At 42.1% G+C, this 288,358-nt stretch overlaps 7 protein-coding genes and 1 long non-coding RNA gene across 11 annotated transcripts in view; 6 read left to right on the top strand and 2 right to left on the bottom strand.

Moving 5' to 3' along the window:
* The window catches only part of LACTB (lactamase beta), a gene marked incomplete at its 5' end in the record, with an annotated part of 32,526 nt that extends 6,483 nt beyond the window's left edge, over window positions 1–26,043 (top strand). Inside the window, 2 exons of the mRNA XM_084641170.1 lie at window positions 2,156–2,321; window positions 23,672–26,043. Coding sequence (XP_084497296.1) covers window positions 2,156–2,321; window positions 23,672–24,203 — 698 coding nt within the window. The 3' untranslated portion in view covers window positions 24,204–26,043. The remainder of the gene's footprint in view (window positions 1–2,155; window positions 2,322–23,671) is intronic.
* A 2,685-nt stretch (window positions 26,044–28,728) lies between these two features.
* Window positions 28,729–35,717, bottom strand: RPS27L (ribosomal protein S27 like). Its single transcript, XM_084641730.1, has 4 exons — window positions 34,820–35,717; window positions 32,140–32,248; window positions 31,262–31,372; window positions 28,729–30,039 (listed from the first exon to the last, which is right to left on the bottom strand). The coding sequence occupies exons 1-4, from the start codon at window positions 34,823–34,825 to the stop codon at window positions 30,011–30,013; spliced, it is 255 nt and encodes an 84-aa protein (XP_084497856.1). The 5' UTR covers window positions 34,826–35,717; the 3' UTR covers window positions 28,729–30,010.
* A 1,543-nt stretch (window positions 35,718–37,260) lies between these two features.
* On the top strand, window positions 37,261–40,427 carry LOC311527982. Its single transcript, XR_014713485.1, has 2 exons — window positions 37,261–37,554; window positions 39,563–40,427. It is a non-coding gene; the product is annotated as an uncharacterized lncRNA (long non-coding RNA).
* Window positions 40,428–45,465: 5,038 nt separating this feature from the next.
* On the top strand, window positions 45,466–92,823 carry RAB8B (RAB8B, member RAS oncogene family). Its single transcript, XM_084640563.1, has 8 exons — window positions 45,466–45,657; window positions 71,664–71,724; window positions 77,364–77,424; window positions 78,618–78,695; window positions 79,772–79,861; window positions 81,596–81,661; window positions 84,174–84,224; window positions 88,581–92,823. The coding sequence occupies exons 1-8, from the start codon at window positions 45,534–45,536 to the stop codon at window positions 88,671–88,673; spliced, it is 624 nt and encodes a 207-aa protein (XP_084496689.1). The 5' UTR covers window positions 45,466–45,533; the 3' UTR covers window positions 88,674–92,823.
* An 8,703-nt stretch (window positions 92,824–101,526) lies between these two features.
* APH1B (aph-1 homolog B, gamma-secretase subunit) lies at window positions 101,527–214,578 on the top strand. 2 transcript variants are annotated; one of them, XM_084640723.1, is made up of 9 exons: window positions 101,561–101,818; window positions 103,216–103,386; window positions 105,469–105,542; window positions 106,897–107,019; window positions 196,194–196,385; window positions 203,495–203,662; window positions 209,946–209,993; window positions 213,024–213,102; window positions 213,932–214,578. In XM_084640723.1, exons 1-9 carry the CDS (start codon window positions 101,706–101,708, stop codon window positions 213,996–213,998), a joined length of 1,035 nt encoding a protein of 344 aa, XP_084496849.1. In that variant the 5' UTR covers window positions 101,561–101,705; the 3' UTR covers window positions 213,999–214,578. The 2 variants fall into 2 exon arrangements, with proteins under 2 accessions (XP_084496850.1, XP_084496849.1); XM_084640724.1 differs by lacking the exons at window positions 196,194–196,385; window positions 203,495–203,662; window positions 209,946–209,993; window positions 213,024–213,102; window positions 213,932–214,578 and adding exons at window positions 122,940–123,067; window positions 123,627–124,242 and having other exon boundaries at window positions 101,527–101,818.
* Window positions 136,079–181,335, bottom strand: CA12 (carbonic anhydrase 12; the record flags this gene model as incomplete). Its single annotated transcript, XM_084640725.1, has 10 exons — window positions 136,079–137,194; window positions 139,815–139,899; window positions 149,977–150,103; window positions 151,928–152,085; window positions 153,600–153,663; window positions 155,965–156,060; window positions 162,732–162,874; window positions 167,787–167,966; window positions 176,355–176,375; window positions 181,245–181,335. The coding sequence occupies 10 exons, from the start codon at window positions 181,333–181,335 to the stop codon at window positions 137,110–137,112; spliced, it is 1,050 nt and encodes a 349-aa protein (XP_084496851.1). The 3' UTR covers window positions 136,079–137,109.
* Window positions 214,579–218,613: 4,035 nt separating the features above from the next.
* USP3 (ubiquitin specific peptidase 3) lies at window positions 218,614–276,470 on the top strand. 3 transcript variants are annotated; one of them, XM_084640720.1, is made up of 15 exons: window positions 218,615–218,805; window positions 239,657–239,717; window positions 241,933–242,064; window positions 251,097–251,180; window positions 253,210–253,291; window positions 255,034–255,116; window positions 256,848–256,961; window positions 257,822–257,935; window positions 267,291–267,437; window positions 270,194–270,300; window positions 270,460–270,540; window positions 272,103–272,221; window positions 272,344–272,457; window positions 272,576–272,643; window positions 274,403–276,470. In XM_084640720.1, the coding sequence occupies exons 1-15, from the start codon at window positions 218,715–218,717 to the stop codon at window positions 274,566–274,568; spliced, it is 1,563 nt and encodes a 520-aa protein (XP_084496846.1). In that variant the 5' UTR covers window positions 218,615–218,714; the 3' UTR covers window positions 274,569–276,470. The 3 variants fall into 3 exon arrangements, with proteins under 3 accessions (XP_084496848.1, XP_084496846.1, XP_084496847.1); XM_084640721.1 differs by lacking the exon at window positions 218,615–218,805 and adding an exon at window positions 229,451–229,609; XM_084640722.1 differs by lacking the exon at window positions 267,291–267,437 and having other exon boundaries at window positions 218,614–218,805.
* Window positions 276,471–281,212: 4,742 nt separating this feature from the next.
* FBXL22 (F-box and leucine rich repeat protein 22) lies at window positions 281,213–285,601 on the top strand. Its single transcript, XM_084640515.1, has 2 exons — window positions 281,213–281,693; window positions 284,915–285,601. Exons 1-2 carry the CDS (start codon window positions 281,359–281,361, stop codon window positions 285,258–285,260), a joined length of 681 nt encoding a protein of 226 aa, XP_084496641.1. The 5' UTR covers window positions 281,213–281,358; the 3' UTR covers window positions 285,261–285,601.
* Window positions 285,602–288,358: the final 2,757 nt, after the last annotated feature.

The raw sequence follows: 288,358 nt of genomic DNA, 5'->3' as shown, positions 1-288,358 counted from the left end.
ATAAGCACACCTTCTACTAGTATAAGTACATTCACACTAGGAGTTGCACAGACTTAACTATCAGTTTGTAGACTGATAAAGAGGTAGAAAAATTGTGTAGACAAGCCCTTAGATGGAATATAAAGAGTCCTGGAGAGTGGGTAGAAATAGATTCAAGTGAGTTCTTTCAGAATAGTTCCATATGCTGCAAAATTTGCCTATTGAATTACAAAGGTTAAGGTATATTGTAAATTTGTTAGCTGACTCACTGTAACAGACACATGACCTTTTGATTGAATTTCAACATGGAGACCTTGTAAGATCAGTCAAATCAATCTTTTCCCAAAAGTCTTTTTTCTTAATTGAAGTTTTCTTTGGCTCTCTTGCCTCTTCTTCATTCAACAACATGAGTTTTTTTAGGGTAGGTAAGCAACCAAACAAGTTGTTTAATCAATGGATCAAGAACTGGTTAAGAAACAGAAAACAAGGAAAATTAAATACTAAATTTTCAAATCGCCAAAGGCTAATTACAGAGCGATTCACAAATTCTTACTAGATTTTGAGGTGTTTTTTATAATTATTTAAATTATATGGAAATGGAGATTGAGTAGTGAGGTAGCAAAATTTGAAGATAACAAAGTTAGGGTAGTCAAGGCCAGAGAGAACAGTGAGGAACTTCAGAGTCTTAAACAGGCTAGGTGAACAAGCAACATAATGGCAAATGAAATTCAGTGCTGATAAACGCACAGTAATGCCGATTGAAGTGAGAAAATTAAACTACTCATACAGTTAGTTTAGAACCCTATAAGTTGTATCAATTTAAGACAAGGACTTGGGCATCATTGTAGATGGCACTGTGAAAACTTTTGCTCAACGTGTTGCTGCAGTCAAAAAGGTAAACAAAATGTTAGGTTGCATAAGGAGAAAGGGTTGTTGAAATATTATAATTCCTCTATATAAATCAATGGTGTGGCCTTATCTAGAATACTGTGTGTAGTGGTGGTCACCACATTTCTAAAAGGATATTGCAGAACTGGAGGGATTCAGAAAAAAGCACTAAGAATGATAAAGGGTGTGGAAAAACTCTCATATTAAACAAGATAGAAAAGATTGGGATTGTTTATTTTAGAAAGAAGATGAATAAGAGGGGACAAAAGTATAAACAATAACAAACAATATAGGGAGGGTAGATCGGGAACTTCTCTGCCCATTTCATAACACAAGAAAAAGGGTACACTGAATAAAATTTCAAGAGTGGGAAATTCAAAACCAATAGAAGGAAATACTTTTTCACACAATGTGTAACTAAACGGTGGAATTCATTGCCACAGTCCTTGAGGCCAAGAACTTATCCAATTATTTTTTTAATTTTTCTGTTTATATGGATAATAAGACTATCCAGAATTAACCTTTCCACAAGATTAATGACATTAAACCTCATGCTTTCAGGGCTTTGCCAGTCTCTAACAGAGATTAGGAGGAGACCTAACATGGGGGTCAGATTGCTCTACATCTGCCTACTCTGGGTTTCTTACACATACCTGTGAGGCATGTGGTGTTGGAGACAGGATAGTGGAGTAACTAGACCTTTGTCTATATCCACTATATCAATTTCTATGGTTATGTTCTGGGTCTTTATTTATTTTTTAAATTTTAACATAGATTAAATAAGACTTCCTTGGTTGACTATTCAGTGCCATGAATGGCTTTTAATCGAATTTACCTTATTTTCACCCTTAAAGTTTTATCTGTCACTGTTACATACTTACATCTTATTTATTAGTTTGTCTTCTGGTGAGTATGGGTATTTGAATAGTAGCTATTAAAAAGAACAAAATAAATGCAGGTCTTCCTAATCACATGAGTAGAATTTGGCTGATGCTATATTTCTGTGTAGAGTTAACATAGAAAAGAGAATAATAATTTTTAATTCTGTATGTTTCTGATTACACTGTGGAGAAGCTAATATTGATACAGTGTGATGGTATAAGATGTATTGGGAATAAGTGTGTTCTGACAAAGTTACATACAGATCCCTGTGTAAAAACTTTTTGTTGAATAGGAAACTTCATAGGAAAAGATCACAGATGGAAACATTAAACTTTTCATTCAAGTGGTATGTAAATAACCTGTCTCATTCTCTCCTTCCATTCCTCCCCTCCCCCCCCCCCCCAAGGAAGCCAGTTTTTGTATTCAACTTATGGCTTTACCCTTCTGAGTGCTGTGGTGGAGAGAGCTTCAGGATGTAAATTTACAGACTACATGCTGAAAATGTTTCGTGACTTGGATTTGCTGGCAACTGTCTTGGATGACAATGAATCAATGATATACAATAGAGCAAGGTAAATGAGAATGAAATTGCACCCTTATTCCTATGCTGGCAACTGCTTGCTCAAGTTCTTCACTGTTAATTAATGTGTGTTTTTAAAAGCTAATTCAAAGATGAAATGATTTGTTTAAAATTCTTAATCGTATGGCTAGAAAAATGGCATTATGTAGGGCGATTTAGAAAAATTAATTGTGATTAATCGCGCTGTTAATAGAATTCCATTTATATAAATATTTTTGGATGTTTTCCACTATTTCAAATATATTGATTTCAATTACAACACAGAATACAAAGTGTACAGTGCTCACTTTATATTTATTTTTTATTATAAATATTTTCACTGTAAAAAATAGTATTTTTCAATTCACTTCATACAAGTACTGTAGTGCAATCTTTTTATCATGAAAGTTGAACTTACAAATGTAGAGTTGTGTGTAAAAAAAAAAAAAAACAACAACAAACAAACAAAAAAACAACAAACAAACAAAAAAACAAAACAAAAACCCTGCACTAACAAATCATGTAAAACTTTATAGCCTACAAGTCCATTCAGTCCTACTTCTTTTTCAGCCAGTCGCTCAGACAAACAAGTTTGTTTACATTTGCAGGAGATAATGCTGCCTGCTTCTTGTTTACAATATCCCCTTAAAGTGAGAACAGGCTTTCGCATGGCACAGTTTTAGCCGGCGTTGCAAGATATTTATGTGCCAGATGCACTAAAGATTCATCTCTCCCTGCATGCTTCAACCACCATTCCAGAGGACATGCATTCATGCTGATGATGGGTTCTGCTCGATAACGATCCAAAGCAGAGCAGACCAATGCATGTTCATTTTCATCTTCTGACTCAGATGTCACCAGCAGAAAGTTGATTTTCTTTTTTGGTAGTTTGGGTTCTGTAGTTCTCGCATCGGAGTGTTGGTCTTTTAAGACATCTGAAAGCATGCCCCACACCACATCACTCTCAGATTTTGGAAGGCACTTCAGAGTCTTAAACCGTGGGTCGAGTGCTGTAGCTATCGTTAGAAATCTCACATTGGTACCTTCTTTGCGTTTTGTCAAATCTGCTGTGAAAGTGTTCTTAAAACAAACAGCATGTGCTGGGTCATCATCCAAGACTGCTATAACATGGAATATATGGCAGAATGCGGGTACAACACTGAGCAGGAGACATACAATTCTCCCCCAAGGAGTTCAGTCACAAATTTAATTAACACTTTTTTTTTTTTTTTAAATGAGTGTCATCAATATGGAAGCATGTCCTCTGGAATGGTGGCCAAAGCATGAAAGGGCACACAAATGTTTAGCTTATCTGGCACATAAATACCTTGCAATGCCAGCTACAAAAGTGTCATGCGAATATCTGGTCTCACTTTCAGGTGACATTGTAAATAAGAAGCATTATCTCCCATAAATGTAAACAAACTTGTTTCTCTTAACGATTGGCTGCACAGGACGTAGGACGGAGTGGACTTGTAGGCTCTCAAGTTTTACATTGTTTTAGTGCAGTTATGTAACAAAGTCTACATTTGTAAGTTGCGCTTTCACAGTGGAGATTGCACTACGGTCCTTGTATGAGGTGAATTGAAAAATACTGTTTTATCATTTTTTACAGTGCAAATATTTGATAAAAATAAATATAAAGTGAGCACTGTACACTTTGTATTCTGTGTTGTAATTGAAATCAATATATTTGAAAATGTAGAAAAACATCAAAAATATTGAATAAATTTCAATTGGTATTCTATTGTTTAACAGTGCGATTAAAACTGCAATTAATTTTTATTGCAGTTAATTTTTTTGAGTTAATCACGTGAGTTAACTGTGATTAATTGCTGCCCTAGTATTACGATATTGATTCCATAAGTTCAAATTTATTTTCAAGTCCTAATGTTTAAGGATTGATCACACTTGTTTCCTATTGTGAGAGTATATATTTTAAGAAGGGAGAGGTAGGAATTCTGAAATTCACATTTGTTTAGTTCAGTTGGGTGAGGAAGTGAAGGGAAAATAAGGATATAACAACCCCCAAAATACTGCTACAATTATTTCTATAATAAGAGTAGAAACAATAAAATCTTGTTATAGTGGAGATAGTTGCATCTATTTCTTTAATCGTTCATTTTAATTGCTCTCCAAAAATGTACGTTAGGAGATTTCTTGAATCTCATCTTCTTTCATTTATTTGAAATCTTCTTTAATCTGCCTATGTCACTTGAACCTACACATCATAAAGAATGATTTCAAGTTCTTTATCAGGCTTCAGTTATATGCACTGAGGGGAGAGTATGTTCATAGAACTTGAACAACAGTTATAAAGAAAATAAATTTCTTTTTAGACTCAAAATCCATTATAGTTGAGAAAATACTTATGGATTTAAGTTTACAAAATCTTTGATTACAGTATTGCTTAAACTGAAAAAAAAAATTGAGGGGTTTAATTTTAAAGTATGCAGACACCACAATGTGCTACTGTTCCAAAATGTTTCATAGAACAGTAATTGTATAATCTTCCTATACTATTCCAGAGTTATTTATAAATTAGACTCTTTAAATGCCAATGAGAGCACCAGAACACTTATAAATATCCGTATCTAAAAGAACCTTTTAATAGTTTGCCATTTTGGTAGCTTTCAAGAACATTAAGGAGGAATTTGTATGAGTTCGTATTTAATGGGTTAGCGTCGTTCTTGCTGCTTCCCTCACCAATCTTATTTTACTGAGTTACCTAGTTACAAAAATCAGCCACAAGCACTGAACTTGAGGTTTGTTGACTCAGCTGTTAAATTTTGGCACGGGACGAGGTTTCTAACTGAGTATCATGAGCAGATTATAGAAAAACCTCATGGGTATCTGCGTTTGATATCCAGCTTTCAGATTTCCTGTGTTGGAAAAAATACTTTGTGTTCTTAATGGAGAATGGTTATTCAAGTTAACTTTTTTTTTGTTAACTCTAAAGCAGTGGAAATAGTACTCCTATGAAAAGATAAGTAATTCAAGTTCAAGATTTATAAAAGTTCATTACATCCTTAATTTAAATGTGTATACATGGACTAGTGTATTGGTATTACTGCTTCAGACATTAGTTGTTTGTTTTTTTTAATTTACAATATTGTGATCTGAATTTTGCAGCCCCTTTACAAATGCACATTAGAACAAATTGCAGACAGTGATAAAATAATATAGATAATAACCATAATCACATCAGCAGCTGGTGGTTGTATGTGTATGTGGCAATGCTCCTATTGCTCAGTTTATGAAAATTACATTATTTTTCCTAATGTATTTCATTGCTTTGATGGAGGAGGAGAAAATAATGTGTTAAGGAAATTGGTCACACTGCATGGCCAATTTATCTGTTCTTGGGAAACTCACTTATTTCACTTGCTTAAGTAACTTCCATCGGTTCTCAAGGTGTAGTAAAATATAAAGCAAGTTCTTTCCTAAAAGATGTGCTTGGCTAAGCGTCAGTATAGTAGTGGCAAATTAACTGTAACTCAGTGAGCCGCTGCGATCATGAATGTAGTTATAATGGGCTGATCTTGCCAGTTGCTGAGCATGCTGCAACTCCAGCTGAGCACTTTGAGGGTAGCAGGTTGGTTAGCAACTGGCGAGATCAGGCCCTTCGTTCTAGTGTATTTTTTTGGGGCGCTTGTGATGAGACTTTAGTTTTTGAGTTGACAAAACATAAGGTAACTGTGCATATCTAGTATTGTGGGGAAGGGTGGGTGAATGCAAGCCTTAGCCAACCATTTTTTCTTTTCAACCCCAGGTAATTTTACATGTAGATAAGTTTTTGCATCTGATCAATAGTACTATGGCTGTCTTCTAAAGTTAAACCAGGATTTTTCCAATCTCTTTATTCTGCTGATCTCTTTATAAGAGAGCTTCCCTCTCTTTAGTAGTTTAGCACCCTTCTCAGTACCCCAAGGCCCTATTATTATTGACTTGCAAAATATTTCATTCTGCAGACCACTAGACAGGGCTTTGCAGGGTAAAGTATAAGAACTGGTAAGGCTAGTCAACTAAGAAGCCTCTGTTTTTACTTAGAGGGTGGGGGTTTTATGCCAAAATGTGGGCTCCATTTTTTCCACTTAAACTGTGAAAGAATTTATTTGATTCTTCTCCTTAGATTTGTTCCTTCTTGGCCCCTGTATTCCCAGCTTTGCTGGAAACTACTTCATCTGCACAACTATTTTCGCTTCCAAGTCCACATTCAACTATTCAAAGTGAAAGTTAGTTAATTTGAAATGTCTTCCTAAGCTCTCTTTTCTCTTCCTTTCCTTCCCTTCCACTTTTTCTTGTCCCTTTTTTATTTCATTTTAGTAACTTTATTATTTTATCATTGTCATTTTCTATTGCCTGTGTTTTCATAATCTTTTTCCTGGCTGGCTGGTTAAGTCTTTTTTCCAAAAGTGTGAAAAATACTGTTTTGCAAGTGATCTCACCAGTAGTGAGTCAACTTGGTGAGCAGGCAAGCTCAGCTCTGCCCTGACTTTGTTTGTTTGTTTAGAAACCAAGACAATTTCACTGAGTACTGAAACAGAAAGCAGAGGTAATTCATGTAAAACGCTGAGCCGCCATAGTAATTAAATCCCCTTTGCATGTCCACATTGTAGTCCTTGTGTCGGCAGTGTCTGTCCTCACTTGCATCGATGCAGGCAGCAGTGCACCCTGGATAGGTATTCAGCTGTGCAATTCACCACTATCTAGCTCAGGGTGTTTTGGGAAGGGTTTGTAATGCCTCAGGGGGCAAACAAGTCACACAGGCGTGACTGGGAACATGGTTTCAACATCCCATGATGCAGTTTTCTCCATCCCATAATTTTATCTGCATCCTGTAACATTTTATGCCTTTTTCAAAAGCCGTGCAAATCCATGTGTCTGCCATCTCTGTGAGAAGCATGGATCCTGCACAGCTCTGCACTATTGTAATGAGGATTGTGAACACAACGCACCTGATTCTGCAGTATATATGCAGGGCCGTGGGGAAGATGATGATTCCATGCAGGCTGGCTTGCTGTGCGCCATGGAAAGAAACAGTTCAAGATGGTTGTTGGCCAGATGGTGCAGCAGCAGTCTGGGCCCGAGAAACAAGCACTAACGGATGGGATCGCATAGTTGCAGGTATAGGATGACGAGCAGTGATTGCAGAATTTTCGGATGCATAAGGCCACGTTCCTGAAACTGTGTGTGGAGCTCGTCCAAGCCCTCTGGTTCAGCGACTCCAAAATGAGAGCTGCGCTCACAGTGAAGAAGCGAGTGGCAATCACTGTGTGGAAGTTGCAATGCCAGATTGCTACTGATCAATTGGGAATCAGTTTTGAGTTGGGAAATCCACTGTGGGGGTCACTGTGATGCAAGTGTGCAGGGCCTTTAATCACATCCTACTATGAAAGAATGTGATTCTGGGCAATGTGCAGGACATAGTGGGTGGTTTTGCAGCAATGGAGTTCCTGAACTGCAGTAGGGGGATAGACGGCATGCATATCCCTATTGCGGCAGCAGACCACCTTGCCACAGAGTACATCAATAGAAAGGGCTACTTTTATTTGGTTTTGGAAGTGCTGGTGGATCATTGGGGGCATTTTACCGCCATCAATGCGGGATGGTAAGGGAAGGTGTATGACGCACGCATCTTTAAGAACACATGCCTATTCAGAAAGCTGAAAGTAGGGATTTTCTTTCCAAACCAGAGGATTACCATTGGGGATGTTGAAATGTCAGTAGTGATCCTGGGAGACCCAGTGTTCTCCATAGTCCTGTGGCTTATGAAGTCGTACATTGGACACCTCGACAGCAGCAAAAAATACAATGCACAGAGGTCCTATTGTGAAAGTATTCACTACCCTTGATCTATACAGGTTACAAGCGCTACATTATCACTTCTGCTTGGGATTCATAGAGCATGGCAGCAGTCCTAGCCATGGTGAGTACAGCCCGGGGAAGAAAGGGGTAAATGTGGATAGGGCAATTGAACTGAATACTGGCATAGTTTTCCATAGACAGTGGTGGTTTTAGCTGATCCCTCACTCTTGAGGGTAATGGAGGCTGAAAGGGAACTACTCCTGCATGCATCTGACTGCAGACCACGTCCATATATGCTGCTTGCCAGTGTGTTGCAGTGGTGCCTGCTGAAGGAATTGCTGAATGGTATGGGAAAGTGTCCTACCGTGGTGGAAGAAATAAGGCGGCTATCCCTAGAAACTTTCAGCGGAAGATTGCAAACTACCTTCAGGAAAGTTTCCTCAAAATCTCTCTGGAGGGTTCACAGGACATCCCGGTGCACACAAATCATTCTTCAGGCACCCCTCTGTATGGAGGAATGAGAAGCAGATAGAGGTGGAGTTGCTATCGGTTATTTCACTGCCTCTTCTTGCCTGATTAAAAAAAGAGTAAATGAACAGATGTGTCCCTGCAAGATCAAAGCAAAGTACATACTTAACCAGAGGTTCCTTCCCCTTCATCAGGCTTGCCTGTGCTGGACTCTAGGGACTGGCTTGACTGCTCTAGAGTCAAACACATCCTCAGGGTTCACTCTGGTGGCCTGTGACTGAGTCCTCCAAAGTATCCACAGGTCCCTTGGGGGGGACAGGGAGGGGGGTGGGTGTTGCTTCAGAGGATGGCATGCAGCTCCTTGTAAAAGTGGCATGTCTGCAGCTGTGCACCTGAGCAACTGTTAGCCTCCCTTGCCTTCTGGTATGCCTGCTGCAGCTCTTTGACTTTCACGCAGCACCACTGTGTGTGCCTGTTGTAGCCTGTCTCCTCTGTCTGAACGATCTGCTAGTAGATATTGACGTTTCTGCATCTGGATCAGAGCTGTCCCTGCACAGCTGCTGCTTCTTACAGACCCAGGAGATACACCGCTTCCTGTGTAATCCTGGCAAGACGTGGAGCAGGCATGGTCAACTGAGTAGTTGCTCTGTGAGCTCTCCATGGCTGAGCAAACAGGAAATGGAAGTTCAAAAATTCATGGGGCTTTAAAAGGGGAGGAGCATGTACCTACATATCTGGCCACAGGGCAGTGGAGTTCAAAACAGTGACAAGATCGGTCGCATGGGTCATTGTGGGACACCACCTGGAAGCCACTAAAGTCTAACTAACGCAGTGTCTGCACTGATACTGTCGCCCTAACTATGTAAACCTAAGAGCTACACCTCTCGCAGGGGTGGAGTTAAGTTGGCATAGTGGGCAAAATACATTGGCAGGAGCGACGTTTTAGTGTAGACGCTTACAGAGTTGGGTCAGTGGAAGCTTTCTTGCGTTGACCTAACTCTGTAGTGTAGACCAGGCCTGAGTGTCCTTCACAGACCTGAAGAACAGCTCTGTGTTAAAAATAGTTTGGTGTATTTTCTTGTTTAACTCGTGTACCCTCAGCTAGCTGAATAGTTCTGCAGCTAGAAAGTCTAAATCTGGGGAGGGCCCACATGAATTCTGGGGAACTGTTTTAAAAAAAAAATCTTTAAACCCAAGATTTAATTTTTAGATTCTGGAGAAAAATTCCCACTCTAACTTTTTTTTTTAAGGTGCAGTATCCTGAATTGTAACAAATGATCTCTACTATATTATTCATAGTTTAGAATGTTTAAAAGAAAATATATTTTCAAAATGGGTCTGTCTAAAACGCATCTTAAACTTCATAGTTTTGTTTGAATTCATTTTGCTCAATCCAAGATTCTGTATAAGCAGAATGATCATGATACAATTCCAACATAGTCGCGAGTCATGTTTTGTTATGCAGTTATGTCACTGCTTACAGTGAGTACTACAGGCAACAAATGATATTTCTAAGAGCTAATGGGTTATTGTTATCATTCAGGTGTATTAGGTTGGATAAAAAACCAAAATAAGAAAGTTCACTGCTGTTATAATATTGTGAACTTCAAGCGTTCAAAAAACATGAGTCAGGCCCCTCTCCCCCCAAACTCATGAGATTTTTTTAAAAAAAAAAATGGGGGTACTTTACTTGCCTTCTGGATTTTTGAGGTTTTTAGGGTTTGTGTATTCAAGCTTTTCTCTGCAGTCATGAGGGCTAGAAACTACCTTTGCTTTTAAATGAAAGCTGTCTTGTGTAATCATGATTCAAGGCCCTGGGGCTTTAAGAGGAGCACCAAATATCATAAAACCAGGAACAAAATCAGCCAAACCAGCAAACAATATCATAAGACCAGCAACAAAATCATGAAGTGGTAACATCATTGTCTGTAACGTTAATGAAGGACAAGTGCTCCAACATGTATAACTATGCATAAAGGAGATAAATGAGACATTTCAGTTCTCTAAGGAGAGGTGTGTGTGTGTGTGTGTGGTTTTGCAAAAGAGAAGGCTGGAGAGTTCTCTGAGTTTATATGGAGTTGAGTTGTTATGCTGTTGTGGAATTAGCAACTAATGATTTTGTAAACTGTATCAAGAGTGCCCAGTTTTAGGGTCCTTTTTTAACCTTTCATAAGCTGAAATAAATATTGTTGGGGGAGAGGAGAAATGTAATTGGGGGTATTCGGTTTGTCCTAGGGACTATTTAATGCTAGACAAAATTCAGGGCCCCTTGTTGAAATTATCCTTGGAAGCTAAACTATAAAGCGTAGTGATAGCTCTCAAACTATAAAACACTGCCACCCTGTGGCTTATTTCATGATGTTTATGATCTAATTCAATAGCACTGAAGTAAACTGGAAAACCTCTGAGAGGTATTATCACCACTATAGATAAGGAAAGTTAGAGCCGTTAAATGCCATAAGAAGTCTGTGGCAAAGCTTAAATCAGTTCTTAGTTCATTTCTTAGTTACCCTACACCTCTCATATATTATGTAAAATAATCCAATTAAATATTTGAGTTATTGAGACACAGTTCAACAGTGGCTCTTTTCCATTGTTGCTGATAGATCATCCCAGTTTGCAGTTCTCAGTGGTGATTTCCAAAGTCGTCATCTTGTGCAAGATCGTTGCATGTCTTAAGAAGTGGTTCTGGAATACCTCCTGTTTACAGATGGCCTACAGTGGAATGAACAAAGTCCCATTACCTTGATAGGGTGGCACTCGGAGAAACAGGATCAAATGGAGAAAGGAGAAACTTGGGTTGAATGGTAAACATTCAGACAGTTACACTAATAAGTAAACTGATTTATTCATGTCTGAATATCAATGACATTGTAGCAGGATTTCCTAAAGCTAGGGGTAGTCAATTTATTTTTTGTCAAGGTCCAAATTTCTTGATCAAGGTATAGGCAAGGTCCAGGCTTCAGAGAAAATAATAAAAACAACAACAATAATGATGACAAGTAGATAAAAAGATTTCAGGATCTGTTCAAAAGTGGCAGGCAGTTAGGGTTGCCAATTTTGGTTGGGTATATTCCTAGAGATTTCATCACATGACAGTCTTTAAAGATTAATCTTTAATTCCTGGAGACTTCAGGCCGTTCCTGGAGGACTGGCAACCCTACTGGTGATCCACCTATTGACTAGCCCTGCCTTAAACCTTCATGGTCCAGCACTAATTTTGAGCACTCAGTAGCTAACCTTCCCATAATCAGCCACAGACCATCCACCATTTCCTCACTGGTTGTCCCATGCTATGATGATCCTCCACCATTCCTCCCTTAATTTTTTCTCAAGGTTATTTCCATCTCTATGCTTAATAAGACCAAAATCCATAAGATTGCATGTTAATTTCCAACATCAGGGTCTGCTTTTCTCCAGTAATACTTCTAACACCTGCATTCATCTTTTTTCCCATCCAGGAGATATACAAGAGTCTTTCCCAGCTTTTTCAAAGCTTTTATTTTCTTCCTATCAGCAATATTAACTTTCCATGATTCACACCCATAAATCGCTATGGAATAAATTAAGGTTTTTCACTAGTCACACTTTTGTACATTTCAAGATGCCACAGTTTTTCAATACTTTCTTAAGGGAGGCCATAGCTGAGCAAGTGATCCCTGGTTGTCTTCTGATTTCTTTGGAACAGCCTCGTTGGCTGGATATATATGATCTCAGTTAATTAAATTAATCTGCTGCCGCTACAGCTTTGTGTTAATCAAGATGTCTTCTTCCATCCTGTTTTTCTTAGTCATCATGTCAATGTACATAATTTTGTTTTTGTTGCATTCAGGAATAGTCTGTATTCCTTACTAATTCTTTTTACATTTGTTTCATTGCATTGGTGATTGTAGCAAAGAGTATCATACCATCAGCATATCTGAGGTTGGTTAAGAGGTGTCTTTTGTAGTTTTAATTTTGTTTGAGGCTAATAGCTGATAATCTGACCCACAGCCCACACTCAGTGTTGCTGTATCATTAAACAGCTGATTTAGTTCTTTGTCTTGCCATCAGGTGACTTCCATGTGTACAAACATCTAGGATGCTGGGTGAGGATAGTTTTTGTAATGACCAGATGATTAGAGCAGTGGTTCTCAGCCAGGATGTCTTCTGGGTTACATTAGTTCATCTAGATATTTGCCTAGTTTTACAACAGGCTACATAAAAAGCATTAGCGAAGTCCGTACAAACTAAAATTTCATAGACAATTATTTGTTTATACTGCTCTGTATAATATATTCTGAAATGTAAGTACAATATTTATATTCCAGTTGATTTATTTTATAATTATATGGTAAAAATGAGAAAATAAGCAATTTTTCAGTAACTGTATGTTGTGACTTCTGTATTTTTATGTCAGAGTTTGTATGTTTTTAAGTGAGGAGTAACTTGGGGGTACACAAGACAAATCAGACTCCTGAAAGGGGTACAGTAGTTTGGACAGGTTGCGAACCACTAGATTAGAGCAGCAGAATTCAGCTAAATGTCATCCTTTCTCACTTGTGAACCCAGACCATTGTTTCCCTGTACTTCTTTGAGAGCCTACAGCTCCATTGCTCACATTCAAGTCCCTAGTTACAAGGGTGATATCTTTACTCGATGTTTTTAGTGAGTGTTGAGTCCTTGATGGAATTCATTAATCACATTGTCTTCAACTTGTGTAGGGGTGTAAACCTGTTTGATGGAAAGACCGACTGGCTTTGCTCAAAGACAAATTTTAATGATTCTTTCACTGAGTGGATTATATTCAAGCGCACACTTGGATGTTTCCTTCGATGAGATTAATGTGACCCCATTTTCTCTCACTGGATCCTGAGTAATCCACTGCGTATCGGATATCCATCAGCATGAAATGATTCTTACCTTTCCAACATAGCATTGAGATTCCACGTATTCCATCTTACATCTTTCCAATTCTTTGGTCACAATGGAGAGGTTCCCTTCATACACACTGTCACATTCTGTGTTCCTTCTCTGATTCATTTATGAAAGTTCAGGTCATTCATTTTCTTTGGTGCAGACATCAGGCACAGTATTTCCCAAAGAACTTGATGCAGCACCATCATAACTACAGCCTGTACTCTTAGTGGTTGGAGCTTCCCCCCAGTATTATTTGTTGTGCCTTCTGGCCTGCGGTGGGAGGTGTCTCACCTGTCCAGCATTGTATGTGGATCGCTTTGGCTTTGTTCTGAAGTAATACTTCTTGTCAGAAAAAGTACAGAAGGTTTCCTGTTGCTTTCCTCTGGTTTGTGGCTGCTGTTGGTTAAACCAGTTAAGACAATTACATTAGGCTATAGAACAGTCTCCCAAAGGAACTGGTGGGAGCCCTATCACCTGAAACACTTAAAGCTAGGCAAAATGCTAGTGAACATAGTCTGAGGAGCAGTCCTGCACTGGCAAGGGAGATGCATTGGGTAACCTAATGATTCTGTCACATCCCTTATTTCTCTAAGGGAAGTCTACACTACAAGCATTACAGTGACACAGCTGCAGCACTGCCATTGCACCGTTCTAGAGCTGTAGAGTAGACACTTGGTACAGCAGTGGAAGGGTTTTTTACATCGCTGTAGTAGATCCACCCCCTCACGAAGTGGTAGCTTGGTCAATGGAAGAATTCTTCCATCAACCTAGCAGTGTCTACACCGGGGCATAGGTCAGTTTAACTATGTCTCTCAGGGGTGTGAATTGTTTACATCCCTGATGGACATAACTCAGTCGACCTAAGTTTTAGGTGTAGGTCACCTAATTCTTTGATCTTAGCAGTATACTCTGAATAGCCCTATAATGAGACTGAAAAAGAGCAGCAGATCGAACTAATTAATTTTTTTTTTTTTTTTTTTTTTGGTTCTCTGCCTCCTGAATTTGTGTAACAGTGCCCTTTCCCATTGTTCTTTAGTTTTGCAATAAATCATCTTTTTATATGTAATTAATTTCTTTTTCTTCTGCTGTAAAAGTAACTTGTCAGAACCATATCATACAGCTTAAAAAAGTACGTACCTGATCCCCTCTGCTGGTTCTGTGGTAGTATTAACATGACAAGAATTGTATGCTGTGTTGTAGCTGAATCAGTCCCAGGAAAAAAGACATTACCTCACCCACTCTATCTCAAGAATTGAGCACGCTGGGGTGTAGTATCAGCCAGAGCTGGCCCAGTACTATGGGGAGGAATCTCATGGACCTTAAAAAGAGAAGAAACCAGAATGGAGCGTTCAGATGGGAGGTGTGGGGCATTTCAAACCATTCAACAACTGATCAGTGGGGGCAATCCGTACAAACTGCTAAAAAATTAGGAGTTCAGTTCAGTCCATTTGCACATAACCTGTAAAACTCTCTGTGGATACTTGTATTGCCCGAGGTGGCCACTGGACATTTTGGTCTATGCATTCTCATGGATGAGTTCAGACTCTAGTCTCAATCCTTGGGGGTGTGAATGTGAAGGGGGTCACATTCAGATCTGCTTCCACATGCTCATTTTGGGGGATGTTTAGTCATGAGGTTGTCTGGTCTGTAGTCTTCGGGCAGGAAAATCTTGTGACACCCTCAAAAACAGCCTTTCTAGCTCTGTTTTGCTTTTCCCAGCAGGCTAGAAAATGCCTACATGTCTGATAGGTTAATTTCCTTTTCTGATAAGAGGTTGTGTAAGAAAAAAAGCTAAAATGTTGCCCCAAATTTGGGGGGGGTGTACCCCAGATTTTGATCAAGCTAATTTGCAACCTTATTGTGTGCATTCAGCCACCATGAATTAATAAAATACAACACCACATAGTTGAGGATTAATTTGAACAAGTAGGGCTTCTGGAGGCAAAGTCAAAACTAGCTGCAGGCTTGCAGTTTCTGCTAATCGGAATGGGAGGAGGGGAGAAGAAAAGAGTCAACAAATTGACTGAAAGAAAATAAGTGGATGGAGATCTTGAGTTTGGGCACCTTTGATATAAAAGCTTATTATGACTAACATTGTTAGGAATGTTTGTGGATGAGTAATTTATTGAAGTTAGAAGAGGTGATGACCCAGTAGGGGTCACTATGGGTTACGTGTTTTATAAAAGTTAGTTATAAAAAGATTAGATAATAGTGTACTTTGGAGCAGTTCTCCGAAGCTATCCTGAAAGACTTTTTCCTGATACCATGCTCCTTGGCGGGGAAGCTACTAGCCATTGCAGACCACTATTTAATTACTCAGTACCATCTCAGATTCTAGGTAATTATTTGGGATGTTCTAAACCTATTACTTATGTCTCTGTGTGATTTAATCTAATAAATTATAGTTTTAGATAAGAGCATCCTTAATTGTATTAGTCTTTCATCAGCCGGAAGCACTGTGTTCCCATTGATTTATTTCTGATGCCGCCTGGAGTGAAACAGTTAAGTTACCACTGCTTTGGGTTCTGAAAACCCTGGGTAACAGAGTAACATTTACTCACAGGGCTATTTCCAAATCCCCTTGTTGCTTCTATGTCTTGGCTTTTACAGTAGGCTTTAAGCTCTGTTTAAAGTTCTAGGTTTAAATTCTTATTATTTATTTGTATTACAATAGAACTTAGAGGCTAACTGAGAACAGTTTGTGCTAGGCACTCACTGCACATACCTAGAGGGATGGTTCCTCTTAGCGAGCTTACAACCTAAATAGACAAGACTGAAGAAGTATTAGGGAAAGGGATATAAAGTACAAATGAACAGGGATGGTTTGAAAACATCTTATTAGTGCCATGATTTTTTGAGGGGGAGAGCGGTGAAGGGATTGGGTTTCTTTAAATGTTTTGTTGGGGATTTGTTAGGAGATCAGTTAAATGGAAATGCAAAGGAAGGGAGGAGAAAATTGCTGGGAAGGATAAAAGGAACATGGAAGGCAGGTGGAGGGAGGCATGGGTGCGGAGGGTTGGAGCAAACAATCAGCACCGGAAAGAGAATGTCTAGAGTACAAACTGCTGCAAGGAGTCTGATGGTCTTCCACTGTGGCTGAATACCTGCTGCAACTGCTTCTGTTTGCAGCTGGCTAACTCTCTGGCTAGTGCTATTCAGGAATTGCTTTTAATCGATAACTTTATAACTCTCTGTGCCCTGGTCTACACTAGGACTTTACGTCGAATTTAGCAGCGTTAAATCGATGTAAACCTGCACCCGTCCACACAATGAAGCCCTTTATTTCGACTTAAAGGGCTCTTAAAATCGATTTCCTTACTCCACCCCTGACAAGTGGATTAGCGCTTAAATCGACTTGCCGGCTCGAATTTGGGGTACTGTGGACACAATTCGATGGTATTGGCCTCCGGGAGCTATCCCAGAGTGCTCCATTGTGACCGCTCTGGACTGCACTCTCAACTCAGATGCACTGGCCAGGTAGACAGGAAAAGAACCGTGAACTTTTGAATCTCATTTCCTGTTTGGCCAGCGTGGCAAGCTGCAGGTGACCATGCAGAGCTCATCAGCACAGGTGACCATGATGGAGTCCCAGAATCGCAAAAGAGCTCCAGCATGGACCGAACGGGAGGTACGGGATCTGATCGCTGTTTGGGGAGAGGAATCCGTGCTATCAGAACTCCGTTCCAGTTTTTGAAATGCCAAAACCTTTGTCAAAATCTCCCAGGGCATGAAGGACAGAGGCCATAACAGGGACCCGAAGCAGTGCCGCGTGAAACTTAAGGAGCTGAGGCAAGCCTACCAGAAAACCAGAGAGGCGAACGGCCGCTCCGGGTCAGAGCCCCGAACATGCCGCTTCTATGATGAGCTGCATGCCATTTTAGGGGTTTCAGCCACCACTACCCCAGCCGTGTTGTTTGACTCCTTCAATGGAGATGGAGGCAATACGGAAGCAGGTTTTGGGGATGAAGAAGATAGCTCACAGCAAGCAAGCAGAGAAACCGTTTTTCCCGACAGCCAGGAACTGTTTCTCACCCTGGACCTGGAGCCAGTACCCCCCGAACCCACCCAAGGCTGCCTCCTGGACCCTGGTGAGTGTACCTTTTAAAATACTATACATGGTTTAAAAGCAAGCATGTGAAAGGATTACTTTGCCCTGGCATTTGCGGTTCTCCTAGATGTAGTCCTAAAGCCTTTGCAAAAGGTTTCTGGGGAGGGCAGCCTTATTGTGTCCTTAATGGTAGGACACTTTACCACTCCAGGCCAGTAACACGTACTCGGGAATCATTGTAGAACAAAGCATTGCAGTTTATGTTTGCTGGCATTCAAACAACATCCGTTCTTTATCTCTCTGTGTTATCCTCAGGAGAGTGAGATATAATTCATGGTCACCTGGTTGAAATAGAGTGCTTTTCTTTAGGGGACACTCAGAGGAGCCCATTCCTGCTGGGCTGTTTGCCTGTGGCTAAACAGAAATGTTCCCCGCTGTTAGCCACAGGGAGGGGGGGAAGGTTGAGGGGGTAGTCACGCGGTGGGGGGAGGCAAAATGCGACCTTGTAACGAAAGCACATGTGCTATGTATGTAATGTTAACAGCAAGGTTTACCCTGAAAGAGTGTAGCCACTGTTTTATAAAATGTCTTTTTAAATACCGCTGTCCCTTTTTTTTTCTCCACCAGCTGCATGTGTTTCAATGATCACAGGATCTTCTCCTTCCCAGAGGCTAGTGAAGCTTAGAAAGAAGAAAAAAAACGCACTCGCGATGAAATGTTCTCCGAGCTCATGCTATCCTCCCACACTGACAGAGCACAGACGAATGCGTGGAGGCAAATAATGTCAGAGTGCAGGAAAGCACAAAATGACCGGGAGGAGAGGTGGCGGGCTGAAGAGAGTAAGTGGCGGGCTGAAGACAGGGCTGAAGCTCAAATGTGGCGGCAGCGTGATGAGAGGAGGCAGGATTCAATGCTGAGGCTGCTGCAGGACCAAACCAGTATGCTCCAGTGTATGGTTGAGCTGCAGCAAAGGCAGCTGGAGCACAGACTGCCACTGCAGCCCCTCTGTAACCAACCGCCCTCCTTCCCAAGTTCCATAGCCTCCACACCCAGACGCCCAAGAACGCGGTTGGGGGGCCTCCGGCCAACCAGCCACTCCACCACAGAGGATTGCCCAAAAAAAAAAGGCTGTCATTCAATAAATTTTAAAGTTGTAAACTTTTAAAGTGCTGTGTGGCATTTTCCTTCCCTCCTCCACCACCCCTCCTGGGCTACCTTGGTAGTCATCCCCCTATTTGTGTGATGAATGAATAAAGAATGCATGAATGTGAAGCAACAATGACTTTATTGCCTCTGCAAGCGGTGATTGAAGGGAGGAGGGGCGGGTGGTTAGCTTACAGGGAAGTAAAGTGAACCAAGGGGCGGGGGGTTTCATCAAGGAGAAACAAACAGAACTTTCACACCGTAGCCTGGCCAGTCATGAAACTGGTTTTCAAAGCTTCTCTGATGCGTACCACGCCCTCCTGTGCTCTTCTAACCGCCCTGGTGTCTGGCTGCGCATAACCAGCAGCCAGGCGATTCGCCTCAACCTCCCACCCCGCCATAAACGTCTCCCCCTTACTCTCACAGATATTGTGGAGCACACAGCAAGCAGTAATAACAGTGGGAATATTGGTTTCGCTGAGGTCTAAGCGAGTCAGTAAACTGCGCCAGCGCGCCTTTAAACGTCCAAATGCACATTCTACCACCATTCTGCACTTGCTCAGCCTGTAGTTGAACAGCTCCTGACTACTGTCCAGGCTGCCTGTGTACGGCTTCATGAGCCATGGCATTAAGGGGTAAGCTGGGTCCCCAAGGATACATATAGGCATTTCAACATCCCCAACAGTTATTTTCTGGTCTGGGAATAAAGTCCCTTCCTGCAGCTTTTGAAACAGACCAGAGTTCCTGAAGATGCGAGCGTCATGCACCTTTCCCGGCCATCCCACGTTGATGTTGGTGAAACGTCCCTTGTGATCCACCAGAGCTTGCAGCACTATTGAAAAGTACCCCTTGCTGTTTATGTACTCGGCGGCTTGGTGCTCCGGTGCCAAGATAGGGATATGGGTTCCGTCTATGGCCCCACCACAGTTAGGGAATCCCATTGCAGCAAAGCCATCCACTATGACCTGCACATTTCCCAGGGTCACTACCCTTGATATCAGCAGATCTTTGATTGCGTGGGCTACTTGCATCACAGCAGCCCCCACAGTAGATTTGCCCACTCCAAATTGATTCCCAACTGACCGGTAGCTGTCTGGCGTTGCAAGCTTCCACAGGGCTATCGCCACTCGCTTCTCAACTGTGAGGGCTGCTCTCATCTTGGTATTCATGCGCTTCAGGGCAGGGGAAAGCAAGTCACAAAGTTCCATGAAAGTGCCCCTACGCATGCGAAAGTTTCGCAGCCACTGGGAATCGTCCCAGACCTGCAACACTGTGCGGTCCCACCAGTCTGTGCTTGTTTCCCGAGCCCAGAATCGGCGTTCCACAGCATGAACCTGCCCCATTAGCACCATGATGCATGCATTGGCAGGGCCTATGCTTTCAGAGAAATCTGTGTCCATGTCCTGATCACTCACGTGACTGCGCTGACGTCGCCTCCTCGCCCGGTATCACTTTGCCAGGTTCCGGTGCTGCATATACTGCTGGATAATGCGTGTGGTGTTTAATGTGCTCCTAATTGCCAAAGTGAGCTGAGCGGCCTCCATGCTTGCCTTGGTATGGCGTCCGCAGAGAAAAAAAGGCGCGGAATGATTGTCTGCCGTTGCTCTGACGGAGGGAGGGGCGACTGATGACACGGCTTACAGGGTTGGCTTCAGGGAGCTAAAATCAACAAAGGGGGTGTCTTTACATCAAGGAGTATTTCAGGCAGGACTTCACGGAGGGTTCCAATAAGAAATGGTGCACCTAAGTTATCGTTCTTATTGGAACAAGGAGGTTAGCCTGGCCTCTGATTGATACATGGCTAGATTTACCTCGCTGCACCTTCTCTGTGAGTGACTGCAGTGTGACCTAGAGGAATGATTCCCCTAGACAGGGGAGGAGGCAAATGAGTACAAAACAAATCTGGTCTATTTCTTGTTTTGATCCACTCCATCTATCTTTTACATCTTTGGCTGGCAGCAGACGGTGCAGAAGGACTGCATGCCATCCACATCTCATGGCTGCTCGGCAGAAGATGGTACAGTACGACTGCTAGCCATCCTCATCTCTTGCCTGCCCGGCAGAAGATGGTACAGTACGACTGCTAGCAATCCGTATCGCCTGCCTGCTCACCATAAGACGGTTCAATAGGACTGACTGCAGGACTAAAGAGAATGACCTGGTCAAGTCACTCCAAATTTAGTCCCTGCGCCCATGTCTGCCCAGGCGCTCCCAGCCGACCTGGCCAGGAGCACCTCGGACACGACGAGGACGACTACCAGTCATACTGCACCATCTGCTGCCAGAAGGCAATGGGTTGCTGCTACTGTGTAGCAAAGCCGTACCGCGTCTGCCAGCACCCAGGAGTCATAGGGTGACAGTTACCTGAGCGGGTTCCATGCTTGCCGTGGTATGGCGTCTGCACAGGTAACTCAGGAAAAAAGGCGCGAAACGATTGTCTGCTCTTGCTTTCACGGAGGGAGGGAGGGAGGGAACGGGGGCCTTACGATACGTACCCAGAACCACCCGCGACAATGTTTTAGCCCCATCAGAGTGCTCCATTGTGACTGCTCTGGACAGCACTCTCACATGCCCGATTGTTTGCCGTTGCTCTGACGCAGGGAAGGGCGACTGAGGACACGGCTTACAGGGTTGGCTTCAGGGAGCTAAAATCAACAAAGGGGGTGTCTTTACATCAAGGAGTATTTCAGGCAGGACTTCACGGAGGGTTCCAATAGGAAATGGTGCACCTAAGTTATCGTTCTTATTGGAACAGGAAGGTTAGCCTGGCCTCTGATTGATACATGGCTAGATTTACCTTACTGCACCTTCTCTGTGAGTGACTGCAGTGTGACCTAGAAGAATGAGTCCCCTAGATGGGGGAGGGGGGTAAGCAAATGAATACAGAACAAATCTGGTCTATTTCTTGTTTTGATCCACTCCATCTATCTTTTACATCTTTGGCTGGCAGCAGACGGTGCAGAAGGACTGCATGCCATCCACATCTCATGGCTGCTCGGCAGAAGATGGTACAGTACGACTGCTAGCCATCCTCATCTTTTGCCTGCCTGGCAGAAGATGGTACAGTACGACTGCTAGCAATCCGTATCGCCTGCCTGCTCACCATAAGACGGTTCAATAGGACTGACTGCAGGACTAAAGAGAATGACCTGGTCAAGTCACTCCAAATTTAGTCCCTGCGCCCATGTCTGTCCAGGTGCTCCCAGCCAACGTGGCCAGGAGCACCTCAGACATGACGATGACGGCTACCAGTCGTACTGTACCGTCTGCTGCCACAAGGCAAGGGGTTGCTGCTACTGTGTAGCAATGCCGTACCGTGTCTGCCAGCACCCAGGAGTCATAGGGTGACGGTTACCTGAGCGGGCTCCATGCTTGCCGTGGTATGGTGTCTGCACAGGTAACTCAGGAAAAAAGGTGCGAAACGATTGTCTGCTCTTGCTTTCACGGAGGGAGGGAGGGAACGGGGGCCTGACGATATGTACCCAGAACCACCCGCGACAATGTTTTAGTCCCATCAGGCATTGGGATCTCAACCCAGAATTCCAATGGGCAGCGGAGACTGCAGGAACTGTGGGATAGCTACCCACAGTGCAACGCTCCGGAAGTCGACTCTAGCCTCGGTACTGTGGAAGCGCTCCGCCGAGTTAATGCACTTAGAGCATTTTCTGTGGGGACACACACACTCAAATATATAAAACCGATTTCTAAAAAACCGACTTCTATAAATTCGACCTTATTCCGTAGTGTAGACATACCCTGTGATAGGGTATATCAGGCATTTGCTGCCCACCGCCTGAGACCTCACTGCCTTGGTACAACCTGTCCTAGGAAAAGAAGGGCAATGAGTTTGGACTTCCAGTTGTTTAGAAAGGCCTCCCACAGTCAGCTGCTGGCGGAACCAGAAAGTCGTAGTCCTCTAGCAGTTAGAAGGGCTGGGAGCAGGCAAAGGCCAATCGGGGATCAGCAGGTCAGATGATAAGGACTGGCTGCTATTAGATGGCAGTTCTGGGTGAAGCAGAGGAAAAGATCTTCACTCTGCCTTAGCCCACAAAGCCAGGCTTTGTCAGGGGCTAATTCTGAGCACTCTTCTTTTAGATCAGCAAGAGGCTTTTATTTTGTGGCATGTGAGGCCCAGACAGGCCATCGTGAGTCCAATATTAATTGGACTTCGAATTAGGCATGCTCACTTCACAGGACACACACCCCCCCCCGCTTCAGGCAGGTCCATGACACACTTCTATCAGTATTGCTAAGCTTAGGCATGGTAACATTTGGTGTGACTTACTTTTGTGGATTGCAGACTCTGAAGGTGATTGGAACTTAGGTTTTAGTCATTTTAAATGCATCCCTAAAGTGAGTTTGCAGTGTATGGAGCACGCTGATGTTGAACAAAGTTTAGTACTCAATGTCCTTTTGTCTGTTATGAAACACATGCTTTTGGGGACAAATAGTCTGACCCACTGGGTCAGACTATCAGAGCAGGAGTCCTGAGATCCATTTTTAGCAGAATTTACCATCACTGTGGGTTTACTGCCTTTATGCACACAAATACGTATTTAGCCATCTATTGGCCATTGAACTACAAGCCACATACTTTATCCTTCCCCTAACCAATCTCCTGCATTGCCCTACGGACTCTTACTTCATTACTTCTCCGTCGTTTTCTTCCTGGGTGCAGAACTATGCTCTACTGCCTTAGGGTTTTCTGTGCTTGTGGAAGGTGAGCAAGCTTTGGTGTGTTTTTGTATCCTGAATTCTCAAGCTGTTTTTAATCTCTGGTAGCTGTAAACTCCATGGCACCAGAAATCTAGCATGCTGAACTGGTATCTAGTACATGGCAATTACACCTCCCAGTATTAAAATTGGACTCAATTGCACAGTGTCTTGTGTGTGCCATCTCATTACTGTTTTGCTTTTATTATAATCTAGAAATTTAAAAGATTATTATTTCCATTATATTTAAGGGTGACCACTAAAACTTTCTTGTTTAATTCTAGGTGTTATGTTTGCAACAAAAAAGGACGGCTGGTAAATGCACCCTATGTGGACAACTCCTACAAGTGGGCTGGTGGCGGCTTTCTTTCTTCAGCAGGTGACCTCCTGAAATTTGGAAATGCCTTGCTGTACAGTTATCAAGTTGGACAGTTTAAAAACAGTACCAAGAAACTTCTTCCTGGCTACCTCAAACCAGATACGATTACAATGATGTGGACCCCAGTGCCAAACACTGAGGTGTCATGGGATAAGGATGGAAAATATGCAATGGGTTGGGTTGTTGTGGAGAGAAAGCAAGAATATGGTTTTTGCAGACAGCAGCGACACTACATCTCCCATACTGGTGGAGCAGTGGGTGCAAGCAGTGTCCTGCTTATTCTTCCTGAAGAGTTGGACTCTGAGGTTATAAACAGTGGGTTAGTGACCCCTCCCAGGGGAGTAATTGTTAACATTATTTGTAATATGCAGTCAGTTTCCCTCAACAGCACTGCCTTAAAGATTGCAAAAGAATTTGAAAAAGACAAATTGGCATGATACTTTGATTAAAATAGTGTAGGTCTGAATAACTGTACTGTAGTATTGAAATAGGAACAAAGTTTTTAAAAACATAAGGGTACACGTGAGCGCCAAGATTGCTAGGAATACACATTTATCAGATTGTAAAGAAATTAACCTATATGACTGTTGTTAGTGGTGCTACATTTTTGTGTATTTAGAAGTCTTTGCTCAGGGAAGTAGCTCTGTAGTTGCTAACTTATGGAAAAGGGGTGAAAAAAGGCATTCTAAGAGAACACAGTTATTATGTAAATCAGCCATGCAAATCACCAATGCTGGAGCAATGTTTTTTCATATCAAGCCAAGGTAATGACCAGTCAAGATCGATAAATATTGTTGTTGGCCTTTACCAGAAAGAGGGTGATGTTTACTCTTTGTCTTCTAGACACTTTTGTATGCGCAAATAAATAATTTCCTTAAATGTAGTAAAATTAAGGAAAACTTGTATAGAATCAAATAATCACAACCTGCAAGACTGACTTCGTTTATTGCCATGTTATATTTTTTCACATTCATGCTGGCGAAAGTTGTTCACCAGTATTTTTGAACAGTCACTTTAAAAAGAGATATTTTGCTTTTTAAAAAACATTGACTAGAAAGTTTTGTACTTCTGTCCAAAAACAAACCCCGCTGAAATGAAACTGAATTTGCTCCCAGGCTGAGGATGACTGTACACTAGATTTCATCAGAAGCATGTTTTTTAACAGAGTTGCAACACTCAAGTTCCTGTTCAAAATTAGAAAAGGATGAAACTTAGCATGGTGAGTTAAGCTGGTCTTTCATCTTTTAGAGGACTGCTTTTCTATTCTGACTGGCACAAAACAAATGAGTGAAGCCAGCCTGCTGGCCCAGTGGTATTCCTTTACTCTTTTGTGTTGTATCAGAATTAAAATATTCTATATAATGAGCAAAATCATGAGAGATTATTCTTGAAGTCAGTATCAGAATTCCCACTGACTTCAAGAGGATCAAGATCACACCCAGATTATCTCTCACTTCCCAATTCAGAAGCTGTGCTCTGCGGACAACTCTGCTCAACAGTAATCGCCTCTGGATGAGCAAGAAGTGATGCTGAGAGCTTTCCAAAGGAAATCTCATCTCTGCTACAGAGGCACAAGGAATATTGAATCAGGGATCCAGCACCTAAGGGTGCTCCATAATGGCTGTGGAGGTTCTCTTCTCTCTCTCTCTCTCTCTCTTTCCAGAGGGACACTAAAGAAAATCAGCTAAATGATCTCTTAGTATTTAGTCATCCTTCACTTAAAAACAATCTACGTTCTTTCTTTCAGAGTCTCCTTTAGTTAATCTAGTTTTGCCTTGAATATCTTCAATATGGGCAATTATGTTCTCTCTTTTTGGCAGTTTACTCTATTGTTTAATTAAAACTGCTACAAAAGGCTTCCTGCTACTTTTTTTTCTTAATTTTAAACAATTTTGGTTATACTTCCTAACAGGAAAAACTTGTCTAAAATTCCCATAAAATCTTTTAGACAAGGACATATTTTATATATCTCCTTACCACCTTTTTCTGTTGTTTTTACATGACGAATTTTTAATTCAATCTTTTTTTCACTGTAGATGTGCCAACTTCTTACTTGTTTTCCCCTACAAATTTAACACATTTAGCCCAGATTGAGTTTCTTGGAGTGCAAGAACTGCTTAAATGATCTATTAACTTTGTTCCTTTCATGTGCATCTTTTGGTTAAATCTGTCACCAGCAAAACAATTTTTGATACTGGCTTTGTTAGAGAGACCATGTCCTCCTTGTTCAGTGATGAGGCTGTTGTCTCCCCTATATTTAAAAAAAAAAAACAAAAACAGGAATTTTACAAGAACTGTGAAATGTTTTATTATTTAATATATATGCTTACTGAAGTTTGAGCAGATGGAAAGGTAGTATAACATGCATATGATTTAAATGTGCATGTCTATATAGATAATGCAGAGTTGAGGCATTACCTATGTTCCTTTTGTTCTCATGTAATACTATTTATTCAGAGATGGCCAAGTGTTCACAGGCTCAAAAGCAATCTGCAGAAGATGATCATAAGAAAGACTTGCTATAATAGTAGCAGATCTTCTGTATTCTCATTTTATGAGTTCTGATTACAATGTAACGATCAATCTGGATTTTAAAATGTACAGACTGGAAAATGAAAGTTGTGAGGTTTTTTTTTTTTTAAACATTTACAGTATGGTCTTAATTCATTTATTTTAGCAAACATTTTGCTTAATTTTAATGGATTTTGATAAAGCTGTACCTGTAATCCAGAATACTGTTTTAGTATTAATAGTGAGTTAAAGGAATTTTAAGTACATTTTTTTCTTCCTGTATATCATGTGCACAGAGCATGAGGTTGGTGTACTAGAAAAAAAAAAGCACTGAACTCCCCCACACATGTAGGTAGGTACTCACAATGCTACTGCTGCTGTTGATATTGCAGAGCTTGGCTAGCATTCTTATAGCCCCTGTGCTTGCATACTTCACTGGTGATGTATTTCTTCATGAGGTTGCAGTGTGGGAAGAATGCTGAATATGTACATCTTTTCCCAAATTATATCTGGTTTCGCAGGAGCATGCCCCCACGCTTACTCAAAACCTTAAACAAAAAAGTTGCTCCAAAATGAATCTCTAACACTGATGCAGGTGCCACAGCACTGCTTCGCAATTCTGCTTCTCTACCTGAAGGGGAAGGATATTACAGGCAGTAGCTGAAAGAACATTGGCTTGCCTGTCCCTAACTCTGCTACCACTCTTAGCATTTGTTTCACAAAGATTTGACTTCAACCATGTGGAGAAATACCATGTCAGTGCCGCATTCACATTTCTCCTGTTATAGTTTGAGATGTGACATACCAAGAAATTTATTTTTATTATAGATGATCTGTGATATTTAGCAGAATTGTCAGTGGTTTACTTTACACAGATTCCTAATTAAATGTAAATGCCTGTCTAGTGCTTTCATGATTATAGTTAGTTATTTTATGCCTTAAACAATAAAAACTCATTTTATTAAACTTTGTTTTGTGCTAAGTGAGTTTGCTTCTTGGCTGACCAAAACTATATTTTTATATCACTATTATCTAGTCAGTGTTCTAAAAATTATTATTTTTTTTTAAAATGGGAAAAAATGCTCATGGATGCTGAGGATTGGGCTTCTTCTAAAGTAGCCAGGAGCTAGTTTGACATTTTCGTATTGTCACAAAATCAGTTCATGTAATTTTTAACCTAAATCTTTAACACTGATGGAAAAATATATCCAGTATAAAAACAATGGAGATAAAGGTTGTAAACTTGTCACATTATAATTGGAACGCTCTTTCATAGTCTTGCACAACATTTATCAAGTCACTAGATGCTCAACAGCAGAAATCTGTACTGTTTAATAAAACATGAGTTGTTTGCCCTGGATGGCTTAGTTCCTGCCGGGTTCATGAAAAGCTGACAGCCTATAAGCTATTAAATGCAAAAACACTAAAACGTAAAACTTCTACTGTAACATGTTGTTGCTGCTTTATTTTTTTTCTATATCATAAATACTCTGGAAATAGTGATCTTTGCTTAATGGTTCTTAAAAGTAAGGGTTTTTTGGTTGTGGGGAGGGGGTTTATGAAAAACAAACTTACTGACCATTGCATTGGATCAGATAAAGATCTAATATAACATGCATATACCCAAGCATATTGCTAAGACTACCACAGCGCATACAGCACTAGTGATAGGAAACACCCCAATGTAAGTATTTGAAATGGGTATGAAAGCAAAATTCATGGCAAGAAATAAGTTTGAAAACACTTTTAGCAATCAAAGCGACTAGTGAGAACATTTTACCAGCGTACACATAGCAGTTGTAGACTTTCTATATCCAAAAAGAACATACTTACCTCACTGTGGAGGTAATTGCCTTTTTTTTTTTTAAATAAAAAGCAAACACAATCATTCTTGCTTCTTGAAGGTAAATCAGAATCACTGGTTGATGTAATTTGCTGTATGGAAGCATTACAGGAGTTTACATCTCATTTAAGCTACTGCCAGCAGCCAGGATTAGACAGAATGACAAGATGGGTTATTCAGCTACTCTGGTTTGGCAATACTTAGTTATTCCAGGTTTTCTTAAAATCTCATGTGTGAAAAGGAATATCAATCACTAGTTTTAGCTTGTGCTTATATCTAGAAAGAATTGAGTGCCCTACTTGCCTCATTGGCATTTCTAACAGGCTGTGGGCAGTGTTTAGCCACCTAGAGCAATTTGAATGATACATCAAATCTGACTTGAGTTACTTTGCTCTTAAGTTTTCCTGTGTTTGTCATGAAATCTTAATATGGTTTAAAGTTGGTAGAATATGTAATAGTTATGTAGGGATCAACTAATTGACAGAAGCCACTCTGCACCTTTAAGAAAAACATACATACCAAGGATTTTTTTTAAATGAAGAGATGGACACTGAGAATTCATTTTCACTTTCTAAGAAGTGCAGTAAAACATCTCAAACTGATGCAAATACAGTATCAAGCATTATTTTTTATTGATTTGAAGCTGACATCATGCTCTTACCACAAAAGAATAGTTTAACTTGGGAAAGACAAAATTTCCAATGCCAGCCAAACGACGAGAAGATGTACTTTATGCAATTTTGAAAAAAAGTTCTGTTTACATATAAATCAAGACATTACTATAAAATTATTCTTCTTAAGATATAGATTTAAGAATGCAGTCTACATGGTTTACCATGTAAAGAAATAACTGAAATGTCAATTGTTAGTATTCCATGGTAAATTAGAAAGAGAAGCAGTCCTTTTAAAAACAAAAGCCAACCAATTTTTTTTCCTCGAGCTGGTTAATTGTTATGCATAATATCTTTTTAGAATTTACAATGCTAATTGATGGTCTTATAACAGAATAAAACCTATTTAATAGCAATTTACTAGCCTTAACAAGCATTATACCAACATACTTTATTTTCTAGATTAACCCTGTCACAGAATGGAACTAACTTTTTGAATTGAATTTTATTCATTTCCTTGTGACTTGATGCCATTCATAGCTCTCTAATAGTTTGCTGTCTAATAGGTATTTGTTCATATGCCATATCCCCTATGCAGAGAGAATGCTTTCTAGTTTTCCTATGGAAAAGTGTTTGCTTTATATATCCATCTAGCAGTTTTAACCCCATGTATCACAACAGTGGCAAAAAAAAAAAAAGCATCGGGGGTAACCATGTTAGTTTGTATCCACAAAAGCAAGGAGGAGTCTGGTGGCATCTTAAAAACTAACAGATTTATTTGGGCACAAACTTTCATGGGGAAAAAACCCCACCATGCATCTGAAGAAGTGGGTTTTTTACCCACGAAAGCTTATGCCCAAATAAATCTGTTTTAAAAAAATTTTTTTTCCCCCTATATTTAAGCATTAAGGTATTCCTGCAGCAGTTTCCATTTGCCTTTCATTTCTATAGCTGATATAGCAGTGGTGATTAGTCAGTTTATAATTAACAAAACGGTGTGCAGCAAGTCTTAAGTTCCGATTCTTGTGAGGAATGGCATCACCCATTCAAATACAGTAATAAAAAGCTCTAAAAATAGAGCTGAATTACCCATAGACTTCCAGAAAAATTGTGCACATTAAGACATTTTATTGGGGGAGAGGGGGAAAAAAAACCCCACCAGATAATTGCTGGTGTTTCTTACAAAGTAGAATAATTAACTTGTTAGATTAACCGACGTTTTTGAACAGATAAGGCTTCCAGGAGCATATAACGTGAGTCATGTTGGCAAAGGGAGCATTCAATGTTGCTTTCTTCTAAATGAGCAGCCTGTAAACAAATCACATAAAAGGATTCAAAATGGGATAGTCCTTAAATTGTTATAGGAGACAACCCTGAGAACATCCTATTGCCCTGGCTATTTCTGTAGCTGAGTTTACATAAATAATGGGTTTAATTTACTTTTCCTCTACAAGACATTCAAGTGAAAAATTAGCATTTCAGATCAGGCCTAATCTGATTATTATAATGACATAGCTACATTTTTACATCTCAATGTGCAGTGAGAGGGGCTTTATGCCTATGCCATTGAAAGCTTAACTTTGCATCTTTTTAAAGGCAGATCTCCTACTCCCTCCTCCAATGGCAAACACCCTAAATTGCAGTGATTTCTCTGGTAAAGGTGGGTTGTTCTGTAGTTTGGTCCGCCTGCAGCCTTATTCCAGGTACCCTGCGCTCCTGTAAACTCTTCTGTGAATGTACATATATGCAGCACTACTATTTTATGCCTATATAGCCATAGTTGTTGGCCTGTTTTACCACTGAAAAGTATAGCCCAGAAATCAACTTTAAATGCATACTTTTTTTCTGAAAAGAGATTAAATATAACCTCATGGGGTTTTTTATACCACCTTTCATATTTTAAGCATCTTGCTGCACTTAAATAGTAATGAGTTAAACACTGGTTCTACCCCAGTTATCTATGCAAACAGAGCAGCCATTATATACTCAACTATAGTTTGACAAAAACAAATTTTAATCACAGGGAATGTTAACCAAGGAATCTTGCTGATACTAGGGGAGAGGGCAAGCAGAGACTGTTTTAATCTGACAGCAGTACACCATAGCATGACAGTGAACATGTGACCCAGGGACTTAAACCTGATAACCTTCAGGTTCAGAAGTAAATGAACCATACTATAAACTTTGGCCATATGCTTACTGTTAATCTGAAAGGAATTACAATTCAGAGTATAGGGAATCATTAAAGCCTATTCAGGGTATTTAACTGATGAATACTGATTTAGTTACACCGCCCTTATATAATGCAAAAAAGACCAGCTGCAGATACAGTTGCAATCCAGCTCCCAATTTACCAGAAATCAATACTTCTCAAACACACACTCACTTCTGAGGGATCTGAAGAATGTTCATTTTCAGTCTTTGTTTTTTAAGCCACAGAGAAAATGAAACCTTTAGCACTTTGCAAGTATATTAATGCACAGCCTTCAAAGGAATAAAACTGGCTTAATTATTAAACATACTCCCTTACCTTCTGTAAGCCTGGCCTTTCCTCCAGTAGGCTGGCACAACACAGTTGAGCACCCAACGCACAGAACCACTGTCTGAGCATGGCTGAACACTGTGGTGATCTTGTAGCATCCTAAAAGGGAATACTGGTAAACTTAAAGTGGTTAAATATTTAAAGAGACATAGCAAAGTCTGCATCTATTTAGTTTACAACCTTCCTCCAACAAAAAGTTGGCAACTGCAAGATACTAGACAATTACATTTAAAAGTTCGTGATATTAGCAGTTGGACATTGCCTACAACAATACAAGTTACTCTAGGATGACACACAACTGTTCTACTGAATCAAGTCTCTGAAGCCTTGTCTACACTATCTAGTTAATCTCTCACTATTATGACTCCATGTGGGCAGAATTAGATATGACTGATTAAAATACCAAGAACTAGCTTACATTTGTACTCCCATTATTGATACCACTAGTGCATTTGGAATAATGAAAGATTTACAAAAGTACAGCTAAGAGCATCTATTGTGTGTCACCTGAACAACAGGCTTAGCTTTTCTTTGCCAAAACCCCATCCATTTCACTCAAATTTTTAATATACTTTTGGGAGAAAAAATCTAAGAGCCTGAAGCATAAGAGAGCTCCTAAGTCAGTCCTCTGGCAAAAACAAAGTGAAACCCTGCTATTCTAATATAAAAAGCAAACAGAAGAGTTCTGAAAAAAAAATCAAACCCTCTTTATTGGAGCACAGAAAGTACACTCATTTTCCCTTTTATAGCAGATTTACGCAACAATTAGGAATGATATTTCATTGACCTTTCATTATCAGTCTTCACTGCACATAAGTTTCATTATTGTTATGCATAATGAAAGGGTAAAGCTCTTAAATATTTACCTGGACACTTTACATCCATAAAGTAGGAATTTGGACTCTGCACCAGACGTTTCTTTTTGTGCTTTCTTTTCTCCTCCTCTAGAGACGGATGTGCTATGTCTCTATCCAACTAGATTTAATAGCAACAAAGGGTAAGTCATGGTATTGGATGGTAAATACTGCTCAATCCAGTTATATTAGTTGGGTGGGAGATTTCCTGTTGAGTTTATGCTGCTATTTTGTTCTTAGTTAGTATATGTATATCAGTACACCAGTTCCAATGCTTTAAAACTAAAACCAACAGCATATGCAAGCATTTGTGTGTTAGAAACACCTGCAATACCACCACTACCTTTGGAGATGCTTCTTATTGTAATAGGTTTCAGAGTGGTAGCCGTGTTACTCTGTATCAGCAAAAAGAATGAGGTATATTTGTGGCACCTTAGAGACTAACAAATTTATTTGAGCATAAGCTTTTGGGGGCTAAAACCCACTTCATCAGATGCATGCAGTGGAAAATACAGTAGGAATATATATATATATATACACACACACAACATGAAAAATGGGTGTTGCCTTACACACTATAATGAGAGTGATCAATTAAGGTGAGCTATTATCAGCAGGAGAAAAAAACCTTTTGTAGTGATAATCAGGATGGCCCGTTTCCAACAGTTGACAAGAAGGTGAGAGTGACAGTAGGGGGGATAATAAACATGGGGAAATAGTTTTACTTCATGTAAAAAGAAAAGGATTACTTGTTGCACCTTAGAGACTAACCAATTTATTTGAGCATAAACTTTTGTGAGCTACAGCTCACTTCATCTGATGCATCAGACTAACATGGCTGCTACTCTGAAACCTTACTTTGTGTAACGACCCATCCACTCCCAGTCTTTATTCAAACCTAATTTAATGGTGTCCAGTTTGCAAATTAATCCCAATTTAGCAGTCTCTCATTGGAGTCTGTTTTTGAAGTCTTTTTTTTTTTAAAGTCTTCAAAACCAGATTCCAAGGAGACTAGTCAATTGTTGGAAATGGGCCATCCTGATTATCACTACAAAAGGTTTTTTTCTCCTGCTGATAACTCACCTTAATAGATCACTCTCATTATAGTGTGTATGGCAACACCCATTTTTTTATGTCCTCTGTGTGTGTATCTATCATATCTATCGTCCTACTGTATTTTCCACTGTATGCATCCGATGAAGTGGGTTTTAGCCCATGAAAGCTTATGCTCAAATAAATTTATTAGTCTCTAAGGTGCCACAAGTACTCCTCATTCTTATGGTAATGTAATAGAACATGTACTATACTAGGACACACACTATTACATCGTTCTTTCCAATGCTATGTCTCTCACTATTGAACTAGCTGCATGAATCAATTATCACTCTTGACTAAAAAAAATCAGATGTGAGTAGTGGAATAAAGAAAACTGGCAATGATTTCTGGATAGTTTGTTTCAGAGAGGGATTTCCAGTTCTACAATCTATCTTGGTTTCAAAAATCAGCGTGAAAGCATCAGGCTGCCATCACTGGAAAGGATAAGTGGGTTGCTGGACTAGGCATTTGTACACAAATAAAACAGGAATGCCTGGAAAAAACAAAGCTGCTAAAACCATCCATAATGGAACTGATGATTAAAGAAAACTCCTAAAACCTAGGCCACTGAGCTAACTCAAGGTAGCTGGAGTGCAGCCAATAGGCCAGCGCCAGTACCATGTGATTGATTGTTCCTTGAATGTTTTTCAAAAGACAACCCCACAGCTGCCACCTGCTAATCTGATGGTTCAGAACAGATTAAACCAATTAAGCACCCAACCCTCCCAAAGTGCAAACAAGTGTCCTCCGTGTTATCCACAGCAGAAATGAAACAGGGGCCAGCGTGGTCTAGAGGGGGCTCAATCCGCCTGTCCTTGACTTGAATGACTAAACTTTGTCTTCACTAGAGCAGGATGAGATATAACACCCCTACCCCCGAACTGGACTCCTTCCTGGCAGAGATAGTCCACACACAAGATAAAGGGAGAGGAAGAGGGCAGGAAAAGGGATTTAGGAAGGTCCCACAGTGGGGCCCCTAGCACTCTCAGCCCCACTACAGGGAAGCGGGGAGGGGACGCGGCGGGCAGTCTCAGCAGCCAGGCCCCTGGCATCACAGACCCCAGGACGGGAGATTGGAGCACCTAGGCCCCAGGTGGCATCACAGACCCCAGTACAGGGCAGGACGGGAGATCGGAGCAGCCAGGCCCGTGGCGCTCTCATTCCCCTTTGGCACAAGGCTGTTTTATTCTGAGAATCCAACGCGAGAAGCCAGTAACGGGCGTCCCGGCACGTGCGAAGGGCACTAGGCGCCCTCAGCCTCCCGTGAGCATGGGGCGCCCTGCTAAGGTCGCCGCCCCCCATGTCCTGGGTGTCAGTTACTCCGTCCCCCAGGGCCGTTAGTGTCACGTGGCTGCGCCAACTCCCCCGTGTCCCTCCCGCCCAGCGCAGTGCCAGGATAATCCCCCCGCGTCACATCTATCCCGGTCACGAGGGGAGGGTTGCCCGCGCTGCGGGCCCCTGGAGCTGGGTCCCATCCACAGGGCTGGGGGAGGGCACATTCCCCTGGCCGCAGTCTGAGGCCCTTCACCCCACCCTTCAGGGGGCTGCTAAGGTGATTCACTCGCTGGGTCCCAACGCTGTAAACAAAACAACTCACAGGCATGTTGTCTCCCCAACCGGAAGTACCCTTCGAGTGAATGACCAGTGAACGGGGCGGGCCTGTCGGGCCAGGGCAACCAATCTGCGCTCATAGGCCGACTGCCGCTTCCGGGAGGCGGCGCGCAAGAAGCGTGGTGGTCTTTTCTCTATGGTCCTCGTGGCGCTCTCATCTCTCCTATGGTGGGGCTTGGGGAGTCTCTGCCCTGGCGAGTTACGGGTATCCGAGCGCTTTCAACTCGCTTCCCCCGCGTGAATCCTTCAGACTCCCCGGCCTTGCGCTTCGATGTGGAGACCGTTAGCCAGCCTGGATCCCGGCGGCCGGCAAGAACCTTGCTTGCAGCTTCCCACACAGACAGGACGGAGGTGGGCACAATCCGGCCGCTCTGCGGGGAGACCCCAGGGCCAGCGGCCTGATACGCAGCCCTGGTCCCTGCCGACCCACGCCAATGACGGGCTCCGAGGGTGGATGGCTAGCTACTGGGCACCCCTTCCTGACAGGGCCCCAAGGCCTGGCTGCCCCTGCGGAGACCACGGGGCCCTGCACCCAACGCTGAGGCTAGCGCTTCTGGGGTGACCAAGCGAGTCCCACAGAGACAGCAGGCGAGCCTCAGGCCTGGCTCTCTACAGTACAAAACATTGGCGATACAAAACATCTTTTCTACCAAGAAAACCTCCACCTTATTCTACAGGAAGTGCCCCAGGACCTTGTAGGGCAGAGGTTCTCAACCTTTCCAGACTGCTGTATCCCTTTCAGGAGTCCGTTTTGTTTTGCTTACCCCAAGTTTCACCGCATTTAAAAATGACTTGCTTACAAAATCAGACATAAAAATACAGAAGTGGCACAGCACACTAGTACTGAAAAATTGCTGACTTTCTCATGTTTGCCATATAATTATAAAATAAATCAATTGGAATATAAATATTCTACTTACATTTCAGTGTGATACTTGAGCCTGTGTTTCACTTGTGAGCCTTGTCTGAAGCCCATGCCGTGCCACCCAAGACTGAAGCATGGAACTTAGCTTTATGGGCCCCCCTGTGCATGGGGCCCCAGGCAATTACCCTGCTTGCTACCCCCTAATGCTGGCCCTGCACTTGTGACCCCCTAAACCTGTCCTGTGATCCCCCTGATGGTCGCAACCCCCAGGATGAGAAACTGATCTAGAAGAATTGAGTATGCCCTGGAAGACCTCTGTGTACCCCCACGGGTATGCATACCCCTGATTGAGAAACACTGCTGTAGTGTTTCAGGCCATTATATAGGCTTTCCACTTTTAATGGTTTCTTCTCTAGGGCACGTAAATTGAGTTACGACAGAATAACAGGTTTCAGAGTAACAGCCGTGTTAGTCTGTATTCGCAAAAAGAAAAGGAGGACTTGTGGCACCTTAGAGACTAACCAATTTATTAGAGCATAAGCTTTCGTGAGCTACAGCTCACTTCCTCAGATGCATATCGTGGAAACTGCAGCAGGCTTTATATATACACAGAGAATATGAAACAATACCTATTCCCACCCCACTGTCCTGCTGGTAATAGCTTATCTAAAGTGATTTCCAGCACGTATATATAAAGCCTGCTGCAGTTTCCACGATATGCATCTGAGGAAGTGAGCTGTAGCTCACGAAAGCTTATGCTCTAATAAATTGGTTAGTCTCTAAGGTGCCACAAGTCCTCCTTTTCTTTTTGACAGAATAACAGTAAGCTGACAGTGTCTCTCGATGATCTGATGTGTTGATGGTAGGGGCATTTTAAAAATTATATTTTTGTATAATTTTTAGATTAAAAAGAAAAGGAGTACTTTGGGCACCTCAGAGACTAACAAATTTATTTGAGCATAAGCTTTCATGAGAAGTGAGCTGTAGCTCATGAAAGCTTATGCTCAAATAAATTTGTTAGTCTCTATGGTGCCACATGTCCTCCTGCTAGAACACTCTAATGCCCTATGAAGATTTTTGAGTTAGAGTTTACATTAAAAATAGAGGTTTCTAGGGAAGGAGAGGCACAGAAGCATGATCCAAAAGCAGGATGTCAACACCACGGTTGAGTTCTGGCTCTCTATTTTGAGTTTATTTGGAGCTTCATTTTGTAGTGTTCGCTGCTTACTGTGTCAAAGTGTGAGTGCTTGCTACTGTCAGCTCGGTGCTCAGAATGTCTCCATAGATCCCCCTGTGCACCCACTTAAAAGCAAATACTACAGCTGCAATTCAAATGTTAAAATAATAAAATACAAGTTTATTTTGTTACAGAATAAGAACAGGAAATTAAAGATGTTGAATATCAACTGTGTAAGAGGTAACTTTAAAGATTCCTGAAGATGGACTGGAAACATCAAGGCCCAGTTTAATAGTAGTTATGTTTAGAAAAAGATGACTGAAAACTTTTTGTTGTCTAACAGCTGAAGTTGAGCTTCTCTAAATGCATGCATCATAGTGTCCTTTTGCTGAACTATCCCTTTTTGCATAGAATACTTCTCCATTGCGGTTGCAAGGCAGAACTTGAGTATCCTGCTTACCCTCTGTTTCACTCGGTTCTGCTCCATTCATTGCCTTTTGGAGATGGGATATTTTTCTGGGGTTTGCTCTGTGGTGTGGTCAGAGTATATGGTGGATTTTGATTAGAAATTATCTTCTTGATGTACACAGATTACAATATTATTTTTCCTGGACTTGGTCTACACCAGTGATTCTCAACATTTTTTCATTTGTGGACCCTGGAAAAATTTCAAATGAAGGTGAGGACCCCTTTTGAAATCTATTGTCTGTATATATATATAGTTGAATTCTGTTCAGTTAGTTTTCAGTCTAATACTTTCACGAATCCCTTAGACATAGTGTTGCATGGAGCACAGGTTGAGAACCACTGGTCTACACTACAGAGTTATGTGGACGTAAGGCTTACATTGACCTAATTATGTCAGTGTCTACACTAGAATGCTACTTATGCCGAAGTAAGTGGCCTGCTACACTGATATCATAACTCCACCTCCAAGAGGCATAGTGCTTATGTCAGTGTAGTAAGGGTGACGCAGTGTCCGTGTAGACCAAGGATCTCAAACATGCTGCCCTGCCCCTGCACTGCTCTGGAAAGCGGCTGGGACTGGGTGGAGAGGGAGGCACAGGGGTCTATGTGTTGCCCTGGCCACTCCTCCAGGTACCTCCCCCGAAGCTCCCATTGGCCATGGTTCCTCGTTCCTGGCCAATGGGAGCTTTGGGGGAGGTACGTGGAGGAGCGGCCAGGGCAATACACAGACCCCTGTGCTCCCCCCGCTTTCAGGTCCCGGCCGCTTCCCGGAGCAGCGTGGGGGCAGGGCAGGCAGGCAGGCAGGGAGCCTGCCCTGACCCCGGTGTGCGGCGGGCCGGACCTGCTCCCCGAACCCCTTCTGCAGCAGAACCCCCTGCTGCACCCCACATCCCTCCTGCACCCTGACCCCCTTCCCTGAGCCCCCTGCCGCACCCCACACCCCTCTTGCACCCTGACCCCCTGCTGCACCCCATACTGTGACCCCCTTCCCTGAGCCTCCTGCCACACCCCACACACCTCCTGCACCCCAGCCCCCTACCCAGAGCCACCTGCTGCACCCTGACCCCCTGCCCTACCCTGCACCCCAAGCCCCTGCCCTGAGCTCCCTGCTGCACCTGCACCCTTCTGCACCCCCTGGGGGCAGAGAGGCGGCGGAGTTGGGGTGGGGATTTCAGGAAAGGGGTTGGAATGGGGGCAGGGAAGGGGTGGGAAGAGGGGGGCAGGGGCGGGGCCTCATGGAAAGGGTGGAGTGGGGGCGGGGTCAGGGCAGCAGGGGGTGGTCAGTGTCCTGGGCTCACAGCTGGATCCCCCAGCCTGGAGTGACAGCTGAGCTGTGAGCCCCCTGAGGGTCTCAAATTTGTGCAGCTGTCAGTGCCACACAAGGCCCCACTTCAGTTGGTGTAAACTCTCCTGGTGAGAACATGCACCACCAGCAGAAGGAGAGTAGTGTAGACACCAGCAGCTGATTAAATTACTGCTGTAGCTGGTTGGCCTAAATTAAATCAACCTAATTTTGTACTGTAGACAAACCCCTGGAAAGAGATACTTATTGACTGATCATGACTTCACAATAATAATTTAATTTCTAATGGCTTGTTTAGAAGAGGGAAATTTATACTGGTGTAAGTAGATTGATGTTACAGGCAGATTTCCACACTGTAGATCTAAGTTCAGTTAATACTTAAGTTCACTTAAATGGCATGTTTGATCTGGAGACTCTGTCGGCCTGGGGTCTTATCTGTATTACAAACTGAAGCAGTTTAAGAAAAATATATTTTTAGATTGGTTTTAAGTGGACTCTTAAATGAATTTTAACTTGTCATATTGATTTAGCTTCAATTGGCAAGGACATTTGAAGCAGTTTTAAAATTGAGTGTCCAGGCAAAGTTAGCATTTATTTAACTGAATTGATTTAATAGCACACGAAAGTTAGCACTGGTTTAACTAAATTGATTTAGTAGCACACACACATGCAACTTGTAGCATGTATAAGATTCAAAGTAATGCTTTTTCTTCTTGGGGTATGGGCAGATTGAAACGTGTGCATATTTAATTAACTTTGCATTGCATTATTAAATGAGTCCATGTAACACCTTCCTAGATAGAGTTCTCTTAATATGCATATGAAAAGAGTTCACACTGCCCATCATTTGTGTAATGAAGAGCACATCTCTGCTTAAAGACTAAAAAATTAAGAATACAGAAAAATCCACTTGCAGGTAACAGCAGGGCTTACAGAAGGCACTGTCACAAGGCCTAGAATGAATCCAGAAGCACCTAGATGCAATGCAGGACCTGCTACTACAACTGAGAAAAAGATGGCAGATTATTTTGAAGTAATAGATGTAACAGTTTCAGGTGATGGATACCAACTGGTTTTAACTCACAATAGCATCTTCCCAAACCAGTCATTCTTAAGTGGAGAATACTATTATATTTAGTTAGCAGACTCCAAAAGCTGGAGAACAAAGCTCACAATGATGTGCAGTTAGATGGTGTTCATAGATGGTTGAAGCAGTTCTGGGACCGGTGGATTCCACAAGTGCTTAAAATAACAGCATCTAGAAGGGTCTAAGAGCTACCCGTGTATTTCAAACCATTCTGCTGGTGTTTGAAATCTTATAGTCTCACAACAACGCATTAAAATCTCCCAGAACTTCTGACCCCTTTAGCAAAAGATCTTAAGTTTCTGAGTTTTGCCACTACTGAACAAGTTCTGCATTCAGTGGGCCTATCGGTTTTGTATTCAGTCAGGCTTTCCTTTGAACAAGGAGGAAAGAGATATTTGAAAATTCAGAAGTGATGGTATTTGCCAGCCAAGACAATAGAAATGGGAATGGAAGTTGAATTAGATGCTTTACTCTCATACGAATTTCAGATCATTCGAGTATGTGCAGACCAATTACAAATAATTTGTATTTTTTCCTCTGTACATAAAATCGTTTATTTAGATTTTATATTTGTGACATTTTATATGATATTAGTGAGCATAAAAGGACTATTTTGCTGTGCACGTCTTTAATGCCTTTCATCCAAGGATCCCCACCGGAGTTCTTTACAAACCATCTGTTCTTCATTAAATCTTACCATAGTTCTTTGAGGAAGGTAAGGGCTACATATGTATTACTTCACCCCCGATGAGTTGTTGCCATCTCTTGGGTGGGACTTAGCAGTTGTTTAACAGTACACAATACAAAAAGATATGGGTTAACTTAAAACTATTATAATCAGGTGATATGACCAGGGGAATTTAGTTTAAAGTTGAAATTGACTAGGGTTAGTATATGATTTGGGGTTTAAGAAAGGCTGCATTACCATTCCTTCAACATACAAATCAACACTACAACAATCTTTTCTATTTTGTTCCTATGGAAGTGTAACCCTTTAGATAGCCCATAATATTAACTTTCTTCTACCTCCCACCCTCTTTAAAAACAAAACAAAACAAAAAAACCTGTAGTCCCTCATTAGTAGATAGAAATATATCTGTCAAACAGAAATAAAATTTTCTGTCATTGCTCACATTTGTCTAGCATATGATGCACAACTTTTTTTTTTAATGTAATGCTATAGCAAAGATTGGTTTGAAACAATGGAATTTTTATAGGGCAAACGTCACAGTAGTTGTTAAGGCCTAACAGCCTTGACACTGTCCTTTCAAACACAGTCAAAGAGCTTTGTGAGGTATACAGTTTGTACAGTAGCAGTTTTCACATACTAAACAAAGGCAGGAAAAAACGTAAATATCAGTGAGTTTTCATGTCTTGTTTTTAAGGTAATTTTTAAGTTGGTGGTTAAATAAACATCTGTCTTGCAAGTCTAGCAAACTGGCACTTTTCCCATTCAGAACTGAGTACAATATTGCAAAGCACCACTGTAATTAACGAGTGAAGTGATTTTCTTTATTTTTCTATAAAATTACTCCTGAATAGCAGATGGTGAACACAAACATGTTGCTCCAGAGACATATGAAAACCTATCTGTTCCATAAAAGCCTCTTCATTGCTGAACTAGGCTGATGTGGTAATCTTTAAAAAGGCCCGAATTAGGCTATGTAGCCACTCAGGCCTCAGAAAATAAAATAAATGGAAAATGTTTCAGTGATTAGTTTTTCATTAGTAGTTTCCCCTAATCTGATGGTTCATGCTGGTCTGAAATAATTAACCTATTCAGTTTTATTGCTTCAGTGTCAGATTAGGCTGTCATCATTTATAATCTTAAATCTTGTAATAAATAGCCCAACAGCCCATCTTAATAACACGCAAACAGCCAACTACCATTGATGTAGAAAGAAAAAAACTAAGCAACCATATTCCAGAATTTCAGTTTGAACAATGCTGAGCATTACGAGTGTGAAAAAAATCTTGTATTGCTCCATTGTCTTTGCTCTGCCGACGATATCCTGATCTCCCTGAGGTGTTCGTTAGCGGAACAGACTGAGATTTCTGCTCCATTTGTTGACATGATATCCAGTTGTGGAGGTCATATAATGTTAAATCATAATATAGTAAACCAAAGGTTAGTTCCAAGTTCTTGTTGAAACAGACTTCCAACTTGTAGAGAATTTGAAACCAGATTTGTCATTGGATTTGTGTTCATAGTTTTTAACTGTACATCTTGCTCCCATGTCAGGAATCTCACAATGCTTAGACCTTTATTTAAAAGAAAGGTTTGGAATCATGTTGATTGCATTTGTTTCTTCAAGACTTCTTCTTAATGTATTTCATTGTTTGGGGCAGCTCCTGATTACATTTTGTCCAAATGCAGCAGTCCATATTCTTCTAGCTGGCCAATTAATAGAATGCTTTGGCCCTGTTTTAAGATCTCTAGGTTGGTTCCCCCATCAAATTATGGTTTAATTTCAAAGAGTGATTACGATGTTTGATGCACGTGATGTATGTTGGCTATCTATGTATGACTGAACCCCATGCATCTCAAGTTCTTTACTTAGTTCAAAGTCAGCAGGTAACATAGCTTGTCCTAACGTACATCTGTGAGAAAGGACATTTGGCAACTATGGGCCAGGTCCTAGCCCCGCAATCCCAGTGCAGTTGGGACACTTTTCACACAGATTGGCCCTAGACTACCTGTTAGGGAGAGTTAGCCCCATCCTCTCCCCCACATTTCTGGAACCCCCCTTTTCCCCGCAAAGGGCTTGAGAATCTGTATACGATGAGGGGTCATGGTTGCACATCATCTCCACAATACCAGTACTGCGGAAGGCCCACTCAGAGATTAGTACAGCTTAACTATTGAGCAGAATATCCTTTAAGAAAGGTACCAGGCACCACTGCTTTGTCAGCAGGGCCCCACTTGGAGCCATAGTTACAGGAAAGTGAGGGAGAGCTCATAGGGGATTGGAAACTGGGGAAGGGAAGGGAAACTGGGGTCTTTAAGGCCAGACTCTTCCCCTCCAGTTAAGGGGCAATCCTTAACTGAATAATTTGGAGCAAACCGCCCCAAGACCATTTCCTGTAGGTTTTCCTGTGGGAGAGAATAATCTGTCCCAATGATTTACAATTGTATAAAGAAGAGGAGTACTTGTGGCACCTTAGAGATTAACCAATTTATTTGAGCATAAGCTTTCGTGAGCTACAGCTCACTTCATCGGATGCATCTTATGCAAAAAGCTTATGCTCAAATAAATTGGTTAGTCTCTAAGGTGCCACAAGTACTCCTTTTCTTTTTGCGAATACAGACTAACAAGGCTGTTACTCCGAAACCTGTCATTACAGTTGTATAACTCCCTGTTTCTGTTTATAGGGCACACTTTGTTATAGCTTTTAAAACTAAATTAAAGCAGTAGTTCTTTCCTATAGCTGTCAGTTGTTTTTATAGTTTTGTTTATTTTGATACAACCCTGTGACATACTGTGAAGGATACTGTAGAAATGAATAATGATGCTGACTCACTCCAGAACATTACAGGTACCAAATGAAAGAAGAAAATACTGACATGTTAACAGTACTTAAAAGACTTTGGGGAAAAAACCTATAAGTTACAATCTTCTTATCTCACTTTACACAGATATATAACCATTTAAGGTGGCTAAGCGAAATATTTGCTGCCAAAATTAAATCAGCTTTCACCAGATCTCTTTTTGCACCTGCAAAATTTTATGTGCATATAACTGAAGTATTATGTCCTCATTTATTTGTGGGTATAGCTTCTATCACTTGAACATCTAAAATACCTGATTATCCCCACAAATTTAATTTAGATATTTAGTTTTCCAAGTAGCAGTAATTGTGGAGGCAAAATTGACCCCAGTACCTCACAGGATGAAGCCATATGATCACAGGTGGTAGACAATTATCCAAGTGTCATTAAACCCTGAGTTCATGTGTCTCCATGTACAAACCTCATATCCTGGGAAGTGTAATCAGAGCACTTACATAAAAAGAACAAAGGTTAGTATGTTGACAAGTCATCATGCTTACCAATAGTATCAGAGACATATCAGTATTGAAAGAACTGATAAACCCCATGTTTTTGGTGCGCATTTTTGATACTGCACATGTTGGCATCTCTATGGGATGCCTCAGCTCAGAAGTGAAACATCTACCCTGCATTTTCTGGGTTTCTAATTTTTTTTCTAAATTTTAATGTTTATGAAAGGTAATACACACCCAATACACTATGTGCCTGAAACCTTAGCATCACCTTAAAAATTTTTTTTGTGGAGGATTGTTATATACGGATAAAAAGAAACATCTAGTGCAGTACTTTTTAAAGTTTATATACAGGCAGTTGGTGAAACATTGCTATACACAAATATATCCACAGCTATTTAATAGAGTATTGTTATGCAGTGTAAGGTTTACAAGCAGCCAGTGTAATGTTTGTATTCATAGGAACTCTAGGTATATAGAGGATATTCAAGTGCTCAGGGATATTCTTTTTTCAGATACCAGAGTGTTATAAAAATAAAATTAGTTAATTGATGCAGAATTGTTAGGAGAGTCTGTGTGGGTGTAATTTTTCATGCCTAAACCAAATACACTTTATAAAAGGAAGCTATGGATTCTATAAATAAGCGTAGGTATCTAAATGTATTTACCCAAACCACAAGGTTTGCAGTTGGCTCACTTCTGCCACTGGATGCAAAGAAAGCCTTTCATATGATGAAATGGACACATCTGTTTGCAGTGCTCCATCACATGGTATTCAAAGATCCATTAGTTAAAAATAAGCTTGGTAGTAACTGAAAGTCACTACCACCTCACAGATGTTTTGTGTCAATGTTAAATGTATTGCTGATCTTTGTCCTGGGTCTAGTGCTACGGATTCATATCACTGGGAAAATCTTAGTAGGGAGATCAAGGCTTGAATGATCATGGAGACTGAACTCTCCATTTTTAGGTGGTTCCACGGAGACATTTGCAGCACAGGGCCACAACCACAATTATGCTACTACACCTATTCTGAAAAGAGAGGGATAGCTTCTGTCTTCACAGTTACCAAAGCACGAACGTTCACCAAGGCTAATGCCACTGACAGATAAAACAAACATTTGATGTGTTGGAAACAGTACGCTCAAGGGAAGGGCAGATGCGGCTGGAGCAGGGCATGTTCACCATTTCCCCTGATACCAGTAGAGCGGCCCGGCAGTGACAGCCTCTGAAATGAATCCTTCCGGGGGGGTGAAGAGGGAGAGAGTCCAGGTGTTTCAAGCTGATCCTTAGCCAGTGTCTTCTGGCAACTAGGTAACATTCATTAGAACTAATCAGTTAATGAGTTAGGCGATATTAAATTGCAGGACACTTTCCTCACCCCAGAGCCGCTCAGCTCAGCACACCCAGGCTCCTTGCACCACCGGGGCCTTGCCCCAGCACTCCTAACCGCAGGGCGCCTCATTGCAGCCCTGCCTCTCCTCCTCCTCCTCCCCATAAATTGAGTGAGTTTTCGCACTCCACGGCCCTTTCCACCCCCAAGCTACTGCCCGGGCAGCCGCAGGCCTCCTACTCCAGCACAAGAACCACTGGCCCGCGCTCCGGAAATGAATCTTTGCTCAAGAGACTACATACCCCGTCAGCCCGCTGCGTACTTCCGGCGCGTAGTGATGAGCCTCGGGGCGTTGCCGGCGGTGATTGGATGCCGGCTTTGGCGCGTCAGTGTTGTGGGTGGGGAGTGGTGGTGGAGTTTCCCCCTCCCTCGCTCCCGGCAAGCCAGAGCCTTGGCTGCGCGAAGATGGCGAAGACCTACGACTATCTTTTCAAGCTGCTGTTGATCGGCGACTCGGGCGTGGGCAAGACCTGCCTGCTGTTCCGCTTCAGCGAGGACGCCTTCAACACCACCTTCATCTCCACCATCGGTGAGGGGCTAGGCGGGAAACGGAGCCACGGGCTGCCTCGGACCCCCCGATCACTTCCCTTGAGGGGCCGGGCCGGGGGAGCCGAGAGCGGAAAGGGGCACGGGCTGCCCAGGCATCCCTCGGTCACCTATCGCGAGGGGCTGGGCTGGGGAGAGGAGCCTTAGCGAGGAGAGCTGGGTCGGGGCTGCCTCCCCTCACCCAGCCGGGTTGGAGATGAGGCGCCTCCGTCCTCGTTGTCCTCTTCCTTCTGGTGAGGGGCTTCGCAGGGCGGCGGGGGAACCGGAGAGACCGGGGGAGGGGAGCTGGCTGCCCGAATGCCGCCTGCCCCTGGTACCGCTGTGGGGGCTGGGCAGAGAGAGTCTAGTGGGAAGGGAAGTGGCCTGGGCTTTCCCTCTTAGCGCTGGTTCCCCGCGGGGTCAGGCGGCTTCGTGGTGGCCCGGCTACACTGGTCGCCGTCGGGTTAGCTGTCATGGAGCGAGCGAGTGCCCGTGAGGTGGGTCTCCGCCTCGCTCGGAGCCAGTCAAGTGCCGGGGAAGCCGGGCCCTTCCGTGCTCAGGGGATCGGGGGAGAGATGCCAGCCTGGGGCACTTCCTCCTGCCCCGTGGAGCCTGCTGGTCAGGCCGCCCCTCTCCACGGCATCCCGCAAGCCCGCCTGGCTGCCCTCTGCCCGTCTGCGGGAGGTAAGAGGGAGTGAAACTTCTCCCCCTCCCGAGTCCCCTTTTCCTGGCTCCCAGCTGCTCAGCCGCCTCCTCGGAGCTGGCTCGAGGCTGCGGTTCGCACAATCTCTGGCGAAGTGCATTACCGCGCGCTGACTTGTTCATCTCCGGCTGCGGTTTCGAGACCGCTATATGCATTTCCCCCTTGTTTAGCAACTTGACAAGTCATTAGGGAGGTGCCCTTTGCTGAGCTCTCCGCCCAAACCTTGTAGCGGTGACTGGCAATCTGCTCAAAACATTGAACTTTGCCCGCTTTGTTGTTAAATCACTTTGTAAATAAGACCTAGGAGCCCCAGTCATTGATCAGGACTCTGTTGTGCTCGGTGCTGCACAAACACAGAACAAAAAGACCCCTTACCCCAAAGGAGTTAAATTCTGAGGACAAATTCTGGGCTCTCTAAGTGGAGTGGACAGTGGAGACCATAATGGATAAATATAAACTATCATATTTCAGTCTTGCAGGAAAACAAACAGCTACACCTTTTTTTTCCCCCTCAAAGCAGTTTCTCTGACACTTACATACCTAGCTCGTTCTTCAATCAGATCATCCAGATTTGAATGTAAAATGTTTTCATGTGACTTGAGAAATGGCTAACTGTTGGCAGTTGTATAAACTCCCTGGACCATCTTGCTCTCCCAGTAATGGAAATCACTTTAATAGGATAGGATGTTTTAGAAATGCTCTTTAAAATATTGACCCAAGACTGAACTGAAAACAAAATCCAGAACATGACACTCTTGGTTTGAAGGGGGGGGGGCGGTTTTTCTAGGCTGTTCAGGAGCTGTCCTCCTAACTGTTTCCCTGTTGCTTGCGAAATTCTCTGTGATGTGCATATGCAAGTTATCAGGAAATGGAAGAAGACTCAAACTGCTTAAACTGGGTATTGCTCAAATTGTATTTTAAAAAAAACCTACTTGATTACAGGGAGTAAACAATTATAGTAATCTATAGGTTTCAGAGTAACAGCCGTGTTAGTCTGTATTCGCAAAAAGAAAAGGAGTACTTGTGGCACCTTAGAGACTAACCAATTTATTTGAGCATGAGCTTTTGTGAGCTACAGCATCCGATGAAGTGAGCTGTAGCTCACGAAAGCTCATGCTCAAATAAATTGGTTAGTCTCTAAGGTGCCACAAGTACTCCTTTTCTTTATAGTAATCTATAGTCACAGTTGAAGGCTAGTTGATTTTATTGATTATGGGTAATATTAATAATTGTCTTAGACTTTTTAGTTCCATAAGAGTGGAGTACATATGAATGTGTATATTGAGTGTCTGAGATTTCGAGTGGCTTTTCTTATGATTAAAGTTAGTATTTTTTATGTAATTTAAGAAAAATTCTCAAGGTAGTCTCTCTCTCTCTTTGCTTTTTTTAAAGCACAGATACTTTTGCAACAGTAGTGTCCCAAAAATTACTGAGATATGCATGACTTAACTGTTTAACATAATAGTCTGTTGTATTAGATATTTTCACATTGACTGTCAGTTTAAATTGAGCAAAGAGAATTTTTATAAGACCTTTGCTGTATTAGATATAAATGTGTTGTTACTGAAATATTAGGCTTATGTCCCAATCCTCCAAACGCTTAAATTCATGCTTAACTTTATTCATGTAAATAGTCTGATGCTACTTGCGTTATGAAAGCAAAGATATGCATAATATCTTTACAACTGAAGACTAAATCATTATGCACGTAGCTAGTGCTTGGCACCATGAAATCCATGCTCATCTGAAAGAATAAAACTTTTTATTTTCTGGAAACGTAAGTAAAGGTGACCTGGCATGGAGAAACAACGTTTATGCTCCTTGTATTTTGTGAGTAAAGAAGATCTGAAATGTCTTCTCTCTAATATTCATGTTTTGTTACCCTGGAGACTTGATGGACTGCTGGTGTTATGAGATACTGGCTACAGAGGAAGTGAATTCTGACTAAGATAGGAAGTATCTAGTTTTAAGTAGCCTGAATGATATTTTTGTGTTAGGACTAATTAATCACCATTTGGGAGAAAAAATGTCTCTGTTAACTGAAAGGGTAGACTTAATCTTTTAAGGACTGAGAGCAGATAGTCCGTATCAGAGTTCCAAAAAGAAAAGGAGGACTTGTGGCACCTTAGAGACTAACCAATTTATTTGAGCAAAAGCTTTCGTGAGCTACACGTGTAGCTACAGCTCACGAAAGCTTTTGCTCAAATAAATTGGTTAGTCTCTAAGGTGCCACAAGTCCTCCTTTTCTTTTTGGAACTCTGATGCGGACTAACACGGCTGTTACTCTGAAACCTATCAGAGTTCCAAGAATTCTCCAGGGAAGACGAGACTTGATGCTATGACAGGTCTAGGGGTTGTTTTTTTTTTAAAGGTGGGGGGAAGGGAATTAAAACAAAGCACAAAGGTTAGATTTGTTTTAATTCTTTATAAGGAAGGGAAAAAATTCCTTGTTTCTTCTGCAGCCATTTTCAGAATGTAATAAGAGTTTGATTAGTGGCTTTTCTAAAGGCTTTTTTCCACTGTGTATTCAGTTGAATAAGAAGTTTGGGTCATAGAAATGTTTTTAAAAAGCAGCATACTCAGCTCCAAAAAAACAGTGCACAGGTTAGATACTGAACCTATTCCTGTGTTTATAGTTACAGAAAGAACTGGATAAAGTAAATTGAGCAGCATTCATATTCTGTCTCTCACAAGCTTTCCTGTTTATACTTCATGGTCTTCTGCTTAGTTCCTTAAAGCTTAAGTGCAATTTCATTGGTCTGCTTTGGATTTTAAAGATACTTTTTGTATATATATGACACTACTTTTCTCTATCTTGCCTAGGTCAGCTTAATGTGTTCCTTTTTTTTCCCTCACTCTTCCTTCCCTCCCTGTTTTTTATTTTGGGTTTTAAAAAGATGCTAACTTTAAGTCTCATCAATTTGACAAATTTACTGGTAGTTTTAAGATCTGCCCCGTTGATTGGGCTTTTACAATTGCATTTTCCTATTTTTGTAATTGTGTTTCCTCCCCTGTTGGTTTATGGAAGACTTCACAGATGGAAACTGAGTTACTATAGGGGAAACTGATTGTATCCGAAGTGCTGACAAATGCCCAAACAGAGACTGTACAAAATGGAGCATTCTCTAATCTCAGGTGTAGGTCATTGTTCTAAGACCTGGGTGTGTATGTGGTTTTTGCTTGCTTGCTTGCTTTAGTACACTGGTGGGCAACCTGTGGGCCGCATAGTTAGGCTGCCAAACTGTTTGTTTACGATTGCACAGCCACCCATAGCTCCCAGTGGCCACGGTTTGCCGTTCCCGGCCAATGGGAGCTGCGGGAAGCAGCGTGGGCTGGCCGCCGCTTCCCACAGCTCCCATTGTCCGGAACGGCGAACCACAGCTACTGGGAGCTGCGGGCAGCCATGTAAATGTAAACAAATGGTCTGGTGGCCCGCCAGCAGCCTACCATGAGGGGTCGCAGGTTGCCCACCACTGGTTTAGAACAACGTCTAGACCTTCTACTTAAAGGGATGGTATCCTCTTAAAAGCTTGCTGTCTGATCTAACTAACAGAATCAGTTTTACAATGCTAAATAACACATCATACATGTAGTGCTGTCCATCCTGAAGGATCTTGATTGCTGTATATAATAAATTGAATTATTTCTCCCATGATTAAAATGCAGCTATCTCAAGGGTGGAAAAACACAATGCAGTATCCAAATGGGAGTAAATCGGGGGGGAAAAAAATCTAGCTACAGGAATTGAAGCTGTCAGAATACTGGCTTCATGTGACCTTCAGAAGAAGATATCTCCAACAACATGGTGATCCCCAGCATCATGTTGTGCATGGAATCTACCATAATTTGGAGCACCATCTAATACTACTTGGTGGCACCCTTAGGAGAAATGGGGTATGTCTACACTTTGAGCTGGGGGTGTGAGTCCCAGCTCAAGGAGACATACTTAAAGGGCTGTCCTTACCCATATACAAAGCACGCAGCTGCGTAGGGCACGTGGAAATTTGAGTGTAGACATACTCTTTCTTAGTCTCTGTTCAGGTACTGACAAGCTGGAGCTGGCTTAATTTTTGAGATCTGACATGATATCTTTTCAATATGTGATGTCTTGCCTTTTTACTGTATGAATTAGCCTTATGCTAGACTCCATTTGTGTGGGAGTGGGTGGAAGAGGGGTTAGTGAGGTGTTTGTGTGTGGGTTTTTGGTTTTGACTGCATTGTGGTGGTCTTTAAATTTTCCTTTTCAGCCTCAGATCCATTCCTAGCTATGGAATTCTGCCTTTTCTGAGTCATAGCAGCTTAGGCCCATCTTGTGCTGTTGCAAGACATTTCTCTGGTTGCTTCTACTGTTTCCCAATCACGACCTCCATTGTCACTTAGCAGTTTCAGTCACCACAGCATTAGAAGTTATTCTGTCTGATTTTTTTTTTAATAGCTGAGAAGAAGGTGGGGAATGTGGTAATCTGTCAATTTCATTTCTACCAATTGCAGAATTAAATCACCACTGAAGTTATATGCTTGTGTCCTTGTGTGGGCCTTTCAAGACTGAAGGTGCTCTGTTGATGTTCTGAACCCTTGGTTTTATGGATTTCCCCTCCCCCCCGGCCCACACTGTGGGCTGTGGGGGAAAGGAGAATATACCTCATGCTGAATACAGGTGTTTGCCTGGATGCTTGCAACTAGTCCCCCTGATTTCTGCCCCCCCCTTTTTTCCTTCCCTCCGACTACAACTGTGTTCATGCTGTCTCTTTACTTAACTACCTTTTTGTCTTTCTCCGTCTTAGAAAGAGGTCCCTTTTCCTCAGTTACTCTAATAGTAAGCAGGGTTCCACTTTTCTGTCTTTACATCTTTCTGCAGGGGAAACTCACTGCTAACTTGGACTTGACACTACTGCTTCCTTGAGTGGAAACTCTTGCTTTCACACACAACTAAAAGGGAAGTAAAATTCAATCAAATAAATGGAGCCAGCTTGCTTAGCCCAACAACTCCTATATAAAGCAACTTAAATTCCTGTGAAAGCTGATAAGATAAATTATCCAAAATATAGAATATGTGTTTTGCTGGTCCTATCAATTACTGATTCTAAAGTCTGGGTCCTAAAGTGTACACAGTGCTATTACAGAATTTACTGTGCATAGTGTTGAATGACAGTCTAATAGTCTGCAATTATCTAGCTTGCTGTTTGAGTAGTGCTGTCTAGCAGAACTGGATCCATTTTATTTCAAAAAAGTCATCTAGAGTGTACTGTACCTGATAGTTAGAACAAATTGCCTCACTTTTTAGAGGTACCTTTTTCCTTGGCTTCATTCTTGAAAAACAGGGCCATCCAAAAAAAGTTAAGCATATGTATACTGACTTTAGCTTGTCAAATTAGTGTAATCCAAAGTATACTAAATATCCACTTCTCCCTTGAATGAAACTTCAGCCGCAGTAATAGCCTTTAATAGAAACTACTTCAACACATTTTATTGTTAAATTATACCAGACTGAATATTCTGATACAAGTTAGTGAAGGAGAGTTATGTAAAGAGAGTGAATTGTCATAGGCCAAAAAGAGGGAGTGCTGAAGCTTTGATGAAGAGGAAAATTTCAGTTGGGCTATTGTTGATGTCAGGAGCTATAGATGGAAAGTTCATTGCTGATGAGATGGTGGTGGAAAGAAACAGCAGAGACAGTGATGGAAGAATAGGGAAAGAATATTCAGAAGTGGGTTGGTGGCAAGAACTTGTAGCTCCTCTTTAAAATTAGTTTTCTTAAATGAAGGCGCCAGTGGAACTGTCTGAAGGGGGTGACAAGGTGGTGCTGCTTTGCATTAGTGGGCTATGTGTGCAGGAGTCTTGAGGAGTGAGACTTGAAGACAGGACAAGGTGTGAGGAAGTGGAGGCTTGCTTGAGAGAAATAAACAATATTACAGGGGTGGTGATAGGCAAATGTGCAGCAAGAGGAAGATTCAGGATGAAGCTGCAGACACAATTGTGAGGCCTGAGTCAGCAGGAAAGATGGCATTGTGTTGTTTAGGAGACTTCTCTTGGTCAAGAGAAGCAATCTTCTGGGTGCATTATAGGTGAATAAACATATTGAGGTACCTAGCTTTGAATGTTCCACAGTGTACATTAATCAATACAGGGGACATCTTAGGTTGCAACCCTTTTTTATTATTATTAAAATGACACTACTTACACTTTCTGTGCTCTACAATAAAAGCAAATCAATGTTGAGTGAAATTGCTTGGTTTGTATTAAAAATGATATTGCTGCTTTGTCTTTGCGTGTTACCCTGAAATAACATGACAGATGTCTAACTCTTTCATCCCCACTTTTAACTGGCAGATGGAGCTGTCATGGTTGTGTTGCCTGATTATTTGACCAACAGAGGGGCAGACTGAAGCAGTGTTGGTAGCCTGCTCTGAATAAACAATTTTTGTTTAAGACTAGATTAACACTTAATAAATTTAGGAACAAATATGAAACTTGTAGTTCGTTAGCATATGCTATCAGGAATGTATTGTAAGGCATTTAAAAAAGTGATTACTATTATCTAGGCTCCTTAATAGTCTTGCTCCTGTTTTAATAGGAGTTGAAAATAACAGTTCTGCAGTTTGTCACTTTAAGCTGTCTTTTTAGTGGTGGTATTTGTCTTGACCTGGCTTTCTTTTTTAAAAGTTGGCTGAAGTTCATAGTACGATTCACATGGCGAAGAACACATGCTGTGTTCAAAGTGAGGTATTGCTTGATTTTAATCTTTGAGATTGTAGTACAAATTAACATTGTTGATGTAAACATCTAAAATTTCCTGTTGAAGCCTCTAAGGACAAACTGTCACTTTTATCTTCAAAACGTTTCAGTGTTCGATTAAATAACCCTGTTTGCAAAGATGAGTTCTCACTTGGGGCTAAATTGGGACTAACGCCATTATTTCTAAGAAGTTACATGAGTGTAAAGCTTCTGTGTGAATATAGAGTTGCGCATCATTCGTTTTAGTTTCTTGACTTTGAACTCAAAATCAAAAAACCAAAATCTTCACATTGGAAGAAGTTCTTTCTTGTCCTTGGAGGATGCAGTAAGGGACTTTGTGGTCCTGGTGTGTGTGTATGTGATTTTGTTTTTTCCCTAGAGCTTTCCAACGGATAACCCTGTTGCATAATGGCCTGTAGGAAGTTTTCATGAACAGCTGTCAAAGTCTATACAATCAGATCTCAATTAAAAAACACAAAACTCATAGTTATAAAGAGAGCTCCTTTGGTTCTCCCAAGTTGCAACAGCAGAATATAAAATGACTGGTATTAGTTGCTCAATATGTATCAGCAAGCAAAAAAGCTAACAATGTTAGGGCCCGTTAGGAAAGGGATAAATAAGACAGAAAATATCATAATACATTGTATGCCCAATCTTTAATACTTCGTGCAGCTCTGGTCACCCTATCACCAAAAAAGTATATTAGAATTGGAAAAAGTACAGAGACTGGCAACAGAAATGATTAGGGGTATGGAACAGCCATATGAGGAGAGATTTAAAAGACTGGGACTCTTTAGCTTAGAAAAGAGATCTATAAAATCGTGAATGTTATGGAGAAAATGAATAAGGAAGAGTTATTTATTCCTTCACATAACACAGCAACCAGGGGTCACCCAATGAAATTAGTAGGCAGCAGGCTTAAAACAAACGTAAGGAAGTACTCCTTCACACAGTGCAGTGTCAACGTGTCGAATTCATTGCCAGAGGATGTTGTGAAGGCTAAAAAGTATTTGGCTATTAGCCAAGAGGGTCAGGGATGCAATCCCATGCTTTGGGTGTTCGTAAATCTCTGACTGCTAAAAGATGGGACTGCATGACAGGGGACGGATGGATCTCTTCATAAATTCTCCTGTTCTGCTCATTCCTTCTGAAGCATCTGGCACTGGCCACTTCTCAGAAGATGGGGAAACTAGGCTAGATGGACCATTGCTCTGACTCAGTATGACAATTCTTATGTTCTTAACAACTGTTATTGGGAACCCATTGCTGTTGGCAACAGTGAAAATGATAAGGGTGAAGTCAGTTTCCCTCTGTTGTGGCTTTCGCAAGTTCTGAGCAAGGTAAAGAGGCAGGATTCAATGTTCATTGGGGTTAGTTCCCAAAAATGAAAAGGAGTACTTGTGGCACCTTAGAGACTAACCAATTTATTTGAGCATAAGCTTTCGTGAGCTGAAATTGTGGAAAAGCAGCATCACTTGCCCCATAACCTCAGCCATGCGGAACATAATGCCATCCACAGCCTCAGAAACAACTCTGACATCATAATCAAAAAGGCTGACAAAGGAGGTGCTGTCGTCATCATGAATAGGTCGGAATATGAACAAGAGGCTGCTCGGCAGCTCTCCAACACGAGTTTCTACAAGCCATTACCCTATGATCCCACTGAGAGTTACCAAAAGCAACTACAGCATTTGCTCAAGAAACTTCCTGAAAAAGCACAAGATCAAATCCGCACAGACACACCCCTGGAACCCCGACCTGGGATATTCTATCTACTACCCAAGATCCATAAACCTGGAAATCCTGGGCGCCCCATCATCTCAGGCATTGGCACCCTGACAGCAGGATTGTCTGGCTATGTAGACTCCCTCCTCAGGCCCTATGCTACCAGCACTCCCAGCTACCTTCGAGACACCACTGACTTCCTGAGGAAACTTCAGTCCATCGGTGATCTTCCTGATAACACCATCCTGGCCACTGTGGATGTAGAAGCCCTCTACACCAACATTCCACACAAAGATGGACTACAAGCCATCAAGAACACTATCCCCGATAATGTCACGGCTAACCTGGTGGCTGAACTTTGTGACTTTGTCCTTACCCATAACTATTTCACATTTGGGGACAATGTATACCTTCAGATCAGCGGCACTGCTATGGGTACCTGCATGGCCCCACAGTATGCCAACATTTTTATGGCTGATTTAGAACAACGCTTCCTCAGCTCTCGTCCCCTAAAGCCCCTACTCTACTTGCGCTATATTGATGACATCTTCATCATCTGGACCCATGGAAAAGAAGCCCTTGAGGAATTCCACCATGATTTCAACAATTTCCATCCCACCACCAACCTCAGCCTGGTCCAGTCCACACAAGAGATCCACTTCCTGGACACTACAGTGCTAATAAACAATGGTCACATAAACACCACCCTATACCGGAAACCTACTGACCGCTATTCCTACCTGCATGCCTCCAGCTTTCACCCTGACCACACCACACGATCCATCGTCTACAGCCAAGCTCTGTGATACAACCGCATTTGCTCCAACCCCTCAGACAGAGACAAACACCTACAAGATCTCTGTCAAGCTTTCTTACAACTACAATACCCACCTGCAGAAGTAAAGAAACAGATTGATAGAGCCAGAAGTTACCTACTACAGGACAGGCCTAACAAAGAAAATAACAGAACGCCACTAGCCGTCACCTTCAGCCCCCAACTAAAACCCCTCCAACGCATTATTAAGGATCTACAACCTATCCTAAAGGATGACCCAGCACTCTCACAAATCTTGGGAGACAGGCCAGTCCTTGCCTACAGACAGCCCCGCAACCTGAAGCAAATACTCACCAACAACCACATACCACACAACAGAACCACTAACCCAGGAACTTATCCTTGCAACAAAGCCCGTTGCCAACTGTGCCCACATATCTATTCAGGGGACACCATCACAGGGCCTAATAACAGCCACGCTATCAGAGGCTCGTTCACCTGCACATCCACCAATGTGATATATGCCATCATGTGCCAGCAATGCCCCTCTGCCATGTACATTGGTCAAACTGGACAGTCTCTATGTAAAAGAATAAATGGACACAAATCAGATGTCAAGAATTATAACATTCATAAACCAGTCAGAGAACACTTCAATCTCTCTGGTCACGCAATCACAGACATGAAGGTCGCTATCTTAAAACAAAAAAACTTCAAATCCAGATTCCAGCGAGAAACTGCTGAATTGGAATTCATTTGCAAATTGGATACTATTAATTTAGGCTTAAATAGAGACTGGGAGTGGCTAAGTCATTATGCAAGGTAGCCTGTGTCCTCTTGTTTTTTCCTACCCCCCCCCCCCCCCGATGTTCTGGTTTAACTTGGATTTAAACTTGGAGAGTGGTCAGTTTGGATGAGCTATTACCAGCAGGAGAGTGAGTTTGTGTGTGTATGGGGGTGTGGGGGATGTGAGAGAACCTGGATTTGTGCAGGAAATAGCCCAACTTGATTGTCATGCACATTGTGTAAAGAGTTGTCACTTTGGATGGGCTATCACCAGCAGGAGAGTGAATTTGTGTGGGGGGGTGGAGGGTGAGAAAACCTGGATTTGTGCTGGAAATGGCCCACCTGATGATCACTTTAGATAAGCTATTACCAGCAGGACAGTGGGGTGGGAGGAGGTATTGTTTCATATTCTCTGTGTGTATATATAAAGTCTGCTGCAGTTTCCACAGTATGCATCCGATGAAGTGAGCTGTAGCTCACGAAAGCTTATGCTCAAATAAATTGGTTAGTCTCTAAGGTGCCACTAGTACTCCTTTTCTTTTTGCGAATACAGACTAACACGGCTGTTACTCTGAAACTTCCCAAAAATGGAGGCCATGGGGGAGTGGTAAAGTAGCGGACATGCCTTGCACAAACCTCTTGCAAGAACTAAGTGTTTTGATTGGTGGTAGGGATTAGAAAATATTGTCTTCCTTTTAGCTGCCAAAAGGGGTTGGAAAGCTGTAAAATTCTCTCACTGATTACCTGAAGGCTACAAAAGGTAAGTGGTGAAGCTCTGGCTGCATAACTTAACTTCCATTGACTTCAGTAAAGCAGAATTGTACCTGTAGTCTTCAAGGTCAATCCTGATGTAATTCCCAACAGCTAGGTTGTATGGCTTTGCTTTTTTACATGAATGGTGTATCTGTACACCCTAATAGGACACTCTGATGAGCATAGGGCTAAGTTTAGATTTCCAGTGAAATGTTCAGTTCTTGGAGATGCAGTGAAAAAATGGAGGTACTCATTTAAAAGGCTTTTAGAGCTAATTAAATAGTGTATTTAATTGTAACACATTTTCAAACAGGCTTTTTCCTTTAAACTTTAAGAGATTTGGTAACATGGATATCTTTCATGCTTGCTTACGTACTTTGTCCTTGGGTTACAGCTGTCAAGTAAACTTTTAAAGTCCTACTGATGGTCATTCACATTTTGTGAAGATAAACTAGAACAATAGCTTGTTCAATGTGATACTGAAACATAAAAGGGATGTTTTCTCTGAACATCTTCACATATTAGCTGGCTCCAGATTGTGGATGTCTGTTTTATCCTTGTAATTTCATATCTGCTCCCCCTTTTTTAAGTTTAATTCCTTAACATCTAGCGATTTTGTTGTGCCACCTGTGGTGTTCCAGGATCACTTTAATATCACAAGTCTAATTACAATATGTGATGAACCTTTGGCCTCTTTTCAGCATTTTGTCTTCTGAGGCTCCTAATTTTATTTGAGCCTGATTAAAAGCCCTCGTAAAGCTTTTAGTTATGTACTAATCATGGCTATGCACTGAACACTACGAGCCGCTAAATTCCTCTTTTCAGGAATCTACCAGTATGTTTTCTTATATGACAGTGTATGTTTTCATATATTTCTTAGACAAGAGGTTGACCTTTACAAATGTGGGATAAGGGAAAAATAAGATTTTCATGCCCTCAATTTGACATACTTTATAACATCAGCTAAGCCTATAGATAGTTTGGATGGTGGTTCTCTTTATATTGCCCTCATCTGCCTGCTTCAATGAGTTATTTAAAACTAAAACAAAAACCAAACCACCCAGAATCAGATATACCAGGATTGTTACCCTGAAACTAAAGTTTCCATGGAAATAGTCTCTAAACGTTCCCCTGCAGTGTTTGCAAACTCTGCAACTTAGTAGGAGAATGAGATCGAGAAGTGAAATTGTCTAGATAAAAATGAAACATTATGCTGTTTTCATCCTCCCAACTGAGTAAAAAATATAAATGTTGAAGAATTAATTTTAGATGGTAATAGTCAGAAACAGTGTGGGTAACATAGGCAAAGAAAACAGCTTTTCAAAATGTCTTTTAGCCTGTGGTTTTAAATGTCACTTTACTGCTGGGGGAAAAAGCAGAAGGGGGAATAGGAAGAGTGGACTGGGCTTCCAAGCAGTTCTGTTATCAAAAGGTGCTTCAGGGGAATTCTACTTGAGTACTTGCCAAAAAAAATAAAGGCTGCTATCTCTGCAGTGATCCTGACTTCAGCTGGCTTAGAGCTGGTGACTTTCGGGTCCAATATATGCCATTCTGATGCAGGAGGCTAGTTCTTGTTGTCATGCCCACAAGGATGTGGTTAGATCCTTGATTCAGAAAGCTTTGAAGTTCCTCTAAAGCGAAAGTTACTTTCTGCAGAACTAAACTTCAAGGCCAGAGTCCTATGTTCAACACAGAAAATTTCATATGCTGCATGCCATCCTGCTTACGCAATGGGCTTTTCTCAGAGTGGAATCTTCATACATTTTAATGAGGAGGTCACTTGCATGCATGATTCTATTTGAACAATACATTAACTGTTTGAAGGAAGCTGGCTGACTTTGGAATGTCTTATGAAAATTGCATGTTGAGTTTGTAGGGACGACTACTCTAAATGATTAAGTTATCAATGCCATCTTAAAAGGATATTGAGCTAAAAACAATACATCCGAAACAAGCACTTATTTGTTGCTAATGCTTTCTTAAATTATTACAACATAAAAATGTCAGGCTAAGTTGACTTCACCAGTGACTGTTTGCTTACTGTGGTTTGCTCATGAAAATAGACAGCGAAAACAGACTAGCTGCTTTTCCTTTTATAATGCACTAGCATAATGTTGCAGTATCTTGGTTGCAGACAGTATGGGGAGTTGTTCAGAGGCCAGAAATCCTGTTTTCATGTTTGTTAAACCGCCCTTACCCTAAAACATGCTTTAAAAAGTGTTACTGAAGGGGGACAGTGAACGTTGACTCATGTCGAACAAAGTTACAACCAAATGAAAGTTCCTACCGCCATTGTGTCTTGTAATTTAAAAGTTGGACTCAGCTTGCTTTCAGTGTCTTAAATTATTTAGTGCAAAGGTCAATCCAAGGTATGGTGTGTGAGCTCTGCTTTCTGCAAAAAGACCTTTTGGGGAGGTATCCCTGGCTGTGCTCCTTGCTTGGAAACTGAATTTGGTTCTGGGTGGCCCTCTCCTGTTCCTCATAGCAGAACACTTGGTACATGCATTCCTTTTGGCAGTGGTCCTGACAGGATCACTGAGGTAAGTAAGCCGAACCATGAGACAGTCAACTGAACACTAGATGTGAGATCCTGGTATTCTGACCTGTTTATGCTGTAGGTCACTGATATGTAAAAGACTAACAGTTTCCAAGTATACTTTAGGGGAGAATCCTAGTTCTGTGCTGATGGTTAAAGATTTAACACAGAAAGTATGTCACTTCCCTTCACTGAAGATAGATTCTTTCCTTTTTCAAACCATAGTAGGATAGCTTCTCTTAGCCAAGGAGACAGGTGCCAGAGGAACCTACAGCTAGCTTTACTCCATTGTGAGCATTGGTCTGATCTGGTTAACAAGTCTCAAGTGCTTCGGAGTAGGAAATCTTTTCATGTTCTACATACACATATTTGCATTCTTTGTCATCTTATCTAAATTGGCCTTAACTATATCTGTTTTATGTCTCCCCCTACTCCACCTTTTTTCTCCATGAAGCTGAGGGTTTTATAGTATCTTGCAAGGTGAGATAAATGTGGCTGAATGGGAGGTAGGCTGTCCTCTGAAAAAATCTTCAACTGAGGGGATCAAGGCTCTTGAAATATCAGCTTCATTAGGCCTCTCTTGGGTTGGTTAGGTGGTAGTTGCTCCACGTACCATCACATGGGAAACCAGAATTTTTGTCCTGACTTTCTTGCTGCCCAAGCTAGAAGTTAGATGAACAGGAGGGAGTGCCTAGAGTTGCTCTTGGCTGACTAGTGCTGATTGTCATTAAAAGAGCATTTTGCTGAGACTTCCAGACTCTGGAAGTAACAACTGTTCTTTTAAAAGAAAACACAAGAGAAAACCCCACCAAAAACATGGGTCCCTAACTTTCAAAAGGCTGAATAACTGGTTGCATTTGTGTGTAAAATGTCTTGCAGATGTTTGGGAGTAAACCCAAATGTTAAAGTTCAAAATGATTAGACTTCGCTCTTTTGCATTCAGCACTGTATGACGCTAAGATGTTGCAAGTGCACTCTACCCTCACTGTTATAGTCTGACCCCGCCTCTCACGCTGTAACTTTCTTACATGCCACCTCTTTACTCAAAACCCTGTTATGAGGACCTAATATAAATGCAATTTTTGTGAGGTGCTATTTTTTTTTATTTTATAGGCTCAGTATATCTTGTGTCTGATAATGAGGCAGAGTAAGATGTTCCCTCAAACTTTCCTTTTAATACAACTTAGCTGATGTTTCTAGGAATTTATCAAAACTAGGGATAATATATATCTGCTTAAGAGAGTCTAAATTGGAGCAGGCACGTACTCTTTGCCTACAGATTTCTCCTTAAGGCAATGAAGCAGACATCCTGAACTCTTTAGAAATGGTGTGAGGAATGCATGTGGCAAGTAATGAGTTCTTGACTATCTTGTTGTCCAGAGAGCAACACAGCTGGCTGACTGGTGCTTGGAATCTGATTGGAAGGTATTAAAACTTTTCAACTGTCTCCCAAAAGACTCATATATGCATATAATCATATGCAGATACATCTGCACACGATTAATACTCATGCACTTAGCGAGGCATGTAAATTAGAATCTGCTTAGGGTTCAGCATTGCTTGCTTGCAACTCTTCAAGGTATAATTAAAAGCAAATGTCACTGGCAGCAGTTTGTTGTGAGAGTCATGCTTTAGTAATATCTTGGAGTGTGCTATAGGCTTGCAGTCTTGCAGAACTCAAACCTACCCACTTAAGAATCAGCAAAAACATATTCACTGTATTGTGAACATACTTTAACTTTCAGAAGAATCTAAACTATATCGCTAGTATTACTGCCGAATAGCACTGATTTATGTGCACATCTAACAATTGCTTGCTGTCACCAAAAGGCAGAACCTGTAATGAGCATATATCCTCAGTGTTTTTCCGTCAGGAATTCTACAGCAATATTCTGTTTCCAATCCATTGGGAGCTTAAACGTGAGGGGTGGGAAGAGAGAACATAATTGATTATCTTTGAACAGCTGAGTTAGAAACCAGTTTGGATTTTGTCTTTAGTAGGCCTCTGCGGTTGATAGATCCTCAGTAGCCTTCTTCCCAGCTAATATTCATAGAGGTCTAGATTGGTAGATTTATGGTGTTCACATGCTACAGTATTGGGTGACCTTTTAAAAATAAATAAATAAAACCTAAATAAGTTACGGTGGATATCTTTTTGCTTCTCCTTAAAGTAGGCCCAAAGCTTAGATCTGTCTTAAAAGTTGTTTAATTTTACATTGCCAGTATTGTACTACAAGTGGTGGAGTTCTTCAGCTGTAACTTGACACCATACAAAAGCTGGGTTTGAGTATGCATGAACTTTTTCTCATCCTGTGCTCTGGTTCTGAGCAGGCCCATACAACAAGCTAACGATCTTGGTCTCCTGAAGAGCTCTAAGACTTTTTTTTGTAAATTTTACTCTGCTTACAAGAGCCAAAGGAACACAAGACAGCTATGCTAGCTGCAGCATGGTTTTTTTCCCCCAGTAAAAATATGCTGACTTTAAGTTTCAAATATTTGCACTTTAAGTGAAAATTTCCAATGTTGAATGGAAATGCAACTTACTAGAGCCCAAATTCTGTCTGAAGCCTTCATTTGTACCCTATACAAATAAAATGGAACTCCTTGGCATGGATCTAAGTGGTAAGGAAGCCTTGTATGTTCAGGAGATTGTACAGCTTCTTTTAAAAAAAAAAAAAAAATCACTCAAGGCTTGCTGCCTTCCAGTCAAATAGCAGTGGATATTTCTCCTCTTAATGGTTCTGATTTCCTGTTTCAGTAAGTCTTACAAACTTGCTAGTGTAGGTATCCCTTGTTTGCTGTTACTGCAGTTTCTCCGCCTGTCTGTGTTCCTCTGGGTGTCCCAAAAGTGACTGCTTGTCCTGTTTATTAAGAGGAGACAGCAAGCCTTATCTTCCTCTGCCATCTCAACCCTGTCCTAAAAAAACAAACAACAACAACAAAAACCACACTTGGGGGCAGGGCTATACAAAGACCAGAGTCACCTTAGAGGTGAAACTGTTAAGGTGGAGGCTGCTGTGTGGACTTGGATCATAGTCCCCAACACACCCCTTAAAGGGGAAGGCAGCTTTCTATTTTGAGACTCTGTTCCCCTCTTGTAATTTTCCTGTTTATTGCAGTCCATATTCTCTGGTAATAAGCACTAGAGTATTGCTGCCCTTCATACTGGGGAAACTCCCACTGAAAAATCTCGGTTTTTCTGGTCTGTAGTCTTTCCATTGACATTTTTCAGAAAAATGAGAGAATGGGCTGAGACCATATAACAAGAATACTAATAGAATTGTCAGACTGCCTATTTAAAAGGCCATGGTTGCATTTATATGTAAATACCATAGACAAAGATCTAATGGATTTTACTTGGGGAAGCAAAGATATGAAGTCCTTAACTAACTTCTAATGTTATCTGTGCATGGGATGTAGAAAACTATTTAATTCAGCACTAAACCTACACATTGTAAATCTGTGGCAATCCCAAAGGGAAGTTCTTAACTGAGTTTTCTAGCCTACCCATGATGTCCATCCTAAATGTTCCATGATATACCTATTATGTAACAGCAATATATTCCACCTGACTGGAACTGCTGTTTGCTGCAGCTGGAGTTCACAGGAGCATCCCATAAAAGCTGTACTCAGGGGCACTAGCAGTTCATGGCAAACAGCTAATAACTGGACTTGGTAGATATTTCACCTAACTTCACTTCCCTTTCCTTTCCACAACAGTGGCTGTGTGTGTTTATGCAGTTGAGGTCCTCATCCAAAAACAAATAAAATGCCATCCTCACATATGCTGTAGTTCAGATATGCTATTGGGTGTTACTGTCCAAGGCTTTTATTTCTCTTAAATGAAGAATGCTTTCATAGTCCTTTCTGACCAGGCAGCTAGTAGCTACCACTCTGTAAATAGCTATGTCCTATTCAGCCATTTACAATTTTGCTGTATACTAGGATTCTGAGCAAGCACTGTGCAGTAGTTGAGTCTTGAGTATTTAATTGGTAAATCAAAAACTGGTTCCTCACTGCTTCCATGCAGATGGTTGGCAGTTACATGGACACTGATTTCTGCAGCATCAACTTGCCAAGAAGTAAGTATTGGCTCTTTAAATTTCTTAAACACATTAGGTGCTAGGAGTTTACTGGGCATGTATCCCACTGCTAGAAGTGGGAAGCATTGTGACTGTACACTGTGTAGAGCAGGGGTGGGCAAACTTTTTGGCTCAAGGGCCACATCGGGGTGCAAAATAGTATGGAGGGCTGGGTAGGGAAAGCTATGCCTCTGCAAACAGCCTGGCCCCTACGCCCTGACTGCCCCCCTCAGAACCCCCGACCCATCCAACCCCCTTGCTCCTTGTCCCCTCACTTAATCCTCACTCTTCTCTGTTCCAAATCTGAAAGGCTTCTGCTTGTCCAGATGTGTTGGATTTTCTTCTAGTTAAGTTTTTGGCTGGCCTGTGAGGAAGGGAGCTTATTATTCCTGCAATAAATACCCTATTCTACAGGAAAAGTTGATATGCCTAGCTCTGATAGAGTTCTTCATCTGCCAGTCTCAAAGCTCTTTCCAAAGATCATTAACCCTATTTGACAGGAGAAAAACAGGCCTGGAGGCGAAGACTTGCCCTAGATCACCCAGCAGGCCAGTGGCATGTGTATATCCAAACATGGTTTTCCTTCAAGGCTGAGTAACATTACATACTGTATTTTAGAGCTGTGACAGTTATGTGCCCCTTTCAGTTGCAACAGTACTTTGTTTATCTCTGGTTACAGTTTAAAAAAGTGTAGGGAATCTTCCAGATTAGTGTTTTTTACTTCCAGTGGATGGAAACCTCTGCTTCTTAATGTGTGGTTAAGGAGTGTGGGGGGGCGGAAATCTGCTATGTTGCTGAAATTAAAATGGATTTTTACAAGTTGGTAGGTCAATCTATGAAATGTTAGAGTCTCAGCTATATGTTATGCTATAATCTGACTTCAGTAACCAAAGTGCTGCACATGCTTAGCCATGCAGTGTATACAGCAGGAAGTGGTAGCACATGTCACTAGATCTGTGCAAATGGGTGCAGCTCACCACTTCCTGTTACTGTAGTGAAGAACAAAGGAAATGTCCATTTCTAATTCACTTAAGCCTCTCAGAATGCTGCAGTCACTTATTTGATTTTTTTTTTGTACTTTTCATTGTAACTGTGAGGCTCATGGTTTTTCTCACTACCTGTTCCTTGTTTTTAGATTCTTAAAATTTTTCACTTTCAGCGCAGATGCATTTAACATGGTCTTTTTTTGGATTCTGTAGAGCTGTTTTGTGCCAAGAAATCCTGAGTTTTAGAGTAGGTCAGATTATGGTTGTATAAATTTTTTTTTCAGGGAAAATACTAACCAGAAGAGATTATCCAGTGTTCACCAGAGTGGATCGGGGCACACAATGTGCTTGGTTTGAGTGTGCAACATATGCCCATACCTCAGGAAACCTGGCCCTTCTGGGGCTTTATTTGAAACATCTTAAACTGCAGCTCTTGTTGGTATGGTCTTCGTTTCTTGTGCATTGTGAACTAATGATTTTAAACCACGCTAGTTTCAGAACCTTTTTTTTCTTTGCTTGACACTTGTTATAATTATCATTAAAACTTCAGGCCTAGAGATGATGAATAAGGAACTCTTAAAACCCTCTGACTTAAATTGCTATTGTCCATAATATTCTTTTTTTAGAAGAGAAGTGGATATTGCATTAGTGTTTTCAGTTTTAGTAAAAACGTTAAATTTAAATTCCAACACTTGTAAAGTGCTTTGCGATGGCAGCCAAGCTAATTCAGAAAGTTTCCAAATGTAGAAACTTGGAAATTTTTTTTAATCCATTCATATTTTTAACATGTTTTTTCCCCCTCCCCGATTGCTGTAAACACACACCTCTTCAATAAACAAGAGAATCTGATTATAGAAACTAGCAGGGTGCTGGACGCACAGTGCTATTAAATGTTATGTGAAAATATGTATTTTTTTTCTAATTTCAGTTATGGTAATCCTGGGCGTAACTTGAAAGGACATGAAAATCCGTAACAGAAGTGCCTTGCTAAATTGACATAAAAGTGAAGTTGATGAACTAATCTAATTTCTCAATAACTTTGAAACTTGTTAATGAATCATGAATAATTAAATTAATATCTGGAGTTGACTATAGCTAGAGTCATTACATTAAGTTAGAACAGTGTTATCAGTAAAAGTTCATGCAGTATCAAAATATTAATGTGGTGTTTGTAGTGACAACATACATTCTTACAAACTAGTGTTGCTTTAAATTTCATATCCTCACTTCATTGCATCTGATATTGAACAGCTGAAATTTGGTGGCATCTTCACAAAATCAAAATGTTTCCACCTCCTGAGTATGTAAGTCAAAGTTCAAGTGATTCACGCATTTGTATACTGATGTGTCATCTTCAAACTCAATTGCAATATAAAAAATCCTGGAACTTCCTATTTTTAGCTGTATATAAGCCCTTGATGCTAGAAACAGAATTTTCTTCACTAAATGTAGCTGTCCATTAAATGGCTATTGTCAAATGTATATTAGAGGAAAATCCATATGGATCATAGACCGTGATTAAATGTTGGGTAATTTATTTAGGAAAAGAAATGGGGCCATGATTTTCAAACTGGATTGGTAATCTAGGGGCTGTAGCAGACTTAAAAGGGTTCTGACTTATAAATAATGGGTGCTTGGTGTCAATGTAAGAGAGCTTGATTTTTTTCAGATACCAAGTTAGACATCCAAAAACCAAGATGCCCAAATCACTAATCCATTTGGAAATCATAGTCTTAACTCCTAGATCCGTTGTTTTTATGATCACATTCTCAGATTCTAATAGGTGATATTGAAAATTCTACCCATAATATATAAAGTTACTGCCAGTTTTAACCATAGTGTATGCAACTTACTTTATTTTCATAACTACAGAACTAACGTAGCATTTCCTTACTACATTTGTGAGGTTATGACTTAATCTAGAAAACAAGACTTGGGGTAAAATTTTGAAAAGTGAACCTTGAGTGCTTTTATATACTCTGTGTGTGTGTGTGTGTATTATATATCTCCATGATCTATTGCAGTAGGCATCATTTACGGACCAGCCTATACATCTGGTTTGCAGATAGAATCATAGAATATCAGGGTTGGAAGGGGCCTCAGGAGGTCATCTAGTCCAACACCCTGCTCAAAGCAGTACCAATCCCCAATTAAATCATCCCAGCCAGGGATTTGTCAAGCCTGACCTTAAAAACTTCTAAGGAAGGAGATTCTACCATCTCCCTAGGTAACGCATTCCAGTGTTTCACCACCCTCCTAGTGAAAAATTTTTTCCTAATATCCAACCTAAACCTCCCCCATTGCAACTAGAGACCATTACTCCTTGTCCTGTCATCTTCTACCACTGAGAATAGTCTAGATCCATCCTCTTTGGAACCACCTCTCAGGTAGTTGAAAGCAGCTATCCAATCCCCTCTCATTCTTCTCTTCTGCAGACTAAACAATCCCAGTTCCCTCAGCCTCTCCTCATAAGTCATGTGTTCCAGACTCCTAATAATTTTTGTTGCCCTTCGCTGGACTCTCTCCAATTTTTCCACATCCTTCTTGTAGTGTGGGGCCCAAAACTGGACACAATACTCCAGATAAGGCCTCACCAATGTCGAATAGAGGGGAACGATCACGTCCCTCCATCTGCTGGCTATGCCCCTACTTATACATCCCAAAATGCCATTGGCTTTCTTGGCAACAAGGGCACGCTGTTGATTCATATCCAGCTTCTCGTCCACTGTCAACCCTAGGTCCTTTTCCGCAGAACTGCTGCCTAGCCGTTTGGTCCCTAGTCTGTAGCGGTGCATTGGATTCTTCTGTCCTAAGTGCAGGACCCTGCACTTACCCTTGTTGAACCTCATCAGATTTCTTTTGGCCCAGTCCTCCAATTTGTCTAGGTCCCTCTGTATCCTATCCCTACCTGCCACCGTATCTACCACTCTTCCTAGTTTAGTATCATCCGCAAATTTGCTGAGAGTGCAATCCACACCATCCTCCAAATCATTTATGAAGATATTGAACAAAACCGGCCCCAGGACCGACCCTTGGGGCACTCCACTTGATACCGGCTGCCATCTAGACATGGAGCCATTGATCACTGCCCGTTGAGCCCAACAATCTAGCCAACTTTCTACCCACCTTCTAGTGCATTCATCCAGCCCATACTTCTTTAACTTGTTGACAAGAATACTGTGGGAGACCGTGTCAAAAGCTTTGCTAAAGTCAAGAAACAATACATCCACTGCTTTCCCTTCATCCACAGAACCAGTAATCTCATCATAGAAGGCGATTAGATTAGTCAGGCATGACCTTCCCTTGGTGAATCCATGCTGACTGTTCCTGATCACTTTCCTCTCATGTAAGTGCTTCAGGATTGATTCCTTGAGGACCTGCTCATGATTTTTCCGGGGACTGAGGTGAGGCTGACTGGCCTGTAGTTCCCAGGATCCTCCTCCTTCCCTTTTCTAAAGATGGGCACTACATTAGCCTTTTTCCAGTCATCTGGGACTTCCCCCGGTCGCCATGAGTTTTCAAAGATAATGGCCAATGGCTCTGCAATCACAGCTGCCAACTCCTTTAGGACTCTTGGATGCAATGCATCCAGCCCCATAGACTTGTGCACGTCCAGCTTTTCTAAATAGTCCCTAATCGCTTCTTTCTCCACAGAGGGCTGGCCACCTACTCCGCATGCTGTGTTGCCCAGCGCAGCAGTCTGGGAGCTGACCTTGTTCGTGAAGACAGAGGCAAAAAAAAGCATTGAGTACATTAGCTTTTTCCACATCCTCTGTCACTAGGTTGCCTCCCTCATTCAGTAAGGGGCCCACACTTTCCTTGGCTTTCTTCTTGTTGCCAACATACCTGAAGAAACCCTTCTTGTTACTCTTAACATCTCTCGCTAGCTGCAGCTCCAGGTGCGGTTTGGCCCTCCTGATTTCATTCCTACATGCCCGAGCAACATTTTTATACTCTTCCCTGGTCATTTGTCCAAGCTTCCACTTCTTGTAAGCTTCTTTTTTATGTTTAAGATCTGCAAGGATTTCATTGTTAAGCCGAGCTGGTCGCCTGCCATATTTACTATTCTTTCGACACATCGGGATGGTTTGTCCCTGTAACCTCAATAGGGATTCTTTGAAATACAGCCAGCTCTCCTGGACTCCTTTCTCCCTCATTATTCCCCCAGGGGATCCTACCCATCAGTTCCCTGAGGGAGTCGAAGTCTGCTTTCCTGAAGTCCAGGGTCCGTATTCTGCTGCTTACCTTTCTTCCCTGTGTCAGGATCCTGAACTCGACCAACTCATGGTCACTGCCTCCCAGATTCCCATCCACTTTTGCTTCCCCTGCTAATTCTTCGCGGTTTGTGAGCAGCAGGTCAAGAAAAGCTCTCCCCCTAGTTGGCTCCTCCAGCACTTGCACCAGGAAATTGTCCCCTACGTTTTCCAAAAACTTCCTGGATTGTCTGTGCACCGCTGTAGTGCTCTCCCAGCAGATATCAGGATGTTTAAAGTCGCCCATGAGAACCAAGGCGTGCGATCTAGTAGCTTCTGCGAGTTGCCGGAAGAAAGCCTCATCCACCTCATCCCCCTGGTCCGGTGGTCTATAGCAGACTCCCGCCACTACATCACTCTTGTTGCTCACACTTCTAAACTTAATCCAGAGACACTCAGGTTTTTCTGCAGTTTCATACCGGAGCTCTGAGCAGTCATACTGCTCCCTTACATACAGTGCTACTCCCCCACCTTTTCTGCCCTGCCTGTCCTTCCTGAACAGTTTATAACCATCCATGACAGTACTCCAGTCATGTGAGTTATCCCACCAAGTCTGTTATTCCAATCACGTCATAATTCCTTGTCTTCACCAGGACCTCCAGTTCTCCTTGCTTGTTTCCAAGGCTTTGTGCATTTGTATATAGGCACTTGAGATAACCTGCTGATCGCCCCTCATTCTCAGTATGAGATAGGAGCCCTCCCCTCACAGACATTCCTGCCTGTGCTTCCTCCCGGTATCCTGCTTGCCCACTTACCTCAGGGCTTTGGTCTCCTTCCCCCGGTGAACCTAGTTTAAAGCCCTCCTCACTAGGTTAGCCAGCCTGCTCGCAAAGATGCTCTTCCATCTCTTCGTTAGGTGGAGCCCATCTCTGCCCAGCACTCCTCCTTCATGGAACAGCATCCCATGGTCAAAGAATCCAAAGCCTTCTCTCCGACACCACCTGCGTAGCCATTCGTTGACTTCCACGATTCGACGTTCCCTACCCCGGCCTTTTCCTTCCACGGGGAGGATGGACGAGAACACCACTTGCGCCTCAAACTCCTTTATCCTTTTTCCCAGAGCCACGTAGTCCACAGTGATCCGCTCAAGGTCATTCTTGGCAGTATCATTGGTGCCCACGTGGAGAAGCAGGAAGGGGTAGCGATCCGAGGACTTGATGCATCTCAGCAGTCTCTCCGTCACATCGTGAATCTTAGCCCCTGGCTAGCAGCAGACTTCTCTGTTTTCCCAGTCAGGGCGGCAGATAGATGACTCAGTCCCCCTGAGGAGAGTGTCCCCGACCACCACCACCCGCCTCCTTCTCTTGTGAGTGGTGGTCATGGAACCCACAACCTCAGGACATCGCATCTCATGCCTTCCAATCAGCGGAGTCTCCTTCTGCTTTCTCCCCCCAGACGTATCATCTGGTCTACTCTCCGCAATGGTACCTGTGGCGAGAACATGAAAACAATTACTTACCTGTGTCTGCGTTGCTGTTACCCGGACATTCCCCCTTCTTCTGGAGGTCACATGTTGCCAAGCTTCTTCACTGGCTTCTTGGCTCCGCTGTGCAACCTGCTCTAAATCTTTAGAGCTTTGTGCCCTAAGAAGCATATCATGACTTTTGTCCAGGAAATCCTCAGATTCTCGTATGCAACACAGGGTCGATATCTGTTGCTCCAGACCTTCAATCTTCTCTTCCAATATGGATACTAGCTTGCACTTTGTACAGACAAAGTCGCTTCTGTCCTGTGGAAGAAAGACAAACATGGCATATCCAGTGCAGGTCACAATAGCTGAACACCCCCCCCCCCCCCCACACACACACACATGACCTTCCTACTATGAGCTTCCTCAGAGAAACTGGCAAGATGTAAGCCTCACTGGGCTCACCCCAGGCAAACTCCTAGGCAAACTTCTGCTGTGTGCTGCTCTGCTGTTCCCCGCTGCTCAGCTGGTTCGCGGAGCTCTGGCTATTTTTAAACAGCCAGGCTTCCCTGAAACAGACAGACACCCCCAATACCCGCCCCCTGCAGGCTACCACCCAATCAGGCACTCGCTCAGGGCTTTCAAACTGCCCTCCCAGCAAACACACACTCAGATACTCGCCAATCCCAGGCAACTCCTGCTGTGTGCTGCTCAGCTGGTCTGCCGCCGCTCAGCTAGTTCATGGAGCTCTGATAAGAGTAACGCTTTCCTTTGTTTGACTATAAAGTGCCTTACCCCTCTCCTGCAGCTTCTGATTTGAAAATTTGGGCTTATTTCATTCTAAAGTAGCCACTAATATTAGAAGGCCAGTTTAAGGTACTGTAAGGCTGAATTTTTCAGACGTGTTGAGCACCCAGGACTCCCATGGACTTTGGTTAAACTTCAGGATAGTCAGAACTTTTGATAGTTGGGCCTTTCTCTCTAATTGGGCACCCAAAATTTGTGGCTACTTCTGAAAACTTTGGTCCTACAGTATAAATAAGTAGAGGGATGTTGGGGTGAGATCTTGAACTGGTATAAACTAGCATAGCGCCATTAACTTCAGTGTCTAGTTTTCTGTACAAATTCAGCAGAGTAATTTGAGAGTAACAACTTCAGAATCTTTACTGCTTTCCTACCATGACCCTTACTTTTATTTCAGAGCAATGAATAGAAAATTGAATATTTATTTCCTTTTTTCATTAAACTTATATGTTTCTCTCTGCCAGGAATTGATTTTAAAATCAGAACAATAGAACTAGATGGAAAGAAAATTAAGCTACAAATATGGTAAGTATTACAAAGCAATGTAAATAAAATAAGTTTTCAGTCAGGCTCAATTACTCATGGGCAGTAGAGTGCAATAGCATAAACAGGGCAGACTTCGGCCTGGTCTACACTATGGTGGAGGATCGATCTAAGTTGCGCAACTTCAGCTACGTGAATAACATAGCTGAAGTCGATATACTTAAATCTACTCACCGCGGTGTCTTCACTGTGGTGAGTCAACAGCTGACGCTCCCCCATTGACTCCACCTATGCCTCTCGCTCCGGTGGAGTACAGGAGTTGATGGAAGAGTGCTCGGCGGTCGATTTATTGCGTCTAGACTAGACATGATAAATCGACCCCCGCTGGATCGATCGCTGCCCCTCGATCCTGCAGGTAATGTAGACAAGCCCTGAGTGATGGAGAAGCTGTAAAACTTGTGGTAAGCTCTCGTACAATAGCTATCTGCCACCTTGTTCTTAGAGAAAAGGTTCTCCTAACAGCACAATCCTAGACTAAGCAGTGAGAGCTGCTAGGTTTTTTTGTTTTTTATTTTTTTATTTTTTTTTGTTTTTTTGTTTTGTTTTAAATCTAATTTGTGTTGGATGGATGTTTAATGTATTGGTGCCTGGAGTCAGACTGCATAATGGGAAATGGGGATTGTCAAAAGTTCTTGGGTCATGGGGGAAGGAAGGACTGGTGTCCTATCATCACAGGGATTGTCAGATGGATTCAGGCAGACCACTAAATGCTACAACGGTTTTTCCACTTAAAATATCAGGTGCTTGCTGATATATTTTAAGGGGGGGCTGGAATGAGCCCTTTCTGACACTTGGTTTAATGCAGTGATACTCAGACTGAGGCTTGTGAGTCACAAGGGGCTTTTTAATGTGTTGCCTGTGGCTCTTTGCAGCACATATTAAAACACTGTGATTTTAATTATTAACCAATCGGGATGCTTTTACGATGTTAACCAATTACATTATCAACTTGTATTAAATTACCTTATTTTCTGTGAGAATAATATGTATAAAAATATATAGTACTATAGAAAATTAAACAGTGAATTCATACTACTGTGTGTCTCTTGGGTAATGATGATGGCGAATTTGGCTCCTGAAACACTGATGTCTGAGTATCACTGATTTAACATTTCCATGTAATGAAAAGTCACCATCACTAGCTAAATCTTCTTTTATCTGTTGGTGTCCAAATGTTATCCATATCCATACAGTGTTGAGAAATTAGCCAGCAGACTTCCACAGACATCTGGAATTTAGCTGCCTGTGGTGCAGTTGACATTCATACACTTCCTGAGCTCACTGGTTAAAACTTGTCTTATCCTCACATGGCCAGTTTCCTTGAAGCAGCATCCAAGAAACTTTACTGACTGCTATCCTATGGTGGTTGGTCCTAATTCTTAATTATGCATGAAATTGTCCTATCCTGTATTTGTTTTTAATGACTTCTTGGGGCACACTTTTTTGTTTAATACAGGCTAAAATGTATAGAAACTGCCTCAGAAGAATTGCTTACACTTGTTCCTGTAAGCAGGGCCATGCAGTACTGAGTCTCAGTTGACTGATGCCGTGTCAGTTTCTTAACTGAAAATTTGATTTCTCTTTTTTACTATTTCCCAGGGTGGACTTGATTTTAAATCCAAATTGATTTAAATCACTACTCGTGAAGACTTGATTTAATCATGGATTTCTACATAAAAGTGCATTCTTGTTGGTTTTTATAACCTTAATACATATTCTTCACAACTCAGAGAGAGATGTAGGTTTCATTTTTAGAAGGTACACACTACACATTTTTAAAGTGATTTATTTTGAAAACATTTCAGATTAGTTTTACAGCTATATCAGAAAATGAATGATTGTTTGGTTATTGCGTTTACCAAAGGTATTTTAACAAAACAAGCATTTAAATTTGTTTTTAGTTAAAAACATTCAAGTTTTTTAAAATCAGGTTTGTTTTCGTTAAAATTGTTTAACTAAAAGAGTTTAAATGAAATATTAAAAAAAAAACCCCACAAAAATTAAATCGACTGTCAGCCAGGTCAACATGAGAAATTTAAAATATTGGCTTCTGCAGTTAACTCGGTCGTCTTCACCTTCATTTTCCTGTTTCTTCATAATCTGGAAAAGAAAAACAAGCTTTCCTGCTTTTTCAGGTCCCAAAGGATTTCTCAATTTGGAATGAATTAGTCCAAAGGAAGAAAATATTCTTTCTACACCAACGAAGAAACTACTGTGTTTAAAAGTGAGATTATCACTTCAACAGTTTCTGAATCCAAGTGCTTAAGTGACTTCCACCAGTTCACTGGTGTGACTTTCTTTAAAATATCATCAGCAAATATATATTTCTTGAATGGTTCACCCTTAGCTCTGAAGTTTGTTATAGTTGGCATTATGGAGGGATGATTGTTGGATGTCCATGTCATAGCCAACTCCTCTTCTTCAGCCATTATGGTTTGACCCTGGTACCGAGTATTGAGAATATCTGCAAGAAAATGAGCTGGAGATGGTGCTTGTCCCATTCGGTTTTTTTTAATGCTTGTAATTTAACTCTGTCATTGCATATTTTTCTTTTTAAGATCGCACTCGATTCCTTACAAATTTCTACTATGTCAGCAATAATACAGCTATTTCCCTGCATTTTGTTCAAGGCTACAGAAATAGGCTTCAGGGTACTCAGCATGTGTTCAACATTTCTCTTAAGCCCAGTCTTGAGAACTTTGGCTGTGACAGTGCCATCTATTTTTTTCATGATTTTGTTCACAAACTGTCATTAGATTGGGCCCGTTCTTGATATAGTGCAGGAAACACTCCACTACCGAGTTCCATCGTACGTCATATAGGAGAGTTTGCTTGGTTCCTCCCATTTTTTTTCAGAGCAGCTGCTGCAAAGTGGTTGTTATGGAAGTATTTTGCAATTTCAACGACATTAGGCTTTATTTCTGGAACACTGAAGTCTTTGGCTAGGAGGTGCACCAAATGAGCATGGCAACTGTATGTTATTAGCTTGGGACTCTTCACTCTCTTCTAAATAATTTCTTCTCATCTTGGATACATTTGCAGCATTGTCTGTGACCAAGCTGCATACTAAACTTTTTGAATTTTTTTTTTTCAGTTTGTTATAGCTTTTACTGCTGCTACTTGTAAGTATTCTGGTGTGTGTGCATTTCCTGACGTATCAATTGTTTCTGTAAGGTAGACATTCCCTTCTTCTGTTGTCCCACAAGCACACACAACAGGATCATTGTGGACATTGCTCCATCCATCAAGACTCAGGTTAACAATTTTACCCTCTGGAGCTTTTGCACACTGCTCAATTTCTCTTTCATACACTTTCTCCAGCAATTAGCCTGCATCATCAGCTCTGTTGGGTGGACTGTATCCTGGTCTTAATGACTGGACTGAACTAATGAAGTGTGGGGTCTCAGTCATATGGAAAGGAGAGTTTTTGTTGCATAAACAAACTGGGCAATTTTTTCATCAATTACCTCTTTTTCTAATCTGCTGGTTCTTATCACAAACTTATCTATGGCTGTTTCTGGATGATGGAGATTTTTTTTTTTTCTTTTTTCTACAGGTGATATACTGTGGCTATGTGACATATATGATGTGACTGAAACACTATCATTGGCAGATAACTCTGAAACTATAGAAAATGATGGTGATCTTGAAGGTGGATAGTCTTCAGAATCCTGTATGTTGAGGATGGATTCTCCTAAACACAATAAATCAATGCAGTTATTTAATTATTATTACCATACTTCTCATTTAGTATTACTCATTGCATTCCTTGACACTTAGTACTATTTTAAAATTGAAATTGTAAAAGGAAGATCAGCCTATTTCAGCTATTTTTTATCACAACTGCATCTAAAATGATAATACCATAGAGTAACAACTATATTTTTTGCTCAAACATGAGAATTTAAGAATAGACCAGAAGGAAAACAGGCAGTCCATAAGAAAGAAGTATGAAATAAAAGTTTACCAATCTGAAGATCCTGCAGGTTCAGACATGTTGCTTTCATCATCTTCAACGCAGCTTTCTCCTAAGAAGGAACACTTCTCATGATGTTGTTTCATTCGGGCAGCCAGGCCTTGCATTTCATTGTTGCACTTTTTGCATTTTGCATGCATGCCTGTCTTACCCGCAGGTAGAGGAACGTCATTAAAATATTCCTGAACTGGGGGTCTCTCACGGCCTGCTGCCATTATAGGTTTTCCTTTCTAGTGAGAGAATGGTAGGGTAGATCTCAAATCAATGAAGGCTACGCTCAGAAAGACATCAAGACTTCTGGAATGTGCTGCTCTAACAGTTTCACTTTTGTTTCTACTGCCTGTAGCTCCCTTCTCACATTATCTCCAGACTTCTTTTCCTTGTCCAGATCTATTCTGCCCCAACAATCTTCTATTCATCGAACTTTTTGAAACTTTGCACTTTTAGAGAGTGGTAAGGGACTGATTCTATGTGCACAAATTTGTAGAGGGACAATAGGGTTGAAGTCTGTTATTTCTCACCTCCGTCTGTCTGTGTTTGTAAATAAATAAATAAACATTTTTGCTGTTAACAAGCATGTTTTCTCTGGAGACACAAATCCACAGTTTGAGAACTGCAAAACTAAGCATCTCAGATGGTATCTTCTAGACCAGGGATCGGCAACCTTTGGCACATGGCCCATCAGGGAAAGCTGCTAGCGGGCCGGGACAGTTTGTTTACCTGCAGTGTCTGCAGGTTCGGCGGGCCGGGACGGTTTGTTTACCTGCAGCGTCCGCAGGTTTGGCCAATCGCCGCTCCCACTAGCAGCAGTTGGTCGTTCCAGGCAAATGGGGGCTGCGGGAAGTGGCAGCCAGCACATCCCTCGGTCCCCACGGTTTCCTGCAGCCCCCATTGGCCTGCAATGTGCTGGCTGCCACTTCCCTCAGCCCCCATTAGCCTGGAACAGCAAACCGCGGCCAGTGGGAGCTGCGATTGGCCAAACCTGCCGACACTGCAGGTAAACAAACCGGCCCGACCCACTATGGATTTCTCTGATGGGCCCCATGCCAAAGGTTGCCGATCCCTGATCTAGACTGAGCACTGAATCCCATTGGGTAGTTAGAAAGATTAACCTAAATAATATATACAGAAGCCCCTGGACCTCCATAAAATTGAGTCCCTAATCTATGAACTATTGGAACTCATTTACAAAACTTTTCTTAAACATTACATGAATATATTGTCTCATACTATAGAATTAGAATTTATAATCCCTATTCCATGATGAGATACATTATAGCTCAGAGATATCTTAATTAAAACTATCTTTAGATAGGTTTTTTCCTCAAAAAACGTTTTATCAAAAAAATCCTATTTAAATTTTAAAAAATTCAATGATTTAAAATTTTTGTTTAAAAAAAATTATTTTTATCCACCCTGCTATTTCCCCTCATAAATATCAATCTCAGTATAATGGTTTGTTGCTCCTTTTTTGAGTGTAAAGGAGAAAGATAAACTTATTTAACCCTTTTTAAAGGGTACTTTTCTTAATATCCAGGCGTATCAACACATTCATTACCTTTTTGGTTTTTTTGGATTCTGAAAGTAGTGAAAACAAGGTTTAAAAACAATAAACAAACAAGTGTCTGTTTTCACCAAATTCTAGGGATACGGCTGGTCAGGAGAGATTCCGCACAATCACAACAGCATACTACAGAGGAGCCATGGTGAGTGCGTGTTTGGAGTGTTATCTGTTCAGGTCTAACTAAAATCGTAATTAGTTTGCTTCCTTAGGTTTAAAGGGTTCAACCTGTCTTGCTAGAGAGAAATAATAACTCAAAGATAGGGGATAACAGATTATTTCAGGACCACTGCGGTTTTTGTGAAATCTTGTTCTCCAGTTTTCTGCCCCTCCATCTTGTATATAGTCACAATCTCTCTCTGGACACGAGGCTTAATTCACCAAGTTTTGTTTTTATGCAATCAACATTTTCCTTGTTTCAAGTGATAGCAGGATAGGTGATATGTCTGGTAATATTAAAAGTGAATTTGACTGAGTTGGTTTTCCTGCTGTGTGTCCCCTTCAGCAGCTCTAGAATGCTGCCGCTAGAATCAGACATGATCAAGTATATAAATTGTCTCTAGTGCAACTGCTACTGGTTCTAGTTAGTGAACTATTTGACTTTTAAATAGTTTCTTACATTTTGACACACCCTTATGTGACAGAGCTATTCACAACATACCATGACTGAGACATCCTAGGTCAGGCATTAATGCAGTTACAGTCTGGCTTTTTTTACTTTTACTGCCACCATGTTACAGGGAGATGCACGTGCATACACACAGCTATGGAAGAGCAGATTTGCCTTGACAACATTCAGTATCAGCCTTGCTATAAAACTCTACTCGTCTGTCAAGTAGAGCTACTTGCCCTGGGCAAGCAGCATCTTACAAAAGCTGTTCCTAGACCCTTTTAAGGGGTGGGGGTGTGGTGATGCATAGTGAACATTGAATACATGTTGTAAACATGGCTTACTTAAGACAAACAGGATATCAGATCATGGTTAATTTATGGTGGTCACAATCTTTCTTTCTAGTAAGACCAACTGCTGGCTGCCTTTTTAGTTATAGAATTTACAAATTCTTGCTCACCATAGTTTAGCTAGTTTTAACTTAATATTTTAAGAGCATAATTATCCTATGTTTAAAAACAATAGGAGACAATTAATGGATATTTATTGGGTCAAGACCATTCAAAATTTATTCAAAGAGAGATCATATAAAGTCTTCAGAAAGGGCTGTTAATTATAAAGGTATATGCGGCTTACTGACTTTTTAGGCGTTTTAACTGCAAACAAGCAATATGTACATCAAATCTAAACTAATATTAAGATTAGATTGTTTTGTTTTTCCTCCACAGGGAATTATGCTGGTATATGACATCACAAATGAGAAGTCTTTTGACAACATTAAAAACTGGATAAGGAACATAGAAGAGGTAGGTGATTGGGGAAATAAGCTGCATCTGTTGATATTCTGTAACTTCTCCAAAGCAATGACCAACATCTGAGCAATTTTATTTTCTTTCAGCGAAGGGGTATATATGTGTAGCCAAGTTAGAATGGATGTAAACCAAAGCAGTCGTCCTTGAGCACAGGGTGGCTTTCCGGTTTACCATGGGCTGGAAGAGGAAAGTTAGAGACTGTCATTCAAAAATGATCATGTAGAGCAAGGATTTCAAAACAGCTTGCTTCCAGTGGATGCCTTTAGCTTAACCTTTGCTTTGAAGTATGGCTAAGAGATGAGAAGGAGACCTGTTTTCAGTATCTCTTGGTGAAGTTGAGAAATGCCTAACACTATTCTGGTAGTGTTTAAGTGTAGATTTACCTGCTTGTGTACATTCAATACCCTGTTGTCCAAATTTTGCCTTTGTTCTTATGTTAAACTTCAGTTGTGTTTGTTTTCCCTCACCTTGTAAACTATTTGAATAGCAAATACATTGACCATACTTGAATCTGAAGGCAGTGCTAAAGGAATTGGGAATAGGAAGGCTTGAGCATTAGATCCAAGCAAAATAAGGCTTAATCTGGTGGTGACAGAATTTTATTCTACTTGCTCTCAGAAAAAGAAACCTGCTACCATTCTCTGGTTCATTTGACTATTGGACCTCGCAAAGAAGGGACTATCCCAAGGAGACTTCTGATACATCACATCAGACTGGTCATTGGTGACAAGGGTTAGAAAAGCCTTTTACTCAAGATCAGTGTGCTTCCATTCTTGACTAATCAGGCAATTTGTGACCACTTTGCAAGTCAGTAAACATCAGTCTTATTTTAATAACTTCATTCTGAAGTCAAGCAGGACATCTACATGCTGATGCCCTAGATGTTCAAAATTAAGAAAAATACTTTATTAAGCCTTTCAAAAAGCTTTTCTTCTCTCTTTCACCACTGATGCCCTTATTAGGGTTTTATTAATGAGTTCTTATTGTCTAATGTGTGGATCTGTTTCTGATAGGTGAAGATTTATCTTTAACTCTATGCTGCTTTAACAAGAGCTTATTTTTCCCTTCAGCATGCCTCTTCAGATGTGGAAAGAATGATTTTGGGTAATAAATGTGATATGAATGAAAAGAGACAAGTCTCAAAAGAAAAAGGAGAGAAGGTACATTTTTGGACTACTAAATTCTTTAATAAAGGCCTAATATTTTCTCTGATCTACTGTTCTTAATGATGCTTGTTACTCTACTTTTAGCACCACCAAACAAAATAATCAGTCTTTTTAATTCCTTTCTGCTTTTAGAACTGGGGCAGGCAAACTTTTTGGAGGGCCGGTTAGGGGAGGCTGTCTCCCCAAACAGCCAGGTGTGGCCTGGCCCCCACACCCTATCTGACCCCCCCGCCCAGCTTCTCGCCCCCTGACGACCCCCCTGGGACTCCTGTTCCCTGACCGACCCTGGACCCCTGCCCCTGACTGCCCCCTGCCACCCCATCCAACCCCTGCTCTCATTCCTGACTGTCCCCCCCCCCCCCCCAGGACCCCTGCCACCCCCATCCAACCCCCCCATCTCCTTCCGGACTGCCCCAGCCCCTATCCACACCCGCACCCCCGCACACCATCCTGAACTCCCCTTCCCTCTATTCAACCCCCACCCCCCGATCCCTGCCCCCTTACTGTGCTGCCTGAAGCACCGGTGGTTGGCAGCACTACAGCTGCACTGCCCGAGCACCAGGACAGGTAGCCATGCTGCCTGGCTGGAGCCAGCCACACCACCGGGTCAGGCCACGGCTCTGCAGCTGCGCTGCCCAGCAAGAGCTCACAGCCCCGCCACCCAGAGCATTGTGCCAGAGGTGCAGTGAGCTGAGGCTGTGGGGGAGGGGGAATGGCAGGGGAGAGGCCGGGGGCTAGCCTCCTGGGCCAGGAGCTCGGGGGCCGGGCAGGAGGGTCCCGTGGGCCGGATATGGCCCGCAGGCCATAGTTTGCCCACCTCTGCTTTAGAACCTTCTACACATCGTAGGATGTCAATCTTTTTTTAAGATGGTACTTAATATATGGAATCCAATTGAGCTTCAATACTCCTCTCCAGTGAGATGTTCTAAATGTTGGCCTTCCCTATGATAACACAATTCTTCCCTTTTGAGGGAACCTAAAAAGGGAGAATAATCAGGATGTCATTTGAGTGCATTGTGGTTGATCATTCTCTGAATCACTGTTTTTTGCAATGGCGAATTACGAATATGTTAAAATAGCCGTATTAAGGGTAAAGTTAGTGGTTTTAACGTTCTGGGACACTTTCTAAGGATCCTGAAGTAGGGCTGCACACATGGGTTGTATATACTATAATTTCAAGTATTAGGATACTGGCTAGTGGGTAACTGGTAGGATTATCTACACCTGCATATGAATGTCTTAGACTACTATTAAGACTTTTTTTCTTAATTAAACTTTTGGTATCCATAGGAAAAGTCCTATAGAACTTGAGTGATTTGCATACAATAATTTAAAAAAGCTACAGAATAGACAAGACTTACATCAGGATCTGCCTCTGGTAATATTCTGTGGTGGGGATACAATTCAGTGTAGCTACATCAGTTTACACCAGCAGAGGGTCTGGTCCACAGTTCAGAAAACCCTTAAGCTATTCTCTCAATTTCTGTAGGAACCATTCAAGCTTCTATAGCAATTGTTGATTTAGTCCTTCATTAAATGCTATACAACTCTTCAGGAAAAGCGTAATGTTAACATTTTTCCAGTGCAAAGAAAGTACATTTGGGATTATTATATCAACTTGGTTACACCCTTAGTGGAGCCACCGCTCCATTATTAGCTGACATAATGACTTGTCACTTTGCAAACTTAATTTATAAATACCAAAACTTTTAAAAACCTGTCTTCCAGTTAGCAATAGATTATGGAATCAAGTTTCTAGAGACAAGTGCAAAATCCAGCATAAATGTGGAAGAGGTAAGATTGGAATTACGTTTTTTGTTGTCTTAAAACTTAAATACTGTTACATAGTGTTGCTTGCAATGTGATTTCTAACTATTAACTTTTCAGACCTGATGCATAATGTGGTATTGACCACTTTGCTCTTATGTCTTCATGTGCTGTCAATTTTGCTTTATTTGAGTATGTCTTTGTAGCATCCAAAACACCAGATGTCTTCTGCTAATATTTCTACATTTGTAGATGGATGTTAATAGTGACTTTTTATTAATGTTGCAGATAGTATAGTGGTACACTTACTGGTAACTAAAAGGTGTCTAGATACTTAAATTGTGCCTGCTTTTGGAACAGACTTCTATGTTTATCCAGTGCCTAGCACAGTAGGGTTCTGGACTCGAGGTGCTACCACAGTACACTAGTATTTTCTCTTTCTAGAGATAGATTTCATATTGCTACTGGATACACGCTGTACATATTCAGTTTCTCCCTGTCATTCGCCAAGAGGACCAAATATATCTTGGCTAGCAGATGGTCTGCTCACTAAGTTGAAAGAGTAGCTCAGAGTAAGTCAGGCTGTCCATATAGCTTCACTTGCTATAATTTTTTCCTGCTTTTAAATTATGATTGCCATCTTATTGGACAACTATATATTTTTCTGCAAATAGAGTTATGAGTTGAACTCACTGAGTGGACCACATCATCACTGATTGCTCAGACCTTTACTAGAAGAGGATAAGGAAATGAAGCTTGAGACTGTCGATGCTGAATTGCCAGAGAATCCCACACAAACAGTGTTTATATATACCCACACAAAATAAGTTATCTTAAAATGACCTAAAAGAAGAAAATAGTAAGGACTCCAAGAGCAGTTACTTTGGTGCTTTCTTTAGGGAGGATTAAGCTATCAGTTCATTCAAGAGGGCTTAAATGTACAGATCTTTTAATGACTAGACACCAGTCATGACCTATAGCAATCTTTTTTTTTTTTTTAGAGTGTTCTTAAAAACTAATACTGGTTGAAGGTAAAAAAAATAGCATAAGAGGCAAAACAGCTGGTAAATGCTTTCTTCTGGAGGCCGCTGCGTTCTAAAAGCTTTCCAAAGAATATATAAAAGGGAGGGTACACTCTCTTGTTTTTGAGGCTTCAATAAGCATTAAGTTCACAATTATGAACTTGAAATTGTGGAAATTAACATGTGCATTTTTAAAAATAGCTCAACTGATATACGATACCACTAAAGTAATTTTGTAAATTGAGAAGTGTGTGGCACATTATATAGTTCATAGCTAGAATGGATTTCTGTTTTCATTGTCCTGCATCACGTATAGCATTTGACCTATTTAAGGTTATTTCTATACCAATGCTTTTCTGTTTGTAGTGGTCTTCAGAATTGTGAAAATGAATAATGTTAATATTAATAGTGGATAATAAGGAGTGGACTTTAGATAAAAGCATGTCCCTTATTCCAGTTGTTCACTCACTCTGGTATTTTTTGCTGCTTAAGTGTCAGGAGCATCCTGCAATTTCATCATTATTCCTACCCTTCATAATTAAATGCAGGGGATACATTGGCACCAAGAGCCAGAGCTCCAAGCTAGCTGCCTGGCTAACTTGTAGAATTTTCATGTTTTCCTCTCCTCTTTATTATATAAAGACCTGTAATAGGCATGTCAGACTCAAATGTAATGTGTAAATCTTGAATCTTCTTTCCAACCACTTAACTTCTAGAGGTTAACACTTAATTCTGTTAATAAGTGAATCATGTATGGAACTCAGTTTGTGCTGTTGTCATTTTTTCTCCTTTGTAAATGCATGCTTTCCCGTCCTCAGCCCCCTGACACATACTCACTCCCATTCTTTCCCTTGAGAACTTTGTCTCCAGTTCTAAGCCTTCACCTGAAATTCCACTTTCCTTTTGGTCCCTGAGAATTGAGGATTTTAGTTGCCTTAAAAAATAAACTCTGGCCATCACTCAACTTGTATCCCTATCTGATTAGCCCAACTGTCAAACAGAGCATGGCACAAACAAGCCAAAGTGGTTTTTGGCTGTGGGAGTAGGTGGGTTGGCTGGGAACCTATGTGCAAAGCATTGGCAGGGACAAAAGGAAATGGAGCTTTTGAATTTTCTGTTACAAGCTAACTCTTGAGCTTTTCCACCTTGAATGGTGCTCCTGAAAGGCTAGATTCTAACCACAGCACACAACTTGATACACGTGCTGCATGTTTGAATTCGGACTCTGGCCCTAAGTCTTTGAAAAGCAGTCTAATGTACAGCAGTGAACTGCCTCAGTAGAAGGGCTGCTCAACAGCAGAAGATGGGGTGAAGGATGCTGACCTAAACACCAGATTATAAAGCATGACTATTGCCATATGAGAAAGTATCCATTGCACACTTAGTGCCTTTGATGTAATTTTTAATATTGCATATTTTGTAGACCATGGTTACTAAACATGTAAGACCATTCAATTTGTCTCCATTTGTCCAAATTAGACCATTTGTCTCTAATGTTCCCTTCTCCTTGGTTTCAGGCATTCTTCACACTTGCACGGGATATAATGACAAAACTCAACAGAAAAATGGTTTGTACCTTTCGCTTCACAATACATGAACCTCTGTGCATGGTGCAGGCTGTTACAAGGACCGTGTTAAAACACTTCAGTTTTATACTTCTAGGAAAACCCACTGTTTTTACAGTAATCTAACCAGAAGCTTTGTGACTGGCAAAAGAATCAGTCTCTGCATAGACTTGCGATTTACAAGTGAAGGCAGGCAATGCTGCTCTTACTGTTCAGCACTTGTGATTAAATTCTCTACAAAACTATGTAGAGAACATCAAAGCTGCACAGAAACTTTCTGTAAATGAGAAATACCAGAGTTAAGGTTCCACTCTGCCCCCTTGTGTGCATTCATTATAGCAGTCTTTATTTTACTTTTACTTTTCACACTTTCGCTCAGACTAGGGGACTGTGCAAAATATACTGCATGTGCACAAGTTTCTACTATGGCGCTATTCTTACAAATAGTATTTCCCCTCTTCCCCCCTCCCCCTTTGAGGAAGTGTTAAATTTCCTTCTCATACTCAAAAGTAGCTGACCCTCTTTTGCTCACTTTCAAAAAAATAATAAACACCTTCAGGCAGATATCATGCCTGAAAACCTTTGTTAAAAGAAACTTTGCAAAGGTACATGCATTTCACAATGAGGTATTTAACATGGAAAATGTTTAACCTTAAAGTTTCAGCTATGGTTTGCTTTAATGACTCTTGAACACGAGAGGCTTGGGAATTGACCCTAAATTTACATATCAGTAAGATCCTCTTACTGTATGGGCCCTCTGTGCATGGGAGGGGCAGAATACATAGAACAATGATCAGTCATCATTACCTATTTCTAAAAAAGGACATTGGCACAAGCCTTCTAGGTAAACTACTTGATTTCAATTTTCAGTATTTTGTCACTTATCAGTGGACAATAATTTAGCTATGCCAACCTTCCACACAAACTTCCTCGTGGCTGGATTTTACTAAAACTAGACAAGCCATTTACAACGCACATTTTGCTTCTCTACAAAAGAAAAAGGACACTAAACTTTCTAAACTACTACATGCTACAAGGGGCCACAGCAATGGTTCCCTCAACCCACCTAGCAATATTGTTAACCTATCCAACTATACTCTCAGCCCAGCAGAAGCAGCTGTTCTATCTCGGGGCCTCTCCTTCTGCCCCTCCACCCCCACGAACATGATACAGTTCTGTGGTGACCTAGAATCCTATTTTCGACGTCTCCGACTCAAGGAATATTTCCAAAATACCTCTGAACAGCATACTAATCCACAGAGGTCTCCCTACCAACACTACAGAAAGAGGGATTCTAGGTGGACTCCTCCTGAAGGTCGAAACAGCAGACTGGACTTCTACATAGAGTGCTTCCGCCGACGTGCACGGGCTGAAATTGTGGAAAAGCAGCATCACTTGCCCCATAACCTCAGCCATGCGGAACGCAATGCCATCCACAGCCTCAGAAACAACTCTGACATCATAATCAAAAAGGCTGACAAAGGAGGTGCTGTTGTCGTCATGAATAGGTCGGAATATGAACAAGAGGCTGCTCGGCAGCTCTCCAACACGAGTTTCTACAAGCCATTACCCTCTGATCCCACTGAGAGTTACCAAAAGCAACTACAGCATTTGCTCAAGAAACTTCCTGAAAAAGCACAAGATCAAATCCGCACAGACACACCCCTGGAACCCCGACCTGGGATATTCTATCTACTACCCAAGATCCATAAACCTGGAAATCCTGGGCGCCCCATCATCTCAGGCATTGGCACCCTGACAGCAGGATTGTCTGGCTATGTAGACTCCCTCCTCAGGCCCTACGCTACCAGCACTCCCAGCTACCTTCGAGACACCACTGACTTCCTGAGGAAACTACAATCCATCGGTGATCTTCCTGATAACACCATCCTGGCCACTATGGATGTAGAAGCCCTCTACACCAACATTCCACACAAAGATGGACTACAAGCCGTCAAGAACACTATCCCCGATAATGTCACGGCTAACCTGGTGGCTGAACTTTGTGACTTTGTCCTTACCCATAACTACTTCACATTTGGGGACAATGTATACCTTCAGATCAGCGGCACTGCTATGGGTACCCGCATGGCCCCACAGTATGCCAACATTTTTATGGCTGATTTAGAACAACGCTTCCTCAGCTCTCGTCCCCTAAAGCCCCTACTCTACTTGCGCTATATTGATGACATCTTCATCATCTGGACCCATGGAAAAGAAGCCCTTGAGGAATTCCACCATGATTTCAACAATTTCCATCCCACCACCAACCTCAGCCTGGTCCAGTCCACACAAGAGATCCACTTCCTGGACACTACAGTGCTAATAAACAATGGTCACATAAACACCACCCTATACCGGAAACCTACTGACCGCTATTCCTACCTGCATGCCTCCAGCTTTCACCCTGACCACACCACACGATCCATCGTCTACAGCCAAGCTCTGCGATACAACCGCATTTGCTCCAACCCCTCAGACAGAGACAAACACCTACAAGATCTCTGTCAAGCTTTCTTACAACTACAATACCCACCTGCAGAAGTAAAGAAACAGATTGATAGAGCCAGAAGAGTTCCCAGAAGTTACCTACTACAGGACAGGCCTAACAAAGAAAATAACAGAACGCCACTAGCCGTCACCTTCAGCCCCCAACTAAAACCCCTCCAACGCATTATTAAGGATCTACAACCTATCCTAAAGGATGACCCAACACTCTCACAAATCTTGGGAGACAGGCCAGTCCTTGCCTACAGACAGCCCCGCAACCTGAAGCAAATACTCACCAACAACCACATACCACACAACAGAACCACTAACCCAGGAACTTATCCTTGCAACAAAGCCCGTTGCCAACTGTGCCCACATATCTATTCAGGGGACACCATCACAGGGCCTAATAACATCAGCCACACTATCAGAGGCTCGTTCACCTGCACATCCACCAATGTGATATATGCCATCATGTGCCAGCAATGCCCCTCTGCCATGTACATTGGTCAAACTGGACAGTCTCTACGTAAAAGAATAAATGGACACAAATCAGATGTCAAGAATTGTAACATTCATAAACCAGTCGGAGAACACTTCAATCTCTCTGGTCACGCGATCACAGACATGAAGGTCGCTATCTTAAAACAAAAAAACTTCAAATCCAGACTCCAGCGAGAAACTGCTGAATTGGAATTCATTTGCAAATTGGATACTATTAATTTAGGCTTAAATAGAGACTTGGAGTGGCTAAGTCATTATGCAAGGTAGCCTGTTTCCTCTTGTTTTTTCCTACCCCCCCCCCCCAGATGTTCTGGTTTAACTTGGATTTTAACTTGAAGAGTGGTCAGTTTGGATGAGCTATTACCAGCAGGAGAGTGAGTTTCTGTGTGTATGGGGGTGGGGGGATGTGAGAACCTGGATTTATGCAGGAAATAGCCCAGCTTGATTGTCATGCACATTGTGTAAAGAGTTGTCACTTTGGATGGGCTATCACCAGCAGGAGAGTGAATTTGTGTGGGGGGGTGGAGGGTGAGAAAACCTGGATTTGTGCTGGAAATCACTTTAGATAAGCTATTACCAGCAGGACAGTGGGGTGGGAATAGGTATTGTTTCATATTCTCTGTGTATATATAAAGCCTGCTGCAGTTTCCACGATATGCATCTGAGGAAGTGAGCTGTAGCTCACGAAAGCTTATGCTCTAATAAATTGGTTAGTCTCTAAGGTGCCACAAGTCCTCCTTTTCTTTTTGCAAATACAGACTAACACGGCTGCTACTCTGAAACCAGTGCTATTAATGTTATGCAAACCATTTTTGCAAACTTTGTTCCTCCAATATCTTTGCTTGTTAAACAACTTCAGAAGAACAAATAATGTTTTAGTGTGCTAAATTCTATGGATCCCAGAGCAGTCTACATCTTTCGTACAGATTATACATATGGGATCTCTTTCCCACCATTAAACAACCATTTCCTGCTAAGAGGTGCATAGTACTTGTTGAGTTTATATTTATAAATCTTAGAACACTAAGTGAACACTTAGATTTCAAAAGTCCTAAAACTGTACTGCAGGCTTCACATAAATCATAAAGATGGTCCTTGCCACACTAAACTGTCCTAGCAACTCAGCTGGCTATTCTTTCAGGCTGGGATTTTCATATGGGTGCATTATTAATGTGGTAATTTGAGTTTCCAAACTATCCAGCTCCCAAGAGATTAATTGTCAGTTACCCAATAAAACTGCCCCTCTGCTTACAAAAAACAGTTGATGCCAATATTTCACTTATGCTTTGGAGGCTGAGGAGTGAAGGAAAAGGGGGAGTGCTAAGGCTGCTTTTCTCCATTCATAACATAGTTTTGTTTTTGCAGAACGACAACAGTTCACCAGGGGCTGGTGGGCCGGTGAAAATAACTGAAAATCGATCGAAGAAGAGCAGCTTCTTTCGATGCACGCTACTTTGATGAACTTCTAATGATAGACTGCAGCACACTTAGAAAAACCTTTTCTGCTTCTTTGAAAGCACAGGGTCACAAAGCCTCAGAAATAATACCACCAAGCTGCTGCTGAGAGCTTCAATGAACGTTGACTGCGTTAAACAAAATATCAAGTGGATTTTGCTCACTAAGCCCATTGACCTGTCAGGCTCCTTTTTCTCAAATGTGGAAGCAATGAAGTGGAGACACAAATGCAGGACTTAATTTTCTTCATTACTTTCTGTTTTAATGCCTGTTGCAAAAGCTGCTACATTTCTTTTAACTTTGCACATCCATATTAGCCTTTTATTGCCTGTTACTGCACAATCTAACACTTGTATTTGCACAGTTTATTGTCCTGTAAGTAAGTTCTTTAACAGATTTGTGCATTCTTTTACAAATTTATTTTACAAATTTATTTTAAAAAGCCAGAAAGAATAGATTAAATCACATCTCCAGTAATCTTTGCTCTACACATGTGAACATGTCTGCTATATGGATGTGTTTAAGGTAATGGGGCTTATTAAAACAAATTGGCATATAAGAACTTGTATAGGTTTTTATTCAGTTTTTCTCACAAATGCACAAATCCGTTCATACAGAAGCTACTGCATCTTCTATTCTGAATGTAGGATATTTCTTTTCTATTGGTTTTTACCAAACTTAAGAGAATCTTTTTTTACAGCAGAGTTGTCTTCTAAATAGACGTAGTTCTTATCTCATTTGTTGAATGCACTCTTAAAGCATGTGAATGACCCCCCAGTGGTCATTCATTTTTCACCTAGTTTTCTCCTATTAGCCCAACTCATCTTTTTTATTTTTATTCTGGTTTCTGATGACACTTGAGTTGAAATCTTCAACATAGCACAGGTGGGCATCCTAGCTATCACTTAACTGACTTGTGGTAGCTAAGCTGAATGAGGGTATTCAAAACTCCTGCATTCTGTTCTCCAATGTATGAAGAGTTAACTGCAGTTCCTACGGGTGACTTACAGCAAAGCTGAGGATATTCGTGTCACACCTCTAAACCTTGACCCTTGATGGCAAAGGCATGCACAGACTAGCTTCCTGTGTAGTCACTATAGTTAAGCCCCCCCATAAAAGAAAATGGCACACCACGGCTTATAATGCAATATTATGCAGCTGATACTGAATGTGTAAAGCCTTCAGTCTGCACAGGCAATTATAGAAGTTAATCATCAGAAACTGGAACAGTGATTTAGACTGCTAGAAGCCAAGTTGAAACTTAATTGCCTTTCTAACTCCTCTGAACACCTGCAAGCTAGTTTATGTATTTTATCACTTGCTTGTTTTTCACAGATCTTTCTCCATGAATGATTAAAACTGGTGCTTTAGTTTGTTGTGCCAAACTTTGACGATTGTTAGCTTTAACTACAAACTTAACAGAGTCCACCACTTTGGTTATAAGGTGCAAATGGATTGGCTTGTTGACAAACTGCTAACTTTTCTGACATGTCTGCTTTGTTAACTTTGTGGTAACAACCAATCCGCTGTTTATTATGTTAATGTTTCACTCTGCTTCAGTTTGGGATATCTGATATTGAATTTGTCATCTTGGGGGTCTGTCTCAAATATTTTGAAACTAATTCAGTGGACCATCAGCAGTGAATCCAAAAAGGACTTTGATTAGTGTCCTGAACAGACTTGAGAAACTTCATCTGGTTCCTCCAAAGTTTAAGTGGCTTTCTACACATTCTCCCCACACCGCTACTTAATTGTAATTAAAGTGATCCTGGTAATTAGATTGTGAATCACAATCTCCTATTCTTACTGAACTAGAAGGCACAGCAAAAGTTTTGAGTTAGCAAAAATGTTCAAAACAAAAACAACCCTAGCTGCTCTGGCTTACACTTCAAATTTTTCTGGGACAGGCTAATGCAGTTAAGTTTTCTGTATGGTAACAACATGCTTTCTATACAGCAACTGTTATGACTTCAGTTATGAATGTTGTTAATTTTCAGTAATTTACCTCTGACTTATTTTGGTGTCGTAACACACAGATTTTTATCTCGGAGTTGTCTGCAAACCAAAACTGACATGTTCTGTGGTTGGTAACTTTTACGGAATGCTTTGCTTGTGTTGCATTTCCTCTGTCTTCCTTCTGTTTGGTTCTGTGTACAAACAAGATTAGTCTCCATGAACTTCCTTTTGAAAGAGCCTGTAAGTGAGAGTCTATAAAGTGCTTCTTGACGCAGCAGCAAATTGGGGTATCTGCTCTGTTGTATTAAAAAGAAAAAATCCTTGCTATTTTCTTACATTTAGCTATGCTAAACTGTACATAAATTTGAGGTAAGACCATAGGAAATTCACTTTATGCATGATAAAATGATGCAGTAAATATTTCACTTTGCTTAATGTTCGTATAATGCTCATCTTTCTCTATTTGTAGAAGGAGTTAGTGACAGATGATTTTTTCTGTCCCCTGCTGAAACTGAAAAATTCCAGTTTCATGTGAAAACATTATGGTTTTATGGATAAGGTAAAACATTTGATTTTTTTTCAGCAGTATTAAGTGGTTGAGGGGCCACACTTTATCAGTATATTAACTTTTGATAATGGTCAACATAGACCTCTTTACTCGTACAGTCTGTTGTCAGACATTGAAAAATGTGCTGTATTTGAGCATGTAAATCAGCTGATTATGTTTCACTGGGAACTTTTTCTAGCTATATTTTGCTTTAGGCAAGCAGACAAATAATAACTTATGTCTGAGCATCAGTTGCTGGATGCTTCAGGTTTTTCTAATACCAGTATGAATGTTTTGTGCAGTCTTTTTTGTTATAATTTACTCAAGACTATAATCTTAATTTTTGAAAGACTCTGACTATACCTCAGCTAACTAACATTCTAATATCCATTAAAACAAAGGTGATCCAACTATTATTCATTATACAAAGCAGAAAATGTGCAGCCTGCCTGGCTCTAAAGACCTCCATTAGTCTTTAAGGAAACGCAGGCATTTCTTTGGGTTTTATTAGGACTAGAACCTACTTGCTGTCAAGTGAGGGGTTTCCTCCCCACAACTCTTGCCTTCCCTCCCAGTTTGTGCAGTGTGTTCTGTTTTTTCTAAATGGTGAGAAAATAAAACCTGAAAATATATGGTCTCAATGCTTCTTTTGCTATAGCTTTCAATCCTGTGATCAGCAAACCATGCACATAAAATGCTTAGTTCTTGTTGAGTAGACATAGAATACTTGATTTAGGTTTAGTTATTAAATCTCTTGAAGTTTGTTTAATGTTAAAACTTCGAAACCACATATTAAATGTAATGCAATTTTACCTTTATTGAATGTGGGGGTTTCTACAGTACTAGTCAAGGTTTTTGAAAAGTGCAGTTTTATAAATGAGGTATTTCCTGTCACAAGTGCATTTCCTCTTTTAGTCTTTTGTTTGTCGAGTGAAATCAAGTCCATTATTTTCACAAGCCAAAAGTGGAGGGGGCGGGGTGTATTTTTGAAATACATTTTTTTTTCTGTGAACTCTTGATGGGTAACAATTTGGAAGATATACCAATAGCATGTAAAGTGCATAAATGTGTTGCTAATTTGTGGAAATGCATCGGTCATCTGATTACATAATCAAGTGAAATTTGCCAGGTAAAAGTTTAAGGACAAGCTGTTTGCACATATTGGCTCCTTCCCTCTACTGCACCCGAGCTGCTTGTGCCACATTACTCTACTCTTAATATACCTTGTACTTCAAAATGCCATGTAAAGGCAGGACTTCCCACTTTTTCTTTACCAGTGAATTTAAACATGTTAGTGCATTCCTATGGCCTTATAAACATATATTTTGCAAATGACACTTTTCCTTGGGATTACAATTATTTTAATGCAATATACAGTTACTAAATTCAGACTAAAAAGCATGGCCCTAAAGAAAATGCTTAATTTTCAAATAGAATTGTTCTACCATATGTGTGTTTAAGCACATTTTATCTCTGCTCCAAAGGCGTAATGTGAAAATCCTGCAGATAAAGTGGACTTGTCATGTTAACTTGTAAACTTAATCATTAATTGTGTACTGATACTGTGTTAAAAAAGAATGGTTTTATTATTCCATGTGAACTTTTTTTACAACAATGTGCATCTCAAATAAAATTACATAATGAAAAATATTCAGTTTCTTCTATGAAGTAACTCCGTGTAATCAATCTTATGCAAGTTGTATTTCCACTCTATTCTAACACATGATTATGTTGGGGAGGGTCCAATTTAATTCATGCCTGAGGTTTTGTTTAGCCTGCTTGCTTCTGAAATTGACTCTTTTTTGGAGTAGCTTCTTCAAGAACTTCTATCCCTATTCTAATTCCTTCTGCATCAGAACAAGGGGAAGTTTTAAGGTGATTACTAGGAGGGAACACTTGAGTAACTTAAAGATATGTGTTAGGGAGTGGGAATACTCTCCCAAAGCATATGTTGAAAGCAAGACTAGACAAACACTAGTAAATGTAAAGTGGGGTGCAATCCTGCATTACCAGAGAGACAAGTGGGGTGGGGAAGAAGTGGACAGTATTGGGTCATCTAGTCAATCTCTAACATTTGTGATTAAATAAGCTTATGTGAGGGGGAGAAAAGTCTTTCATTCTCCAGCAGACTTTGGCAATCTGAGGCACATACAATTGACTGACCCAGCAAATACTAGGACTACCCAGGCTAATTCAAATGCTGAAAGAGTATTAAGGTGTCTGACAAAAGTAATTGCTAACAATTATATTACTAGCAGTAATGAACTTGGCAATTAATACTGTTCACTTTGTCACACGTATCTAAGCAATGCACTTGTAATTTTAAACAGGGACTAGTTGGGAAAAGATTGAACAAACAAAAGACATCTTGTCTTAACACTTTTTTCTATAATATCAGTATCCTTTATTTTAAAAATATCTTCCCCAGAAGTCATCACCCTTACTTCTGGTCTCCAAACTTAAAACCTCTACTGAATTCAGATTCTGCCAATGGCATCATAACATACCTATTTATCTACCTTTTCTGCCTCCCAGTTGGATTCTCACTTGGACACAGTGCAAATACATATCACAACTACATCTTTACCATTGAATGCAACTAGTGCCTAACAGTTGCTTAAAATCTTCCTTCTACATGTCCTTTGACATAGCGTAACACAAGAAGATATCCAACTTCTTCATTCTGAGAACTACTTCGTAAGCGCTCCTGTCATGGACACCACCTTCCCATTGCTCATTCACGCTATTGCTTTTTGTGAATCACCTAAAGACCGGTTAGAGAACTGCACGCTTAGGGCCAGGTTTTTAGATGTGCTGATAACTTGCAGCTCCGGATTTGAATTGGTTTTTGATGCTCAGCACATCTGATAATTGAGCCTTTTGTCTCAAGTCTTGGAGATATAATAATTCATTTTCCCCCTACAACAGCATCTTATTTTGTATATATTCAGTTATTCTAGTCTCTTCCCTCCGTTTCCAATAGAAACTTTATCCTTTTAAAGAAAATGGTGCTTTTATTAAAATTTGTGTAATTCTCATCTTTATTTGGGTAAAATTTAGTTTCACTTTAGTGCCTCATCTGTCCCAAAAAAGATGACTTCTTCAAGTAGTGTCCCTATGGATGCTCCACTGTAGGTGTCTGCATCCCCATGCTGCTGATCAGAGACCTTTGGTAGCAGTTTGTCCTGCCTGTGCAGGCGCTGCTCCCTGCCTGCCATGAGGCTAGCCAGTGCACACAGACAATCCCTCCTTAGTTCCTTCTGGACCGCCCCAGGCTAGAGACAGTTCTTTTAGACTAGCTAATTTTAGCTTCCCTTGAAGCTTTTTCTTTGTTACTTCATTTGTATTTTTATTGGGCTGTGCCTGGGAAAAAGAAAGGGCTTGTCTTCCACCAACCCTGTTGTGGGTGACCCCCCACCCCGGACAAGGGTATGCTCTGCTTCAAAGTGTGTCTCAGTTGCAAGGAATCTATCCCATTGACTGACGGACACTCGCAGTGTGTTTGCTGCCTGGGGGAGTACATTCCATAAAAGTTTGGCTTGCATCAGCAACTGAAGCCCAGATCTAGGAAAGACAGAGCACTGAGACTCAAAATCCTACTCACAGAGTCAGGCCTTCAACTGCCGGAGTCCCAGCAGGAACTCTCACCACAACCCTCTACTTCAAAGGGAGGAGAGCCAGAAAGAAAAACCACTCACACAAGGCCTCTAATAAAAGATCTGTTAGTCCCTGTAGTGAGCCCTAATGGAGCCAAAATGTTGTCCGGCTCCATCAGTACCTACGGCACCTTTATTGAGCAAATGCCTGATTCTCACAAGGATCAATTCAAGGCCTTAGTCAACAAGGGACAACTGGTGGCTAAAACATCCCTTCAGTCCACACTAGATGCAGCTGACATGGTGGCATGCTTGATTTCCATGGCCACAGAGATGAGATGGGCTTCATTTATCCAGCTTCCCTAAAGAGGTCCAAATTACAGTGGAAGACCTTCCTTTTGAAGGGACGAAGTTATTTGCTGAGAAGACTGACACATCCTTTCACACGTTGAAGGGCTGTAGGGAAACTCTTTGATCCCTCAAAGTCTATACTCCTGCCTACAAAAGAAAGTACAGCCCTCAGCCACCACTCAAGCCCCACTCATCACAATACACATCTCCCTTCTTGTCACAGAGATCTTTCGAGCCACAGAGGAAGAAGCCTAGGTTCCCCAGATGAAAGCAGTCAGGATCTCAGCCAACTTCCTCTCAGTCCTCCACCTCAAAATGGTTGTTTTTTGATGGGTTGGTCAGGTGCCTGTAGAACATTCTTCTTGCCGTCTTGTGCTGGAAAACCCCACCCATCCCTTCAGAGACAGTCTTACCCCATTCCGCAGCACCTGGAAATGGATAACCTCTGACAAGTGGGTGCTGGAGATCATCCAGGATGGATACATCATCCATTTCTCTTCCCTCCCTCCTCCCAAACACTCTTCCCTGTTCCTCTTCAGGGACCCTTCTTATGAAAGTCTGCTACGTCAGGAGGTAAACCATCTCCTCAGCGTAGGAGCCATAGAGCCTGTGCCCAGACATCTTAAGAGACAAAGGCTTCTACTCTCATTACTTTCTAATACCAAAGAAAAAAGGAGGTTGGAGACCCATACTGGACCTCGGAGTACTCAGCAGATATATCAAGGCGCACAAGTTCAGGATGGTCACCCTATCAATGATTATTCCAGCATTAGAGAAAGGAGATTGGTTTTCGGCCCTCGACCTTCAAAACCTCCAAATTTCCATCATACTGGGTCTCAGACATTGCTTCAGATTCACGCTAGACCAAGACCACTATCAGTACAGAGTACTCCCTTTTTGGCCTCTCATCAGCCACCAGGGTTCTCTCAGTAGTGGCAGCCCCCTTATGCTCTGAGGCCATCATGATTTAGCCTTACCTGGACGACTGCCTTCTTGGGGCATGTTCTTTCACCAAAGGCCATCAAGACACCCAGGCTAAACTGAATCTGGGTCAACAAATCAATGCACAAAAATTGACTAACACTGGAACAAAGACTAGAATTAATAGGAGCCAACCTCCGCTCCATCCAGGCGAAGGTGCTGTTCCCACATCACAGGTTCCTCAGCCTCTCCACGCTGTTGGAGACAATACAATCAGCCCCCAAATTTTGGCCAGACACTTGCTCCAGCTCTTGCAGCATATGGCCCCGGGCACATCAGTCACAGCTCGTGCCAGACTACACATGAGATGCCTCCAAGCCTGGTTGTTTAGTTTGCAGGCCAAACAGAGACAGCATAAACACATTATATTGCAGTCAAGCAATCCTTGGACTGGTGGAAAGATCAGTGAATCCATGTATGGGAATCCCATTTGTTCAGCCTCCCTCATTGTTACTCTTGCCACCAATGCATCCCTCATAGGATGGGGTGTGCATCTCAATGGTCTCCCAGTGAAGACAAATGTTTGCTATCCAAGACATGCCTTCACATCAACCTGCTCAAACTCAGAGCAGTCAAACGCATGTGTTCTTTTCCCACCCCACTGATCAGACATGCACACGAAAGTCATATCTGACAGTGTGGCCTGCACGTATTACATAAACCAGGGAGGCACCAGATCTCATTCCCTGTGCATGGAAGCACTAAAGTTATGGAACTGGTGCATTTCCCACACTACCTTAATATCAGCACCTACCTGCCAGGAGTATGCAACATGACAGTGGACAACCTCAACCCAAAGTTACCATTCGATCATGAATGGGATATAAATGTGATTTGTCCTACATGACATTCCAGCAATGGGGGACACTGACAGTAGACCTGTTTGCTACTTATCAGAACAAGAAATGTCCTCGGTACTGCTGCTCCAGACCAGGGATTGGACAACACTCCATGGGGGACACTCCTCCTCCTCTATGGGACAAGGGTCATCTTCACATTTCTTTCCCCCATTCCCTCTAATTCTTTAAGTCCTGTTGAAAGTGAAAAGAATGAAAAACAAACATCATCCTGATTTGCTCCTACCTGGCCCAGGCAGATGTGGTACCCTTACCTGTCACAGCTAACACTGTCCAGCGATAACTCTCCCAATCACTCAGTACCTGCTATCACAGAATGAGGGGTGCACTCTCCATTCCAACCTGCAAATTCTGCAACTCAAATATCTGGCTCCTTCATGTTTCCAACACATAAAGATATTATGCTTTGAAGTGGTACAGGAGGTGTTGTTACACAGTAGGAAAGGAGCTACTTGTACCTACCTACAAAAATGGAAGAGAGATCAAATCTGGTGTCCGCCCAAAGGCATCAACCTGAATGCAGCCACACTACCGATGCTCCTGAACTATCTGTTGACTGAGCTGCTCTATCAGCTCAGTAAAGGTTCACTTAGCAGCAATTTCAACCTTCCACCAGCAGGTAGGATACTCAATTATGTGGATTGAAGCCTTTCAAGATCCATTGTCTGTTAAGTGCTTCTTGATTGGGCACTTAACTTGCAAATTCCTTTCTAAAGAAGCTGACTAAATGCCTTACTAAGGCATTTTTAAGGCACTTTTAAATTACTAAGGCTATTTAAAATCAAACATATATACAGCAATATTCATAACTTTGAATACAATAACGACACATGCATACAAATAGGATGAATAAATTCAGTAAATCATAACCTTTACAGAGATGTTACATGGCATATGTAGCATAAAACCTATTCCAGTTATGTCATATATATATATATATATAAAAGCATATTTCCATAAAGCCTTAGGGGGTCCACCGTCACACTCACTTTTCCATAAAGACGGCATTCCTGATTGCCATTATCTCAGCAAGAAGGATACGGGAGATGATAGCTCTGAGGGCACATTCCCTTCCTTCACTGTGTTCTTCTCCAACAAGAAAAGGAGTACTTGTGGCACCTTAGAGACTAACCAATTTATTTGAGCATAAGCTTTCGTGAGCTACAGCTCACTTCATCGGATGCATACTGTGGAAAGTGTAGAAGATCTTTTTATACACATAAAGCATGAAGAAATACCTCCTCCCACCCCACTCTCCTGCTGGTAATAGCTTATCTAAAGTAAGGAGAGTGATCACTTTAGATAAGCTATTACCAGCAGGAGAGAAGGGTGGGAGGAGATATTTCTTCATGCTTTATGTGTGTAAAAAGATCTTCTACACTTTCCACAGTATGCATCCGATGAAGTGAGCTGTAGCTCACGAAAGCTTATGCTCAAATTGGTTAGTCTCTAAGGTGCCACAAGTACTCCTTTTCTTTTTGCGAATACAGACTAACACAGCTGTTACTCTGAAACTTCTCCAACAAGGTCGCTTTTTTAAACCACATCTGAAGTTCACTTCCAAGGTGACTTCCGCTTTTCATATAAATCCACTTATTCAACTTCTGACCTTTTATCCTAAACCTCATCAGGATAACGGAAGCCATCCTCCATACACTCAGGGGGAGGAGAGCCTTGACCTTCTATTTGTACAGAACAAGAGCTTTCAGAAAATCTCAGACTCTCTTCCTCTCCGTTGCAGATAAATCAAAAGGTATAGCAGTTTCAACTCAAAGGCTCTCCAAATGGGTATCAAACTGTATCAAGCTCTGTTGCCAGATGTATAATGTAGCACCCCCATCTTCAATACATATTCACTCTACGAGATTGGTCTTCTCTTCCATCACCTTCTCCAAGGGTATCCCTATATCGGAAATCTGCAGAGTGGCTACCTGGTCATCTGCCCATACCTTTGCAGACCGTTATGCCATCCTCAGGGACTTGGCTGCAGGTGCAGATTCGGAGTTGGTGCGATCATCTATAACAGACTTGACTCTGAAGCCCCAGCCTCCAGTGGTGGGCACTGCTCAGGAGTCACCTACCGGGATGCACCCATAGGGACGCTATTAAAAGAAAAAGAAGTTACTCAGCTTGTGCAGTGACAATGGTTCTTTGAGATGTGTCCCTATAGGTGCTCCAGGACCCACCCTCCTCCCTTTACTTCAGAATTCTAGTAGTTGACTCTGGGGTAGAGAAGGAACTAAGGAGGGATTGCCTGTGGGTGCTGGCTAGCCTCATGACAGGCGGGAACAGTGCATGCACGGTCGGTACAGACTGTGACCAATCAGCAGTGCAGGGACACAGACACACCAACAGTGGAGCACCCATAGGGGGACACATCTCGAAGAAACGTCATTACTGCACAAGGTAACTGCTTATGTGAAAACTCTTCAGTTTTTATAATCAGAAACTTTTTGTAAAGCCCTTTTATTTAGTTTGCCACCGTGGTTTAAAAACTCTAAAATACTTCTTAGGGATCTTGTATACAGTGGTGACACTCAATTTTTTAAACACTATTTATACCATAATGAATAAGTATCATCAAGACACGACAAAAATAAATGGAGCTCTTTTACAAGACCAGTTTGAATAAAGGTGTTTATCTACTAGCCGGGGTAGAGGTTGGTGAAGGAACATGGAATCGCAACCACTAAAAGTTACTGCTGTATACTCTACATAGAGTTTACTTTTCAACCGTCTACTATGATACACTACATATTAATTTTTCTTTCTAAAAATTTTTTTTGCATATTCTCAATGGATGGCATATCCGTGTTAAGTTGCCAGAGATGACTGTACCCATATAATGACAGGTTTCAGAGTAGCAGCCGTGTTAGTCTGTATTTGCAAAAAGAAAAGGAGTACTAGGGGCACTTTAGAGACTAACCAATTTATTCCATCATAAGCTTTCGGTGAGCGACAGCTCACTTCATCAAGTGAGCTGTAGCTCACGAAAGCTTATGCTCAAATAAATTGGTTAGTCTCTAAAGTGCCCCTAGTACTCCTTTTCTTTGTACCCATATAGGACCTTCTCCAAGCATAATAAATGTAGAATTACAACAACATGCTTATGTAATAACTTAGTGAATCCCAGTTGCATTAAAATGTACCATTCTTTTCTAGTTCGCTCTTTATGAAACTAGTTCCATAGATTTGTTGAGCATATGGCTTTCAGTGGGATGTAATCCACTACTCGGGTCAGTTAAAATTTTCTCTTTTATTTATCTTTCTGCCAATAGAGGAAGGAGCTGACTTGTAAATTCTGCTCTTGAATCTACAGTATTATATTCTCTCCTGTAATTCTGCATGAAGGTATCACCTTCCAGCTGAATGTAAAGGAGTTCTGTGAACACTCAGTAATGGCTGTTGACTTCCTCCATTTGATTTTTAAACTCTCTTTCTTGTACTCTTTCTGAATCTGGCTATTCCGTGGCCTATGTGAAATGAATTTAGTCTTACCTATCTGCAGAGGAGTGGAGTATGCACATTACAAAATGACCACTAGGATCCCTGAAGCCTTATACAGGGGAAATAATCCCTCAAATTCAAATAATGTTGAAGTTAGGTCAGCTGGAGCTCATCTGTGTAGGAAAACATGACCACTTTAGACAGGGTTTAAATTAAGTGGCCCCTCTAACTTAGTCTTGGCACGCTGTAGCAGTGTGGAAGGGCCTCTATTGCTGCCTATTCACTACCTCATCTTGGAATAAATAAGAAGGCACCTTTCATAAGTGCTACATTCATTAAACTCTTATAAATTTTCAGGGGCTTTTCTAAGAAGACTTCAGCTATGTGTTTGTCTCGACTGGAGTTCATCCATGTGACTAAATAGAGGGGAAAAATTACCTTCTGCTTCCCAAACTGAACTTCCAGTTTTTCTTATTTAATTCAGGATCTCCTTTTTTAAGCTGCATGACAGGTATATTTAGCATATTTCATTATAATCAAGAATGTTTCCAGTTCCTTAAGTTACTTATCTTTTTTTTTTTTTTTCCAGGCAACATCTGTCCAGCCCTTCCCTTCCTGTATAGCTGTGTTAGCATGAGTTCTTAGGTGAAGGCTAGGATTTTTGGACGAATGTAGGGGAGTTCTTTTCTTGAGCTAGTTGCTCACTATCACTTCATAACCTAGTGATCATCTTACCTAGTAAGCAAAAACACTGTCTGTCTTTAGGATGTAGTGCACGGGCCCTGTAGGCTTTATAGCCAGCAGCTTGATGGGGACCCAGGGGGTTGTGGTAGCTCCTACTGTCAAGGGACTATTGAAGGAGCTGGTGCTAAGCATACATCACCTCAAGCCAGCAGTAGTGAGGACTGTGCTGGAAAGGGCTAGCCCAGCCCTCCTCCAGCCTGACTCCTATGCCACAGCTAGAGCTTGGGTCAAGTCCTCAGGCTCACCCTGAGCCCGCCCCACGTGCACGTCTCCCACCTCCCCCTGCCAGCCCTGGTCCCACCACGAGGGCTGTGGTCCTGTGGCCTTGCGGGGGGGGGGGGGGGAGAATGCGCTGCTCTGAGGAGCCACACCCCAGCCAGTGAGCCGGTTCCCTGCGTGGGCGCCAGGGCTCAGCTGTTCCCTCCGCCAGAGTGTGCGCGGGGGGGGAGACGGGGTGGCGCCCGCGCGAGGCCGAAGCCCTGGGTCGGGCTCCAGCCCACCAAGGGGCCGCAGCAGCGGTGGCTTTGGCCTGGGGGCGTGTCCAGGCTCCTCAGCCATGACCGCGGCAGTGTTCATTGGGTGCAGCCTCATCGCCTTCGGGCCGGCGCTGGCTTTGTGCGTCTGCACCATCGCCGCCGAACCGCTGCGCCTTGTCTTCCTCATCGCTGGGTGAGCCGGGCCGGGCCGGGCCGGGCCTGGCCTGGGGGGAGGGGAGCGACAGCTGCCTGGGGCCTCCTGAGGCCGCTCGGCAGTGACATAGCGCCTGGGCAGCGGCAGGTGGGGAGGCCCCTAGCTCTCCCCGCCCCCACGGGCGTCAGCCCCTTTCCCCGCCTTGACAGGAGGAACCCCTCGTCCTCCTGCCTCGGGCGTCAGCCCCTCTCTCTCCGCCACCCCGACAGGAGATACCCCGAGACTGTCCTCAGCCCGGGGGCTGCCCGCCCTCTGCTGTTGATGGTAGAAGCCCCCTGACCCCACCCTGTGGCACGAATCCCACCTCCCGGCGGGAGAAACCCCCAGACCTAGACTGTATTTGACGTTGTGACCTCAGATCGCACCTGAGTGTATCAGCCTCCTGATCCACTAAAGCCGGAGAGAGGTTGCGTCTCTGTAAAACAGCAGGACCTCTCCCCTCCCCCACAAAGGTCTGACACACACCCCGGTTAGGGGGAAGTTAGGGGTGTGGGGAACACCATCCTAGTACTAAGGTATGAGCCCCGCACTTCAGGAAGTTGGGTTTAGTGGCACATGTGGGGGACCCTAGCCCCCACTCCAGCTGTGGAGAGCACTAGAGGACTAACCCTTATTAAAGGATCACATTCTCCAGTGATAGCCCTTAGTGATGTTTATATGAAGCAGACAACAGGAGCAGGGGTATCACTGGAGAATAAGGATTGGAGGGGGGCCGTGTCCAGACAGTTGTGATTCTAAGTTGGGTGAACGCCTGGGTGCTATAGACCACATAGCAATGATGACAACCCTATGCTACCAAGAATTTGCTCCCAAAGATCAGGGTTAAAACCATGTCTAGGAGCCATTCCCAAGTGCCTTGGCTCTGGTAGGAAATAGATGTTAGCAAAAATAGTTTTTCGCAGCAGTGCCCTTATAACTCCTATGGAAAATAACATAGCCCAGTCAAAACCTTTTCACTGTTGTCTCAGGCAGCATGATTGAGAGTGGTCAGTCCACTTCCTGCAACAGTTCAGTTTTCTTGTATAGTCAAGGCTCTCAAATGGTTTTCTGAAACCATTTTAATCACAGTATGCTCTGTCTACATTGGGGGTAAAACTGTTAGTCTAAGCTGTTTTTAAAATTAGTTTTTCAAATAATTTATTAGCATGGTAAATGGGGTCTGTGGGAGGGTATGTTTACTTTGTCACCCACTTCAAGACAGGTCTCCCTTGTCAATGCATCCGCTGCAGTGAGGAGTCCCTTATTAGAGATTTAAATACACAAGCTATGGAATCTTTTTATTTATTTTTTTTGGTAATTGAATAGTATGAATGATGGATTGTCTCCTCTCTTCCCTGCTTCCCCTTCCTTTTTTTTTTTTTTTTTTTTAACTCTAGAGGTTTCTTCTGGCTGGTCTCGTTGCTGCTTTCTTCCCTTGTATGGTTCATTGCAGTGCAGATTGGTGGGAGCAATAGTGCATCAGTACAGAAAAATTTGCTCATCTTTGGAGTGGTGTTCTCTGTCCTGCTCCAGGAAGTCTTCCGATTTGCCTATTACAAACTGTTAAAGTAAGTTAAATGTTTCTGGTGTCTCTTAGGCCTTGTCTACACTGCCACTTATAGTGCTGCGACTTTCTCGCTTAGGGGTGTGAAAAAACACCCCCCTGAGCTCTGCAAGTTTCAGTGCTGTAAAGTGGCAGTGTAGACAGTGCACCAGCGCTGGGAGCTGCTCCCCCGTTGGGGGTGGTTATTTTACAGCTCTGGGAGAGCACTCTCCCAGCACTGGTGCCGCAACTACATAGCAATGTTAAAGTGCTGCCACAGCAGCGTTTTAACGTTGCTTGTGAAGACGTACCCTTCCTCTTTCGAGGATCGTACTGAATAGGTAGCCTGTAGTATGTCAGCACTCCTCTTACGGCCTCACCAGTTTCTGCATAGTTGGGGATTTAATAAGTTTGAAGTTCTTATGTTACAAAGAAAACTTTCTAAACGTGACTTGAAAATCAGATTTGAAAGTGTTGTACTATCTTCAGATTGAAGATTAATTTGTCTGTTGGGTTTGTTATTTTTATCAATGTATGAGTGTTATCTTTCCTATAATAAGACTATCCTTGGGTATAGAAAGAATTTAAAAATAAGTAACTTGGGTCTCATCTGTCAATGATCTCCATAAAAAAATCTTGATTGTTAATTAGAACAAACTCCAGTGTTTCAGCCTTGTATCTTGACATTTTTGTGAATTATTGTCATCCCCCACTTGTGAGTTTTCCAGAATTTCTGATTCCTCACTGCTATATCAGTAATTTAGTTATTAAAAACTCAGATTAAATCTTTGATCCTATATCCCTAAGCAAAATGAAGTCTGAGAAATATAGCATCTAGGAAAAAGTTTTAAAATACAATGTTTTTATTTCTTTAAATTCCATCTAAGCCTGAATACAAAATTAGGTTGGAAAACTGGGGGAACTGAGTAATAGTGTCGTATGGTAGCATTTTAGATCATGATAATTTACATCCTGTGAATGCTGTAGAAACAGCAGTTGAGTGAACATGGCTGACTGCAAGAACAACAGCTTGTCTCACTGACCTCAATAAGAAATGCATGCACAACTCGTGATTATTACATGATGATATAAGTGGTGTCATTTCACGTGACACAAATGTTACTCTCCACTGATACCATTTTTGCAAAAGAATCAGATATCAAATCCATCTTTTACAAGTGGCTTCACAATATTTAGGTGCTGGCTAAAAATATTTGCAAAATAATCAAAGTATCTGCTTAGGCAGTTTTATTTCAAAGACCAGTGAATGAGGGTAGGTAAACCAGAAGAAAATCTTTATTTTTGTTCTTGGCATCAGAATAATTAGTGTAAAACCTGTAACAAGTTCTAACAAATCTTTCCAAATTCTTATTAGTAAACTAAATTTTGCTTGGACAAAGATTCTTAAGGTACTTGGCATTAATTTGAGGTTTTAACATTTGAGTCCCTGAAAAGAGTACAGACATGGGCACTGATCCTGCAAAGAATTAAGCATATATTTAGCTTTATGCACTGTGAACAATCCCATTTAAGTTATTTAACTTAAGCATATGAGTAAGTCTTTGCAGGATCAGGACCAAGATATACTAACTGTTAGAGCTGACCCCCTCCCCCGCATTAGAAATTCTACTGAATAGGCGGAAAAGTTTGGCTTAGGTTTTCCTGGGTCTGTTTACGCAGAACTAAAATATTATAGGTGGGGCTGGTAGCACCATCTATTATGAAGGCTGCCCAACACGTCTTATTATAATATCCTGTTTTCAGTTGTGTATAACTTTGCCCATCTTCAACCACATGGTCTGAAATTTTCCATGCTGGATGTCTACCACAGGGTGAATTTTTTTGGAAAAAATTTCAGCCAAAATATTTCAACCATTTCTGAGAATGAGACTATGAGAAAATAAGTTGTTTTGCCCATGTTGAAAAATTCTGGTGACCTTTGCTTTGAAAAGCCTCCTCCCATCCTTTGCATATAATTATTTAAGTGGCTTTCGTGTTTCATTTAGATGTTTAAAAATAAGATCTGACTAGTTTGAAGTAGCAAAGTTGAAAAATAGAATGTATGGAGATTAAAATATTACTTTTAAAAATATTGTCTTTATTTCAGAAAAGCTAATAAGGGCTTAACGACTATAAGCCAGGAGGAAACCATACCCATCTCTGTCAGACAGTTGTCCTATGGTAAGCTGAAATGCAGTCAAAACTGTTTAACATGTACCCCAAAAAGTCATGTTAGGAAAAAAAAGATCATTTGTAAAATATTATAGTCACAGAAAATGTTAACTTTTGCAAGCAGACTGTGTGTTTATTTGCTACTCGTTTTTATTTGTTTCACAAAGTCTTGTAGACTCCAACAGGCATTTAAAAACATACTTTATAGATGTTCAGTTTACGTAAGGCAAAAGGTATCAAAATAATTTTATCATTAACATCAAAAGAAAGTTGTTAACGGAAAGCACTACAATTGCTAAGAATTATTTTCTCAAATTCACAGCCATTTTACAACCATTGGCTAACTAATTCTTACAGATGCCCCAGGAGTTAGGTAATTATTTTCATCCCTACTTCATAAATGGGAAAATTGACTTTTGTAAAAAAAAAAAACTTGCCCAAGATCCTAGAGGCAGTTACTGTGAGAATGAGTATTAGAATTCAGGAATTCCATATTCCCAGTTCTCTGGTTAATCTACAAGACCACACTGTTTCTCAAGATCTTTTTTTTTTTTTTTTTGAGCTCAGGTCATTTGTGTGAAGATGACCAGGGTTGTGCTGAAATATGAGATGCAGTAAAACTATGATTCTACTTTGTCATGAAGCATTATGTTAATTCTGTATATATCTTTCGATGAAGTTCAGTCTCTATAGTTTTCAAAAAAGAAATATATTATCCTTTTTTAAAAAATCATGTGGATTTAGCACTTGTGAAAGATAACACGTTAACAGCTCTGAAAAATGAAGTTATCTCTCTGTAGAAGAGATGTTCTATAGTAGATGCAATGTCAGTGCCCACGTGAGCCAGCCAGCATATCTCAACCTTGACCTTGCAACCTACCTGTTACCTTTTGGGGTGAGATGGCGCTTCAGTCTCCAAGCCCATTTTGTCCTTGTCTCTTCTAATGAAACTGCCATCAATTGAGAGGAGACAATAATACCGAAGTTCTGATTCTAGCTCTGACATGGATTCGCTCTATGGTCTTTGAAAAATCACTTAACTGCTCTCTCCCACTTCCATCTTGAGGCAATGGGGATAATTATATTTGTTCACTTCACAGCAGAATTGTGAGTGTTGCTTGATGTTTGTAAAGCACTTTGAAGATGTAAAGTCCTATGTAAATTCTTTAGGAGGAGAAGAATACTTAGAACTAATTGGTTTCCAATAAAAATGGAATGTAGGAACGAAATGGAGAGATTCCTTAGAATTCTTTGGTCTTTGAATATGACTTCACTTATAAAATCTTGCCACCTGCAGGTAATGTGAGGATTTCTAAAGACTTGTAATTAGTCTCTTCTGTGTTTGTGTGTTTTCTTTGTATAGTGTCTGGACTGGGTTTTGGGATCATGAGTGGAATATTTTCTCTTGTGAATATCCTGACTGACTCCTTGGGACCAGGCACAGTGGGTATTTATGGAGATTCTCCTCAGTACTTCGTGGCTTCTGGTAGGTAAATCTGTGCATGGGAGTGTGGCCTGATGATTGTTATGGGGGCTGAGGGGCAAGTGAAGACTGAATTTATTCAGTTTTTTTTTTTTCTGAAAAACGCCTAACATTTCCTTGTATAAGTGGCCCATGGAAAACTTTATTTAACCCATTATAAGGGCTTTAACTGTACTGTGAGATATTTGTGTATATCTTAGTATACATTTGAGAAAACGTAACTTTCTCTAAACAGTTATGTTAATATTTGGCTCATGAAGCACAGGATTAATTAAGAATTCAGCTTTTTAAGAAATATTTTACTAGTTTTGCCTCTAGAAATTCAGGGTCCCAACCACCAACTGGTTGGAAGTCAGTCAATCTCACATTGGTAAACATCCAATATTGTTATATAGGAGGTGTATTATTTTTCTGGAACTTAAAGCCTGTTGTAAATATTTAAATTTTGGTGTACTTTATGGCTTTTTAAAAATATGCTACTTTCTTGACTTCAAAGAAAGTTTGTTTAAAGAGAAATTCAAGTGTAATACACTAGAGGTTGCAATGACATCAAATTATAAAGAATGTAAATCACTTGTATTTATTTATGTATACTGTGTAACTGTTGGCCTTTTCCTTAAACGGTATTCCTCCCACATATGAAAGTCTGAAACTACTATAACACAAATTAGGGCTTTGGCACTGTTCTTTCTTATTTTATATTTCTTTGAAGTCAGATATGTTTGTCATTCTGATCTTGATTATTGCAAAAAGAGTATCTCTTTAGGTAATGCAAAGCTAAGGTAAATACATTTTTCTGAATGAGGCTTGCTGGACACCTTGGGTGTTTATCTCATGGTTGATATATAAGTCAGATCACCAGGATCTTGCAAAAATAATACCCCTAGTAATATGAAAACACCAACTTTGAATTACTGCAGAAGAATAGAACAAGAGCAAGATATATTTCCAAAATGTCATGTTTTGGAAAGGGTATATGCTTTGATAAGTTATCCATGGTCTCTGGTGGTGTTTTCAAAAGAGACTGATTAGGGGATTCTTTCTTTAGTGGACGACGCGAGCAGTGTACATTCATTAAAACTTGCCTTCCTGTAAGGTAGACATTTCATCTGGAATTGAAATAAAATAAAAATGAAAGGACCATGCTTTAGGCCAGACTGTTTAAACATATGCTCGCTGCTAGGCTCTGGTGGAGAAAAATAAACTCTCTCTGCTGGTGTAGTGGCTGGTAGAGAGAAATAGATTCTTTGTGCAAGTTCAACTGGATACATTAAAAATTGGTAGGAAAAATTGGGTCGTTTGACTGCAGCACTGACTGGGTTTGGCTAGGTCCTTGCCTCTGTTAGGGTCAAATATTGTTCTGTTTTGCAGAAATGCTAACTCACTCATCTATTATTTTCCCAAATGGTTTTTGATCCCTCCACCATAAAGCCGAGTCTACAATGGTTGCCAGGAAAGGAATCACTCCTAGCCCTGTTACGGAAGTGTCAGTTGTCCATAGAGGCATGAATAGTGGAGAAGCAGAGCTTCTGTTGGATTATGATAAGGTTCTTCCTTGAGTTTTTTAAGGAATGTCCACTCATTTGTAAATAATTTTGGCAGTGGAGGACCTGAGAGGGTTAAAGGTACAATAGGTATTCATCAGATTTTACAAATTTTAAGTTGCCCTGTTTGTTAATTGCCTTACTTCCTAATTATTAACAATAATTTGAGTTGCCATGGACTTGGTTTTGCTTGTTGAACATCACAAAGCAAGAAATTGTTCTTTTTGTTTGTTAAACACGAAGAAAGCAAAGAACTAAGCAGAAAATGTTAATGAAAAAGTTAAAAACAAAGTCTTCATTTCAACACATTCCCTTATTCCCTCTCCCTCTCTTTGTATAGAGACTTAGGGTATGTCTACACTATGGAATAAGGTCGAATTTATAGAAGTCGGTTTTTTAGAAATCGGTTTTATATATTCAAGTGTGTGTGTCCCCACAGAAAATTCTCTAAGTGCATTAACTCGGTGGAGTGCTTCCACAGTACCGAGGCTAGAGTCGACTTCAAGAGCGTTGCACTGTGGGTAGCTATCCCACAGTTCCTGCAGTCTCCGCTGCCCATTGGAATTCTGGGTTGAGATCCCAATGCCTGATGGGACTAAAACATTGTCTCGGGTGGTTCTGGGTACATATCGTCAGACCCCAGTTCCCTCTCTCTCTCCATGAAAGCAAGGGCAGACAATCGTTTCACGCCTTTTTTCCTGAGTTACCTGTGCAGATGCCATACCACGGCAAGCATGGAGCCTGCTCAGGTAACCGTCACCGTATGTCTCCTGGGTGCTGGCAGACTCGGTACGGCATTGCTACACAGTAGCAGCAACCCATTGCCTTCTGGCAGCAGACGGTGCAATACGACTGGTAGCCGTCATAGTCGTGTCCGAGGTGCTCCTGGCCACGTCAGCTGGGAGCGCCTGGGCAGACATGGGCGCAGGGACTAAATTTGGAGTGACTTGACCAGGTCATTCTCTTTAGTCCTGCAGTCAGTCCTATTGAACTGTCTTATGGTGAGCAGGCAGGCGATATGGATTGCTAGCAGTCCTATTGCACCATCTTCTGCCGAGCAGCCATGAGATGTGGATGGCATGCAGTCCTTCTGCACCGTCTGCTGCCAGCCAAAGATGTAAAAGATAGATGGAGTGGATCAAAACAAGAAATAGACCAGATTTGTTTTGTACTCATTTGCCTCCTCCCCTGTCTAGGGGAATCATTCCTCTAGGTCACACTGCAGTCACTCACAGAGAAGGTGCAGCGAGGTAAATCTAGCCATGTATCAATCAGAGGCCAGGCTAACCTCCTTGTTCCAATAAGAACGATAACTTAGGTGCACCATTTCTTATTGGAACCCTCCGTGAAGTCCTGCCTGAAATACTCCTTGATGTAAAGACACTCCCTTTGTTGATTTTAGCTCCCTGAAGCCAACCCTGTAAGCCGTGTCGTCAGTCGCCCCTCCCTCCGTCAGAGCAACGGCAGACAATCGTTCCGCGCCTTTTTTCTGTGCGGACGCTATACCAAGGCAAGCATGGAGGCCGCTCAGCTCACTTTGGCAATTAGGAGCACATTAAACACCACACGCATTATCCAGCAGTATATGCAGCACCAGAACCTGGCAAAGCGATACCGGGCGAGGAGGCGATGTCAGCGCGGTCACGTGAGTGATCAGGACATGGACACAGATTTCTCTGAAAGCATGGGCCCTGCCAATGCATGCATCATGGTGCTAATGGGGCAGGTTCATGCTGTGGAACGCCGATTCTGGGCTCGGGAAACAAGCACAGACTGGTGGGACCGCATAGTGTTGCAGGTCTGGGACGATTCCCAGTGGCTGCGAAACTTTCGCATGTGTAAGGGCACTTTCATGGAACTTTGTGACTTGCTTTCCCCTGCCCTGAAGCGCATGAGTACCAAGATGAGAGCAGCCCTCACAGTTGAGAAGCGAGTAGCGATAGCCCTGTGGAAGCTTGCAACGCCAGACAGCTACCGGTCAGTTGGGAATCAATTTGGAGTGGGCAAATCTACTGTGGGGGCTGCTGTGATGCAAGTAGCCCACGCAATCAAAGATCTGCTGATATCAAGGGTAGTGACCCTGGGAAATGTGCAGGTCATAGTGGATGGCTTTGCTGCAATGGGATTCCCTAACTGTGGTGGGGCCATAGACGGAACCCATATCCCTATCTTGGAACCGGAGCACCCAAGCTGCCGAGTACGTAAACCGCAAGGGGTACTTTTCAATAGTGCTGCAAGCTCTGGTGGATCACAAGAGACATTTCACCAACATCAAGGTGGGATGGCCGGGAAAGGTACATGACGCTCGCATCTTCAGGAACTCTGGTCTGTTTCAAAAGCTGCAGGAAGGGACTTTATTCCCAGACCAGAAAATAACTGTTGGGGATGTTGAAATGCCTATATGTATCCTTGGGGACCCAGCCTACCCCTTAATGCCATGGCTCATGAGGTCATACACAGGCAGCCTGGTCAGTAGTCAGGAGCTGTTCAACTACAGGCTGAGCAAGTGCAGAATGGTGGTAGAATGTGCATTTGGACGTTTAAAGGCGCGCTGGTGCAGTTTACTGACTCGCTTAGACCTCAGCAAAACCAATATTCCCACTGTTATTACTGCTTGCTGTGTGCTCCACAATAGCTGTGAGAGTAAGGGGGAGACGTTTATGGCGGGGTGGGAGGTTGAGGCAAATCGCCTGGCTGCTGGTTACGCGCAGCCAGACACCAGGGCGGTTAGAAGAGCACAGGAGGGCGCGGTACGCATCAGAGAAGCTTTGAAAACCAGTTTCATGACTGGCCAGGCTATGGTGTGAAAGTTCTGTTTGTTTCTCCTTGATGAAACCCCCCGCCCCTTGGTTCACTCTACTTCTCTGTAAGCTAACCACCCTCCCCTCCTCCTTTCGATCACCGCTTGCAGAGGCAATAAAGTCATTGTTGCTTCACATTCATGCATTCTTTATTCATTCATCACACAAATAGGGGGATGACTACCAAGGTAGCCCAGGAAGGGTGGTGGAGGAGGGAAGGAAAATGCCACACAGCACTTTAAAAGTTTACAATTTTAAAATTTATTGAATGCCAGCCTTCTTTTTTTTGGGCAATCCTCTGTGGCGGAGTGGCTGGTTGGCCGGTGGCCCCTCACCACGTTCTTGGGCGTCTGGGTGTGGAGGCTATGGAACTTGGGGAGGAGGGCGGTTGGTTACACAGGGGCTGTAGTGGCAGTCTGTGCTCCAGCTGCCTTTGCTGCAGCTCAGCCATACACTGGAGCATACTGGTTTGGTCCTCCAGCAGCCTCAGCATTGAATCCTGTCTCCTCTCATCACGCTGCCGCCACATTTGAGCTTCAGCCCTGTCTTCAGCCCGCCACTTACTCTCTTCAGCCCGCCACCTCTCCTCCCGGTCATTTTGTGCTTTCCTGCACTCTGACATTATTTGCCTCCATGCATTCGTCTGTGCTCTGTCAGTGCGGGAGGACAGCATGAGCTCGCAGAACATTTCATCTCGAGTGCATTTTTTTTTCTTTCTAATCTTCACTAGCCTCTGGGAAGGAGAATATCCTGTGATCATTGAAACACATGCAGGTGGTGGAGAAAAAAAAAGGAACAGCGGTATTTAAAAAGACACATTTGATAAAACAGTGGCTACACTCTTTCAGGGTAAACCTTGCTGTTAACATTACATACATAGCACATGTGCTTTCGTTACAAGGTCGCATTTTGTCTCCCCCCACTGCGTCGCTACCCCCTCAACCCCCCCCCCTCCCCGTGGCTAACAGCGGGGAACATTTCTGTTTAGCCACAGGCAAACAGCCCAGCAGGAATGGGCTTCTCTGAGTGTCCCCTGAAGAAAAGCACTCTATTTCAACCAGGTGACCATGAATTATATCTCACTCTCCTGAGGATAACACAGAGAGATAAAGAACGGATGTTGTTTGAACGCCAGCAAACATACACTGCAATGCTTTGTTGTACAATGATTCCCGAGTACGTGTTACTGGCCTGGAGTGGTAAAGTGTCCTACCATGAAGGACGCAATAAGGCTGCCCTCCCCAGAAACCTTTTGCAAAGGCTTTGAGAGTATATCGAGGAGAGCCACGAATGCCAGGGCAAAGTAATCCTTTCACATGTTTGCTTTTAAACCATGTATAGTATTTTAAAAGGTACACTCACCGGAGGTCCCTTCTCCGCCTGCCGGGTCCAGGAAGCGGCCTTGGGTGGGTTCAAGGGGTACTGGCTCCAGGTCCAGGGTGAGAAACAGTTCCTGGCTGTCGGGAAAACCGGTTTCTCCGCTTGCTTGCTGTGAGCTATCGACAACCTCATCATCATCTTCTTCTTCGTCCTCAAAACCTGCTTCCGTGTTGCCTCCATCTCCATTGAAGGAGTCAAACAACACGGCTGGGGTAGTGGTGGCTGAACCCCCTAAAATGGCATGCAGCTCATCATAGAAGCGGCATGTTCGGGGCTCTGACCCGGAGCGGCCGTTCGTCTCTCTGGTTTTCTGGTAGGCTTGCCTCAGCTCCTTAAGTTTCACGCGGCACTGCTTTGGGTCCCTGTTATGGCCTCTGTCCTTCATGCCCTGGGAGGTTTTGGCATTTCGAAAACTGGAACGGAGTTCTGATAGCACGGATTCCTCTCCCCATATAGCGATCAGATCCCATACCTCCCGTTCGGTCCATGCTGGAGCTCTTTTGCGGTTCTGGGACTCCATCATGGTCACCTCTGCTGATGAGCTCTGCATGGTCACCTGCAGCTTGCCACGCTGGCCAAACAGGAAATGAGATTCAAAAGTTCGCGGTTCTTTTCCTGTCTACCTGGCCAGTGCATCTGAGTTGAGAGTGCAGTCCAGAGCGGTCACAATGGAGCACTCTGGGATAGCTCCCGGAGGCCAATACCGTCGAATGGTGTCCCCAGTACCCCAAATTTGAGCCGGCAAGGCCGATTTAAGCGCTAATCCACTTGTCAGGGGTGGAGTAAGGAAATCGATTTTAAGAGCCCTTTAAGTCGAAATAAAGGGCTTCATCATGTGGACGGGTGCAGGTTTACATCCATTTAATGCTGCTAAATTCGACCTAAAGTCCTAGTGTAGACCAGGGCTTACAGGGGGTAAAATGCTTACTTGAAATTCCCTTACACGTGGCATAGCATCTTGGTGAGAAATAAGTGGTTCAGTCACTTTATGTGACAGGTGTCTATTTCTGTTGTTCAGTCCTTTTTCTTAAACCAATAGAACACAGAGAGAAGAGAGTAGTACCAAAAAAAAAAAAAAAAAAAAAAAAAGGCAGCTGGTTGTAGGTTCATTGCTGAAAGATCAAAGACAAAGTACACAACATATGACCCAATTTTATTGATTCTGAATACCCTATATCAGTGATAGAAGCCTGTGGAAGATCTTGGGAAGAACAGTAGAAATGTGAATCCATAAATGTATAAAGTCAGTCTAGATCAGTGGTGCCCAAACTGGGGTTCGCGAACCCCTGGGGGTTTGCAGAACGTTACAGGAGGTTCACCAGAAAAATTTCACGAATGGCGGCCAGAGGACCCCGGGCATTGGAGGCAGCAAGTGGGACCTGGTTGCAGGGCAGACAGCCCGAGCCCCAGGGAGAGCAGGGCCGGGCAGTTGGGGCTGGCAGCCCGAGCCCTGCCCCTATGAGCGGGGGAGCCCAAACCCCAGTGCTCCGTTCGGGGCTGGCAGCCCGAGCCCCAGGGAGAGCGGGGCTGCGCAGTTGGGGCTGGCAGCCCGAGCCCTGCCCCCATCAGCGGGAGAGCCTGCCGCCCGAACCCCAGCGTTCCACGCGGGGCTGGCAGTCCGAGCCCTGCCCTCGGGAGCGGGGGAGCCAGCAGCCTGAGCCCCAGGGAGAGCAGGGACCTGCAGCCCGAGCTGAGTGGAGCTCAGTTGACCAGGGCAGTCAGTGGGGTCCAGCAGCAGGAGTCCCACAGAGTGCAGAGGACATTTAAACTTAAATGCCTGGACATATTCATTTTTAGGAGGGAGTTCACGAGATTTCACAATTTAGTGAAGGGGGTTTGCAGGCTGTTAAAGTTTGGGAACCACTGGTCTAGATCCTGACATATTTAAGAACACCATACGTGTGTTGTTGATTGTACAGAAAGATCCATCATTTTTAAACATTTACACTTGTGTTGAGGTAAGGTGTGTCCAAAATTATGCACATTTTTTACAAAAATTGACAGTTGTGTAGCTAGCTTCCTAGGCTACAGTGTTACAATTAATCTCCTGATACCTCTTTAATTAACTATTGTTGCCTCTTTAAAAAGTGTAAGTGTGTGTGTGTGGGTGTGTAGAGAGTTTTTCTTCAAAACAACCATTAGACGCTTTGTATTGTGGTTAGTATATATTTATATGGTGTTTATTGCAACCCTACAGCACTTTAAGGAACTGTAAACTATAAATACACAACTAATGTTAAGTTTCCAGCTTTTTTGTTGCATAACAGGTGTGCCCAAACTTCCTGTTGTTTAAAACTTTAAATCGAACTGTTAAGTTGTACTATGAAGAAACTGAAACGTTCTTAACCAAGCTACCCAATTTAATTTAGCAATATTTAGTCCCTAGATGGTGCTGTCTCACATAACTGTGACTTCAAATGTTTGTGATTTCATGTAATTTCAATGTCTTTCTAATTTTTCTTTTAAGAGAAAAGATAAGAATTAAACTCTCCATTTCCTTTTTGGAAGTTCCACTTTTCTCAGATTACAAAATATAAATACTTTATTCAAAGAAGAACAGTGCATTATTGAAATGTTATATTTGATTTCTTTGAGAGCACCTATTTTAATTGTACCAGATGCTGTTGACCTTAGCTTATACTTTTGAAATATGAGATCTTTTTGATTAAAAAATCCCCAGAGGAAGTTCCAAACCTAAAGTCCATACACAGTTTTTCTGAATAGCCCTATTTTAATATGAGCAATTTCCAACTGGCTGGCTGCTTAAGTGGTCAGAAAACTAAATATGAGTGTTTTTGTCAGACTGTTTTGTCACATTTTCTAAGCAGCTGTAAAACTCAGCATGGTAAATGGAATCTACCTTAGTGTTTACCTGAATGTTTGTTATTAGTAAGATGTGTTTCAAGTGACAAGTAGTAAAATACTATGGTGTTCAGCTGTTTGGTTAGCTGAAGACTTACAGGATGTGAGTCAGGAATAATGTCATCATTATACAATCACAGATGTAGAGTTGTGATATAACTTCTTTCATTTTTGCAGTCTAGCCAAGATGAAGTGAGTTAAGTGAGTATTAGGACCACTTGATGTACGTCAGAAATTAAGATACAGAGAATAAATTACTTGACAAAGGCCGCACAGTAGGTCCGGGGCAGTGCTGGGTTAGAACTCAGGTAGTCCTTGTCCAGAAACAAGATGTCTGTAGGTGGATGTTCAGGGGTGAAAGTAACTTAAAGGACTTACCGGTACGCCGGAGTCCTGGGAGATGGGGCCTCAAATGGAAGAGGTGGGGCCTCTAAATCCCTGGGCCCTTTACATCAAGATTTAAATGGCCTGGGGCTCAGGCCACAGTAGCGGCGGCAGGGAGCCCCAGGCCATTTAAATTACTGCCGGACCCCCGGGGCTCCCGGCAGCTGGCTCTGGAGGCAATTTAAAGGGCCCAGGGCTCTGCTGCAGTAGTGGCAGCCGGAGCCCCGGGCCCTTTAATTTGCTGCCAGAACCCCACTGCTGGAGCCCTGGGGCTCCGGCGGTGATTTAAAGAGCCTGGGGCTCCCTACAGCAGCCAGAGCCCTGGGCCCTTTACATTGCCGCCAGAGCCCTGGGGCTCCCACCCACCACTGCTATCCCAGGGCTCTGGCAGCAGGTCTCTGGTGGCGATTTAAAGGGTCCGGGGCTCCAGCCACCACTACCGCAGGAGAGCGCCAGGCCATATAAATTGCCGGCCTGGGGAACCTGTCCCCTGCCGATACGGTTGGCTGTGTACCGGACCATACTGGCTTACTTTCACCTCTGTGGGTGCTACAAATAATCAGTCGTCCTTGGGAGTGCGTGTGGTCTAATGGACAGGGTGTTGGCCTTGGAGTTAAGAGTTGTGGATGCCATTCCCAGCTCTTCCAGTGACCTTGGGCAAGCCACTTCCCCCCTCTGTGCCTCTTTATCCTCTCCCATCTTTTTCCTCATTTTGATTGTAATATTTTGAGGACAGAAATTCTCTCTTACTATTTGTCTGTTTGCTCTTTGGGGCTGGGACTTTCATTTATTGTATGTTTGTACTGCTCCTAACACAATGGTGTTCAATCTGATTGACAACTCTAGGTGATACTACAGTATAAACTTAAATAATAAAATAATAATGGGACCCTAATCCCAAATGGAACCCCTGGATGCTTCTTTACGTCAAATAATAATGCTGCTGCCTCTTGTATAACTGCTCATTCTGCTGCTCATAATTTGGTTATTAAATTATGGCACTTTCAGCATGCCACTGGGAAGCTAGGTACATCCAACATGGGTCTCTAATTCTGAAAATCAGATGCCACATCAGTTAAAAAGCAAATTGAATACTTTATTCCAAAATTTAACAATTTTCCAATGCATTTTAGCACCCAGTATCTCCTGACTGCATAAGCAGAGCATAATATATGCTGTGTGCTACATAAATAGTGTCTAAATATTTCATGGTTAGTATGCTGGATGAGTGAGTGTGTGTGTGTGTGTTTGTTTGAAGCAGATGTTTACAATCCAGTGTCAGTGATCACTAGATTTTAGTAATTTTAAAATGGATCAAACACCCTTTTTTGTTTACTCCTTCCTATAACTCTCGTATTTATGGTTTAGCACAGTGCTTCTCAAACTATTGTACCGGTGATTCCTTTCACAAAGCAAGCCTCTAAGTGTGACCCCCTCCCCCATAAATGAAAAATGCTTGTTTATATATTTTACACCATTATAAATGCTGGAGGCAAAGTGGGGTTTGGGGTGGAGGCTGACAGCTTGTGACACCCCATGTAATAACTTTGCAACCCCCTGAAGGGTCCCGACTCCCAGTTTGAGAACCCCTGGATTAGCATGTCCTAAAAGCAACCCAAACTACACAACCTGGACTTTTTTTGTACCTTTCCATTTTAAGTAGTACATTCAAGAGGTAACATTTAAAAACAAAGATTTATTTTCACCTTTTTATACACAAATATGAGCAGAGTCTGTAAAAATATACTAGAGGACTTCGAAAATTAACAAATATACATGACCCACAACAGGGCCGGTGCAAGGTTGTTTCACGCCCTAGGCGAAACTTCCACCATGCACCCGCCCGCCCCCCCACCCCGACCCTGGAGCCCTGCTGCAGCTCCCTGGCCCCCCCCCCCCCGAGGCACCCCCACTGCAGCAGCACCCCGCCCTGAGGCGCCCCCCCCGCAGCAGCTCCCCCCAGCCCCCTTCCTTCCTCCCCTCAGTGCCCCCCCGCGGCAGCTCCCCTTGCCTCCCTCAGCCCCCTCCCCTGGGCGCCCCCCCCGCGGCAGCTCCCCTCGCCCCCCCCCCCAGCACCCTCGCTGCGGCAGGTCCCCTCAGCACCCTCCCTCCCTCGGCCTGGGGAGCCGCGTGCGGCAACTCCCCGCCGTGCGGCAACTCCCCGCCCCAGCTCACCTCTGCTCTGCCTCCTCCCGGAGCACGCCGCCGCCGCCACTTCTCCCGCCTCCCAGGCTTGCGGTGTCAATCAGCTGTTTGGCGCGCAAGCTGGGGAGGGAGAGAAGCAGAGCAGTGCGGCGTGCTCAGGGGAGGAGACGGAGCAGAGATGAGCTGGGGTGGGGAGTGGTTCCCCTGCGCGCCGTCCCCCCCCCATTACTTGCTGCAGGCGGCCCTCCCCGTGCTCCCCTTCCCCAGCTCACCTCCGCTCCACCGCCTTCCCGGAGCACGCTTTTGGCCGCTCCCAACCACTTGGCACCCTAGGTGACCGCCTAGTTCGCCTAGTGGTTGCACCGGCCCTGACCCACAAACCTAACATTAACTATTGTGGGTTCTCTCAAAAGATTTAACAATAAATCCTCTTGGTACCTGTCAGGGTTCCCTCCCCACTCTGCGCTCTGGGGTACAGATGTGGGGACCCACATGAAAGATCCCCAAAGCTTATTTCTACCAGCTTAGGTTAAAAACTTCCTCAAGGCACAAATCCTTCCCTGTCTTTGGATGAGTACTGCTGCCACCACCAAGTGAGTTAGACAAAGATTCAGGAAAAGGACCACTTGGAGTTCCTGTTTCTTCACAATATCCCCCCAAGTCCCTTCACTGCCTTTCCTGGGGAGGCTTGAGAATAATCTACTAACCAGATAGGTAAACAAGGTGAGCACAGACTAGACCCTTGGGTTTTTAGGACACTTAAAAACCAGTCAAATTCTTTTTCTTTATAATAAAGTTCTGTTTTTTAAGAAAGTAAAAGAAACACCTCTGTAAAATCAGGATGGAAGGTAATTTTACGGGGTAATAAGGTTTAAAACATAGGGGATTCCCCTCTAGGCAAAACTTCGAAGTTACAAAAAACAAAGGGATAAACCTCCCTCTTAGCACAGGGAAAATTCACAAGCTAAAACAAAAACTAATCAAATGCATTTCCTTCCCATTACTTACAATTTGTAATCTTAGATGCTTAGTTCAGATATGGGTTTAGGAGATGTATTTTCCCTGCCCTGGTTCCTCGCTGACCCGGAGAGAACACAAAGAAACACAAAACAAAAACCTTCCCCCACAGATTTGAAAGTATCTTCTCCCCTTATTGGTCCTTTTGGTCAGGTGCTAACCAGGTTATCTGAGCTTCTTAACCCTTTACAGGTAAAGGAGGGATTTTATGCTACCCTTAGCTGTATGTTTATGACAATACCTATATCAGTTTGCTTTCTTTGTGCATGCAGTAGCGTGGACCAAGTCAATGGACTCCTCTGGAGTAAGATCTTTCCCAGTTTTCCTCCTTTGGGCTGTAAAGGGAAGCTTTATTCTTCTCTGGTTCAAGTTCAAAACACAGCTAACTCTTTTTTTCTTCACTAGCTCATTCCCATTTGAGTTACCTTTCCTGAAAGAAAAGGAGTACTTGTGGCACCTTAGAGACTAACCAATTTATTAGAGCATAAGCTTTCGTGAGCTACAGCTCACTTCATCAGATGCATATCGTGGAAACTGCAGCAGACTTTATATATACACAGAGAATATGAAACAATACCTCCTCCCACCCCACTGTCCTGCTGGTAATAGCTTATCTAAAGTGATCATCAGGTGGGCCATTTCCAGCACAAATCCAGGTTTTCTCACCCTCCACCCCCCCCCCCACAAATTCACTCTCCTGCTGGTGATAGCCCATCCAAAGTGACAACTCTTTACACAATGTGCATGACAATCAAGTTGGGCTATTTCCTGCACAAATCCAGGTTTTCTCACATCCCCCCCACCCCCATACACACACAAACTCACTCTCCTGCTGGTAATAGCTCATCCAAACTGACCACTCTTCAAGTTTAAATCCAAGTTAAACCAGAACATCTGGGGGGGGGGGTAGGAAAAAACAAGAGGAAACAGGCTACCTTGCATAATGACTTAGCCACTCCCAGTCTCTATTTAAGCCTAAATTAATAGTATCCAATTTGCAAATTTGCAATGAATTCCAATTCAGCAGTTTCTCGCTGGAGTCTGGATTTGAAGTTTTTTTGTTTTAAGATAGCGACCTTCATGTCTGTGATTGCGTGACCAGAGAGATTGAAGTGTTCTCCGACTGGTTTATGAATGTTATAATTCTTGACATCTGATTTGTGTCCATTTATTCTTTTACATAGAGACTGTCCAGTTTGACCAATGTACATGGCAGAGGGGCATTGCTGGCACATGATGGCATATATCACATTGGTGGATGTGCAGGTGAACGAGCCTCTGATAGTGTGGCTGATGTTATTAGGCCCTGTGATGGTGTCCCCTGAATAGATATGTGGGCACAATTGGCAACGGGCACAATTGGCAATGGTCACATAAACACCACCCTATACCGGAAACCTACTGACCGCTATTCCTACCTGCATGCCTCCAGCTTTCACCCTGACCACACCACACGATCCATCGTCTGCAGCCAAGCTCTGCGATACAACCGCATTTGCTCCAACCCCTCAGACAGAGACAAACACCTACAAGATCTCTGTCAAGCTTTCTTACAACTACAGTACCCACCTGCAGAAGTAAAGAAACAGATTGATAGAGCCAGAAGAGTTCCCAGAAGTTACCTACTACAGGACAGGCCTAACAAAGAAAATAACAGAACGCCACTAGCCGTCACCTTCAGCCCCCAACTAAAACCCCTCCAACGCATTATTAAGGATCTACAACCTATCCTAAAGGATGACCCAACACTCTCACAAATCTTGGGAGACAGGCCAGTCCTTGCCTACAGACAGCCCCGCAACCTGAAGCAAATACTCACCAACAACTACATACCACACAACAGAACCACTAACCCAGGAACTTATCCTTGCAACAAAGCCCGTTGCCAATTGTGCCCACATATCTATTCTATGTTAACAAAGTGAAATTTCAGTGTGGTGTGTTGTCTGGTACCTACTGCAAGACATCCTGCACCTGCCTGCATTATTCCTGGTATTTGAACATTTTCATCTTAAAGTGGCATATGACTGTCCATCACATTACTGATATTTTTTTTGTGGGTCCTGGGGGAAAAACATGGGGAATTTTTGTGTGGTTTTTGTATTATTGTATTTATTTTTATTTGTGTTTTAGTTAAATCACAGGGTATCCAAAAATTGTCCTTGTATGTTTACTTGACTGAGTTGGGAACTAACACTGGTACCCAATGTCTTGTTTGATTTTCCTTTCCAGTACATAGCACTTTTATAAAGTCTTAAACTTGAGAATATTTAAAAATGGCTTCTTTTTAAAGGGGTGTTGCCATGTGGATTATGCCTGAAGTTTACATTTTCTAAAAATGTGGAGAAATTTATTCTATGTGGTTATTTTTAAAAAAAAAAACCCAAACCCTAAATACTATAAAGCAAAATAGTTATTTGCATTTAAATTATTCCTCTGCAGTTTGGCCATACAAACCTTGCAGCATTTGCCCCTGTATAATTATGGCCCAAGCTATGTGAAATGCAGAAATAAACAGCAATAATTTTAAGAAGTAAATTTGATTTTTAAAAATAGTAATTGGACCAGAGAGTATGGAAGTGAGTGTAGAGCCCACTGGTTAGGGCACTCACGTGGAAACAGACCCAGGTTCCAGTCCCCCTGCTCCATTGAGTATTTAATTATTTTTATGCAGTGAAACAGCTTCAACAGGAGGGAGTGAGAGAGCTCTACCCCAGAATACTCCATACCCCAATGGTTAGGACACTCTCCTAAGAGGTGAGACACCCCAGTTCAAATCCCTTCTCCACATCAGGCAGAGGGAGGAATTGAACTTAGGTTGCCCATATCCTGGGTGAGTGCTCTAACCACTGAGATAAAAGTTATAAGTCAGGGGCACTTCCTCTTCTGCCCCCACTCCCTTTTGTATGGGATTTGATGTGCTCTGAGCATGCCTACCATATCAGTCCCCTCTGACAAGATAAACGGCGGAAAGCCTATTTTGAGAATCCGCTGGGGCTGAGGTGCAAGATAGTTGCCCAAGTGCCTAGACTGAGACAGTTGTGCTCACAGGCAGAAACTTAGGCACCCAGGATTCTTTCATGGTGAAAATTTAGGTGCCTTCTGACTTTAGGCACCTGCAGAGCTAGGCAGCAGCTGAGCAGAAACTTGGGGCATCTCAGTAGCACATAAATGTTGGATTGAGGTGCCTACCTTGTCAGTTAGGTGCCTCAGTTCTTTTGTGGACCTAGCCCTTAGTCCCTTTGTCCTTTTTGCTGTACAATACTAATAAGCAGGATTGTCTTTCTTTCAACTAGTTTTGAAGTTTAAAACCCATTTATTTTTTTCTTTGTCTTTGCTTCAGGATATAAATGTGTTTCGGGTTATAAATGTAACTTTTACCCACTTCCCTACCTCTTCCAAAATATGGATTTGAAATCCTCCGCTGGAAGACAAGGAAAACAGTCCCTATTTCTTATGCATAGTGAAGGAGGAGCAGTAGTTCCGATCAGTTGTGTGAATAGTTTTGCTATAATGCTGTATAAGTCCTGGGATAAGCACATCAGAACCAATTGTTTAGGTAAAAGTGTGTGTTTTTGGCTGCCTAGCTATATTACGTTTACAGCTGTTGCTAATGTGTGTGCAAAATACATGGAGTTTTTTGTTCTCTTGTGTAGACTGTTGTACAGGTATTAATGGATACTCATACTACAAGTTTGAACCAGAGGTTGTGTGGATGAATGAAAACACTGTGTGTGTGTACATTTAATGCCTTACCAGTAATGAGGACTCATGATATACTGTTTTTCAGCATTCATGACTTTGGCCATTGTTCTGCTGCACATTTTTTGGGGCATTGTATTTTTTGATGCTTGTGAAAAGAAGAAGTGGTGGGCACTGGCACTCGTCATCCTGAGCCATTTGCTGGTATCAGGTCTGGTGAGTTCACCTGTCATTATATATTCTTAAAGCCTGCTAGATTAATATGAGGGGAGGGGAAGAATGGAATAAATTTCTGATTAGGGTTGATGATCATGGCTTTAACAATCAAACGAAAATGCTAATTATTTGTAGGGTGAAAGCCAAACAAGTATTTTCACTCAAGCAATTGTTTGTCTGATTCTTAATATGCAATAATTTTCTAGTCAGGATAAATTTGTCCTTTGCATTATTTGCCTACCCCATTGTTTTTAAGTAGTCTTTCGTAAGCATTTTCGGTACAAAATAGTCTGGGGCCACAAGATACGCAGTGGCTAACTGTTGAAATGCAGCAACATCTGCAATGAAGAGCTGCAGTTAGGGCGCTGCCAAATGCAGAATTTTGGCCAAGATACTTGGCAAACTCTCGACATATTAAAAATAGTCCCCCTAGCTTGTTAGTATCCATGCAGAGCAGGCAGCCTGGATTTCTAAGATCTCATCTGATTAAAAGAACTTTGGATTGTTAATTTAATTGTTGCTGTTCAACTGAACTATGATTTTTCTTTTCCTTTTGCAGACTTTCCTGAATCCTCAGTACGAAGGCAGCCTAGTGCCATCTTACATTATCATGATGCTTATGGGTACCTGGGCTTTCTTCACTGCTGGTGGCTCCCTTAGAAATCTGAAACTGTGTCTGATGTGCAGAGACAAGGACTTCCTTCTAGCCAACCAGCGCCCCAGATAACCTCTAAGCATCTGGATTTTACCCATCCATCTCTACATGTTTAGTGAAAGCACAACTGGTGCCTGCTTGACCTTCCTTGAATGCTAAGTTGAGATATTTATGTATTCCTGTGTAACTTGGCTTCTTTCAGCAGCTGTCTGAACTGCATATGTGAGTGAAATCTCCTTAAGAGTACCCAGAAATTAGACAATTTACATATTAGCTGCTGCTTTATGCACTAAGTTTGGGCTGAGTTAATAGAACAAATGAACAAATATAAAACATGGATAGACTAGATTTAAAACTAAAAGGCTGTCTGCTAACTTCAGTTGTGAACTACACATCCACTTTGCTATGGAATTAATAAAGATAACATTTTATTGTGCCACACTGAACTTCTAGATGCAATAATGAAAAAACACAGTTTTCCTATGGTGTTTTAGCCAAAGTTAAGATGTTTCCTTTTTTAAAAAGTTATAATATTTAATAGTTAGGATTTCTGAATTGTTAAAATATGTTTTAGAGCATAGTGCAATAATTTCTCTGTGTAAATATTAGAAATAAATATTCCTTCAGGACTACATTGTATGTATAGCAGAGATGAGACACAAAGGACCATAACTTTTTCTGACTCCTGAATTAATTTTGAAATGCACTCAGGGTATGTCTACACTACAAAATTAGGTCGATTTTATTTAAGTCAACACTGAGCCTCTGATTTAAGCAAGTTGATTCTGCATGCCCCACTATGCACATTGTATCAGCGGAGCGCATTCTCACTAGCAGGGCTTGTATCGACTCATGGAGCGCTGCATTGTGGGTAGCTATCCCACAGTGCATGGAGCCGAGTGGAATGTTGGGTTGGACTTGGGCAATGCTTCATGGGACCAAAACATTCACGCGGGTGGTTATGGGAACATGGTATTAGCCTCCCATGATGCACTTACCTCTCTCCCTCCCTGAAATCAACAGTAAACAAACCAAGCCTTTTTTTCCTAAACCTGGATTACCCACACAGACGCCATAGCATGGCAAGCATGGACCCCGCTCAGCTGTACACTGTTGTTGTGAGTATTACAAACACCTCACACCTTATCCTGCAGTATTTGCTAAGCAGGAGCTGCCATACAGAATAATGTGATGCCATGCAAGCAGCCCTGCTGGAAGCCATGGAGCAGAGCAATTGCAGATGCTGGCGACAGTTGTGTATCACCTTGACACAGTGGAGTGCTGCTTCTGGGCCCAGGAAACAAGCACTGACTGGTGGGACCACATAGTTATGCAGCTATGGGATGATGAGCAGTGGCTGCAGAACTTTTGAATGCGCAAGGCCACTTTCATGGAACTGTGCGAAAAGCTTTCATCAGCGCTGAAGTGCAGCGGTACTAAAATGAGAGCTGCTCTGACAGTTGAGAAGCGATTGGCGATAGCTCTGTGGAAGCTTGCAACATCAGACTGCTACCGGTCAGTGGAAAATCAATTTGGAGTGGGTAAATCTACCGTGGGGTCTGTTGTGATCCAAGTTGCCAGGGCAATCAATAGACTTCTGCTAAGAAGTGTAGTGACTCTGGGAAATGTGCAGGACATAGTGGATGGTTTTGCCACAATGGGGTTCCCTAACTGCGGTGGGGCAATAGACGGAATGCATTTCCCTATCTTGGCACCAGACCACCTTGCCAAAGAGTACATAAATCAAAAGGGGTACTTCTCAATGGTGTTGCAAGTGCTGGAGGATCACAGGGGCCATTTCACTGACATCAGTGTGGGATGGTAGGGAAAGATGCATGACACGTGCATCTTTAGGAACTCCGGTCTGTTCAGAAAGCTGCAAGCAGGGACTTTCTTTCCAGACTGCAAAATAACCGTTGGTGATGTTAAAATGCCAGTCGTGATCCTGAGAGACCCAGCCTACCCCTTGCTCCCAAGGCTCATGAAGCCGTACACAGGCAGCCTGGACAGCAGTAAGGAGTGGTTCAACCATAGGCTGAGCAAGTGCAGAATGGTGGTAGAATGTGCCTTTGGACGTTTAAAAGCCCGCTGGCATAGGTTGCTTACTAGGTTAGACCTCAGCGAAAGCAATATCCCCATTGTTGTTGCTGTGTGCTCCGTAATATCTGTGAAACAAAGGGAGAAAAGTTTCCGGCGGAATGGCGGTGGTGGAGACAGATTGCTTGGCAGCCAATTTTGAGCAGCCAGACACCAGGACAATAAGAAGAGCACATCGAGGCACACTGCATCTCCAAGAGGCTTTGAAAACTAGTTTCATCGATGACCCACAGTAATGTGACACTTATGTGTGATGTTACTTACCTAGCTGTCCCGTTCATTGCATGTACTCCCCTGTAAACTACAACCGTGCTAACCGCTGTGTGCTGAATGAGTAAAGAGCCTTTTCTCCTCAATCCATTGATTTTATTATGCTCACAAACACTGAGAGACAGCAAAGAAAAGTAAGATAACCTGGGGCAAAAGGGCTGATAACACGGGGCTGGGGGGAAAAACAAGGACAGCTTGCTTACAATTGCACTGCAGTAACCATCAAAAGTGTGGGAATGGGCGCCTTCTGGTCCTTGTACCTTCCCCTGGAGTTGAGTGCAAGGGATACCGGACTTCCTTTCCCTCCGCCCCTCCCCTCCCCCACCCCACATCCTAGGACGTCTGGGAGAGGAGGATGTGGAACTTGGCGATGATGGCAGCAGGTTCACCATAGGCTGCAGCAGGACTCTAGTGTCCAGCTGCCTTTCTTGAACCTCAGCCAGACGCCTCAAGGTTTCTGTTTGCTCCCTCATAATCGGCACCATCTCATCGTGCCTGTCACGCTCATCTTCCCTGCCTGCTCTTCTGTCCTTGTGGTCATTGTGCAGGCTCTCCAACAGTGCAATCCTCCATGTGCTGAGCTCTGTCTTGTCACTCTCAGAGGCATTAACTCATTGAACATGTCCTCCCAAGTCTTCTTTTTCTGCCTTCTAATTTGGGAAAGTCTGTGCGTGGAGGATGCGCTTATGGACAAGGTTTCAGCTACAAAGAATACAAAGCACGAGGGTAGCACTGACAGTGCATACATTGTTTCTGGTGCAAGGTTAAATCTTTTTATAAAAGAAACACCCCCTCAATGCACTTCCCTGCAAGTCACAACTTAAGGAGAATCGCTGGTTACTGCAAGAGTCGGTTTGCTGCTACAGCCATGGTGAGTAAGGCCACAAGGCATGGGTGAGAGGTCTTGTGCTGCAGCTTTTGTTAAGACATACTTGGAATCAATGGTTGGAACCTCAGCACAGCGTCCTTTCCCATAGCAACCTGGATGGTGCTTGAGGACAGGCACAAGTGTAAAGACCCACAAATAGTTTGATTGTTACAAAAGCGGCACTGGGTTGGGGTGGAAGTGAGACAAACAGGAAGGGTCGCACTCCTCCCCTTTTTAAATGCTGGCTGTAATACACGGTGATCCCTTCCAAGCACACAACAGGGCACTCATGGGAAAGTGTGGTTGTGTGACCCAGAATTCACCAAATGGGGCAGATTACTTAGCGAATTGCTTGCAGTTTAAGGGCTAGCATTTAAAACCTCCTAGGTGATCATAAGCGATATCCCTTTCCTGAGGGTAACAAAAGCGGAAAGGGAGCAGATGCTGCAAGCGCTGGGTACAGACCTGGTCCTTATGCTGCAATGCTGTGTGCCACAATGATGCCAGAAGAGTTAATACCTGAGTGACGCGGGAAAGTGTCCTACCGTGGTGGAGGTATCCACGGAGCATTTTGGGGTAGTGGTGGGGTTGCCACCTAGAATCGCACGCAGCTCATCATCAAAGCCGCATGTCTATGGCTCAGAACCAGAGCGACTGTTCATCTCCCTTGTCTTCTGGTACGCTTGCCGAAGCTCCTTTATTTTCACGTGGCACTGCTGTGTGTCCCTGGTATAGCCCTTCTTCCCCATGCCTGTGCGATTTTTGGCATAGATGTTAGCATTTCTTCTGCTGGTTCGAAGCGCCGCCTGCACAGACTCTTCTCCCCAGACAGCAATAAGATCCACTGCCTCCTGTGTGCTCCATGCTGGAGCGCGTTTGTGGCCTCGAGCATCCATTGTCAGCTGTGCTGGCTAGCTCTCCATGCTGATCAAACAGGAAATGAAAATTCAAAAGTTCCCGGGACTTTACTAGTGGGGCGGTTGTTTCCTGTGTACTGGCTGAAGTGTGGTGGAGTTGAAAGTGCTCTCCAGAGCAGTCACAGCGGAGCACTGTGGGACACCACCTGGAGGCCACAGCACAGTGTCTGCACTATCCCCATGTCGACACGTGGATGTCGACTGAAGCGCTACGCCTCTCGCAGAGGTGGAGTACAGAAGTTGACTTTACAAGCCCTTTAGGTCAGCAGAAGGGACTCGGTAGTGTAGACACATACATTATTAACTCGACCTAATGCAGCATATGTTGACCTAGCTTTGTAGTGTAGATGGGCATTAGTCTTGAAAGGTATGTTGTGCCTTTATGCTGCTAGATTTCTGAAGACAAGCTAAAAAGTTTAGCAAATCCAATACACATACTGTTTAATATAGCTGTCCTTTTGAGGCTTTTTGTTATAAAGCTACCAGTTGAAACTAAGTTACAGTACATTGCCTCTCATCTCTGTTATATAAACTCTGAGGGGATACCCTGGAATTAGTTCTCACTGAAGAAAACCACATAGCTGCTATTTTAATAAACTTCTTCCAGAGTGGTTAAAAGTTTTACGTAAACCATGAAGTAAAGCAGGAGTAAGGCACCTCAAATCGATACTCATTTTTTTTACATGAAATGAATGCTGCTGAGTCTGTTTCCCACATGTATATCTACTGTATCATTACAGTATAATATAAAATGGTTAACATAAATGGGAATGGGTTAGACTCTACATTCAGACCTGGGTCTAATAAGGTGTTTGCAGTAATGATTTTTTTAGCATAAGTATCGCAAAAGCAACATTTCAGTATATACTGGGTTCCTTTGGTTTACTTGGTTTAAAACAAACAAAATATTTAGTGAATTAAGATTTATCTGCAGTTTTGTGAGTTTAATTTATTTATCATTTATTCCTCTCTGAATTATATTTTGATAGTCTGAAATGTAAGCATGTTAAAGTGACAAACTAGTACATCCTTGTAGGGCACCAAGACACACAGTGGCAAGCAGCTTGAATAGCTGTAATAACTGGTGTGCTATATCAGCACAATACATTTGTGATACTAGGGGCACTTTGACTCAGGATCCTATAGCACAGTAGATTAGTAATATGGTAAGATTTTATCACAGTAATGAAATATTTTTGTTTTATTTGAGGGTAGGTTTTATTTTTGCTATTATATTTATATATGTGTAAACATATATTAACTTTGGACTCGAGCAGTTAAAATGTCTCTTTGTTAACTGTAAAGTGTTGTGCCATTTAACAATACTGAACTACAAAGTCATGTTGATCTTAAAATGTAATACTGTGACAGCACTCTTATTTAAGCATCGGCATTTATCAAAGAGAAATAAAAAGGAGATTTGATTTGCCTTTGGTCCTATTTTATTTCCTCACTTGCAACCTTTAATTGGCAGAACAACTGTGAAACTGTTATGTGTTAATTGTTAATGTGTCAGTAGAGAGAATGAATGATCCAGAAGAGAAATGGGGGAATAATTGGTATAGGATTGGTGCTAGTTTTGTGGGTGTTTTTTTTGTTTGTTTTTAATTAGTGTGTCAGATTTTTTACAGTACAACAAAATTATGATAAGTATAATGCATGAGAATTGGATGGCACTGGGATCAATACAAATATTGAAAGGAGGAGAGGAGATAACTTGATAAGTTTTGAGTGTCACACCTAAACTTGGTAAAAGTATCAAACTCATTTTAGACTAAATTAAACTGGCTTTTTGGAAACCTAGTGGTGATTGTTTGGTTACTGAAAATTGTTAGCAATGGTGACTCATATTAAGGCTTTAGAAAACTTTATATATGTTAATGTAATGCTGCATTGTTACATGTTTACATTTGGTCTGCACCTCAGTTTGAGTGTTGCATATATTTTAATTGTCTGTTTTCCATTTGGGTTTTGGAGGGCTCAGATGCATGAGCAGTACAATATATCCAGAGTTTCTCTGCTCATCTAAGACTGTTATCTTTGCAGAAGAATCCAGGCAACTCCTAGGAAGGCTGCTACGTGCAAACTAGAAATATTGGGTGGGATCCACAAAGGTACTTACGTGCCTAAGTCTGGGATTTAGGCACCTAAATCCTGGTTTGGCTCCACTGCAATCCACAAAATTCCTGCCAAACTCTGTAGTCACCTAAACTTGGTGCCTAAGTTTTCAGGGTGAAAGTTTCCTAGATGCCTGTTTCCTCCTCGGGCATCTGGATGCATAGAGGGAGGAGCACTGCATATGCCCTATCTCCCTACCTGAGCTCCAAAGAGATTTACAAAGCAAGGGAAGATAGGCATTGAGCAGCCTAAGGGCTAGTCTACACTGGCAACGTTAAAGTGCTGCTGTGGCACATACTAAATCAGTGTATTCACTGTAATTCAAGTAACATGCATGGGATGCCGCTGTAGAGCTCAAGAACAAACAGTTATGGATTCCCTCTTTATCATCGTGATAGTGGATGAATGCACTTAATGTCTCCAGATGATATTGCCATGGTAGAGTGTCTACATCACTTACTCACTATCTAATTCAGAAGCCATGTGCGAGAAGAAGTGCTATGGAGTAAGTTTCCTCCTGCTCCATTTTATACTTAAAATTACCGTCCACCTTCTGCTCATTCTTAAAAGGAAAAGTTTTATTCATAATTTTAATATTCATATGCATATAACCAAATATTTAATTACATGCAATACACGTGTTAATCTTGGTGGAATATTGGCCACTATCCTTGAGGTTTCCATTCTATTTTAACCCTTACATTTGCTCCTTTTTAAGTGTCAGATAAAATGCAAAAAGAAAAGGAGGACTTGTGGCACCTTAGAGACTAACCAATTTATTAGAGCATAAGCTTTCGTGAGCTACAGCTCACTTCCTCAGATGCATATCGTGGAAACTGCAGCAGGCTTTATATATACACAGAGAATATGAAACAATACCTATTCCCACCCCACTGTCCTGCTGGTAATAGCTTATCTAAAGTGATTTCCAGCACAAATCCAGGTTTTCTCCTGATTTGTGCTGGAAATCACTTTAGATAAGCTATTACCAGCAGGACAGTGGGGTGGGAATAGGTATTGTTTCATATTCTCTGTGTATATATAAAGCCTGCTGCAGTTTCCACGATATGCATCTGAGGAAGTGAGCTGTAGCTCACGAAAGCTTATGCTCTAATAAATTGGTTAGTCTCTAAGGTGCCACAAGTCCTCCTTTTCTTTTTGCGAATACAGACTAACACGGCTGTTACTCTGAAACCAGATAAAATGCAGCAACTCTCTGGTTTTAGATTTCTATCATAGTGCTTCATGAGAGAATTGATCATCATAACTAGGGTGAACAGATGTCCCATTTTTAAAGGGACCATCCTGTATTTAGGCCCTCCTGCACATCTCGACTTTTTTTTAAAAATGGGCAAACTGACCCGTATTTTCTGTCTTCCCAGCCATGCCCCAGTACTGGCGGGTCCTGCTTCTAGCCGGATCCCTGCTTGCCAGCTGCCTGCCCACCAGTGGCGGGAGGAGGAGGGGTACAGTGGCTGCCAATGGGGGTGGGTGTGCAAGACTGGTGGTGGGGCGAAGATGCAGCGCATGGGGCCAGCCACTCCCCCTGCTGGTCTGTCAGTGCAGCCCACATTGCATGCCTGCTCTTGGCCAGCAGGGCCCCAACCCTGTCCCATTTCCAGCTGGTACTGGCTGCGCATGGTGAGCTGTGGTGGCTGGTGAGTGTGGGCAGGCGCCAGGTAGTGGCCAGTTACATGTCGCCTGTGCTGCCCACCCATTGGCCTTTTATGTGTTCCCCCTCTCTGTCCTCTCCCTGCTTCGCCCCTGCAGCCCCGCTGCTCCTCCATATCCCTCCCCCATGGGGCGTGTCCCACTCCCAGCTCTGTGCGGAGAACCAGCCCCTGGGCTGCACGCTCAGCTCACCAGCAGCCTGGCCGGCAGGCTCCTTCCTTTCCCTACTGCCTCTGGCTGGGCCAGCATCCTGGGAAAGCCCAAGACCCTCTAGCCCAGGGCACTGGACAGGAGGAGCCGAGTCCTGCACGTGCCAAAGCATCACAAAGTGCTGGCACAGGGAAGCCTCCCCACCCCACAGCTAAGCTCTGGAGTGGTGGGGGCAGGGAAGCGATTTCCAGCCTGTTCATGCCCCGAATCTTCAGTTCCACAGCAGCCCTAGGGCAGGGGCTTAGCACCCTCTTCACCTGCCTCCATGGGCCCTGTCTCAGGGAGTGCAGAGCTGCTCCGTCCCCTAGGCACCCTCCCCTGCCGAGCCACCTCTCTGGCTGGGTTCGCTGAAGCCCCTGCTGTCAGGTTCCCTGGGCCCTGGAGCACAATGAATATCCAACTACGCAGGATTTCTTTTTAACGGGTTAGTCAACTTGATGTTAATTTGAATGTTTGTACTGCATAGTTCTGATTGTTTGCCGTTGAGCTCGCTTGAATACGAGTAATTTTACCAGGTGTCCCGTATTCAGCATAGGGAAATATGGTCACCCTAATCATATCATCTTATGAAATGCCCATGGACCAAATATTTACTTGTCTGGATTTGTTCCACACTCCTTTCATCCAGTTTTCCCGATGGTCTGTTACACAGTTGCTTGCGGCATCAGTTGCACTGGATTCAGTTTTAATGTTTGGTGATCATCATCTAGGATGCCAATGACTTGGTCACCGCTCAGTATAATTTAGGATTTTATTGTTAAAGTGAATTAGAAGCGTCTCTTCTCAGAGTTTGGATACAAAGTCTTTTGTCTATCAGTTAACCTTTGTGGAATACAAGCCTCGATGTCGTAAAAGTGTTTTAGGCTCTCTCCATACTGCAAAATTAACCGAATTTATGCAACATGTTCTTTTCACACATTTTTTGTTGACATCCTATTTACTTGAGAATATATTTGGATTGGTTTTAGGGCCAGTAGCTCTAGTGTCTATGCACGCTTTATATTGCCCTAAAATTTCTAATAAGTAATTTTTTTCTTCATACATTATCCATCGACTATATGCTTTTCTCATTTACAGTTTGGCTTTTTCCTTGTATTTTATCCATCTTCTAAATTTCTGTTATGCGGTCAATTCATCTGAACTGAAAACTTTGGGTTTAATCTTCATCACCAATTGCTTTGTAAGTGGAAGTATTGGACAAATAAATGTTTAGAGAGAGAAATATTCATTTCAGTATTTAAAATCCTAAGCGCATATATATAGCTACTGAGGGAAACCTGTTGTTTATTTTTTAAAAACAACAGCTTCAGGAGGTGATTCATAGTAATTATTTTGCCTTTTATATTTGCTGATTTGTTAGAAGCCTGTAAATATTTTGACTCCAGAGAAATTAGATGATTAAACTTAATTGGAAAATGATGTGGTGTGGGTGAATGTTTATTGCTGAGCTGAGCCCTTCGGCATTAATTGGAGCTGAAGCTTTAGATGTAGTAACTCAAATGAGCTTCAGTCAGCTATTACTTGTTTTTACTCTCTAAGGCCATGTCTATATGTACAGCGCTGCAGCGAGGCAGCTGTACCAATACAGCGATGCCACTGCAGCGCATCTGGTGAAGACATTCTGTGCCGACGAGGGAGAGCTCTCCCATTGGCATAAAAACCCCACTTCCATGAATGGCAGAAGCTATGTTGGCAGGAGAAGCTCTCCTGCCGACGTAGCAGTGTGTATATGAGCGTCAATGCCAGCGTTTATTTACACCCTGAGCAATATAAATTATGCCAACCTAAGCTGTAGTGTAGACATCGTCTAAGTCAGTGATACGGAGGCTTCAGTGGTTCACAAGCCAAATTAGCTATCAGCATTACCCAAAAGAGGCACAGTAGTGTGAATTCATTGTTTCATTTACTATAGTACTAGTCATTTTTAAACAGTATGGTGGGGAAATATTTATTGTGTGTGTGTGTATATAATATATATTCTCACAGCAAATAAGTTAATAACTTAGTGCAAGTTGATAACTTAATTGGTTAATAGCATAGTAAAAGTATCCTGATTGGTTGTTAATTAAATCACACAGTGTTTTAATATCATGTGCAGCAGAGAGACTCATTAATGAGCCACTTGTGGTTCGTGAGCCACAGTCTGAGTATCACTGGTCTAAGTAGTTACTCCTGGGGGAATTCTGTGCCTGGCAGGGGGCGCAGAATTCATACCTTCCGCAGATTTCTTGGCTCCCTTGCAGAAAAATGGGGGAGCAAAGAAATCTGTGGGAAACACATGCCCTTTTGCGGCAGCCCGGGCACATCTGCTGGGAGCAGGCAGCAGCAGAGAGCAGATCACCTGAGGGGGGGTGGGAGAGACTAGGCATGCATGGGTCCATGGAGAGACATTAAGGGGGTGAGGCTGGGTGCCTGCCTATTTGTGAATGAGTGAGAGAGAGAGATTCACTATGTCCCTCTCCTCGCTGTTGCTGCATCCTGGGCTTGAGGCGTAGGGCTGTGTGAAGCAGGCTCTGTCCCTGAGGCAGAGCAGAAATGTAACAACTAAGCAGGCAAGCTGCTAATGTTCGTTAATTGTTCCCATTCTTAGTCAGTTAAAGCTCCTTTACCTTGCCAGAGTGGTGTAAAGGAGCCTTACTGTAAATGACAGTAATATAATCCTCAACTAGGAAGGCCTATGTGCTTTCTCACTTTTTTTCCTGTGCCAGAGAGGCACAATGGGTTAGATTACAGCTCAGGATCTCTTTTACTTCTCCATTTAAAAAAAATCCAGGACAATGATTAGCAAAATTATATGACTTTCTTGTCTGAAAGTCTGAGCAATTTAAAGCAATATTCTACTTTACAGAACACCAAACACCAAAATTAAAAGTAATGAAATTTAAATGCATCTGAAGAAGTGGTTTTTTACCCACGAAAGCTTATGCCCAAATAAATCTGTTAGTCTTTAAGGTGCCACTGGACTCCTTGCAATTTAAATGAAAATGCAGGATTATAACTGAAATGCGGGGTCTTGGTTACCAAGTACAGTATTTGTAACTTAACTTTCATGGAAAAACAACAAGGAGTCTTGGTGGCACTTTAGAGACTAACAAATTTATTTGGGCATAAGCTTTCGTGGGCTAAAACCCACTTCATCAGATGCATGGAGTGGAAAATATAGTAGCAGGTTTATATACACAGTCCATGAAAAGATGGGAGTTGCCTTACCAAGTGTGGGGGGGTCAGTACTAACGAGATAATTCAATTAACAGTAGAATACCAAGGGAGGAAAAATCACTTTTAAAGTGGTAATGAGGGTGGCCCATTTCAAACAGTTGACAAGAAGGTGTGAGTAACAGTAGGGGGAAATGACAAAAACTAATTTCCCCATACCAGTTAATAGGGAAAAGGGGAAGGATGATGATGATACCAGTCAGACTATTAACTGCATAACTTATATCAGTGTGCTCAATTTATAAGTTCAAACATATCATATTCTTCGTAATTATGGTATTACTAACTGTCCTCCTTCCCAGTGCTAATTCTTCAGTTCTATATGCCAACAGTAGCGTACGCTTGAGCTACTCAGAAGGGAAATGGGTCCAAGCTCCAAAGTTCAGATCAGAACTTCCCCAGTGTTCATTGGCGTTCAGATCTGGGATTGTGTTTCAGACCCATCTCCACTATGACTGAGTTCCTGTCTGGCAAGTCATGCATGAGCATTTCAAATTGCTGAGATGTTACCCTAGTGTTACACCTGAAGTTTCAGCAATACAGGTTCCAGAGGGATTCCCTATATATGGAGATTGAGATTATTAGCTTGATTTTGTTCCCACTGAAGTCAATGATAAATCTCCCATTGTCTTCAATGGAAGCAGAGTTAGTCCATGTTGAACACTTTTGAAGATGGATAATGGAAATAATGCTGGAGCCAGTGAAAACTTTGTGTACTCATTTTATGAGATCTGAGATGATAATTCTAATTAAATTCATTTTCTCTTCTAATAATTAAATTGCTAAATTCAGACAACTAATTCATCAGAGCCATTTACTATGCAATCTAATAATACACGCTGAGTATTAGTCAATACTCATTTCATACAATCAAAATAATCAGCTTCATGATTATAATGGAAAGCAGACTGATTAAAAGTAGTAATTGCATTATCTCCCCACTATTCAGGCATACATTTTAAATAAAATTAGCACAATAAAATGTGAGGAAGGGTTTAGATTATATCTATGGAAATCACACAAGGGGAGTATCATTTTCATCACCCTTTAGCAATTGACGCACGTAACAGGTAAAGAGTCTTATATCGCACCTAGCTTAGGAGTCTTTAGCTCAAGTAGTAGAGAGACATGTGTGTCTAGCACTGGAGGTTCTAGGTTCAAACACCACTGACTGCTCAAGAGGCTCTCGTTATAGCTATGCTAGCCTCTTCCCCCTAATATTTCCCCACTGTTGCAGCTCCACCAATGGCTGTGCTAGCACGGAAGACTGTCCACTGCAATTAGCAACTATCGTCTCAACCATGTGGTTAAAATGCCACTGGCTGACCTACACTAGCAGGTCTAGGAGACACACTGGCACCTGGTCTACGCTAAAGCGCCCACTGTTGGAGAAGCACCTAGTTTGATTTTTTTTAGCAGGGAAGTGGATATAGGCAATCCCATACAGTAGTGATAACCGATTAATGAATATCTTTAGACTTCAGTGTTTTGTGGGAAATGTGGCATGAATAGCCGATAAAGCTCAAGTTTATGATTGATTAATTAATATATTAAAAAGGCCCAACATGCAGCCAACATGAATTTCTCAAGGTCCCTTCCTGCCCTGCATTTCTAAGGTTCTATGAACATAGTATAGTGAGATATTTGGCCCTCAAGTCTAGCCAGAATACTGGCTGATTACTGGCTCTTGTGCAAATAGACAAGCATTTGATTAGATTGCTTGCTCCAGGTAATTTAGGACAAACTTTAGCAGGTGTGAAGTTTTTGGTCCTTTCTTCAGGTCTGTGACATTTTGTAATATTTGACACAAAAACAAAAAAGTTCTCAGTGACTGCTTTTCATGCTTGAGAGAAAACTGGTTTGGTTCAGGTGGGCAAGGACTACCACAGAGTGTTTTGGCTGCTTTGTTTTAAAGGTGCATCCAACGCTTATAACTGGCTGGAGACAGGAAACATGTTGCCCGAGGCAAACTTCTCTCGATGCCATGAATGAAAAGAGAGTTCTGTGGCAGAGTAGGAATTCATACTTTAGAGGTGTTGTCATCCTCTTTGTCAATGGCTGGCTTGTAGATGACTCTTCTGTTGTCTTCTCGTTCCTTTTTGCAACTATAACAAAATAATTATATTAGCAAAGTGAAATTGTAAAAGCATCCATGACTATTTAAAACACGTTATTTTTCAGGGTATGGGGTAATTCTTTCAGTACTAGTGCACTTTGCACCACTCACTGGGGCCAGTACTTAAAAATATGTAGGGATAACAGTTTATGCATCGTACAAAGCTAGTGTTCATTACAAGGAAAAACTTTGAGTTGGCAAAGGGGAAATAAGCAACCTTGGTCTCTCCTCCAGAACTAACGCAGACTGATTGCTATTGTCAAGGTTCCTCCCCCACTCTGAACTCTAGGGTACAGATGTGGGGACCTGCATGAAAAACCTCCTAAGCTTATCTTTACCAGCTTAGGTCAAAACTTCCCCAAGGTACAAAATATTCCACCCGTTGTCCTTGGACTGGCCGCTACCACCACCAAACTAATACTGGTTACTGGGGAAGAGCTGTTTGGACACGTCCTTCCCCCCAAAATACTTCCCAAAACCTTGCACCCCACTTCCTGGACAAGGTTTGGTAAAAAGCCTCACCAATTTGCCTAGGTGACTACAGACCCAGACCCTTGGATCTTAAGAACAATGAACAATCCTCCCAACACTTGCACTCCCCTTTTCCTGGGAAATGTTGGATAAAAAGCCTCACCAATTTGCATAGGTGACCACAGACCCAAACCCTTGGATCTGAGAACAATGAAAAAGCATTCAGTTTTCTTACAAGAAGACTTTTAATAGAAATAGAAGTAAATAGAAATAAAGAAATCCCCCCTGTAAAATCAGGATGGTAGACATCTTACAGGGTAATTAGATTCAAAAACACAGAGAACCCCTCTAGGCAAAACCTTAAGTTACAAAAAAAATACACAGACAGAAATAGTTATTCTATTCAGCACAATTCTTTTCTCAGCCATTTAAAGAAATCATAATCTAACACATACCTAGCTAGATTACTTACTAAAAGTTCTAAGGCTCCATTCCTGGTCTATCCCCGGTAAAGACCAGCATATAGACAGACACACAGACCCTTTGTTTCTCTCCCTCCTCCCAGCTTTTGAAAGTATCTTGTCTCCTCATTGGTCATTTTGGTCAGGTGCCAGCGAGGTTACCTTTAGCTTCTTAACCCTTTACAGGTGAGAGGAGCTTTCCCCTGGCCAGGAGGGATTTCAAAGGGGTTTACCCTTCCCTTTATATTTATGACAGCTATAAAAACCAAGTGCTCTCAATATATATCATATAGGACTCTGTCCCTTAATTGACATAACCCTTCCTGTGGTAGGGATTTATTCTAAAACTCCACTCTCTTCTAGTCTGACTTCCTTTCCAACTGCATATGCACAGTAGCAGATTCAGAGAGCAGCTAAAAGCAGGTAAATTTTAAGCAACAGAAATGGGATCAGGGAAAGAACAAATAGAGGGAGGTGAGAGATGGCAAATGCTGGGAGAGAGCACATCATCTAGCCAGCTGTCCACCCCAGAAAGGTAGGAGCTCATTCCCTAGCCTCTGCTCCCTGGAGCTATCCAGGACCGAAAGCATTTCAGTCCACTCTCCATAGATGCATGCTACAAGACTTTTCCTCATTTCTGAACTCCTTATCTTTGGGGCTGTCATAAATGTAAAGGGAAGAGTAAACAACTTTAAATCCCTCCTGGCCAGAGGAAAAACCCTTTCACCTGTAAAGGGTTAAGAAGCTAGGATAACCTTGCTGGCACCTGACAAAAATGACCAATGAGGAGACAAGATACTTTCAAAGCTGGGGGTGGGGGAGGGTGGAGAAGCAAAGGTTCTCTCTGTCTGTGTGATGCTTTTGCCGGGAACAGAAAAGGAATGGAGTCTTAGAACTTAGTAAGCAATCTAGCTAGATATGCGTTTAGATTCTGTTTTGTTTAAATGGCTGATAAAATAAGCTGTGCTGAATGGAATGTATATTCCTGTTTTTGTGTCTTTTTGTAACTTAAGGTTTTGCCAAGAGGGATTCTCTATGTTTTGAATCTAATTACCCTGTAAAGTATTTACCATCCTGATTTTACAGAGGTGATTCTTTTACTTTTTCTTTACTTAAATTTCTCTTTTAAGAACCTGATTGCTTTTTCATTGTTCTTAAGATCCAAGGGTTTGGGTCTGTGTTCACCTATGCAAATTGGTGAGGATTTTTATCAAGCCTTCCCCAGGAAAGGGGGTGTAGGGTTTGGGAGGATTTTGGGGGGAAAGATGTTTCCAAGCGGTTGGTGGTGGCAGCAATAAAGTCCAAGGGCAAAAGGTAAAATAGTTTGTACCTTGGGGAAGTTTTAACCTAAGCTGGTAAAAATAAGCTTAGGGGGTTTTTCATGCAGGTCCCACATCTGTACCATAGAGTTCAGAGTGGGGAAGGAACCTTGACTGGGGGTTTAATGTGAGCATTGCTGAGGTATTTTGGCAAAAAACTGAGCACCTCTGTAGGGGTTAGGGTAGAGGGACAGGTACATTGGGACAAAAGTCATCTCCGGTACACCAGCTTGAGTTCATATTTATTCTCTGTTTTCTATGAAATGGGTTTCATCTGCTTAGGTCCACTAGTCATAGAGGAGAATCAACATATTTACCATGTTTAAACAAACAAAGGTGGGACAGCAAAATCTCTTACCTCTTCTTCCTAAGCAGCCAAAAGGCTACTGCAAGCATGATGATAACTCCAAGAACACTGGCTAACACAACAGAAAGTACAACACCTAGGAAAAGGAGGAAAATGCACAGGTTTGTTTTCTTTCTTTCTTTATTTCATGTACAAAGTTACTTAAGGAAGTAAAATGGCAAACTTATTCCTTTACTAGGTAGACTTCTCAAAAGATGCAAATCTGAAGACCCCATCCTGAAATCGGATCCACACAGGCATACGTCTATATTCACCCAGAGCCCCAAGGAGCACTCAATTGGCACAGGAGTCATGGAGCAGCTTACAGGATCGGGGTTCTTTATGCCTGCTGTCAGTTAACATCTCTGTTCAGTACAGGCAAAATTCAAGAATCAGACCCAAATGAGAGAGAATGCCAAACTAATTCCTGCTCTCTTTCCATGACCAAAGAACACAGCTGAATGTAGTCCTTGCTGCAGGTGGTGTGTTTTGTAATTGAGAATATTATTTTCAGGTGTTGCTACAAAGGTTAAAGGAGGTGGAGGATTAAATCATTATATTAATATAACATTTAAAAAGTATCATTAGTTCATGTCTGTAAGCACTTCGGAGATGATGTGTTGGATATCCCTCTCAAGCTTGAGATTCTGCAGATTTGATATTTGTAAATAATTGGGGTGAGTTTAATCATCATCAACAAAGGGCCAAACGCTGGCTTGACATGCATTTCTGCACTCCATGAAAACAGCACAATAATCCCACCTTGTATCCCTTATGCTCAACAAGAGATGGCTGTCTCTATTCTTGCCTCTCTGGAAGTCAGAAAGGCTTCTCTGTAGGCCTGCTGCTATTGGAGTCATGGATGTGCACAATAAGGTTTTGCTCTACTGTGGCTGCCTGATAAAAACACATCCCTATGCACTTCCCCACCATCTCTTCCACCTTCCAAAATGAAGTTTGTTCCTGCTCTTAGCACAAGTGGTTGTAAAAAGCTCTGCATCATGCTGCTCTCAACTGGCATAAAGATGCATATGTTAACAGTGCTCTTGCAGGGTTGTTGGTTTTTTGGTTCATTGTCCTAGTAACCCCAGAGACTGTTCCTGGTGTGAGAACAGCAGGATGTACTGTGGGGTACATATTCGGAATGTCTTTAAAGGAAATGTTGCTTACAAACAGGAGCTAAATTATTTGGTTGTTTGGATGGACTGGGAGACAGGAAACCTAAACTCTATTCCTGGCTTTGACACTGACTCTGTGTGATTTTTGGGCAAGTCACTTCATGTTCCCTGTTAGATGGTAACAACAATGCTTACACCATTTTGTAAAGCACTTGGAGATTATGGGTAAAAAGTATATTATTTGATTTGTTTTAGGTTAATTAAATCATGTATTATAATTCAATATAATTTAGTGTTAACCATAGGGCAGGACTTACAGCAAAAAGGTACACTAGATATTGAAAGGTCACTTTAAGACAGAAATGGAAAATGACATAGAAAGAGAAGCTCAATCAATCTGAATCACAAAGATCACTGTTGTGTATATATGCTGTTAGCAATCCAACAACATACCCGTGCTCAGTCCACCAGGTACTGAATCTTGACAAAATGAAGGGGGCAGGGAGGGAAAAAGTGAAAGGTTAATCACTAAGGTTACACTGGAAATGAGTATTAAAGAAATATAGATCAGGTATTTTCCTCATAACTTTTTGTTTCTTGGTAAAATGGTGCTGCTTGGCTACTAGTCTTGTAGACATTTTTAATGTGTGACTTTTAAGACAGACCCTACAGATTGCCTGTCACTTAAAGCACTGCTATCTGAGAAATTTTAAAGTTAGTATTGCAATTGCTGCTTCCTAGACACCTTAAAATCTTTGCACATTGTTTGGCCAGAACAGAGGTTTGGAGTGGATCACAGACAGACATACTGGAGCGCACCAGTTATTCATTGTCTGACAGTGACTAATTCTGGAAACTTCAAGAAAAAGGCATAAACTCCTACTATATACAATTGTATGCTACCGCTAATCATCTGATCTTCTGAAGCATGAGACAGTAGGAAGTACATTGGTCTGACTTCGAGTTCCTTTGTCCTATTATAGCACAGCATCAGAAGTAGCTAAGGAGGCAGAATGGCCTATGATGGCAAGAATTACCTGTGTTCAGCATAACATCAAAGAAATCTGACCTGTCACAGGAAGTTGAAACCTGAGCTAATCTCTCCCAACCCTCAAGTAAGAGGAGAGGGAATGCTGAGGATTAAGACTCAATATTCCCTCAATTGGTGGCTGGCAGAGTTGCATCTCATGTCTCAGTTTCCTGTATAGTAATGAGCCAGGTCCTCGAAAGACACCCACACACACCCCAAAAGAGAGGGAAGTCAGGATTCCTAACACTGAAGTAAAGGAAACATCAAAGTTTTTCCTTCTCTTTACCTCTTTATTATATAAAAATACAATAAAATGCACAAATTACTTCTCTTTAACAGTTTAGTAATTTTTTAAAAGGCACGTTTGCCCTGCAGGGCACAGATTAAAACTCTAGAACAATTACTTTGTTGCCGAATAGTGAGGGGTGGCAATATGTGCAAAACTTGGACAGTTACTTCCTGACATTTGAGTAAAACAGCTTGTATAGTAGACCTCTGTTTGCAGGCATTTGACTTGTTTTCTTCATTGTATTATATATACAGCTAGCACTGGCTTAGATCTATCTGTGAGAGGTTGGTTTTAGTATTTATGATGGTCTGGTAAACTTACTGGTCACTACTTGTCTATTTTGGGTAAAGCGGGCTTTGTAATACTGGAGTATTTGTAATCATAATTGCAGTGTATTGGGATATTGCTCTTCTGTAACATTAGCCTGTGAAAGTGCTAATGGTGACATGGTCAAGGGAATAGTATAAAATCCTCATTCTACCCCAAACTCAAAGGCAGCAGCGAAACTGAGTGTCGTTGGATAGACTGTTGCACTATATATTCCAACATAGATAGGCTTACATGTCTTGTTTAATTTCCACCTACTTAATTGAGGCTTGAACTAAAAATTTGATACATTGGTGAACCTCAGCAAATGTGGGATAAGGTTGTTTATATGACTAGGAAGCTTGGCCTTTATTCTTCCCCAGCCACTTCCCTCTCTGCCCATAGCAAGCCTCTTTAGGAAGGGATTGCTGCATGACAGGAAGGGCTTAGAATAAGCACTGATTTACCAATTTATTCAGTCCACCCGTGCCAGTAAAGGTTTCCCTTACAGCATATCTGCTAGAGTTTATTCCAGTTTTAAATATATCAATACTGGACTTCCATCTCTTCCATTAGACTGTGGACTAGTCTTCCAAGGGATCTAAGAGCAAGTATTCCCATGGCAGTGTTTGTATGTTTGATTTAAATCTATAGCACATGGGCATGAAGCATGTCTCTTTGAACAGTTCTGTATCTGTCAGGCACATTAAATCAGGCAGATGAGAGAGACTGACTACCACTTTTCTGTCCTAAGGAATCTGAAGTAGGAGCCTCTTTGACTGGATTGAAGATCCCTGTGTTCTTCAGTTGACAAAGGGAAAAATGGGTCTTTACTTTACTGTGGCTATATACCGTAGTGACTCCATGGCTTTAATCAAAGGAGACCATGTATACAGGAGGACAGAATAATATTTAATCAGATATGGGGACAGAGTCTAAGAAATAGGAAAAGTAGTTGAAAAAGGCCTTTGGAATTTAGTTTTAATGCAGCAGAAAGATCCTGCTTTTCCTGAACAAGATACTTGCTGCAGCTACTGAAAAAAATAAGGAATGATTGTGTACTTTCAGTAGTGGAAGGGATGCTTTGATCACAGCTTTTATATAGCATGCAATGAAAAAAGTCAAGGTGCAGAACTGCCAAAAAATTTAGAGATGACCAGTGTTTCTTGTCTGTGAATTGCACATAGTCACTAAAGTAATTTATTCCCAATGCACTCAGGGCTTTGCTTACATGAAATAAGAAAGTATTTCCAATTTATCAGAGGGGTAGCTGTGTTAGTCTGTATTCGCAAAAACAACGAGGAGTCCAGTGGCACCTTAAAGACTAACAGATTTATGTGGGCATAAGCTTTCATGAGTAAAACACCCACTTCTTCAGATGCATGCTGTGAAAATTACAGATACAGGCATCAATATATATTGGCACATGAAGAGAAGGGTGTTACCTTACAAGTGGAGAACCAATGTTGAAGGCCAATTTAGTCAGGGTGGATGTAGTCCTCTCCCAAAAAATTGATATTGACACCTCCTCATCGATTTTTGGGCCTTTTTCTTATATAGGTTCCTATTATCCCCCACCCCCATCCCGATTTTTCACATTTGTTGTCTGGTCACCCTACCCACTGTTGTAATTGGAGATAATGCAAGGTCTATAGTGCAATGATCTCTTGATACAATAAACTGCATTTAAAAATTAACTAAAAAAACCTGAGAAAAATGCACTTTGCACACCTGGGAGTTAAAAATCTTCGGTGAAATCCTAGCCCCATTGAAGTCAATGGCAAAGTTCCCACTGACTTCATGGAACCAGAATTTTACCCCATATATTTAAAACATCATGACAGTGAGTTAGGAAATTGTCTGCATCTTAAAGAGACACCATCAAGACTAGTGAAGCCTAGTAAGTTTATAAACATGAGTTAAAAGTTTTGCACGTGCCCTGGCAGCTCCCTACCTATTTGTGGTTTTACAATCTCAATTTCCTATTTAAAAACAAAAAAGTAGTTCTCTCCCTCTTGTCTGTGTGGAAGAACAACAAACTGGGGGGGGGGTGAGGGGGTATAGAGGATGAAAGAATGAAACTGACTGTACAAATGCATGACATAAAACTAAAATATTTTCCCCTTTCAGTCATAGCAATAGTATGTGTTACTTGTAAGAATTTGCAAAGCATTTTCAAACACCGTGCATTTTTGGTTTTTACACTGACAGTGTCCTTCTAAGAAATACAGTGCTCAGTTTGCAAGGCTTCCAGCAGAACAAACTGTGGCTGGTATGAAGCTCCAAAGCAGAAGCTTAGAGTAAGAGCACAGTCCTACTCTCAATTCTGCAGAGCAGAGACGGATTCCAGTACTCTGCTCCCCTTACATGGGTAGAATCCCCTGATGGAAGCAATGAGAATTTTGACTAGGAGAAAAAAGTATGAGTAGGGGTCTTCCAGGAGAAGGATTCTACCTATAGTTGCTTATTAGTTGTTTTTCTTTGAGCCGGAGCAAATCAAATTTAATTTGAGAAGGGTTTACTTGGATGAATAAAAAAAACATGCAGAAGGGAACAAAAATATAGGTACATAAGCAGGGATGGTACAGTAAGTCAGATAATTAATACAGGATAGCTATAGAATGTTCCAGTTCTCAGGACTGCAGCTTCAAAAAATTTCCTGTGCCTGGAAGCAGTTTTTGATGTAGCCTCAGTGAATCACACCTCTGCTTTCCTGGTGGAGGTGTGAGTGAATGTTGCTCAGCTGTTTGTTTCACAGTAAAAATGGGCCTGGGCTAAAACCCTTCATTTTCGGGGTGCTAGACATTTGAACCCTGATCTGACTCTAGCAAGTACTTCCCTATCTTTATAGTTGGACAAACCGAAACCTGGGATCCCCTAGACCCCTAGAACTTTGGAGTCCTTGAAATTCCAGCTTGGGTACTTCTGACTGCAACACATTTGATGGGCTGTGGAGTAAATGATCAAACAAAATAGTGAGGTTGGTGAAGATTGGTTCACTAATGTCAATATTCATACTGCCAACTAAATGCTGAAGTTATTTTGCCCATATGTTAACATTTTGCATGTGATGTAGACTCAAGTTTCATACCTGATTTTTCCCATTATGAACAAAATATGATACACAAATTATGGTTCAAACCTTAGTGTATTTACAAATATTTTGACCTATTGCAAAAAAACAAAATACAGAAGAGAAAAGTGACCCTATTCCCCCTATTGTCTCAAAATAGCTGGAGACCCTAACGTTTTTATCTATGAAGAAGATTATGAACCTCACCTTTCAGAAAAATTAGCCATCTTAGCTTTTTGTGAATTCCAGCTATTAGAAACATTTAGGGCCAGATTTTCAGGTGGTGTTAATCAGCATAGCTCTACTGACTTAAATCGGAAACAGCCCCTTATTGGTTTGGGGAACGGTCAGGCCAATTTGGATTTAAGTGTTTTTACAATGTAAATCTAAGTCTAATGCCCAGTGACATAAGGGCATTATAGAAAAGGTCTAAATGTTTCAGGTATACTAAATACGTTTCCAGTTGTCTGGAGTCTTAAAATTCCATCTGTTATGTAGAAGAGTATGTCCCTTTCAGCAACTCTCTGTTACTCGGTAGAACTCACGCAGTAGAGTGGAATTTGAAAGCTTCAAGACTATAAAATGGACACCATTTCTAAAGCTGGGCACTTAAAACTGGGTGGACTTCAGACTCATTCTTTATAGTCAAAATCACAGAACTGTCCTTACAGTAATTTAGGTTTATTTGTGTATGGGCTTTTTTTTTTTTTTTTTTTTTTTTTACTTGCACTTGGGTTTTAGATTGGGATTTAAGTTTGTAGTGTTTGAGATATTTTATCCCTTCTGTTAATAAAGATGGGAAAAAGCAGAAGCCAGGTTTTTTTTAGTTGTTAACTACTAACTGAGTTAGATTCAAGAGTCTTGAAAGTTTTATTTGTAGAAGTGCAGTCATCGAGCATTTTATTTTGACAGGGCAGGTGTGTTATCTAACAGTTCAAAGAAGGCTGGGAGCCAATACTCCTGGGTTCTGTCCCACTCTGGAACTGACTTCCTGTAAAACTTCGACAGGTTTCAGAGTAGCAGCCGTGTTAGTCTGTATTCGCAAAAAGAAAAGGAGTACTTGTGGCACCTTAGAGACTAACAAATTTATTTGAGCATAAGCTGAAGTGAGCTGTAGCTCACGAAAGCTTATGCTTAAATAAATTTGTTAGTCTCTGAGGTGCCACAAGTACTCCTTTTCTTTTTGTAAAACTTTGAGAAAGTCTTCCTGTTTCTCAATTTCCCCATCTGTAAATTGGAGATAATGAATATGCTGCCAGGGGGCTGTGAAATGCCTTGAGAACTTGGGGTAAAAGGTGCTAATTAAATGCAAAGTGTTATACTGACCTCTTTCATCAAGTGAAAAACTGCTTCCCCTTCACCATTAACGTCTGTTAACTCTAGATACATTTTACTCATACTTTAACCAAAAATGTAGGGAGGTGAGGCATCTGTTCTTAAACTACTGTCCCTCCTCAAGTGCTGCAAGTGAAAATAGTTGACTTTTATATGCACAGAAATGAGGCCTGAGTGAACCCGAGGTACATTAAATCCATGATTCAGTTTAAAGGCACGTTTGAAAGTTCCCTGAATTGCCATTAGTGCCAAAATGCCAATCTGACCTTTTCAAATGCATCTGCTCCATAAGGGCTTTCCCTGAGAGGCAACTATTTTGTAGTTCCCAGCAAGCGTGGTTAATTAATTAGAAATCAGGAGACACAGTAGTGTAAGTAGCAAAGTAGCCTTTGACACGGAAGCATTGGAGAAGACAAGGTGTGGGAATTTAATATATTCGTGGAAAATATCACAAAACTGGGAAGACATGCTTTGCTATTTAACTATAATACATCCAGCCTGCTCTGTATTGTAGATTTTTCCCCCTCCAATATAAGTAGAAAGGAATGTCTAGTTAAATGAATATTAGAACTGATCAGAAAAAATGTGCTTAAAGAGCAAGGAAATTGATATGTCTATTTATTTAAAATATTACTGTCTAGGCTATATGTAATAGTTCAGAACAAGGCATTTACACATTTAATAGAAGTCTTTGTGATTGTGTTTTACTCCCGTATAGTGTGTATTAAAGGGATAAAGATGTTGCTCACAGAGGTTTTGTATGTACATCTTAGTAGAAGTGGGTGCAAGCCACAACACTGAAATCTGGAGCCTCCTCTGGATTTCACACACCCCAAAGTTTAGAGCTTTGCTTCAGCCCATTGTAGAGGTTAGGGCCAGTGATCAAATTTTCATGCATATCTGGGTTTGGATTCCAAACCCTTCCAAACCTCCATGGTTTTTGGAGCCAGAGTTTTGATGCAGCCCATTAGAGGAAGGGGCTAGATATGATCAGATATGGAGCCAAACTACCCCCAATTTGGGGGGAGTTTTTAATCTGGGATTTGTTTGGGCCCATCTCTAAATTTCATATGTCTGTTTTGTAGTTGTATGTTTATCTAAGGGCTTGTCTACATGGGGGAAATTGACCAGAATAGTTATTGCGGACTAATTATTCTTGAATAAAGTGATTTATTCCAGAATAGAGTTCCCCTCTGAATACTATTGCACAATAGTTTATTCCAGGATAGCTAGTCTGGTCAATTTCCTGAGAGAGGCACAATTTCCTGCCTGTGTTTTGTTCATTTGACAAAAAGTGGAATAACAAGTAGATACTGTTGCCTTAAGATTTTGTAATGGATAGACTAACATGTGCCTTTATTAATCTGCAGACTGACTGTTTGGCTGGATTGGATTCTTAATTTGTTTTAAGCTTCAGTAATCAGTTTGAAGATGTGTAGTATTTGACTTAGACCCATCTGCCAAAGCAACACATTGAATGTGCCAGCACTCCAAGGGCTTTGTACAACTCAGTGATAGCCCACTTAATGGTTTTGACTGATTTCAGAGCAAAACATTGGTCATTACAGTTCATTTTGCACAAATAAGCCAAGTAAACCTTACTGAGATGCAGCAAAGCTCATCATCAAAGGTGTAGGCATTTATGCAAAAGCCCCTCACACACAATTGTCATTATGTATCACTACATAATAAATTCTTTAAACCAATTGTATCTTTAGACTTCAACCTAATAAGATGGCTAATTTTATATCCATAACAATGGATTGTGCAATCCATTGTTATGAGTTATTTTTACTTCTAGGTGTCAAACTCCTCAAGGACATCCTCTGTAATTCCCCATAAACAGTCCCCCTGCAATGCAAAATTATGATTCCTTTTAAGAGTGTGGTCAGCACAATAATTATCATGTACCAGCTGAGTTTGACATCACCGTGGCTGAACTCTCTTTCCAATGTCAAGGTGCAATTTTTGTTTTGTTTTTTTAAATTAAAAACACACAAGCTAAGTACCTGACCCTGCAAACACTTACAGTCTAATTCAGAGCCCATGGAAAGACACCTGTTGAGTTTAGTGGTCACTGGATTGGAATAATTTTATTCTCATACATGCTGGCAGGATTAGGCCTCAAGACTGGATCAAAAAATGGCCTTTCTTCAATCCAAAATGTAAAAGTATGTAGTTTTTTCCCCAAAGGTTAACATATTCTGCCTCATTCTAATCAGATACTTATAAAAAGGAATACATTTCCACTATTCTCTGCATTACTAGATTTCCAATTTGTAACATGCCGTGGAAAGTTCTGCCCTTTCTTTTGTGTATTAAAATCAAATTGCATATCTCATGAAATTTCCCCAGGGCCCAATCCTGTCTCTATTGAAGTCAGCAGGCATTTTGTAATTGACTTTGATTGGAGCAGGATTGGAGCCTCAGCAGAAGTTTTTAAACAATACGTTTGGGGTCCAGAGATGTGGGACTGCAGTGCAGTTATGGAGTATGCTACAGTTAATTGATAAAAGCTTACATAGGCTAGTTAAAATGAGGAAAATTTGGCAACATGGAACTGGAGGGTGTAGGTGATCATAATGCCACTTAAAACAGTGACTGGAACTAAAAGATTTAAAATTAGAGAGAAAAACTGTCTAGTGTAAGTAATACAAAAAGTTATTTTCCCATTGAACATGACAGGAAGGGCTGAGGCTCCCAATACACTTTCCCCTGCCTGATCTTCCTCACTCTACTCTCCAAGATCAAAGGACAATGACTGAGTGGGATCTGCTCACTTGATCCTAATGGGTGACAAATAGAACTTTGTATACACCTTACTCTCATACAATTGCTCATGTAAGCAACTGTAAGAGGAGAAAAAGGGAGACAGCAATGTAAGGGGAAACAATACTGTGTGAAAACTCCTACTGATCTCTTTGTGCCTGAAGAAACGAAAGCAATGCTATAGGCACCTAGTATTCCAAATCCACATGCATAACTATTTACCATTTCTTTACACAGGCATTTATTTTACTTACCTTGACGGAAGGAGACAGAAACCAGCCTTTCATCAAACTCCTGAATGTGTCTGAAGTTATTAACCATTTCCAGGGGCGTGGGGTTATTGGGCTGTGTGCAGTACAGAGCTGTTTCCAGTGCCAGCAGCTAGGGACAAAACATACAATTCAGCATCCAGTATATAGAGAAAGCAAGGTGGGTATGTTTAGACATCTTCTTAGCTCAAATGACACTGAGAATCAGTTCCATCCAATGAGGGACTGTTTCAACACACGGAAATGCATGAAGGAGGTGGGATCAGTTATGCAGTAGCTACAAATGCAATGTGCTGTGTAAGCCCAAATGTAAGCCCAAATGTCAGGGGTGCTGGGACAATTTTCATAATGGGGGTGCTGAGAGCCATTGAACCAAACTGTAAACCCTGGATATGATGGAAATCATTTCAAGCCAGGGGATGCAACTGGCAGCACCTCTAGTTCCAGCACTTATGTCAAATATAATTTGGTGTGCAAACAGTTTGACGTCAATTGTCTAAAAAGCTGTTTCTCCATGTCCATATATGAACTTAATTTAATTATGTTAGAGTAACCCTAATAATTGATATTTAGCTGTCAGGAAAATGGGGAAGAGGAAGCCCTTGTTTCATGAGTGTTTGTAGACTTGTTCTCTGCTTGTTTTTCTTAAACCTCAAAACACAGCAAACAAATATCTGTGTATGCAGAACCCCCCAAAAAAGTCCCCAGACATTCCTGCTGTCTGACCTGGATTAGAATAGGTAACACATGAGTGGATCTGATTTTAAGTTAATAAAAGGACTAGCGTAGAAGAATTATTATTGAGGGAAAGTTTCCTTCCACGATTGGGTGGTTGAAATATTAGTGCAAACAGTCCAAGTCTGAAGCAAGTAATAGAAGTAATCTTAATAAGCTGGATATTTTGGTAACGTAAGGAATGCACATGCAATGGTGAGTGTCATAGAAATGAATGCTCACCAAAAGGAGTGCAGCTGCTAACTTGATCATAGATTTCTGTGATAAAACAGTTTGGATTTCTTATTTGTAAGTTGCTAGCTAAGCTCTTTCCACCTGATGTGGGTCAGAAGAAGCTGGTGTTTGGGGGTTATATAACTCAGTATAGAACATATTTCTGTTCTTTTCCTACTAGTTTATCAGCTGACCACCTGAGAGGAGGAAAAAACTTAATTAGTTTCTAAGAGATGCACATGAAGACAGAGGTTGGTAAAAACCAAGGTAGCTTTGGTTTTGCCAAATAACCCTTCACCAGTTAGGCTTTGGTTTTATGAAACCAAAATCAAAGCTAGAAGTTGTTCCTATCTAGATGTTACTGTTACATAGGATTGGCCTGGCAATTTGTGAAAGATACTTGCATGAAGACAGCAAGTGCTGAAGCAAAGGAAGAATACAGATTGACAACAAGTTTCAAACACAAATCTCTCTGTGCCTGTTTAACTGTGCGTGAAACTTTTCACCTATGATGGTTAGCAGACAGAATTAAGGTGTCCTGTATCTAATTTTCAGGGGCAGTCAGGTACTTGGAAGTTCAAGTGACCTTAAACTGCACCACCAGTTATTTTTTATTCACAAAATTGTGGGCAGAAAAATAAAGATTCTGTTAAGGAGGGACTGAAAATTTGGACCATAATGTGGTGTTCTGAATTAAAGAGCCATCCAGTCCCATGGCCTTTGCATGTCAATTGCAAACGAAGTATGATCGATCAAAGAGATTAAATAATTTTTTTCCCCACTCCAAGAATAATGTTAGTAATCACATCTTTTAGTTTTATGAGACCTTATGGAAAACTTCCTATTTGAAATCCAGGAAATGAGAATACAAATTTAACATTCCTTAATAAACACCAAACAGATTAATTTATTAGCATTTAATTTAATATCAGACTTTAGGCTACAATGACAGGCTAAATAAGAAAATATCTGTTTTACTTAAACTTGCCTGTTCTTGTGAAACTTTTACTGGGTGTCGGAAAACTGTCCAGAGAACACTAGGGTAACAAGGAGGAGTTGTCAGGGATCCTTCATAGCGATAATACTCATCCAGTTGGTCAGGAAGCAGTTCTTGGATGTCAAAACCTGGGACTAGAGCTACCTGGTCTGAAAGAGAGAATCCATGTTAATTCCATATTCTTCATCACACTTCTCTCAGTGCTAGTCTACTTTGCATCATCATGACTTTCTACTGGACTGCATTGGTTTGCTGTATATCTCTGCACAGGTGAGTCCCAGTAGGGCAAATTTGTTTTCAGCAAGCATTTTGATCTCAATGAAAAAGGAAAAAGTGTACTTTGATAGATGCTAGACCCAATTTAATATAGAAATGTAGTTCATTAAACCACTTCTAAATTTGTTCTTATACAAGTCTGACATGTTACACCTGGATATCAAACCAGGGTTGTGATTAATGGGGAAAGTTGCTCTTTACTATTGAGTGCACCCTGCTCAGGTGCACTACTGGATGAATTTCTTTATAAGCAGTGCAGGCAACTACCCAATATTAGACCTCACACATCACAACTTCTTGTCAACTGTCTAAATGGGCCATCTTGATTATCACCACAAAAGTTTTTCTTCTCCTGCTGATAATAGCTCATCTTAATTAATTAGCCCCTTACAGTTTGTATGGCAACTTCCACCTCCTCTGTATATATGTGTGTGTGTATATATATTCTTACTATATGTTCCATTCTATACATCCGATGAAGTGGGCTGTAGCCCATGAAAGCTTTTGCTCTGATAAATTTGTTAGTCTCTAAGGGGCCACAAGTACTCCTGTTCTTTTTGTGGATATAGACTAACACGGCTGCTACTCTGAAACTAGACATTTAGGGTTTGTCTACACTGCAGTCACAGGTGTGACTGCAGCTTAGATAGGTGTATCTATGCTAGCTTTACTTTAACTAGCGCAGCTAAAAATAGCAGAGAGGACGTACTTGTGCAGGCTTCAGCACCAAGCTGTACAAGTACACCAAGGAGCCTGAGTATGTACTCAAGTTGCTAACCTGCGCTGAAGCTCATGCTGCCATATCTTCACTGCTATTTTTAGCTGTGCGAGCTTGATTAAAGCTAGCGTGGATATACCAACCCATGCTGCACTCACACCTCCAACCACAGAGGACTGGGTTTGAAATACTCTGTCTGCTGTTCATAATGGTTTGAGTGTGTTTGCCACTACGCTGAAGATTTTCTTGTCAACACCATGTTTTTATACATCTCGTCAACATTGTCTGCATTTTATTGCATTCACGAACTCCTTTTTTTTTTTAAAAGACACCTGAGGAAAAAATCCTGTGAGTTCTGGCCATTTGCTTACTGGGAGTGAGTATCATTATCATTATTTGCATAAATCAGCTATCTGTATACTAAATTGAGGAGCAAGTAACCAAAGGAACAGCACATGCAAGTCATACGACCTGGTTAGGAACATGTGATACTAATGAACAGAAGTGTACCTAAAGCTAGCTGTATGATCCCCTTAAGAGGAGTGCACTGTACTTGGAACTGTTCTGAAGCAGTTTTGACAAAAGCATGACATGCCCTGCATGAATCCCAATGATAAGGTTCTGATACACTCAGCCACTATTGATCTTTTGCATACAACAGCTACTCACCTTTGTATTTCACGTTCTGGAAATGACCAAAGATCTTTTCATAGGATGGATTGAATGGGCCTTTCTGTAACAAATAGATTAACAGCTGTCCAAGTAATCAGGGCTCTGTGTGCATAATCTTAAATTCTCCAGACAACTGGTGTTCAACATTTGGTTGACAGTGTCATCTTTTAGTGAAATTTTTCACCCAACAACACCAATACTGATGTAATAACATAGACTGATGTAGAAATTAAGGCTGTGCCCTGGGATTGTTTTGTTTAGTCTGTTCTATCCTTCTTCTCCATTTCAATACACTCTTAAATAATAAGCTGCAGCCTGGGGGTATTTGATTTCTTTATCACACTACACAATATTAAATTGTCATAATTATGGCTTATCAGTTGTTTGCAATATGATGAATTGCAAAGTTAAAACCTTAAATAACTAAAATGTTCAAGGAGAAATATTTTGCATTAAATCAGTTCAATGATTATGTGTTAATTAAAGTGATCTGTATAATAATGTTTACTGAATAACTAGGTGAAATTTAAAGGCCTGTGACAAACAGGAGGTCAGACTAGATGATCCAATAGTCCCTTCTGGCCTTAGACTCAATGAATAACAGTGGTCTTAAACTAAATAACCAGTAATATCTGACTGTAGGATAAATTTCCAAAGCATATAGCTGCACAACTCTCATTAGCTGAAACTCCACACAGTTCTTCATAAAATGTTACCTGATAGGGTCTCGTCTTGCAATCCTTTATATAGTTAGAATTTCCACTAGCTTCAGTGGAAGTGATTTCTTCACAGGGACTGCAGGATTGGTCCCTTACTGCACAACAGCGTTATGGAGCAGAAGACTTCAGACCAGAAAGGTTTTAGATGAAGCCTACATTCTTTATTCTGTAACACGCCTTATGGTGTGTGTTTGAAAAAACATGTAGCCTTTCAGTGGCTAGCCTGCTGTGCAAAGAAATGGAAGCCTGTTTCCTTTAAGAACTTTATACATGCTAATTCTATGCTGACAGGTTTCTCAGATCATGCATGGGTTTCTAGTCATAACCATAGGTAGCATATTTTGGGCTTTCTGTTGCCAACCAGAAACCGTTAGTCTGCTGCTTGCAATCCAAAATAAAGAATGATACTGTTAGAAGGTCAGGACCAGTGGTGAGAGTCATAACTCTAATATCCAATAAGAGACTGGCTGCTATAGCTTTGAATCAATGCCTGTTTTCTTAATAATTTGGAGCTGATTCTCAGCAACTCATCTGGCAACCAGAAAAAATTGTGTCCTAAGTTCAACTTTGAAAGCCACGATGTTTCTGAAATTCTCAGATGGAAATAAGTAAATAATGTTTAATTTGGAGATATCCTTATTTGATTTTTAATCAGCATTATATAATAAGCATTTTGTAGAAAAACCAGAAGACTTCTAAGACTTCTAAGAGAGTTGGGTTTTCAAAGAAACAAAACTTTTCTCAGAAAGTGTCTGCATTCCTTGAACACTTTCAGGTTTTCGATGGAAAGCTGAAACTTTTTGGGGTTTCAATTTTGTTGACAAAAAGTCAAAATGTTTTTTGGGGGGAAACACATTTTCCAATCTGCTCTACTGTAAAGTTCATTAGCTCAATGCTGAGTTTATAGCTAGCCTTTTTTGGTCACATTTACACAAAGTAATTGGAAATGTTTGCCTGGCAGAGTTACAGGAGGTTCCATCAGATTGCTGACTGGGTTATTTAATTGCCTCTGTGTCAGGGTTAGGTGTGGAAACCTGTCCCCCTGCTGCGTTGAAAGGTTTACTGAATTTACTTGTCTCATAATTTTTTCTTCACCACCAGCTTCATTGATACAAAGGAACTGTGTGCCTGTGAAGTACTAGTTGTGAAGGGTATGGTTACACCTTAGTCTTCTATAATTAATTACCTGTGTCAGGGTTCTGCCAGCCTGGTGACCCCTACTGTGTTAAACAGTGTTCCATGCTACATATACAACTGCCTTTACTATCTGGGAATATTCAAATGTGCAGACTTGATCTTCACTTTCTACTGTCATTTGTGAGAAACTCACCAGCTCCTTAGTCTGTGGAAAGCAAATTCAAAAGGATATGAACATGCCTGATATATTTTAAAATAAAATAACGAGTGAATACTCAAAATCTTTTCTCCTGCACTATACACCTAGTAAACAGAAATATAATGGAGGGCAGAATCTGGCCATACATGTGTGTGTAGATGGAGTGGAAGAGAGAGACCACATATCCAGACATGCCAATATTGATGAACTCCAAGTTAATCCCAGTCATCTCATTGTACTTAAAGTTTACAGATACTTTAATTATAGCATTATTAAATATGAAAAAAGCACAAGGCATGCATCTTACCTCAATGAGAACAGCCAAAACTGCTAGCCCATCTGATTTGTCTATTGCTGCTGTTACATCGGGGTATTTGTCAGAGTTATAATGTACAATATGTAGCTACAAAGAAGGAGAAGTAACGGTATTATCACCTCTGGCTCATGGTAGCATTTCTGTTGTCATAAAACAATCCAGGGCCCTAGACACCACAACATAAGGCCTCCTAACATCTTCCCCTTTAGCAGTGGCAGGAGGCCCTCTCCCCTTTCAGAGAAGCAAAGGCAGTGTTATGGTGCTGCTTTCTTTCACCCATGATTGGCGGGGATCCCCTGTCCTCCACAGAGAGGCAGAGTCAATAGCAGGTGTTCTCCCCGCCCCCCCAGTACCTGCCACAGTAATCAAGGTGTATCTGCTTGGGTGGGTGTGATGGGCACCCTGTACTCTTCTCCTGTCACACAGAGTCCTCTGCTGGGGTGGATTTGGTGGGAACCAGAGCAGTGACTCTTGGGGTTAACTCCCATTGAGACTCATGGTACAGTTCACCCCTTTAAGAGCTATTGTTTCACACTGCCTGCAGACTCAGGCAGATGTCACTGCATCAGTTACCCTGGATTACATTTTCAAGCTTTCCTTTATGACCATGAGGACGAGAAACTTTATTTTATTTAAATTAAATCACACAGTGCAGGAAGCTACTGCCTTCAGCATGGGCCTGTGGTGTCTATGCCTCATACTGACCCTGAGACTGATCATGGAGAGGCCAAGTCATTTAAAAATAATCCCAGCCCAAACTTGAAATGGCCAAGTGAACACACTTACATGCACATCAATCATGCATAAAAATTCACTCTGAATTTCTTTATTGTACTTTAATTACATTAAAACACCTGGTCTGTGATTCTTTTTCATCAGAAATTGAACAGTTTTAGAACTGCCTTGTAAAGTTAAATATTTTGAACAAGAAATGTTAACATGATGAAACTGAAGCTGTCAGTGTGGAAATATAAATAAATAGGCTGCAAGAGAATGAGGAATGGGGTCTACCAACAGCACCGTTATTTGTGCTTATTGGAGAACTACAAAAAGGACATGGAAGAGAAGGGTATTTAAAATTAAGTCCTCTACATACCTGTGTTTAACAAATATTCTGATTTTTTTACAATAACTTTTTAAAACAGTTGCAAAAAAGGTTTTGGATCCACTTTTGTACCATCAAAGTAAATGGAAAAATTCTAATGGTTCAGGATCAGGCACTCACATAGTAATTTGCAAGAGAGAACAGCTGCATGACGGGTGACCGTACTTAGTCTCTCAGTTCACAGTGATTTGGGAACATAGAACTCTAATACTGAATTTTGATATGCTTACTGTTTTCAAAAAAGAATCAAGAATTTAGTGTAAATAGTGTGTTCAGTTTATTGTTGCTAAGATTCCCAGAGACCTCATGTATAGGTACCTGTCAATTAAAGATTATTAGTAAAAACAAAATAATTTTCTGGAAGCTGATGCTTGGTTGGGTCTTGCTTGATGGATCACTCTTTAACAATCTGCAAATTTTCCACTAAAACATCGGATGAGCACTGGGAATTCTCTGATGGAAGCCTGACTTACTAAGGTTTCCCCTGGGTTTTGCTACATACCTTACCCTACTTTCCTATCCAACATGAAACATCATCTGTTAACTGTTACTATATAACATTATGCAAACTCTTCAGCAGTTATGCAGTTAACTTGCTTAACATGAGCATTGCATGTGTTAATTGGATAATATTGTGGTTTGGCTCTCTGATGTAGTCTCGGATAGCTGAGCAAGTTACCAGCTGTGCAGTTATTTCATGTTAAAGTGTGTGAATCAAGCCAAAACCAGATTGGCTATACCCTTAGTTGCTACATGTAGGAAATAGTCAGTTATAAAACTATGCACCTAACTTGTAGGTGGCTATGAGCCAGATTTTCTTTTCTTTTGCAGCAATATAAATCCAGAGGAATTCTACTGAAGTCAATAGAGTCAATCTTGAGTCATGCTGGTGTTCGTGTGAGAGGACTCTGGCCTCATATCTCCTCCTAGGGCCAAACAGCATTGTTCTGTGCCTATCCCAAAGCTATTTATTCCAAACCAGAAAATTTCCTGGTAGAAGTTTTATGAATTAGCATATGAACGAAGTGGCCTCAGATAGGCATTAACTTCCCACCCTGACAACAACCCTTCCCTGCCCCTATTCCAACCCATAACCAGCTAACATATATACATCCAACAGAATGAGCCTTCATTAATGAATTATGTTTGACTGGACTTTTCTCCAGCTTCACCGTTGCGATGACTTGGTATGTGTAGAGCAGGGATTTAAGGTAACAGACAAACTTATTCTGAAAAATATTTGAACTGCACAGAACCCCTTCCCACAGCCACTGAAGAAAGGGAAGTCTCCACTTTTGGAGTTAGCCTGTAAGAAAGAAATTGCCTTTCCAATAGCTTCAGCAAAGGGTATGGGTATTGTCCTTAGCCTAAAATTGTAACTTTAATCCTACTTCAATTTCAGATAGATTTGTAATTACTCTGGGACTATGAATTGAATAAATTAAGCATATAATTATTCATTGCTAAATCCAGTGGCCGATTACTAAAATTGATTTCCATTAATTGTGCTGTATGCATTTAGAACTGATTGTCACCATTACAGACCCCTACTGGTCTGTGCAGGTGCACCCCCACTCAGGCCTCAAGCAATCACTGCTCTTGTGGTGGGGTCATGCAATTCTCCCACTCTCAGATCAGGCCTTGGACTGCCATTCCCAGGTGCTAACTGTGATTACCTCAGCAGGCCTAATTTATAGTTCATAGCTGCAGGTCTGTTAACACCAAGAACACTGGCGGTGGTATCCAGTAATCAGACAGCCGAGCATTATTTGTTTAGAACAAAACAATTGCAGAGAAAAAGATCTTAAAACAATAACAGATTATGTGCATGTCTAGTTTACCAGGTGCCTACCCATCTGACACATCAGGATGCTGGTAGGTCTAAGTTTCCTACAGGCACCCAAAGACCGCTATAGTCTGTGATGGTTTCTTCCCATAACTCACCAGTCTTTTCTCCCCACTGCTTCAGGGAATGACTCCTTTACAAGCTGCTCAGTCTCTTCTCAGAGAACGTGTCTGTTTTAAACTGTTTTGTAGCTCTTTGATCTGTTAGTGTCCAGAACTGGCAAAACAACAGTGTAACTTCGGATTGGAGGCTGGAAGTAGGCCATTTTCCTGTAATTGCCCCATAAATATTTTTGGAGTATGGCCTAGCTAGATCCATTGCATTGCTTCCCGGCTTGTTTCTCCAACAGCCCCCTATTAAGCTAGACTAATACATTCATACGGGAAATTCTGTTAAACCAATCTAACTATATAGAACCTTATGTTGCCGACCAGGACCCAGACATTATTCATATAATGATTACATAGCACCTCCATATCTTCTACACTGAACCCACGCAGAACTGCACAGAGAGTATTTGAGTTTGTGTCATGCAACAAAGAGCATAATTACACATTGTTACTTAAACAGTGGTCTGCATCATCGCTAGTCTCCAGTTAGAATTGGTGTTAAGCAGCAGAATTTAGAGTATCTGCATGGTACAAACATTTTAAGTTTACATGTATGTGAACCTCGAAGCAAAACACGTGGATCAATTTTGAAAAGCCTTATGAGTGTTATCTGCAGCAAGTATGCAAATCTGGCAACATAGATTGTAAAATTTACATTTAATCTCACAACTAAGTCCAATAGTTAAAAGAAAATATTATTAGTTGTAATTATTTATATTAAGGTAGCACTTTAAGGCCCCAGTCAGGACTGGGGACCCATGATGCTGGGTGCTGTACAAATAGAAAAGAGACTAATTCCTACCCTGAAGGGCTTACAATGTAAAGAGCTTTCAAGGTGAAGAGCTAAAGCAATAAAATCAGTAGCCAAACATTTTGATTCGGTGCTTTCTCAGGTTTCAGAGTAGCAGCCATGTTAGTCTGTATTTGCAAAAAGAAAAGGAGTACTTGGGGCACCTTAGAGATGAACAAATTTATTTGAGCATAAGCTTTCGTGAGCTACAGCTCACTTTATTGGCTGCACTCAGTGGAAAATACAGTGGCGAGATTTATATACATAGAAAACATGAAACAATGGGTGTTACCATACACACTGTAACGAGAGTGATCACTTAAGGTGAGCTATTACCAGCAGGAGAGCGGGGGTGGGGGGACACCGGGAGGGGACCTTTTGTAGTGATAATCAAGCATTTCCAGCAGTTGACAAGAATGTCTGAGGAACGTGGGGTGGGGGGTGGGGAGGGAATAGTTTTACTTTGTGTAATGACACATTCACTCCCAGTCTCTATTCAAGCCTAAGTTAATTGTATCCAGTTTGCAAATTAATTCCAATTCAGCAGTCTCTCTTTGGAGTCTGTTTTTGAAGTTTTTTTGTTGAAGAATTGCAACTTTTAGGTCTGTAATCGAGTGACCCAAGAGATTGAAGTGTTCTCCAACTGGTTTATGAATGTTATAATTCTTGACGTCTGATTTGTGTCCATTTATTTTTTTACATAGAGACTGTCCAGTTTGACCAATGTACACGGCGGAGGAGCATTGCTGGCACATGAGGGCATATATCACATTGGTAGATGTGCAGGTGAACGAGTCTCTGATTGTGTGGCTGATGTGATTAGGCCCTATGATGATGTCCCCTGAATAGATATGTGGACACAGTTGGCAACGGGCTTTGTTGCAAGGATAGGTTCCTGGGTTAGCGGTTCTGTTGTGTGGTGTGTGGTTGCTGGTGAGTATTTGCTTCAGGTTGGGGGGCTGTCTGTAAGCAATGACTGGCCTTTCCCCCAGGGTCTGGGAGAGTGATGGGTCGTCCTTTAAGATAGGTTGTAGATCCTTGATGATGCGTTCGAGAGGTTTTAGTTGGGGACTGAAGGTGATGGCTAGTGGCGTTCTGTCATTTTCTTTGTTGGGCCTGTCCTGTAGTAGGTGACTTCTGGGTACTCTTCTGGCTCTGTCAATCTGTTTCTTCACTTCAACAGGTGGGTATTGTAGTCGTAAGAATACTTGATAGAGATCTTGTAGGTGTTTATCTCTGTCTGAGGGGTTAGAGCAAATGCGGTTGTATTGTAGAGCTTGGCTGTAGACAATGGATCGTGTGGTGTGGTCTGGATGAAAGCTGGAGGCATGTAGGTAGGAATAGCGGTCAGTAGGTTTCCAGTATAGGGTGGTGTTTATGTGACCATCGCTTATTAGCACCGTAGTGTCCAGGAAGTGGATCTCTTGTGTTGACTGGTCCAGGCTGACGTTTACGGTGGGATGGAAATTGTTGAAATCATGGTGGAATTCCTCAAGGGTTTCTTTTCCATGGGTCCAGATGATGAAGATGTCATCAATGTAGCGCAAGTAGAGCAGGGGCATTAGGGGACGAGAGCTGAGGAAGCGTTGTTCTAAGTCAGCCTTAAAAATGCTGGCATACTGTGGGGCCATGTGGGTACCCATAGCAGTGCCACTGATTTGAAGGTATACATTGCCCCCAAATGTGAAATAATTATGGGTGAGGACAAAGTTCAGCCACCAGGTTTGCCATGACTTTATCGGCAATACTGTTCCTGACGGCTTGTAGTCCATCTTTGTGTGGAATGTTGGTGTAGAGGGCTTCTACATCCATAGTGGCCAGGATAGTGTTTTCAGGAAGATCACCGATGGATTGTAGTTTCCTCAGGAAGTAAGTGGTGTCTCGAAGATAGCTGGGAGTGCTGGTAGCATAGGGCCTGAGGAGGGAGTCTACATAGCCAGACAATCCTGCTGTCAGGGTGCCAATGCCTGAGATGATGGGGAGTCCAGGATTCCAGGTTTTTGGATCTTGGGTAGGAGATAGAATACCCCAGGTCGGAGTTCCAGGGGTGTGTCTGTGCGGATTTGTGCTTGTGCTTTTTCAGGGAGTTTCTTGAGCAAATGCTGTAGTTTCTTTTGGTAACCCTCAGTGGGATCAGAGGGTAATGGCTTGTAGAAAGTGATGTTGGAGAGCTGCCTAGCAGCATCTTGTTCATACTCTGACCTATTCATGATGACGACAGCACCTCCTTTGTCAGCCTTTTTGATTATGATGTCAGAGTTGTTTCTGAGGCTGTGGATGGCATTGTGTTCTGCACGGCTGAGGTTATGGGGCAAGTGATGCTGCTTTTCCACAATTTCAGCCTGTGCACATTGGCGGAACCACTCTATGTAGAAGTCCAGTCTGTTGTTTCGACCTTTAGGAGGAGTCCACCCAGAATCCTTTTTGTAGTTTTGGTAGGAAGCTCTCTGTGGGTTAGTATGTTGTTCAGAGGTGTGTTGGAAATATTCCTTGAGTCGGAGACGTTGAAAATAGGATTCTAGGTCACCACAGAACTGTATAATGTTTGTGGGAGTGGAGGGGCAGAAAGAGAATAAACAACTTGCTTGAAGTTACTGAGCAAGTCAGTTTCAGTACTGAGAGTAAAACTCAGATCTCTTGATTCCCAGTGTCATGCTATAGCAAAAAAAGCCATACCATTTACTGAGTCCAGCCTCAATCCAGAGCACCTTGTAGCATCTTGATATGGGATATATTAACTATTAAGAGCATAGGTGCTTAAATTAGTGCCTGTTGGCCTTCTTTGGCAGAATGTACTTAAACACAAATGGTGAATACATCAACCATTGTCTATGCAAATTTTAGCTTTGAAATAGTGGAAACTGTCTAACTTTCCCTTCAATTTTTTGTGACTTGAGACCATCTTACCTCTGCTGCAAAATGCCTCCCACTGACTGTGTGCTCCGAGCCTTCTGGCTTGTTCCTGTTTCCCCAGTGTAGGTGAAGCTGAGTTGCAGTGTATTGGAAAGGGAGCTTTCTGATGTGCATGGTAGGAAACAGGCTCATTCTTACTGCAAGTAGACCAAAAATATGGGAGAAGATTATATTGCTGTGTTGACGCATTTGGTGCACAGAACTAGTGTGTCTGGCTTTATCAGATACAGAGAATTAGAATAGCAGAATAAACTATTCAGGTTCTTAACCCAGAATCCAGCACATGCCAACGTTATAGTATCTGGAAGATGATCATTTTTAGCAGTCTTTGGAACTTTCCAGGCAATTCAAGGGAGTCTTGAACATTTTCCCCCTATATTCTTGTAGAATGTAATACATGGAATGTGAATTGAATGGGAGAGTTGTGATCTCTCTGTCTGTACTGGAATTTTCTCCCTTCCCTGAATTCTGCTAACCCATCATAAGCTTATGAAAAGGGATCTCTGAAGCAAAACAACATTTTTTAGCCTTTTTCTGCTCTTTTGTGACATATAAAGATGGCTTAATAAACTAATATTTTCCCCAGATTTAAATAAGTATTTTGTTAACATTTGACATTAGGTTCATCTCTCCCTCTCCTTACTTGAGAGCCTTGTTATGAACCTTAAGAGTGATGTCAAGAAAAGCTACAGCCACAAACTTAAGAATCATCATTCTTCTCCCTTCAGCTTGATGGAGGGAATTCTGCAGCTCAGGTTACAGCCTGGCGTAACATTCCTAAGGTCCTCCAGCAAAGAAGGGGAAGGGAGAGGTTGTGTTCTTTCTTGTGTAGAATTAAAATTAGAAAAGAAACTGTATGTAGGCTTTCGTTTTTTTATCATTAAACTTTGACAACTTCTGAACATCATAAAGAACTGTAAAAGATGCCCCTTTCTTTGCAGTTCACTTTGAGGTGACTTCCAGAGGGGTAATGTTTTGTCCCTGGAATGCCCCAGATTTGGAACAAAACATGCATTTCACACTTTTTCCAGAGGAAGACATATCTGGAGCCTCTACAAAGGACCATCGCTCAACACATGAATTATTCAGCTGGTGTTAAAGAGCTTTTCCTTGTGCTCCAGTGTTTTAAATCTAATTTAAGTAGATAACTGTATCTAGGGGAACCAGTTACGAAGCACTCTAATTATATGTAAGAATTAATATGACACCACAGTGCTTTACAGGCCATTGAATAGGTTTGTGGACATAAGGGACTATAACAGCATGTGCTATAATGATGTTCTCCACAACAGAGACTGAATTTTTTATTACGCAAAGCAATTTAGGGTTTCTGTTTGAATGCTGGTTCCAGACAACTAGCTCTCCTTGTCCTTTATTGTTCACCACTTTAGAGCCACTTGGTTTGGGGAAACAGGGGGAGACCAGAGGTCAGACCTTAGAAGGTTTGGTCTTACCTAAAGAATGGACTCATGATAAGAATGGCCATAGTGCATCAGACCAAAAGTCTATCTGGCTCGATATCCTGTCTTCCGACAGGTTTCAAAGGGGTAGCCGTGTTAGTCTGTATCAGCAAAAACAACGAGGAGTCCTTGTGGCACCTTAGAGACTAATAAATTTACAGTGAACAGTCCCAGATGTTTCAGAGGGAGTGAACAGAACAAGGTAATTTATCAAGTGCTCCATCCACAGTTGTCCAGTCCCAGCTTCAAGCAGTCAGAGGTTTAGAGCATGGGGTTGCATCCCTGACCATCTTGGCTAATAGCCATTGATGGACCTATCCTCCATGAACTTATTTAATTCTTTTTTTTTTTTTAAACCCAGTTATACTTTAGACCTTTACAGCATTCCCTGGCAACAAGTTCCACAGGTTGACTGTCTGTTGTGTGAAGTACTTCCTTATGTTAGTTTTAATTCTGCTGCCTATTCATTTCATTGGGTGATTCTGGTTCTTGTGTAGAATTCCCTATCCTTCCTTATTCACTTTCTCCACACCATTTATGATTTTTACAGACCTCGTATCATATCCCCCCTCAGTCTCTTTTCCAAGTTGAACAGTCCCACTCTTTTAAATCTCTCCTTATATGGAAGCTGTTCAGAGGTGCTTAATGACTTCTTTGTTTCTGTTTTCACCAAGAAGGTTGGTAGCTATTGGACGTCTAACATAGTGAATGCCTGTGAAAATGAGGTAGGATCAGAGTCTAAAATAAGGAAAGAACAACTCAAAAATTACTTAAACAAGTGAGATGTCTTCAAATCACCAGGACCTGATGAAATGCATCCTAGAATACTCAAGGAGCTTATTGAGGAGGTATCTAAGCCATTAGCAATTATCTTTGAAAAGTCATGGAAGATGGGAGAGATTCCAGAAGACTTGAAAAGGCCAAATATAGTGTCCATCTACAAAAAGGGAAATAAGGACAACCTGGGGAATTACAGACCAGTCAGCTTAACTTCTGTATCCGGAAAGATAATGGAGCAAATAATTAAGCAGTCAATTTGCAAACATCTAGAAGATAATAAGATGATAAATAACAGTCAGCATGGATTTGTCAAGAACAAATTGTATCAAACCAACCTGATAGCTTTCTTTGACAGGGAAACAAGCCTTGTGGATGGGGGAAGTGGTAGATGTGGTATATCTTGACTTTAGTAAGGCTTTTGATACTGTCTCGCATGACCTTCTTGTAAACAAACTAGGGAAATGCAACCTAGATGGAGCTACTATAAGGTGGGTGCATAACTGGTTGGAAAATTGTTCCCAGAGAGTAGTTATCAATGGTTCACAGTCATGCTGGATGAAATTCAATAAGGACAAATGCAAAGTACTCCACTTAGGAAGGACCAATCAGTTGCACACATACAAAATGGGAAATGACTGCCTGGGAAGGAGTACTGCAGAAAGGGATCTGGGGGTTGTAGTGGATCACAAGCTAAATATGAGTTAAAAGTGTAACACTGTTGTAAAAAAAGCAGACATCACTCTGGGATGTATTAGCAGGAGTATTGTAAGCAAGATATGAGAAGTAATTCTTCTGCTCTCACTGATTACACCTCAACTGGAGTATTGTGTCCAGTTCTGGGTGTCACATTTCAGGAAAGATGTGGAAAATTGGAGAAAGTCCAGAGAAAAGTAACAAAAATGATTAAAGGTCTAGAAAATATGATTTATGAGGGAAGATTGAAAAAAATTGGGTTTGTTTAGTCTGGAGAAGAGATGACTGAGAGGGGACATGATAACAGTTTTCAAGTACATAAAAAGTTGTTACAAGGACGAGGAAGAAAAATTGTTCTTAACCTCTGAGGATAGGACAAGAAGCAATGGGCTTAAATTGCAGCAAGGGTGGTTTAGGTTGGACATTAGGTAAAACTTCCTGCTGTCAGAGTGGTTAAGCACTGGAATAAATTGCCTAGGGTGGTGGTGGAATCTCCATCATTGGTGATTTTTAAGAGCAGGTTGGTCAAACACCTGTCAGGGATGGTCTAGATAATACTTAGTCCTGCCTTGAGTGCAGGGGACTGGACTAGATGACCTCTTGAGGTCCCTTCCAGTTCTATGATTCTATACCTGTAATAATTTTTGTTGCCCTTCTGTGTACTTTTTCCAATTCTAATATATCTTTTTGGAGACTGGATCAGAATTGCGCAGCGTATTCAAGGTGTGGGCACACCATGGGATTTACATAGTGGCATTATGATATTTTCTGTCTTATCTATCCCTTTCCTCATGGTTCCTAACATTCCATTAGCTTTTTTGACTGCTGTTGCACATTGAGCGTCTGTTTTCAGAAAACTATCCCCGATACTCCAAGATATCTTTCTTGAGTGATAATCGCAAATTTAGACCCCATCATTTTATATGTATATTTGGGATTATGTTTTGCAGTGTGCATTACTTTGCATTTAACAACACTGAATTTCATCTGCCATTTTGTTGCCCAGTCACCCAATTTTGTGAGATCCCTTTGTAACTGTTCACAGTCTGCTTTGGATTTAACTGTCCTGAGTAATTTTGTATCATGTGCAAACTTTGCCACCTCACTATTTACCCCTTTTTCAAGGTCATTTATGAATATGTTGAACAGAATTGGTCCCAGTACAGGTCCTTGGGGGACCTGGCTATTTACTGGTATGGTACAGAGCATGTTTATCCCACAGAAACAGTGAAAAAAGAGAGACTTGCCTGTCAAGCTCCTTTTAACAAAGCATGCTAGGAAGGGGGAAGTCGAGGTATTTTATAATGCAGGGTTTTTTGATGCCTTGGCAGTACTGGGGAAAGATATGCTGCAGGAGAGCCTTGCTGCTGTTCTCGTTTGTAAGTCTCTAACTTGTTTCTAGAAAAATTTGTGGGGAACTGGCTTATAAGTATTCTACTTTGTGGTGTTGAAATATTCTGGAGTTTTAAGAGACTGCTTCTGTTCTCATCCCTGTTGTTGTTGGTAGGGTATCTTGCCTTAATGCTACAGTGGAGGGCACTAGGCGTGTGTGTAAGCTGATCCTAATGGTTATATATGTCTTTCTCAAAAAGAAAAGGAGTACTTGTGGCACCTTAGAGACTAACCAATTTATTTGAGCATGAGCTTTTGTGAGCTACAGCTCACTTCATCTCACACTTAAGGAAGTTCTCTGTCTTCATTCAAGTAGTAGAGGCGTTTGCTGAAACTCCCAGGTTTGCTTGATTTTGTCTTAAATTCAGTGAATCACTTTTTATCTTTCCAGTTGATTACAATATCTATTAAGGGTGACTTCATCCAGATTTACTGACTTTTCCCTTCTTTCTAAACAAAAAGCTGCAAATTCTGTTCCTATTTCTGAGTATTTTAACCAAATTAATAAGAAAAACTTTTCACAAGCGTAAGTTAATCTAAAGTGCCACAGCTATATTTACACTGATGTGTGTTTTATAATTACAAGTTTCTTTAGATAGTTATTGAAGATGTTTGTATTCTACTGCAAGAGCTTGGTCCATCACAGCCAATAATGTAAGAAATTAAATATAAGTCCAATAACTCTTTCTTTCAAACTCTCTTGCTGCACATTTGGTTTCCTTACCTGAATGACCATTATTGGTCAACATAAAGTGGTCAGTGGAGGACACATTGTAGCCTACAAGCTCTAAAGGTAAGAGAGTGGTATCATATTGGAGAATATCATTATGAAAATCTATTGGAGACTGGAACACTCCTCCACAAAATGGATACTTCTTGGGCCAAGTTTTCTCTCCATCAGGACCTGAGAATGTTAACAGAAGAGACAGGTTTAACAATCTTTGTTGTCGTCTTCATTGGTACTTTTTCTACACACTAGTAACAACTGGTTTGGATAATATAAGAACTCCCCTGTTTTCCCTGAATATTCACCCAAAACCCAGAACAGAATCTGACTCTCCTTTTCTTGATTTAAAATGTCTTGTCATTTTGTGCTGTAGCCAGGCAATTTCACTGACACTTTTAAAAGAAATGTTAAAAATGTTGATTTGGTAGTTAATGGTGCTGCTTTGGTGAATAAAATCACTTACATACATGTTGGCAAGTTTGGGCCCTAACAGAGTATATTTTTACCAGATATGTTATGTTTTAATTTTCTCCACTTCAGTGTCCACCCACTGAATCTTGTTATACCTTTATCTGCTAAATTGAAGAGCCCTCTATTACCAAATTTCTGTTCCCCATATAGGTACTTATAGACTGTGAATAAATTACATCTGAATCCTCTCTTTGTTAAGCTAAACAGAGTGAGCTGTTTGACTGTCACTGTAAAACATGATTTTCAATACTTTAATCATTCTCGTGGCTCTTCTCTGATCCCTGACCAATTTACCAACATTCTTCTTGAACTGTGGGTGCCAGAATCTAACCTAGGTTAGAACATTGATGTCAAAACTAGTTCAAATATTTTAAAAAGGAAAACTAATGAATATGAAAATTATTGATAGATGCTGGCGTTGTTAAGGTTCAATGATCTGGGAGCTTGTCTTCCATAAATATAATCTAAACTGGATCTCACTTAGTGCTGGAGTAGCTTCTATTTTAGCTTCCATTTCACTGCAAATCACTTTGATTCTTTATCTCCCAGATTTTCATGGCATATCTTAAACAGCATTTAAATTCTCTTCAGTGGATTTGAGAACTAATAAATGGTGCACTGAAACTGTTGAAAGATGAATGCTGTCCATCTTGCATATGTTTTAGGAAAACACTGACCCATTCATCAGAACATAGAACAGAAATCTGAATGATGTACTATTTGTTTTGGCACTGGGTTATGGGATACACACATTTTGAGGACATAACCCAGCTCATCTGGAAATGAGAATAATTGGCCCCTTGAGGTTGAGACGTGATGTGCAAGTCTTTATTAAGCTTTAGTGCAAGAAGTGAAAGCTGTATTTCAACTTTTGTTAGATTTGACAGTGGCAAATATACTACAAAATCTGTTTAGTTTGTCTCCTTCCCCCAAATGTATGACATCAACTAAAGCACCTACACCAATTTTGTCCTCAAGTGCCATCCCTTTCACTTCAATACGAGTTCTTTTAGTCTAACAAAGTAGAATTCAGCCCTTTCTATCTTATTCATGCATTTCAGATGGCATGGGCCTGATCCTGTAGTCACTATTCAGAAAAAACTTCCAGGGTTCTCCCTGGCCTCTACACTACAAAACTTCATACCTGTTTTCCAACACCAGTGCAGCTGTAGTTTCATGACTGACAGGGTGTACCAGGCATTTGTTGGTTTCTGCCGGAGGCCCTACCACCTTGGTGCACCCTGCCTGAAGGAGGTGTCCTTTTGGGGAAGAAGAGCACCAAGTTTAGTCCTTTGTGAGCGGCCTAGAGAGGTCACCAAGGATCAGTTACAGGTGGAACCAATGAAAATCAGTTCTCCAGCAGCTAGATGGGCTAGGACCAGGCAGCAGTCAGTTAGGGCTCAGCAGGCAGGATAAAAAGGGATGTCTGCTTCCTTGAATCAGGGGCTAGATTTCTGTGTGGAGCTGGGACAGAGGAGGAAGGGTTGCCCCAGTCTTAACCCAAGAAGCCCAGCCGAAACTCTGACTGCACCTTGTTAAGGTTTGGGTTTCCAGGAAGACATTAATATCTTGTACCAAAAAGATTATGGCAGTCGCGTGATTGCTAAATGGCTAGCCTTTAAAGATTAGTAAAACAAAAATCTGACTTCAGCCATTGGAAACCACATCATGAAGTGCAATACACTTTTTCAGACCTACTTTTTTGGAGAGATTGGGTGACTGGGGATTAGTAACAGGTCAGCAGTTGAGATTGGAGGTCATGTTTCATCTTGTAAAATATGCCAATTACTGAGGTTTTTAGGCACATCAATGACATCAGGGTGGATGTGCACATTTCTGGTAAGCAAAGAGAATGACAGCCAATGGGGATTAAACTACAGAGATTCTTGTCCGTTTCCCCACACCAGCTTCAACTTGTTTCCTTGCCCATAACCAGTTTTTCCAGGCATTGCAGGAACCCTGCATATTGTCATGTAGCATTCCTTGTTTTAGTGCACCAGAACTCACTTGAAAGAGCTGGACTCTTGTCTCACTTTGTTTGCGGTTATGAAATTAAGGTTTCCTTAGCAGATAAGCAATCGCACTCGAAGGCACTTTTTAATTAACTCAGCTGTAACAGATTCTGTGTGAAACAGAGTTTGCCTTTGGGAGCCAGATTGAACCCTGGCATATATGGGGGAAGTCACTGGAAGCTATGCCTGCATGCAGTAGGTTCAGTCCAGCTCGCTATTGCATAAGGGACATCAGGGATGGACTCAAGGAATGAGTGATAGGTTTACATGGTATTTAAATGCCAGACATTGCAGAACAGCTCTATTGTTTTAGTGCTCTTCCTTCTGGTGCAATGAGTATGAAGAGTGGGTAGCAACAGAGTGGGAATGGATTGCTATGGAAATAGGAGTCCTATGTTGCAGAACAAGGGCCAGATTCAGAGGTAAATCTAGGGAGCCTGTATTGGAACTTACCCTTTCTTCCAGATCCTCTCAACATGTATGTTGCTTAAACTTAAACTGACTTAGCGCTTGTCTACAGCAAAAAAAAATAAAAAATCTTATGTTTGAAAATGGAGAGCCCTCAAATTAGATGACATGCTGTCCAGGGCTTTGCAGTCACGGTGGACCAGCACAAGCGGTGCTTGGCAGTGTCTCCTAACACTGCCAATTGTGTTCAAATGTAAGATTCTATAACGTGGGCAAGGCCCCCAGAAGGCCTAGTGTGACTGACTTAAATCTGCTCAGGTTCAGGCCCATTTGTACACACAACCCTTACACATCACTTCCGAGTTTAGTCCACTGCTCAAGGGTGTCTGTAACTCTCAGTGAGCACTGGAGAAGATAGGAGCAGGGAAAGAAAAGCAACTAACAGCAGAGAGTAAGAAGTTGCAATATAAGGTAGATAGGGCCAGATTAAGGCATAGGCACTATTGGCTCGTGTTGAGAGCCCCAGCTCCTGGGGTCGTGCTATTACAGTAAAATTGTAGTTTTCCAAATAGAAAGTTTCTAGCCCTCATAGTTGTGAAGAAAACTTCAAAACATGACAAGTGTAATCAGTGTAGCGACAGCTGCAGCCAAACGATAGCTCAGGAGGAGTGAGCTGTCCCATGCATCTCAACGGGTGACCATCCACAAGTCACTGCTCCCTACCTATGATATGATATATACTATGATAGGAGAGGAATCTGGGTGTGGAAAAAGAGTGCAGTGATCCTGGACCACTCACCCTAAAACATACCTCATCTACCAGAGGAAGGAGGGGTGCTGTTACCATGTGAGAAAGGAGGCCCCTTGCTGCTGCCTCTGCCTCTCTGGGAGGAGAAGGGACCACTGCCTCCACCATTCCAGGTGCTGGAGGATGAGGCCAGGGGTTGTCCCTGTCATGGTGTCTTTAGGACCCCAGATTACTGTAGACCATCTGCCCTGTAGATCACCTCATGTTCTAATGTGCAACTTCTAGCTCCTGATCACGCACTCCCGCACACGGTGTAAGTAGTCCTGAGTGAGTGAGTGTAAGGAAATCTGACTTTGCCCTCGTGGCTGCATTACAAGAGAAGCTTGTAAGTAAAATATTATGATTAATAAAAATTACTTGAAACTATACCAATGCACAGCTTTGTAATGAGCTGAGCAACTCACCCCAAAACCAGGACTGCATGTTGGGGTTTTTCCATCTCCCTGCCCCCACCTTGTGACCTGCATGCATACAATTGTAGCAAGCATTGCTGTCATTGGGCCACCCAGGATAGGAGCTGGAAGATGAATGCTAGTGTTCTCTGCTTTAGAGAAGTGAATGGTTTCTTCGGTATAGGAGGAGGGACTGCAGTTCATGAGACTGAAAACAGTACTAACATATATCCATGGAAATATCTCCAACAAGTGTTTGTACTAATAGCTGATTAGTATTTGGATTATTCAGTCCTTTTACTAGGGTAGTGTGGTGTAAAATGAGACCCAAGAAGCCAAGTGGCAGTCACAAATGTGGTAACATTCAGAAGCTCAGTGATCGGCATTATCTAGAGAAACCTGTTAAGTGGTCATCTTGGGGAGCTGCCAAAAACAGCATTTAACTAAAAGCCTAACAATTGTGCTGGAAACTTTAGGGATATTCTAATGTCATCAAAGTTGCACGTTTCCCACTTGAGGTGAGAGTTCTTAGCACAGGCTTCTGTGCATCTTGCTGAACTGAAGTAAACATATGGCAACAATAAAACTAAAGATTGTTCAGCTTTAATTAGAGTGTTGTTCATTTATGACACGTAAGTCATAAATTGCAGTGGTACCCACTTCCCCTCCATGTAGATGCACCGTCCCCTCACACACATCCTACACTCAGTGCCAGGTTTACAATACCGCCAGTGTCACCATGGAGCTGTGCCCATGCTCAGAAGGAGCCCTGGCCTGTTCCGCTTGCACTGTGCCCTGAGACCTCACCAGCTCACAGGCTCCCCCCTGCTCACCACTTGCTCCTCTCGGCCTACCCGCTGGCTGGCTGAGGGCTCCTCTCCACCCCTTGACCCCACCTGCCAGCTTCTCTCTGCCTCCCAGCTGGACACCAATGCACCTCTGGCTCCTGGCAATCTCTGCTTCCCACCACCTGTGCGGCCCCACCTGTCTCCCTGGAGCTGCCTGGGACTGGTGCAGAAGCCTGGCCAGTCTTGGCCAGCTGTGGGGGCTTGGCTGGGCCCCTCCAGGCGAATGGGTCCTGAGAGAGCCTGACTAGGGCAGGCCCTGGCCTGGCTGATCGTGCCACTCCCGAGGGGCTGGAGCAAGTCCCCGTCCCGGGACCAGCGCTGGCTACACTGGTGGCTCAGCCTGGCAGACGCAGTTGCCTCCCAGAGGGCTGGTAAGTTGGGAAGCTGGGAAGGGGTTTCTGGAGGGCCAGGGGGTGGTGCTGGGCTGTGAGTGGGTAGGGAAGATCTCTGTGTGTTGGGGCACTAGGGAGTGGGGGTTCTGTGTGGGGTGCTGGGCAGTTGTGGTGGGGCTGTGGGCAGGGGGGCACTGGGCAGGGGTGGTGTGCAGGGCGTTGTGCATTTGTGGCAGGGTCTGGGAGGGTCTGGACTTAGCGGGTCCAGGGGAGCTCTGGCCGTAGGGAATTTGGGGGGTGTTGGGTGTGGGGGGAGGATTTGTGGTGCAGCTCTCGCGCTGGGCTGGGCGGATCAGGGCCACCCCTGCCATGCCATGCCCCTGGCTGGCCCCTCGCTCTGGGGACCAACACTCCCCTCTCCCACACTATGTTCCATTGTCCCCATGGGGGCCCATAAATATGTTTGGCGCCGGGCCCTCAAAAGGTTAATCCGGCCCTGCCTACACTAAAGTGCATTAATAGCCTTGCTAGGATTCTTCTTTAATACTCTGGTGGAACACCAGCTAACTTTCTGTATTCTAGCCAGCTGTCCATCTTAAAGTAGTAATTCTGTATGTTCAATTTATATCCAGTACTCCTGTATTAAGGAGGCAGAGGGCCAGCATACAAAGAGCACTGGGTCAATTGACTTTCAGCTTCTAATGAGGAGTTGCAGAAGAATTAAAACAGTCACTTAAACCGTGGCCAGACTGAACTGCTGACAAAGGGGACCTATAAAAAACACCTCTTTCTAGGGCTGGGGATGAAAACTGTCACTGATTAAATCAGCCCTGTAATTCCAGTTTTCTAGCTGAAGTTGAAATCATTTTTGTAGCTCACACTTCTAGTTCTTCTCTTATCTCTCTGACCTTTACCATGGAAAGAGAAGGGGTCAAGGAAAGGCAAACACATCAGCACTAATAGGAAATGGTTTTTGGATAGTAAGGCTTAATCTGTATAGCAGAGAGAAACACAAATTTGTTACTCAAATCAGTCTATCCCTAGCTTCAGACCTCAATGTTGTGTAAAACTGGCCATTCTTGGGACTCTTAGGGCTGGTTATGCAAAGTGTTGGGCAGTGCAGAAGCCCAGTAGGACTAGGGCCAGGAAAGTGACAGGGTATGTCTACATTGCAATTAGACACCCATGGAGGCCTGTGCCAGCTGACTTGGGCTGGCAGGGCTGCAGGGCTATTTAACTGTGGTGTAGATGTTCAGGCTCAGGCTGTAGCCTGAACTCTGGGACCCTCCCACCTCACAGGATCCTAGAGCCCAGGCTCCAACCTGAGCTTGAACATCTACATGCAATTAAACAGTCCCTGAGCCCAAGCCCAAGTCAGCTGGCATGGTCAGCTGCGGGTTTTTAATTGCATTGTAGACATCTCCTCTGTGTATGTAACAAAGGATATGTCTACACAGCTGATGTTGAAGTGCTGCCGTGGCTGTGATAAAACCACGTGGCTGTAATAAAACCACCTCCACAACGGGAACAGCTGCCAGCTGTGTAGCACTCTCTACACTGCCACTTTATAGAGCTTAAACTTGCATTGCTCAGGCGGGGTGTTTTTTCACACCCCTGAGAGAAGAAAGTTGCAGTGTAGAGAAGGCCAAAGGCACATGGTTTCTCAGCACATCTGTTCCCTTGGCCAGACCATGGCAGACATCTGTGCAGGGCCAAAAGAGGAAGGAAGGTACCAGGAATCTATCTCTGTCCTTCGGCTCCCCTGCACATGGGTGAGAACAATAGCTCCCTCTTAACATCATCTGCAGGGACCAGTCACCACAAAGAAGTGTGTCATTAAGTATTATTATGACCACTTTACTGATGGGGAGCTCTCTGAGGTGCAGTAACTTGCCAAAGGTCGCAGAGCAGACCAGAGGCAGAGCTGGGAGTGGAACATAGGTCCCAGTCCCAGTCCAGTATGTGATCCATTCAGCCAAACTGGTTCCTACACAAAGAGGCACGTTCTGCTCTCACACCGTACACCATTCTTAATGGTGTCGAACAGTACACAGTTGAGCTACACTTTTATATGAGAACAGTGCAGATAGTGGAACAGTTTCGCCTTTAAGGGCACTGTGTAAAATACAGCAGGTTCCATTTGTATCCAAGACAAGTACTTAGTTCTGTCAGGTTCTCGGTTTGTTCTGGAAAGTAACGCTTTGTCAAATGCAATGGTATCCTGTGATACAGCCCTGGGCTCTAATGTCACGAGTGGTGTAGCAACGTCAGCGTTCAGTCCCATCCAGTGTTCATTTAACAAACAGTGATTTTGGTCACTAATAGCAGCCCTAGCTCTAGCATTGCTCAAGAATCTCATGGGTTTTTCCCTTGCCCCTATAACTGCGTGCTCATCTCCATCACCACGAGTGGGTATAATGCCACTGTTTTCCTTTCACTTGCTTCTGTCTTCATTTTAGTGTCTGACATCGCATAGTGAAAGGCGTGACGGGTGACGGAGGTGGAGAGAGATGACTTCCAGCACACAGAAGACATGCTTTACTGTTTTGATGCATCCGATGAAGTGAGCTGTAGCTCACGAAAGCTTATGCTCAAATAAATTGGTTAGCCTCTAAGGTGCCACAAGTACTCCTTTTCTTTTTGCGAATACAGACTAACACGGCTGCTACTCTGTTTTGATGTGGGTCACATAGATACAGTGTTGTTTTCCATACCACCCAGTAAGCAGTGTTCTAACCAGGTTTTACTGCAGTTGCATTCAAATTAAATTTCATCACAAATTAAAGTTTCTATTCCAATATTCTATTCTAATCCCAGTCTTTAAAATTGGTTTTACAATGCCGTCTTTACTCTAAAATAAAAAGTCATTAGATTAATAACATTTTAAAAATATCTTTAGCTTGGAAATTCTCCTCCAGTATGTGTTAGGGATTGGACTGGAGAATAAGAGGTGTTGTCCACAGCCCTACAGGGAGACTTGTAAACGATATGGAGACAGCACCTTCGGCGAACCTCTGCAGTTCCATGGGATAACTTCATGCTGCTGCAGTTCTTGACATTTTGCAGGTTAACACAGATCCCTCTAGCTGGCACTTGTTAGTATTGCTAAGCAATCCTTCCTGGTGCTGAACATTGACATCTAAGTAGGAGGTTTCTAGATAATGGGCCCAGGTCAATCCTGGTATAACTACACTGATTCCAGTGTGGTGTTGCCAGGTTGAATTTGGCCTGTTCTCCTTAAAAGTACAAAATACAGAATTAAATTTCAGCGTATGAATTAAAATCACTACTTACCAATGTAAGACCACTTAGATCCTGTTTAAAAAAAAAACAAATACAGCTGTGAATATGTGAAATTGAGGTTATTCTATATAGTGTCAAAAAAGCAAACTGAGATTTTAAAACTCAGCTGGTGAATTTTACAGTACTTAACTGTCTTCTGATTTCAGCTGTCTAGTACAAGCAGGCCAGGTTTCACAGATTATTAAAGACTCAACTCATGTACTGTCAGTCACAATGCTCCCTGTGCTCCTGCCCACAGAGCTAGAGAATCTGTTAGTTATTTGAGTCCTTGGCAAAGGCAGTGTTTCTTAGTGGATAGACCCTTTGTCGGGTGCTCATGAGACCTGGGTTCTATTCCCAGCTCTGCCACTGGCCTCCTGGGGGACCTTGGGCAAGTCACTGTCCCCCTTCTGTGCCTCAGTTTCCCTAACTGTAAACTGGAGATAATGATGCTGCCCTCTATTGTAAAGCACTTTGAGAGCTACAGTTGAAAAGTGCTAAATAGGGGCTAGGATGGATGGATGGATTGATTTTATTAATTACCTCTCTAGAGCGAAATTTGTTTGAATGGCAAGAGACAACACATAAAAATCAGCTCTTCTCTCTGGCTGGTACAATGTGAAGCATAAATGGGCAGGCATGTGGTTGTCATTTAAGGTCACATGCATAGTTCAGATGGTTGAAGCACACCTGCAGCAAGCAAAAGGTTGATTGTCAACTGCCAAAGTGAGAGATAAAAGGAAGTCCTTTCTGCAGAATCATTCTGGGTATTCACCATGTGATGCTTGTAGGAAATGGCTGTGGTTTGTTAGGAGACAGTGTAAAGGCCTCTTCCTGTGAAGTGTGAGACCATGACTTGGTGGCTACCGTTTGCTTATTTGTTAAAATAGTAAATAGGATAAATTAATTCTTTACATTGGGGACTGAATTTGGGCCAATATCTTTGCAGGTCACTGGAAGGTCAAGAAGTGTCATCTCTGTAAGAAGCACAGCAATATTTTAAATAGTTGTTGGCTTTTGTTAGCCTGTCAACCTAAGTATCAGAATACACAAACAAAGACAAGGTTCAGAAATAAAATTGGGGAGCATAAATAACTAGCCAGGATTGATTAAAATCTTGAATGTGGTCCATAGTTTGTCAATTTACACAGCTACAGATCACACCAAATATAGTTTTGATATTACTTGCAGCACTGTACTGTAGGTATTCAGATCTGATAGGCACACTCAAAACAAACTGTCACATTTCTTGTTAATGAAATCTCTCTTGCTTCTTCTCAAAGCGGAGGTGACTGGTTAGAGTAAAATTCCATTTAGTCATTCTAGTGTGGGGTGGAAATGTTTCGCACTAAGGAACTGTTCAAATGCTTTTGTTTTTTGTATGGGGATCTATTCATATTTTTAAAACTTCAAGCTTTTCCATGGAGTTAGAGCACTTGTCCTCATGAAGGACTGACGTACCTGAAGTAGAATTGGTTCCAAGCTTATGCAAATCTTAAGTAGCCCAAACTTTGGGATATTTAGATCTGTGTTTTCATTTGGAAAAGGAACCTAACTTATGAGAGTCTGACAACTAGCGTGTATGTACATAATAAGTGATTCTTGTCTGACTTTCCAGTGTCCTGAAGTGCAGTTACCTGCATAGCCCTGCACATATACACAGTTTAAATCATCAAGATGAACTAGTAGGGCTCTGCAAAGTAGAGGTACTTAGCTCTTGTGTCCTGATTAGGGGTGGGATTTTCAAAGCAAGGTAAGGTTAGGCCTCAAATTCTGTTTCAGTGGTTGTTATGGGGCCCTGGTTCCCTTGTGCTGCAATTTTCAAAGGAGATGCAAACTTCCGCACTGCAAGTAGTAGCTGAGGTAGCAGAATTAATGCACTCTTTCGGACTTTTATTTCAGGCACCTTGTTCTCTCCTCCCCCATCTGTTAAAAATAACATATACCCTGTGAGGGGCCACATACTAGCCAGATACAAGTCTGATAAGACTAGTAAAACTGCTAAACAGGCATTAGAAATCCCACAAGGTTTGATTGGCTTAACTCCAGCAGCTACTTTACACTAGCACGCCCATTGGCGGAGCTAGCCTGGGGTTGGGGGATTTTTCCTTAAACTGTCAGTGCAGTCACAGCTGCAATGCTTACTACGCAGAAATACCAGGTGTTAACTGTCCCATTTCCCTCTGTGGCTGCATCTATAGTGGGAAAATTGACCTCTATAGAGCTAGCTGAAAGATCTTCAGTGGGACCATTTTTCCTCAGAAAGTGCAGTGTGTCAAAATCTAAATGCTTTATGAAATTTTGCTTTGGAACAAAAAGGGATGGAGGGAGAGTTCCAATAATGTCATGAAGTTCCATTCTGGAATGAAAAGTTCTGATTTTTTAAAAACTTTTCTTTGATTTTTTTTTTTTGTATTTTATGTATTATAAAATTTAAAAAGTCAAAATGAAACATTTTGATTGACTGAAATTGAATTTTTTTTCTGATTTTTTTGTGAGGAGAACTTTGAAATGTTCAGGTTTAATTCCAAATCAGAATGAAAACAAATTTCAAAATCTCAAAATCCTGCTGACTTGAAGGTATAAATTGTCTCCAAATCTGAAATAGTTGTGGGTGAGGACAAAGTCTTGTGTGGACTGGTCCAGGCTGAGGTTGATGTAGAAGCTCTCTACATGAACATTCCACACAAAGATGGACTACAAGCCATCAGGAATAGCATCCCCGATACCATCACTGCAAACCTGGTGGCTGAACTTTGTGACTTTGTCCTCACCCACAACTATTTCAGAATTGGAGACAATTTATACCTTCAAGTCAGTGGGACTGCTATGGGTACCCGCATGGCCCCACAGTATGCCAACATTTTTATGGCTGACTTAGAACAACGCTTCCTCAGCTCTTGTCCCCTTACATCCCTACTCTATTTGCACTACATTGATGACATCTTCATCATCTGGACCCTGGGAAGGAGGCCCTGAGGAATTCCACCAAGATTTCAACAATTTCCACCCCACCATCAACCTCAGCCTGGACCAGTCCACACAAGAGGTCCACTTCCTAGACACTACAGTGCTAATAAGCGATGGTCACATATACACCATCCTATACCGGAAACCTACTGACCGCTATTCCTACCTACATGCCTCCAGCCTTCATCCAGATCACATCGCACGATCCATTGTCTACAGCCAAACTCTAAGATTACAACCACATTTGCTCCAACCCCTCAGACAGAGACAAACACCTAGAGGATCTCTATCAAGCATTCTTAAAACTACAATACACAGCTGTTGAAGTGAAGAAACAGATTGACAGAGCCAGAAGGGTACTCAGAAGTCACCTACTACAAGACAGACCCAACAAAGAAAGTAACAGAATGCCACCAACCATCACCTACAGCCCCCAACTAAAACCTCTCCAACACATCATCAAGGATCTACAACCTATCCTAAAGAACGATCCCTCACTCTCCCAGACCCTGGGGGAAAGGCCAGTTCTTGCTTACAGACGGACCCCCAGCCTGAAGCAAATACTCACCAGCAACTACACACCACACAACAAAAACACCAACCCAGGAACCTATTCTTGCAACAAACCCCGGTGCCAACTCTGTCTACATATATATTCAAGGGACACCATCATAGGACCTAACCACTTCAGCCACACCATCAGGGGCTCGTTCACCTGCACATCTGCCAATGTGATACATGCCATCATGTGCCAGAAATGCCCCTCTGCCATGCACATTGGCCAAACCAGACAGTCTCTATGCAAAAGAATAAATGGACACAAATCTGACATCAGGAATCATAACATTCAAAAATCAGTAGGAGAACACTTCAATCTCCCTGGTCACTTATTAACAGACCTAAAAGTGGCAATTTTTCAACAAAAAAACTTCAAAAACAGACTCCAATGTGAAACAGCAGAGGTGGAATTAATTTACAAACTGAACACCATCACATTAGGCCTGAATAAAGACTGGGAGAGGTTGGGTCATTACAAAACCTAAACCTAATTTTCCCCTACTGTTACTCACACCTTCTTGTCAACTGTCTGAAATGGGCCACTCTCGTTATCACTTCAAAAGTTATTTTTCCTCCCTTGGTATCCTGCTGTTAATTGAATTGTCTTGTTAGACTGACCTCACACTTGGTAAGGCAGCTCACATCTTTTCATGTATTTATACCTGCTCCTGTATTTTCCACTCCATGCATCTGATGAAGTGGGTTCTAGCCCATGAAAGCTTATGCCCAAATAAATTTGTTAGTCTCTAAGGTGCCACAAGGACTCCTGGTTGTTTTTGTTGATACAGACTAACACGGCTACCACTCTGAAACCTGTCTAAATCTCAAAGACTCCATGAACACAGAGGTCCTGAGGAGTCCTCTCTCCCCCAGATCCCTGCTGCAGTTCTCCCTTATTTCCTATATAACTGCACTGGATTTTTTTCTTAATAGATGAGAATTAACTGTGGCCAAAAGCCAAGAGGGGAGGGCTGATCACCATCTTTTTAAAAACAAAAAAATCAAGTCTAGTATGTAAGAAAGGTGGCATTTCACAGTGACTTGAGCCATGTTTTTCCTCCTTAAAACTAAAGGGATGAGTATACGGTGCTCCGACTAACTTAGGGTGGGTCCCTTTTCTGCCTCTCTCCCTGAGGAGCAGAGAGATCACAGACTGAGCAGTACTGAGTGTGGAATGAGTCCATAACACAAACTCACACGCTCTTCCCCAGGAACGTACCTGCCCTGAGAAATTTCCTAACGCTTAGTCCAAGTAATCTGCCAGAACAACACTAATTAACATACTAGGGAAACCAATAATCTCTCCATTTTACTGCCCATGTTAGACATGCCAGATTAGGAATGCCAATAAAATAAAAACCTGAAAGCCTTTACCATTTAACGGTGCTTGCACTGAGAGCTGTGTCTTTTGGAAGAGAATAAGCACTGCAGCAGCTGTGACTATTCTGAAGCTCTTGGCTGGCATCTCAATGAAAGATTTGTATTCTCCCAACAGGCTTTTTTTCACTCCCTGAAGAAACTCCCTTGCAGATAGCTGGCTAACAGTAACTTGCACACAGAGCTGCTGCCAATGAGTTATTACCTCTCTCTCTCTTTTGGTCTGGTTTTTACAGAGCTCCTCCTCAGACTCAGCCCAAAACAAACAATGTCATCAGAGACCTGCCTTCCAGGTCACTGCATCTTCATGAAACTGATCATTTCCTTGATAACCCCTACTCAGCTGTGCTGCAGAAGTGTTAGACCTTGGCACTTAGCTGGAGAATTGAGACGTGGAGCTTCAGAAGCCTTCAGAAGAGATGTAAATGCCTAACAAATGGAGATTGCTTCATGGGGTATTTATCCTTTGCTTTGCCAGTTCTAGCCCAGGGGCCCTCCCTCAGTTCCCACATCCAAACCACCATGATTTGGTTGAGGGGATGTGGATCCAGGTATAAAAGACCCCAGAGGCTGAGCTGAGGGAAAGGACTGTGGGTCAGACTCTTAATAATTCAGGGGAAATTTGGAAAATTCCTGTCACAAACTGTCCAGGCTGTGAGAAGGGGATTTTCCCATTGAAGCCACTGGGAACTGACAGCAGAGATGAGATAGGACAGATTGAAAGTCATCAGGATACAGCCCGAAGGCTACATCCAATATATGTATGAATGAGGGGGGTAGCGTGTGTGGGAGGGAGGAGAGGTAAGAGGGCATGTCCCTGAGGAAGGGGGTGAAGAATATTGCCCTGAGGAAGACAGGCTGCATGTGGGGAGTGCACATCATTCTCTCACAGGGGTCCCAGGCTACAGTTGTGGAAGAGCTGTTTTAGCTCTAAGGTTGTGGGTGTTTATAACAAGTATTAACTACTGATTGCAAGTAGTTATTGACTATTAAGCATAAATGGGTATTTATTTTCCAAACTATTCATCATTGTTAGCATTCTTATTGATTATTAGCATTTGATAGTACTACTTAGCATAATTAATCACTCTGTTAAAGGGATAGTGACTGTGGGGCTGTGGAGAGACTGGCTCACTTCAAAACCTTCCGGCCCCTAACTAGGGCCCTGAGAAGAGCTGGCCCAGTTTTTGCACTGTTGGAGATGTTGATCAGGGTCTCTCAAGGTGTGCTGGTCTGGCGGCTCTTCTCCCTGTGTACACACATTGCCAGCCAGCCGGCTGGCCTCCCCACTTTCAGCAGTGTGTAGGAGACAGCCTCATGGCCCAGCTCTTCCCATGGCCTCCAGTAGAGTTGGGCAGGGCTTGACATGAGCCCATCTCCAAACATTCCACTGCCCCCTCTCATGGTTCTTTGCAGTATCTTGTAAGCCTCTATTATGATCATTGATTATATTTTTGTAGGCTGGGCTGGAGGTAGTCAGAAGGGGATGGGGCTTGAGCTATAGTGATCATGTTTTTAATGCTCTGTTTGTTTTGCTGGTTGGCTGCTGATTATTATTAGTAATCTTATTTATTATGGCCAAAGGCCAACCGAGAACAGGGCCCCGGTTGTGCTAGGTGCTGTACCAACATAGAGTTTACACAGTCTGTGCCCTGAAGAGCTTACAATCTAAATGGACAAGTGAGACACAGGGTGGGGAAGGGGTCTCACGCACAAATAGAGTGAACAGTCTGATGGAGACACATGACACGTTAGTGCCATGATTTTGGGTGGAGGGTCATTTAAGAAGGGATCAGCTAAATTCAAAGGGAAGGGAAGGGCAGTAATGGGGACAGGGCAGAGGAAAAAAGGATGAGAGAGGAAGGTATGCAGTGAACCTGAGGTGAAGTGACTGTGTGGGAGGATGACAGAGTGGGATGGAGCAAATTGGCACCAGGCACAGAAAGTCCAGTCGAGTCTGTAGGAATTTCTGACCATGGGTGTGAAGGTCCCTGCTTTGGTTGCATCTGCTCTTACTGGCTGGAATTTCAGCTGGTTCCTCTCTGATGTTTTTACCCTGGGGCACATGGCAGGGTTGGTGTCACCTTTGAACCCATGTATTTCGAATGAGGATACAGTTTAGGATTTTGTTGTGAGTGTAGGTTTGTTGGGGGTTGCACGAATGGACTAAATGAGAGTGGACTGAAATGGCACAAAGGGGAAGCTGGGAGACAAGAGCATTTCAGGTGCTTTTTTTTATTCTTGAGCATCAGATGAGAGAAACAGGCAGGTAGCTGAGAGAGAGCAATCTCCCCTGACTAAAATTCAGCAGAATTTCCTTGAAAGGTTTATTGCAAAGCACACATTAGGTATCTACATCCGACTGGCATGCACCATTTTTCCCACCTGAACTTGGATATCTGTCCCCAAAATCAAATATCTTCTAAACCAAGATTTTCATTCATCAATTTCTCTGACTGCCTGAAATGTTCTGACAAGTATCTAAAGTGGAACACTGAGCGGCTCTGGGTTTTTTGTTTTTTTTTAATGTCAGGTCATTGGAGAGGCCAATGGCTAAAATCCATGTATGTAGAATAGGATATCTGTTAAGTGACTGCATCTTCTGTGTACTATTATCCCAATATCTGCTGAAAGAGAGAGCATATTTATGTGTAACAAACTTATCGAAGCAAAAAAGTAGTAAATTTTATAGGTAACTGAGTAACTAGCACATACTTAGCTACTTAGCAAGATGCAACATATCCATACTGGAGCATGTGATAACCATTTAGCTCTTGTGTAGTTGTAGTAGAGTTTAGCATTTGTTAAGTGCATTCATAGCATGATATAATCACAAAAGGAAACGTGCATTAACTGCAGGTTGTGTTCCCCTTTAATTTTCTTTATGTATAATCTCATGGCCACTTATCCTACCAGTCTTCTTACTATAGCAGTGCAAATGTTTTAGATAATGATGTGTCCAACTTTTTTTTATCGTTCCCGTTTATACATACAAATATTAAAGGATTATGACTTTCTAGGCACAAATGGTCTCAGAAGGATCTAGCTACAAATAACTGTACTCATGGCAGTACATCTTTTACCCTTTGAAATATGTTTTAATACTGAAGTTTACTTAAATTTTTTAAATGTCATTTCTGCAAAGTGAAGTGTTTAATTTGTTTCAGGGCTCTTCAGGTTCAAGGTGTTTTACCAGTGTAAATTCCAGTGTAACTTGGAGAAGTCATGGCTGCCCTGCACACTGGAATCTTTTTTTCTGGTTTAAGCATTACAGAGGTAATGAGCAGATGCCTGCCAATGACAGGAGACGCAGCCTTGCTGTCATTCCTTTGAAGAGCCTTGGGAAAGCATGAGCCAGGCTCTTTGGATGAGAACTAAAGTGCTGGGATGGAATGTTGTCTCTGAACTGCTACGGGGAGAAACAAGGCATAAAGAAATGGTAATAGATATGACACAGCAGAGCCTGAGTTTTCTACCTGCTAAACAGAACTACCTTAGTGCAATGGTAAAACCGAGATTATAATCCCATAATAAGGATATTTAAAGTTGAGGTTCCCATAGAAATTCTAAACTCCGTCTTTTTGCACACATGCCTTGCCTTGCAATAGGTTATTTCATTTCATGCCCCATTTCATTAGGGAAGGGAGTGTTGTCTAGCAGTTGGAGCAAGGGACTCTTGGTCAGGAGTTGTAGGATCTGTTCTTATCTCTGTCACTGTTAATTTAGGCAAGACATCTTACATCTTTTTACCTCTCTTTCCACAGCTATAAAGTGGGGATAATGTTTGCTTGTAGAGAGTAAGGTGTTGAGGCTTAATATAACATAACTTCATATCTGCAGCGCTTTTCATCTGAAGATATCGTAGCATTACTGAGCCACATTCTGAGGCCCTTACTCCTGTTGAGTAGCTTCAAAGGGGCTAATTAAGAACTAAGAATCTGGCAATAGGTTTGTAACTTTCGGAGTAGCACCTGATACCCTTGCATGTGTTAACATACATTATGTGGAAAAATACAAAAATATCATTCTGCCCAGATCTCCATGCTGCCTACCCCTCTACCCAAGCATCTTTTATGGCTATGGCTTTTTTTGTCCTTTACTCACACCAGTTATGTGCTACTTTTCATATGACCCCGTATTGTTTATCCAGGCTTCCTATTTAATATGCTGAAAAACGTCCTCCTGTACTTAAAAAAAAGAAAAGAAAAAAAAGCCATCTTTTGTGTAAAGGTTTCCACTTCTAAAGGTGGTATTCAGTGTTGTGTCTTGTACTGCATTGTACATTGTATTTTAATATTGTTAAGTCTTCAAGGCAAGATCCCCACGTATTTACTATATAGCAGGGTGTTACTAGAGTGCTATATAAATTTAAATGTGAACATGAGATGGCATAGCTTGAACTTTCCAGACTCTCACATTAGACCATAAATTGCTGTTGGTTCACTGAAGACAAGGGGAGACTTAAGTACAACTCAGTGGCAGGATCTGGTCCCATTATAATGATATGCCCATAAAATTCAGATCAGATGTTGGAGGTTCGGATCCAAATTCATCCATGGCCCCTCCCTGCCAACTCCCAGCTGAAATCTGAGAAAGTTCTACTTTGGTTCTGGCTTGGGTAGAAGTTAAGCTGAAAATTGACAGTTGCCCAATGGCAAAGTGCATTCTAGAGAGAACAAAAATGGTAAGACCTGCTAGGTATTGTGTAGCATACAGAAAAGTAACTGTGGGGGAAGTATTTTTCTCTAGTTGTATGTGCAGACGGAAGAGCAGAGCAGCTTTCTATCACATACAGCCTTGAAAGCCCAAGTGCTTCTCAAAATTCCTCCTTGGATGGATGCCACACAATTACAACTGAAAAATGGCACTGGGGAGGTGTGGTTTGTGGAAATGCAGGAGGAGTTGTGGGAGAGCCTGGAAACAACGTTCTTTTTCTGCAGAAAAGACTGCACATCACTGCAGTAACTTGCCATTACCTTACCAGCCATACACACCTTCGTGTATGATATCAAGCGCTTGATGGACTTGGGTGGAAATAAGTGGGAGAAGAGTGTATGATTTGAGGCCCAGACGCTCACAGCAATTTCAGATTGCAGGGCTCAGAAATATTCTCTGCATCTTTATGCCCATCTTGACCCGTAGGCCCCTGTTATGGAGCATGGTGTTAGAGTGTCCCCAAACAAGTCATCTGTGGATTATGTCGCTCCCATAGCCACAACCCCTGTAGTTTGCCACATCTTGGTTTTCTCATGGAACAGATGTTATGCTGCTATTTACTATGAATGACTTACTGTATCTTGTGGATTTTCTTCATATTTAGCTCCTTAAATGCTTTTCTTGGAAAGTTGTCACATGGTCCCAAGTAAGTAATAATCAGATGAAAGGTTATCTCTATGTGTGAGGAATCCATTCTAGCAAGGAATTAAATTGGGGATCTGGATATTAAAATGGTCTCCAAAATGCCTGATCATTGGTCAATGAGGTAATTTCATTAGTTTATAAGAACATTAGGCTTTGGATAGTGTTATTCATATGACCCCTTGACAGCAACTGACCCACTTTGGAGCTCTCTTTTTGGCCCGGTCTGCAGTTCCATGGTAGCCAGCCCACTCGAAAGCCTGAAGAAATAAGGCTGTTTATTGAGAACCTGCTTTTATTAATGTGGTTTCTTATTGACCTCCTAGCCAAACTGGATTTCTAGGAGTGAAGCTTAAGTGCCTTATACAGCAGTCACTGGGAGTCTTTTTCATTTATCTTAATGGGAGATGGGTGGCTTGGACCTTCATTTTTCCTTTAATCATCCTGCAAGCACAGTGCCCATGGTGAATGTATGGCACACCTCACCCATGAAAAGCACAAGAAGATGCATCACGATGGAATTGTGGGGAGGAGTCATTCTGATTTTAAGGACAAGCGTTGGGCGACTTGTCTAAGACAGTAAGAGTTTGCATATTGCAAACTTTGAAATGGCTTGACTGAAAAATGCGTCTTTAACTTTAAAAATTAAGTGGGATTGAAATGGAGGCGAAAATCCTTTGACATGAGCAATATCAAAGTTCCATGGATATGTACCCATAAAAGAATTGTACTGATCGTATGGCTAAGTGGCAAAAGCAAACAGCTGAACAGATTTTCTATTAGGTACGGTGCATACTGGAAACAGAAGAGAAACAAAAAGATCAGCAAGAACCAAAAGAAGGAATTAATTCAGCTTCTGAAATATCAAAACCACTCTGGTTCATAGTGACACCTAGTGGTATCCTATGGGATGTTTGCTTCATAAAATGTTGAGACTAGTGCACATTAAAATGAAACTAATAGCAATGAGGCATAGTGCAGGTGGGTGCTGTGCCAGTCTTGGTCCCAGCTTTGTCCAAGTTTCTCAGTTCTGAGCTACTTTTTTATGTGGCTCTTGAGTCTCTCTTGAGAAGACACTAGATGTCACTCCGCTATCCCAGTTGGCTGGTAAGTTCTGTTGGGTGCATAAACAGAGGGATTAGGCTGAGTCTACACTTGATCTATATTGGAACATAAACTCTGGTGTAAGGCTAGTGCCAATGCCTATTGCCCCCACCTCTGCAGCATGTTTAGTTTTAAAGATTAAATAGTTTGTGTAAACCTTCCATTTTTGTTCTCTTCATCTTTGAATGAACTCCTAGAGGGGGCAGTCCATTGTTAAACTAGAACAGAGGTGGGCAAGTACGGCCCACGGGCCACATCCGGCCCGCGGGACCCTCCTGCTCGGCCCCTGAGCTCCTGGCCTGGGAGGCTAGCCCCCGGCCCCTCCCCCGCTGTTCTCCCTCCCCGCAGCCTCAGCTCACTGCGCTGCCGGCGCAATGCTCTGGGCGGCAGGGCAGCAAGCTCCTGGGGCAGCGCAGCTGCAGAGCCCGGCCTCACCCGGTGCTCTGTGCTGCGTGTTGCGTGGCCAGCCACCAGTGCTTCAGGCAGTGCGGTGAGAGGGGGGGTTGGATAGAGGGCAGGGGAGTTCAGGGTGGTGGTCAGGGGGTGGGGGTGTGGATAGGGGTCGGGGCGGTCAGAGGGCGGGGAACAGGGGGGTTGAATGGGGGCAGGGATCCCAGTGGGGGCAGTCAGGAAGGAGTGGGGGGGTTAGATGGGGTGGCAGGGGGCAGGCAGGGGTGAGGGTCCCGGGGGGGGCAGTTAGGGGACAGGGAGAAGGGGTGGTGGATGGGGCAGGGGTTCCGGGGGGGCAGTCAGGAAGGAGAGGAGGGGTTGGATGGGGCAATGGGAGGCAATCAGGAGTGGGGGTTCCAGGGACAGTCAGGGGACAGGGAGCGGGGGTGTGTGGATGGGGCAGGGGTCTCACGGGGGCCATCAGGGAACAGGAGGTGTTTGGATGGGGCAGGAGTCTGGGGGCGGCCATCAGGGGCCAGAAGTGGGGGGGGGATGGAGGGGGAACCACGCTCCCCTCCCCTAACTGGCCCTGCATACAATTTCCAAAACCTGATGCGGCCCTCAGGCCAAAAAGTTTGCCTGCCCCTGAACTAGACTGTTCCAGTTGACAGGATTTTATGTGGGGTATTTTTGTGTTGAGTGGGTTCCTTGTTGCCTTGACACTGATTTCCTTAATGTCTCTCATCCTGTTCAGAATTGCATTTATGAATTAATAGGCAATAAAGGAAGTTGTTGTCTAACATCCTTGGAAGAATCATATCCAGCCTAGTGCAGGATGATAACAATTTTTGTTGCCTGACAAGTGAAGCAGATGTATCCTTCAGGAACTAACCCTAGTAGCTGCAGCCTTCAGCGTGCACCCTTTGCCTTTAGTGCTAGAAATGCTCTCTTCTTGGAACAATGTGCACTGGCAGGTGAAAACCTGTTTACTGGTCATCATACCAACCAAGCTCTCGTTGGGTCTGGCTGCAGTGCTGGTTACAGGCGCTTCTCACAAGTGACCCAGGATCTGGCAGGAACAAGATCTGATATCTGTTTCATGTAAACATACAAGCTCTTCCTTTAATCACTGATGTAGGAGGAATAGCTCTCCCGCTGAATTGCTACTGCTGCTTTTCAGCCTGCAGCTTTATTGTGGAAAGCAACAAATTGGCATTCAAGGGGGTGAGAGCAATAGAGCTCATAGCTACAGTAATACCTAGGACTCCTACTGCACTTTTCAGCCAGGTATCAGAAAGCATCAGTTCCTTTTGTTATGTGCCAAATGTAGGCTTGGGGCCTAGTTAAATCTTGCAGTATTCTGGATGGGAGATGAGCTTGCTTGAGAGAGCAGCCCAAATATATGGGGCTATAGCTCTAGTAAATAGAGGTAGGACTAAACCAAAGCCCTGAATCCAAATGTCTCAAAACTTCAGGGGCTGAATTTTGCCCTCAGTTACATCTGAGTATACACCATTGAGTTCAATGGGCACAGCCAATTAGGGAAGGGAGAAGCTGGGAGGCACATGCTTTTGTGAGACAATAGGTTCCCCTGGTCAAAGCATTCCACAGTCTTTTGTCTTCAAACCCTCTCTGTCTCAGTTTCAGCTGCTGCCACTCTTATCCTGTTGCTTTGCATCTCGCAGCCACACAAGAGAAGCCCAGAAACATAATTCCAGAGGGGGTGAAGAGCAATTACAAATGGAACTGACTTTTAATAGGAATTCCAGTAGATTCAATTTGAATCTTGCATTTGGTTTCTAGTGGAGGTCCAGTAGCTTGAGGAATCAATAGACCTATAGTATTGCTCTCTTCCAAAACCCAGTTCTCAACTGGGTGAGTTTTCAGCAGTAACTTCTGTTATTCCTATCAGCCAGCGCATGATGGGCAGCTATAACTTCAGTCTCTGGAAAAGTGATTGTTCAGTCCTCCAGGGTGCAAGGTATATTTGGTCACTATGACTCTTGCCACCTTAGGAGAATGAATGACGAGATCGGGACGAAGGTTCTCCCAGAAAACTCTTTGTGAATGAGGCTCTGTGTATCTGGGCAGAAGAGTCTACTGTGAAGCAAACAAGCTGGGAGGAGAGAGGGGGGCCAATTTTATTTATCAGAAAGAATGCATCAAGAAATTTAAGAGTTCTTTACAGTAGCTAGCCAGCTATTAATAATTAGTGCATGTTGCATTATGAATGATTGGCAAAAAGATTGATCTTTGAAGTGAACTTTGCACTTTCAGATAAGCAGTGTGGACAGTAGATAGTGTGTTTTCCAAGGCAAGGGGGGGATGAGTGCGAGTCCAGAAGCACAATGAACAGCTGTAGAATTGCGCTCACTGTGGTTTTATTTTGTACTTGCCTTGTTTTCTTTACATCAGCAAGATTGGAAGGTAAGAGAGCTACTTTCTTTAACATACCTTTGTATTTTGTATGATGTATAACACCAAGGCGCTGACCATTGGTCATTATAGACTACATGGTTATGGAGCTTTTTGGAAGGAATTGAAAAATCCAATGCCCTGGCCAAATCCCCACCTGTAAATTACATGCTGCCTCCTTCAAATTACCTTTGCAGAAGTTACTTTTCATCTGTCCTCTGACATTTTTTATGCAGTATCCATAGCATAATATACTTTCCATCTTCCCCCTCACAAGTATAAGCATGCTGTGATCACCTCTTTAACTGGTGTTACATAAATACAAGGAATATTATTCTCTCCAGTAAACATGATTTCATGGCTGTCTAGCAGACTATTTCAAGTGAGATTAGGGATGGGTGCTAAGTGGTTTTGGATTTGTTTCTTTTGACATGAGTTGTTATCAGTTTTAGGAAAAGATGGCTTGAAAAATATACCTAATGTTACAATCCAGTATTGTATTGTCATGGATGCAATATATTGCCACTTGTGTGACTACAAAATAACAGATCTGCATCAAATACTTTGAGCCTTGTCAAGTTTTAACTAAAAGTGCATTGTTGCTGATACTGTCTAACATTTATCTTGTAAGAAATACACTCAAATTAAGATTTTCAGTAGGTTTCTTTTTGACAATAGCTTGGTAAAGTTTCATTTACAGTTTTGGAGATGTAAGTGTTATATATATAAAATATTCATCCAAACCAGCAAATGATGGAAATCACAAACTGAATTGTATGTACAATTGCAATACTTTCATGTAGAATTTTATGCTAATGATGCCCAATTTTTTTAAAAAAATACTCCTCTAGATTTAATCTGAGGCCACCTTTTACTTTGCTGTAGGATTGTTCTGCATGTGATGTTTGACTTGATTGTTTTAAATATGCCCATTGCTCATCAGCTGCAATATGTATAATTAACCATTTGTCTACACTTTTTCCCATCCCATGCGACTCTATATAAAGATACAGAGTGCAGTGCTTGTTTTTGTACCGGTCTGCTATTAGTCTTGGTTTCCAGACAATATGGATTTTCCACACTCCTGAGTGATGCAGTTATGCTGACCTAAATCCTGGCGTAGAGAGCACTGTGTTGATGGGAGAGTGACATAGCTACTACCTCTTGGGGAGGTGGATTACCTATGACAACAGGAAAAGCCCTCCCGTTGGCATAGGTAACATCTTTCTTGAAGTGCTATAGTGGCACAGAGACGCATTGGCGCAGCTGAACCACTGCAGCATTTTAAGCATAGACAAGCCCTTGTGCAGAATGTCACAGCTAAACACAAGATGGAATAGATTGTTTAGCATAAATAGTTAAGACATATTTCAAGGTGAAGTGGCCTGTTAATACCTCTCCAGTCATAGAGAGGGAGCAGTTCGGGCGGGAGGGGTTGTTAGTGGGTTATAGATTGTTGTAATAAGCCATAAATCCAGTGTAAGTATTCAGTCGATGATATTTAATGTCTAGCAAAGTTATGAATTTCAGCTCCCATGCTTATCTCTTGAAAGTGTTGTGCAGGTTTCCTTTTGAGGATGGGGACTGATAGGTCAGATATAGAGTGATCACTTTGTGAAAAGTGTTCACCCACAGGTGATGTGATGTTTTTGTCTTTTATCGTTTTCCTGTGTGAGTTTATTTGAGAGCATTGTGATTGTCTGGCTTCTCCCACATAGTTTCTTTTGGGACATTTAGTGCACTGGAGGTGGTTCACCACATGTTGTGATAGGCATGTGTAGGACCCATAGATCTTGAAAGGTGTGCTGCGGCGGGTGTTGATCATTGTAGTGCTAGAGAGATGGCTGCAGGTTTTGCGTCTGTTGTTCTGGCAGTGTCCGGTGCCGCTTTGAATTGGTGTGTCCTGGTCTGTGGGGAGCTTGAGCATGGAGAGTTTACGGGCCAGAAGAGGGGATTCAGAAAAGATTTCTTTCAGGGTGGGTGTAATGTTCCATTCTGGTGTTATCTGGACCGGTGATCTGCTAGGTCACTCCAATCCTTGACTCTGGGAGCCAGCCTTACCTTGCACTACTGTGAGAACCCCCACTCCTGGGCTGTTCATGCACAGCCTCTGGCATGTAAGCTGCTCCTTGGACTGTGCAACCGAATGACACTAGCCAATATCTCCGGTCCCAGACACAACCCTGGGAACCTCCTTGTTGCAGTGTCCAGTTATGCCCACTGGATGCTGCAAGCTTATATAAGTTTGTCAATTTAACAAAGAAATTGATATGTACCAGGCTTGTTATCCCAATGGGAGCCTCTGACACACTTCAAACCAAACACACTGCTTCAGGTAGAATAAACAAACAAATGTATTAACTATAAAGATAGATTTTAAGTGATTATAAGTCAAAACATAACAAGTCAGCTTTGGTCAAATGAAATAAAAGTAAAATGCATTCTAAGCTGATCTTAACACTTTCAATGCCCCTACAAACTTAGATGCTTCTCACCACAGGCTGGCTGGTTGCTCTTCAGCCAGGCTCTCCCCTTTGATCAGCGCTTCAGTTGCTTGGTGTGGTGTCTGTCGATGTAGGTGGAAGAGAGAGGACGAGCATGGCAAATGTGTTTTCCTTTTATCATGTCCTCTCCTTCCTCTTGGCTTTGCCCTCCCGCCCTACCAGAGTCAGGTGAGCATTACTGAGTCTCTTAAAGCAAGGTTGAGCAATTCCCCTGGTGTAGCCTCATGCAGGTGCATCATTGCATTGTAGCTCCCTTGCTGAACAATGGCTGTTGATGAGTTGTTTGACACCCCGCCCAGCATTGGTTACTTTCCTTGCTGTTGCCTCTGGGGAGCAAATATCTGGTTGATTTCCCCCAATTTACAGCATGTTTTAGTGACAACCATACTACACAATTCTCATAACTTCATATGCATTAATGATATACATATATGGATAGAGAAATGACTTTCAGCAGGTCATAACCTTTCCCCGTTACAAGGCATGCTTTATACATAAGATCATGATTATATGAAAATGAGAAATATGGGGGTTACAGCACGCTCCCCCAAGGTAAAGAATGTCACACCTCCCCCCTTAGTTTACTGCAAGAGGGTTAGTCACTGACTAGCTTGAAGGCAGTTTGTATTATAGTTCTCTTGGCACCTACTGGGAAGCCTTGGAGTGTTCAGCACTGGCCTAGGGCATCTTGGCCATGGGATCCCATTTCCAGAGGAGGTACTGGCCAGGAATTGTGCCAGAAACTGTACAAGAGCCTAGCCAGACCAAGGGAAGCTTAAAAGCACATGAGCCCAGCGTGTATATCCAAACATAGCAGTCTGGTGAGCGTCTGGCATAGGGAGCTTGGCCAGGGCTGTCACAAGACCATTGGACTGTATCCTCTTGCTGTGTCTAGTGCTGGCCATGTGCCAGCAACAGGATGCTTCCCTGTTCATCTTTTGGTCCCCGATCTCTAGTTCTCTGCTGTGGAGGCTTCCTTTGGCAGCCAGCTCCCAGGTTCTGCCTCTATCCCACTGCCCCTGCTCACAATGGTAGGATTATTATCCAGGGGGCTGCAGTGGTAAGTGCAGCTCTTACCTGCACCTGAGTAGCCATTGTGGGCAATTAAAGTGAGAGAAGGAGCAGCAATGAGGGCTGGCCACTGACTCAGAAATGTGTGTGAGGGTAACAACAAACCAATATCAGTAATCAGTGCCTCATGACCTACGCTGATCATAGGGTCCTTGTCAAATGGCAGGGCCTGTTCCCATCAGCTTGCTTCATGTTAGTGGCTCATGGGTAGCTAAGAGTCATGTTCAGACTGAGCTTTATCCAGGAGGAGCTGAGTCTTTAACGCAATTATGGTTTGACCCGGGCCTGCACGACGAAGAATGATGGCTCAGGGCTGCACTCTCACAATCTTCATCTTGCAGGATTCTGAATTTCAGTTCCTAACATTGCCGCTGACTCTTGACGTCTGCCTCAATTCCCTGTCTGTACATTAGAGATAATGCCCACTGGTGCAGTGTGCTTCCCTCTCTGCAGCTGGCCAGGACCATTAGCCAGTGCAAAAGGAAGGAGGTGGGACAATGATTTCACTGCCCCATTCCATCCTTCCTCTGGTCAGCTTGTGCTGATAGAATCAGAGCACAGAGATTGACTATGCCTGGCCCTTTCAGGTCTACACTACAACCAAGACTGACGCTTTGAGATTGATGCACCGGTGGTCGACTTAGTGGGTCTAGTAAAGACCCGCCAAATTGACTGCAGATCGCTCTGCAGTCAACCCCTGTACTCTACTCCCGACAAGAAGAGTAAGGTAAGTCGATGGGAGATTTTCTCCCATCGACCCCCTGCGGTGTAGACCCCATGGTAACTTGACCTAAGGTACATCGACTCCAGCTACGTTATTCACGTATCTGGAGTTGCATAGAGTAGGTCAATTTACCGCAGTAGTGTAGACATAGCCTTAGAGGGAGCAGATATAGTCTCCTTGTGTCCTCCCCTCTAGCATTACCAGGCAATGGATGGGTACAATCTGGCCCCAAATAACCTTGGCTCCTCCTGGAGGGTCTACATTGCTGTGCAAAGTCTTGTGCTCTATAGTTGTCCTATAATCATATGCTCAAATAAAAAAGCCAAAAGAACAGGGAAATATTGCTCGTTATTTCTATGCATCTCTTCCTCTAATGCAAAGCAAAAGCAAAAAACTAAACAGTCTGCTTGTGATTGCAAACAAACTACTCTGCAGCTGTTTCCAAAATATCTTTAAGTTGTCTGATGTGACTCACTGGTGTCAGCTGCCAATCATCTGAGCTAACGGTATATTTTAAAATGGAACCAGACAGATAACTATTAACCCTTATCCAACTCCAAGTTTACTCACAGCTCAGTCTTTTGGGTTCAGATTGATAACAGAGAAACCTGTGCTTTAAGTCAATACGGGATGGTTAAAATAGGTTACCCCAACTGCAGACTTGTAGAACAGTTTCCACTGGTGCAGAAATTCAAAGCAAGCTGTGGTCCAGCCAGAACAGTGAATTGGTATTTTGTTAGCTTTGGAGTGAGATATAAAAAGCTTGTTTGGTTTTTGGCTGTTTGTTAACAGGGTTGGCTCTAAAAACTAACATGAAAGAAGCTACTGGCATAGCTTTTCGTCTCTAAAGGTGACCACCAAAAGGGGGGAGAGGAGAAATTTAGTTAGTGCCTTTTTTCCTGTCTGAAGGCTTGAATGATGTCTGGTTTTTAAAAAACTTTTTTACCAAATGCATTTACAAAAGTTATTCTGCTTATTTTTTATCATTAGAAATGTCAAAGCAAAATGATTTAGACAGTCTAAATATTCTAGCCTTCACTCCTTCAGGGAAGGGAATGTGTTGGCAGTGCAGCTGTGGGGTCGAAGCAGCCTTTGGAATGGCGTTGCAGCCTCTCCACAGCAGATTCTTCCTCGTGCCACCCCCTACACCCTTTGGGGCAATGGCTACACATTGGTAAGAGCTCTACCATGAGGTCGCTCTCAGCAAGAACACCGGGCCAGCAGTCTTAAAATGGCACTTCAGTGTAGCAATAAGAACATTATCAGGCCAAATGGGGAAATTATACCAGAATAAACTAGCACCTCTTGCCATTGTAAATATTGCCAGGTAGACTTTATCTGTGAGTAACATGCTTTCCATTTTGGTGTTTCCTGGTGCAGTATGTAATGAGCCAATGGATGAAGGTCTACATGGAGACAAGATTGGGATCCGACTCTACTATGATAAAACCACAGATCGCTGTAAACCGTTTGCATACAGAGGTGCTGGTGGGAATGGAAATCGCTTCTTCACTGACAGGCAGTGTATGAAGACATGCTCTACGTTAGCTGAAGTAATCTATCCAGATGATGGTAAGTCAGACTGGCTTTTATTTTGACTTTTCCATTCTCTGCATAGCTTCTTCTAATTGTAGAAGAGGCAAAGTCCATCTGTTGCTATGGAAAGTGGTGGCTGCTTAGGATCATATAGAAGCTGCAGGTTGACCATCAACACCCACTCCTCTAGCTTTACTCCATCCACATTGTCATCAGCGTATCCCCAGTGGGAACGGCGTAAGTTAAAATTGCCGCAGTAGACTGAAGGTCTCGAGAAGGTGGGGAGAAGAGGAGTTGGCCAGTTGGTTGATGGAGGTTTCTAGACATTGATAAGGGTCAGGTCCTTCACTTTTATAGCCTGACATTTGATTATATCATTTGGACCTGATGATGAGACTGAAGTTGCTGGAATGCCTTCCCTGATGTAGGATGCCATCCTAGGCACAGGCAATATGCCTGTAATAGAGGTGAGACACAACAGCAAAGACAGGGATTGATTATTGAGTGTTAATGGTAGTGTGTATTTCCTGAAACAAGATGACGTGTGCTTTATATACTACTGCCAGCTGGAGGAGGAGGTCCCTGATGGCCACTGAAATTCCCACAGTATTGACCCTGAGTCTAACTGTGTAGGACTCAGAAAGAGAGAAATTATAGTCAGTACATATTTAAAAATCTGTTAAAACTTCCTAAAGATGGTTTCCCTGGACATGATTTGAAGTCTGGTACCTCAGAGCTGGCTAGAAGCAAGTGCTCTATGTTCTATTGGACAGTTTGGGGATCTCCCCTTTACAGTTGTAGAAAAACTCCTCTATTTAGCTCTGCAGGATTATGAGATATTGGATCTTAGATATGTAACTGATGCCAAACTGAATATTACCAACCCTGAAATAGGAAACACTTCTCTGGCTCTTCTACCTTATTATATAAACTGTCAAATGTTTGATGGCGATAACTCTGGGGTTTTTTTTTTAACTAGTCGTTTAGTTTAGTTTAGTTCCATCCTATGAGATAACACTACATTCCTCAAGGTGCTAGTAGCAAAATTCCAGCCTTTAAAGTATTTCATAACATTAAAAATTCAGTTCATATTAAATACTATAACTTCCTGATTCTCTCCTCCTGGCAAGATTTCACCACCTTAAGTACTAGAATTATATCTGGGTGTCTTGAACATTATTTTTAGTGTCTAAAGCAAGTCCAGATCCAAACTATGACTTGGGTCCTTCTCTGCATCTCAAAGTTAAGGGCTGTGGATATGAGGTGTTGGCTCATTCACCAGCACTCCACAGAAGGTCTCTATTTGAGGCCCTGTAAATTGGTGGCTGATTTATTCTCATTTGGATATTGTCAGTCAGTTCAGAGTTTGGGTTTGCTGTGTATATAAGCAACCAAAAGTGCTGGTGCTTATCTGAACTGCTTTGGGAAACTAATGAAGAACATAGTTTCTCAGGAGACTCCCATGGTTTCCCACTTCAGAGCAGGTGAAAAATCCTAATAACCGCCCCTTCCTCCGGCTGTCTTTTGCCATTTCTTCTTCCAGTTCCATCTGGAACCTGGAAACAAACCTTCAAAAGGCCTACTTTAGTCCTAGAAACAGGCAGAGGCCTGGGGGAAAGGGAGTTTGAGCCAGTTCTGCCTTTTGTATTCAGATTGCAGCTGAACACTGGGAACAACTGAGCTTGAAAAATTACTTTGCATGCGGTAAAAGAGAAGGAACTAGGAATGTTGCAAGACTAAGTCCCAGGAAAACTCCCATTTGCCTGTCCCATGGACAAGTCCATGAGCGTATGAATTAGGATTCCCCCTCAACTATCCCAGGGGGGAGGGATAGCTCAGTGGTTTGAGCACTGGCCTGCTAAACCCAGGGTTGTGAGCTCAATCCTTGAGGGGGCCGTTTGGGATCTGGGCCAAAAATTGGGGATTGGTCCTGCTTTGAGCAGGGGGTTGGACTAGATGATCTCCTGAGGTCCCTTCCAACCCTGATATTCTATGATTCAATTATGAGGCAGCACAAGTGTCATTTCAGCCCATCCTAAGTTAAGGAAGGCCTTGTGCTAGCCCTGCAAACAGTTAGGCATTTTGCCCAGAGATTCTTGCTCAGAGCTTTAGAATAGAAACTGACCAGGACAAAAGTGTTCTGAGCCATCAAACCTGTTTGTTCAGATACATCCACTAGAGCGAAGTGGCACTAGGATCAGATATATGCAGGGAACAGTGGAGAGTTATTTAAACAAAGCTAGAATTGAGTATGTGCAGCACAGAGGCAGATGTCTTGGGGCTTACAACAAACAATGCAGGAGAAATATCATGCAGAATATTTTGGCTACAAACATACTTGTTTAATGTAGGGGGGCAAATTATACAGTCTGTCTACAGTTACAATTTACAGACACTGAAACAGCTGCCATGCTTCTACTGCTGTGTACTGTACAAACAGAAATTAGAGCTGGAAAAGACCCATTAGTCCATCTCACTACCAGTGCAGGATGGTTCCTGTCAGGATTTTTTCTGTGTTTGGCTTGGGACTTATATAAATAGGTTGGACAAGGTTTCATCCACCACTTCCTCTGGAAGTCTCTTCCATAGCATACGAGATCTTTGCTATTAGGACACTTGTTTTTTTCCCCCCTGAGACTCAGCCTAAATTTCCCTTCTGTTGTTTTCATTCCATTCTTTCTAGTTCTACCCCTCTAAATGCTTTGGGGTAAACTAGCAACAAGCAAATAATTGTAACACATAATTTATTAGTTGAATTTTGCAGATAGATTATGACGTGCTCAAATCTATTTCACTTAAAGTTGTTCATAAGCTATTCATGGAGGGAGGAAAATCTAAAACTTGAAAACAGTTTGAGTATTCAGTATTTTCAACGCAAAAGTCTGTGCTTTGTGTTTTGCCCCATGTGGCTTAGTTAGCTAACCAAGTTAATGGGACTTGGGCTCCTAAATTAGTTAAGAGCTCCTTTAAATTTTCTCTGTGGTTTTGTTCTCTGATTGACTGACTTGGTTAACTCCAACACAGCATGAGTGCCAAATGTTTCAGTCTAATGGACAGTGTTGGGTTACATTTCATCAGAAGATCTGTGAGAACTTGGAGTCCTTCTCTGTATCCCCAGTGCACTTCATGTAAAATGAGTCAGGCTTTTTTTATTTGTTTGTTTAATACACCCAAGCTAACTTAACTAGCCGTCTCCAAAATCTTTAGGCCAAACATGTTCATAATGCTGTAGTCATAGTGGAATGAAATTAATTGCGCTAGATAGACAATGTTCTGTTTTGACCAATGAAAGGATGTAATAAATACTCCTGAGCACTTAATAGTGTTAGAAGCATGAGTACACAACTATGATTATATTTGCAAGATTAAAGGAGTACTTGTGGCACCTTAGAGACTAACCAATTTATTTGAGCATAAGCTTTCGTGAGCTACAGCTCACTTCATTGGATGCATCTGATGAAGTGAGCTGTAGCTCACGAAAGCTTATGCTCAGATAAATTGGTTAGTCTCTAAGGTGGCACAAATACTCCTTTTCTTTTTGCGAATACAGACGAACATGGCTGCTACTCTGAAATTTGTAAGATTGCGTTTGAAGAGACTGTCACATTAAATTTACATAAGCAGTTACTGTAAGTGTTAGCAAGCCCTAAAGCTAGTTAAAGGAAATAACATTGTTGGATCTCACCCCGATGTCACTCACATTGTTGCATAGACGAAAATGGGCAGTTTAACAATTGATTAGACTGGTATGTAAAACTGCAAAACGTAGGAGAACTTTCAGTTTAAAAGAATTCCTTACCTGTTATGAATAACATCTTAGGTAATTAAAACTGGAGACTTTTTAAAAATGGAAAGTTTCAGAGTAGCAGGCGTGTTAATCTGTATTCGCAAAAAGAAAAGGAGTACTTGTGGCACCTTAGAGACTAACCAATTTATTTGAGCATAAGCTTTCGTGAGCTACAGCTCACTTCATTGGATGCATTCAGAGATTGCTTATTTCATGTACTCTTTTCTATTTTCTTTATGAAAACTGAGTGAAATGTATAGTCACTTTCACTTTTGTTTATACTCTGCAGCATTGTGCTAAAGCATAACAGAACATAAAGCAAGGTTTGGGTTACAAAGACTGCAAAGGGAAATGCTTTAGTTGTTCAAAAAATCTTCCACTGGAATCCTTGAGATCATTTTACTGTAAAATCTAGAATACAGGCCCAGATAGGCAAGGCCTTTGGGAGATCTTGTAACGGTCTGTCTAGCATTTAATTTCTTCCCCCAATGCTATTTTTCTGCAGCTGGAAAAGAGATTGCAGTTCCTTCTCTGTCTGCTGTATATAGTGCTCCACTGCTGCTAATTTCTACTACAGCTGTAAGCACTGCTGCTACCAGAATGTGCTCTATATGGGATCAGTGCCTTTGAATTCAGCTGCCTTCCTTCAGGGCTCAAGTTTGGGACAAATTTCTACTGCTCATCTTCATAACTATAATTCTTGACACTGTCCTGCCAATTAAATGGTTGATCTGAAGAGTTTCTTATCTGAAGGTACTAGAGTAAAGATTATTATTTCCTTATCCAGGTTGTTGTTGTTGTTTTGTTTTTTCCCCCAGGGTTGGAAGGGACCTCAGGAGGTCATCTAGTCCAACCCCCTGCTCAAAGCAGGACCAATCACCAATTTTTGCCCCAGATCCCTAAATGGCCCCCTCAAGGATTGAACTCACAACCCTGGGTTTAGCAGGCCAATGCTCAAACCACTGTTCTGTGGAAGTGTGAAAATGAATGTGTTTGCCTCCAATTCTCTGAGCTCACATCACCAGTTACCCAAGATCTCAAAGTAGCCTTTAAAAATGTCCATTCTAGGGATTGTATTTTGCAGATATGCTCAGAAATGACAGAATCAGGTATGTTTTGACAGTTGTCTCAAAGTTTTGAGGTGTTGTCAAGGGCAGGAAAGAGCTGTCACTCTGGGCAAAACACAAATCATGGGAAAGGTCAAGTTTCTTCTAAGAGTGGCACATCATCACATTGTGCCTTTAGTCACCCTGAGTCCCCAGTATGAAGGAGTGGAAAACAATCTTTCAATGTGGTTTAAAATAAACAAATAAAACAAGATTCTCGGCTGGTGTAAATTAGTGTATAGCTCTATTGAAGTAAGTAGAACTATACCAGTTATACCAGTTGAGGATCTGGTCTATAATTCCAACTCTGCCATAGACCATGTCAGCAGAATAAACAATTTTGATCAGGTTACCTTAATTCCAATCTGTTTCTTGTATCACATTTACAGGAACACAATTGCTCTGTAGATCTCAAAACATATTTGAATTTGAGTTGAGAGTAAATACAGCCTTTTTCACTGTAGGACTATGCACATATTCTACAACTGTGGGAATCCTTATTAGGCTATTACAATTGTAATGCTGCAAAAAATTTCATCACCACTGAGAATAAGTCACTTGGAATGGAAGGGACCACCTCAGAGTGTTATAGGAAAACCATTAAAGCCATGGATTGGAAATTCAGATGGTTTCATTCAGAGCTACAGTATAAAGAGGGAGAATGAAGAGAATCAATTCTGGGCTTTGAAATTACCTTACTTTGTGTCAGGGTGCCCCCTGGAAATACACATAGGGAACTGGGGTAGAAATAATCTATCCAAGAGAGCATCAATTGTCTCTCTACTTTGTGTGTTCTTAAATCTGAATACTGCAACAACTGCAGTCAGCTGGATCCCCCTTTTAATAAAAGAGGGGGTAGTTGGCAGTGCATGCTCTATGAGGGTCCCAGGATTCTGAAGCTTACTCCCTCATTGTTCCAAAATGGCCTGAATTTGGTGACCCTCTGGGTGCTCTGCATTTGTTTGATGGGGTTTCTGGAGAGGGCTCTGAGTGTGTACTTCTACAACAATACGGGGGGAGGGTAGAGAGGGAGCTCCTGTAGGTGACTGGCTGGCTGAGTTGCTGAATGATTACTGTAAAGCTGATGGGATTTCATTGTATTAGTGATGTATTAGGTGGCCAAAAGCCTTGGATTGGTAGCTTTAAAATTAGCATTTACATTTACAAAAATAAGAACATGATCATACAAGCAGTTTTTTACTGAAAGCATTTCCTCTTCTTGAATAGGGGTTGTGACTTATAACGTTATAATTAAAAAGAGATGTTATAAAGAATTTGTTGGTGATATCACCAAGAAATCACATGTAATACTCTTTAAGTGACTTAGGCTTAGATTCTTAACCAGGGATAGACATCCTGAACTCGATGTGTCACTCAACATTCTCAGCCTTTCTTTCCTAAAATATATAACACTGCTGGCTTGATCCAAAGGAAAATATCTTCCCCCAGCCATCATATGCAGTGTAATATATTATAATTTCACCTAGAAGTCTCAGCTGAGATCAGGGACCTGCTATATAAACACATGAGACAGTCCATACCCCAGAGAACTTAAAATCTTAAAACAAGAATACTCCCCAGTGAAGTGATTTGCCCACGGTCACACCTGATCAGTGGCAGAGTCAAGAAACAGAACCCAGATCTCTTGGGTCCTAGGTTATTGTCCTAGTTACTACTCTACACTGCTGTGTAAGTGTAAGAGGTCTGGACCAGTAAATGAGACTTTCAAGTCCCACACCACATGTCATAGAGGAATTGATTCCTACTAACACACAGGACTAAGTTAGGCCCTTGGTTACCTGTGCAACCTCATTGAACTAATGGGTGTAACTGAGTAGACTTTGGCCCATTATACACCTGCCATTAAGCTAATCAAATCTGTTGTATATCTATCCTTTTAGTATATCTATGATAGGTAACCCTGGCTATCTTATTGATAACAAACCAGTCCGCCAGAGCCTAGACTTGATAATCTTCCAGAGAAACACTGCAGAGCCCCTCTATGCAGTTTGGGGATGAGATTGGCTGAGGAATGCATTGTAGTTGAGGGGCTTTATTACTGTATACGCTGGTCAGTAGTTAGTAGAAACTGATCATATCACTTTGAATTCAGCGGTTTTGTGGATGAAATCCTGTATTTTAAATTACTATATGGTGCTAAGCAGATCAGAACAAAAGAAAACAGATTAGGCTGATTCAACGAGTTGCTTCATCTCCAATGTTCTGATTTTAACCTTTTGTTCTTCATACAGACCGTGTTTGCCTCTTGGAGAAGGATCTTGGACATTGTAAAGGAACCTACTTGTTGTGGTATTTTGATCATGCGCTGAAGAAGTGTAGGACTTTCATTTATGGAGGTTGTGCAGGAAATGGAAATAGATTTGTTAATGAGACAACATGTTGCCAGAAGTGTGCTCAGGGTATGTACAGTGCACTCTATGGTACTTTCACATAGAGATGTGGGCATTGAAAGGTCCATTACCCACTGTCCTGATTAGATGTGACTTGCTGTAGGCAGAGCTGGTAGCACTGCCAATAGCTAAGGTTGCCTAATATGTTCCATTATAAAACCCCATTTCCAGGTACTGATAACTTGGACAAACTTTAAGTGTTTAGTTGAAATTGTCCAAGCCAGGTGTTGAGTCAGTGCAGCATGGGATGGTGACCTGAGGCAAAGAATTAATTTCATCATGTTTTTTTAATTATACTATTCTCTGTCATATCTGAATGCTTCACAAATATCAATAAACTTACCTTAACACACACAGACCCTGTGAGGTAGAAAGGTATTCTCCCCATTGTACAGATGGGAAACTGAGGCACAGAGAGATGAAGGCCAAAATTGTCAAGTATCTTCTAATTTTGGATGCTGCTTGAGATGCCTAGAGCCTGATTTTTTCAGAATATTTATCACTATATGTTCAGAGAACAGCTGCTATTGACTTCAGCTGCAACTGTGGATGCTTGGCACTTCTGCAAATCAGACCCAGGTATCTCAAGTTGGGCATCTTTAAAAAAGAACACACTTAGTGGCCATCTATAAAAACTTGGTTTACATGACTTGCCCAGTATCACATAGAAATCTGTGCCAGAGGCAGGAGTAGAATCCACTTCTCTAGGGCAGCATTCAACTGCCTTAACCAGGAGACCCTCCTTTTTCTTGCTGCAGTCCCCTGCCTTCCAACTTCTATAGCAACGAGGCCAATAGTCTTAACAGACAACAGCACAATTCCGTACACAATCTTGATTCATTGAGTAACTTTCATCCTGTGCACTGAATGAGGCAGGACTCCTGTGGAATATGGCATGAGATCATTTAATTAAAACTGTATTATAATGCTTGGGCACGGGGGCCTGAATTAACTTTTTTTGAGTGCCTGACTTTACAACCGTAAGGCCTGGTCTACAGTACACGGTTATTTCGGAATTAGCTGAGTTACCGCCAAATAAAACTGGTTCCGTCTACACGACCAAACCAGTTTTTTCGATTTAAAGGGCTCTTCACTCCGATTTCTGTACTCCACCTCGGCAAGTGGAGTAGCGCTAAAATCGAGATCGCAGTTCCGGGTTACAGGTACTGTGGACGCAATTCGACGATATTGGCCTCTGGGAGCTATCCCAGAATGCTCCCTTGTGACCGCTCTAGACAACACTCTGAACTCCGATGCACTAGCCAGGTAGGCAGTAAAAGCCCCGGGAACTTTTGAATTTCCTGTTTGGTCACCATCAGCACAGGTGACCATCTGCAGAGTCCACCATCATAGGCAACTATGCAGAGCCTACCATCTCAAGAGACCACACAGTCCTGGATTCGCAGATGAGCTCCAGCGTGGTCCAAACAGGAGGTACTGGATCTCATTGCATGTTGGAAAGACAAATCTGTTATGGCAGAACTACGTTCCAAAAAAAGGAATGCAAATATGTATGTTAAAGTCTCCAGGGTCACAGAACAGTGTCATACAAAAATCAAGGAGCTCAGGCAAGCGTACCAAAAAGCCAGGAAGGTGAATGGGCACTCTGGGTCACAGCCCCATATATGCCGCTTTTACCATGAGCTGCATGCAATTATGTGGGGTGACGACACCACTACCCCACCACTGTCCATGGACACCTGCAAGGGAGGAGTAGCACGGAGTGAGGAGGATGAGTTTTTGGAGGACGAAGAGGAGGAGGAGGAGGAGGAGGACAGTGCACAGGTGCCAAGTGGGGAATCTGTTTTCCTCCGTAGCCAGGAACTATTCTTAATGCTGGAGCCAATAGCCTCCCCCTACTCCCAAAGCATGCTCCTGGACCATGACCCTGGAGAAGGCACTTCTGGTGAGTGAAAGCTTGATCGGAGCCACGTGGTGGGGAGGAAACCCAGCCATGCTGGGCTATTCACATTTAGTTTAAAGGGCTCATCCTTGCTCAGAGCCTCATCGGAGCCACGCTGGGCTGTTCGCGTTTAGTTTAAAGGGCTCATCCCTGCTCAGAGCCTCATCGGTGTGTGTGTGGGGGGGGGGGGGCGTGTTGTGTGAAGCAATCATCCCAGAGAGCCCGCAGGCTGCCTGCAAGCTGAATTCTGTTGCCTGGCCGCATGTGATGGCTTACTCACACCAAAGTGGCAGGCACTTCAGTATAAGAGGCAAAATGAGACCTTGTACAGAAAGAACATGTGCTATGTACTATGAATTGCCTGTTTTACTGAGAAACAGGGTCCCCTTTGTTCTCTAAAATACTTGTTCTCTAAAATATCTTTTAAAATACTACCCTCCTTTTTCTCCTGCAGCAGGCGCAAATGTTTCAATGCGGCCCCTATCTACTCTGTCCCAGAGGCTGGTCCAGGTTTGAAGGAGGAAAAAACGAACTCGGGACAACATGTTTGCCGAGCTCATGCAGTCCTTCTGCACTGATAGGGCCCAGCTGAATGCGTGGAGGCAAACAATTGTGGAGTCGCGTAAAGCGTTACATGAATAAGAAGAGAGGAGGGACGTGCGCAATGAGAGCAGGCAGGATGGTATGGTCAAGCTCATGGGGGAGCAAACTGACATGCTCCGCTGTATGGTGGATCTAATGTGGGAAAGGCAGCAAGACCACAGACTGCTGCTGCAGCCCCTGAATAACCGCCCTCCCTCCTCCCCAAGTTCCATAGCCTCCTCACCCAGACGCCCAAGAACACGGGGTGGGGGGGTAGGGGAGGCTACGGGGAGCCGCACAGTCAACCCCAGAGGATTGCACAAGCAGCAGAAAGCTGGCATATCCTAAATTTTGATTTGGTTTCTGGACTTGTTCTTCCCTTCTCCTCCACCCCCCTAACCCAATACCCGCCCCTCCCCAGTCTAGCTTCTGATTTCTCTCAATGTTTTGTGCAACAAATAATAAAGAACGGTTTTTAAACAATTGTGACTTTATTTCCTTTCATATATATATAGGAGGCGGGTAACTTTAAGAGAAACAAACACAACTCTCACACCGTACCCTGGCCAGTCATGAAACTGGCTTTCAAAGCTTCTCTGATGTGCAGCACGCCCTGCTGCGCTCTCTAATTGCCCTGTTGTCTGGCTGTGAGAAAATGGCTACCAGGCGAGTTGCCTCAACCTCCCACCCCGCCATAAATGTCTCCCCCTTACTCTCACAGATATTGTGGAGCACACAACAAGCAGCAATTACAATTGGAATATTGGTTGTGCTGAGATCTAACTGAGTCAGTAAACTGCGCCGGCGCGCTTTCAAACGTCCAAACGCTCATTCTACCACCGTTCTGCACTTGCTTAGCCTATAGCTGAACTGCTCCTTACTACTGTCCAGGCTGCCTGTGTACGCTTCATGAGCCATGGCATTAAGGGGTAGGCTGGGTCCTCGAGGATAACTATAGGCATTTCAACATCCCTAACAGTAATTTTCTGGTCTGGGAAGTAAGTTCCTTCCTGCAGCTGTTCAAACAGACCAGAGTTCCTGAAGTTGCAAGCATCATGCACCTTTCCCGGCCATCCCACGTTGATGTTGGTGAAACGTCCACCAGTGCTTGCAGCACCATGGAAAAGTACCCCTTGCGGTTTATGTACTGGCCGCCCCAGTGTTCCGGGGCCAAGATAGGGATATGCATTCTGTCTATCGCCCCACCGCAGTTAGGGAACCCCAGCGCATTAAAGCCATCCACAATGGTCTGCACATTTCCCAAAGTCACTACCCTGGACAGCAGCTGGTCAATGATTGCATTGGCTACTTGCAGCACAGCAGCCCCCACAGTAGATTTCCCCACTCCAAACTGATTCCCGACTGACCGGTAGCTGTCGGGCTTTGCAAGGTTCCACAGGGCTATGGCCACTCGCTTCTCAACTGTGAGGGTTACTCTCATTTTGGTGTCTTTGCGCTTCAGGGCAGGGGACAGAAGTCACAAAGTTCCATGAAAGTGGCCTTACGCATACGAAAGTTTCTCAGCCACTGGGAATCATCCCATACCTGCAACACTATGTGGTCCCACCAGTCTGTGCTTGTTTCCCGGGCCCAGAATCGGCGTTCCACGGCATGAACCTGGCCCAACAGCACCATGATCTCCCAATCGCCACATGCCGTGCTCTCTGTGTCCATGTCCTCATCAGTATAGTAATTGCACTGTTGTCGCTTCCTCGCCCAGTTTTGCAGGTACTGCACATACTGTTGGATAATGCGCGAGGTATTTACAATGGTCAAAACTGCAGTGGAGATCTGATTGGGCTCCTTGGCTATGGCGGCTGAATGGGTAATCCTGGAAAAAGGGTGCGAAACATAGGAGAGCCGAGTGGCAGCGGAAGCTGTACTTTGTTTGTTGTAGCCGAACAAAGGCTGAAAATGGTGTCTTCTGTGGCTTTCATGGAGGTGGGAGCCCAGGACAGACAACATGGAGAAGCTCGGAAGCGTGGCAATAGCGGGAGAGCAGAGTTGGCGGCGGAAGCTGTGCTGTTCGGTTCACTGTAGCCGAACAACAGCTGAAAATGGTTGTCTTCTGTGGCTTTCATGGAGGTGGGAGCCCAGGACAGACAACATGGAGAAGCTCGGAAGCATGGCAATAGTGGGAGAGCAGAGTTGGTGGCAGAAGCTGTGCTGCTCGGTTCACGATGGCTGGGAAGAGCTGAGTTGGAGAGGTGGATTCATAGTAGCAGGAGAGCAGCGGTGCACCGTCTGCTGAAAGCAGCATGGCGTCTGCATGCCAAAAAGGTGCGAAACGATTGTCTGCCGTAGCTTTCTGACGACACACACCGAGAAACACCCAAGAGAATGTTTTTGCCCCATCATGCACTGGGAGCTTAACCCAGAATTCCAATGGGCGGCGGGGACTGTGGGAAAGCTACCCACAGTGCACTGCTCTGACATTCGATGCTAGCCGTGGTACTGTGGATGCAATCCACCAAATTCCGCGCTTTAGTGGGGACACAGAAGACTGAATGTATAAAATAGTTTCCGAAAATTCGAATAGAATAATTTCAAAATAATTTCGTACTGTAGACGTACCCTAAGGTCTTTCTAATATTTGTTCTGTATGTAAGTATTAGAGAGCCAACACTTTGACTGACCTCAGGTGGCCATTCTCAGAACTGCCTAAGCAATAAATAATACTAGTGACAAAAGGTGACTTATCGGTGTGGCTGCTGCTTATCCCCCATATCCTTTTTATTGCCAAAGTTGCCTGTGCTTTTCACAGACTTAGTGTCTGTCTGTCTCTCTCTCTCTCTTATTTCTGAAAAACACAACTGACATAAACAATCATGAAGCTGACCTTTGTGTATTTTACTTCTTTTAGTATAAATACTCTGAGTATGCAGAGTGCTACCAAGTTATGGCCAAATTCTGGCCTCAAATATTCATGGATGGCTCCTGTTGAAGTCCATGGTAGCTGTCTGCACATATTCTGTAGCAGAACATTATGCATAGGTCTTTAACTATGATACGAGTTGTGTTCTGCTATGCTCAGCAGATGGTTTTTATGCTATAGCACTGATTCTTAGGGCCACATTCTAAAAAGACATGCAGCCTGTGCATAGTTCCCATAGGATTTCTTTAGCCATAATTTTAATTAGACTGTTGCTTTCAAATTGTTACCTTACAGTCTGAATTAGGATGGTAGGATCCAGCTCTCAATCAGATGATATATATACAGAAGTTTCATGTATATTATTTGTATAAAACATAAAGGATGATTTTAATCTGAATTCCTTGTCATCAGCATTCCAGAGATCCTGTACAGCTAACCTTCCTAGTCAGATTCTCCCCAGAAATCCACATTTTATTCCTCCATTGGCAAGTGACTTGTAACACTTCCCTCTTCCAAACACTCAAAGTGGATATTTTTCAATAGAAAAAGAGATTGCATTACAAGCATACCCATTGTGTGACATTAAAATTGCCCTTTTGCAATTTCATGTATTTGATAACTTGTGTGTGCACCACTGCTCTCTGCTGGATGGAATCAAACTTGCTCAAGCATTTGTAACTTGACCGCTAGAGGCTGCTCTACAAGCTATCAGTCTGGCTGCATTCGAGCTAATGAAGAAACTTCTTTAGCTTTTCTGTTTTATTCATAAACACCACAATTCAGGAAAGTACATAAGCAAATGAGTAAAGTTAAGCATGTGTAGTTAAGTGCTTTACTGAATTGGGTATGCAATGAAACAGGAAGCTAAAAATAACACTGAATTCATTATCATAATACCGAAGACCAATGTGTGGTAATGTATGTGCTTTTAGCTCCTGCGTGTGAACAAACAGGACAGGAAGATGAAGGGCCTGATGTAGGTAAGATGACACCTTTTTATTTAATAGTAATTCACCAGTCAATGCTCTCTGAAGCAGTTATTACTTGGATTACTTTATTCTAAAAGTAATGAATTGCAATGGTGCCCAATCATTTTAGTAAGCTCTAATGGTCACCTATTACTTTCCCACTGTGCCAGAGGAGCAACTTAATTGAAAGTACATTACATTGAAGGGACAGATGCAGGTTAAAATTTATAAATCTTAATCATAAATATCATCCCACTAAATTAACAAAGGCCATTTAAAAACAATTGACCCATTTGCCTGGTTGGTTTGGCTCAGATCCAGGAAGGGACGTAGGCATTGGAACGCTGAGTATCAGGGCACCTAGAAAATCAGAGAAACAACATTGCAATCCACAAAGCCTAAGTTAGGCGCCTCAGTGAATGGAAAGAGCTAGGCACCTGAGAGTGATCCACAAAGCCAGCATGCTAGAGTGGGAGCCGCCTAAGGTACCCAATGGGAGATGCTGACCAGAAGGGTGTGTGTTAAGCCCCGTTCTTCTCAGAGATAGGTGCCAAGACCAGACTGTAGGCTAGCTCTGGTGGTGGTCAACTAACTGGGGGAAGTTAGACAGTCAACCTCTTAAGTGGCTTGCAGAGCTAAAACAAAATGGCCTGTGGGCAGGGGGTGGGGAAGGAGGAGCTCCCTTATAAACTTTAGCCTAGTTAGGGTACTCATCCAGGGTGTGGGAGACCGTCAGTTTAAGTCCGCCTCTGCCTGAATGGGAAACTGGATTTGAATGGGGATCTGCCACCTTCAGGTGAGTGTCCTGACCACTGGGCTTTGGGATATGCTAATGCAGATCTTTTGTTTAGTCTGTTCTGATCCTTCCAACTTTCTGCTTCGTATACTGTTTGATGCTGAACTGCTGTATGCGCTCATGGGAATATGCAGAACCAAGAGAATCATGCTGGGATCCAGAGCTGAGGTCTTGGGGAGCTGAGATAGGGGCACCATTCTCAAGGGAGTTGAGGGGTTGCAGAGAAATCCAAAGAGAAGCACTATTTCAGGGGTGCAGGATATTTAATCTGATATGCTTAGGGGTAAGCCCTCTGCTCAGCCCCCAAAAGGGAGGAATCCTCTCACCCAGGCTGCTGTGTCCCGCACAGACAACCTGCTCCCTGGTTGATCCTCACCCTTGCTGACTGGTCCACTACCAGGCAGGGCCCCTTTGCAGAACTGCTGTGCTCTGCAGGGTGATCATACTCCCCACGCATCCCTCTGGTATCCCACCCCATTGCTTCCAGTGCTATGGGCATCTTCACAGCTGTGGAGTCAGGGGGAGGATTTGCCTCTTGTTGGATAATACTCGATGCTCTGATGTTCCCATCTTAAAGTCAAACCTTGGTGGGGGAAAAGGCAGAACCACATTCTCCTTCTGAGTGGAGGGATTCGCAGCCTCATGGAGTGGGGAGAGGGAAGTCTGCAAATCTCATGGAATCTGAGGATCTGTGGGAAAAGTGGAGCATCCCTCCTATATGCCCCCTGTACATTCCAGGGGATGTTCTTTCTTTCTGGCCTACTTTCTAAGGTCCGGTCTACACCAGGGCCACATGGCTTCCATAAGATCTTTGCTGCCATGGGCCATTCTCTCCCCTTTCCCCGCTACAAGCTGCATGCTAGACCCATCTCCAGCAGTAGTAACTCCCTTTCTCATCTGCCACCCTATTCAATCTATTACTCTATCAGAAACACACCAGGTCCTGAGGAGAACATGCTGCAGTCCATGGCTGCTCCCTGGCTATGCTCTGTCATAAATATAAAGGGAAGGGTAACCACCTTTCCGTATACAGTGCTATAAAATCCCTCCTGGCCAGAGGCAAATCTTGTTACCTGTAAAGGGTTAAGAAGCTCAACTAACCTGGCTGGCGCCTGACTCAAAGGACCAATAAGGAGACCAGATACTTTCAAATATTGGGGGGGGGGGGAGAGGAAGGCTTTTGTTTTGTGCTCTTCGTTTACGTGTTTGTTCTCTCTTGGGACTGAGAGAGGCCAGACAGAAATCCATCTTCTCCAACCCATCCTAATCCAAATCTCCAATATTGCAACCAGTATATGTAAGCCAGGCAAGGCAGATTAGTTTCTTTTGTTTTATGTAAATTTTCCCTGTGTCAAGAGGGAGGTTTATTCCTGTTTTCTGTAACTTTAAGGTTTTGCCCAGAGGGGGATCCTCTGTGTTTTGAATCTGAATATTGGGGATATTTTGGGGGAAGACGTCTCCAAGTGGGCTCTTTCCCTGTTCTTTGCTTAAAACGCTTGGTGGTGGCAGCATACTGTTCAAGGACAAGGCAAAGTTTGTACCTTGGGGAAGTTTTTAACCTAAGCTGGTAAGAATAAGCTTAGGGGGTCTTTCATGCGGGTCCCCACATCTGTACCCTAGAGTTCAGAGTGGGGAAGGAACCCTGACACGCTCCCTCTCACTGAGCCCCAGCTCCATGTTCTGTCCTGGCTGATGGGCTCTCAGAGGGAGGGAAGCATGCTGTGGTGGTGGTGTTCCCCTTTACCAGGGCAATGGAGGGGACCAATCCCATCCTTAGGTTCGAGAACATGAATATCTTCCTTGTTGCTGCTGCCTGTTAATACCATGGCTGCCCATTCTAGCACAAGTCAAAATTTCTGGGCTTACAGCTCAGCTCTGACGGCCTTTCCATGGGGTATATTGATAGGTGACCGTTCTTGTACTGTTCAGCTACTGCGAGACAGGGCACCTGATGTGCAATAGGGTACCAAAGAAGGTGTATCCAATATCCTGGAGGAATCAGATATAGAAGGGCCACGTCTGTCATCAGCAGAAGTAAGACAAGACAAAGTCATTTGTGGAGCAGTGGCACTGGTGCCAGCTGTGCCCTGAAGCTACTGGTGCACAAGCGGCAGTGGGAACCAACACAGTCCGGTTGCTTTCTCAGACATTCAGTCTTCTGTTCTGTCTCTGTCATCGGTGAAATGAAATGTAAAGACACAAGACACCTATTCTCTCCAGTTAACCATCCACTGATTTTCCTGCAGGCTTGGTGCTTGGAATCACTGTGGGATGTACTACAGCAGTTATCTTGGTATCTGCACTCGCCATTTTCCTTCGGAAAATGTAAGACTATGCATTCCATTCCATACAGGTGTTTGGGACTCTGGCTATTGTATGAGATATTGTAAATCCAGTGATTTTTCTCCAATGGGATAAAAGCTAACCAAAAACTCACCTTCACTTTGGAGGTGGGTCGTGGCTCAAGCTCAATCTCTGTTTCCACACTCAGGGAGACTTGCACATGTATTATAAAATGAATTTCAGTGGAACTTAGCAGGCTAAGTGTCATTGAGGATCTGTCTTTAATTCATTAGGCTACACAGTCTATGGGAATGGGTAGACCTGAGGTGGTATTTCTTGCTCCTATGTTTCTACTTGTGAAGCAAACCAGTTGAAACAAGGAAAATTGGAACTAATAAATTGCTAGAGTTCAAGCAAAGCTGTTTTGATTCGTACGAAGATCCACATTCATGCTTGCTTTTTTAAAATAAATCAGACTTAATTTACTTTGTTTTGGTGCTTCGAAATAAAATATAGAAGAAGCTGGAAAAACAAGAGTTTTGCAGCAGCTTTATATCTTTAGCCCACATTCATCCCCATTGTATTTATTTTACCTGTAAACATCTCCATTAACTGACTCCTGAGTGTGCTACTGGCATAACATTCTTAGCCTCACATACTTGTTATAGGAGGTGGAGCAGGCCAAAGTTAATGACAACCCATCTTGATTTCAAGGGGAGCTGGATAGGCCCAGTAAAGGTTTCTGTTGGCTTGTATAAAACAATGTGACAAATAGGGGACAGTGTTAAACATATGCATTTTTTGGAAAAGAGAACGCACCTACAATGGAACTGTTGTGCTAATTTAATCTCTCTCTCTCTTAATTGTCCAGAGTGAAGAAATATTCAACCAAAGAAAAGAAGCAAAATAACCCCCCGGCTAATGCAGAAATGTACTAACCAGAAAGAAAAGCCTTCTTATTTCCTTGGATTAATGCAGTGAATTCCTTGATTTGTATCATATGGTTTTGTAATATGAAATATTGTTTATACTTTCTAAAGAACCTATAAAATGCATACTGGGATTTGTACATCCTATTCATCCGGTCCAGTGTATGGGAGAGTTCTTATCCCATTTGAGGGACATGTGTATGAAACTCCATAGCTTAGTGTCAGGATGCACTAGTGGTAACTTAACTCAAAATACTGTATCTCTGAACTAAATCCTGCTTTTAGCTACACAGCTGGAAATGAAGAATAACTCCACTAAGCTTAGTCTAAATTGTTTATGATGTTGTGGGCAACTGGACCATATGTGCATTTAGTGAGTCTGTTCTCCCCCCTTCATGCACATGCAGAATTTCCATTAATGTTAATTAGAGTTACTTGTGTGGGACAGCAAGACAATGTTCTCCCAAGACTTCTTGTGGCTCAGTAGTGCATTGTATTAGATGCTTTTCAAACTCCTCCTCAGAGAATCTTTACTGAGATGTTAGTTCCAAAATCATCTGCATTATTAAATGGTGCTGTAACACTTAAATCACCTGCTGTACCTGTGCCAATTGTCCATGTGCAATGCAGAATGCAGCCAAAAAATGAGAGAGAGAGCAAAGGAATGCAAGGCTCAGAAGTACTGGAATGCAACAGGCAATCTTCTGCTCTTTACTGCCCCCATTATTACCATGCTCAGCGTTGCATGTTACTGTAGAACAGTGGTTCCCAAACTTGTTCCGCCGCTTATGCAGGGAAAGCCCCTGGCGGGCCAGGCTGGTTTGTTCACCTGCCACGTCCGCGGGTTGGGCCGATCGCAGCTCCCAGTGGCCGCGGTTCGCTGCTCCAGGCCAACGGGAGCTGCTGGAAGCGGCGGCCAGTATGTCCTTCAGCCCGTGCAGCTTCCAGGAGCTCCCATTGGCCTGGAGCAGCGAACTGCGGCCACTGGGAGCTGCGATCGGCCGAACCTGCGGATGCAGCAGGTAAACAAACCAGCCCGGCCTGCCAGGGGCTTTCACAAGCGGCGGAACAAGTTTGGGAACCACTGCTGTAGAAAGTCTACTGGGTTTTTTTCTGTAGTACACTTGTATTGATATAATATAAGCTGTCAGATTGCTGAATCATTAAAACATGGGCTTCTATGTTGTCTGCCTACCTGCACTATTTCTTATCACTTAATTGTGACCTTTATGTTACAGAAGCAGGAAGTTTATTTAAAGAAGCCAAATTCTAAGTCAAGTAACTGTTTTTCTTCAAAGTGTAAGGTAAATATATTTGCAGCAAGAGAACAGGCCCCAGAAGGTACAGACGAAGCATCACCTTCTTATCTCTAATGTAAATTAACACACTGCACTTTTTCTAAAATAGAAAACTATTCACAAGACATACTCCTGTGAATAGTTCTTAGAGTAAGCAAGCACCATGGGCTGTACCATCATAAATAAGAGATGGTTTGAATAACTTCTGTCTCACCACATACAAATTTCATTTAGTCTGCTTCACGCTTCCTTTTAAATGTCCAGAGCTATAGTAAATGCATGGGGGCTGAGTGCACGTGGACCTTAGAGACCAAGATGATACCACCTAATACTGGACGGGGCCTACTACTTCAGGTTAATTTGGTAGTTAAGGTTACCCAATACTGTCCCTTATAAGACCCTGTTTTTAGTGGCTTATAACTTTGCCAAACTCTAACCATTTGGGCTGAACATTTTCAGGCTGAATTTTTTGGAAAGCTTCAACAAAAAGAGTTCAGCCATTTCAGAGAATGAGATCAAGTTAAAAAATACAATTTTGATTAAAAAAAATTGTATTCTTATTTACTTCTTTCTTTTCATACTCTGATGTGCCTCATCCCTTCCCTTAAAGCTTCCCTGGTCCCATCAGCAGTCACACCCTCCACCATTGTATTGTATCCAGCTGAAATCTGTTAGGGCTGGATACTGTACAACAACCTATTTCACCATGAGGTCTCCTCAGCTTGATACTGGCTGAACTCCATCTCCTAGGCTCCTGTATATCAGTCATTTGACAGCTACGTCCCTCTGCATGCAAGGAGACAGTGACAGCTCCCTACCATATAACCAAGTGAAGGTCTTTATGCCAAGGCATCTACTTCCTTTCTCCCATTGATCTAAAAAAGTGACCTATGTTGTTAATATATAGCACTAATTACACCTGCAAAACAAGAGCTGTGTTCTATATTCAGGACTGTCAATACTACAATTTACCTATGTTGGAAGAAACAGAGAGCTAGACAAATTTCTGAGTCCAGTTGTATGATGGGTTGCTTGTGATGGTAGAGGAAAAAGCTCAACAGTCCTTGGACTCGCTTCTGGTTTGTTTCATGTTTCTAAAGCTCATGCTTCATCATTTTGGATGGCCACTACAGAGGTGGGTGGGGTGAGCCAGGGCTCAGGTGGTACAGAGCATGCTCTCTTTCAGGTGCTTGGCTGGCTGGTTCTTGCTCACATGATTAGGGTCTAACTGATTGCCATATGTTGTTACAAGGAGGAGGGAGACATTTTTTTTTTCTTAACCTCTGAGGATAGGACAATGGAGTTAAATTGCAGCAAGGGAATTTTAGATTGGACATTAGGAAAAACTTCCTGTCAGGATTGTTAAGCATTGAAATAAATTGCCTAGGGAGGTTGTGGAATCTCCATTATTGGAGACTTTTAAGAGCAGGTTAGACAAACACCTGTCAGGAATGGTCTAGATCAGTGGTGGGCAACATGCGGCCCATCAGGGTAATCTGATTGTGGGCTGCAAGACATTTTGCTGATGTTGACCCTCCGCAGGCATAGCCCCCCACAGCTCCCAGTGGCTGCGTTTCGCCGTTCCCGGCCAATGGGCACTGTGGAAAGCGGTGGCCAGCATGTCCCTGTGGCCTGCCACTCTCATTGGCCGGGAACAGCGAACCGCTGCCACAGGGAGCTGAGGGGAGCCAGGCCTGCGGATGGTCAGTGTCAGCAAAATGTCTTGCGGCCTGCAATCAGATTACCCTGGTGGGCCGCATGCAGCCTTGCCCACCACTGGTCCAGATAATACTTAGTCTTGCCATGAGTGCAGGGAACTGGACTAGATGACCTCTCAAGGTCCCTTATAGTCCTATGATTCTATGTTGGGTTGAGAAGGAATTTCCCCCCAGCGCAGATTGGCAGAGTCCTTGAGGATTTTTCATCTTCCTCTGCAGCATGGGCATGCAGTACACTTGCTGAGAATATCTAGGTCTCCCTCTTTTACTTGTTTCCCTGCCATTGTACTGTCCTTGGGCATGGGGGTACCTCGGTCCCACCTACTCTCTGCCTGTGGCACATAATAGTGGGCTGTAATATTTTGGACTAATTTTGGTTGTTGGGTTTAATGTGCAGGTGCTCCTGGGCTTAGTGGCTTGTGATATAGAGGTCAGACTAGATGATCTGATGGGCCCTTCTGGCCCTAAACCATGATGATGACTCTATGACAAGCCAGGCCGGGGAACAGCTGATACACACCAGAGCCTGTACCAGCACCTCTGAAACCATGGCTTGGCTCACACCTCCCACAGCGGTGAGCCAGGTGTGCCTGAGAGGGTGGCCGGGGAAGTGCTGACTGGCAGGGCAGGGCAGGGCAGCTCGTGATTCTTCCCTCCTGGGACACAGTCCACGCCCGCTGAGAGCCCCTTGCGCTGCTTGCCGGGGCTCCTGCACTCTGTCCTCTTCTGCAGGCTTGCGAACCCAGCTCCTCAAAGGGGCTGCCCGTGGCCCCTGCTGCTGCCGGAGCCGCCGCTTCAGGGCCGGGCAACGGGCTGCCACTTCCCTCCGCCCACAGCACCCAGGCTTTTAGTGTCCGGTCATTAGAGCTGACCGGATGCTGCCAGGTTCCCTTTTCGACTGGACTTTCTAGTGGAGAACGGACACCTTGCAACCCTACTCCCCCCCCGCCGCCCCCGTGTGGGCAGCTGTCCCCCACTGTTAAAAGAATCTGGGCGGAGCTTGGAAGAAGCCCCTCCCCAAAGCCTGTCCGGACGGGAGAGCGGCGCGGAAGGCCCGGCGGGCGGATCGCGGCGCGCGGACGGGAGGGCGGCGCGGAAGGCCCGGCGGGCGGATCGCGGCAGGGCGGACGGGAGGGCGGCGCGGAAGGCCCGGCGGGCGGATCGCGGCAGGGCGGACGGGAGGGCGGCGCGGAAGGCCCGGCGGGCGGATCGCGGCAGGGCGGACGGGAGGGCGGCGCGGAAGGCCCGGCGGGCGGATCGCGGCAGGGCGGACGGGAGGGCGGCGCGGGAGGCCCGGCGGGCGGATCGCGGCAGGGCGGACGGGAGGGCGGCGCGGGAGGCCCGGCGGGCGGATCGCGGCGCGCGGACGGGAGGGCGGCGCGGAAGGCCCGGCGGGCGGATCGCGGCAGGGCGGACGGGAGGGCGGCGCGGAAGGCCCGGCGGGCGGATCGCGGCAGGGCGGACGGGAGGGCGGCGCGGGAGGCCCGGCGGGCGGATCGCGGCGCGCGGACGGGAGGGCGGCGCGGAAGGCCCGGCGGGCGGATCGTGGCAGGGCGGACGGGAGGGCGGCGCGGAAGGCCCGGCGGGCGGATCGCGGCGCGCGGACGGGAGGGCGGCGCGGAAGGCCTGGCGGGCGGATCGCGGCGCTGGCTCTAAGATGGCTGTTGTGAGTGGGGCGCAGTTGCTGTGAGGAGCCGCCCGCCTGTGCTATGGAGTGCCCGCACCTCGGCTCCAGCGTCTGCATCGCGCCCGCCTCGGCCCGGTTCCCGCAGGGCTCGCCCTCCTCCTGGTGCTGCAGCGGTGAGTGTCCCCGGCGCGGCCCGCACGGCAGGCCCCAGACCCCGCGGCCTAGGCGGCGCCCGCCGGCCCGACCTCCCCTCGGGAGGGAGCCCGGGAGTCACCTCCCCAGCGCAGGCCGGGCTGGCTCCGGGAGGGGGCGCCGGGGGCCCCATTGTTCCCTGCTGCCGCCTGGGCTGGGGGGGTGGGGGCGCTCGCCCGGGGCGGGGCGGGGCGGGGGGGGGCGCGGACAACCGGAGAGCCGGTGCCCGGCTCAAGCTCCCCTCCCCCAGCGGGGCAGCCTCCCGCGGGGCTTTAAGCTGCTCCGCCGCCACACGCGCCCCTCAGGCCTAGGGTGGATGGGTGGGTGGCTGGCGGAGTGTCTCGCTGTCCCTCCCTGCAGAGCTTTGTCTGGGCTCTGGGACGGGCAGGGTGTAGCAGACTGAGCTCCTGTGCCGGGCGGGGAGACTGTCTCCCCCCCTCCTCCCCCGGCTCATGGCTGCTTCTCCTGCCAAGGAATTCCAGGTTTTCTGTTCCTAGCCCCCTTTGTTTGCGCGAGGAGCAAGCAGCACGCTCGTCTCTACCTAGGGGAAGCCGAGCGCAGGGTATGGGAAGAAAGGGGCCTGTGAATCTCGCAGGATCGGTATAAAAGTAGCTGCTTAGCCTGAGAGGCGCTGTCTTATTTTAGAACATTTGTATTTGTCCAGGGTTTTGCACGATGTGGTTTGGATGGGAGTACTGGGGGGTGCGTAAAAAAATACCACTTTGTTATGTAGATTGAAGGAGCCAGTAGATCGAGTGGTGAAATCATAAAGTGGAGTGTGATCCTTGTGGAAAAATCTGTACAGTATAAATGAACATTTACATATTCTAAATGGATGGTGCCGGAGCAATATAGGAGTCAACACTGCTCTGCATATTGACTTAATAACACAAATATGTATCTGTGATATTTGTATTATTTCTTCAGTACCATCTGTGTCCGGATATTGTTTGTTCAAAGCTTTCCTCTTGAAGGGTTGCTCTGCCCAAGCTGCTCTAAATTCAACTTGTTTATGGCACCATAATTACTGCTAGTTTTTCAAAAAGATGATCTCTGATGGTAGCTGTCATTTTAGTTTAGGTTCTTCTCTGTATTCATTGTCAACATGTTTAGTCTGTTGTGTTTAGCCTTAAAACAAACAGAAAAAACTCCCCAAACCCTTCCGCATTTAGTATATATAGCAATAGGCGCCCGTTTGTAACAAAAACTATGTCTGTGGGCAATGGTGTGGGGAAGTGTCATTTGAGATATTAATTTGTGGAACAATGAAATGTTAATTAAGTCGTCAGTTGTTTCCTTTAATGTGCGAGTGCTGTTTACTTTTTGTCCTATTGCATGGATGCTTTAGTGTGGGACAATTCTGCAGCTTGCTTGAGTTCTATGATTGGCATTTCCTGGAGTCAAAGTGGGGTAGTTCTGCTGCTTTCTTTGGTAAAACCAGTTATTTTACTCTTTAAAGCTTTTGCTTTTACACTAGAGTTTGTTTTTCCGTGGAATAATGAAGAGTAATGGTTAGCGAGGGAGACTGCATAAAGGGAAACTTGTTCATTTGTGTATATTTCTTTACCTGGAAATCTAGCCATTATGGTTGGATGTGTCACCTCATGGTATTGACAAAAGGCACTAAGGTTTACCCTTCAAAGAAAGATAACATTACCAAAGCTGAAAATATACTAAGCTGTTAATGCAACTGTTTAACTAAAAAAAGAGCCAGTCTCCGAGACAACATGAAAATGTCAGTGTTGTGGAAGGCCTCATTTCGTACAGAAAGGTGAAGTTTGATCGATAGACGTGCTGTTTTCTGAAAAAAGAAGTTCAGTGATTAGAACAAATTTTCCTTTGTTAGGCAAGTGCATGTCCGCCAAGCTAGCGCTTATGGGAAGATACTGTGCTGGATGCTGAACTGATTTATTACAGCTGGGGGGAGGTGGGAGGGAGTTAAACTCTTTGAGAAACTGACTAGATTTATAATGGTGCTATATTCAGGAGTGCACACCCACTAGTTCACATTTTTTAATAAAACCTAGAAACAATAACAAAATCCCATATAAATTATTTGGACAGGTAAATCAGAAGTACAGTATTAATTGCTAACAAGTGGATAAAGAAACATTTATAGTTAGTACACTAAATTTAAAGCATTCAGTAAAAACATAAGCCAGTTATCAATTACGTTGAATTCTTCAGTCCCTTCACAGGATTGCTAGATGAAACTATTCTAGTCCATATTTAGTAGTCTGAGTGACATTTCCCATGCAAGCTGCCTATCTTGATAGGCTATTATTTGTTAGTGTTACATGATCTCTGCAGTGGTGCACAGGATACTCTTTCTTATCTACAGGACAGGCCCAACAAAGAAAATAACAGAACGCCACTAGCCATCACCTTCATCCCCCAACTAAAAACTCTCCAATGCATCATCAAGGATCTACAACCTATCCTGAAGGACGACCCATCACTCTCACAGATCTTTGGAGCCAGGCCAGTCGTTGCTTACAGACAGCCCCCCAACCTGAAGCAAATACTCACCAGCAACCACACAACAGAACCACTAACCCAGGAATCTATTCTTACAACAAAGCCCGTTGCCAACTGTGTCCACATATCTATTCAGGGGACACCATCATAATCACATCAGCCACGCTACCAGAGGCTCGTTCACCTGCACATCTACTAATGTGATATATGCCCTCATGTGCCAGCAATGCCCCTCTGCCATGTACATTGGTCAAACTGGACAGTCTCTATGTAAAAGAATCAATGGACACAAATCAGACATCAAGAATTATGACATTCATAAACCAGTTGGAGAACACTTCCATCTCTCTGGTCACTCGATTACAGACCTAAAAGTGGCAATACTTCAACAAAAAAACTTCAAAAACAGACTCCAAGGAGAGACTGCTGAATTGGAATTAATTTGCAAACTGGGTACAATTAACTTAGGCTTGAATAGAGACTGGGAGTGGAGGGTCATTACACAAAGTAAAACTATTTCCCCATGTTTATCCATCCCCGCCCCCCCGGTAGTAGCTCACCTTAAGTGATCACTCTGGTTACAGTGTGTATGGTAACACCCATTGTTTCATGTTCTCTATGTATATAAATCTCCTCACTGTATTTTCCACTGAATGCATCCGATGAAGTGAGCTGTAGCTCACGAAAGCTTCTGCTCAAATAAATTGGTTAGTCTCTAAGGTGCCACAAGTACTCCTTCTCTTTTTGCGAATTCAGACAAACATGGCTGCTACTCTGAAATCTTTCTTATCTGGTTTCAGAGTAGCAGCAGCCGTGTTAGTCTGTATTCGCAGAAAGAGAAGGAGTACTTGTGGCACCCTAGAGACCCATTTCAGTGACGGTAGCATTTTGAATGATGTGCACAGAAGTCAACTTGTGGTGGGTGGTAATGGATCCCAATTTTCCTTAAGAGCTGTGATGACTCTTTTATATGAAGATTTGCCTACGGCAGAATTTCTGTGCCATGTACCATTGTTCTCAGCTGTTTTAAGTAGGAATGTGATCAATGCTTTTCTTCCTTCAAAAATGAGAGAATAAAACTTCAGTTACTCCTCATTGTCACCTCTGTTTTTTCTCTTTGTCGCATAAAAAGTGAACCCCGTTAGCAGGAATCTTATTCTTTGCTTGTTCTGCTAAATGGTAATATACCATTCAAAAAGAAAATGGCTTATGTATAATTTCATACGTTGTCAAGACTTAGTGGGACTGGATAAGGCCGGATGAATGGGAGATTTCTTTATTTGTCTTTCGTTGTCCTAAATTGGAGAAAAATATTTAGCCAGGTAATTGTCTTCCCTCCTTTTATCCTGGAATTCGAGTTTCTACGATCTTTAACATGGCCCAAAAGTATCTCCAAAGGATGTGTGATCTGTCCCATTCTGAGTTAGCTGACCTTCCTCTGAAAAGGAGAATGAAGATACTGATACATAGAGAAAAGGAGTACTTGTGGCACCTTAAAGACTAACCAATTTATTTGAGCATGAGCTTTCGTGAGCTACAGCTCACTTCATTGGATGCATACCGTGGAAACTGCAGCAGATATTATATACACACAGAGATCATGAAACAATACCTCCTCCCACCCCACTGTCCTGCTGGTAATAGCTTATCTAAAGTGATCATCCAGTTGGGCCATTTCCAGCACAAATCCAGGTTTTCTCACCCTCCACCCCCCTACACACAAACTCACTCTCCTGCTGGTAATAGCCCATCCAAAGTGACAACTCTCTTCACAATTTTCAGAGTAACAGCCGTGTTAGTCTGTATTCGCAAAAAGAAAAGGAGTACTTGTGGCACCTTAGAGACTAACCAATTTATTAGAGCACAAGCTTTCGTGAGCTACAGCTCACTTCATCAGATGCATATCGTGGAAACTGCAGCAGACTTTATATATACACAGCGAATATGAACCAATACCTCCTCCCACCCCACTGTCCTGCTGGTGGGAGGAGGTATTGGTTCATATTCTCTGTGTATATATAAAGTCTGCTGCAGTTTCCACGATATGCATCTGATGAAGTGAGCTGTAGCTCTCTTCACAATGTGCATGATAATCAAGGTGGGCCATTTCCTGCACAAATCCAGGTTCTCTCACCCCTCTCCAAAAACCACACACACAAACTCAGTACTCCTTTTCTTTTTGCGAATACAGACTAACACGGCTGTTACTCTGAAACCTGATATATAGAGAATATTTTGGCTGCCATATGACCCACCAGTGACAACAAAACATTCTGGAATACCTTGGAGAGTGGGTCCTTAATATAAGAAGTGACTTAGAGGTTGGATTGGTTCAGGTACCCTGGATTTGAAGGCCCTCTAAATGTTAGATTGACTGATGCACACATATTTAATACTTTTTTTATCCCCGAAAAGAGTCTTGATGGCAATGACACTTCATTGTATAATGTGGAGGCATCTCAAAACATTTTCATGAAAAGTGCAATAATATAACAATGCTATCTGCACTACATAGCTGACGTTTGAAAAATAACGTTATCAGAGGCAGGGTGGTTAGGTGGAAGGTGTGCACCAGGCTGAAGAGGTGTATTGGCCTTGAAGCTAACAGTCTGTTTGCTAACAGCTCCCTTTGAAGTTAACAATCAAGATTCCTTTGGAGGTCTCTTGATTGATGATGGTGAACTGTGAGAATAATAAAAGGCAGTATTTGTGAATACACTCAGCTAAATCTGGAGTCTTCTGCTCCAAATCAAAGAATAAGGGCCTGTGCCCATTCCTAGACAGCACCTAGAACTTTAATCACAAATAACATGGCAGTATAGTTCAGAAACTGGAGAGTTTAAGTTCCACTTTTTAAAACATAGAAAGCCATTCCCCCAGATTATTATTTGAAGCCTGGTAGTGTGTTCTGTGGAGGAAGAAATACAAAAGGCAGCATGTTCCTTGCTTTGTGGAGTTTGCAATCTAAATAAATGGACAACACACAGTGCATTGTGAGACACCCACAGGGAAGTTCTATCTTAAGATTTTTTTTGATTGCTTAGAGCAATGGGTCAGTGGGTCTTGTGAAAGAACATGAAAGGAAGAAATGAGATAAATCATTAGGAAAGGCAGAAATTGTGGAGAAACATGTTGAAAATCCCTTCTAATCAGTACTGTCACATGAAATATTGTTTGCAGATTTCTGCTACTTCCAATTAGAGCTAAATGTTTCCATGCATTTTATTTTCTGTAATTTCTGCTGGGTTTAGGATATTGGCGATAGTCCCAGGCAAAACCAGTTAAATTTATGACATGCCACACTCTCAGGACTCTTGTGCAAACCATGTAATTAAAAAAAGAATTCTCAACAGCTCAGATGTGGTATTTTCCTTTCACTTTTTCACAGACTCACTCTTGTAGCCGCAGCCAACCGTATCTCACCTATCACAGCACACTTCTAAGCAGACCTGTGCAAGCTCGAAGGGTCTTGCCAACTTTTTTGGAATGGAGAAGACAAATTGATGCTTTGTGCAGTGTGAAATTGTAAAATGTTCCTCTAGAAAAACTCATGACAGCTAGGATTGTCTCTGCTTAAATATTCAGTACTTGTAAGAGGAAATGGTTGCACTTCAAATATGCTTAAAACCTCCACTACTTCAGATCACTGTCAGCTGAATACCTGGTTTTAAAAATAACACACATGGTTGTTTTTATTAAGTATTGAAGGATTCCTTTGGCTGTAGAACTGTATTTCTTGCAGAAGTTCCTTGCATAATGACAGGTTTCAGAGTAACAGCCGTGTTAGTCTGTATTCGCAAAAAGAAAAGGAGGACTTGTGGCACCTTAGAGACTAACCAATTTATTTGAGCATGAGCTTTCGTGAGCTACAGCTCACTTCATCGGATGCATACCGTGGAAACTGCAGCAGACTTTATATACACACAGAGATCATAAAACAATACCTCCTCCCACCCCACTCCTGCTGGTAATAGCTTATCTTATAAGCTTCCACGGTATGCATCCGATGAAGTGAGCTGTAGCTCACGAAAGCTCATGCTTAAATAAATTGGTTAGTCTCTAAGGTGCCACAAGTACTCCTTTTCTTTTTGTAGAAGTTCAATATATTTACTTGGAACTTGTGTTATCTTTGCATGGTAGCTTGCGATGCAGTAAAAGCTGCAACCAGCATTTGCTCAGAGCCTCATATTGTGATGTCCACAGATGTCTGTTGGATTTTAAAAAGTAGAAGAGAGAGAGCTAGCGCTTGGGTAAATAATTTTGGCCTACTGAAATATGATTAGAGTGGAAATCCAAATGCTGAAATAGGAGACTCTTTTTCTACCCAGTTAAAACAACTTTACAAAATGGCATTGCTAATCCGCTGTCTTCCAAACTTTTATTTATATATGAGTCCAAATGAGTTCAATGCAAGTGGGAGAATGTTCAGGGATAGGAGTTTATTGGGTCTGACTGACTGCTGGTTATGTTTTTCCTTACATAAACCAGTTACACTGTGTTCTATTCATTTGGGTAGGTAGCAGCATCCTGCCACACTATTTTTTTTGGCATTGCAATCTTGGACTGTAGTAAGCAGTGCCAAGACAAATATGCTGTAAAAGTACATGTACACAGACTTTAACCTTCTCAGGTCAGCTCCATCTCCTTTCTTCTCCATCCCCATCAGTATTAGACTCTGTCATAGTTCATAATAAGGAGAGAGCAAAGTTCTAATTTTCTTTCATTCTTCCTATAATAGGGGAAAAAAACCCAGTGACTCATGTATAGAGAAAGAACCCACTCCATAGTAAGACCCTGATTCTTTAGTCAGTTTGAGATGGCCCCAGCCCTTTACGTCCCCATAGAGTCTCATTGAATTCAGTGACATTGTGAGGATATGAGTCTGTGTGCATGAGGTTTTGTTTGTAGGATTGGGGTTGCAACCAAGTTCCATTCTGTTATTTTGTCCTTTAACTTTGGCTTGGAAAATTGGTTTGGCCTAAAAATTACTAGCCTTACTCTGAAATCAAAGGAGAGAGCTTCTTTGCAAAAACATTTTTAGACTTGTTTGAGTTAAAGGTCACTTAAATAAAATTTCAAAGCCCAGTAGTGTTTTTTTAAATAATCTAATGTTTTTTTGGGTCCTTCAGCTCAAGAATGGCTTGTAAATAACCCTTCAAACTTTGTATATTGATAAATCTCCTTAAAAGCTCATGTACCAGCTGTCTCTGAAGAAAATTGGTTCTAATTAAGCAAAGCTCATTAATGTTTTGTGCTATTTAGTTTTGGACCCAATCTTGCTTCCATTAAACCAAATGGAAGTGTTTAGATGTTTAATGGATGGACAGTCCCTTCATATCTGTCAGCAGGTTGCCCTTTATTGGTTAGGTTTCAGAGTAACAGCCGTGTTAGTCTGTATTCGCAAAAAGAAAAGGAGTACTTGTGGCACCTTAGAGACTAACCAATTTATTTGAGCATAAGCTTATGCTCAAATAAATTGGTTAGTCTCTAAGGTGCCACAAGTACTCCTTTTCTTTATTGGTTAGTTCAGCCTAGAAAGAAAGTAAGGAATTTTTAGAGGTATTGGTTAGCAGAGATCTTCCTTCGGCACTAGTAGTAGAGACCTGTGTTTTTCAGAGCTGAAGGATCAGAGTTCCAATCTCGGCACAGCAGGCATGTGCTTTATGGAGGGGAGAGAATTCTTTTATATTTAATGTGGCAACCCCACACTCCCAATATAATGTTGATTTTGATTCCTTTTCCAATTTCAAAAAAAGAACTTAATGTTTTCAAATATTTAGAGCTATGTCTTGTTGGATTACATTGAGTAAATACTATTTGAAATTAATATATCTTGAAATGACTTCTCTATGAAATGTTTGTGTTTTTACTACCTCAGTCTGCCCCAAAAAATCATATTGCACCACAAAATATGAAACAGCTTTTTAACCTGGGCTATTGCATGATACTGGGCTATTGCATGATACAGTCTTCAAGGACGGGAATAGATGTTAAAGGTGCTGCTATTATTTGGACACTAGATGTGTTTCTATGTCAGGGAAGTTGTCTGGGAAGAGAACATGGCAGTGAAGAATACTGGTATATATCTGAATTCACCAGGGAAACTTCTGAAAAGTGAAAAAAATTCCAGGATCTAGTTAAATCTCTTTCTGCTGGATGTTTCCAAAAGGCCCCTTTGGCGTAGGAAGAAATGTGGACAAGGAGGTTTAGCAGAGGCATATAAACTGAGGCAGTATAAACAAGTCATTGTATGAAATTTTAGTTTTTACTGACTTTACTAGTGCTTGTTATATAGCTTTTCGTAAAACTAGGCAAATATCTAGATGACTTGATGTACCCCCTGGAAAAGTTCTGCGTACCCCTGGTTGAGAACCACTGATATAGAAGTATAGATGACTTGCAAAGCAAAGATACATAGCCCACCACTATAGCACAGTGAATCATGCAGATTGGAATCAATCTAATTACAATTTGTCTAATTATAATTAGGCTAATAAAGCTCACGCACCTTTCCTGCACCCTTCAAGATGGTGGAAAAGCACAAGATAATTGCAAAGTATTATTAGTCTGTTTTTTTAGATGGGGTAGTTAGGGTTTAGCTAGGTTCAGTAACTCAGTTGAAAGGTGTTGTGGTTTAGGCAGGAGCTGTGGAACTTTCCACTGTGAGTCCGAGTCTTGGGTCTGAAACTTAAGTTCAAGCAGTTCTATCCTTCTTTACCAGTATTTGGAATGAAGGTAGGTTAGGCCTTGGGGAGCCGTGGTTAACTTGACTGACACAAATAATTTAATTTTAGTAATCTGGTGCCATTTCACTTCACATTTATTTGTCTTCATTCATCTGTGCAAAAAATGTTTAGAAAAACAAAACAAATAAATGACTTCCCTCTCCCCACTAAAGCAAATGCCAAGTGGTTTCCAAAACCAACTCCCTCAGTTTTGGAAACCAGCTAAGGGTTTTGTGTTTTGTTTATGTTCTGAGATTATTAGGGGAAACTGTTTTCATTTAGGTCAGAGTAGAGGCTTTTGTGTTGTGATGGAATACGCATTACTTTATACTTGATATTGATAATTTGCTTACTATGGGGGCAGCGTAAGCCTTGGTATCCTTAATGAGTAATTTCCTTGCTTGTAAGTGGGGATTTTATTTTGTTTTTGTTTTGTAAATGATATGATAGATGAGTACGCTTATCGCTCAGCAGTCTTAAATAGTTTGTAAAACAAATTCTCTTTTCTAAAACTTTTCTCTTTTGAGACCATCTATTAAATCTGGATTTCTACAAATATGGCTGTGAAATTTCTCTTAAAATTTTTTTGTTACCCATTTGGATCTAGTCAAAATAGTGACAGGTAACGTATCTAAATAAGGCAGTTTCACAGAAGGTGGATAATCTTTCTAGAATATTGCAAATTGATACTGATTTACCTTTCCTGTAAAATATCTCAATACTCTCTGAGGCCCTGCAGCTACACTAGATCTGCACAGACAGGCCCTTGTGCCTCCGCTGAGCCACATTTACACTTTGTGTAGATGCAAGTGTTTGCTCAGGCAGATCAGATTGCAGGATCTGGGTCTTAGATGGCTAATGACAACTGCTTTGTCTACACTAGCACTTTTGTCAGTAAAATTTTGGCAGTCAGGGGTGTGAAAAAAAAACACATCTCCTGCTGACATAGTTACCGCTGCTTGTTGGGAGTGGGCATAGAGTGGCTGCACATGAGACATTTCAGCGGTGTAGCTGCAGTGGTTCAGCTGTGCTGCTGTAAGGTCTGTAGTGTAGATGTAGCCTTACTTTTCTGCTTTCATTTGGTAAGTAACAGGTGGACTCTTGAAACTCACTTCCTGTATCTTGTTCACTCGGAATGTTTTGATGACTTCCTTTTTGTCGGGCAGGCAGAATAGAAGGGCATGGTCTGCAATAAATAGGCTAAAAGAAAAGGAGTACTTGTGGCACCTTAGAGACTAACCAATTTATTTGAGCATGAGCTTTCGTGAGCTACAGCTCACTTCATCGGATGCATGCTCACTTCATCGGATGCATATGCATCTGATGAAGTGAGCTGTAGCTCACGAAAGCTCATGCTCAAATAAATTGGTTAGTCTCTAAGGTGCCACAAGTACTCCTTTTCTTTTTGCGAATACAGACTAACACGGCTGTTACTCTGAAACCTGTCATTATGCAAGGCACTGCATTTAGCCGTATGGAGTGGAAATCGATCAACTGCATGAAAAAACTTGTACAGATACAGACAGACATCATCTTCCTTTCCAAATGCAAACAGATGGACATCGTACCAAAAGGACTGAAGGTAAAAAATCCATTACAATCTAGGCAGTTTCCACGGTATGCATCCAATGAAGTGAGCTGTAGCTCACGAAAGCTCATGCTCAAATAAATTGGTTAGTCTCTAAGGTGCCACAAGTACTCCTTTTCTTTTTGCGAATACAGGCTAACATGGCTGTTACTCTGAAACCAATAAATAGGCTGTTAGAATCTCCCCCCAAATACGTTGTGACCTCAGACTACTCGGGGATTCAGAGGATTCCTCTCTTTAAGAGATAGGTAGGATCTTGAGAATTGCAATGCAATCTGTTCTGGTTTTCCTTGGCCTCCCTCTGAAATTGTCTGTGTCTGATTTGTTTGTCTTGTTTTTATTATTTTTATATTGGTGTAAAGTCTTTTTTTAGGTGTATGCTACTGTATTCTGTATTCTATAATATTTGTTTCCCTTACAAGGCTTGATTTTTAAACAAAAATTTTTTTTTGCAAATGTACGTACTCTTTATTTTCAAGAATGGTTAACGTGTCATTTAAGTAAATGTTTGCACTAGTAAGAATTAAACAGCAACAAAACCCTCAGATATTGATTATTCAAAATGTGACAAACTGAGATTAAATAACAGTTTTTGAAGTAAAATCATATATGATATAGTTTGCTAGATTAAACTAATGGTGGGGAAAAATGCACTAATTATTTTCTGATGGAATTGCCTAAAAATATGGCATCTCTGTAAACTGAAAACTAAACTTTTCGCTCTTATTAAAGAAGCATCCTTGTGTAATGTTAGTTATGTTTCAGTAACCTTTTTTTCTCCACAGCCCCTGACAAAAAAGCCAGAATTGACTGACTGCCCTACTTTTAGCAGTGTCTAATTTTTGTTTGGCCTGGTTCTCTATTCTTTGTTTAACCACTTCCTCAGGAACTAGTACCTCTGTTTAGCCTGAGTTAGAAGTTATAGCGTAATTACAGTTTTTTTCCTACCTGAGTGTCTGCTCGTCCAGTATCTGTTTAAAGAATACAAACAAATATGGAACTTGCTGCATGTTTCCATTACCAGGTTTTTCAATTGCTTACATAATCAAAAGGTATCAGGGCTGCAGCCATTACAGTTGAGTGCAATTTAGGAAGTGAATTGTAAACAGTAGAAAGTTATCTGTTGTTCTCTGATGAGCACGCTTCAATGCTAGCATGTTTCTAGCACTTTAATTACCTTATATTATTTATTCTTGGGGAATGAGTGTTTACTTCCCATCATGTTACTTTTGAATTCTTATTCAGCAGTTGTTTGGCAGTTCTATGCTCAGTTTGATGTTTCCAAAATAGGTTGACTTAGGCCAGCCAGGAAAGTTCTTGCATTAGACTAAGCATTGCTTTTACTTGCAATGACAAGTAGCAAATATCAGGACATACTGCAAATCTACTGTCGTGTATTAGTGTCTGCAGGAGTATAGTGAGAGCAGAAAAACAAAATGTGGCCCCAGCTCTTTTTCTGACTTCATCATTGCTTTTCTTTGTTTTTGATGCTTAAGGCAGATGGCAGAAGAAATGAGACTGGCTTTTTCACTGGTTTATGGTGAGGGTGGGAGGGTTACTGTAATTCTGAAAACCCCATTCGCAATCTGTAATTTTAAGTGAAATTTCGACCAGCCAGGGACTTGATATAAACTACAATATATTGTTATGCATCTCTTTGTCATGTGAGAGCATGTGCCATTAAAAGAACAGTTAACTTATTTTTGTACAGAGTGATAAACTCTGAGAAACTAGATTCCTTGGAAGAATATTCCTTTGACAGTTGAGACATTAATTTGCCTTCTTTCCTTCTCTTCTCCTTTCCCTGGTAAATCGGTGTTAACAAAACATTTTAAACAGTCTAATTAAAAATCACTTCCTATCTGTGAGATTTCACTTTGGCCCTAGATCCTGCAGGGAGCTCAGGGGAGGCTCAACTTGTGCCCATGCAGAGCCCCGTTGGGGCATTGGTAAGATGACGACATAGTTTAGGTTCACATGGAAAAGTTCTGCAAAGGTTCAGGGATCCATCGGCAATGATGCTTACTGACGGACTGACTCTGTAAATATTATCTGAGATATCCTCTTACTAGATCTTTGGTTGTCCAGAGGGTCTTACAGGAACAACAGGTAGATGAGACTTGAATTTCTGATTGCAGTAATAAGCAGGATAATTAAAAGGAAAATACCAAACGAAAACCCCAACCTCGTATGGCTTTCTTGATGCATCAAAAATAAGCAAAGCCATCTCCTGCCCCCTCCCCCTTTTTTTCTTTTCTTTTTTACTTTTACAGATGATTTAGTTCAGAGGTCTGTGGACCACCAGTGGTCCGCAAGCTCCATTCAGGTGGTCCTAAGATAGTTCTTTCTAAGGTGCGTGCCTGGGCGGCCGCATATGAGAGAGTGAAGGACCACCCACCTAATTAGTGGAGCCGCGCAGGCATGACTACACAAATTAGGTGCCTGGACTCAGGAGAAGACGCACATGTAAGGTGAGGTAGTTGCCTTGGGAGGAATAGGGGGTAGATGGGAGGGGGCAGTGGGGTAAGAAGAGGGGGTGGGGAGAATATGGGATGTGGAGGGCTCTGACGGCCAGAGAAAGAGGCAACTTTCCCCAGCTCCAGGGCTGCAGCTGTTGAGGAAAGATGGCCTTCCTTCCCAGCCGCAGCTCTGTGGCTGCCGCGGCGGGGAAGAGGGGGCACATCCATCACATTAGAAAGTTGTGTGCTTTTATTTGTAGAACAAAAGAAGTTGTTTAAGTTTTTTTTGATATAGCGCTTTTATCCAAAGTGCTTTACAATAGTTAGTTAACGATACAAACAACATTTGGAAAGATCATTAAGTGATCCGCCGAGACCATCAGCAATTTTCAAGTGGTCCGTGGAAAATTTTTTTGAGAACCACTGTTTTAATTTCAGCCAGGGATGACCAAGTTATCATTTTTAAATTGCAACATTTTCCCACTACACTTCCTCTTTGAGTTTTGCATAAATATTGATGCTGGATTACTTTTGCAGATTAGAAACTCTCCACAAACAACATGCACTCATACTTACTCTGCTTTAGGCCTGCTTCTTGCAGCTGGGTCTGGGCAGGCAGTCATCTATGAACATCCCCATAGTGATTATAACTCAAATATTGCGACATCAAGCCATTGCATGAGACCTAGAAAATGACGTTTACAGCTACATTTTAAAGCAGCATATAATGTTTAACTTGCCAACTCCTAGTGAAGTTGTTTAGGGTGGGGTTTGTGGCTAAATTCCTACCTAGTACTTTGAAAATTTCCTCATAACACTTTTTTCCTTTCTCTTCCTCATGCAAAACAGCTTTCATTACAATTGCTCAACCAGAGTTGATAGCATCCACTTTGTTAAATTCAAAACAGATGCTCATTTTAAGATGTGTATAGTCAAAAATAAGTGATTTGGGTGGGTATCTTGGCTTTTTAAATCCTGGAAGTCTTCACTAGATTTAGAAGATTAATTCTGTAAAATTGTAGCATTCTGCTTGGAGGTGTTTTTGGGACGCTTCTGTCCGTCTGACTTTATCATGAGTGTAAATATTAGCACTTATTTCAGCATTAACAGACCCCATGCTAAGTGTAAAATTATTTGTATGTGCTTCAGCTGCCAACATTGCTTCCATGTATGCTTGTAGCTACTCCAGTTGCATGAGGTAGTCTCCCTTCTTGTAGGTGGATACTCCTTTCAAGAGTGCCAGTCAAAGGAAACTATGGCAACATATGAATTAATAAAATACTAATTGGCATCATTAAAATCCAGAACAAGTAGTAATATTTATATATAAATCCATCAGGGTGCTGGAAATAGATTGGAAAATAATCATGAACCCAGTTAAGTATAGAAACATTCAAATGAAGGTTAAAAGGAAAGAGATTAGAAGAAAAGATAATCAATATGGAGTGAACAGCCGTTGTTCTAAAATCCATTTGGGGAGGGGAGATCTGTAAGGCACTGAAGTTGGAGGGAAGGAAGGAAATGAGATGGGTTTCAGAGGGTAATGAATGCCACACTGTTTAGCCCACCATAGCAAAAGTGCAATCAGCTCTGACTTCAGTAGTAGAAGTGGGATCCTTTCAACAGCATGTGTGAGCAGAGGTGTCTGTTAGTACAAGGTTCAAGAAGCAGGACTCAAGGGTTGCCAGAGCCAACTCCATTAAGGACTTTAACAACCAGTAATTCAAATAGTCTATCTGTCACTGTACAGACAGGCAAAGTAAAGAAGGTAAGAGTCTAGCAGACCTGGATTCTAATCTCAGCTCTGCCAGCTACCTGTAGTGTGATGTTGGCCAAGTCACTTGACCTCTGTTTCTGAGAAATGAGGCTAGTACTTTATACAATGCTCTGAGCTCCTCAGATGGAAGGCCCTGCGCAAGTGCAGAGTTCTGTTTGATGGGAAATTTCCATCAAAATGAAACTGATTAAAGACTTAATGTATACATTTAACATTTTTAGTGAAGTTTTGTTTTCCCACCACTATTAATCATTTCCCAGCCTTTTGGTTTGCAGCTCTCTTCTCCCTACTTACCTCCTCAAGTCTTTGTAGAACTGATAGTAGAGGAGAATCTTGGCCTGGTTTCATAGGCTTGATTAGTTTATCCTGTGACACGGCATGCATCATGCAATACAGCTGCTATTTCACATTTTTCCCTGTGAGCTGCTACTCCGTTTCCGCTCAAGGGCTGCTGCTGGAGTCTGCCCAACTTGTCTTGCTGTGTTGCCAGTCTCATGTGCCAGACAGTCAAGTTTCTGAGAAAGATGAATTAGGGACATTTTTCTCAGCAAAACAGAGCAGTGGGTCGGTATTAGACAGTATGGGGTAAAAAATGGGGGATGTGAAAGCAATTCTGATGGTGCTTCCAAATATTTTTAACATTATTCTCTACATGCAACTTTCCCTTGAAGCTCAGTACTGTAGTCCCCCCGCCCAGAGTCTTGTCAACACCAGGTATATAGGTATAATTATACTGTTAATATACACTGGTCTTTCTCCCTGTATGGACGCTCTTATCTTATACAGTACCAGTGGCTTTTTTTGTTACTTAGCTTGTACTGACCTAAGCGAGACTGAAAACAGGCCACTGTTTTTCCAAATAAACAGTATTTTTACACTAATTGTACAAAAAGTGTCCATATGGGGAGTCACATTAGTGTAACTACTGCTGTATACCTGTGTATACCAGTATATTTACCAGTAACTCTGGTAAATTTACCTGTGTAGTCAAGCCCTCAACTATTTTATAAAGCATGAAAGAGTGGATATTGGAAACCGTTCAGCGATCTTAATATCAGTCTCTACTCAACCAGCTTCTAGACTTCATTAATTACTGGCTGAACTTCATACTCATCCCAGAGTGTTGCTCTTGTTATGCCAATGTTTTATGGCTTTTTCTTTACCTCTATTCCATTGTTAAGGAGCTGTTTCCTCATATCCAGGTTGTGAAGTAAAGTCTGTGGTAGCCATGGCCTTAGGTTATTTCTACTCCCTGTGATTTGCAAGGCAGACCATTCGAGTTCATTACGTACCCATAACACCATATGTCAAATGCTTCCATGGGTACTGCATCACACAGGGGTTCTTTTCTTGGCACTTTAAAAGGGCTGTTTCCTGTTTGTCTCCTGTTCTTCCTGATCCTTTTTTCTTTGTGTATGTGTGTCTGAGTTAATGCGGTAGATTCTTTAAACAAAACTATTCGTAGTGTATGCGTAACGTGCCTCAGGTGGCACGTGGCCAGGATTCATCGCTGGATTTGGTCCACTGGTTGAATCATTAGCTTCCCCGGCCTGGGCTGGGTACTGATGGAGAGCGCGACATAAACGCTGATCCATGCCCCCCACAAAACTGTTAATTTGAGGCTTTGTTTGTATGCAACACATACACTGAAATTTTCTATGGTCAAAGCCCACAACTCTATGCTGTAAGGCAGTAGGGTCTTTTGTCTCTGATGTTCTTGCTTCATTGGAATACACTGGAGAGCTGTGTGAAGTAAGATGTCTTACAAGATCCATAAGTGCTCCCAGAAGAAAGAACATGAGGGTGAGGCGGGGTGGGGGCGGGGGGCCCTTGATGAGCATGCACCCATCAGCCTGCATAGAACAGAATGATTAAGGTTTGGTAAGTGTTACTCATCAGGATGGGACACAGAAACTGTGGTTGTAGCTCACGAAAGCTTATGCTCAAATAAATTTGTTAGTCTCTAAGGTGCCACAAGTACTCCTTTTCTTTTTGAGAAACTGGAAGGAACTTTTACAATCTGAACCTTTCTTCTGAATGGTCTTAACTACACAGGATTTCAGTGTGAAACTCACTGGAATAAGTCTATACATTGGGTGTTAGATTGCTTCTTGGGGAAGGGTCCATTGCTCTTTTTTTGTTTGCAAAGTGCTTTGATTGCTTTGGGTGCTATATAAATAATTAACTAGTATTCAGGTTTCACTTGTAGTGATTACACTGTAGAAGACAGCATTTTCCCTCCGTTATGTAATCGAATGTATAGTTTCAACATTTCCAAGCAAGCTGATGGTGATGTACAATGGCAGATTACTCACTATTTGAGCCAGCATTGTGGCAGCACAGATTTATTTTCCCCTCTTTCAGATACTAACATCATCTTTTTCTGAAGGCCATTCTAAAAATACAGCAAAACGGCACAGTTGGTAACTGCTGTAGCGGACACTTTAGTTCAAGAGCAGCCAAGGTTCCTGAGCTTGTCTAATGACTAAGGGAGGTGAATACTACTAATTAAGCTTTTTGCTCAGTTACAAGTCTTAAGTTATCTTACATAACTCTCTTCTAGATGCACTTTTGCAAAATGCTTTTGTTCCCTGTATTTTTAAAGTAGCATTTAAAAAAGTCAATGGCAACAGTGAATACAGGCATAAGAAAAATAGCCCAAATAATTGTTTCTCTTCTCCCTCCTCCCCCCTTCTGTTGAATATATGGTACTTTCTGTGACTTAAGAATCCCAGTGAATAAAGTCTTCTTTGACATCCAGCTAGATCTGTAGCTTTTTGCTTTGGAAGTTGGATGATAGCCTAAAAACCCTTCTAACAAGTGTGTTGTAGGAATTGTCAAGCAGCAGAGAATCTGTTTCTCCACCCTCAGTACTATGTTTTGTCAACTGCAGACAGCAGTCCCCCTCTGGTACAACTGGCCTCTACCATCCTTCTATTTGAGGGGCAATTGTTGAGGTTTTATAATTTACATGGACTGAGGAGGGATTTGTCATGAGCCTGTGCTTTTATAAGGACCAGTCTTGTTTTTTTGCACTTGAAAAACACTTTTTCCTTCCTATTTATTTTTTAATTTGAAATACAAACCAACACAGTCCTGCTCCATTCTGTCCTATCTGTTGTGTACCAGTATCATCTATGGGATCAGAACATCTTTAGAAATGGGATGTGAAATCTTCTGCTGTAGAGCCACAAAAATATCAGAAGGTCCCATGTAAACAGTTGTTCTTCAAAACAAAACAAAAAAGTGAAAATGTAGGTTACGTATTACTCTACAAGTTCTATAGCAGCACAGCATCTGCATCTACATTGGGAGGGTAGGTAAGAGGTTAGGTTGATCTAACCCAGCACTCACAGTGCAAAATGTTCATAGCCTGGAGAGACATAGCTAGGTCCATCTAAGTTTTAAGTGTAGACTGGGTCTTAGTAACAATAGTATATTTTAAAAATGAATCTTGAGGGCTTTCCTCCACCATACCCACTCAAACGACTTTTGCCTTCCTCTGCAGCATGGGGCATGGGTCACTTGCAGGCTTAAACTAGTGTAAATGGTGGAGTCTTTGTAATCTGAAGTCTTTAAACCATGATTTGACTTCGGTATCTCAGCCAGATGTTAGGGGTCTATTACACGAGCAGGTGGTGAGGTTCTGTGGCCTGCAATGTGCAGGAGGTCAGCTAGATGATCAGGATGGTCCCTTCTGACCTTAAGTCTGAGTCAGTGGTCCCCAAACTTTTTCAGTTCTGCCCCTCCCCTCCTTCCCCCCCTTTACCCAGTCCACACACCCCCAGGAGCCAGGCCGGGGTATAGAGGGGTGAGTGGGGCAGGACAGGGGAGAGGGAGCCATGCTTTTAGTGTCTGGGCTGCTGGAACCGGGGCTGGGACCGGAGCAGAACTGGGGCCAGGAGCGGAGTGGTTTTCCCCCTCCGCCCCCCCGGGGGCCTGGTCCGGGCCTGCCATGGCCCCCTGCACATTCCACTGTGCTCCCCTAGAGTGGCGCACCCCACAGTTTGGGGACCACTGGTCTGAGTCTATGAGAGAACAATTTGAAATAGTCACTGTCAAATACTGCAGATTTAAAATAAGTTTTACAACATATGAATAGGAGTGCTTTTTTCCATAGTGATTGTATTCGAGATTTTACATTTAAATATTCCTGTGAGGGGTTGTGAATTTACCACACAACAGCATTGTGCTTATGAATCTGAAAATGAACATTCTCTTAAGAAGTGAAACTGCCCTGTCTACTTTTATCTTCCTACCTGGGTGAAATTATAAAAGGAATCACACTATTAATGGTGAAAAGTCAGTTATTTAAATTTTTGGAGTTCTAAATTTAGGATGGAGTTAGGAGTTTTATTGTAAAATATGGCTGTTTTGGCCCTTTAAAGGTTGGTAAAATTTTTGGGCTTAAACTTTTCTCCCCATAAGCAAAACTGCATTTCAATATTAGACATTATATTCGCAGATATAATGAAGAGTACATTTACTAACTGTTGTGAGTCTGAGACTTGACACTAATATAGTACAAGAGCTGAATGTGCAGAAGTTCCTATTCTAACGTGTGAGAGCACAGATTTGCAACTTGCATTCAAAGATGACCTGTATTCTTTGTGTTCAAATGCACATTCTTTGGAGTTCCTGTGGGAGTTCTGTACTCTTGGTGTCAGTGGAGACCATTCCATTATAAGTTTTGCAACAGAGTTTATGTCTATTTTAAGAAACAGCCTGGAAAAATACATGTGGCTATGAGCAATGAAACATCTATCTGTTACCCTGTGAAGACATTAGTATTCAGATTCTTCAAGAGATCACAGCCAGGTCTTTCTGTATGGTCCTTTAAACATTTGGAGCATGGACAAAGGCGGATCGATATCTTCAGTTAATTTACCCTATTACCTAAATTGAGGCATTTCCCCCTAGACCTCCTACGCTTCTCATTGCTCTCTTCAGGGGTGGCATACTTTGAAGGCTGGTTAATATTGTGGCTGGTTGAGGAGAGCTATAAATGTGTGCTCAATGGTTGTGGGTCCTAGTGGATAGTAAGAAGGGGCACTCGCTAGGATCTATGGCAGGGTGTATGTGTAAAGGTCTTATGCAAGTATTGAGACACCCTAAGAACTGTAGCTTTTTTTAACCAGAACACTGAACTTTCCCTTCTGTGCTCTAGATTGGACTATAAAACAGAGTCCTTTCACGTGTCCACCATTTTGATCCAGCACATGACTGACAGGTTAAAATGTTATAGTTAAGACCTGCAGCAGCACTTGCATACAGAAATGAGCATTCAGAAAGGCATATGTTAACACACTGTACAGCTTAATGTAGTCTACTTACTACTGATGGAATTGGCAGGCCCTCTTGGAGTAATTTCTCTGAAGTAGTCTTCCTTGGTAATGGTCAAGTGCAGTGACTTAGGTGTGTTTTTTTCAGTCTTATAGGCTACAGTGATAAAAGGCAAAATAAATGCTTTAAAACATTCACCGCTGGTTTTGGAATTGTAATTTGTGATGTTTATATATTGTATTTGAAAATCAAATAGTGATCTAATGAAAGCAAAAATGTGATCCTTTGCAATATGAACAGTAGGTAAATGCCTGTGCCTGAAATTAAAAATGAAGAAAGATTAATATGCGTTGGTATCAGCCACCTCTCCTGCAGTCCCTACTATAGCTTAACATGACTATTTTGATATTTTATATAACCACACAGTCAATGTGGAGCCAGAGGAGAGCTAGTTCCAGCTCACTGGATTCTATAACTGTAATATCACAGCCAATTCACCTGATTTTCTTTTTTGTTTAATAGTGTGCCGATCCAATAAAAGTCCCTGGGTGTGTCTGACTTGTTCAAGTGTCCATTGTGGAAGGTAGGTACAGCACATATTGATTTGGAAATTACTTAACCCGTCTTTTTAATAATCTCTTTTTCATCACCTTCCCTCTGCTTCTTGTTCTGTTTAAAACAATCTCCCTCCAAAGGATCTCTGAATGTCCCTGTTCCATTGTTCCTCTACACCGGAATATAGTGTCAAAGGAGCTATTGCAGTTCAGCGATTTATACACTCATGCTGAACACTCCTCTCTACTTTCCATAGGTGCGTGATAAGGTATTTTTCTTTTGAATTAAAAGCACAAGTAGTTTATTAATGTTGCAGTAGCAGTTAATATGGTTTGTCAGTGGAACTGTTTAAAGCAGAAGACACAGCTGAAGACACAGTGGCAGTGGAACTACATTTTTTTCTTGTAAAGACCTTCATAGTATTTGAAACACTTATATTTACAAAAGGAGTTTACTGCATTGACTGATAAGTAGATTGATGCAAAATAAAGCTGCTTCTGCTGTAGCAGATTAAAAACAAATAGGTATTTCTTGGTATTCTCTAAATCAAAATCTTGCCCAACTTGTTTTGTGAGATAGCAAGTATCCAGTTTAAACTGAAAAGATCTTAAATGTGTTTTCAGGGTATCTTAGAATAAAAGTTTCCCTTAGCTATATTGACAGCATCTGGTGCAGGTGGGTCTTTATCTGATTTTGATGTACATTGAAATACACAGAAATATGTGCATACGACAAAGTAGTGGTTGAGATGATAATTCACACTTCAAAAGACCTAGTAGAAATTTGCTGGTAAATGTGTTTGGAGATGTGCATGTCTAAGGTTAGTCTAGCTGGTTGTCACATTCAGACAAAGACTGTGGGAAATAAAAACACTTAAACTGAGGTCTACCACATGCACTGCCAGGTTTTTATCCTTGAAAACCACCATTAAGCTTAGTGAGTTTCTCTCTTAGATAGATCCCAGTAAATTCTATTTTCAGTTTACTTTAACTGCCTGTTCCTGTAGAGGTAAGAATATGCTAACTACTTGAATAATTTCTTTCATATCAAAAGCTTCAGCACAAAAAAAAAAATCTTTTGATTTTCCTGTATTTCAAAAGTTAATAGCTTGGAGGGAGGTAGATGGGAAATATCACCATATTATGTGAATGATCAAAGGCTGAAATCCATAGCTTGGAATATTTTACTCATTCTGTGTGTGTTTGTTTTTTTTTTTTTAACTGTTGTTACCAAACCTTTGTTATATACAGTTAATAGGATTTGAATTACATTTTTACTCAGTGTGTGTTAGGTCTTAAAACTGCTGTCAACCCAGGAATTAAATATACTTGAATGAGAAAGCACCATCATTGTGGTCTGGAAATCTCTAGGATGTAGGGAACCAGCAAGATCTTTTGTTCAGGTAACATTTAAAATACAAAAAGAGAAGATAGAGCCACCCATATCTTCACTGGAAGTACCACATTGTTCTCTCACCGAGATTTGGGGAGGAGAGAAGAATTACAATACAACAAAAGTATCTCTTGCATTTCCAAATTAAGAACTTTTTTCCCTATTGTTGGAGAGCCTTAGATTTATAGGAGCAGCTCAAATTTTGGGGGTGAAAATGTTCACCTTTTCACCTGGTATGCTTTTTATATACAAAGGACTTTACAGACTTAAACTGCTCTTCATTACATGACCTCAGGTCCAGTGTCTCCCAAATTCATGGACTTTACAATATAATGCAAGTGCTTCAGTTTTAAATCACTGGCTGCAGAGCAGTGGAGCTTAAAACGGATATGCTTGTATGTAGAAGTTAGTGTTCAGTTAAAGCAATTGCAGACATGGTGAACACTGGAAGGAAAGAAAGTGAGGCTGTAGAAAAAAGCGTACTGGGGTGGAGAAGGATAAACTAAATGCTGATGTCTTAATTTGGACAAGGAGAGCTAACATTCTTTTCCTTTATAAATATGTGGCAGGCCATAAGAGGCTCATATGCAGGGGGTTGGCTTAAAGAGACCAGTGTAGTGTGTGTGCGCATGCCTGAGGAGGAGAGATTTAAAAAGAAGCTTAGGCAGTGTTTATAATTGCAAAGTCTTTCATATTTTTTTTTATAGAGATGACTTGCATATTTAACACACGAACAGCTACATTTGGGATTACTTTTTTTTTTTTTTGAATACTATATCTTTTCCCTTAGGCTTTGGTTAAATAACCATTTAAAATACAAAGAGTTTTTTGTGGTCTCTTCTTTCTTTAAGATATGTGAATGGCCATGCAAAGAAACATTATGAAGATGCACAGATTCCTTTAACCAATCATAAGAAAACAGAAAAGCAAGAGAAAGTTCAGCATACTGTGTGTATGGATTGCAGTAGTTACAGTACATATTGGTAAGTAAATATTTGCAGCATGTCAGTTCATGACATTGTTATATATTCAGATGTGCAGATATTAGTAACCCATTTGGAACTTAGAGAAATATTATATACTTTTTAAAGTCATTGTATACATATTCCCAGCCTTGGCTGTTTCGAAATAGAAACAGTATGTGAAAGCTCTCTCTGCTTTGAGATGTATTTTAGATCTGTGATTAAAGCTAGATTCCTATGTTACAAGTGACATACAAGAGGTTTTTCCAATGTGTATAATGTGGATTTGTTTAGTTGTGGCAATTTTTGTATAGCCTTTCATGTTTACAGGTATGTAAGAGCGTACCTTTGGAATGCAAATAAGAGTACCAGTCCATTCCAGTTCCTCGTTTCATACAGCTAGCCAGTCTTGCACAACATAAACATTTACAAATGGTTCAGGTATGATTATGGTCAGAAGAGTGAGTGATTAAGTAAAAATGGCGAATTCTTGCCCAACTGATCTGCTTGCAACTGATCTGCTCGTGTGTGCCTTTGTGTCATCTTCTCTGCTGACTTTCTGGTGGAAAGACTAGTTTTTCCTGATGGAAGCTTTGCAGAGCAATATGGCTATGAGCGAGGGAGCTAGAACCTACTTGGGTGCGAAATTAAACTGTCAACCAAATTCTTATATCTCCATTTATAAAGATTCTGCTATTTGAGGCAGAACACAACCCTGGCTGGCTTTGCTCTGCTAGCAATAGTTCTGTAAACTGAGCAAACAGATGGCAAAGGCTGGGAGTGGTGTTGTGGAAGTGATGCTCACCATCTTTCTCCCTCCTCCACCCCAAGCAGAATTGTTGACAGCATCTGTCGTTTTTTTCCTCTCGCATTCGCATTGTTGCTACATATGTGATTGCTCAAGGGGAAAGGAAGAATGGGATTTAAATAGCTGCGTAGTTCTGAATGTGATGTTCTCATAACTCTACAGGACAGATCTCCTCTGAATAAGACACAATTTTGAGTAGGTGACTTAATATCTTGGTGTACTGGATCAGCGAGAGTCCATGCTCTGGTGCCTCCACAGGTGTCCTGCTGTAAGAAGGAATGGTTCCATATTACATGTCCTCAGGGAACCCTGGAGTAAGTGGTCTGAGCCAAGAGAAATTGTTTAGTGCAAGTCAGAAAATTAAGAGTTAAGGCTTATGTAATACATGCAGCAATACCAAATGCTTTATATGAATTGATAGGCATAGGAGAATCCAGTTTTAACAGTCTTTGTAATCATACAAAAATTAAGATTTGGATCAGCAGTTCAGGAACATTTCTGTCCCTCAGACTGACCTGCATACCTAGGGTTTCACCCTACACACTATTGTAATCTTTGTATAAAATATACTTTTTGACATATCAAAAAACTAACTCCTCACTGGTCAGTAGTATAATGAAATGTGTGTAGTAAAATTTTATAAACATAAGCTGAAATTAGGTCTGAAATGTGTTTCCCAGACAAGTCTGGGTAAACCAGTTTTTCAAAGACAAAGGACAAGCTGATGCCTCTAGCCAGGTGTCAGGAAAGTTGATGGGCAATCGCCTATCAAGTGGCCATTCTTTGGCAAGGGAGGGGAGCAGGAACAAACATCTGTATCTTAGCAAACAGCTTGAAACCTCTTTCCCCCTGAGATTTTGTCTTTGTCCTCACAACATGAATAAAAGAAAAGGAGTACTTGTGGCACCTTAGAGACTAACCAATTTATTTGAGCATAAGCTTTCGTGAGCTACAGCTCACTTAATCGGATGCAAAGCTTATGCTCAAATAAATTGGTTAGTCTCTAAGGTGCCACAAGTACTCCTTTTCTTTTTGCGAATACAGACTAACACGGCTGTTACTCTGAAACCTAACATGAATAAACTTTATCTAGGGGTAATCCTCAGGAAAAAGGGGACTATAAAAGCAAGGGGCAAAAACACCCCAAGGTGGTCCTCCCTATCCATCTTTCTCTCTCTCACCTAAAGACAAAAGAAACAGGCTTTGGACTTTGGGAGCAGATCCTGGCCTGAGACTTTGTTCAGCAGTGTTACTAGAAACATGGGGTAAGGGATTTCACCTTGAACCAAGTCTAGTTTAAGTTTTAGTACTAAGGAAGCATATTTTTCTTGGAACCATTTCTGACTTTAATGGCTTATATTTGTACTCACTAAAAACCTTTGGAGTTAGATAAACTTGTTTTCTTCTTTATTCAAAAGTAACCCAGTGTTTTAAACTGAATTGTGTGGATAACTCCATTTAAAGTTGCAAACTATTGGATGTTGATCCCCTTAGAGGGGCAATGGACCTGAAATAGCTGAGCTGTTCAGGAGAGGGCTGGACAGTGCAGAATACCCATTCTGGGGGGAAAATTTGGACTGGGAGTGTGTTAGGGTCACTCTGCAAGTGGTAACCAAAGCTGGTGGAAACCAGAGTGTGACTGGAGGGTGGCTAGCAGGCTGCAGCTATACACAAACACTTTAGGGGGGTGACCAGCATGATGTTTGTGAGGGGCCCAGGTTGGAAGCCACAGCAGCAAAACATTGTGAGATTCCCCAGGTTGCAGGGTAAGGATGACACAGCCCCTTGCTGGTCTGGACTGTGCCCTGGAATGTCATACCCTAGTATTGACATGCATAGCTAAGGTATTTTAATTTGTATTTGTAGTTTGCATGTAACCTCGATATAAATCAAAACTAGATCAAATAGCTTCCTGCAATTAGTCTCAGACTCTTGGCTGTTTACACACTGGTAGGACTGTGATAGCTGCAAAAATAGCAGTGCCATAACTGAGGCTACCTTTGCAGCCTGAGAGATTAGACATTTCATAAATATTCCACATTTTGCAGAACACAGAAAAATACTTAGAAGGAACATTACATGTAAATATTTGGGTGTAAAGGATTTTGTTTTTCAGCAGATTCTGTGTTTTGCCCCCCAAGACATCAGTTTCCACACACTGAAAAATAAAATGGGATATAAATCTCCTCTTATTTCTAGAATGTGTTCTGGCTGCAGTTTAGGACACTAGAAAGCCATGACTTCCTGCTGTAATGTTCACTCCTCTTTTTCTGGTAAGAGTAGCCTGTCAAAGGGGAATTTCCCAAGCTAGTAGAGGTGCCTTCCTTCTCTCACCGTATGTATAGAGAGGGGTCTGTGTGTAAGAAATACACTCTTGAATACATTCACGAAGATACTTGAAAATCAAACCTTCCTTTCCTTGTATGTTTAGGGTTCTGTATTTTGACTCTCTGCTAACTCTTGAAGCAGTAGATAGAGTGCAGCTTCCTATATTGGGGATGAGAGCATGAGTTTCAGGAGATGTGTAGACTCCTGAATTTCAGTTCTTAACTTGTAAACTGAAAAGCCATTTACTCTAACCAGCCACTATATGCTTACAAGGAGTAGAGGTTTTGCTTCTCGGGCTAGCACAAAATGCTTTCCCCTGCTGGGCTCTTCTCTTTTCCTGTGCACTAGCAGTAAAATGATATTCATAAGAAGCCTGCTTCCTGAAGTATAAGATTTCCTGAAGGAGGATTCTTGTAAATCTGTTTGCTCTGTTCTAACATGCAAACAGATGACTAGCACAGCAGGGGAAAGAGTCCTATTCATATATTTGCATAATATGCTTCTGGTGTGTGTGTTATCCCAGATTCAACTGGTCGGTCAAATTTCTGACTTCTCAGTCTTGTTGTTCTCTCTTAAAGCAGGTTTCAGAGTGGTAGCCCTTGTTAGTCTGTATCAGCAAAAAGAACAAGGAGTACTTGTGGCACCTTAGAGACGAACAAGTTTATTTGAGCATAAGCTTTCTTTGTTCGTCTCCAAGGTGCCACAAGTACTCCTCCTTTTTCCTCTTAAAGCAGTGGTTCTCAAACTTTTGTACTGGTGACACTTTTCACACAGCAAGCCTCTGAGTATGACCCCCCCTTATAAATTAAAAACACTTGTTTTTTATATTTAACACTATTATAAATGCTGGAGGTGAAGTGGGGTTTAGGGTGGAGGCTGACAGCTCACGACTCCCCACGTAATAGCCTCGTGACCCCCTGAGGAGTCCCAACCTCCCCAGTTTGAGAACCCCTGTCTTAAAGGGATATGGTTGTGTTGATTAAGGCTCAAAACATAGGTTTTGTAAAAAGAAGCTTTTTAATTTGAAGGTTGAATGAATGAATAAAAATAAAAATTACACATTACTTTGTGATGGCTGCTATCTAAACATTTGTTCATGCTAGTGCATGAAAACCAGTAGTGAAACTTGACGTATAAACTGTCATAGTCCACTGTGAGTGGAATTTAAAAAGCAGGTGGCATTAGTGATGAAAAGTAAGTTAAGGTTTTTTGTTTTTGTTTTTATTCTTAAATTCCTAAATTGAAGGTGTTAATATGATTAAGGAAATTTGATTATTTTAGGTTTCAGAGTAGCAGCCGTGTTAGTCTGTATTCGCAAAAAGAAAAGGAGTACTTGTGGCACCTCAGCTGTAGCTTACGAAACTTATGCTCAGATAAATTTGTTAGTCTCTAAGGTGCCACAAGTCCTCCTTTTCTTTTTGATTGTTTTAATTATTCTTAACCTTAACCGTATGTCTCGCTAAACTTCATTAGGGATTTATAAAGCATCTTGAGGATCTGTCACCTAGTGGTATTGTCCAGCATTAAATTTAACAATTCCCCGGAGCAGTACATTTATGGCTTAAGGCCATTTTTAGCAGTTATGGGGGGTAGGAGGGACTAGACTGGGATTTAGAGCTGAGATGCAAAAAATAGAAAGTATATAAGAGGGGAAAATACCATGCTATACCACATAAGGAAGTATTCTTTATAGCCCCCTCCCTGAACTACACACTTTATCCCATACAACCTCTGTTAAAAGCATACTGGAGATCTGCAATATGCCAAGTAGCACACAGTTCAGTCTGTGGTAATCCTAATGATCACAAATTAAAAGAACATGTCAGTATTCACCTGGCATTTAGGTAGAAATCTCCTTATTTTAAAACTCCTTAAACTAAAAACTGGATTGGATTTTAAACATGATTTCTATTTTGATGTTTCCATTGTGCTATTGTTCCAATGCTGCTGTTGCGCTTTTTTTAAATTTTTTTTTTACTGGTTTGTTTCTAGACTTATCAGTTTCACTTTTGTTTCTAGTCAGTTTTATTTTCCACTCTTTCTGTAGTACAGTAGTGCTTGAGTTCACAATGGCTTAAAAGAACTGTCCATTTAATTCTGAAGTATCATGAAAACATCTGTATTGAAAACAGGCTTTGTAAGTCTCTTTATCAGGACTTAAAAGGACCTGAGAACTAAAGGAACAGTTAATTGTCTATTTAGCAGCTGGCAGCCTGTTATATCCATGTTAGTGGCTTTGTAGATAAAATGTTCTGTTGCTGTTTCATTTAGGTTGGCTTTCATTACCTGTTTACAGACGGAGGCTGTTACACAATCAAGGTAACTAATGTGCCCATTCAGGCAGGAGCATGGGCATGTTGGTGCTAGGGACAACACAAGCCACCCCAGCATCGATCTGCTCCATCCTTTCCAGTGATTCAGAGTTGGGCTGTGTGTAGCTTGCCCTAAAGTAGTGGGCTTTGTTGGAAAGAAACACAAACAGCAGCACCCTGTTAGTGTGAGCAGGGAAGTGAAACTGACCAATGTAAGCAAAGTACTTTTACTTTGGATGAAAGGTAAAGCAAACTTAACAGGTCCCTTCTTTTTTCCTAATAGGGTGTCACTGGTAACGTAGATGGAGAAAACCTGTTTCTTCATTTGTTTCCTGATATTGACAATGGCCATTCTGTGGCTGTATATTTCATACTTGGAAGTACTTGTGGCACCTTAGAGACTAACCAATTTATTTGAGCATAAGCTTTCACGAAAGCTTATGCTCAAATAAATCGGTTAGTCTCTAAGGTGCCACAAGTACTCCTTTCTTTTTGCGAATACAGACTAACACGGCTGTTACTCTGATACTTGGAAGTGATAATTGGGTCAGTTTCAGTGTATAGAAAACTTAGTTGTTTTAAGAAATTTGAGTGAATTTCTTCTCTTGCATACAGCATTTGCAGAAATCCTGTGCAAGCTGATCTTGTGGATATAATTTTCTGCAAAAAGGTGCTCTGGTCCCTTCATTTTTCAACTCCAAATGTTTTTAAGCTACAACATGGCAAGTTATTTATATTTGAAGTAAGGCTAGTAATATTGCTGACTTTGTGAACTATCTCAAAGATTCCTGCAATGAAAAAATTGTGAATTGTTGAAGTGTCTCATGTAGACACTTTCATTAACTGATAAAGCACTGATTGAGACAAGCAGGGGAGTAGATACTATTATTATGGATTCACACTTTTTAAAAAATACTAAGCAAGTCTTATATTAGAGGGAAAAGGAGATAAATGGCTACAGTTCAGAAAGTAAATATTTTCAAGGAAATAAACTTAAAATATAGAAGGTGCTCTTCCTTTAGCTCTGTATATGAGATAAAATGAGGAGTGCATTTTTATTCAGTAAGTAAGGGCTAGTGTACAGGAGTGGCAGTGCATACCAGAGGGTTGTAAACTGTAGAGTGCTCTAAATGCTCTGTGTAGACCCTGCTAACACACTCTAAAAGCTAGCATGAGTCCATGTAGTATTGTCTGATTCAGTACTGTACTAATGTGCATTAGGAACTTCTAGCATGTGTCAATAGGGTCTACATAGGGCAGTTAGAATGCACTTTGCCCCTTTCTTCTCCCAGTCCCTGTACTGTACTGGTTCTCGTATGGGAAGCATCAGTGTGCAATCCTTGCATTCTGGTGGCTCAAAGTAGCATTGCATCTGCACTGACTCTGCCTCCATTGCTGAGAGGTGTTGGGAGCCTCCATATGACTGGGGCTTTTTCAGGACTGAAGTCTGGGTTTCTCTCAGATCCCTGGCTGCTGCATCTTTTTGAAGCGACACCCCCTGCCTACTTGCATCATCTCTGACCCAACAGACAGCAAAGGGGATGCAGCTGAGCGGCTCCGCATCAAACCCATGGAGGGGAAGGTTTTTCTCCTTTGTTCTGTGTGCATATGTGGGAGGGGAATATGAGAGGCTTGGCTGAGAGCAGTCGGGGATGTTCTCTTGAAGCAGTCTTCTCCGTGGGACATAAATCTTTTTTTCCCATCCTCCTCTCCATCCCCAAATGCGCGCACACACTGTGGATTTACTTGTACCTCAAGACAAAAGACAGAGTGGAGCATGTTTTTTCAGACACAGTTTTTGCAAGCATTCCCTGAAGGCCTAGTCTCCTGTTAAAAAGAGACTGCTAGCTGTGCATGTACGTTTAAAGCATTTGCTGCAAAATTCTTGATGTGACCATCGCTATATGTTTATACGGTGTCTAAACAGTGCGCTGTAATCTGAGTGAGGCCTCAGCAATAAGAAATGTTAAACAGTGACGTTTCTCCTCCCCTTTACATGTGTGCAGGATTCCTCTCTGCTTCTGGTTCATCCTTTCTAGATCTCTTCTAAGGCAGCTCCATTTCCTGCCATTGTCAACTTCACTATTGTAGACCTAGTAACTGTGATCATGAATATTGCATGCTGTAGAATTGTTCTCACTAGTTATAGCTTATGTATTTTCGTAGAGTAGACTCTTGCAATGAAGAGTTCTTTGGTGGGGGACCTTTGGAAAGCGTGAGCTGCCTGAAGAGTGGATCTTGGAATTGTTTTGATGCACTGTATTGGGAAGCTGGTAGTCTTAAGTGTATGTCAAATTACAGGATTAAAGTATAGCTAGCTGTTCGTGGGAGTGGAATATAGCTTCTCCAGAAGTGTAGATTTTGAGAGTGGACTCTGCTCAATGAGGAAAGCAGCATGAACTATCTGCCCTCATTAAGAGCTTAATCTCAGGGGAAGAATATGTAGATTGCTGTGAAACATGCATTGAAGTTGTTATATGTTTTAAGGATTCTCTGTTATCATTTGTTCATTGGCTGTGTTACAAATGTCTTGGGGCCTAATTCTCTACTTCCACGCAACTTGTGTAATCTCGCTTCTGCAGAGGGGGTGAAAATGCTGCCAGTTTGATTTGATAGAATTTTATGCTGACTTTGCATGAGGTATGAAGGCAGTTGGGGAATCAGGCTCTTTCTTTATACAAGACAGTTAATAGTTTCTGTTAATAACAACCACCTTGCTGCTGCTACTTCTCCTGACAGCTTCCAAATGCTTACTTGATTTATAGACATTTCTATGCTGCTCGCCCCCATTGTACAGCACATACATAAAACCTTCTTAGACAAATAACTTGTAGCGGAAATACATCTTACAAAAACCTATGGGATGAGCTTGTGGTTAAGGCACTGGACTGGGACTTGAAAATTTAACCAAGATCTCCCAGCTCTTCCACAGACTTCATGTGCAATTTAGGTCAAATCACATAATCTGTCTGTGCCTTGGTTCCCCACCCTTTTGTGTCTCTTCTGTTTGGAGTGTAAGCTGTTCAGGGCAGGAATGTTCCCTCTTCAAGTGCGTACAGCACCCAGCACAATGGGGCTCATGGCATGACAATGCAATTATTTGTATTGAGAAAACATACAATCGCAGCTTTCATTTGCCTGTTCTGCGTGCACTAAGTTTCTGTCCGAGTGCTATGGCTTTTCTTTGAACCAGAGCCTCTAATGCCAGTATCAGTTCCACAGGTATGTTTGCATTTTGGAGCCTTGGAGTTCTGAAGTAGGACTAATGACACTTGCTGCTTTTAGTTTTACTTTTTGGTGGGAAGATGATAGTTGGAGTCATGAATTTAATTTTACAAGCTGTTGTTTGATTGGCTGCAGTAGAGAAAAGAGAGTACAGGAGTAAGAAGCTGCCGGCACCTCTTGTAAATGGAAAAACAGTTTTGAGAAGTGGGTTAAATTCAGTGTTTTGCCTCCTTGTTTGAGATCCCTCCATCTCTTACGCTAAATACCTATTACCTCCAGTACTTGCTCCCATAGTCATGTGAACTCATCTGCTGTATCCAGGCTTTGAAGTGCTATGCGTCACTGACACCCTTTACACTTGCTGTTTGTTTTTCTTGCAGTTATCGCTGTGATGATTTTGTAGTCAATGATACCAAGCTGGGCCTGGTACAGAAAGTCAGGGAACACCTACAGAACTTGGAAAAGTAAGTAACCTGCTTACCACTCCCCACCCCGCTCTGGGTGGACTTGGATATTGTTTCATTTGAATGGATTTTCTTTTTGTACATTGTCCTTCTACAAGCCTTTTCATTACCTAAAAGAGATACCAGGATTATGGGGTTGGGATGACTTCTACATTGAATCTCATGGAAACGCGATTAACAAGCAGCTTTGTCTACGTGCTGTCTGAGGCATTCAGACTTGTCCTTGTCAAGAATGTCTTGGGAAATGTCTTGCCAAGAAGCAGGCTTGGGTTCCCAAAAGTAAGATTTGGTTGCTGGAGCAGAGAATTTAAAGTGGAAATGGAAGCGGGAAATAGCCTGTTAAATGTTAACTGGGTGGCCTGGTTTCTGAACATCTGAAGATGAAAGTTCATGAACTTATAATAATTGTATACTTAGTTATAGAAGAGCAGTGTTTTATTGTGACTTATCTAGCTCTCTTCTACTGAGAAATATTATAATCTTTATCATGCAGACGCTCCAGCCAGTTCAGGAGAGCAAAATATTAGGGCTTTCATAGTTTGCTTGGAAACTTTGCAAAATACCTTGTAGAAGTCTAGGCACACACAAGTCCTTCCAAATATTGTTTGACTGCCCCAGAGTTCAGCCACCAACACCACTAACAAGTGGCTGTGATGTGGGAAAATCTTCTGATACTGGTACGCTAAATGTGTCACTTTGGCATCAGAATCTCCCGTTTGGCATTGTCCTAATCTGAGGCCATCTCCACTTCCAGTTGCTGTCTCATGTGAATGGGGCTAGGAAATCCTAACACACTGTTTTTCATTCGTTTTTTTGCTGGGTTAATAAAAGTGTACAACATGTGGATGAGGGATGTATTTAATATTTAGGGAAGCCTAGGAGAAAATCTGCAACTTAGTTTTTCAGAGGTGAAGGTTGCCACTGTCAAGGCCACTGGATGGCTAGTACTCATGTCCCAAGGTGAAAGCCCATTACAGTGACTTCATGGTCGAAAGAATTTAAACTATAGACTTGAAATGGCAAAGGAAGTATTGAAGAACGTTGCTCTAGCATCCTATGTGTCTTTAGGTTTTTTATATTTTATATTTTGCCTCTTGGCTGGTGCCAGAGCGCTCTTGGAGGAACACGGTTATCCTATGATGCACATTTCTATCAAGGAACTTGTTGTTTGGGAGTCTCCCTCACCCTGACCTGACAAATACTGATCTATTTTGCACACAGCAGTGGAGGACCTAGACACGTTGGATCACACTGCAATGGTGCACTGCATAATTTCTCATGAACCAGTAGCACCTCAACAGTTTATCTTGTGCTTCTTACAGGTTTCCAGCTGTTTTGAATAACTGTAAGATAGTTCACTTCTTACTTGGGCACTTTGTCTTCTAAAAGCTTATCGTAAAGGCTATAAAAGTACGTTTAGTGTAAGTGACTGTCATTGATTAGCAACATATGAAGCCTTTAGTCCATTACACCCAATAATTTTCTAAGAATGGACTTTTTTGATATAATGTTGTTAGTGTTTGTCTGAGAGAAACTGCAAAGCTTGTCGTTCAAGTTGTTTTCTGCTTTAAATTGGTTGACTCTGCACTTATTTTAAAGTGTCTTTCTAAAGCTCTGGAGAGACACTTCTGAAGACAAGACGTGCCACTGGAGAAATTCTATATGAAGTGTCCCTTTGATTAAAAAAATATTAAGTTTATTTCAGATCAGCAGTTGCATGCTAATTAGGACATGCTTCAGGGTACTCACTTACATTAATTCAGATACTAGACACTATTAAAATAAGAGTTTGTTTTGAGTCAGTGCTCTGGAAAAGAGAGTCTATTTTAAGACAAATATTAAGTGTTTGTTGTACCTCTATAAAAGCATACGTTGAAACCCGGGGAAGGCTTTTCCGCTGTTGAATATTAAAGATCTGTTGCAGTTATAACTGTTAGACATTAAGATGAATGGACACTCACTTTGTCCATTTTATATTGTTTTTTAATAGTAAATAACATGTTTTAACTAATTTATTCCTTTACTATAGTTCAGCTTTTACAGCAGACAGACATAGGAAAAGAAAACTATTGGAAAATTCATCTCTAAACAGCAAGTTATTAAAAGTAAATGTAAGTAAAACACTATCCGTGCTTGAAGGGGCTTCGTTAATTTACCGAGTCTCAAAATGGGCCTAATGTTGTCGTAGCTCCCTCTGCACTCCCAGAGTTCCAAGCTGCCAGCAGTGAGTTGCTGTCTTGGAATGTCTGTGGTTTTAGTTACTTTCAAAACTGTCAGGCCTGCTTAGTGTCCCTCTTCAATTGATAAGAAAATTTCTCAGGACGACTGAGGAAGCGTTCGCAATACAGGCTTTTTTTGGGCTACAGAATCACATGAATTCTCAGTGTCTGGAAAATCAGAAGTAAAACTACAGCTGATGTATAGCAATTGAGAAGACAGAATTAGAAAATACTGAGTGAAGTTTATATCCATTTTAGAGTCTGAGCTATCTTTGTTTTCTCTGTTTTATTAATACATGAACGTTGCCCAAGGCAACTGATGGTCTTTTCTGTGCTGGCACATTGGATCAGTGTCTAGAAAAAGCAGGGCACAGGGTGTTTGCAATAATGCCATGCTGTCTAACCAGAGATGGGGTGAGAAGGGTACTAAAAGGCATTGTGTGTGTTGGGGGGGTTGTTGTATGTTTGAAACAACACCTTCTTTAAAAATAGGCTCTTGCAATTACTCAACTGCTAAAATGCTGCATCTGATTAATGCTGAGTTTTCTATCTAAATATTATAAAATATTCTTATGCTGTTTGCTCTTTAGGCTTTACTTGAGACTTAAGTTTTGTATATTGTTTGTGGTAGTGTTAATTTCTCTAATGATATCAAGACACAAGCAAGGGGACGGTATCTGAATTACAGAAGCTTTCTTCCATTATCCCTACTTGAAAGCGCACTGCTTTTGTTGTCAGGACTAGAGTTGATTTTGAACTCCTGTTGTTAGAAGATTGGTTAACATACCATTCTGGAGACTGTAAGGATAAAAGTTCATCATGCTGTTCTTATGTAATGTATAAATTTTGAATAGCAACTAAAACGCAAGTGCAAAGGATTTAGAAATAAAAATAGCTACAAAACCAAATTAACCTGTGTGTAGCATTCCTCTGAACTGTCAATAGTTGGTAGGCCAACAATGTCACATGCCTGCTCTCTCCAGCCCTCCTTCCCCCAACCCCTTCAGCTTGTACAGTCTGTTTAATTTCAGTAGTTTTCCCCAAAATGTCATTTGTTTTTCTTCAAAACAAAAAAGGCAGCAACCCAGTGCTGATGTCTCATAAGGAGTACTAAAAGAGCAAACCCATACCACATGATGGTGGGAGAGTCAAGGGGTAATTGGCAAGGAATTGGATCTCATTTTCAGGGTGAGATGATTTTCAATAGTGCCTTAGGGAGATGGGCACGCAGCTCCCATTGAAAAGCTTTGGGAATTGGTACCTAACTCAGATGCTCTTGAAAATCTACCCAACAGCCTAGAGTGGATTGTTATAAAGAGTAAGTAAAACATTCTCTCAAAACAACGAAGATCCCCAAATGTCCTCAGAGGGTTTATTTAGATGGTAAAAAGGGGATTTTTCAGTCAAATTAAAGTACCCCTTTAATACCTGTGTAGATAGTTAATACCTTTGAGTATTTGAGTGAATAACTAGATCCTTTGAGCTAGTCATGTTGTAGGCTTGGCTCCCAGCTGGCTCAAACAGTCTGTCTGTCGTTAGTTCTATTTGAATGTGCACTGCTGCACAGTGGCTGTTGTGTGCTTTGGGGGTAGCTGTCTTTCTCTTTTGACATATCTATTTCTTCTGGTTCCCAGGGGAGCACTACTGCCCTTTGTGCTACAGGCCTTCGGAATCTGGGGAACACATGTTTCATGAATGCGATCCTTCAGTCTCTCAGGTATCAATCATGTTTTATATGCAATCATCAAATCAAATTCCCACCCTGGGCTTGAGGTTGATTTGGTGGTATCTGTTCTGCAGTGCTAGGCAAGAGAGGCCAGCTACTTCTCTTCCTCACTCTTGCCCTACAGACCTGTCAGAATGGGGGGTGCTGACCTGGCAACATACTCTGCCCTCCAGGAGGAGGGAGGATCTCTCCAAAGTGATCCCTGTGATTGATTCAGGAGTGGCAATGATGTTCAGGGGAAACCCCAGCTTGAAGGGTAGTGGGTCTGACATGACGCCCCTTGTGGGTGAGGGATCAGTTAGGGCACCTGCAGGGGAAGGGATTGTCTGTGCTCTGAGGGATGCAGTGTCTCCAGAGAGAGAGAGGCAGACCATTATCGCTGGGAAACGGTAACATAATTTGAGTGGCTGGTCACTGGGCCTGGTTTCTCACTAACAGATCTGTAGGTGCTCTAGTAGCATGGTACCACTGGAACTCTGACCAGAGAGGCAAACCTGATTCTTGACACTTATTGTCCAGGCCTTTGGAGACTGGGCTTTTGTGGAGTTGTGCTTGGTCTCCATTATGTCATCTTCTTGCTCCCCTCCCCCTTTAATGTACCAGTGACTCTATTTAATATGCAAGTTAGAAAATGTCACGCAGCCTGGCTGAGAGCTGCACTAAAATTTTTGTGACCTCAGTGACCCTTCCTCCACCCTATAAGTGCACGCTCTTCTGTGTAACAGCAGCAGCTCCTGCCCTCCTCATCCCAAAGTTAACACGTGTAATTGAATGATCATTGTATTGCTCACAAAAAGTAACTTCAAAATGTAACTTTGTAGAGTATTTTGTGCATATTCACAGTAAAAATGTATCAGATGGTGCATCCCCAGGGCCAAATTGTCACTGGGTAGAGACACAGTTGTGTACCTATATCTGAGCATGCAATTATATGGGCACTGGCAGGAGATTGCTGGCCTCTTAATGAAAACCAGGGCCAAATTCTCAGCGAGTATAAATTGGCATAGCTCTGTTGATTATATTGGAAATACTCCAATTTAAACCAGCTGAGGATCAGGCCCTAGTCTTTTTCGTCTTGTCAGACCTGCTGTTTCACCCTTCTAATGATTTAGGTACAGTACTTGCCATCCATCTACCTTCCCTATCCCTCTGTAGTTCCAGATCGATAGTGTATTACTGTATGCAATTCCTGCTCTTAACTGTTGAGTATTATGAATGTACTGCGTAATTACAGTGTTTGTGTTTCACTGAGATATGTGGCATAACGGTGTTGGGGAAATGATTTTTATATGTAGTCTGTAAATCAATTTCTAATGCTTTAAGTTCCTTATATATATATATATATATGAAAGTCTACTGATACGTTAATATTAATGCCACTTATAGACATGGATTTGTTTACAGTGAGCATGATGTAAGAACTCAACACTCAGTAATTGTGGAACCTTGGTATTGCCTAATCAAAAGAGAAAAAAGATATAATTGTTGCAGGTAACTGGGCCGGTGAATGCTGTTTAGTGTACCTGTGCTGAGTAGATAATTATATTGTAACACTAGATGCAACTTGACTAGTTCTCTTGATGGGAAACTTGAGCTTTTCAGTGTTATAAGAACTAGTTCAAGAAGCCAAGTGAGCATCTCCAAAGAATACTGTGCAAAGCACACGTATCCTTCCTATTATCTATTCTATATGTTTCTCACTCTCATTTTTTTTCCCTACAGTAACATTCAGCAGTTTTGCTGTTACTTCAAAGAGTTGCCAGCTGTGGAATTGCGGAATGGGAAAACAGCTGGCAGGCGAACTTACCATACCAGGAGCCAAGGGGATAACAATGTGTAAGTTAACAAATGTCTTGCTAATACTGAACTTCAAGAAGCAGCACTAGAAACTGAAAGAGGTAGTGCCAGGTGCTATTTGGGTGTATTGTACAAGTGGAGATGTTTACATAATTTTCACTGTTTTCTTGTAGCTGTCACAGGAGAGGAGAAGACTAGCATCCATCAAACAGTGCTGGAGTGAAGTTAAATATATTTAGAGCTGGAATTATTAACTTAACGGGGCTAGGTGTCACTTAGTGCTACTTAATTTTACTCAAAAAATTCTTTCCAATGTGCTCAAAATTAGCACAGAAGCTTGGATTAAAAAAAATTGGCTGAAGGACCTTAAACAAGGATAATAAACACCGTATTGAGTTGTGGGAGAGCAGGAAAAATGTCTGCTAGAGTACCAGAGGGGGGTAGTTTTGGGCTTGGTTTATTAAACATCTTAGCACTAAATAATAGTATAGGTAACAACCTTGAGAGAATTTCAAGGTGAACAAGAGGACTGAATCTTCACCAACATGCAAATAATTGCGCGCACAAGATTTACAGTTACAATTTTAGAGGTGCTCAGATACTACAGTGATGAAAACTTCGATAGAAAATCGGTCCCACTTCCATCCTTAACATCTGTAATTCCACAATGTTGCTAGTCTGTCTTCTCTACCCTGTCAGTTTTGTGGATTAGATTTAGATTGTAAGATTTTTAGGGACTTGGAATATGTCTTTGTGTAAGAAGTTGAAATGATTTACCAAGTGAACCATTTTCATCAAAGAAAATTCTTTGATATTTGTACCACTGAAGTCCTGAAGATCAGCAAAATGTAGATCAGAGTATGAATCCACACTCATTCATTTTTACTTTCTCTCCCCAGTTCATTGGTTGAAGAGTTTAGAAAGACACTTTGTGCTTTATGGCAAGGGAGCCAAACTGCATTTAGCCCAGAGTCTTTATTTTACGTCGTTTGGAAAATCATGCCAAATTTTAGGTAAGTTCTGTAAGGCAAAGAGTAGTGTTCTTGAATGTAACCTTATGCCACCTGTGCCCTAATCTGGCTCCTGGAAAATACTCCATGCAGCCTCCCCCTATGCCCACACATGTAGCTTTCAAATGTGACTTCACTTTAATCTAGAGACTTTCATTCATCGAGATAATTGCTTGTTGCCAATATGCACGCTGCATATAATAGTCAGAGAAGACAAATCCCTTATATACAGGGACTAGAGTACATAATTTTGATGAGTTTGCTTGCTTTTAGGGGCAGGAGAGCCAAGATAAGGTCCTACAGTTCACCAAGAATAAGGAATTTACAGAACCCAAACTTTTGGCTATGATAGGAATGATATTTAAAAAAGAAAAAAAAAAGAGTTGCCATAGCCCTAAGTAAAGCATACTGGGCAAAACTTCCTTGATTCTCAAAACAGTCTAGCCACTGCCAATGTAACTCTAAGTAAGGGCTATAAGAGTCTATGGGTGTTACGCACACTGTCAAAAAAAAGTTACCCAAGTAAATCAACAAAGTATCATTCCTCTCCAAGGTCTCCCTGTCCTGGCCCCTGAACCTCTTTCAAAGGAGCACTGAAACCTGTTAGGATTTGGGAAGGTAAGTTGCTCCATGTTCTCAGGTAGTAAAGATGTTCTGTTATCTGTTACATTTCCAGCAGTGCTGAAAAGATGCTGTGAACACACATGCTTAGCTGAATAACCCAGATAATAAAACTTGTATTCTTCACACTGCCTAATATATATTTTACTGGCTTATGAGAATCAAGGAAGTTTAATACCAGTGGCTTCAAGCAATGGCCAAAACGTTCTAGGCATAAGAACATTATCTCTAATATCCTTGATGAGTTACCCTGTTATCAGTAATAAACCTACCCTACAGATCTTGTGTGACTGAGCAGGGAAATCTGTTCTCTAGCAAATTTTCAGCACTGTGGGTTCTATCATGGCTTTTAACATAAAGTGCTGCCCTCTTCTGGGAACTTGGCACTCTCCGGGGAGAGGGACAATTTGTGACCCATGGGTAACACCAGCTGTCTAGGAACACTTCATTAGTGAAAGGTACTAGTTGTGCACTCTGCCTTCCTTCAGCCATATCTGCCCCTCTATTGAGTGAAGCAAAATAATGCGGTAAGCTACATGGAAAGGAAAGTCAGCCACTCGCTATGTTTTCCCTTGAATTTGGAGGAGGGAGGGGCAGCGGCCTTGGCTGGAGGAGGAAAATAGATGTTCTGTGTTGAATTTCATCATGCTGTGTAAGTAACTGGTGTTCCATTTAGAGTCCCCAGTCTCCCTCTGCAATGTTAGCCAGTTCAGAGGGGCTACATGCAGGGTGGGCTTTGGATAAATGGACAGGATTAGAGCTGGTGGCATGATGGCAACAACCCAGCTACGCTGCTTGTGTTTGCGCAAGGTGGAGTGATGGAGAGGCCTTGGAGCTGAGATTTGGTTGGTTAGTTTTCCCATGAATCTCGGCCTTTAAGAGGTTTTAGCCAACTGTGGCATCTTCTGCCCACCCTCGCCACCATAGACTGGGTCTCCCTAATAGAAAAGTGTAGCATAGTGGAAAGCAACTGGAAATTGCTGTATTGCAGTATAGATCTCTCCAAATCCGTGTGGGAATAGGGAATATAGCTCATGGCTAGGAATTGTATATTATACGTTCAGTACAGTTGTGGTAAAATGATGGGAAACTGTAGTGTGCCTCTGCAGGCTGTATCTTTGCTATGAAAGCTTGGTCTCTGAGCTGTCTAATATGACAGGTCTGCTGCACACGGAGAGAAAGCTCCATAGCCTCATGGTGGGTTGAAGTATGTTTAGTATTCTTCGTGAATTCTGAGGGTTTTTTCCCCTCTGGTGACTGTTCCTTTTGTATCACTTTTTGCTGCCCATGGGAAAGAGAATGTGGATGGGCTGGATTGAATTGTTTAGGTGCACTGGGATCTGCTGTTTAGGTGCTGCTGGGATCTGTGGTCTATGTGAGAAGCTGTATTCCTCACCACAGGAACTTTGGTCATTTTATTTTAGATTGTTCAGTTCATATTACAAATATATTTGTACTTTAGTGAACGCAATACAAACCTTACAAAGTGCTATATTATAAATGTAAATACAATAAAACATTTACAAACTGAATTACATCACATTTCAGATCAAATATATGTCCCATTTCATTTAAAATATCTGTCCTTTGGCTTAAGTAATGTTGTCTGTAACACATTCTTGCTGATAATGCTATTTCCATAAATTTTCTTTCTTCTGTTGTAACTCTAAGCTATATAAAATGTGGATATATCTATTAAACTAAGCAATTCCTTTATTACTTCAGTAACTTCTAATGACTGCATTTAAACCCCAGTCTGTCTTGGAAAAGAATTCGGCCTCATTCATTTGTTCTGGAGTGATAGTACAGTTTGTATAAACATTAAACATCTATGTTTAGTATCTATTCAAAGTTAACGTGCAGATATCACATCCTTTACTCGATTATCTTTTTAATTCTGAATTCCATCTCTAGTGACCTGATAAAGATAAATACCAATCAGGAAAACTACACATTAGAAATTTTTAGATTTTGGAGTATTAATAATTTACTTCCAAAATATTTACTTGATGTTGTTGGTTTTAATAAATCTAACTCTCTATTGGGTAACAATTTGGAACCACTATTCTAACATAGTAATGGATTGAAGGTTCCTTACCTCTGCTTACATCTTGCATGCATAGTTGTTGCACAATAATTATTGTACTGTAACAAAAATTATTCTGAACATTTAGATAAAGCACTTAATTGTACCACTGATGATGTAAAAGGAATTAGAGGGGGAACCAAGCTGATCTTCTTAAGAGTTCAGGCTTCAGTTTGACGCAGCACAGCAGTAGTATGCTCTAAATGTTCTGAGTCACAACTGCCTGCTTTTTCCTGGGTTTGATTTCACAGCTCTGCCTTTCACTGCTGTTGTGGCAAAGCTAGGCAGTTTCTCTGAGTAATGCTTGCTTGCTGTGACTGCTGGTTTGGAGGAAATAGCTCTTGTTATGCTTGTTTGGGGACAAAGGAGGGAAGCCTATTTAAGGTTTTAGTGTTTGTTCACTTTAACCTTGGCTGAGATTTTGTAGGACGCTTGGTGTGCAGTGACTGCATTCTGCATTAGGCATGTCACCTTTCCTATGGGCATGTGCCAGCTTACGCATTCTGTGCTCACTCAACTAAAGAGGAAGTTACTCACCTTGTGCAGTAACGATGGTTCTTGGAGATGTGTGTCCCTATGGGTGCTCCCACTTTAGGTGTCTGTGTGCCCCTGCACCTCTAATCGGAGATTTTTGGTAGCAGTGTCCCTCTCTTGTGGTCTGCCTCAAGGCTATTTAGCACTGCATGGGCGACCCCCCCCCCACTTCCTTCTCTACCACAGAGCCATATAGAGAACTCCGAAGTAGAGGGGAGGAGGGCGGGTTGTGGAGCACCCAAAGGGGGACACATCTCCAAGAACCATCGTTACTGCACAAGGTGAGTAACTTCCTCCTCTTCTTCTTTGAGTAGTGTCCCTATGGGTGCTCCACTTTAGGTGACTCCGGAGCAGTACCCACCACTGGAGGCTGGGACTTTGGAGCGGAGTCTTTTACTACAGAGAATAATGTGGAGTCGAAGATGGTGTCAGCGGCCAAATCTTCAGCGATTGCATAATGTTCTGCAAAAGTGTGGACAGAGGTCCCAATCATTGCTCTATAGATTGGGGAGATAGGGGTATCCCTTTGGAATATGATTGAGGTAGGAACTGATCTCATGGAGTGTGTATGGACGGCAGCAAGTTGCGCCTTTGCTAAGTGATTAATGCAACTAGAGACCCAGTTGGATAGTCTTTGAGGAGATATCACAGAGCTTTTGGATCTTTCTGTGGACGAAAGGAAGAGTTTAGGGCATTTCCTGAAGTCCTTAAAACTGTCCAAGTAGAATGATAATATCCTTCTAATATCTAGCATATGCACAATTGTCTCCCAGTTGTCACAGTGTGGTTTTGGGAAAAAAAAGGGAGATGGCTCTGATTCATATGGAAAGTGCAGAAAAAGTAGGGAGAAACGTGGGAACTTTTTTTTAAAAGACAAAGGCCGTGAATGACGGGTGTGCCATCAGGGCCGCTGTTTCTCCTATGTGCCTAGATGAGGCGATGGCAATTAGAAGTGCTGTCGTCATGGACAGGTGTAAGAGAGAACAGCTCGGAGGGAGGTCTAGTCCAAGCCCTGAGAACTAGATTAAAGTCCCAGGCTGGAGCGGGTGGTGTCACATGGGGGAAGAGAGGCCCAATGCCCTTAAAGAGTCTACGCATTAGTGGTTGAGCAAACTCCCCAAGTGGGAAGCCATTTTTGCCATGAGATGTACCTTAAGGGAGCTGAGGGAGAGTTTAAAATGTAGAGCAAAATCAGAGGGAGGAAAGATGAGGTTGGGTCTGTCCATCTGGAATGGTACAAACTTGGAGTTGTTTCCATTCTGTAGATAGGTATGTGGAGTGGTCAACTTGTGGCTGTGTTGCAACATGTGTTTCAGCTTGTCAGAGCATTCTGCTTCTAAGCCTTGGAACAAAGAAAGATCCAAGCCTGGAGGCGGAGGACCCATGGGTTGGGGTGAAGGGTCAGCCCATTGTTTTGAGAGAGAGAGGGTGAGGAATGGGCTGATGTCAGAGGAACAGGAGGGCATATTGCCATCTGCGTCAGGTAAGGGTGCCAGACTTGTCATAGTCAAGAGGGGCAATCACAATAACTCTCGCTTTGTTTTGTTGAATTTTCAACGGAATCTTGGGATAGGGTAGGAAACTGGGAAAAGACATACAAGTGGGCCCTGTCCACTGGGAAAATGAGGGCAACAGCCAATGAATGTTTCCCCAAAGGGTGGCTATATCTTGAAGCACCTCTGAATTCAGTATACACTCATTGTTGTGAGAAAATTCCACCTGAGACTGTTGGTTATCCCATTCTGTATTCCTTGTAGACAGACAGCTGAGATGAGCACATTGTGATAGGTGCATCAATTCCAAAGTTTGAATGCTGTCTTGCAGAGGGAAGGAGATCTGGCAGCTCCTTGGCAGTTTATATAAAACATACAGGTCACATTAAGTCCATCATAACCTTTGTATGTTGTTGTGTAGGTGAGCTCCCCAGCATATTAGGGAGACGTGTCCCAGGGTGGTGAATGTGGGAAGTGAGAGGAACGCTGATGCTGTAAGGTGTCATTGTTCAGGCCCTGGACCAGCTCATCAGAGTGCTTATAAGAGGCGGTTTGAGAGTTCATGGACTGGGGTGCAGACTGTTCTCACTTTTGAGCCCTGGGCCTCTTACACTGTGGCTCATAACAGCACAGAGATGCTGAGTATTGAGAAGATTGTGATCTGTGGTGTGGTTGAGAGGTATATCTTCTCTTCTGTTCCACAGTGTAGATTCCTAAGGCGGTCCGAGAATACTTCAGGATATGGAGAGAAAATCTGTCCTCTCCACAGAGAGTTTGGTCCTTCAAATTGGAAGTCTGTAGCTCTTCGGGCAATCTAGAGAGGTGTAGCGAACAAAAAAAAACAAAAAAAACCCCCACAACCCACCTCAGTATCACTGTCATGGAGACTGGGTGGGCAGCTGTAACAGCTACATCCAGTGAAAAATCTGTCCTCTCCACAGAGAGTTTGGTCCTTCAAATTGGAAGTCTGTAGCTCTTTGGGCAATCTAGAGAGGTGTAGCGAACAAAAAAAAACAAAAAAAACCCCCACAACCCACCTCAGTATCACTGTCATGGAGACTGGGTGGGCAGCTGTAACAGCTACATCCAGTGGTGTCTCTCGGACCGGTCTGGCTATTAACTGACCTTCTCTAAGAATGGTCTGAATTTGTTCTTTTTGTGTTTCCAATAATGTTTCAGAAACATCCTTGATTTCCCAAGATTAACAAAATTGTTTTGGCCATGACGGTTTGATAATTTGACTCTAAACAGTAATGTTGTTGATGAATACGCCGTCTTGCAAAGCCTGATCAGATGGAGTTGACTTGGCATTATGTTGCTTGCTTCATGCATTAACCACATCCACTATGATGGAGTTGGGTTGCGGATGATGAAAACGAAGTCTGCCTCTTTGGGTAGAGATGTAGGGTTGTTTTTGTGTACACTCTTTTGCTGGTTGGTGCAATGGAGGCTGGCTCTGCCAGATAATTTTGGTAGGATCTAGAATCAGCTAATTAATTGGGAGGGCCGCTCTAGATGAGAAGCTAGTGTGCAGAATTTCCACCAACTTGTGATGTGTATCTGCCACCTCCTGTAAGGGAATCTGCAGCTTGTCTGCCACCCTCTTGGTAAGATCCAGAAAGTTCTTAAATCTTCTCTTCATCTCTCCCAGATGAGACTGTGCTGCCCACCCCTCATCACTAGGTGAAGTGTGCTGAAGAGGTAGCTTCCTCTTCAGGTTTTTTTTCTTTCTTTCTTCTTTCTCCCCTTCCCCCTTCTTTCCTGTTCTGAAAAAGCTTTCTTCTGCCCTGGCTCAGGTGCCAGGCTGTAGCAAACCATCTGGTGGACTCTCCCTGAGAGACACCGGAGACGGTCGCGCCATGTGTGTTACAATATGGCCTTGGGAGGAAGAGGCAGGAAGGCAGGCACGGGCAGTTGGCATGATGGAATTGAGGATGACCCTTGTAGTGTGTGGGCCACCTTGAGGGGCCAGGGAATGATCTCATCCTGGCCAGTGTCAGATTCGTCAGTGGGAAAGGGTGCTGCTGAGTGGGGTATTGGCAGTATACAGCCCAGTGCTAAGAGCGATTCTGGGTGCCGGGATGTGCTCGATACTGGGGTCCTGGTACCAAGTAATGGGGATTGTGGTTCTTCCCCAATCATCAGGTTTCCAGGGTACCAGAGTTCACGCAGGACCATGGGTTCATTTGGTACCACAGAGGAGGGTCCATGGTACATTGTCAGTACCGATAGTTGGGCAGAGCACTCCTGAAATGAGAGTTTTGCCCAGTACAAAAAGTTTTTGTGCAACTTTTTTAGAGACGGTATGGTAATTGTCTCTCCCTGGGTACTGAGGTCACAGGTCTCCAGAGTATCAGAGCACCATGGGCTCCTCCAGATCCCCAGAGGAGTGTCTGTAGTCGGTATCAATGGCTGGGAAGGTGCAGAACACTTCCTAGATAGAGTTTTATTGCATCTGCTACCAAAGGGTTTCTCTATGCCACTCTTTTAGAGATGGTACGATAATTGTCCCCTCTCCTTAGGGGACGTCAAGACGGTGGAAGGAAGCAGAGCTGACAGCAGGGCTTCTCTGTGTCGCTCTTTTAGAGATGGTACTTTTAGAGATGGTATGGTAACTGCCCTCTCCGGTGCAGTAGTTGCCCACAGTAGAACTCAGAGCAGCACAGAGCTTACAGGAGCCCCTTGCTGTGCGGAGGAGCTCAGAGCAGGAAGCCCCTTCTCAGGTTTCAGCTTCCAGAGCTTCCAACGACCAGGAGCAGCAGCTGAGCTCACAGCAGGAGGTTCCTCTGCTGGTATTGTCCTACCGAGGTGGCCGCTCTGGGGAGTCCCACTGGTTGGCCAGCTACTGGGGGATTGGTGCTGAGATGGCCACACTGGGGAACACCACTCTGGCTGGCCAGTTGCTCGGAGGAACCTTTCCAGGTGGCTGATGCTTCTCTCCTCCTCTTCACCACTCGACCCCTTTTGAATTGAAGGCTCTGGGGATGATCCAGGGTCAACACTGCAGACTGAAGTGTTTTCTCTACAGGAAACTCCTGTGAGGCTGCAGTTTTAGGTGTGGCAGGTAAAGCACGTCTGTGAGAGAGCCTGGCAAGCCCCTGGGCAGGGGGTGTCCTCCTCTAGCAGGGAGGAATATGCAGAAGAACATTGTCTTTATTTTTATTTTTTTAAACAACTGAAAAAGAAAATAATTATGAGTCTACTAGATGCCTGGGGAGGGGAGGGGGAATGCTCCCAGACAGGGAAGGAAAGTGAACTTCTTTTCCTTTTTCTCTTTTCTTTTTAAACCAAAGGAATAAAATAAAATAAAACATTAGCCTGAGTACTTTTAGGGAGAACAAAGGTAACAAAACAAACACTACTTATGCTAATGACACAGATAAGGAAGGGACAACTGCTCGCAAAGGCGGTAAGGGGGGGTTGGTCCGGTGCCCTGAGGCAGACCAGGAGGGAGAGAGCACATGCTCAACGGGGACACTGCTACCAAAAATCTCTGATTAGACACCTAAAGTGGAGCACCCATAGGGACACTACTCGAAGAAGAACCGCAGGTTCTCCAAGTCTAAGATGCGTTCCATACTGTTGAGAGTTTGCATAGACACTGCCCTTTCTGTTCATGACTTTAGAAACCAGCACCCATCCCACTCAGCCACATAATATCCTGGTGGTAACTGCATCAGTTGCTTACATGGAATAGGAGAATAATATGTAATGGATTTTTAGCTTATTAGTGAAATTTAAAGGACCAGAACTGCAGAGACTGCAGCTCTCTGCAGACCATGGTTTGGGAACTTCTGTACTAATCCTATGAAGGATTGTGTAGCTATCTGTAACTCTGATGTGTCCCCCCCGCTTCATTTGGGGATGGGTGCTTTGAGTCTTAAGATGTATTCATACAGATTCCTCCTGACTTTCTTTGAATTATTACATCCTTGAGCTTACTGGTAATTTATTGGTAATACTGTTCCCCTCTACGTTGCTACAAGTTAGGCAGCCAATCCAAGTGCTTGAAGGAAGTGCTTGGGCTTAACCAGTAGCCGCCTCATAACCACATGGGTTCACAATTGGTCAGCAGTTGCAGTGGCTTGGCACAAGTGTGACTCTGCGCCACGCTGCAATATGGGCTAGCCATGAAGGTCCAGCCCTCAAGGCTGCACAGTAGTGAGAGTTACTGCCCGTCCTTTGTCAGAACTGTTCAAGAGGCAAGAATCAAGTACATGTACAATTATTGCTCGGTTTCAAGCACTCCTTTGTATTGTTTTAAAAAAAACAAGGAATTTTGCTTTTAAATCTAAAGTCTTAAAAACAAATTGGACAAGAGGAGTGGGAAGTTTAGAATTCTGCCAGTTGTACACTTGTGCATAGACAAGCCGTGTCTTTGAGATCATATTGCACTCTGATCTGAACTAATTGCTTAGCTTGTCTAGACTAGTTCACTCCAGGCTTCCAGAGATATGTGTGGAAATTGTTTCCTAGTACAGCCAAAGTATTAGAAATTGCACAAACAAGTGTATCCTGTAAGAAACAGGGTTTGGTTTGGTTTGAATGTTGGAACTACTTTGAGCCACTATGTCAGAAATAAAGATGCAGTCTCTTTAAATTCTCTGAATATTTTTGTGTTAAGGGGATACCAGCAACAAGATGCCCATGAATTCATGCGTTACCTGTTGGACCATCTACATTTGGAACTCCAAGGTGGCTTTAATGGTGTTTCCCGCTCGGTAATTTTGCAAGAAAATTCAGGTCTCTCTGGAAGCAACAAATGTTGCATGTAAGATATTGTTCTAATTCCTTCAACAGCTTACCATCCTGGTGGGGCTCCATGCATGAATCAAAGTATCCTGTGGGAGTGATCTGCCCTATGGCATCATTTTGTATATTTAAACAAATAAACTAAAGTAGCATCACACTCTGGAGCCTATTAGTCAAAGCACCCAAGCCTTATTGTGTCTTGGATCAATTGTTTTTTTCATAGTAGTTATGCGAATTGGTCAAAATAAATAAAATAGTTTATCTGGTGGCTGTGAATGTGAGGCTTTGATTCAGTATCTCTCAAAATAAAACCAATCCTATTTTTTTCTGTATACAACTGTCTTGAGTTCAGACTAAACAAAATTACACACTGATCAATGGCATGTTAATTATAAATGGGCAACAGGTTTTTTACATGAGTGGAACAGAAAGTGGCAGTACATTCAAGATTTGCCATAACTGGATTTTTTCCCGGCAATACAACATTTTGTATTTGTATCTCACCTAAGAGATACCCTTGAAGCAGCTGCTGCTTTAATTTGCCTTTGATAATGTTGTAGCATTTCCCTTCAGTTTTCCTACCGTTCCCTGTTTTGAAAGTGAAGCACTTTTGGGTGCCTTTCAAATCTTTTGGTCTGGAAATGCTGACACTTCCTGAATTATTTTTCCTAAGTGTGCTCTGCTAGATTGAAAACAGCGCTGAGACCAAAACATTTATTTTGCTTTAAGAAGGAATATTAAGTCAGTTCAGCCTGGATTTTGGTCACTGGGCAGACTCCCTATGTTAGGATTATCTGAGAGTTATGTCAGTCCTGATCTATGCAGGAAAAGGGATTACAAGTTAAACAGGCCTGAGCAGGGCAGGTGAGTACTGCATAGGCTTGATTACAGTAAGTTACTAAAAAGAAAAGGAGTACTTGTGGCACCTTAGAGACTAACCAATTTATTTGAGCATGAGCTTAAATAAATTGGTTAGTCTCTAAGGTGCCACAAGTACTCCTTTTCTTTTTGCGAATACAGACTAACACGGCTGTTACTCTGAAACCAGTAAGTTACTAGTGTTCTACAACCCACTTTTAGTTAACTCTGTAAATAGCTATTTTCCCTGAAGTCACTGGTCTTACAGGGCTAGGAGTGTGCTCTTCAGTATAAAATAAAATGAGTCAGTACATTTCTTGGTTCATGCAAAACACATGCACCACAATCAACTGAATCTAAAAACCCTATTAGATTCGGATACAGATTGTTGCAGGGTTGGTTTTAGAGTATCTGGCCCAAAATCTTGCAATCCTCAGCTGATCTGAGCCTGGAAAAACTCTGAGGCTTGAAAGGCAGCTTTGCCTGAAAAAAAGATTTGCCCCAATGAGATCAGTGTACAGATAGTGCTGTAAACTTGCCTTAAACAAAATATTGACAGTTTATTAATCAGGTCCGAAGGAGGTGGCTTGTAATCTCACAGCGCAGGTTTTCTGCAGCCCAGCAGGTGGTTGGAAACCTGACCATATAAATGAGCAAATTATTCTGGTTTCTTGTAATGTTAATTACTTTGAAATATTTGTTTTCATTAAGCATTAACAACATGGCAGTGTTAGGAATTTACACTTGAATGTTTTAAAAGGTCAGTGTCCCCAGTTGTTACTTATTTCTGTTGTCCTTCATCTTTCTCACCACCTCCACCATTGTAATGGCTTCCCGGGGTAAGATCAGGAGAAAGCAGTGCTCCTGGCAGTTAGCCTGAGGTTTTGTATCAGACAAACACAAGTTGATAGGGTGGATTTTTTCCTTTCCTCAGCAGAAAAACGGTTGCTTCTTTCTTCATATAGTACTACATTATGGAAACACATCTCATGGTGCATATAGCAGTACTGCTTTGGCCTGGTTGAATTAGCAGTCTAGCTAAGAATCTCCTTCTATTTTGGAGCTTTAAAACAAAAAGATTACTGTAAGTGCCTTATGAATGTACAAAAGAATGATGACACAACGTTTAGCATGTTCTTGCAATGTAAATGTCTTTTTGGAGGTGACTAAATGGGAGGAAACCTGCTTTAAAAAGCCCTAAAGATGTGCAGTAAAAAATAGGGAGCAGGTTCAAAGAGAAAATACACCCTAGTTCACCTAGACTAGGGTGACCAGATGACAAGAACAAAATATTGGGACACATGAGGGGGCAGCCACAGGCTCACCCCCCCTCCAACAGGGGCTGGCTCTAGGTCTTTTGCTGCCCCAAGCAGCAAAAAAAAAAAAGTGCTGCTGAAGTAAAATATCAGGACAAATGGCGTCCTGACCGTACAGCGGTCAGGACACAGGACAAACAACTAAATATTGGGACAGTCCCAATTTTATCAGGAGGTCGTGTCACCCTATGAGAGACAGCTGTTGCATAGAAAATTGCTCTTAAAAATAACACCCTTATAATAATATTAAATCATATGCGTTCTGGAGAGAATGGACTGTATATAAACACAACCTTTAAAAAGATTTGGGATGCTTATCTACTTTTTCCATTGAAGATCTGTTTCTTATGAACACCTGCATAGAATATAGGATACCTGTTTCTTCTAGGTTTCCAGTATCTTTGCTGTATTAACATTTGCTTTCTGGAATCTAGTGATGGGTGAAAGGGCCACGTAAATTAACCCAATCCTTGTTTGTTACACCCAGACCAAACTGCCTGATGGTTTTTGACGTTGTAAGCAATAAAATATTTCACATGCTAAAATGCAGCCTAAAACAGAAATTCTGATGAGTTTCTTCTCTTCATGTTGGTTTGTTTAGAAATGGAGCCTCTACCGTTGTCACAGCTATATTTGGAGGCATTCTTCAAAATGAAGTAAACTGCTTAATATGTGGGACTGAATCTAGAAAGTTTGATCCATTCCTAGGTAAGGTATCTTTTTCTTGCAAAATATTGGCTATCATGCTTAAAGCTCTGAATCTTCATGTATCTGACAAATGATATGTGATTTTACAATGAAAGACTTCAGTGAGAACTAAGTTTTTATTTTGATCTAAAAAATTCAGTTGTATTTTTTCTTTCCTAGACCTTTCACTAGATATTCCAAGTCAGTTCAGAAATAAACGTACTAAGAATCAAGAAAATGGACCAATGTGCACACTACGAGGTAAGAGTTTGTGGTGAGTGAAATCTTGGCCACCCTGAAATCAATAGGAGATTTTTCAGCTGACTTCAGTGAAGCCAGGATTTCACCCAGAATGTTTGTAAACGTGATTACTGCAACCATATCCCACTCAGTTCTTTATCTGGAACATGATAGTGCCTTTAGGGGAGGGGGAGATTTTATTTCTTGAGTTAGAGTCCAAAATTAACTATTTTCAGAATTACATGGATCCAGTTTAAGATTGCACTTTCACTGAAACAGAGATATAAGGTTGAGAGAGAAGAAATCAAAATATTCGTGGACTATTAAAATGGCTGGATTACAAGCCCTGGCTCCTGAATTCCTCTGTATAGCACCAGCAGTCAGTGTGCTTCAGAAATGAGCTGTATGGGTTAGTGGGTACTTTAGCCTCCATGTCTGTTCAATCCTTGGCCTTTATGAAGAGAGTGCCTACAAAGGGTAACTGCCCACTAGAAACCAGCCAGAACTCATCTCTTGTATACGCACGGCTTTTGTTCAAGTTCTGTGCTTGAAAAGGCAGTATTGGCACTATGCTTCTTGCATGCAGGAGGGATGGATGTTGCCTGTTCTGCCCATTTAAAAATTGTGTATAAATACTGATGAACCAATAATCCCATACTTAGACCTTCATTTAAGGAGTACAAACCTGTGTAGCTTGTAAAATGTTTAACGGGGGAGGGGATTCTTCTTTCTCTACCCACCCAGTCCCCAAAGACAAAGTATCTGTGATATGGATCAACTTTTTCCTAACTTAATAGTTTGCTGGGAAGGCTATTCAGTTTCTGCTGACAACAGGGGCACTGGAACGTTTTTAATAGGGGGGTGAAGGGGTGCTGAAAGCCATTTCCCTTACGCCTGTCCGCCTCCCTCCTTCCCCAGACAGGAGTAAGGAGTCTGAGGCTGGGGTTACAGTTGGGGGTGGGTGTGGGGCTGGCAGCCAGGACCCATGGCCAGGACCCCCTGAGTGCAGGGCCAAAAGCGGAGGCGCGGGGCTGGTGGTTGGGAACCCCAAGTACGGGGCCAGGAGCCTGCGTGCGGGGCCAGTAGCAGAGGCATGGGGCTGGCGGCTGGGACCCAGTGTGCAGGGCTAGGAGCAGAGCCTTACATAAAATCTGGGAGTGCTGCAGCACCCCCTGGACCTCTAGTTCCTGTGCCCATGTCTGATGGTCTACTAGCAATTCCTACTGTAGGTGAGAAGGAAGTTTGCTTGATACCCAGATTTCTTTATTCTTGAATTACCATTAAATCCATGCTCTCAAAGTCAAGGAATTTAGCATGATGCAATAAATGTTAGCATAACGTTGCCACAGCTGCATGAACCCGTACAGAGCTAATCAAAAGTGCAGTTGGTCTTATCTTCAGTCAGAGGTTAGATCTGAAACCTTTTGAATTCTCTAGTTGGTGAGCATAGGAGCAGTGCTGGCTCGACATCACTCTATTTTCTGTTGATCCAAATGCTAACTTTGGCATGTTTACAATAAATATTTTACACTTTTCGTACCCTTTGGCCTCTTGTCAGTGCTTCTGAATTTTCTTCCTTTTAGATTGTCTTCGCAGTTTTACAGACTTGGAAGAACTTGATGAGACAGAGCTCTATATGTGCCACAAATGTAAAAAGAAACAGAAATCCACCAAAAAATTCTGGATTCAGAAACTACCAAAGGTTAGTGCAAATATCAGTGTGTGGTGAAACTTTAAAGGAAATTAATAACTTGACCAATAAACATGTAACCATAATCAAAGACTTAACCTAATGAACTCTGTCTTTCATGTTTAATACCATAGGTGCTATGCTTACACTTGAAACGATTTCACTGGACAGAATATCTGAGAAACAAGGTTGATACATATGTAGAATTTCCTCTCCGGGACCTAGACATGAAATGCTACTTGTTAGAGGTACAGAGACTCTTACTGATATATACACTGGAAATGTATTCTGTTTTATTGTATGTTATGGAACATAGAAGGTGCCGGTTGACTTCTTAAAAGCTGTTTTCTCTACTTTGAACTGCAGCCGGAGAACAGTGGCCCAGAAAGCTGTCTATATGATCTTGCAGCTGTTGTTGTACATCATGGTTCAGGGTAAGTATGCTGAGTGAGTACCTGAGGTGCCGTACTGGCCTTACTGAAGGCAGTGGCCAAACTCCTTTTGACTTCATTTGGGGTCAGGACTTCACCCCTAATGTGCATGTCGGTTCTGGTAGCCGCTATGCTAATATGGAAATAAAAAGCAGCTTTATATTCCGATGGGGACTTTTACCAAAAATGTTAATTGTTCAAAATATCGGAGGTCACCTGCTGGGAATCTCCACTCTTGTCCCCTGATTTAATAGGTGGAAATCTGACACTTATTGAAAATGAGGCCAGTCCCTTTGCGACTTTCAAATTGGAAAGTAAAGTCATTCTGGAAAGTATTTAAACTGAGTGAAAGGTCCTATGGCCATAAAAACTGACATTTCATGTAGCCACTTACAATTAAATGTCAGTGTTTCTTCTTTGTTTGTTCAGCTTAAAAGCACATGCAGATTTATGTGAAGGGAAAGTGCTCATCTAGAACAATGTAGACTTTAGACTGGCAGACTGACAGCAGTGGTCCTCTCCCCCAGGAGTGAAGCTTTCAAACTGAGAGCCAACTGGGATGCTGTGAAGTTGGACAGTAGTTGTATTTTGAATAAAAGATATTTTGCAGCCCTTGATGGATCCTTTGAGAGTCAGGAGTAGTGACATGAGGACTTTCTTCCTCCAAGATATTGTGTAATCAAGTCCCAAGATTGAGGGATGGTGGGACAATTCTTTAGAAGAAACTACACCGTTTTCTAATAGTGGGAGTTCTTGCTGTTGTCCCTGGAACTCACTTTTCTATCTCAGTTGATTTGAGGGTGTTTTCAGCAAACATGTATTTGAAAACGTTCACTCTAGCAGGTTGCCCTTGTTGCTTTCTGCCGAAGATGAGTGGTCTGAATCTGAAGTAGTACTAAATCAAACGGTATGACTTTCAAACGGAGTCTTCATTAGGACTACCACAGAACGCCCCTGGCAGCTGCTTCAGAGCTCAGAGAAAACAAAATGTAGTTGTAATGGACATCCAGTGTAAACTGGACATGACTGGAATGGAATTAGACAGGTGTGAACTATGATGATATATAAGATACAGCTGTTAGTCATGCAAGCGTGAGATGGCCTTGTCTTGAGGCAGCATGGGTAATGAAACTTGGCTGTTTTCTGGTTCTTAATTATATGTACAAGGATTCGAGACATGGGATCTGTATAAAAACTTCAGTTAGTTTCCAGCCTATGTTCATTGTGATGACACTTTCCCTGTGCGCTTGCTTTGAAATCATGTACCTCAAACAGGATTCTGCTAGAACTAGTTGTAAGGAATTCTGAATATAAAATTAAATGACAGAACATGGTAAAACTCAAATTTTATTTCTGTTTGTAGGCTGATGATTACTTTTATCTTAATACTGAACCTGATCTTACAGAGGCAAAACTTGCATTGAAGTTCACTGGGAGTTTTGCTTGCCTGACGGGGTTGGATTATGCTAACACTTTGATAGATACCTTTTTTGAAGTCCCAAAAAGGAACCAATTGTCTGCATGTGGTTGGTATCAAATCTTGATGCTACTAAAGATGCTATTGCATGGAATATCTTTCTTAAACACCTTTGGGCTTAAGCTAACAATTGTGGAGGCTGTCCAGTTTCCCCCTCTCTAACCTGGGTGAAGCCTTGTGATAGAAGATAGTCAATTAGCGCTTGCCCTGTTATCCTGTTCAGTGGAGAATGAGGTGGTAAATTTCCTTTTGTTGATCCCACTTGGTGTGTCTCTTTGCTTTCAGTGTTGGCTCTGGACATTACACAGCCTATGCAACTCATGAAGGTCGCTGGTTCCATTTCAATGACAGTACTGTAACTCTGACCGACGAGGAGACCGTGGTAAAGGCAAAGGCCTACATCCTCTTCTATGTGGACCGGCAGGCCAAATATGGATCTGATAAACTTTAATACCTCCTTTTAATCCTCACTTATCAAGTCCATCGGACAAAACATTTCCAATTCTCCATAAATACTTGATCCAAGACTATTATTTTCATTGTGCACTTTCCAACTTCCTCGTGTGGGTTTTAGTTTTGTTGCGTCAAAGGTAGCAGTTGACTTATTGAACTTCGACACAAACTAACTTTTTTTTTTTTAGTTCTACCAGAAAACCTCAGCAGATATTTTGATTTGTTGCTTTAGCTGTGATAACTCAATTTTTATATATATAGTTTCATGAACTACTTAGCTATTTGATATTATTGTTTTCAGTTCTCACTTTCTAAAGGCACATTTACATCAGAGAAGTTTTTATATCCTCTTTATAAGCAAGAGAAATGTGTTCCTGATTATGAAGAGCAATAGAATTTCATGCTGCTCTCACAGCTGTTTTGTAGATAAGATTGAATCACTTGTAAATCAAGGAATTGCTTGCACATACTGTTTGCCCCAGTGCAAGAAACTTAACAGTGACCTCTGAATAATCACTCTTTGCCTGCAGAAGAGATGAGATATCATTAAGTAGACTGGGTAATTGCTGCTATCAGTGTGTATCAAGGCTGCTGTCTTTCAGGACTCCTTGTAAATAAATAGTTGATTCAGTTGTATTTGTACTGCAAATTCAAGTGTTTCTCATTTGTACTTTTTCCCCTACAAAAGAGACATTTAAATTATTACCCTAATCATATATGTGTCTTGGGATTTTAATTTACTTTTTTTAAACTGAAATGGAATTGCTAGGGTGATGTCTCAATTTTTAGCATTTATCCCAAAGTTTGATAGCAAGCACTTGCTTTTGAAGCTAGCAGGCTCCGTGGGATTGGGCCACTGTCCCTTTTTATATCCTAAAATGAGAGTTCAATGTGGGGGCTTCAGAGAGGAGAGGTTTTGTCTCAATATAACCCCCATTTGCCCACATCCCCTTCCTCCAACTCCATTTAGGAGTGAAAGACAGGTTTGTTATGGGTTTGGAGATAGAACTACTTGCCATGCAAAGTCTACCTAATCCAGACTCAGGCTCAAAGTGGTAGGGAAGATGTATTCAAATCTATATGCAGCGATATTACAGCTCATGCAAATTGTGGAGCTAACACTGCACCTTGAGGTGAGCATATACCCTCACTAACTGCAGTATTTAATTAGTAGTTCAACATTTCTCATGGTCTCTTTCCCAAAAGAAGAGGCAAGATATTATTTCTGATGTTGAAATGTAAGCCATCTGTTTATATTAAGCCTCTTATCAGCTTAATGGAAGACGAATTCATTGTTAGCAGCTGGAATTTCAGCTGTTCTGGTACTGCTGAGAGAGAGGAGCCCAGTATAAATTGAATGACACTTAACTCAGCTTTCCCTCCTCCTCTGTTTGCCTACTGCCTTTCACCACACTCCCATCATCTCAAAAGCCTGTGGGAAGGCTGGAGCTCCCTGCCTGCCAAGTCAGCTATCCCACCAGACCTGTCTTACTAGTGATATAGGCCCATGAGTTTACAAACGGGTGTGTTTATATTTAACTGAGTAAAAACATCTGCCTTCCCCGGTTGCATCTCCTTGAAGGGCCACATTAGTCAGCAGGTAGATGTAGTATGCATTTCAGTATTAGTTGACTAAGCACTGTGCTCCTGACAATTGCAAAAAAGTTTTAATTACCTGTTTGGTCCTTCTCAGATGGCTTTTACCACTGTCATTTAAAAAGAAATTGGCTTTGTATAAAACTGCAGAAATGTTCAATATTGCTAAACTGTGTATGAAAATATGTAAACTATACACTTACCTAAACCTAGTAGTGACTATCACTTGATATGTTAAGTGGCAGATATACCAGGATGTCTTTATTTTGTTGTTGAACAATAAATAATTATTCAATGCTTCAAACTGTAGCCATCAGCTTGTTAACTACTGTTTTTAGACCTTATCTTCTGATCAGAACCAGCAGCTGTTACCACATTTAAACAAAATAAAAAGGTAATTGGCAGAATTCATTAACTGATGGCAATTCTGGGGCTTAAACCTTGGACCACTGGCACCTGAGCCAGTGCTGTATGTTACTTAGATTGCTCTAGAATTTGTTTGTTTAATATATGTGTTGAGAATAACAATCATGTAATGATCTGGACAATTTGTTTAACTCTCAGTGAATTTAGTGCATATTGTTCAGCCACTCAGTGATGTAAATGTGCCTTTCTGTATTTTTAGGAACTTAAGTTCGTAAACTTCATCAACATTATTCCCTTCATTTTAAAGGCATTTGTTTCTCATAAGTCATCAACTTTGTCTCTTACACTTTTTTCCTCTCAATACAATTTCTCATGCATCGTAAGTGAATTGTCTTAGCCAATGGCATATGTCTTATTCTGTTTAGGACATGGCCCTCAGAACACCATGTAGTTGTCATAGTTTGTTCTTGAAGCAGTTTCTGGTACAACTTAGCCATGTGTCTATGGGACAAGTACACTGTAAATCCTTTCCTAATGTAGCTTACTCCCACTGCAAACACAGATGGACAGTATAAACAATTTGTTGTGGCAACACAAGTATTTCTCTTCCTGGTGGAGAATTTTCCTTATCCACTGTATTCTAGTCAGTGTCAAAAAAAACCAAAAAAACAAAAAAAAACCCAAGCAACTGAACCAGTAACCTATACTGTACCTGGCTTAGTATTAAATTTTTAACCTTACATGTATATCCTATATTTATCTACTTTCTTTGAGCAGATTGGGGGAAAATGTCATTTTGAGCCCAATCTGTTTCTTTTCTATTAGTCACTGCTGATCTGATTTGCCTTCTGCAAGCCAATGTTTTTTGCAGTTCAAAAACTTGGCCAGTATTCTACACCAAAAGAAAACGGTTGTCCTTGGGGGGTGTTCATTGTTTAAAGTTGCATCTACAACTGGAAATGCAGTTTATGTAAAACTAGTGGAATTCACAGTTGGTCATGCCTGCTTCAGCAGATTGCATAGTCCCATATAGTAGGGTGCTTTTCCTAGTGATGTCATGTGAAGTGGGTTTAAAGCAGAAAGCCATTTGTAAGACTTGCTGAATGGAGAGAAAGCGTGACACTTGTGGTGTTCAAAAGTCTGCCTAATGCTGTGTCTGTCTTATGAATGAGGTAATCAGCACCTTGAAAACTCCATTGTGCTTTAGAATATCCTCTAGTACTGTAGTGCCATAGATGTAATTGTTTACCATTAAGTAAGTTTCAGTGAGGACCACTGACTGTGCTAAATCTTGTGTTAGAGCATTAATGGGGTGAATGCAAGTTACAACTCAAAATCATAAAATGTTTTTATAGAATGTACTATTAAAAGCTCTCTTTAGAATGTGAAAAACTTCCTATCCTGCCTCAGGTTCTCAGTGTGTGAGTAAAACTGCTTTTTAGAAGCCTGTGCAGGGGCAATAGAATCAGCATATTTTTCTTTACCTTCTGAAAAATAGACATATCTAAAGCAGTTTTAGAAAAATGCTTTTGTGATCAGCTATTTGGCCTCTGAATGACTTTGGATCTGGGCACATACATTTATACTGAAAGTAATGCACCACCCCTCCCCGCTATGAAACAGGAATTATATACAAATCTTTACAATAGAAGTTAGCAATTCTTTGTGAAGAGGTCGTTGACACACTCACGTTGCCCCTTCCTCGTCTTTAATGTACACACAACAAAAAGCCACTGCATGAGGCACAATAACTGTTTGAGGCCTGGCCTACGGTAAAAGTTAAATCACTCATGGATGTGAAAAATCCACACACCTCCATGCCAACTTAACCTGGGGTGGACTACTACAGCAGTTCACAGGTAGACAAGGCATAAGAACAGATTGAAATCCATAGTCTTGAAAGATCCTGTTTCTCATGATAGAGACAATTTCAAGGTGCCACTAGGGAAAGGAGTTTATGCATCTTCAGTATCATCACTCATGCTGGTAAACTAAGCTCAATTCAAGGTGTAACCTTATCCATGTCACTTAAATTCCATCTGTTTGCACAGGGTGGTTTAATAGGCACTAATATTTACTGATTGTACTCAAATCCCAGAAGTTAAGTTTAGCACAGCTGCCTTAGAGGAGTAAGTAATTTACAAAAGCTTAAGATTCAACTACCTAGCCAAAATTGCCATCTTTAGTATCTAACGCCACAATATATTTATTGTAGCGTTTAACTTAGTCCTTTTCTCTGGCTATGCCACTGAAAACAGTCTTACCAGCTACCTCAGGGGTGTCCAACCTGCCTTTCAGAGCCACATAGGCTCTCAAAAGTTAATAGGCGGCTCATTGTAAAGGCACCAACTCCAGGGCACTGGCTGCTCAACCCCAGACACAGCTGATCAGGAGGGGCAGGGCAGGAGAACTGATGTGGCTCTTTTTAGCAATGTACATTGATAACTTCTGGCTTTTTCTCAGGCTAGCCACCCCTGAACTATCTGTTTTTCAAATGTCACTTCTCTCCTGTGAGCACTGCAATAATTCAGGAGGACACTTGTGGAGACCAGTCTAACACTGGTCTGTAAAGAGGCTCAAAGTGCCTTCATTAACAAATCATTGCTGGAAAAAGAGGTAGCACTACAGAGCCTCCCCTTTACTGATTGTTCAGCATCTTCCTTTTCAAATCCAACCACAGATACTGTTTTCCTATAATCCTTGTGCGCAAGCCAACATGGGCTTGGAGCTGATGCCTGCTTAATTACCATCACTTTTAGCAATGGTGCACTAACAAGCTGACCATTTTTGTTGCTTTGCCCCCTTGCTGCAGCCCCCTCCACAAGCGGAGATGTGCAGACCTAAGCCTCTTCTGAGGGTAGAGCTGTTATTTTAATGCACCACTTTCTACCTTGCATCGACCCTTCCATGGGCTAATGCATGAACAATGCTACCATGCTTAGGCCTTTTCTCCATGGTTTCAGTAGCTAAGCATTCACTTAGTGCTTTTGGAACAAAAAGGCTTGATAACTAACATAATGGCCTCCAATTAGTTGTGGGCAAACTCCAAGGAGGCAGAAACCTTAATTAGGAGAAGTAATGCAAGGAAATCTCTGCTGCTGAGCAGGAAAACCTTTCCTGGTGCAAAATGAATGACACTGTATAAAGTCTCCTAAATGAAGTGGGAAGCAGCTCCAGTGCTGGATATCTTCAAAAGCCAACTAGCCCATGTACTTATAAATACACTGAAAGGAACAATCAGGCATTCAGAGAGACATGATATTCTAATGGATGAAAAAATCCTAAATTGTGTGTAATCACACTGAAAAGAGGTCAGGGTGGAGGAACAGAGGGAATCAAAGACATTTTGTGCTGTACAAGTGAAAAAGATTTGTTTAAAAACCAAAGACAAAAAGCATAAAAATAGCAAGGAGGTATTATTCCATTAATGAGATGGAAAAAAATCAAGACACTAGGTTCAGTAACTCAAGCAAAAATTGCTACAGTGTCTTTGGCAAGGGCTTAGTAAAGCTTTCACGATTACATAGAAGGTAAGACTATTTTTAATTTACTTAACATGGCTAAACCACAAATTCTGTATCATAAAATGCAATGACTCAGCAGGAAAGTGACTAACTCACCATCTTGAGAATGGCCAGCAGGACAGGAACGAACCTGAGAGAGAACTTCATACAGGGCCACAGGGAACAGCAGACGTTTTCTCTTAGATTAGGGATACTTCATGTGGACTCCCTCTCTAAAAGCCCAATTTTGAGAACTGCTGTTCTAACCTTCTTGCTGTGATACGAGATACTAAATGCCATTGCTTGTTATAATTGAAGTGGCAGCAAGCAGGGAATTACACTGATGCTAAGTTCAGGTAAATGGAAACCTTAAAACCCTTTGATGTATTTAAAGCTATCAGTGTGCCCGTTTGGCTCACAGATTCACACTAAATACACATTTCCAATCACTTAAGCTTTGCTGAAGTGTTTTACTGAGGGTATGTCTTCACTAGCCACCGGATCCCCAGGCAGCAATCAATCCAGCAGGGACTGATTTATAGCGTCTAGTCTAGACACAATAAATCGATCCCCAAGCGCTCTCCCCTCCACTCCTGTACTCTAGTGCCACGAGAGGCACAGGCAGAGAGAGTCGACGGGGGAGCGGCAGCAGTCGACTCACAGTAGCGAAGTCACCACGGTAAGTCCATCTAAGTATGTAGACTTCAGCTATGTTATTCACATAGCTGAAGTTGTGTAACTTAAATCGACACCCCTCTCCCCCAATGTAGACCAGGGCTATATGCTTATTGGATAACATCTATTTCAATGTATTTTTTAATACACGACTTGATCCTTGGGCCTGTTAGGATACAAGCATGGCACCTAGAATAACAAGGCTAAAACAATAGCATTGAGAATATCATAGTTTTCACCCAAAGCAGAGGCCTGTACAGCTTTTCCTTTGCAGCTGTGGCTACTAAGCGTTCATCTCAACTGCCTCAAGCCCTTTGCTAAACATCAGGATGGACTAAAAGGAAAATAATTCCTTTTAAGGAAACATTTGATTTTACTCAATTGCTTCTTTTCTGCTTGGCCATTCCATTCCCCTGGACAAGAAATGGAACAACAGCCTGCTGCACGTGGGACTCTGAGCTGCTGCTTCTTTTTTTTTTTAAACTCCTGCACCAGTTGTTGGCCAAAAATAAACACCATTCCACAACCATATATGTTCAACAGCCCAGTGGTGATTCTGAGGCCGGTCAGGTCCCTTCAGTATTGCTGTTAGTCCACTCTGCCAGAATATACTGTCCTCTTTCCTAAGAGCACGACTCTGCACAGGCTATGCATATAACCCAGCTTAACCGGGAGTGCCTTTTGCACCTATTTTCTTTCCTGGACAAAAACAGTAGAAAGAGTTTAGCTCAGACATGTCAGAAATTACTAGAAGTGTTTCAGGATCCTTTTCTGTGGCCTGTGCTGAATTTCTATTCTCCTGTGGAACTAAAGAAGGATAATTTTCTCTTGGGACCGACTTTAAGGTACCTGTCCATCTGCTGGCATTCAAGCAGAGTCAAGGTGTGTAACATTGAGGACTGGATGAAAAATACATTCCAGAAAGACATCTGTCGCAAGCATGAAAATACGGTCAATGATTTTTTAATACAAGTTTGCAACAGGTATGTTCTTGGAGTGTGAAATTTTACATCTAATGTAAAGCTTAAGCTCATTAAATTGAAAGCATTGAAGCTTTTAACTGTTTACACATCCTTTCTGGAACAGGACACTAAATACCCAAACATTTTGGCTTTGGAGCACCATTTATTTAGTTTTAGCACCACATAAGAAATTGGTTTTAGTGAAAATGTAGTGCATTTTTCTGTTGAATTTTATTGGGCTTCCCTCAGCCCTTACTCGCTTGACAAATGCATGTGATATTCCCAGGGTATTAGTGACAATGCATGCTAAAAAAAATGTGGCTAACAAACTATTTAATAGCACCATTCTGTGCAAGACAAAAATATCCTCAGAAATGGAGCAAGAGATTTAATCCCTAAGAGAGGGAGATGCTTTTTTATGCATAAAACTGGCATCTCCCTAAACATGTTGGTAAACTCAAATTCCACTTTTCCTCACAAGTGCCAGGCAGACTCATGTGAAGGTAGAATGGATCTAAGGTTTACATCATTTTATTCTGTGTTAGAACAGCCTAACTCTCTTTCTCTGTAAATTGTTAATGCTCTTGTTATCTATGCTGAGGTTTAATGATTATAAATATATTTCTGAGCTTTATGTAAACTACTTTGGGGTCATACAGCCAAGGGGATAGCACAGTGAGGAAAAGCAGATCTCAGTGCAAGCCAGCTGTGCTAGCTAAAGTAAATGACAAAGACAAAAGCTGACACCAGTCCAAATAGCAAGGATGCAGAGGCACAGCCATTTCTTCACACAATTTAGCAACAGAAAATTGCTGCTCTTAGATTAGATCTGGAATTAAAAACTGAGATTTCCACCACCTGCACCCTGAACTGTGGGTTTATGATGCAGAGCCTGCAGTTCTAGGCGTCCGATGGGACAAGAAAGAATGCGAGAGCTAGAAATACTTTTATATTTGTGGCCTTTTAGCTTGCACTAGCTCTGAATTTGTATGGTATGTAAACACCTGTAGGCCAGCTGCAAAAGATGATCAGAGCCATAGGGAATCAAATGGATGAAGGTACAGGCTCAGATTACGGAGAGAAAAAAAAAAAAGGTAGAGGCAGGCAGAGTTGGAAAAGGCGGCTCTCTTCAAGCCATGTGTATCTAAGGCTGCACTGGTTTCACAAAAGTGACTGTGACAGAACCAGTTTTAAAGAAAAGTTTCCAGTTAATTTAGTTTTATTTAACAAAATGATTGTTGAGAATGGGAGCGGGAAACGGTGCGGGTGTGAATTCTTCATTTCCAGAGATTCCAACAGCATCCACGCTGGCTGCAGAATTGCATATCACATTCTAAGCTTTTATTTTGTTGTATATATAAAATGTTTCTAGCCAAAGCCATGCTATCCCTAAAACAATAGCTTTCAACCACCAGATTAATCTCAACGAGTTAACTCTGAAACCTAACAATGACAGCATGTACAACCATTAACTATTTCAATGCTGATTATTTTAGATTCCCTAGCTGCCAAAACTACAAACTTGTTCCCTCTTCCTGCTGCTCATAACTTCTATAATGCAGTTATGTTAATACAAAGATCTCAGGCACACGGAACATGGAAAATGGGGACAGTGTAAAATACATTAAATTGACATGTTCAGTCTTAACTCTGCATTTCCTGTCTCTCAGGTATTTTACCTCCAATGACAAGTAATCTGTATTCAAACCAATCAGAGGTGTCTGCATCCTTGACTTCCTCAGTAAAGTTTTTTGGGGCAGGAACTGAACTGCATGCAGCCCTCATGCTTTCCTCCAGAGCACCTCTCCTGCTTCATTCTCATGGGCAGAAAACGAAGCAAAGTGAAATTCCCAAGAAACCTTCTCTTTGCTAACATGACCACACTTTGTTATCTCTCCACAACAGTGGAGCAGACAGGCATGGTGGGGGATACCTGGCATTAGCAAACATGCTCAAGATTAAAAACACAACAAGCTAAATTGATTTTGCCCTACAGTTAATGACCAGTTCCCCTTTTACTGAGCAATTGTTTGTGGCCTCTGAAATCCCTTCATAGTCTGAAGACATGAAGCTTTGTTTTGAAAGGCTCACTCAGCCTATTCTAGCTCTGGCAGACAAACTCCTGAATAAAGGTCTCACCAGTCACTAGACTATAAAGCAGCATTAAACATTTCTGTAGTCAGATTGCAGGCAAACAATCCTACAGGAGCTCTATCTCAAAGCCGATTTAGTTGAATAAATTAGATAGTAAAACCAGTGCTTTTAAAATTGCTTCCCCGAGGAAGCTGTCAGAAAGACAGTCACTTTGGATGGAAGGGTTGTATTCTGCAAAGAGGCCAGATATCCCACCAACTTCTGATCCTGAAGCTGCCAGTCCTGCCAGTTTTTACATACATTTAGCACAAGTCAGTCTCGAGCTAGTAGAAGGGAAACAGGAAAAAAGTGACACTGATTCTTTTGGTTAGCATTTGGCACAAGTGTCCTCATAAGATTCTGCATTTGCCTCTGGGCAGGGTTTAAATGAAGCTTAGGAGGAGAGTGGATTCCACACATCTATTTATTAGACCTTGATTTTTATCTGTTATGCAGTAGTTTAAAAGCAAAACTACTCTGTGCTTCCTTCCTCCCTTTGCAGGGTGTGTGTGTGTGTTAATATTTGCAGGTGGTTCAGTATTGTGGCAGGAGGGAAGAACCGATGTGTACATATTAAGTAAAAGCAAGCAGTTTTGATCAAATCCAATCAATAACTCAGTTAAGTTGGCCCCAATATCCTTATTTATCCCTGCTCCTTAATTCTGGGGGACGACCATTTCTCTCTCTGAGTTGCAGTCACAATACTTATCCCCCAGCACGCAGGATGGGCCAAGCAGGCTCCTTCACTCATGCTATATCAGACAACCAAAGTCCTTTCAGTGCAGGTATCCATTAAAATCTCTGGCCAGGACCTGATGCTGGAATTCCCTAATGTGCCAGGGCACTAGAAGCAGGGTTCAGATGTTGCTGTTGACCTGAATAGCTGGGCTGAGGCAGAGAGAAGTCAAGTGACTTCTGTGAGGTCGCATAGCAAGTCAGTGGTAGAATCAGGATTTATAACCCAAATGTCTTGATTCCCAGACCATTGCTGGAAGAGCTTGCTTTGCATTTCTTTTCAGAACTTGATTTTGGGAATCGCTAAGTGGGAATTGCTTTTACAGATTATACACATTATTCTTCTGTCTCACGTACAATGACCATGTTTTCAGATGCCCAAACTTGCTGTCCCTGACCCTTTCTGGATGTGGCCACGTCACAGACGATTACCTGTTGTTGCTTCTCAAAAGCTGCCCAAACCTCAAGATACTCAAACTGGAAAACTGTGTGCGGATCACTGACCAGACTCTGGAAGCTGTGATCCTCTATGGGGGCTCTTTACAAACCCTCCATGTGGATTTCTGCCGGAACATAACTCAGGCTGGTCTGAAGACTGTCCAGGAAAAATGTCCTTCAATAATGCTGAAAGCAGAGAGAAGTGCAGACATGATTCCGGACAACAAACCCCGGGAAAAACTGATGCTTGAAAGAGCAATGAGAAAACTGGTACTGCACTAAGAAGGACCAATTGCAGAAATTCAATATATGTGAAGAGAGATTGACATTTTGAGGTTCCATCCAGTTTGCAATTAATTAAGCCCATCTATATGCATATTGGCTTTGTTTATAAAAAGAATATTTTATACATTTCACAAGTACTCCCATTTCACCCAGGCAAGGAGTTTACCTTGATCGTGATAGTCTGGCACCACTGGTCCTTCATACTGGAAAATTCCCTGTGCTGGCACAAAGGAGATGGTAAATCCTGACTAGCTGATAATGACCCTGCTGACAGTCTTCCTCATTGTGGTATATTTTGCTTGGCTAACATGTATGATGATGTATCCAAATCTCAGGGCCCAAGGGGATGGATAAACTTTTTATTCACAAGGAAATATGCCTATTCTGTCATAGAAGAATCATGAATTCTGAGTAGAATCTAGCCCCTCTCTGTCATATCTTCACCTTTTCTGCTAAGGCACATCTCACTCCTGACAAACGTCACTTACTATACTTAACATGTGATCTGTTAGTGTACTTTATTTAAACCCTAAGTTCTATGAAAGTGAGCGCAAACCAAGCTTTTAACATTTACATAATGTACACTGACAATTTATGCTTCAGTTTACGTTACTGTAAACAGTAAAGTAAGTTTAAGGGTAACACAAGCTTGTTTACACAACTGTCCAAGCTGAGAAGGCACTGATTTACAAAAGTGCCCTTAAACTCTCTTTTCAAAAGCCTTCTACAGCAATGATATATTTGTCTAACTCGGAGGAGGATTTTATACACCCATGTGCAGTAATAGAACACGTGGAGGGCAGTGTGCACCAATCAGACTGGTACAATAACACATGCAGAGCACAGTACCACTGTATGTGGTTTTGCTACAACATATTGTAATATACTGAAAGATTACACTGAAATGGCCAGCACTATCTTTATCTCTTGTCCAAAACTGGCCTTAGACCAGAGGTTCTCCAAGTGTGGTCCACGAGCTCCATTCAGGTGGTCCGTGGATATTTCCCTCTAAGGTGTGTATCTGAGTGGCCGTACACAAGAGAATGAAGGGCCACCCACTGAATTAGTGGAGCCGCGCAGGCATGGCTCCACTAATTCGGTGCCTGGACCCTGGAGAAGATGCACACGTAAGGTGGTGGTGGTGGCCTCAGGCGGAATAAGGGGTAGGTGGGAGGGGGAAGTGGGGTGAGAAGAGGAGATGGGTGGAATTTGGGACGTGCAGGGCTGCAGTGGCCAGAGAAAGAGACAACTTTCCCCAGCTCCAGGGCTGTGGCTGCTGGGAAGAGACGGCCCTCCTTCCCAGCCTCAGCAGCTGCTGTGGCAGGGGAGAGACCCCCTCCTTTCCAGCCCCAGCAAGGGAGAGAGGGCACATCCATCTCATTAGAACGGTAAGACTACTGATATTAAAATACAAGTTGTGTGCTTTTATTTGTAGAACAAAAAAAACCTTAATTATTATTAAGGTTTTTTTTATATAGCACTTTTATCCAAAGTGCTTTACAATAGTTTAGCTAATGGTACAAACAACATTTGGAAAGATCATTAAGTGATCTGCCGAGACCCTCAGCAATTTTCAAGTGGTCCTTGAAAAAAAAGTTTGAGAACCACTGCCTTCGACAAAATACATTGTAATATAGGTCAGATTCTTAAACATCCGGGGCTTGTATCTTGCAAGGTTTCAAGACTTATGTCCACCTCTCTGTACATTTGGGTAAAGATAAGCTAACCTTAATCTTCCTGATGCTCAGTTTATTGCACAAGTCCAGCGTACAGCAGTTGCCATTAAAAGCCTTCAACTTTTGCCTTGGGTAACATTCCCTCAGAACTTGTAATTATAATTATACTTCATACTAAACATAACAAGGAACACGGCAATACTGGAGATAACTTATCTAAGGCTTTTGAAACTTCAAATTTGTCAAGAAATGTTATATTCCGAAAGAATTATATCAACACCACACACCAGTCGCAAATAATCCCACACCTGTACCTGTTTGCCTCAGATTTTCTCTCCCCACTCACCATAAGCCTCTTAAGAACTTTGTGCTTATGATAATGATGGATGGATAAAATTAATACCTCATCATTTATCTTTTTCTGTAAGACTAGACTTGGATCACAAGGAAGGAGGCTGGACTTCCCACTTGGAAACATAATCCAGTCAGTATGCTTTGAAGTGGGAAAAAATAGCTCTACTTTATCAGATAACTAACTAATCATTAGCATCTCCTGATTAAAGCCATCTACTGAGCATAGTAACTTTGTCCTTTTAAGTATAGGGTGGGTTAGAATGAAGAGCATTGTGTAGTCACAGAAGAGAAATCCTTAGAATAGCAAAGTCATCTTTTCCTCCTCTCCCCTCCCCAATCCTCCCAAATCCAGGTGTGAGTGATATCTTTCAAAGGCTCATGGTGCTACTACAGTATCCAAGACCCTCCTACCAAAAGCAGCGTCCATTTGCTTCACCTAGTGTCTAGCAAACGAGTGACAAGATGAGCAAGCTGCTGCCTTGCAGATTTTTTTGTAGGATACGAACAGCTTTTCTGCGCATCACACAGAATGTAGTCTTACTTGATCCTCCCGGTAAGATTTTTCTCTATTATTTACATTTATATTGCAGTACAGTTTAAAGGTTGGGCCCCACTATTCTAGGTGCTGAAGTAAATCATATTGCTTACAAATAGCTTTATGCTCCTATTTAATGATGTACTTTGGCCACTCTCTTGCTCTTGGGAGGGTCAGAACAAAGAGTCCTAGATGCTGGAGTTCTTGCCAGGTAGATCTTAACAGCTCTGGCAGGTTCTAATGTGTACCAAGGTTTTTCCTTGGGATATTGAATATGCTGCAGAATGATGCCAGACCTCTCCCCCAATAGCTGTAAAACGGTGCTAGTAAGTGTGAAAGCTTGGTGTGAAAGCTTGGCCAAGGTGCTAGTCCCCTGTTCCTGAAGGGGGAGTAAAACATCTTCATTGGCAACCGACAAGTCTGGTCTTGTCTCCTCAACTGTAGTGGTACAGGTCTGTCCAAGCTTCCCTAGCACAGCTCTGCCAATGAAGCTCAGGTCTCCTTTCAACATCCTGATTATCTCAAGACTG

The sequence above is a fragment of the Lepidochelys olivacea genome (genome assembly GCF_965140295.1).
Source record: "Lepidochelys olivacea isolate rLepOli2 genome assembly, chromosome: 10".
Lineage (NCBI taxonomy): Eukaryota > Metazoa > Chordata > Testudines > Cheloniidae > Lepidochelys > Lepidochelys olivacea.
This window is presented reverse-complemented; position numbering and strand designations above follow the sequence as displayed.

Coding starts and splice junctions, on each gene's coding strand:
- RAB8B (XM_084640563.1), top strand. CDS start 45,534: ATGGCGAAGACCTACGACTATCTTTTCAAGCTGCTGTTGATCGGCGAC. Junction 71,725..77,363: donor AAAATTAAGCTACAAATATG/GTAAGTATTACA, acceptor ACCAAATTCTAG/GGATACGGCTGGTCAGGAGA. Junction 84,225..88,580: donor CAAAACTCAACAGAAAAATG/GTTTGTACCTTT, acceptor TTGTTTTTGCAG/AACGACAACAGTTCACCAGG.
- USP3 (XM_084640720.1), top strand. CDS start 218,715: ATGGAGTGCCCGCACCTCGGCTCCAGCGTCTGCATCGCGCCCGCCTCG. Junction 239,718..241,932: donor TCAAGTGTCCATTGTGGAAG/GTAGGTACAGCA, acceptor TCTTTCTTTAAG/ATATGTGAATGGCCATGCAA. Junction 270,301..270,459: donor AAAGTTTGATCCATTCCTAG/GTAAGGTATCTT, acceptor TTTCTTTCCTAG/ACCTTTCACTAGATATTCCA.
- APH1B (XM_084640723.1), top strand. CDS start 101,706: ATGACCGCGGCAGTGTTCATTGGGTGCAGCCTCATCGCCTTCGGGCCG. Junction 103,387..105,468: donor GCCTATTACAAACTGTTAAA/GTAAGTTAAATG, acceptor TCTTTATTTCAG/AAAAGCTAATAAGGGCTTAA. Junction 209,994..213,023: donor AGATGAAGGGCCTGATGTAG/GTAAGATGACAC, acceptor ATTTTCCTGCAG/GCTTGGTGCTTGGAATCACT.
- RPS27L (XM_084641730.1), bottom strand. Junction 31,373..32,139: donor TATGGATGTAAAGTGTCCAG/GTAAATATTTAA, acceptor ATTCCCTTTTAG/GATGCTACAAGATCACCACA. Junction 30,040..31,261: donor AAAGGCCAGGCTTACAGAAG/GTAAGGGAGTAT, acceptor ATTTGTTTACAG/GCTGCTCATTTAGAAGAAAG.
- FBXL22 (XM_084640515.1), top strand. CDS start 281,359: ATGCATATAACCCAGCTTAACCGGGAGTGCCTTTTGCACCTATTTTCT. Junction 281,694..284,914: donor TTAATACAAGTTTGCAACAG/GTATGTTCTTGG, acceptor CCATGTTTTCAG/ATGCCCAAACTTGCTGTCCC.